Below are 288,358 nucleotides of genomic sequence, written 5' to 3' on the forward strand. Positions count from 1 at the left end.
AGGCGCCTAGGTCATGATAGGAGCGCTCCACGGCTATTTCTAGTGCGCGTGATAGGATTAGGGATTGCGGTCAGCAGAGGTTCCATTTCCCAGAGCTTGTCCTGTGTTAATGTACTGTCAGGTCTTTCCTGGTGCTCTAACTACCAGGTCCACTATTTGTCCTAACCACCAGATCATAACAGTGTTATAGGCAATGGCATGGGAAACATTTCACAGGTAGAGAAAAGAAAGGATTCAATGAAATTTCAACAAACTCTTGATGCAAACAAAACACCATCTGTAAAAAAGCTGAAGATGAATAGAGGATATGTCAAAATCCACAATAGACTACCTCAAAAGGCGCAAGTTGAAGGTTTTACAATGGCCCACACAGTCCCCTGATATGAGCATCATTGAAAATCTGTGGTTAGACCTCAAAATAGTAGTGCATGTGAGACGACCCAGGAATCTCACAGAACTGAAAGAATTTTCCAAGGAAGAATGTATGAAAATCCCTCAAACGAGCACTGAAAAACTCTTGGCTGGCTACAAAAGGCGTTTACATGCTGTGATATTTCCAAAAGGGAGTGTTACTAGATACTAACCATGTGGGGTACCCAAACTTTTGCATTGGCCCATTTTACTTTTTCACATTTTAAAAATGTAAAATATGAATATACAGTATATATATATATATATATATATATATATATATATATATATATATATAGTTTACAAAGTTTACATACGCCATGTAAAGAGGCTAATATGCATGTTATTCTCAATATTTTACATGAAATCAGAATAAACCTCTCCCACTTTAGGTCAATTAAGATTGCCATAATTATTAATTTTTGCCAAATGCTAGAATAATGAGAGATAGAATGCTTTAAGGCTATTTTTTTACTTACTGCAAGGTCAAAAGTTTACACTAAGATTACTATGCCTTTAAACAATTTTGGACTGCCCATATGATGATGTCATGTATTTGGAAGCTTCTGATGGCAACATCTGAGTTAATTAGAGACACACCTGTGGATGTATTTTAATACACACCTGAAACACACTGCTTCTTTGTGTAGCATCATAAGAACATCTCAAAGAAATCAGCCAAGATATCAGGAAGCGAATTGTGGACTTGCACAAGTTCAAGATACCTGAAGGTTCCTCATTCATCTGTACAAACAATTATACGCTAGTACATACAAGATGGGAAAGTCTAGCCATCATACCGCTCAGGAAGGAGACGGGTTCTGTGTCCCAGAGATGAGCGTGCTTTAGTCCGACATGTGCATATCAATGTAAGGACAAACGCAAAAGACCTTGTGAAGATGATGGCGGAAGCTGGTAAGATTGTGCATCCACTATGAAACGAGTCCTATATCAACATAGGCTAAAATGCCACTCTGGCAGGAAGAAGCCACTACTGTATGGTTTGATTTCAATGTCTGTGCAGATTGGAGGAGTTGTTACTGACTTTTGGTGACGTGTTTAATACTTATTTCTCCCAATATAGAGCCAGTTATATTTTTCTATGCAAATTGTAAATGATGATGAATTATACATTCTATTGTATGTAAATTTTATCTCCTTGTAGTTAGTAGCTAAAGGAATTTCAGGACACATCTCTAGCATTTGTCTGTGACTAGAAGTCTTGGTTCATCTCAACCTATAGATCCGACTTTTGAAAAGCTTTACTGGTGAAATGATTCAAGAAGAGCTGCATAGCATAGCAGGCGTAAAGTCATTCCATACACTGTAAATCTGGCATCATTTACATCTTCAGTCTTAACTTCAGTCCGGGTGCTGCTTTATAATGAAACGATCCTTTCCATTGCAGCCCATTGGCATCCACATATTCACCTTCTCCGATCATCCTGTGAAGGTACAAGAGTCTGGGTGAGGCTTGATTCTCTCTGACACGTACTTCATGCATGAAATGCTCTAATTTACTGCCCTAGATGTCTAGTTCTACTAAAGATGATTGTTCTCTGAAACAGGATTACATGTGACAGACACTGCATACTCACATTGTTTTTGAAAATCTAATTTAATTAGGTAGATAATTAAGTTTTATTTTAAAATTCTCTATTTTAACACTACACTTCTCAATATTGAAATTGTAACACCAAGAAGGAAAAGTCATGGAATTATGGAAATCATAGAATGGATAGAAATGTTAATGATATGCACATAACGAACAATGGAAACACAATTTTCAAAACATCTCGATTTGTTCAGTATTGATTATTGAACCCCTTGCAAAGAAATATACAAGTGGTCAAAATTGTTGGTGCCCCCTCGTTTAATAACAGAAAAACCCACAATGGTCACAGAAATAACTTGAATCTGACAAAAGTTATAATAAATAAAAGATCTATGAAAATGAACAAATGAAAGTCAGACATTGCTTTCAACCATGCTTCCACAGAATTAAAAAAAAAATAAAACTCATGAAATAGGCCTGGACAGAAATGATGGTACCCTTAATGTTTTGTTGCACAACCTTTTGAGGCAGTCAATCGATTCCTGTAACTGTCAATGAGACTTCTGCACCTCTCGCCAGGTATTTTAGCCGACTCCTCAAGAGCGAACTGCTCCAGTTGTCTCGTGTTTGAAGGTTGCCTTTTTCCAGACGGCATGTTTCAGCTCTTTGTAAAGATGCTCAATAGGATTTAGGTCAGGGCTCATAGAAGGCTACTTCAGAATAGTTCAATGTTTTCCTCTTAGCCATTCTTGCGTGTTTTTAGCTGTGTTTATCCTGTTGTAAGACCCATGACCTGCGACTGAGACCAAGCTTTCTGACACTGGGCAGCACATTTCTCTCTAGAATCCCTTGATCGTCGTGAGATTCCATTGTACCCAGCACAGATTCTAGACACCTTGTGCCAGATGAAGCAAAGCAGCACCAGAACATAACAAACCCTCCTCCATGTTTTACAGTAGGGGCAGTGTTCTTTTCTTGATATGCTTCATTTTTCCGTCTGTGAACATAGAGCTGATGTGCCATGCCAAAAAGTTCCATTTTTGTCTCATCTGTCCATAGGACATTCTCCCAGAAGCTTTGTGGCTTGTCAACATGTAGTTTGGCAAATTCCAGTCGGGTTTTTTATGATTTTTTATTCAACAATGGTGTCTTCCTTAGTCGTCTCCCATGAAGTCCACTTTGGCTCATACAAGGACAGATGGTGCGATCTGACACTGATGTTCCTTGAGCCTGAATTTCACCTTTAATCCGTTTAGAAGTTTTTGTGGTCTCTTTTGTTACCATTTGTATTATCCATCTCTTTGATTTGTCATCAATTTTGCTCCTGCGGCCACATCCAGGAAGGTTGGCTACAGTCCCATGGATCTTAAATTTCTAAATAATATGTGCAACTGTAGTCACAGGAACATTAAGCTGCTTGGAGATGGTCTTATAACTTTTACCTTTAACATTTTTATCTATAATTTTCTTTCTAATCACCTGATACAACTCTTTCCTTTGCTTCCTCTGGTCCATGTTGAATGTGATACACACCATGTCACCAAACAGCACAGTGAGTATCTGCAGCCCTATATACAGGTCCACTCACTGATTCCAAGATTGTAGACACCTGTGATGCTAGTTAGTGGACACACCTTGATTTAACATGTCACATTATTTTCAGGGGTACCATCATTTCTGTCCAGGCCTATTTCATGAGTTTTATTTATTTATTTTTAATTCTGTGGAAGCATGGTTGAAAAGTAATGTCAGACTTTCATTTGTTCATTTTCATAGATCTTTTATTTATTATTACTTTTATCAGATTCAAGTTTTTTCTGTGACCATTGTGGGTTTTTCTGTCATTAAACGAGGGGTACCAACAATTTTGACCACGTGTGTAAATGCACTTACAGTGGCATGTAAAAGTTTGGACACCCCTGGTCAAAATTACTGTTATGGTGAACAGTTGAGCAAGTTGAAGATCAAATGATCTATAAATCTTATCTATAAAAGCCAACCCTTGATCCAACTGCTATGTCCAGCTATCGTCCAATATCGCTGCTCCCATTCGCTTCCAAACTCCTGGAGCAGCACGTCCACGCTGAACTTTCCCCCCACCTCTCATCTAACTTGCTATTTGACAATCTACAATCTGGCTTCCGCCCCATCACTCAATCACTGAGACAGCCCTGACCAAAATTACTAACAACCTACTGTACTTACAGCCAAAGCTAACAGACAATACTCTGTACTCCTCCTTCTATGCCTGTCCTCTGCTTTCGACACAGTTGATCACTGCCGAATATTACAGATCCTCTCCTCCTTTGGCATCAAAGACCTCACCCTATCCTGGATCTCCTCATACCTTTCCAACCACACATTCAGCGTCTCCCACTCCCACACAACCTCCTCATCGCACCCTCTCTCTGTTAGAGTCCCCCAAAGCTCTGTTCTAGGACCCCTACTCTTCTCAATCTATACACTTGGCCTGGGGCAACTCAAAGTCCCATGGATTCCAGTACCACCTTTATGCTAATGACACTCCGATCTACCTTTCTGGCCCAAACGTCACCTCTCTGCTGTCTAGAATCCTGAAGTGTCTATAAGCCATATCCTCCTTCTCCTCTCGTTTCCTCAAACTCAATGTGGACAAATATGAAATCATCATCTTTCCTCCATCTCATAGATCTTCCTTACCTGACCTATCTATCGCAATTAACGACATCACACTTTCCCCCGTACCGGAAGTCTGCTGCCTCGGAGTAACCCTTGACTCTGCCCTGTCCTTCAAACCTCACATCCAAGCTCTTCCCACCTCCTGTCACCTCCAACTCAAAAATATCTCCAGAATCCGTCCTTTCCTCAACCGTCAATCTACTAAAATGCTTGTGCATGCTCTCATCATTTCCCGCCTTGACTACTGCAACATTCTTTTCTGTGGCCCCCCTGCTAACACCCTTGCACCTTTCCAGTGCATCCTTAACGCTGCTGCCCGACTAATTAATCTCTCTCCTTGCTACTCCTCCGCTTCCCCTCTCTAAATCACTTCACTGGCTCCCATTCCCTCAGCGTATCCAGTTCAAATTACTAATACTAACCTACAAAGCCATCCATAACCTGTCTCCTCCATATATCTCTTAACTAATCTCCCAATATCTTCTCTCACGTAATCTCCGGTCCTCCCAAGACCTCCTTCTCTCCTCCATACTTTTTCGCTCCTCACCCAACTGCCTTCAAGACTTCTCCCGAATATCCCCCATCCTCTGGAATTCTTTGCCCCAAACATGTCCGACTATAAACCGCATTCGGATCCTTCAGAAGGAACCTGAAAACCCACCTCTTCAGGAAAGCCTACAGCCTGCACTGACCCCGCTGCCTCCTCACCACTACCGAAGCTACCGCCTCACCAACACCGGAGCTCCTGCAACCCTCAACCTATTGTCTCCTTCCCCACCATCCTGTAGAATGTAAGCCCGCAAGGGCAGGGTCCTCGCCCCTCTGTATCAGTCTGTAACTGTTAGTTTGCTTACTGTAAGTGATATCTGTAATTTGTATATAACCCCTTCTCATGTACAGCACCATGGAATCAATGGTGCTATATAAATAAATAATAATAATAATAAATGGTCTAAAGTTAAAGGTGACACATTTCCTTTTTTTCATGTTCACTGTTCTTGTTTAGTCCCTTTAGAGGACTTGAACCAGTGATTGTCTGATTGCTTGTGATAAATCGAGCCATACCACAGTACTGTTGCATATAGCAAAAATCACAGTCTCCTAAGAACTTCAGCCAGAAGATGAAGCTCATAGGATTACCATTATGACAAGCAAGGGGGTCTTCAGCAGAACCTCGTCTGTCATCACCACATGACCAGGGTGCCAATGAGCACTTGGAATGCGGCATGCTGTAAATGCCGCTGATAGAAACTGACAGCGGCATTTAACAGGTTAACAGTTGCAAATGGAGCGGAGCTGCATCCACGGCTGTTAGAGACAAATGATGACTGAATATCCCAGCCATCATCTGCCTGTAAATAAGCAGGCTCAATTTTTGAGTCCACATTAAAGGCAAGAAGCTGGCATATTACGTAACTGTATTTCAAAAGATGATAAAGGGTTAAAGAATGAGGACCTAACGAGCAGACTCAAGGCCAATAAAAATGTAACAGCCCTTTTTACTATGCTAATAGGCATGTTTCTGAACTATAGGTCTTAAAAACCCATTTAAAAGCATACCTGTAATTGAAGATTAATGTTTCAGTATCTCTTGTGTGCATAGAAGAGGAGTAACTATTTCTGGTCATAACATGACTTTAATCCCGCATTTTTCACTAGATTTCCCATCTGAGCACTCTTTTAATTTTTCATTTGTCTCTGAGCTGGTGGGTGGAGACTAGCTGCTATGATGATTTGTAGGCAGAGAAATGAGGAATTCTTGTTGTCCTGTGCCTGACACACATATTCAAAAACAGCTTATACTGAGCAATGTAATCAAATACAGGGTGAGAAACATTTACTAGAAATCAACAGTATGGGTCTGTTTGTTTGTTCCTCTCTCTGTTTCAAGCTCGCTGTTCCTCCCTTCTTTCCCCTCTCCATAGACTTCAACAGTCATTGGTAAACTGATACCCAAGAAACACTATTTAAACCACATGGTCAAATAGGGATTTAGCCCCTATAACAATCATACCTTTAGTGTTAAATTTGTTTCCTTTGATGTGCATAAATAGCAGTTTGACCAATATTGAAATAAGGATGTTTGGTGCACTCTTGGCCAAGCGCTCTATGAACCACTTCACTCACCAAACTGACACAGCAGTCAATGTAGTGAGCGGCTGCAACAGTGCACCAAGAGCTGCGCTCACTCCTACAGTAACACAGTGTGCTTGCATGCTGGAGATTTCATATCAGACAGTGGTGGCGCTGACCAGGTGACTGCTATCAATGAACATATAGGCAGTGGTCGTGCTGACTAGGCGACTGCTATCAATGAACATACAGGCAGTGGTCGTGCTGACTAGGCGACTGCTATCAATCAACATACAGGCAGTGGTCGTGCTGACTAGGCGACTGCTATCAATCAACATACAGGCAGTGGCCATGCTGATCAGGCAACTGCTACCAATTAACATACAGGCAGTGGTCGTGCTGACTAGGCGACTGCTATCAATCAACATACAGGCAGTGGTCGTGCTGACTAGGCAACTGCTATCAATCAACATATAGGCAGTAGTCGCACTGACCAGGCGACTGCTATCAATCAACATACCCTGATGTTGCTTAATAACTGAACAGCAGAACAGAGAACTAAGTGCTTGGCCACCTCAAGCGTTGCCTTAGCACCCTCATATTGGACAAAGTGCGCTTTAGGCTACTTTCACACATCAGGTTTTTTAATTCCGGCTGATTACGGTTCTTTTGTGAAAAACCGGATCCGGCGAAAATAAAAAACGTTTTTTCCCCATTGACTTGTATTAGCGCTGGATTGCGCCGCATGGCCCAGCGTTCCGTTTTTTTCCGGATCCAGCGAAAATTTTGATTCCGGCGTCTATAAAAAAAATTTGCTGTAACATTTTTTGTCTGCGGCGAAAAGCCGGAAGAGCCGGATCATTTCACTACAATGCATGTCTATGGACGCCGGAATGCACCGGATCAGGAAAAAATCCGTTTTTTTTAATCTGAGCATGCTCAGAACCTATAGGCCTGCCCCCAGGACACATATATAAAACAATGCCATTGAGGCCCTCACTCATTTCCAGCCATACTGCAAGAGAGCCAACACCCTGCCACACCCTGCCTTCCAGCAAGAGCCTGCCTTTCAGCAAGAGCCTGCCTGCCAGCTAGAGCCTGCCTGCCAGCTAGAGCCTAGCCTGCCTTCCAGCAAGAGCCTGCCTGACAGCAAGAGCCTGCCTTCCTTCCAGCAAGAGCCCAGCCTGCCTTCCAGCAAGAGCCTGCCTGCCAGCAGAACTTAGCCTGCCTTCCAGCAAGAGCCTGCCTTCCAGCAAGAGCCTGCCTGCCAGCAAGAGCCTAGCCTGCCTTCCAGCAAGAACCTAGCCTGCCTTCCAGCAAGAACCTGCCTGCCTTCCAGCAAGAGCCCAGCCTGCCTTCCAGCAAGAGCCCAGCCTGCCTTTCAGCAAGAGCCTGCCTGCCAGTTAGAGCCTGCCTGCCAGCTAGAGCCTAGCCTGCCTTCCAGAAAGAGCCTGCCTTCCAGCAAGAGCCTGCCTGCCAGCAAGAGCCTGCCTGCCAGCAAGACCCTGCCTTCCAGCAAGAGCCTGCCTGCCAGCAAGAGCCTGCCTACCTGCCAGCAAGAGCCTAGCCTGCCTTCCAGCAAGAGCCTGCCTTCCAGCAAGAGCCTGCCTTCCAGCAAGAGCCTAGCCTGCCTTCCAGCAAGAGCCTAGCCTGCCTGCCAGCTAGAGCCTGCCTGCCAGCTAGAGCCTGCCTGTCAGCAAGAGCCTGCCTGCCAGCAAGAGCCTGCTCACCTGCCAGCAAGAGCCTAGCCTGCTTTCCAGCAATAGCCTGCCTTCCAGCAAGAGCCTAGCCTGTCTTCAAGCAAGAGCCTGCCTGCCTGCCAGCAAGAGCATGCCAGCAAGAACCTAGCCTGCCTTCCAGCAAGAGCCTAGCCTGCCTTCCAGCAAGAGCCTGCCTGCCAGCTAGAGCCTGCCTGCCAGCAAGAGCCTGCCTGCCTTCCAGCAAGAGCCTGCCTGCCATCAACCATGTCTTCTTCTGGGAGCCCTCCCTCTCGTCGGCAGCACACCGAGGTAAACATATGTTTTTATATCATTTTTTGCTCACTCTCTCGCGCCCTCTAGCTCTGTCTAGCTCTCTCTCTCTCTGTATATATATATATATATATATATATATATATATTATATTATATATATATATATATATATATATATATATTAATGTATTTCACCATCTTTCATTTTTGTAGGAAGCTGCTGCTGCAGCAGAAGAGGTGCTTCCGGAAGAAGATCGAAGGGGTGGAGAAAGACCTGGAGCGGGATCACAATTGGTATGTTTCTTTCATGCATCACAGAACCACAAACCACACACTACACCCAACACATAAAAACAAAAGATCCTTACAGAAAGAACAATGCACACAACAAATATAAACAGATCATTGAACACATCACACAACATAAACAGAATGATCATTATAGATATCAAAATGTACACAACACATAAAAAGGCTAACTACATACAAGCACATCATTTTTATGTTATTTTTCTTTTAGAGTTTGGATTCTGGTGCTCGATCCAGAGGTCCTCCGAGTGGCTCCCAGGGTCGTCGGCATGAGAGTCGTGGCGGCCGTCATCATGTAAGCAGCAATTCTTTTTTTTTTGGTTTTTGGAATTTTCTTTATGTTGTTTTGAATCTAATTTTATTTATTTTTTGTCCTTTTTATAACAGGCTTCACAGCGTGCTCCTGATTCGGATGGTGAGAAGGTCGGCCTCAATCCTGTAGAATGTAAGCCCGCAAGGGCAGGGTCCTCGCCCCTCTGTATCAGTCCGTCATTGTTAGTTTGTTTACTGTATGTGATATTTGTAACTTGTATGTAACCCCTTCTCATGTACAGCACCATGGAATCAATGGTGCTATATAAATAAATAATAATAATAATAATATTTACCTCCTCATCGATCTGATCCGAGACAGGGAGCCGCTGTGGAACATGGGTGACCGCCGCCATGCTGATGTCATAGTGATCCGTCGACAAGTATGCCAACAGCTAGTAGAGAACTGGGAGGACCTCGATGTTCAGGCCCAGAATTAAGAACGTAGGTATACACAGTTAAGTTATGCTGATGCATTCTAAGTAATGTATCTTAACCAATTTGTGTTTCTCCATTTTTTACAGGTGAGAGGATTGTGAAGCGGTGGCGGTCTATCAGGGATCGCTTTAAGAAGGAGTTCAACAAAGAGATGTGGGCCCAGAGTGGTTCTGGAGGACGCAGGAGCAGATACAAATATGCCCAAGCCCTGTTGTTCCTCAGGTCAACGATGGTGACCAGAAGATAAATATAACCCACCACATGTAATAACCAATGTTTTACATGTCTAACCCTCTTTTCCTGTTTTAGCAAGGGCCATGCAATATCAGTATATTAACCCCTTCATGACCTTGGGATTTTTCGTTTTTTTTTTTTTTTTTTTTTTTTCTGTCAATTTGGCCATGTGATGGCTTATTTTTTGCGGGACGAGTTGTACTTTTGAACGACATCATTGGTTTTAGCATGTCGTGTACTAGAAAACGGGAAAAAAATTCCAAGTGCGGTGAAATTGCAAAAAAGTGCAATCCCACACTTGTTTTTTGTTTGGCTTTTTTGCTAGGTTCACTAAATGCTAAAACTGACCTGCCATTATGATTCTCCAGGTCAGTACGAGTTCATAGACACCTAACATGACTAGGTTATTTTTTATCTAAGTGGTGAAAAAAAATTCCAAACTTTGCTAAAAAAAAAAAAATAAATAAAAAAAAATTGCGCCATTTTCCGATACTCGTAGCATCTCCATTTTTCGTGTTCTGGGGTTGGATTGAGGGCTTACTTTTTGCATGCCGAGATGACGTTTTTAATGATAGCATTTTGGTGCAGATACGTTCTTTTGATCACCCGTTATTGCATTTTAATGCAATGTCGAGGCGACCTAAAAAACGTAATTCTGGCGTTTCAAATTTTTTTCTCGCTACGCCATTTAGCGATCAGGTTAATGCTTTTTTTTAATTGATAGAACGGGCGATTCTGAGCGCGGCGATACCAAATATGTGTAGATTTAATTTTTTTTTTATTGATTTATTTTGATTGGGGCGAAAGGGGGGTGATTTAAACTTTTATATTTTTTTTATTTTTTTCACATTTTTTAACTTTTTTTTTTTTACTTTTGCCATGCTTCAATAGCCTCCATGGGAGGCTAGAAGCTGGCACAACTCGATCGCCTCTGCTACATAGCAGCAATCTGCTGATCGCTGCTATGTAGCAGAAATGGAGGTGTGCTGTGAGCGCCGACCACAGGGGGGCGCTCACAGCCACCGGTGATCAGTAACCATAGAGGTCTTTAGGACCTCTATGGTTACCATCCTGACGCATCGCCGACCCCCGATCATGTGACGGGGGTCGGCGATGACGTAATTTCCGGCCGCCCGGCCGGAAGCGGTAGTTAAATGCCGCTGTCTGCGTTTGACAGCGGCATTTAACTAGTTAATAGGTGCGGGCAGATCGCGATTCTGCCCGCGCCTATTACGGGCACATGTCAGCTGTTCAAAACAGCTGACATGTCCCGGCTTTGATGCGGGCTCACCGCGGAGCCCTGGATCAAAGCAGGGGATCTGACCTCGGACGTACTATCCCGTCCGAGGTCAGAAAGGGGTTAATTATATATTTTTTCTCTTTGTTCCACAGCACTGTCGGGAGCATTGGGGAGCCTGCAGCTGAGTTGAACCCTTCTCCAGAACAATTGCTTTCAAGCGATTCGCCTCCACAATGAAATCCACGTTGTTCTGCAGAATCTTCGCAATAACGATATCCATCTTTCTCTCCAAACACTTGCTCCTCTCCAACCTGTGACTGATGGGCTGTAGGAAGACTGTATCTATAGTTTTGAGGGGGCCAATCACATTTTGGAGCCTCCCAGGGGCGTTCTTAAAAACCGGATCCGTCAAAAACCGGATGGAAAAACGGACGAAACCGGTCCCATCCGGTTTTCACAAATTACACCGGATCCGGCACTGCGGCGCGACGCCGGATTTGGCATGGCGCGAAAAAACTGATGTGTGAAACTAGCCTTATGCACTTAATGCTTTTTTATGCAAAATCTTACAAAAGCCAACATGAAAATTTTCTCACCGAAAAAAAAACCATTTGTCATATATGCATAGAAGAAAAATGTCTCTATGGAATATCTCACACACTGAAAATTGTACACACAGAAAAATGCCCACATAAGCTGGTAGTGCAGTGTTATTGTGCATGTACCGTGCTGTATGTACAAATGGTTGTGTTATCTGATAACTGAGCAGTCAGATCCTACACACAGACTGATGTAATATCTGACTGTGCGCCACCACAATGCCAGATAATGCCCCACAACAAAGCCACAGAGTCCAGCATTATAATGCTAGTCAATGGCAGACAGTACACCACAACAATACTGGTCACCGTGCCCCATCATACACTCCCATAAGCTTTCTAGACAACAGAGGTACGGGGTGAGGGACAGGACTTTATAGGATTGTTTTACTCTGTTTAGTAGACAGAGACATGGCTACAAAGTGCTGGCAGCTCAGTACAGACAAGGGCTCAATCACACGTCTGTTTTTCATGTACGAAAGCTATTCATTATTGTTTCACAGAGAGCACTCATACATATATATGAGTCTATGGGGCTATTCACATGTAAGATTTTTCCTCAGACTGAGTGGTCTGTGTAAAATAGTGGAGACATGTTTGATATTGATCCGAGTGTCGTCACCACTTCTGTATTTATCACCCACCTCTGGTTTTGGCTTACAAATACTGAGGTAAAATACTGAAAGTGTGAACATGGCCTCATTGTGCTCCAAGTATATATAAATCCCTGTGTTATCTGCACACTGACAGGCAGATAGCACACTCATCTGTATGGAGGCTCTGACTTTCCAGTTATCAGGGATTACACACACAGAGCTCACGTAAGCGTTTTCAGTATTTAAATAATTTTACATGAGGGCATTTTTTGGTGCCGGCAATGTTCCAAGCTGGCATTTTTCTTAGGCTACTTTCACACATCAGGTTTTTTGCATCAGGCACAATCCGGCAAATGTTGGAAAAACCAGATCTGGTGCAGATTGTGAAAAACTGATGCGATGGATAAGTTTTTTCGACGGATCCGGCTAGCATATCTAGATTATTGGATAAAAAAAAAATTTGGAGCATGCTCAGTTAAAAAAAACGGAATCCGGCGCCAGAATCCGTCATTTTCCGGATCAGGCACCTTCCAGCTCCCATAGGCTTCCATTCTAGCAAACAGCCGGAAGCGCCGGATCCGGCGCTTCCAGCTTTTTCACCGGAGACAAAAAACGTTGCTATGGACGTTTTTTCCAGAAACCGGAAACGGCAGATTTGCCGGATCTGGCGAAAACCGGACGAAAAGCAATGTCATCCGGCGCAATTCGGCACTAATGCAAGTCTATGGGAAAATAACTGGATCCGGCGGCAACATTTGCTGGATCCGTTTTTTTGAAATTTAGCCGGATTTAGCCTGACAGCGAAAACCTGATGCGTGAAAGTAGTCTTATGCATCTGACAGTGGATTTTTGTCCACAATTTTCAAGGACATTTTTCCCTAGAACTTTTTTTTTCATAGAATAATCTTCTGAACATCACCGCAACATTTATTATACTAAAGGTATAATTTTTATAGTGGCTAAGTCCCCTATTAGGCCATGATGGGGAAGAAAAAGTGGCTTGTAAGTGGAGAAAGAAGCATATTTCTCTGATAAGACATATGAGAAAATTTCTAATATCCAACTGCAGTATTGATTTATGCAGTTTGTTGAAATGACGGTGACTATAAAGATACCTTCACACTGAACAACATTACAACGATAACGATAGCGATCCGTGACGTTACAGCGTCCTGGATAGCGATCTCGTTGTGTTTGACACGCAGCAGCGATCTGGATCCTGCTGTGACATCGCTGGTCGGAGCTAGAAGGCCAGAACTTTATTTCGTCGCTGGATCACCCCCTGACATCGCTGGATCGCCGTGTGTGACGCCAATCCAGCGATGTGTTCACTGGTAACCAGGGTAAACAGGGCCGAACTTAGTAACCCGATGTTTACCCTGGTTACCATTGTAAATGTCTGTGTCTGTCACGTCCCTCGCCGTCAGCTTCCCGCACTGACTGTGAGCGCCAGCCAGCCATAAAGCAGAGCACAGCGGTGACGTCACCGCTCTGCTTTACGGCCGGCGCTCACAGTCAGTGCGGGAAGCTGACGGCGAGGGACGTGACAGACACCGGAATGTAAGTATGTAGTGTTTTTTTTTTTTTACATTTCCAATGGTAACCAGGGTAAACATCGGGTTACTAAGCGCGGCCCTGCGCTTAGTAACCCAATGTTTACCCTGGTTACCCGGGGACTTCGGCATCGTTGGTCGCTGGAGAGCTGTCTGTGTGACAGCTCTCCAGCGACCACACAAGGACTTTCCAACGATCACTGCCAGGTCATATCGCTGGTCGTGATCGTTGGAAAGTTGCTGAGTATGACGGTACCTTTAGACTTAAATCAACTACTAAAGTTTCTGCTTGATACGTTTTCACACTGGAATAATCAGTTATTAGGCATATTTTATTCCCCAATCCCCACAGATTTAAGCGTACCCTAAAAACTCATTTGTTCAGACTGGCCTACCGCCTCAATGCATTAACCTAACGATCCCTGTGTGGCCTATTTATAAAAAAAAAAAAAAAAGGTTCCTCGCATCATGTTCTCATACACTTTATGCAGTATTAGCCCTCTGTGTCTGTACTGCTACATACTTAGGCAGATAACTGGTTCATGCAGCTTTACATGAACACCTGAGCCTTACACTATGGCTGGTCCGAATAACTAAAGCAATTGTTATCATCCACCTCTCGTGTCTCCCCTTTTCCTCATAGTTTGTAAGCTTGCGAGCAGGGCCCTCACTCCTCCTGGTATCTGTATTGAACTATATTTCTGTTATGCTGTAATGTCTATTGTCTGTACAAGTCCCCTCTATAATTTGTAAAGCGCTGCGGAATATGTTGGCGCTATATAAATAAAAATTATATTATATTATTATATTTTCGACAAAAGTAAATTGACCAAATCTGACTTGTATATGCTGTGTACAGCATGTTGTCTGCAGTTTGTGATGACAGGTCCATTTTCATTGTGATATACTAATGCAAACTTCTTACAAACAAAAATATAAATGCAGAGATGTAGTCAACTACTTACTTATTCTCTGTAAAATTTCCAGTATAGTGTGCTCCATTGGGAAACGTGTAAGCACCTCTCCCGTGAAACTGGTTGTCAATGAATTCTCCTTCATACATCGCTCCTGAAGGATGCTTGAGCTTTCCATGGCCATACATCTGTGTGAAACACAAGAGATACAAGACATTTATATAATATTTTGTATAATATTTAAGACATAGAAGTCTAACTCATTTATAGTTCTCAGCACGGTCTCAGACTACTGCTTCCCCATTATGGCCACTGGAAGGCGTTCATCATCTTGACTACAGCCAGGATTTAGGGTACCGTCACACTATATGATTTACCTACGATCACGACCAGCGATATGACCTGGCCGTGATCGTAGGTAAATCGTAGTGTGGTCGCTGGGGAGCTGTCACACAGACAGCTCTCCAGCGACCAACGATGCCGAGGTACCCGGGTAACCAGGGTAAACATCGGGTTACTAAGCGCAGGACCACGCTTAGTAACCCGATGTTTACCCTGGTTACCAGCGTAAAAAAAAACAAACAGCACATACTTACATTCCGGTGTCCGTCAGGTCCCTTGCCGTCTGCTTCCCGCACTCACTGACTGCCGGCCGTAAAGTGAAAGTGAAAGCACAGCACAGCGGTGACGTCACCGCTGTGCTCTGCTTTCACTTTACGGCCGGCAGTCACTGAGTGCGGGAAGCAGACGGCAAGGGACCTGACGGACACCAGAATGTAAGTATGTACTGTTTGTTTTTTTGTAGTTTTACGCTTGTAACCAGGGTAAACATCGGGTTACTAAGCGCGGCCCTGCGCTTAGTATCCCGATGTTTACCCTGGTTACAAGCGAACGCATCGCTAGATCGCATTGCTAGATCGGTGTCACACACACCGATCTAGCGATGCCAGCGGGAGATCCAGCGACGAAAGAAAGTTCTAAACGATCTGCTACGACGTACGATTCTCAGCAGGATCCCTGATCGCTGCTGCGTGTCAGACACAGCGATATCGTAACGATATCGCTGGAACGTCACGAATCGTACCGTCGTAGCGATCGAAATGGCAGTGTGTGACGGTACCCTAAGGGTACCGTCACACAGTGGCATTTTGATCGCTACGACGGCACGATTTGTGACGTTCCAGCGATATATCCGTGACGTTCCAGCGATCTCGCTGTGTCTGACACGCTCCTGCGATCAGGGACCCCGCTGAGAATCGTACGTCGTAGCAGATCGTTTGAAACTTTCTTTCGTCGTCTAGTGTCCCGCTGTGGCGGCATGATCGCATCGTGTAACAAAGGTGTGCACGATATTGAATACGATGTGCGCATAGTAACCAACGGCTTCTACATCGCACATACGTCATGAAATTATCGCTCCAGCGTCATACATTGCAAAGTGTGACAGCAGTCTACGACGCTGGAGCGATATTGTTACGATGCTGGAGCGTCACGGATCGTGCCGTCGTAGCGATCAAAATGCCGCTGTGTGACGGTACCCTTAGTCATTTAGCTGCCAGTGTTGTGCTATAGAAGGAATGCTGGCTATTCTGTTATCATAACTAGATTCGGGGCCCCTTACTGTCTCCCTACTGCCACCACAATTTCAACAGTGTCTACATCGCTGGAGATATCATTGAACAGAATGGTGCACACTACAGCCTGAGTGTCCCAGTCTGAGGGTATGTGCACACGTCAGGATTTCTTGCAGAAATTTCCTGAAGAAAAACGGAAATTTTCTGCAAGAAATCCGCATTTTTTTTTTTGCGTTTTTTCCTGGTTTTCTTAGCATTTTGCAAGCGTAATTAGCTTGCAGAATGCTAAAGTTTTCCAAGCGATCTGTAGCATCGCTTGGAAAACTGACTGACAGGTTGGTCACACTTGTCAAACATAGTGTTTGACAAGTGTGACCAACTTTTTACTATAGATGCTGCCTATGCAGCATCAATAGTAAAGGATAGAATGTTTAAAAATAATAAAATAAAATAAAAAAAATGGTTATACTCACCCGCAGACAGCCGATCTCCTCAGCGGCGTCCGTTCCTATAGATGGTGTGTGTGTGCAGGACCTTCCATGACGTCGCGGTCACGTGAGCGGTCGCGCGACCAATCACAAGACCGCGACGTCATCGCAGGTCCTTCACACAGAGCATCTATAGGAACGGAAGCGGCAGCGTGCACCAATGAGAGGTGGGAAGACTCCGGGGCCATCAGAGGGTGAGTATATCACTATTTTTTATTTTAATTCTTTTTTTTTTACCAATTATATGGTGCCCAGTCCATGTAGGAGAGTCTCCTCTCCTCTACCCTGGGTACCAACCGCACATGATCTGCTTACTTCCCGCATGGTGGGCATAGCCCCATGCGGAAAGTAAGCAGATCAATGCATTCCTAGGTGTGCGGAGTCACCGCAATTCCGCAAATTTAATGAACATGTTGCTTTTTTTTTCCGCGATGCGATTTTTTCGCAGAAAAAAAGGCAACATTTGCACAAGAAATGCGGAATACATTGTAAATAATAGGAGGCATATGTAAGCCTTTTTTTCGCGTTTTTATAGCGAAAAAAAACGCGAAAAATACTGTACGTGTGCACATGGCCGTAGCAGTAGATGTAATGAGGACACTGGATTGTGCCTACTAAGCCTCAGTCCACAGACTGCACCACCATCAGGAGAACAGAACTAGGTGAGTATTTTATTTAATTTACTCACTTATATAGCGCCATTAGTTCCACAGCGCTTTCCAGATATTATCATCACTGTACCCACCTGGGCTCACAATCTAGATTCCTTATCTGTATGTCTTTTTAGTGAGGGAAAAAACTGCAGAACCCAGTGGAAATCCAGGCAAACACAGGGAGAACATTAAAGCTCCTTGCAGATGTTGTCCTTGGTCGTATTTGAACCCAGGACACCAGCACTGCAAGGCAATAGTGTTAACCAGTTTTATGTTTTAATATCAATACTTATTGGAGCTGTGGTGTCCCTGATACTGTGTGTGGGGGAACATGATACTACATGGGTGGGTCATCATACTGTATGGGAGCCATCAAGCTGAGTGAGAGCCATGATACTGATTGTATGGGCAACAATACTGTGTGCGGGGGCCATGATGCTGTGTGAAGGTATCATACTGAGTGGGTTCATGATACTGTGCGTGGGGGGCTGTAGGGACAATTATTGTGTGTGTAGGGGGACATAGGGAGCATCATATTGTGTATGGGAGAACTATGGAGATATCATACTGTGTGTGGGGCACTTTAGGGGCATCATGCTCTGTACTATACTGTGTTGAGGGCCTGTGCGAAGCATTATACTGTGTTTAGAGTCTCTGTGGCGGCATTACAATGTGTGTGGGCATATTGTGCAGGGACAATTGATTGCGGGTATATTATACTATCTGTGGGGTATTATTGGAGGCATCATACTCTATCACAGCCATGATAGAGGTATTGCAGTGGGTGGGAACACTATGGGCCGGCTGTAGGGGCTTAATTACTGTGTACATGCTGCAATGCATGCCCCTCTCCCTGTTTTAAAAGTTGGAAGGTTTGAGCCTCCTCACTGCACTAAAAAAAATTTTTCTAGTGTGTGGGAATAGGATGGGGGGAGGGGGCATTAAGTCTTTTGCTATGGGGCCCCGTGATGTCTAGGTACGCCCCTGCTTGAAAAGTACTTGTTCACTTTGTAGAGATCCAGCTGTGTAGTGTGTGAGTGCCCAACAGGGACTGTTCAGATTAAATTACCCTGTCATTTTTCCATGAACCAGTATAAGTCACACCATTTGGACTCCTGTTTACTCCTATTCCACTCCTCTCCAGTGCTCCTGCTTCTGATTTTCTGCATTCACCTTCTGAAATAAAAATAATATGAGCTTAAGGGAGTCTATCATCCCACACTAACATTATAAACTAAACACATAGCAATTTAAGTGATGTATCCCCTATAAAAATTGCATCTTTGGTGTTCGAATCACTGGCTCCGTTCTACAGAAACTAAAGCTCCATCAAATCTAATTAGGGAGCTTGGGGCAGTTTTGGTGTATACAAAAGGCTCAGTGCACCGTTAACACCTTCACCACCAAGCCAATTCTTATAAGTATAACTTTATGATTTAGTGACTCTGGAACGCTTCATCTGGCCGCGGCGGGTTTGACGCTGCATAAATATGCAGAGCCAAACCCACAGCAATTATTTATCGTGGCCACAAACACTAAAATAGATAGTTAATACCACACAAAATACTTAATAAATAACATTTACCACATGTCTACCTTACATCAGTATTATCTTTGAAACACAATTTTTGTTGTTAGGAAGTTAGAAGGGTTAAAAGTTTATCAGCAATGTCTCATTTTCCCAGCAAAATAAAAAAAAAAAAAAACTTATTTAGGGACCAAATCACATTTGAAGTGACTTTGGGGGCCAATGTGACAGAAAATATCCAAAACTGACACCCTTTTAAAAATTGCAGCCCACAAAGTGCTCAAAACAACATTCAAGAAGTTTATTAACCCTTTAGGTGCTTCAGGAATTTAAGTAAGGGTACCGTCACACTATACCATTTCGATCGCTATGACGGTACGATTCGTGACGTTCCAGCGATATCGTTACGATATCGCTGTGTCTGACACGCAGCAGCGATCAGGGATCCTGCTGAGAATCGTACGTCGTAGCAGATCGTTTGGAACTTTGTTTCATCGCTGGATCTCCCGCTGTCATCGCTAGATCGGTGTGTGTGACACCGATCTAGCGATGCGATCCAGCGATGCGTTCGCTTGTAACCAGGGTAAACATCGGGTTACTAAGCGCAGGGCCGCGCTTATTAACCCGATGTTTACCCTGGTTACAAGCGTAAAACTAAAAAAAAACAAACAGCACATACTTACATTCTGGTGTCCGTCAGGTCCCTTGCCGTCTGCTTCCTGCACTGTGACTGCCGGCCGTAAAGTGAAAGCAGAGCACAGCGGCTGTGCTTTCACTTTCACTTTACGGCCGGCAGTCAGTGAGTGCGGGAAGCAGACGGCAAGGGACCTGACGGACACCAGAATGTAAGTATGTGCTGTTTTTTTTTTTTAGTTTTACGCTTGTAACCAGGGTAAACATCGGGTTACTAAGCGCGGCCCTGCGCTTAGTTACCCGATGTTTACCTTGGTTACCCTGGTACCTCGGCGTCGTTGGTCGCTGGAGAGCTGTCTGTGTGACAGCTCCCCAGCGACCACACTACGATTTTCCTACGATCACGGCCAGGTCATATCGCTGGTCGTGATCGTAGGTAAATCGTATAGTGTGACGGTTCCCTTAGGTGTAAGGAAAAAAAATGAAAATTTTAATCTTCCCCCAAAAATATTGTCTTAGCCCCAAATTTTTCAGTCACATAATGATAACAGTAGAAAATGGACAGTATAATATGTTGTGCAATTTGTAGTGAGTACACCATGTGATTGGATCAGAAGGGAAGAACCATTTGACTTTTGGAACACAATATTGGCTAGAATAGATGGCGGACGCCATGTTGCATTTGCAGAGCCCCTCATGGCCTAAACAAAGGAAACCCTCCCACAAGTGATCCCCATTTAGAAACTACACCCCTCAAGAAATGTTTCTACAGGTGTGATAAGCACCTTGAACCCACAGGTGCTTCACAGAATTTTATTAAGATGAGCCATGAAAATAATTTAAAAAATAAAATAAAAAAAATAATTGCATTTTTCACACAAAAATGTTATTTAGGTCAAAATGTTTCATTTTCACAAGTGTAACAGGAGAAATGGATAGTAGAATTTGTTAAATTGCTGTATTATTTCTCCTGAGTATGCCGATACCCCATACAGTCATGGTCAAAAGTATTGACACCCCTGCAATTCTGTCAGATAATACTCAGTTTCTTCCTGAAAATGATTGCAATCACAAATTCTTTGTTATTATTATCTTCATTTAATTTGTCTTAAATGAAAAAACACAAAAGAGAATGAAGCAAAAAGCAAAACATTGATCATTTCACACACAACTCCAAAACTGGGCCAGACAAAAGTATTCGCACCCTCAGCCTAATACTTGGTTGCACAACCTTTAGCCAAAATAACTGCGACCAACCGCTTCCGGTAACCATCAATGAGTTTCTTACAATGCTCTGCTGGAATATTAGACCATTCTTCTTTGGCAAACTGCTCCAGGTCCCTGATATTTGAAGGGTGCCTTCTCCAAACTGCCATTTTTAGATCTCTCCACAGGTGTTCTATGGGATTCAGGTCTGAACTCATTGCTGGCCACCTTAGAAGTGTCCAGTGCTTTCTCTCAAACCATTTACTAGTGCTTTTTGAAGTGTGTTTTGGGTCATTGTCCTGCTGGAAGACCCATGACCTCTGAGGGAGACCCAGCTTTCTCACACTGGGTCCTACATTCTTTCTGTCCAGCTTGCTATTTGGATTGTTGTCTTGCTTGCTGGAAGCTCTGGGACGCAGAGGGAGCGCCTCCACACCGTGAGTCGGTGCGGAGGGTCTTTTTGCGCCCTCTGCGTGGTCTTTTTGTAGGTTTTTGTGCTGACCGCAAAGCTACCTTTCCTATCCTCAGTCTGTTCAGTAAGTCGGGCCTCACTTTGCTTAATCTATTTCATCTCTGTGTTTGTATTTTCATCTTTACTCACAGTCATTATATGTGGGGGGCTGCCTTTTCCTTTGGGGAATTTCTCTGAGGCAAGGTAGGCTTTATTTTTCTATCTTTAGGGCTAGCTAGTTCCTTAGGCTGTGCCGAGTTGCATAGGGAGCGTTAGGAGCAATCCACGGCTATTTCTAGTGTGGTTGATAGGATTAGGGATTGCGGTCAGCAGAGTTCCCACGTCCCAGAGCTCGTCCTATATTATCAGTAACTATCAGGTCATTCCGTGTGCTCTTAACCTCCAGGTCCATTATTGTCCTGACCACCAGGTCATAACAGTACAGGTGGCCCAAAGTACTAATGCATCTCAATAGAGGGATAAGAGAAGTTCTGAGACCATTTTTTTTTCTTTGCAGTGTGTTTTGTCTATCTTTTCCCCTTTACATTTGGGTGGTTCAGAACACAGGTGTAGACATGGACATTCAAGGTCTGTCCTCTTTGATGGATAATCTCACTATAAGTGTACAAAACATTCAAGATTTTGTGGTTCAGAATCCGATGTCAGAGCCTAGGATTCCAATTCCTGATTTGTTTTTTGGTGATAGATCTAAGTTCTTGAATTTCAAAAATAATTGTAAATTGTTTCTTGCCTTGAAACCTCGCTCCTCAGGTGACCCTGTTCAACAAGTAAAGTTCATTATTTCTTTGTTACGTGGTGACCCTCAAGACTGGGCATTTTCCCTTGCGCCAGGAGATCCGGCATTGCGTGATGTTGATGCATTTTTCCTGGCGCTTGGATTGCTTTATGACGAACCTAATTCAGTGGATCAGGCAGAGAAAATCTTGCTGGCTCTGTGTCAGGGTCAGGATGAAGCGGAGATATATTGTCAGAAGTTTAGAAAGTGGTCTGTGCTCACTCAGTGGAATGAATGTGCCCTGGCAGCAATCTTCAGAAAGGGTCTCTCTGAAGCCCTTAAGGATGTCATGGTGGGATTTCCCATGCCTGCTGGTCTGAATTAGTCTATGTCTTTGGCCATTCAGATCGATCGACGCTTGAGTGAGCGTAAAGCTGTGCACCATTTGGCGGTACTATCTGAGCATGGGCCTGAGCCTATGCAATGTGATAGGACTTTGACCAGAGCTGAACGGCAAGAACACAGACGTCGGAATGGGCTATGTTTTTACTGTGGTGATTCCACTCATGCTATCTCCGATTGTCCTAAGCGCACTAAGCGGTTCGCTAGATCTGACACCATTGGTACGGTACAGTCTAAATTTCTGTTGTCCGTTACTCTGATTTGTTCTTTGTCATCCTATTCTGTTATAGCATTTGTGGATTCAGGCGCTGCCCTGAATTTGATGGACTTGGAGTATGCTAGGCGCTGTGGTTTTTTCTTGGAGCCCTTGCAGTATCCTATTCCATTGAGAGGAATTGATGCTACGCCTTTGGCCAAGAATAAGATAAGCCTCAGTACTGGACCCAATTGACCATGTGCATGGCTCCTGCACATCAGGAGGATATCCGCTTTCTGGTGTTGCATAATCTGCATGATGTGGTCGTTTTGGGGTTGCCATGGCTACAGGTTCATAATCCAGTATTGGACTGGAAATCTATGTCTGTGTCCAGCTGGGGTTGCCAGGGGGTACATGGTGATGTTCCATTTTTGTCTATTTCGTCTTCCACTCCTTCTGAAGTTCCAGAGTTTTTGTCGGATTATCGGGATGTATTTGATGAGCCCAAAGCCAGTGCCCTACCTCCTCATAGGGATTGCGATTGTGCAATTAATTTGATTCCTGGTAGTAAGTTTCCTAAGGGCCGATTGTTCAATTTATCTGTGCCAGAACACGCCGCTATGCGGAGTTATATAAAGGAATCCTTGGAGAAAGGCCATATTCGCCCGTCGTCATCACCGTTAGGAGCAGGGTTCTTTTTTGTGGCCAAGAAGGATGGTTCTTTGAGACCTTGTATTGATTACCGCCTTGTCAATAAAATTACAGTCAAATTTCAGTATCCTTTGCCGTTGCTGTCTGATTTGTTTGCTCGCATTAAAGGGGCTAGTTGGTTCACCAAGATAGATCTTCGAGGGGCGTATAATCTTGTGCATATTAAACAAGGCGATGAATGGAAAACAGCATTTAATACGCCCGAGAGCCATTTTGAGTACCTGGTTATGCCATTCGGGCTTTCCAATGCTTCATCAGTATTTCAGTCCTTTATGCATGACATCTTCCGAGAGTACCTGGATAAATTCCTGATTGTGTATTTGGATGATATTTTGGTCTTTTCGGATGATTGGGAGTCTCATGTGAAGCAGGTCAGAATGGTGTTCCAGGTCCTTCGTGCGAATTCCTTGTTTGTGAAGGGGTCAAAGTGTCTCTTTGGAGTTCAGAAGGTTTCATTTTTGGGGTTCATTTTTTCCCCTTCTACTATCGAGATGGACCCTGTTAAAGTCCAAGCCATTTACGATTGGACTCAGCCGACATCTGTGAAGAGCCTGCAAAAGTTCCTGGGCTTTGCTAATTTTTATCGGCGCTTCATCGCTAATTTTTCTAGTGTTGCTAAACCGTTGACTGATTTGACCCAGAAGGGTGCTGATGTGGTCAATTGGTCTTCTGCAGCTGTAGAGGTGTTGTGAATTCTGTGGTCAAGCTCCCTCCTGTGGTCATGAGTGGTACTTCAGCTGGTTCTGTCTATGAGCTTCCTCTGGTGGATGTGAGTGGGGCTGCGGCTTCTGAGTTTCCTTCCTCAGGTGACGAGGTTAAGTCGTTAGGTGCTGCTATATTTAACTCCACCTAGTTCTTTGTTCCTGGCCTCCAGTCAATGTTCCAGTATTGGTCTTGCTTTCTCCTGGATCGTTCTTGTGGCCTGTCTGCCCTGCATAAGCTAAGTTTTGCTTGTGTTACTTTTGTTTGCTATATTTTCTGTCCAGCTTGCTATATTGGTTTTTCTTGCTTGCTGGAAGCTCTGAGACGCAGAGGGAGCAGCTCCGTACCGTTAGTCGGTGCGGAGGGTCTTTTTGCCCCTCTGCGTGGTTGTTTGTAGGTTTTTGTGTTGACCGCAAAGCTATCTTTCCTATCCTCGGTCTATTCAGTAAGTCGGGCCTCACTTTGCTAAAATCTATTTCATCTCTGTGTTTGTATTTTCATCTTTACTCACAGTCATTATATATGGGGGGCTGCCTTTTCCTTTGGGGAATTTCTCTGAGGCAAGGTAGGCTTATTTTTCTATCTTCAGGGCTAGCTAGTTTCTCAGGCTGTGCCAAGTTGCATAGGGAGCGTTAGGCGCAATCCACGGCTACCTCTAGTGTGGTATGATAGGATTAGGGATTGCGGTCAGCAGAGTTCCCACGTCTCAGAGCTCGTCCTATGTTAGTAACTATCAGGTCACTTTGTGTGCTCTTAACCACTAGGTCCATTGTGGTTCTGAATCACCTGTTCATAACATAGAGGCTTTTCAGGAGTTGAAGCGTCGTTTTTCTTCTGCCCCTGTGTTGTGCCAGCCAGATGTTTCGCTCCTGTTTCAGGTTGAGGTTGATGCTTCTGAGATTGGAGCAGGGGTTGTTTTGTCGCAAAGAAGTTCTGATGGCTCGGTGATGAAGCCATGTGCTTTCTTTTCTAGAAAGTTTTCGCCTGCTGAGCGCAATTATGATGTTGGTAATCGAGAGTTGTTGGCCATGAAGTGGGCATTCGAGGAGTGGCGTCATTGGCTTGAAGGAGCCAAGCATCGCGTGGTGGTCTTGACAGATCACAAGAATTTGACTTATCTTGAGTCTGCCAAACGGTTGAATCCGAGACAGGCTCGATGGTCGTTATTTTTCTCCCGTTTTGATTTTGTGGTTTCGTACCTTCTGGGCTCTAGGAATGTGAAGGCTGATGCCCTGTCAAGGAGTTTTGTGCCTGACTCTCCGGGTGTTCCTGAGCCGGCGGGTATTCTCAAAGAGGGGGTAATTTTGTCTACCATCTTCCCTGATTTGCGGCGGGTGCTGCAAAAATTTCAGGCTGATAGACCTGACCGTTGCCCAGCAGAGAAACTGTTTGTCCCTGATAGATGGACTAGTAGAGTTATCTCTGAGATTCATTGTTCAGTGTTGGCTGGGCATCCTGGAATCTTTGGTACCAGAGATTTGGTGGCTAGATCCTTTTGGTGGCCGTCTTTGTCACGGGATGTGTGTTCTTTTGTGCAGTCCTGTGGGACTTGTGCTCGGGCTAAGCCCTGCTGTTCTCGTGCCAGTGGGTTGCTTTTGCCCTTGCCGGTCCCGAAGAGGCCCTGGACGCATATTTCTATGGATTTTATTTCGGATCTCCCCGTCTCTCAAAAAATGTCGGTCATTTGGGTGGTTTGTGATCGCTTTTCTAAGATGGTCCATTTGGTACCTTTGTCTAAATTGCCTTCCTCCTCTGATTTGGTGCCATTATTTTTCCAGCATGTGGTTCGTTTACATGGTATCCCAGAGAACATCGTTTCTGACAGAGGTTCCCAGTTTGTTTCGAGGTTTTGGCGATCTTTTTGTGCTAGGATGGGCATTGATTTGTCTTTTTCCTCGGCTTTCCATCCTCAGACAAATGGCCAAACCGAACGAACTAATCAGACTTTGGAAACATATCTGAGATGCTTTGCTTCCTGCTGATCAGGATGATTGGGTGTCCTTTTTGCCATTGGCTGAGTTCGCCCTTAATAATCGGGCCAGCTCGGCTACTTTGGTTTCGCCGTTTTTCTGCAATTCTGGTTTCCATCCGCGTTTCTCTTCAGGGCAGGTTGAGTCTTCGGACTGTCCTGGTTTAGATACTGTGGTGGATAGGTTGCAGCAGATTTGGACTCATGTGGTGGACAATTTGACATTGTCCCAGGAGAAGGCTCAACGTTTCACTAACTGCCGGCGTTGTGTGGGTCCCCGACTTCGTGTTGGGGATTTGGTTTGGTTGTCGTCTCGTTATGTTCCTATGAAGGTTTCCTCTCCTAAGTTTAAGCCTCGTTTCATTGGTCCGTATAAGATTTCTGTGGTTATCAATCCTGTGTCGTTTCGTTTGGCCCTTCCTGCTTCTTTTGCCATCCATAATGTGTTCCATAGGTCGTTGTTGCGGAGATACGTGGTGCCTGTGGTTCCATCCGTTGATCCTCCTGCCCACGGTGTTGGTTGAGGGGGAGTTGGAGTATATAGTGGAGAAGATTTTGGATTCTCGTATTTCGAGACGGAAACTCCAGTACCTGGTCAAGTGGAAGGGTTATGGTCAGGAAGATAATTCCTGGGTTTTTGCCTCTGATGTTCATGCTGCCGATCTGGTTCGTGCCTTTCATTTGGCTCGTCCTGGTCGGCCTGGGGGCTCTGGTGAGGGTTCGGTGACCCCTCCTCAAGGGGGGGGGGGGTACTGTTGTGAATTCTGTTGTCGGGCTCCCTCCTGTGGTCATGAATGGTACTTCGGCTGGTTCTGTCCATGGACTTCATCTGGTGGCTGTGGGTGTTTCTGAGTCTCCTTCCACAGGTGACGAGGTTAATTCGTTAGCTGGCTACTCTATTTAACTCCACTTAGATCTTTGCTCCATGCCACCTGTCAATGTTCCAGTATTGGTCTAGTTCACTCCTGGATCGTTCTTGTGACCTGTCTTCCCAGCAGAAGCTAAGTGACTGCTTGTTTTTCTCTGGTTTGCTATTTTTCTGTCCAGCTTGCTATGTGGATTGTTGTCTTGCTTGCTGGAAGCTCTGGGACGCAGAGGTAGCGCCTCCGCACCGTGAGTCGGTGCGGAGGGTCTTTTTGCGCCCTCTGCGTGGTCTTTTTGTAGGTTTTTGTGCTGACCGCAAAGCTACCTTTCCTATCCTCAGTCTGTTCAGTAAGTCGGGCCTCACTTTGCTTAATCTATTTCATCTCTGTGTTTGTATTTTCATCTTTACTCACAGTCATTATATGTGGGGGGCTGCCTTTTCCTTTGGGGAATTTCTCTGAGGCAAGGTAGGCTTTATTTTTCTATCTTTAGGGCTAGCTAGTTCCTTAGGCTGTGCCGAGTTGCATAGGGAGCGTTAGGAGCAATCCACGGCTATTTCTAGTGTGGTTGATAGGATTAGGGATTGCGGTCAGCAGAGTTCCCACGTCCCAGAGCTCGTCCTATATTATCAGTAACTATCAGGTCATTCCGTGTGCTCTTAACCTCCAGGTCCATTATTGTCCTGACCACCAGGTCATAACAGTCATTGTACTATATGGAGCTCTATGTGGGGCCATTGTACTGTATGGAGGACTACGTGGGCTCTATTATAATGTGTTGAGGGTTGTATGGGGATTACAGTTGGGGAATCATACTGTGATGGGTTCACCATATTTTTCATGGAGGGTTGGGGGGAGGTGGATACAGTAGGTTTGTCGTACTGTGGAGGGTAGTGTGGAGAAATTCACTGTGGGGTATCATACTGTGTTTGTGGGGCACTTTTGTAGGCATTAAACTTTATTATCTGTATTATTCAAGATTTATTATCCTTTGATATTACATATTTAAACTAGTCCATTGGGTGACATTTTTACTGCTCTTACATAGCATATTCCAACATTTTATTCTAAGATCTATTAATTAAAAAGTACTTTGCTCGTTGGACAACCCCTTTAAGTTTGTTTCCATATGAAAAAAATGAATCGTTATATTTGTTAAGGAAAAACTTCCTCAATTGTAGACATTTTTTTTTTATAAATATCAAGGCTGACCCATGACTGTGCCCAAGCTAACAGATGAAAACAGATGAAAATATACAATTGAGATAGGAAGATTTACATTTTTCATTTAGCTGCATAATAATTCAGCAAACTAATAGTCGCCCAATAGTTAACCTCACTTTTACTTTCTTAAATATTCAGGTTTCAGGTTTATTAACCCCTTCACGACCTTGGGGTATTCCGTTTTTGCGTTTCCATTTTTTGCACCCCTTCTTCCCAGAGCCATAACTTTTATATTTTTTGGTCAAACTGGCCATGTGAGGGCTTGACTTTTGAAGGACGAGCTGTGTTTTTGAACAACATTATTGGTTTTACCATATCGTGTACTGGAAAACAAGAAGAAAAAAAAATCAAAGTGCAGTGAAATTGCATAAAAAGTGCAATTCCAATTATGCAGTTATGATTTTCCAGGTCATTTTCAGTTCACAAACACCAAACATGTATAGGTTCTTTTTTAAGTGGGGAAAAAAATCTAAAATTTGCAAACAACTAAAAAAAATGGCGCCTTTTTCCGAAACCCATGGTGTCTCCATTTTTCAAGATCTGGGGCTGGGTGAGGGCTTCCCTGTGCCCTGTGCAGGCGTGTACTATGGAGGACAGAGAATGAACTTCAATCCAATATTGCAGCCAGCATGCAGCCAGCAGGTAAGGAAAGGGTGAATCAAACACCCGAAAACTCCGCCCATATGACCCAAAACCAGTCCCGCAAAATTCAGGTGACAGGTTCCCTTTAACTCCTATACAAGGATCAGGACTTTCACAGAGGTCCCTAAGGCCAGTTCACAGTGGATCCTGGCCAGTGGACATGGCTGGCAGAGGATGATCAGGAACAGGATTTTAAGCAGCAGAGTAGACAAAACATGCGCTTAAGCCAGCATCTATCTGGGCGATGGCAGAGAAACAGAACCAGAGTAAGAAAATTTATAACTGGCAACTAATGGTTGGAAGCCAGGGGTCTAAATAGTGTGAGACCACCTAAAGGTACCGTCACACTAGACGATATCGCTAGCGATCCGTGACGTTGCAGTGTCCTCGCTAGCGATATCGTCCAGTGTGACAGGCAGCAGCGATCAGGCCCCTGCTGTGCTGTCGCTGGTCGGGGAAGAAAGTCCAGAACTTTATTTGGTCGCTGGACTCCCCGCAGACATCGCTGAATCGGCGTGTGTGACACCGATTCAGCGATGTCTTCACTGGTAACCAGGGTAAACATCGGGTAACTAAGCGCAGGGCCGCGCTTAGTAACCCGATGTTTACCCTGGTTACCATCCTAAAAGTAAAAAAAAAAAAAAAAAACACTACATACTTACCTACCGCTGTCTGTCCTCGGCGCTGTGCTTCTCTGCTCTGGCTGTGAGCGTCGGTCAGCCGGAAAGCAGAGCGGTGACGTCACCGCTCTGCTTTCCGGCCGCTGTGCTCACAGCCAGAGCAGGAGGAGTGCAGAGCACAGCGCTGGAGAACAGACGGCTGTAGGTAAGTATGTAGTGTTTGTTTTTTTTTACTTTTAGGATGGTAACCAGGGTAAACATCGGGTTACTAAGCGCGGCCCTGCACTTAGTTACCCGATGTTTACCCTGGTTACCGGCATCGTTGGTTGCTGGAGAGCGGTCTGTGTGACAGCTCTCCAGCGACCAAACAGCGACGCTGCAGCGATCCGGATCGTTGTCGGTATCGCTGCAGCGTCGCTAAGTGTGACGGTACCTTAAGGCACAAAAAAGGGAGTAAATTAGATGATAAGGTTCAGGAGTTACCCCCCAAGCTCCCTGCCAGGACAGCACCACCAGTCCCAGAATATCAACCCAAACTGCTAAATTGTGCCTGTAATGATGACGCGGCCCCACCTGGCGACAGAAGCACATAAAGTTTGCACACACATGGATGAAACTGGATGCTAAATACAACCCTTTAATTGGAATTAGAAATTATGAAAGGGAAATTGCACACAACATACCATGGCAGCCAAGAACAGCTTTCTGTTGCATCAATCACTGCTGAAAATAAAAGGTTACTGTTATGTTGGCCTGGCCACCTGGACATAAGCTCATCATGCTTTAGGGAGTTGTGATGGGAGAACCCATTCATTAAATAAGTGCAGCTATATGAAGCAAATAAGAAGAAGTTGCTAAAATATGTTTCTGCAAGTCTCAGACAAGATATTGTACCTGAAATGTCCTTTTCATGATATTGGCAAAAACACAGACTCTAGGGCCAGTCCTGCTCCGATTTATTGATATATTGCTCTATGCACAGACCTTGTATGTCTAGTTTGTACAAGGAAAACCGTTTGTACCTGATCTTCACTATTTATAGGACGGAAAAATGGAAGGTTCAATAAATCAAAAGTAAAGTGGAATAAAAGAACAGCCACCTCCGACCCTGTCTTCTATCTTAAAGTGTTCATGCACATTAGATTACAGTGAATTGTACCTGCCAATCATTTAATGTGTGTGATAGTTTCCGAGTCTACCTTATAACAGATGTTGACCTGCTGCATTTCAACATACCCAATCCTTTGTTTTACTGGCACTGCAAAACGAGTCTGGTAGTGTTTTGTTTCCCTATTCAGAACACATACAATGGCAGCAGTGTGCCTGTGTACTGTGTGCGGGAAGAGGAGCAGCTGCTGGCTAACAGCTATCAAAAGTGAATGGTCAGCATTAGGCCCAGTGATGAGATGTATGTCCTCCAACCTGTTCAGCAGACAAATGTAAAGCAAAGATTATGACAAAGCAGTAATTAAAACACAATTTCATACTGTGGTTTCTAATGTTGAAAGAAGAACACGTCCAATAAGTTCAGCCTTTCTTAGATCAATTACCGTATTTTTCAGACTGTAACACACTTTTTTCCCAAACTTTTTTGGGGAAAATGGGGGTACGTCTTAAAGTCCGAATATACTTATCAGGAGTGTGGCGGCAGAAGGAGTCAGGCATTTCTGCCGGCCTTGGGATGGGAAGAAGGGGTGTTCGGTGGTCCAACGCTCCATGGCGATGATCTGACTCCCATCTCAGACTGGTGCGGCAGGTTCAGTGGTGCTTGTCCGACAACATTTTGTGAAAGCCCGTTGCCCCCCGCACTTCCATTGCTGCAATGTGGTGGCTTCCGGGAAAATGGCCGCTGGAGATGGTGCATGTGCAGATTGAATCTTGGCAATTGAGGCCACCACATTGCAGAAATGGATGTGCGGGGGCTCTGAGTTTTCACAAAATGTTGGCAGAGCCCCCGCAGCGCCGAACCATCTGCACCAGCCTGGGATAGGAGTCAGATCATCGCCACTTCACCAGTGCTGCTGATTCTCCCCCTTGGTAAGCTGAATGTAGTACACTATAAAACAACGTATACACCTAAGAGCATACAGGTACGCGCTGGGTGATAGCAGTAGAAAACGTAATTAGGTGACCTATGTAACACACTGAGCTGGTACAACAAAGATAATATGCTGGAAGGATAAAACAAATAAATAACGCTGTGACTTTAAAGGGAACCTGTCACCTGAATTTGGCGGGACTGGTTTTGGGTCATATGGGCGGAGTTTTCGGGTGTTTGACTCACCCTTTCCTTACCCGCTGGCTGCATGCTGGCTGCAATATTGGATTGAAGTTCATTCTCTGTCCTCCATAGTACATGCCTGCACAAGGCAAGATTGCTTTGCGCAGGCGTGTACTATGGAGGACAGAGAATGAACTTCAATCCAATATTGCAGCCAGCATGCAGCCAGCGGGTAAGGAAAGGGTGAATCAAACACCCGAAAACTCCGCCCATATGACCCAAAATCAGTCCCGCCAAATTCAGGTGACAGAGTCCCTTTAATAACAGTCCACTGGAAAGATAAAATGAAAAAATGTAATGTGCGTCTTCCTACCTCCAATGATAGGTCCTTGATGCACAGCAAAGCTGAAGTATTGCCGAAGTGGCTCCAGAAGGTCTCCCAATGTCCTCCCGAACGGCAGGGAAAGAGTCCAGGACAACTGGCTGCTCCAGCCGGTAGCAGCCACCTAAAGCAGATCTCCGGGTGGGAGCGTAGTCTAGTGAAGCCGAACGCCGCCGCATGTAGTGAAAGCGGTGCGCAGGACATTCGTGACGTAACCAGTCACGTGACCGCTTCCCTGAACCCGAGAGTGAAAAAAAAGTACGGAGTGCAGAGAGATCAATCTTACCGACGCGTTTCAGAGACGACTGTCTCCTTCTTCAGGGATGATCTCAGCTCCGTAGTCTACGTCCTTATATAGTATATCTCTCATATTGCAAATTGCTCATTGGAAGCCAAAAAGTTCCGTGCCATTGTTCAAACCTCTTGGCACAATCGTATCCAAAATGAAGATCCATTCAGTTTCCGTTCTAGACATAGCTTTGATGTAATCACCGCCCCTCCAGTGGCGGTGTACCTTGGCTATGCCCGAGACTTTCATCATATGCGTTAGTCCTTTATGATATTCTATGAAATCCTGGGAAAGAGGGTGTCCCAGAAATTGGTTCTTAATGTTCCTCACATGTTCAATAATCCTAATTTTTAAAGGACGTTTGGTCCTACCCACAATCTTGCCTTGCGCAGGCGTGTACTACGGAGGACATAGAATGAACTTCAATCCAATATTGCGGCCAGCATGCAGCCAGCGGGTAAGGAAAGGGTGAATCAAATACCCGATAACCCCGCCCATATGACCGAAAACCGGTCCCGCCAAATTCAGGTGACAGGTTCTCTTTAAACGCTGCGGGTTGGACTCTGGGTACTGGTGCAGCGTCCAACCCGCAGCATCCAGATGTTACAACATAGTGGATGGGATTTCAAGAAATCCCATGTCCGCTATGCGTCCAGAGATGCCCGCGACTCACCTGCGGAGATTGACATGCAGCGCATATCTCCAGACCGCAGCATATCTATTTATCTCATGAGCCGCAGAGATTGACATGCAGCGCATATCTCCAAACCACTGCATATCTATTTATCTCATGAGCCGCGGAGATTGACATGCAGCACATATCTCCAAACCACAGCATATATATTTATCTCATGAGCCGTGGAGATAGACATGCAGCACATATCTCCAGACCGCAGCATATCTATTTATCTCATGAGCCGCAGAGATGGACATGCAGCGCATATCTCCAAACTACAGCATATCTATTTATCTCGCGGAGACATGCGCTGTGTCCAAAATGCTGCCAATTCCTGATCGCTTGCCCATACTCTCAAAAGACAATTAATACCTCAATGTTCAATCTTTTGAGCATTTTTTAGGATGCTTTTTCAGGTGGGTTTCAGAACGGACCAGCCTGGAACAGTCATTGTGGACAAATACCCTAAGGGTAAGATTACATTGGGATCACAGGTATTAACCCCTTAGTGACAGAGCCAATTTGGTACTTTATGACCGAGCCAATTTTTACAATTCTGACCACTCTCACTTTATGAGGGTATAACTCTGGAACGCTTCAACGGATCCCGCTGATTCTGAGACTGTTTTTTCGTGACATATTGTACATCATGTTAGTGGTAACATTTCTTCGATATTACTTACGATTATTTATGAAAAAAACAGAAATATGGCGAAAAATTTTAAAATTTTGCAATTTTCAAACTTTGTATTTTTATGCCCTTAAATCAGAGAGATATGTCACAAAAAATAGTTAATTAATAACATTTCCCACATGTCTACTTAACATCAGCACAATTTTGGAAACAACATTTTTTTTTATTAGGGAGTTATAAGGGTTAAAAGTTGACCAGCAATTTCTCATTTTTACAACACCATTTTCTTTAGGGACCACATCACATTTGAAGTCATTTTGAGGGGTCTATATGATAGAAAATAACGAAGTGTGACACCATTCTAAAAACTGCACCCCTCAAGGTGCTCAAAACCACATTCAAGACGTTTATTAACCCTTTACGTGCTTCACAGGAACTGAAACAATGTGGAAGGAAAAAATGAACATTTAACTTTTTTTGTAAACATTTTAATTCAGAACCACTTTTTTTTTATTTTCACATGTGTAAAAACAGAAATATAACCATAAATTTTGTTATGCAATTTCTCCTGAACACGCCAATACCCCATATGTGGGGGTAAACCACTTTTTGGGCGCACAGCAGAACTTGGAAGTGAAGGAGCGCCGTTTGACTTTTTCAATGCAGAATTGGCTGGAATTGAGATCGGACCCCATGTCACGTTTAGAGAGCCCCTGATGTGCCTAAACAGTGGAAACTCCCCACAAGTGACCCCATTTTGGAAACTAGACCCCTTAAGGAACTTATTTAGATGTGTATGGTGAGCACTTTAAACCCCCAGGTGCATCACAGAAGTTTATAACGTAGAGCCGTGAAAATAAAAAAAATCGCATTTTTTCTACAAAAATGATATTTTTGCCCCCAAATTTTTATTTTCACAAGGGTAACAGTAGAAATTAGACAACAAAAGTTGTTGTGCAATTTCTCCTGAGTACGTCAATACCCCATATGTGGGGGTAAACCACTGTTTGGGCGCACGGCAGAGCTCAGAAGGAAGGAGCGCCGTTTTGGAATGCAGACTTTGATAGAATGGTCTGTGGGCGTTATGTTGCGTTTACAGAGCCCCTGATGTACCTAAACAGTAGTAACCCCCACAAGTGACCTCATTTTGGAAACTAGACCCCCCAAGGAACTTTTCTAGATTTGTGGTGAGAACTTTAAATGCCCAACTGCTTCACAGAAGTTTATAATGCAGAGTCATGAAAATAAAAAATATTTTTTTTTCCACAAAAAAGATTTTGTAGCCCCCAAGTTTTTATTTTCACAAGGGTAACAGGAGAAATTGGACCCCAAAAGTTGTTGTCCAATTTATCCCGAGTACGCTGATGCACCATATGTGGGGGTAACCCACTGTTTGGGCGCACAGCAGAACTCAGAAGGGAGGGAGCACCATTTGACTTTTTGAGCGCAAAATTGGCTGTCATGTTTGGAGACCCCCTGATGTACCTAAACAGTGGAAACCCCCCCAATTCTAGCTCCAACCCTAACCCCAACACACCCCTAACCCTAATCACGATCCGATCCATAATCCTAATCACAACCCTAATGATAATCACAACCCTTACCCCAAAACAACCCTAATGTCAACCCTAACCATAACCCTAATAAAAACCCTAAATCCAACACACCCCTAATCCTAATCTCAACCCTAACCTCAAACCTAACCCTAATCCCAATACACCCCTAATCCCAACCCTAACCTTAACCCTAATCCCAAACCTAACCCTAATCCCAAGCGTAACCCTAATGCCAACCCTAACCCTAATACCAACCCTAATCCAAACCCTAACCCTAATCCCAACTCTAACCTTAACTTTAGCCGCAACCCTAGCCCTAACTTTAGCCCCAACCCTAAATTTAGCCCCAACCCTAGCCCTAACTTTAGCTCCATCCCTAATCCTAGCTCTAACTTTAGCCCCAAGCCTAACCCTAAGGCTACTTTCACACTTGCGTCGTTTGGCATCCGTCGCAATCCGTCGTTTTGGACAAAAACCGGATCCTGCAAATGTGACTGCAAGATGCGTTTTTTGCCCATAGACTTGTTTTGCCGATGGATCGCGACGGATGGCCACACGTTGCGTCCGTCGTGCACTGGATCAGTTGTGTTTTGGCGGACCGTCGGCACAAAAAAACGTTCAATGTAACGTTTTTTTGTACGTCGCGTCCGCCATTTCCGACCGCGCATGCGTGGCTGTAACTCCGCCCTCTCCTCCCCAGGACATAGATTGGGCAGCGGATGCATTGAAAAACTACATCCGCTGCCCACGTTGTGCACAATTTTCACAACGTGCGTCGGTATGTCGGGCCGACGCATTGCGACGGCCCCGTACCGACGTAAGTGTGAAAGAAGCCTAACCCTAAATTTAGCCCCAACCCTAACCCTATATTTAGCCCCAACCCTATATTTAGCCCAAACCATAACCCTTAATTTAGCCCCAACCCTAACCCTAAATTTAGCCCCAACCCTAACCCTAAATTTAGCCCCAACTCTAACCCTAAGTTTAGCCCCAACCCTAACCCTAAATTTAGCCCCAACCCTAAATTTAGCCCCAACCCTAACCCTAAATTTAGCCCCCACCCTAACCCTTAATTTAGCCCCAACCCTAACCCTAAATTTAGCCCCAACCCTAACCCTTAATTTAGCCCCAACCCTAACCCTAAATTTAGCCCCAACCCTAACCCTAAATTTAGCCCCAACCCTAACCCTAAATTTAGCCCCAACCCTAACCCTAATTTTAGCCCCAACTGCTTTCTCCTGCCGGCCGGCAGATGGCGACAGATGGCGGGTGCACTGCGCATGCGCCCGCCATTTTGTTTCCCAAAGAAGACGCCGGCGGCCAGGAGAAGCAGGAGAACCCAGGGACACCGGTAGGTATAATAGGGTCCCCGAATCCCCCTATTTCTCTGTCCTCTGATGTGCGATCACATCAGAGGACAGAGAATTACACATCGCTTCTTTTTTTTTTTGCGGTCGCCGGTAAACAGTTAATTACCGGCGATCGCAAAACAGGGGAGGGTAAAACTAACCCTGATCATGTTCTTTGGGGTCTCGGCTACCCCCGTCAGCCGAGACCCCAAAGATCCTCCCGGTGCCGGCCGGCGGGCGCACTGTGCATGCTCCCGTCATTTTTTTGCCGGAAAAAGATGGTGGCGCCCATCGGGAGCCACGAGGAGCAGCCGGGGAGACAGGTGAGTATCGGGGGGCTATCTGGGACCCCTTTTCTCTGTCCTCAGATGTGCAATCACATCGGAGGACAGAGAAATTAAAAGGGAAATCGCATTTTTTTTTTTGCGATCGCCGGTAAACGGTTAATTACCAGCGATCTCAAAAGCGGAGTCGGTAAAAACCGACCCGAATCATGTTCTCTGGGGTCTCGGCTACCCCCGGCAGCTGAGACCCTGGAGAAAATCGGACTCTGGGGGGCGCTATTTACTTTTTCCACAGCGCCGTTAATTAACGGCGCTGTGGTTTAAGTACCCTTAACTGCCGCCGTTAAAAGGCGTATCGGCGGTCGTTAAGGGGTTAAATTCCATAAAGTCTCATTTGTTTTTGTAGCTGGTCATAAACTGAAGTATCCTGGAGCTATGGCTTTAGTATTGCCAACATAATTTCTAGTATATGTATATATATAAATATCTTACCATAAGTGTCTCCATTTGGAAAAACAAAGTAAATTTGGAAAACTTCAGAAGTTCCTAGAAAAACACAAAACTTTAAATTATTTTAGATAAACTATACAAGAGTCACACAGTGCCCCTCTCCTCCTGGGCAACAGACATAGATATCCATCATAGAAATTATTCTCTCACCACAGTAATTTCACATACAGTGGGTACGGAAAGTATTCAGACCCCTTTAATTTTTTCACTCTTTGTTTCATTGCAGCCATTTGGTAAATTCAAAAAAGTTAATTTTTTCTCATTAATGTACACTCTGCATCCCATCTTGACTGAAAAAAAATGGAAAAATTTTTGCAAATTTATTAAAAAATAAAAACTGAAATATCACAGGATTACAAGTATTCAGACCCTTTGCTCAGTATTGAGTAAAAGCATCCCTTTTGAGCTAATAAAGCTAATAAAGTCTTCCTGGAAATGATGCAACAAGTTTTTCACACCTGTATTTGGAGATCCTCTGCCATCCCTCCTTGCAGATCCTCTCCAGTTCCGTCAGGTTGGATGGTAAACGTTGGTGGACAGACAGTTTCTGGTCTCTCCAGAGATGTTCAATTGGGTTTAGGTCAGGGCTCTGGCTGGGCCAGTCAAGAATGGTCACACAGATTTGTTCTGAAGCCACTCCTTTGTTATTTTAGCTGTGTGCTTAGGGTCATTGTCTTATTAGAAGGTGAACATTCAGCCAAGTCTGAGGTCCAGATCACTCTGGAAGAGGTTTTCATCCAGGATTATCTCTGTACTTGGCCGCATTCATGTTTCCTTCAATGGCAACCAGTCATCCTCTCCCTGCAGCTGGAAAACACCCCATAGCATGATGTTGCCACCATGTTAAACTGTTGGGATTGTATTGGGAAAGTGATGAGCAGTGTCTGGTTTTCTCCACACCAAAAAAGTCTATTTTCGTCTCATCAGACCAGAGAATCTTATTTCTCATAGTCTGGGAGTCCTTCCTGTGTTTTTTAGTAAACGCTATGCAGGCTTTCATATGTCTTGCACTGAGGAGAGGCTTCCGTCGGGCCACTCTGCCATAAAGGCCTGACTGGTGGACAGCTGCAGTGGTAGTTGACTTTGTGGAACTTTCTCCCATCTCCCTACTACATCTCTGGAGCTCAGCCACAGTGATCTTGAGGTTCTTCTTTACCTCTCTCACCAAGGCTCTTCTCCCCCAGTTTGGCTGGACGGTCTAGGAAGACTTCTGGTGGTCGCAAACTTCGTCAATTTAAGGATTATGGAGGCCACTGTGCTCTTAGGAACCTTGAGTACTGTAGAAATTCGTTGTAACCTTGGCCAGATCTGTGCCTTGCCACAATTCTGTCTCTGAGGTCCTTGGCGAGTTCCTTTGACCTCATGATTCTCATTTGGTCTGACATGCACTGTGAGCTGTGAAGTCTTATATAGACAGGTGTATGCCTTTCCAAATCAAGTCCTATCAGTTTAATTAAACACAGCTGGACTCCAATGAAGGAGTAGAATCATCTCATGGAGGATCACAAGGAAATGGACAGCATGTGACTTAAACATGAGTGTCTGAGCAAAGGGTCTGAATACTTATGACCATGTGATATTTCAGTTTTTCTTTTTTATAAATTTGCAAAAATTTCTACATTTCTTGTTTTTTCCGGTCAAGATGGGGTGCAGAGTGTACATTAATGAGAAAAAAATGAACTTTTTTGAATTTACCAAATGGCTGCAATGAAACAAAGAGTGAAAAATTTAAAGGGGTCTGAACACTTTCTGTACCAACTTCTGATTGGAGAAGATGCACCCACCATGATTACCCCCTATTGTTACAAACAATAATGTATGAGCCTTTTTTTCTGAAAGTGCAGCACTGACAAACTAAGGGCTATGTCAAAATTCTAGCACAGTCCCATTTGTAGCCGCTAAGGGCTTGTGCAGACGACTGTATTATGGGTCTGAGTGCGATTCGATATTTTGCATTTTTTACAAAAGAACGAGGGATTCACTTTGAATGCAATAAAGATGTTAAACCTGTGGGTTTAATTATTTCTTTAAAAGACTTTATTCTTAATGTGTGTGTGTATTTTTAACCTTTTCATACTATTGGATTAATAATGGAGAGGTGTCTTATTGACACCTCTCCATTATAAACCAGGCTTAATGTCACCTTACAGTAGCATGGTGACATTAACCCCTTATTACCCCATATCCAACTGCCACAGGGCAATGGGAAGACAGTGGCCGAGTGCCAAAATAGGTGCATCTTCCAGATGTGCCTTTTCTGGGGTGGCTGGGGGCAGATGTTTTTAACCGGGGAGGAAGGGGGGGGGGGGGGCAATAACCATGGACCCTCTCCAGGATATTAATATCTGCCCTCAGTCACTGGCTTTCCCTCTCTGGCGGGGGAGCCCACATGAGTTTTTTCTGTGAATTAATCCTTTAATTTACCACCTACAGCTCCAAATTTTTACACACACACACACACACACTACTAACATTATTAGTGAGGGACATACATAAATCTAACTGCTCCGCAATGGTTTACTGTATGTAAACCATGTCTCATATCCCGTTGGGTTCTAGAATGATTTTACAGAACCCGACAATTGAATTATCGGCTATTCTGCTACCTAACTCTCTATGAAATATAAAGATATATACGTGTGTCAATGACATATATACAGGTGAGTGCTGCATCTTTTTCTGCTTTTACATTTTTATTGTATTTATTGAATTTTTTCAGGAATTGTAAAAAAAAAAAACCTGTAAGAAACTCAGCTGTGTCTTAAAATGCAGAATCAAAGCTTGTCTGTGCTAAAAAAAAATGCATTATAAATTGCTGCTTCAAATCTGCATCAAAAATGCATCAAATACAGCAGTAAAGTGATCAAGATAAAGCAGCAAAAACCCAATATCCTGGGAAACATGCAGATAAAAAGCAGCTATGCTAGGTGTGAACACGGCCTTACGCCGGCGCCCAGATACTGCAGGATTGGTGGGGATGGCTTCTTCTGGACACCATGTTCCTCTCGTTAGAAGCTGCCACCGTGGCCCCCAGGGGCCCTGATATTGACCCTTCAGCTGTATGTGCTGTATACATCAGGGGTGTCAAACTGCATTCCTCGAGGGCTGCAAACAGGTCATGTTTTCAGGATTTCCTTGTACTGCACAGGTGATAATTTAATCACCAACTCATTATGTGTGTAGGTGATTAAATTATCACCTGTGCAGTACAAGGAAATCCTGAAAACATGACCTGTTTGCAGCCCTCGAGGAATGCAGTTTGACACCCCTGGTATACATAGTGAACGCGGGCAGGAGGTGCACCCCTATCTCTGCTCTATGTTCATTCAAGTCAGAAAAACACCCAGTGATTAAGTTTACAAAGAGTTAATAACTTCACAGCTGAGAAGGCAAAATACAATATAGTGGTGACGTCACAATCGCTGCTTTATACAGAGATTACTTCTCCAATAGCTGACGGTGCCGTGCGGAGCCGCCGCGCATTTAGCGCATCCTTACCGCAAGCCTGCGCTGCCTCTTTTTCCATCTTTACCTCCCAGTAGCTACTGTGTTACCATGGTAACGTACGTAAAGCGCACTCACAGATGAGGCGGGGACAACTTGTGACGTAGACTATAACTGGCCAATGGAAAACCGGGGGGCGGGTCTGGGGTTGCTGGCTACGTATACGTCACGTGACCCGACCGGAAGTTCCCTTAATCCCAATGCTCCCGGCTGGGCAGTGCTGGAGGTGGGTGCTTGTGTCTGTCTTCTGTGTGTTCTTCGGGAACGTAAACAAAACTTTATTACCCGTGACAAGTTGTAACAAGGACAAAAGCAGGTCCGAAGCCTGTAGTCCCCTGGAGCTGGGTGTTGTTGTCCCCCAGACTCCTCTCTTCCATACGTTGCCCTGTGGTTTGTAGTAGCTGCATGGTCCATGTCACATAGGGTTCTATATCGTCTTACCCTCCAGATTTCCAAAATGAAAAGTTAGCCACTAGGTGAGCAGGGAGCTCGCTGTCAGACACAGCCAGACTCCCCATAGAAAAGGCAGAGCTGGTTTATTACTGTCACTGCCTTCCTGATGTCTGTGTACACGGTGCTGAACAAGTGCCATGTATATAGAGGAGGATCACAGCGGGCATGCCATACCTGGGTGTAGGGGGGAACGGGCGGCTGAGTCCCACTAGATCCACTCAGCTCTGCTACCATGCATCTTAGGATAGGTCATCAATATCTGATCAGTGGGGATGCAACACCCACAATCCCTGACAATTAGCTGTTTCCAGTGCCAGCTGCAGCCGGATGTGCTCAGTTGCAGAGCTGCCCCCAGCTGTATAGAGGCGGCAGCAGGGTACTGCACATCCTCCCTTTATTAATGGGAAACTGTCACCTGAATTTGGCGGGACCAGTTTTCGGTCATATGGGCAGGTTTTCTGGGTGTTTGATTCACCCTTTCCTTACCCGCTGGCTGCATGCTGGCCGCAATATTGGATTGAAGTTCATTCTCTGTCCTCCGTAGTACGTGCCTGCACAAGGCAATGCATGCAGCCAGCGGGTAAGGAAAGGGTGAATCAAACACCACTCACGAGCAGGGTCGTCTTATTTTGTCTTATTTTGCTTTATTACTGTATTGTTAACATTGTTACCTATGACTGTTGTGTTTGAAACTGTTAAACTGTAAAGCGCTGCGGAATATGTTGGCGCTATATAAATAAAGATTATTATTATTAACACCCGAAAACTCCGCCCATATGGCCGAAAACCGGTCCCGCCAAATTCAGGTGACAGGTTCCCTTTAATGCAAGTTCTGGAATGACCCAGACTTGAAAATGTGTGGGTTGACCTGAAGAGGGCGCTGTACGTGAAATGCCCTCGTAATCTGACAAATTTGGAGCACTAGTGAGATGAAGAATGCGCAAAGGTTCCCAATTCTAGCTGTGCCATGCTCATAGACTGTTAACTAGAGACTGAATCCTGTCCTAAATTCAGAGGCCATTTTAGCAAAGTATTAGTTATTGAATTGTACTGGTTATGGGTGACCTTAAAGATGGAAACCGTTCTGAAATTATTCTTTTTGCTATAATTTTTTTTTACAAGTCGACAACCTGACATTTTATAGTGCCTGCCTGTGTATAACTTTATACACACATCCCATATGAGGTCTCCTATGTGGCGTATTCATCAGTCTGTGTATCCTGTATGATCTATGCGACACCATATAGTAAGAAACAAGCGCAGAAATCAGACTACTGTTATGCAGTTGCACAAAATATTTGGCTTTAACTTTCCCTTGTTTATGTCGGCAACATGTTCAGAGATACGTGATTTTAACTTTCTAATGGTGCATCCAACATAAATTGCATTGCATGTCATTTATTTTTGGTGTTGCAGTTCATGAAAGAGTTACCGTAATAGGACCGCAGTGACCATCAGATGATTTCTCTTTTTGTTTCTTTGGACTTGAAAGTGTTAATAGGCCAAGGCAAGGTGGAAACTGGAGAAAGTTGTAACATTAGGAAGCTCTTTGGATCCTAAAAGTGAGTACAGGACAACCATTAGGTATGAATTACCGCAGTGACCTCATCTACTTTTATTAATCTTGTTGTTGTTTTTTTCTTTTGTATTAATTATTCCTATATTTGATGTCATCAATTGGGCTGTGTTATATTGTTCGAAATAGAAGTGGTCCCTCTGATATAGACATGTTACGATTAAGACGTCAGCAGAATTACGGCTACTCTGTTTTGCATTTAAATTGACTAATAAAATATGGTTTTGTTTTTTATTCATCTCCAATTTGCCACTTTTGTCTCTTAATATTTGCACTATTTTTGCTGAACATATAGATGAGACTGTCACATTCCATCAAGACTCCTAAATCCCTTATGTTTATAATTAACCCTCCGTCACATACAATATTCGGACTAACGAGTTCACATACAATGTGCCTGTCAGGCGCCTGCTGGAAAAATACCTATAATATCTAATGTTTGCAATTTCAGTGCTCTAAAAGTGATCAGTGACCTTCATAGGGATGTAATAAAAGAGACTACACATAATCAGTTGCAAAAAAAACCATTTACTTAACATAAAACTAATAACTATGAAATACAAACTTTTCAAAACTCCCGCCAAATAGTCCCCAGTTCGACTCTCTCAAAAAAATGTACAAAGAAAATTTTTGAACACAAACTTAATTTTAAGGTACCTTAAGTACTATTAAAAACATATTCAATCAGAAGTAGATGCTGAGGTTTCCCCAGAACAGTCACACTTGCAGAGCAAATAGCAAGAATTACACACCATTTTTGCATGTGTCAGGCAAATTGCTTTATGACATTTGAGACATTCATAATTTGAAAGCCTTCTGGTTCCGCTTTCCGTTTGGCAGGTGGTGCATCTCCTTCTTTTGTGAGGTGGTGCAGATGGTGACTTTTCACCATCATCTTCTGGGCGGAACCTTTTGAGCTGAACTTGAAGGCGAGAGGGGATACCGATTGTTTTCACGCTTCTCCTGCTTAGCTCTCCAAGTACTAGTTCATGGGCCAATTTTTTCAGATACAATCGTCTACGGAGTGGTTCAAGCTTGTTTTCAAGATAAATTACTTGTGAATTTATACCACCCAAATTCAACATCGCAAAAAATATGACCATTGGCCAGCGTTTGATGTTTCTGCTGACGTTGAAAGTGGAGCACATCTGATCTGCTGTATCCACACCCCCTTTGGTGGCATTGTAAAATGTAATTATCTCCGTTTTTTTTTCTGCCCCAGTCCCAGGATCGATGGCAGCATCATCATGAAGTGTTGATAGAAGAAGTACGATTTTTTTGGCATGTGGTACATAGGAAACTAAAGCCTTTCCATTATGGAATGCAAACATACTGCTGTACTGTTGTCTCTCTTTCACACTTACAAACTGTGGCGGCAATTCCCTTTTGTTTTTTCTTACAGTTCCCACATATGACAGCTTCTGAATTTTCAGATAATCAATGAGATCACAACTTGTAAACCAATTGTCAGCTGTAATATTGCGACCCGATCCAAATAAGGGTTCAGCCAGTCTTTTTACAACATCAATGGGTTTGTTGCTCACACAGTAAGGACCTTCTGGTTGTTTTCCTGCATAAACTTCCAGGTTGTAAGTGTAGGTCTTACTGGCATCAACAAGGGCATACATTTTTATTCCATATTTGTTTGGCTTTGATGGAATATATTGACGAAAGGCACATCTACCACGAAAACCAGGGAGCATTTCGTCAATAGTGAGATTCTCTCCAGGGTAATAACTTTGTTTACAGTTTACAACAAATCTTTGAAATATATCACGAATTGGAGCAAGTCGGTCATGTGTTTTGCGTTCGGTTCGGGTAGTTCTGTCGTCAAACCGAAGGCAACGAATTAGAATCTTGAATCTGTTTATGGACATAACAAGGCTAAATTTTTCAACTCCATCCCCATCTTTACCCCAAAGTTCCTCCAAACTTTGTCTATTTGCCCTATAAGCTCCTGCAAGGTACAGTAATCCAAAAAAAGCACGCAGTTCTATTTCATCTGTGGGCTTGATGGTTCTGTTGCAGATGTACTTGTCCTTTATAATGTCTATATATTGGTTGGTATATGTGACAATAGAGTCCAGAATGTCATCTGTAAATATACTGTTCCAGCATTCAACTGCAGTTTTTGCATTACGTGCAGTTCCTATTACTGCAGGAAGGTGAGTAATAATGTTTAAAGGTTCCCTACATTTTTTCTGGAATGGCTTCTTGTTCCATTTAGTATTTTTATCTTTTCCAATATAATATGATCCAACTTCTTCATCCTCACCACTGTCACCATCTTGCTCTGTTTCAGAATCCAGGACACATTCTTCCACCTCATCATGAGAATCAATCTCACTTTCCTCTCCTAAATCCTCATTCAGTGTGAGGTCTCTATCATCTAACAGCATGTTTGTTACTTCCTCAACATCAAGTTGTTTGGATAAATTGTACATTTTCCTCTCCATTTCAGCAGATAATCTGAAGCAAGAGAAGGAATATGTTAGGGAACTACTGTATATGCCTGAGCAGCACACTTTCTTTTATAAAATCTCCCTTATTTCTATGAAATATCCTCACATTTTGTGCTATACATTCATAAAACAAGCTAAATAAACTATTGTGATGAATAAAAACATAAAATACCAACCTTACTGAATGTGACGTATTCACATACAATGAGCCTGAGAGATCTGTGCAGCTATATCCTCTCCCCTGAAGCTCTGAAATCCAACTGTGATATCAGGTTTCACAGACCTTCAAGAGACAGGAGACTACCTGGAGGGAGGGGGTTTCCACACAATCTGGTGAGGAAGGAGAAATGAAAGTAAAAGAGAAGCGCCTGTCAGATCAGTTGTATGTGACGGAGGGTTAAGAAAAGAGAGCATTAGGGCTTTTTTGCCATGCAGATTTGTGCAATACCGGAATTAATCCTAATTCCAGCAAAGTGAATGAGAATCCCGAAGTTTCATGTACTTGTTACTTATTTTTGACTTAAAGGGAATCTGTCACCCCATTTTAGGCCTATAAGCTGTGGCCACCGCCATCAGGGGCTTATCTAGAGCATTCCGTAATGCTGTAGATAAGCCCCCGATGTAATTTGAAAGATAAGAAAAACAAGTTAGATTATACTCACCCAGGGGCAGTCCCGCTGTGGTCCGGTTCGATGGGCTTCACGGTCCAGTCCGGCGCCTCCCATCTTCGTACGATGACGTCCTCTTCCTTCTGTTGCGGTTCCTGCGCAGGCGTAATTCTCTGCCCTGTTGAGGGCAGAGCAAAGTACTGCAGTGCGCAGGGAAAGGTCAGAGAGGCCCGGCGCCTGCGCACTGCAGTACATTACGCTGCCCTCAACAGGGCAGAGAATTACGCCTGCGCAGGAACCGCAACAGAAGGAAGAGGACGTCCTTGTGAGAAGATGGGAGGCCCCGGACTGCGACGCCCATCGAACCAGACCGCAGCGGGACCGCCCCTGGGTGAGTATAATCTAACTTGTTTTACTTATCTTTCAGGATACATCGGGGGCTTTATCTACAGCATTACGGAATGCTGTGGATAAGCCCCTGATGGCGGTGGCCTTAGCTTTTAGGCATCAAATGGGGTGACAGATTCCCTTTAATAATCAATTCTCTGTGTGGTTTTGACAGTGTTTTTCACCATTAACTTCACTCAATAGGGGAAAAACGCCCATTTTTGCAGATGCGTTTTTACTGCAAAGAGATGCAGAAATGGTGCAGAATTTTCTTCATCCATTTACTCAACTAGTGCACATAGCCTTAAAATCTCACTCGCCTTTTGCAAATGAGTTGGGAAGTATCTGCTGGATGTTAATCTATCAGTGAAGGGTCCTGGCTTTGCCCTCTGCAATTGATTGACATTGCTTTCATTCCTCAGCATCAAGACATCTCCATCTACTGCTCCTAGCACCTGCTCAGTACCTTTTCTTGCTGTAGGCTTCCATGACCTCACCGAAATGTTCCCGTCTCCAGTTCTGCATCTGATGCCAAGTCTGTGTTCACAATTTGTAGAATTCCTACAGAATTCAACGTGTATTTTTCTGAGAAATCTGAATGTATTCTTCCTTGCGTTGCCTTCAGTCAATATTAGTAGTTTGTACTGTGGATTTAGATTATTGATACGGTTTCTGCTCAGTCTGCGACATGCAGATTGTCCCCATTAAATGGGGTTAAGTGAAGTGCCCATCCATAGCACATAAAAATGCAGCACTAAATGTGCTAGTCTGAGATTTCTGCCATGGATTCACTTGCATTGGACTCGGTTTACAAAATCGGTCATGTGAACTTACCCTAAAATCACTCAAACTTTATTATGCAAGGAAAACTACTGGATGGGCTCAAGTTCCCCAAAATGGTCATGCATGTATAAAAAAAAATGGTTTTAGGAAGAATGAAAATATATCCATCTATAATATGATTTTTTTTTAACCTCTTTTGTTTATTCCACCATGAATAATCTTTCTTTATTACAGAAATATAAACTTCCCAAAGTCCATTTTTGTAATTATAAAGGTAATGGAGTGAACATGAAGCACAGAGGGTGGCAGGGAAACCTCACTCCGTGCTACTATACAAATGTCAGCAGAATGCAGACTCCATTTACAGCAGCCTATTCTCTGTTTATGAAGTGGCAGATGAAGAATGTTATTACATGGCTATAGGTAGCACGGGAATTCAGATATGATATGATGTGTGGGATTATTATGTGCTATGATATTGTGTCTCTACAGATGGATTTTCCGATCAGGAGAAAAGGCAAACCAAACAAAGGAGGTGGCAAAGGACGTGGGTCTGGCAGAGGGGGCAAAAGAGGAAGTGGTAGTGGGCGAGGAGGAAATAGAGGAGGAAGATGTAGAGCTGAACCTGGAGGAGGCGGCGGAGGAGGAGGAAAGAAAAGCTCTACTAAAGCATGGGATGATGGAGATGAGATCTGCTTCTCCAGAAAACCAGAGAGGGCAACAAAGTAAGAGGTTTCTCTGACACTACCTTTCCATAAAGGACATCTATCAGTAGGATCAACGCTCCTTACCTGTCTATACGGGCATGTAGCTCATCTGGCACAGAGACCTTTAAGCTTATTTGCATATAAGAAAAATTTGGATTCATCGGATTGCCGATATGTATGAAGTTATCATATGATTCAGCTGTCTTTGACCTGCATGCCCATATAGATGGCTTAGGAGGGCTGATTCTAGTACTAAAAGGTGCCCTTTAAATCAATCTTATGACCTTTGATCTTTCTTTACCGTACCGTTTTTAAAGGGTTGTCTGGTCAAAAGGTGTTCAATATCTGAAAAGTTAGATTTTCTAAAAGTAATGATATAAATCATGATTGCCTGCTGTCAATCTCCTAGATCCTGCACAGTCCACTCCATGTTCTGCACTTGAGTCCCAGCGTTAAGACTAGAGATGAGCGAATTTGATCGCGTCTCTGCTTATTTGGCAAGGTGTAGTTTTTACTAAATAAGCTGCAGAGGGAACCCGGATACCTGGAGCACGCCGGCTGATCAGCTCTTTGGCTCTGCAGCTGCATGTGTCACGTCTGTGTGGCAGTCATAACACATGCATGGAGAGCCCAACACACAGGCTCTCCATACACAGCCGCGACAAATGTAGCTGCGGAGCCGAACAGCTGATCAGCCGGCGTGCTCCAGGTATCCGGGTTCCCTCTGCAGCTTATTCGGTAAGCGCTGTAGCTTGCCGAATAAGTAGGGACGCGATCAAATTCGCTCTTCCCTAGTTAAGACCCCCACCAATCAGCCTTCATAGGGAAATTCAATCAATATGTAAAATATCTGTTGAGAAATCTTTTTTCTGCTTTTATTTAACTTTTGAAAGGTGCAAAATTTGAAAATTCCAGTTTGAGCTTTGATGTGCTGAGTGGTTTCCAGAATAGCTCCTTTCCTTGATAATTTGAGGGCTTACCGAGATCCATAATTTTAGCCCAAAGTTAAATATTGCACTTCTTGTGCACAGATTTCCTACCCCATCTTATATGTTTAGTTACAGACCTGGGCCGCGTGTCCGTGGGGGCAGCACGCACAGCACTCCTCTTCAGACTTTGCACATGACCTCTGAGAACCAAGAACGGTTGAAAGCTCTTTTGCGCGATCTTCAGGAGCCAGATCTAGACCCTGTTGCTGAGTAAGTAGATATCGCAGTAAAGTGTATTTTATTTTACAGTTTAGATTTCTTTGAAGAGTATTATGTAGATGCTAGCTGACATTCTATAGTGCAAACATGATGATAACAGTGGAAATTTACTGTCATACACAGTAATGTGGGCTCAGACTTGGAGGAAGACAGTGAATACAGCAGCTCTCAAGATGATGAAGATGAGGATGGCAATGGTGAAAATTGTGAAGCAGTTTTAGAATTTGATCTCTGGTCCTCCCCAAAAGAAGCACTGGATGTGGCTGGGAGGCTTTCTCCAGAAGTTCGTGCCCAGATGTTACATGAAGCAGTCATATCACCTTTTGCTATTGGGAAGCTGTCTCGGTAGGTCTGTTGGTCTGCTATACTACCTTCCTTTAGCAATGAATTTGTAAGCAGCCTTGGTTGGTTAAATGAGTTACCTAGGACGTGCATGCTGATCACCTATTCTTAGGATAGTTCATCAGTGTCAGATTAGAGTGAGTCCGACAACCGGCGCCCCCACTGATCAGCTGTTTGCAGCTCTCGTTGCAGCTGGATGGACATATTGTATGGGAATAGAAGAGCACAGGAAGTACACTGTGTTGTGGCCGTAACCATCTGTTACAGCACAGCTCCTATTTAAAGGGGTTGTCCTAGAAGTAGTAACTTGTTGATCAGCGTGGGTCTAATCACTGCAACCCACAATGATTGACATACTGGGGAACTTTAATCACTGTTAGGGCTCATGTATACAGCCATTTAAATTAAGCGAGTGCTCTCTGTGGTTTTGAAGGATAGCACTCATCCATGTTATTCTGTTGGGCTATGTACAGGTCCAAGGGAAGAATCTGATGGCACTAGCTTATTCATGTCTATGGGGTCGTGAAATAAATTGGACAGCACCTGGATGACATCCAAGTGTAGTCTGAACTTCTTGGACTGATATAATAGAGAATGTGGAGAAACTTTTTTTTTTTTTTCTGCACCTCTGAGAAATTTGGATCCCACACTTATCACACACTCAATCGGATCATTTTTCTTAGAGGGAAAGAAAACCGGCTATTTGCACCGACCCTTAGAATAAACCTGCAGTGCGCATGGCTGAGCCTTGCTCCATTTTATTCCCTCTGGAGCTTCTGAGTACTGCACACTTTCAGCAGTAGGAGCAGCAGTTGGGAGCCCATCTTTCTTTTCCATCTTCTAAAGGAGGATGAAAGTTCCCGAGTCTGCTGATTTAGTGCAGCTTCCAGTGGTGGGACAACCACCAGTTAGCAAGTTATCGCCTATCCCTGTGATGGGTAATAACTTTGTGTTAACCAGACAATCGGTATAAGTGAATGGGAGCTGAACTGCAGTATCCAAGAATAGCTTCTAAATAGTGTACGGAGCCATGCTTGCATTCGGCTGTAGCAGGATAGCTGATCAATGTGTGTCTTGCATAACAACTTGGTAATACTATGCAAGTATGAAAAATTCTAAATGTACTTGTACCAGTCACTAGCCTATCATTCTTGTTCTTTTAATAATAATAATCGCCAAAAATTGTGAATTTATTTTTGTTTAATGTCTTATAGTTATGGTTTTGACCGAGAAAGATGTATGACTGCCTTGAGGACCCATGAAGGAGATGTTGGCTCATCCCTTGAATATTTGTTGCTGCAGTGTTTTTCAGAAGCTTTTGGCATCCAGACGAAAACCCCACGGACTGCTGATGACATTAGCATGGAAGACATCTTGGCCTTGCGTCAGGAAGAGACTTTTGTCCTCCGCTCCATATGTGGGGAGAAGTTTATTGAAAGGATCCCAAATAGAGTATGGACTGTGGGACTTGAACTGGGTTATCTAACAGACAGGCTTCAGAAACCCCGAAATAAGGACCGTGCAAAAGAATTTGTGAATCCAACACCTAATAATATCTGCAGGTTTTTCTTGAAAGGAGAAAATTGCCGGTTTGGATCAAAATGTAGATTTAGACATGACTCTCCAAAGCAAAATGTAAAGGATGAATCTCACCTAAGTGCTAATGACAGTAGTTACCTGTATGAACTTGAAATTCGTTTCCCAAAGGATAACAAGTATCCTTATCAAGCGCCACTGATAGCGTTTCATTCACTTAATGAGAACTTGCCAATGGGTTGCCGCTTGCACATGGCAGAGTACCTGTATGAGAAAGCACTGACCATTGCCGAAACTGGGGAACCAGTTGTCTACTCCCTTGTCAGCTGCTTGGAGGATGAAGAAGATATTCTACAATTACTCGCCAATACACATCATCGATATAGTATCCCACCACCTATCATACGGCCAACATCTGAAACCAAGAAACCCCCAATAATTGTTAATAAGCCTGTTAACTCTGACAGATCAACTCGTGCTCCAGAAGGTATGGGAATGCTAATAGCCTTTAAGTGGCCATGTGCCCTTAAACTGATTGCCTTCTAAGATGTCAGATGTTTAGGTAATCCGTTAGGGTGTGAAATCCTCCTAACAGTTTATATGCCCATGTAGCTCTTTCAAAAGCTAATCCAGCAATATCTTTACATGTCCAGTCCACTCCTCCATTACTGAGAAATCAGAGTTTGAATTGATATGCAAATGAGTCTAAAGGGCTTCAGAAGATCTGAAACTTCTGTCACTCCAGCTCTATTCCACATCCAGTGCCATCTCCTCCTCCTTAACTGAACATTTCTCCAGTCACCTTCCACGACAGTCACCTTGGAGGATGTCTCCCCGCCCTAATGGGGGATCGGAAACACAAAGAGGTTAATTAACCCTTCCTGCTGTCTCCAGTGTTTTTTTCCTGTCCCCCAGTGGGGCATGAAGAGGTCCGTCCAGATGCTGCCGCGGCCGACGAGCGGAGTCCTGATGAAGCGTTACCGTATGGCGGGCGGTTTGAGGTCGGAGGTTTCCCCTCTCCTCCTCCAGATGACTGCTCCCGTCTCCAGCCTGCTGTGACTCGTGACCCCTTTTCCCGCCCCTCTCGTGCCTCTTCGGGAGGTAAAGCGGGGCGGTGATGTGCGGCCGGGGTCCTCTCCGAGCAGCCGTGCACACCGGAAGTGACGCGGCGTGCACCGGAAGTGGGGCCGGCGTTCACTTCCAGGTTCACTTTTCGGCTCTATGCTGTTCGCGCGCGCAGTTTGCGGCCAGGGCCCGGCACCTCCAGCCTCTGGGTCGTTCCTTGGATCCTCCCTAGGGACCATGGAAGGAGGAGCACACAAACGACGCTGGACCTCGATCCCTATATCTTGGTCATGAGCCTTTAGGTAAGACGTAGAGTCTCTGTCTGGTGTGACTGGTGACACGTCTGACCATGGATGGCGACAAACCTATTGCTGCATCTGCAGATCCCAGCGTTCACCCTCCTACCGTGAGTAGCTGGGCTGGTCCCTTTCTATCCGGGCTACACTTATGGGTCACTTAGTATACCTTCTCTCTCTTTTAGGGGGAAAAGGTCTCTGCCCCAAAGAGTAAACCCTGCCAAAAGTGTGGTGTTTGTGGTTCCAGGCTCCCTTCAGGCTATAAGAAGACCTTATGCCAACCCTGCACGGATGATATTCTACGTGCCGAGCATCCCTCTCTCCTGGATAGTATAAAAACTCTCATCAAGCAGGAGGTGCAAACCTCCATGGCAGCCCTTTCCCAGCCTCCAGTGCCCCATCCCCCTCCCCCTAAAAAGAGGAAATTGACAGCGGCTGAATCTCACTCCGACTCAGGCGAGATTCATACGTCAGGGGTCAGATGACATTTGGGAAAATGAGGGCTCCACATCCACCCTTATGCCTGACAATAAAAAAATACTATTTTTCTTCCGAGGATATGGAAGAACTGGTTTCCATAGTGAGGAATACCATGGGGGTGGAGGAAGTCGAGGTTAAAACATTCTATTCAGGATGAGATGTTTGGGGGGCTTAAACCCAAGGGTAAAAAGGTTCCCGGTTCACGAGAATGTCCAGAACCTTATATTTCAGGAATGGTCTTCCCCAGAAAAGGGACTTGGCATACCCTCAGAGTTGAAAAATCTCTTTCCCCTTGAAGGTGATAGCTCTATTTGGGAAATACCTAGGGTAGACATCCAGGTTTCTAAAATAACCAAGAAGACGTCCCTCCCCTTTGAGGATTCGTCCCAATTAAAAGGTCCAATGGATCGAAAAATTGAGTCACCTGAAAAAAAACCTGGGAAGCCTCTACTAACCTGATTTAAGCTAATATAGCTTCTACTTGTGTCGCCAGATCCCTCTTTCTTTGGCTCCATAAATTAGAGGAACCTCCCCCAGGGGACCTCTTGAGAGGAGATCCATCACTCCCTTCCCCTCCTCCAAAAAGCTACGGGCTTCTTAGCCGATGCCTCAGGAGAGTCAGTTCGGGTTGCAGCAAAATCCTTAGTCCTATCTAATTCTGCTAGAAGGTCCCTTTGGTTAAAGTCGTGGGGGGGGGGTGGAACATTACCTCTAAGACTAAACTCTGTGACATCTCCTTCCAGGGACACCACGTATTTGGTCCAGTCTTGGATGACATCCTTGAGAACGCTTCTGATAATAAGTCGCTTCCTGAGCAGAAATTTACTAGGAAGCGTTTTTTTCATCCCCCTCGTGAACAGCCCCAGAAGGAATTCAGGGGAAAGGGTAAAACTGGACGGTGGAGCTACCCGAAAGGAGATAAAGGCAGGAACATCCTTGTCCCTCAACAACAACAGACCCGGACAAACAGTGACTCTCCAGTGGGGGGGCCGACTCTCAGACTTCCTTGCCCAATGGCAGTCCATATCCACAAACCAGTGGATTCTTCACACCATACAGTTCGGGCTAAAGTTGGAATTCGAGAGTCTTCCCCCCCCCCCCAGTGTCTGAGGATTACGCAGTCACAGCCTCCAGACGTCCAAAACGCCTTCCTCCTACAGTTACAAGACCTCTTGCGAGAAAAAGTAATTTCTCGAGTACCCCATCAGGAGATAGGCGGAGTCCATTACTCTCACCTCTTCCTCATAAAAAAACCCTCTGGGAAATGCAGGGTCATCATAAACTTAAAACCCCTAAATCAGTTCATCAGATACCGGAGGTTCAAGATGGAGTCGATCAAGACGGCAATCCCTCTGATTGAAAGGAACTGGGTGATGGCTACAATAGACCTGAGGGATGCTTACTACCACGTTCCAATCCATCCGGATCACAGGAAGTTCCTCAGGTTCGCAGTCGCCCACAACCAAGAGATCACCCATTTCCAATTCAACACGCTGCCATTCGGTGTGTCCTCAGCACCAAGAGTGTTTTCAAAAATCATGAGGGAAGCGGTCATATTCATACGGCTCCAGGGAATATGTCTTGTTCCTTATTTGGACGACTTCCTCGTAGTCGCCCCATCGACATCACGGTTTAACCAGGATGTATCGAAAACCCTGGATATCCTCGAATCTCTAGGCTGGATCCCTAACCTTCTAAAATCAGACCTCCACCCTTCCCCAAGGAAGAAATTTCTGGGGATCCTCCTAGACTCAGAAAAAAGAACATCCTTCCTTCCCGAGGATAGTCAACACTACCTTCTCTGGAGGATATCAAAATTCAAACAGTTGAGATCACCAACATTGAAGGAATCTATGTCCATTCTAGGGTCGCTGACCTCATGTATCCAGGCAGTATCCTGGGCTCAGGCGCACTCCCGAACTCTCCAAACCCACGTCCTTCTATACTCTCGAAGGTACAACCACGTACTGTCCAGAAGTATTCCGCTTCCCGGACATGTGAAATCGGCTCTATCCTGGTGGCAAAATTGCAAAAACCTGCGGAGGGGGGTGAGCTGGGACCAGCTCCCCCTAAAGATTATTTGTACAGACGCCAGCCGAAGGGGTTGGGGAGCGGTGGTGGAGGAAACATATTTTCAGTGGATATGGCCCCTGAACATAAGATCCAGATTTTCGAACCTGAGGGAGCTAAAGGCAGTGGAGGTAGCACTGATAGCTGCCTCACCTCTAATTCAAAATCATCATGTTCGGATCTACCCCGACAACGTAACGACAGTAGCCTACCTTCGACATCAAGGGGGCACGAGGTATGCCAGCCTAAAACTAGTCGCGAAAAGAATATTTTTCTGGGCGGAAAAACACCTGTTGTCTATCTCGGCAACACATCTCAGAGGCTCAGACAATACCCAGGCGCACTTCCTAAGCAGGAAGGATGTCCATCCGGGAGAATGGTGCCTGAACCAAGCGGTCTTCCTATACCTGACTGCGAGATGGGGGAGCCCGGACGTAGATTTGTCTGCAAATGCCCAGAATACAAAAACTTTTTTTTCTCTGTCAGGCCTGTAGGGCTCGGGGAGTAAATGCTTTCGCCCATCCGTGGAACTTCAACCTGGCCTATGCCTTTCCGCCTATCCCTATGTTGGCAAAAACTCTACAGAAGATTCGATTGAACCAGGTCACAACGATCCTAATTGCTCCAATGTGGGCAGGGCGGAGCTGGTACAGCGCACTGATATACATGGCATTAGAGGGTCCCTTCTACCCCACACCTCCGACCTCCTTCACCAGGGTCCCCTACGTTACTCAGACTTAAACAGACTGAAACTAGCGGCTTGGTTACTGAAGCCAGCTTCCTAAAAGCCAGAGGTCTCTCGGACAGGGTAATCCAAATGCTCCAAAAGAGCAGGAAACCTGTGACGAATGCCATCTATGGCAAAGTATGGAAAAAGTTTTCTTCCTGGTGCCTTCCCAATGTCCCTGATCCCTTCCACCCTAACATTGCTCAGATCCTGCCATCCTGGACTTCCTCCAGAAAGGGTTGGAGCTAGGTCTTTCCCCGAGCACTCTGAAAGTCCAGATTTCTGCTCTTAGTTCCTTTTTTGACCAAGACCTGGCAAGCCACCGTTGGATTAAACGATTTATACCCTCTGCGATACGTCCTAGGTTCCCTAACCGGGTCCCGCCCTGGGACTTAAACTTAGTACTCAACAGTCTAACCCAGACTCCCTTTGAGCCCTTGTCCTCATTATCCTTCAAAACCCTGACTCTTAAAACGTTTTTTTCTGGTGGCAATTACCACGGCTAGATGCATAGGGGAATTGCAGGCCATGTCAATTCAGGAACCCTACCTAACTATAAACTCTGATGGTATAGTTCTGCGTTTATTCCCAAAGTTGCCTCAGACTTACATAGGGGTCAAGATATTGTGCTGCCCTCATTTTGCCCAAATCCTTCTAATGCGAAGGAAGAAAATTTCCACACTCTGAATGTCCGTAGAGTAGTACTCCCATTACCTGGAACAATCCAGGAATTGGAGGGTCGACCAGAATCTCTTTATTCAATTTGCAGGCCAAAATAAAGGTAAAAAGGCATCTAAAGGCACGATCGTAAACTGGATCAAACAAGCAATTTCCCTAGCGTACTCGATAAAAGATCTTCCTCCTGCTTCACTAAAGGCTCACTCCACCCGGTCGGTCTCTATATCCTGGGCAGCGAGAGGGAACGCTTCATCTGAACAGATATGCAGAACGGCTACATGGTCTTCTGTACATACCTTCACCAGACATTATAGACTGAGCTTTAACAGGGATCTAATATTCGGCAGACGTGTTCTGCAAGATGTGATCTCTCCCTAAAGAAATCAGTGTTGGTATTACTCCAAGGTGACTGTCGTGGAAGGTGACTGGAGAAAATAGAACTAGTCTTAAGGTACCGTCACACTAGACGATATCGCTAGCGATCCGTGACGTTGCAGCGTCCTGGCTAGCGATATCGTCCAGTGTGACAGGCAGCAGCGATCAGGCCCCTGCTGTGCTGTCGCTGGTCGGGGAAGATAGTCCAGAACTTTATTTGGTCGCTGGACTCCCCGCAGACATCGCTGAATCGGCGTGTGTGACACCGATTCAGCGATGTCTTCACTGGTAACCAGGGTAAACATCGGGTAACTAAGCGCAGGGCCGCGCTTAGTAACCCAATGTTTACCCTGGTTACCATCCTAAAAGTAAAAAAAACAAACACTACATACTTACCTACCGCTGTCTGTCCCCGGCGCTGTGCTCTGCACTCCTCCTGTACTGGCTGTGAGCGTCGGTCAGCCGGAAAGCAGAGCGGTGACGTCACCGCTCTGCTTTCCGGCCGCTGTGCTCACAGCCAGTACAGGAGAAGTGCAGAGCACAGCGCTGGAGGACAGACAGCGGTAGGTAAGTATGAAGTGTTTTTTTTTTTTTTTTTACTTTTAGGATGGTAACCAGGGTAAACATCGGGTTACTAAGCGCAGCCCTGCGCTTAGTTACCCGATGTTTACCCTGGTTACCGGCATCGTTGGTCGCTGGAGAGCTGTCTGTGTGACAGCTCTCCAGCGACCAAACAGCGACGCTGCAGCGATCCGAATCGTTGTCGGTATCGCTGCAGCGTCGCTAAGTGTGACGGTACCTTTACCGGTAATTTGGTTTCTAGGAACCTTCCACGACAGCACTAATTTCCCTCCCTATCTGATATTCCTATTGGATGATTCCTGCTTTTTGCGGTAACTATACCAGCAGAAAAAAACACAGGAGACAGCAGGAAGGGGAGGGTTATTTAACCTCTGTGTTTCCTGTCCCCCATTAGGGCAGGGAGACATCCTCCAAGGTGACTGTAGTCGAAGGTTCCTAGAAACCGAATTACCGGTAAGACTAATTCTATTTTCTTATTTGTGTGACCTTAGTCAAAGGAGCAGTCAGTCAAGTAAGAGGAGGCGGTGCTGGGCTGGAAATAGACCTGGAATGACAAAGGCTTCAGATCTACAATCACTATTTACCCTTATTTGCACTGGCCATGTAAAGGTATTGCCGGACTTATCTTTGAATTGCCTGCAAAAGCAAATATAAAAAGTTTGGGATGGGGAATTAAATCCTGTTGACAGATTCCCTTTTAGAAGGAGAGATGGCCGATACCAAAGAGTGCATATAAGGCTATGGTCACAATATCCGTGTATGGTCAGTATTTTACATCAGTATTTGTAAGTCAAAACCAGTAGAGGCACAATCGGAGGAAAAGTGTAATATAAACACGTCACCGCTTCTGGTTTTGGCTTACACATACTGAGTTAAAATACTGACCATATACTGAACGTGTGACCGTAGCCTATATGAGATCATGTTTGTTTTTGCTTTTCTCCTCCTCTTCTAAGAGCAAATGTGTTTAATTTCCATTTATATAGACATATTAGAGCTTGTTTTTTGCAGGAAGAGTCGTAGTTTTGAATTACTTAATTCATTTTTCCATATAATGTACTAAACAATGGAGGGGATTCCAAATGCAGTGGGGAAAAGAAGCAATTTTGCCATATGTTTTTGGCTTGTTTTTACCCCATTCAGGGTAAAGTAAAAATGACCTGACATGATCAGCTCAGGGTAATTACGGTGATACCAGATTTGCATTTTTTTTTTTTTTTTTTATATTGGAGAGGCAAAATAAAATAGGAGGTTTTCTCCTTCGCCTCATTGGGGGACACAGACCGTGGGTGTATGCTGCTGCCACTAAGAGGCTGACACTAAGTGATACAAAGAAAGTTCGCTCCTCCCCTGCAGTATACACCCTCCTGCTGTCTCTCAGAGAACCAGTTCTTGCTTAGTGTCTGTAGGAGGCACACGGATGGGTCTGCTATTCAGACCCAAAATTTTCATATTTTATTTTTACCTTTTACATTTTTAATTTTATTTTTTCCACGGACGAATGGGGCGACGAATCCTTTCAAGGTTCCGATCTCCCCGAACCATCAACAGGCGAGCACGGAGAGTGTCGCCTCTCCTGCGATGTGCCACGCCTGAGCTGATTCTTAGGGGCGATGGGTCCCTTCAAGGGCACCGATCTCCCCGCACCATCAACAGACGAGCACATGGAGTGTCGCCTCCACGTACCATCTTCTGCAGCCAGACCTAATGCCGGACAACTGGCCCTGTCCACCCGGGGGCTTGAACTCCTTGGATGTACAGAGGCCCCTCTCTTTGGCGTCTGAGCAGCCCCCACTGTCCCACCTCTGTTAAAGCGGATGGCACAAGGAGACGGACGGTTCCTCTCCACCTCCCTAACAAAGGGATGATGGATTGAGGTTTATCCCTCTATCACTGCACCGTCCACGCTGCAATACCTGACCTGCAGTTATCCGTGGTGGCTCCATCCCGGGACGCCGGCATGGTGAGTGGATCCAGTCAGCGGTGGGCCTCTGCAGCGGGATATTCACATGCTCACAGGCAGTATCAGGCGTCCCTGTGGCCCACCTCCCTTAGGTAACGCTGCGGCCGGCTGCAAAAATTTAGCCCCTGGCTTCGGCCGATGTGTATGCCACACCCCGGAAGCGCACTATGGCGCCCTAAGGCGGCTCTGCCCGCTTTTCTGGCGCTTCTTGCCTGGCACGGAAGCGCTCAGTTTTCTCGGCCACTACAACGCCTCTCACTTTTACCGCTGGTATCACTCCCGCCGGCTGCAGAAATTTAGGCCTCGGCTTGGGCCTATTCATGGAAGTCTCAAGGCTCCGCCCACATCGTGCCTGTGGCTCTGCCCCCCGATTTGGCGCTTCTCACTCTCTGTGAGATTTTATCACCTTTGCAACTCCCGTTGGCCATCTAGGTCCACCCGGCCGGCTCACACAGGGGCGACGACTTTGCATTAAAGGGGCACAACGACTCTGCAACATGACATGACCACCCTGGTCTTAAAGGCACATGACCAGTATTACCTGGTCTTAAAGGCACACGACCAGTATTCGCTGGTCTTAAAGGCACACCACCAGTATTCCTTGGTCTTAAAGGCACATGACCAATCCGAAGCCGGTCACCCTAAATGAGCTCAGGAGCCCTCTGCCGCTGATCCCAGTTTATCCCAGAGTACCAAGTTCCCTCAGTGGACTTCGTCACTCACCGCAATCATGGTCTCTCTGACCAAGAGATTGATTCCCTCCGTGATCCCTCTGTGGCTCGGAGTGCTCACAGGACCGATATACATGGTCCCTCTCCTACATGGGAGCCGTCGGCTAGCAGGGGCCGTGAGTATTCTAGAAACGTACAGGCGTCTAGAAACGTACAGGCATCTAGAAAATGGAAGTTTTTATTTCATGATCTCTCCCCAATGATTTGCTGAGAACGAGACTCTGAATATGAATCGGATATTGCCTTGGACCTGGACTTGCCAGATCTTCAGTAAAGGATGGACCCGCCTATTTATATCATCAACCAATCTCTGTACATTGACGAGTGCTCCGGATCTGCTCTAGACTACGCAGTGTTCCTCATAAGGAGACAAAACTCCCTCGTAGAGCATTTGCCATTCAGTCCAAATAAGCGATTCACTGGACAGAAGCCTCTACGTGGGATGCCATGCCTGGTCTGATTTTTAAGGGTGACGGGTCCTTTAACCCCTTTCTGCCATTGGACCTACTATTCCGTCCATGTGGGGTGGGCCTTAGTTCCCAAGGATGGAATAGTACGTCCAGCGTGATCAGCCGCGCTCACGGGGAGAGCGCGGCCGGGTGTCAGCTGACTATCGCAGCTGACATCCGGCACTATGTGCCAGGAGCGGTCACGGACCGCCCCCGGCACAATAACCCCCTGCACACTTTGATCAAACATGATCACAGTGTTCCGGCGGTATAGGGAAGCATCGCGCAGGGAGGGAGCTCCCTGCGGGCTTCCCTAAGACCCTCGGAGCAACACGATGTGATTGCATTGCTCCGAGGGTCTCCTAACTTCCTCCCTGCAGCAGGTCCGGATCCAAAATGGCTGCATGGCTGCATCCAGGTCCTGCAGGGAGGTGGCCTACAAGCGCCTGCTCAGAGCAGGCACCTGTAAGCCTGAGGCTGTGCACGTCAGATCGCTGATCTGACACAGTGCACAGCAAAGTGTCAGATCAGCGATCTGTCACTTTATTGTGATGTGCCCCCCTGGGGCAAAGTAAAAAGAAAAAAAAATAATCCTAAATAATTAAAAAATATATATACCGTATATTGTTCCAATAAATACATTCTTTTCATTCCTTTATCTAAATAAAAAAACAAACAAACAATAAAAGTACACATTTAGTATCGCCGCGTCCGTAACGACCCGACCTATAAAACTGTCCCACTAGTTAACCCCTTCAGTGAACACCGTAAAAAAAAAAAAGAGGCAAGAAACTACGCTTTATTATCATACCGCCGAACAAAAAGTGGAATAACACGCGATCAAAAAGACTGATATAAATAACCATGGTACCGCTGAAAACGTCATCTTGTCCCGCAAAAAACGAGCTGCCATACAGCATCATCAGTGAAAAAATAAAAAAAGTTAGTCCTCAGAATAAAGCGATGCAATAATAATTATTTTTCCTATAAAATAGTTTTTATCGTATAAAAGCGCCAAAACATAAAAAAAATTATATAAATGAGGTATCGCTGTAATCGTACTGACCCGAAGAATAAAACTGCTTTATCCATTTTACCATACGCGGTACGGTATAAACGCCCCCCCAAAAGAAATTCATGAATAGCTGGTTTTTGGTCATTCTGCCTCACAAAAATCGGAATAAAAAGCGATCAAAAAATGTCACGTGCCCGAAAATGTTACCAATAAAAACGTCAACTCGTCCCGCAAAAACCAAGACCTCACATGACTCTGTGGACCAAAATATGGAAAAATTACAGCTCTCAAAATGTGGTAACGCTAAAAATATTTTTTTGCAATAAAAAGCGTCTTGTAGTGTGTGACGGCTGCCAATCATAAAAATCCGCTAGAAAACCCGCTATAAATAGTAAATCAAACCCCCTTCACCACCCCCTTAGTTAGGGAAAGATTAAAAAATGTAAAAAAATGTATTTATTTCCATTTTCCCGTTAGGGTTAGGGCTAGGGTTAGGATTGAGGCTAGGGTTAGGGCTACAGTTAGGGTTGGGGCTAAAGTTAGGGTTGGGGCTAAAGTTAGGGTTAGGGTTTGGATTACATTTACGGTTGGGATGTAGGGTTAGGGGTGTGGTTAGGGTTACCGTTGAGATTAGGGTTAGGGGTGTGTTTTGGATTAGGGTTTCAGTTATAATTGGGGGGTTTCCACTGTTTAGGCACATCAGGGGCTCTCCAAACGCGACATGGCGTCCGATCTTAATTCCAGCCAATTCTGCGTTGAAAAAGTAAAACAGTGCTCCTTCCCTTCCGAGCACTCCCGTGCGCCCAAACAGGGGTTTACCCCAACATATGGGGTATCAGCTTACTCAGGACACATTGGACAACAGCTTTTGGGGTCCAATTTCTTCTGTTACCCTTGGGAAAATACTAAACTGGGGGCTAAAAAATAATTTTTGTGGAAAAAAGATTTTTCATTTTCACGGCTCTGCGTTATAAACTGTAGTGAAACACTTAGGGGTTCAAAGTTCTCACAACATATCTAGATAAGTTCCTTGGGGGGGTCTAGTTTCCAATATGGGGTCATTTGTGGGGGGTTTCTACTGTTTAGGTACATTAGAGGTTCTGCAAACGCAATGTGACGCCTGCAGACCATTCCATCTAAGTCTGCATTCCAAATGGCGCTCCTTCCCTTCCGAGCTCTCCCATGCACCCAAATGGTGGTTCCCCCCCACATATGGGGTGTCAGCGTACTCTGGACAAATTGGACAACAACTTTTGGGGTCCAATTTCTCCTGTTACCCTTAGGAAAATACAAAACTGGGGGATAAAAAATAATTTTTGTGGGAATAAAAAAGAATTTTTATTTTCACGGCTCTGCGTTATAAACTGTAGTGAAACACTTGGGGGTTCAAAGCTCACAACACATCTAGATGAGTTCCTTAGGGGGTCTACTTTCCAAAATGGTGTCACTTGTGGGGGGTTTCAATGTTTAGGCACATCAGTGGCTCTCCAAACGCAACATGGCGTCCCATCTCAATTTCAGTCAATTTTGCATTGAAAAGTCAAATGGTGCACCTTCCCTTCCGAGCTCTGCCAAGCACCCAAACAGTGGTTTACCCCCACATACGGGGTATCAGCCTACTCAGGACAAATTGTACAACAACTTTTGGGCTCCATTTTCTCCTGTTACCCTTGGTAAAATAAAACAAATTGGAGCTGAAGTAAATTTTTTGTGAAAAAAAGTTAAATGTTAATTTTTATTTAAACATTCCAAAAATTCCTGTGAAGCACCAGAAGGGTTAATAAACTTCTTGAAAGTGGTTTTGGGCACCTTGAGGGGTGCAGTTTTTAGAATGGTGTCACACTTGGTTATTTTCTGTCATATAGACCCCTCAAAATGACTTCAAATGAGATGTGGTCCCTAGAAAAAAAATGGGGTTGTGAAAATGAGAAATTGCTGGTCAACTTTTAATCCTTATAACTCCCTAACAAAAAAAAAATTTTGTTCCAAAATTGTGCTTATGTAAAGTAGACATGTGGGAAATGTTACTTATTAAGTATTTAGTGTGACATATCTCTGTGATTTAATTGCATAAGAATTCAAAGTTGGAAAATTGTGAAATTTTCAAAATTTTCGACAAATTTCCATTTTTTTTTCACAAATAAACGCAGGTAATATGAAAGAAATTTTACCACTATCATGAAATACAATATGTCACAAGAAAACATTGTCAGAATCACCGGGATCTGTTGAAGCATTCCAGAGTTATAACCTCATAAGGGGACAGTGGTCAGAATTGTAAAAATTGGCCCAGCCATTAACGTGCAAACCACCCTTGGGGTTAAAGGGCACCGATCTCTCCACACCATTAACAGACGAGCACACAGAGTGTCGCATCCATGTATCCTCTTCTGCATCCAGGTCTAACGCCAGACAACCTGTCCTGTCCACCCGGAGACCTGAACTCTGTGGATGTACAGAGGCACCCTTTTTGGCATCCGAGCACCCCCCTCTGCATCACCACTATTTAGCAGATGATGCAAGAAGGCGGACGATCCCGCTCCACTTCCCTGTTAAGAGGATGGTGGATCGAGGGTTCCTAATTTTTAACTCTGCACCGTCAAAAGGGAGCGGCGATGGCAAGTGACTATGACCTGCTGGATGCAGCCGCGCATTCTGCCACTTGGCAGATTAACCGGGTATCTCCTGTGGTATACCTACCAGTATCCCTGCCCGATGTATCATCAATTAAAAATACCTCAGACTGTCAGATAGCAAATCTGGTTCGTTCCGTCTTGCGGCTTCGGGTTCAGCGCTCTACCCTCCCTAGCCGCCGCATGGATTGCTAGAGCAATGGTCTTCTGGCTGAAGACCTTAACTACTTTGATTCACACCAGTAACCTTTTCCCGAAGACAGTACAACTGGCCAATCAAATCTTTTGACCGGGAGACTAACAAAGGATCGTATTTTTCCTACAGACCCAACCAGCAGAGGAAGGGTTGTCCAGGACGGTCTAGATCTAAGGGATCTTGTTTCCAAAAAGGGGAACGAAAAGTAAGACCGATCCTGGACCTCAAACTTCTAACAACCTTTCACTAGGTGCTCCTTCTTTGGATGGAGTTCCTCCGCTCAGCCATTACTTCAACAGAAAAAGGTGGAGTTTCTGGCATCCATCGACATTCGGGATACTTACCCTCACATTCCTATTTTTCCCCTCTTTAACCCCTTCACGACATGCGCCGTACTAGTACGGCGCATGTCTTTTTTTTTTTCCCCTTTGATGTGGGCTCACATCAAAGTCGCGACATGTCAGCATGACAACTTGTCCCGCAAAAAATAAGCCCTTACATGACCATATTGACGGAAAAATAAAAAAGTTATGGCTCTGGGAAGGAGGGGAGCGAAAAGCAAAAACGAAAAAGGGCCGTGGCGTGAAGGGGTTAAAAAATTCCTTCGCTTTTCCATTTGTGAACAGCATTTTCAAGTCACGACCTTGTCCTTCGGCCTTGCTACCGCACCCAGAGTGTTCGCAAGGGTCATGGTGGCTGTCATGTTCCTCTTGCACCCTAGAGGCGTGGTCGTCCTGCCCTGTTTGGTCGACTGTCTAGCCGCTCTTCCAGGACTACGCTGAGTCGTCTATATCACTTGCGATACACTCTCACCTGGGCTGGCAGCTAAACTTAGACAAGTTCTCCTCCTTTCGAGCCCAGCAGATATCCTTTTTGAGGATGATCCTGCACACTTCCAGAAGGATGGTAATTCTCCCTCGAGACAAGGTCATGACCCTTCAACAGGGAGCTTGTGCACTTGATCACTCATCCCCTCATTTCATTCGATTTGCTAGGAGGGTTCTGAGGATAAATGGTGACAACAATGGAAGCAGTTTCCTTCGCTCCGCTCGGTTTCAGCAAGTCAAACAGACTTTCAGACGGTAGTCTCTGAACTCCTTCTTCATCCAGGGCCTTTCTCCCGGTTCAATGGTTATTAGTAATTACCAATGCCAGTCTTTTTCTCCCGATCATTGCTCTGGAGATCCGAACGGTAGTTCTACAGCAGGTCCACTGCCTTCTGGCAGGTCACCCCATCCAAATTCAACTGGATAATGCCACGGCTGTGCCATACGTCAATCATCTAGCAGGTACCCACGGTCAGGCGCCATGGCCGAGGTACCTCACATTCTCTGGGCGGCAAACATATTCAGCTGTGAGGGTTCCTCCTCAAGTGAGTGGGAACTTCACCCGGAAGTCTTCCATCAGATCTGCCTTCACTGGAGCTCTCCAGTTGTAGATAGGATGGCATCCAGACTGAACTCCAATGTACTCGAATTCGTGGTTCGGCCTCGAGATCCAAGAGCCATCTGCATGCTCTGGTTCTTCCGTGGTACCAGTTTCCATAACTCCCCTTCCACTACTTCCGAAAGCCTTTCGGAAGCAGAAAGGGCCCCAGTGATCCTTGGAAATCCGCACTGAGCACGTCAGTTTTTTGTTTGCAAAGCTAGTATCTTTCCGCTTTATTGCAACAAAACTGCAAGTAGGGACTTTCTCGCAGGGAGTTTTCACGCATAGTTCTTCCCTATCGCAGACAGGTAGATCATTGGGACCTTAATGGTCCTGGGAGTCTTACAGTAGACTCCTTTTGATCCGGACAGACTTTACTATTAGGGAAGGTCGACCTTTTTTTCTCTGCAATATCCTCATCCTGACGAGTCTTCGGAGCTAGCTGCTCTGTTCTTTCAGACTTTTTTTTCCTTATTACCTTTAAGGCAAGGTTGTCCTCAGGCCATCCCTGTCCCTTGTTGCCAAGGTGGTATTGTATTACCACTGTTATGAGGGCATCGTTCTTCTCTCATCTCTTTCGGCACCAGTCCACAAAATGGAATGAATTCCCCATATTCTGGACGAAGTGAGTGCTCTGAGTAGGTACGTCTCGAGGGCTGCTTCCTTCTGAAGGTTGGACGCTTTATTTGGGCTTCCTGATGGTAAGAGGAAGGCTTCCTGATGGTAAGAGGAAGGTTTTAGCCGTTTCATCGGCCATGCTAGCCTGGTGGATTCGTTTCACTATCCAGGAGTCCTTCCGTGATAGATGTCAGCCTATCTCCATGTCTACCGAGGGTTCTAGGCACCAGGCGTCGGCAAAGCACATCTGCAAGTTTGCGGATTCGTCCAGTCCGCATGCATTCTTGACTCTGCAGGCTGCGGTGGCGCACTTGTAATTAGCGGTTACACAGGGCCTGATCTGTTGTTGTTGTCCCCACCCAGGGACTTCTTTGGGACGTCCCACGATCTGTGTCCCCCAATGAGGCGAAGGAGAAATAGGGATTTTTGTGTACTCACCGTAAAATCCTTTTCTCCGAGCCATTCATTGGGGGACACCGCTCCCACCCTATTATTAGCTTGTGCTTGTTTTATAATTTGACATGCTATACTCTCATATATATGTGACATGCTATGTGCTCATATATTGTTATTGATCTCCTACTGTTTTTGCACTGTACTGGTTAACTGAGAGCCAGCAGGAGGGTGTATACTGCAGTGGAGGAGCTAACTTTTTTTTATCACTAAGTGTCAGCCTCCTAGTGGCAGCAGCATACACCCACAGTCTGTGTCCCCCAATGAATGGCTCGGAGAAAAGGATTTTTCGGTGAGTACACAAAAATCCCTTTTTTTTTTTCCATTGGTTTCACATGACGTGTGATGTTTTGAATTCTAGTTATTACATTTTTGTGGTTAGATGTGTTGACAAAAAATATGCATTTCTGCATTTATTTATTTTTGTTTTAAGGTGTTTACAATACAGGTTAAATATGGATATGTGGATATAGCGATACCACATGTGTAATGTGTTATTCTTAGTGTCTCTATTTGTGTACTCTGAAGTTTAGTTTTGTATTGTGTGCTAAAGATTATGGCAAAAGGTTACCTACTGTAAGTCACTGGCTGTCATCATTGCAAGCAATTTTAGCTGCTGTTAGAGGCAGATGCCGGCTGTATAATGCAGTTGGTATCTGCTGCATATAATACGGGCTCAGCTTCAGCACCTGCCCCATACATGCACATGCAACAACCAGAGGGAAAACAGCTTGTCGAACGACCACATTTTTTTATCGCCAATCTATAGTATAAGACTTGTATTAATTATTGATGAGGATCCGACTACTATGACCCTCATCAATTCTGACAAAGGCATCTTGTGTAAATGGTTTGTAGTGTGAACGTGTGACCTCAGATCCATTCATTATCTGGGTGCAATCCTGGCACATGCACACTACCTCCCCAATATACCCATAGAAATAAATATTTGTGGTCACACTATCTTTCCTTTCACGTGGGACACAGAGCCCCAGTTCTCATGCGGACCCCCTTCAATCATATTTTTATCATCTATTCTGTGGATTGGTAATAAATGCTAGTCATAGGACAAGTCCGTCACCGAAATGTCATATGCTAATGAAATGTGTATTTATTGATTTAGATGATCACAAAACCTGACGGGAAGCAGAGTAAAATGAAAATAAGCGTGTAGTAAAAAGTTACAGAACTTTTTCAACATTATTTAAAGAACAGCACTTGTGACATTAAAGTCACATCCAGAAAAAAAGAATTACTGAAATCCATAATTTTGTTTTTCATGATAAAAGCCTTGCAATTTCTTCATGCCACATGATTTTCTTACCAGATCCCAGTATGTCTCGTTTTCTTTTCTAGCAAAAAGAGAGTTGAATATCGTGAGGGAAGAGCTTAGTAAACTTACCCAGACCGAAGATGATGAACTGGATGACTTGGAATCGGAGACGGTGGTGGTAGAAAATGAAAGTTATGTCAATCTCAAGAAAAAACAGGACAAAAAATACTGCAACCCCAAAGCTTTACTTACAGAAAATGCCAAGATCTGTAAACACTTCAAGACGAAGCGGGTAAATAGCCCATATTTCACTGAACACTCACTGGAGAAATTGTGAATGGCCATATGTGTAATTTACAGAAAAAATGTATAGACAAATGACTGGCTCTGTAATGTATACACTAGTGATGAGCGAACATGCCCGGATAAAGTGTTTTGCTCGTGTGCTGACCAAGTGACTTCAACGTGCTAGAAAAATATTTTCGAGTCCCCACGGCTGCATGTCTCGTGGCTGTTCGACAACCTTATCACATGCAGGGACTACCTAACAAACAGGCACTCTATGATGCCCCCGGCCCATACACCTACAATATTGTTACAATGTGGAAGAGTATGCCCTGATATATTCTTAAAATGTATGAATTTGTAAAGAAAAAGCACTATGTAGCTTCTTACAAAATCCAAGCTTCTCGGGTGCTCAGTATGGGCCCATAGCAAGCGACAAGTGCTGTATTTATACTGAAAAGGGAAAAATCTATAGCCCTCACTTTTAGTGTATTTGTATTTCTAATTAAGAAATGTCACTAACTTGAATTATGTTACCAGGCTACTAAAAGTTACCAATCTATGCTGCAAGAAAGGATGAAGCTGCCAGCATGGGAGCAACAAGATGCCATACTGAAAAGCCTGGCAAAGCACCAGGTTCTGGTTGTATGTGGGATGACTGGGTAAGCCATGCATCCTAAAGAAGCCGCCGTGTCTTTTAGTCCAAAGTTCAATGCTTATTTTTACTATTATTATTATTTCTTTCTAGATGCGGTAAGACCACTCAGATTCCACAGTTTATACTAGATGCTTCGTTGCAAGGATCTGCCAACCTGGTTTCCAACATCGTGTGTACACAGCCGCGGAGGATATCTGCCATTTCTGTAGCTGAACGTGTTGCTCAAGAGAGAGCGGAGAGAGTTGGCCTCTCTGTAGGCTATCAGATTAGGCTGGAGAGTGTTAAGGTCAGCGCTATGCCAGGTTTCTAGGTTATGCTATTTGCACACTGCATTTTTGGCTTCTGATAAACACGCATGCCATATTTAATAGAAGCCTGTTACTGGAAGTGTTTGTGAATCATAGGACTCAATTTAAAACTACAAAAAAAATAGGTGTAATTGTTCCATGTAGTAAAGCGATAGAAACCTTAAACACCACACCAAAATGGTGGTCAAATTGATCTTCATTGGTTGAACGACGGTCTGTGGATGCAGCTTTCTTGGCACATACAGTAAACATATACGGTACTTGCCACAGTGCAAATCTAGATTGCCAAAAGTGCCAGTGATTGTGTAAAGTTGCTCACAAGTTTAGGTAAATGTCATACTTAATTTCAATCATTTCTACATGTGTTTTGGTTTTTTTTTTGTTTTTTTAATCCATGGGAATTTTTTCACTGACGAGGGGCTGTACCCCGAAACACATTGTCTGCAAATTGAGATTCTGGTTTGGCTATTATCCTAAGTCATGTCACAAGTCTCATTAAAGGGTCGACAATTGACTGTTAGGATTGCTACTTCCAATAGGTGGCACTAGAGTTCTAGTCCTCTTCCTCTCTGAAGAGACAATTTGTATATCTTAAATATGCGTTTCTAGTGGCTCATATACACAATTTGCATCCATCCTTCCATAGTACTTTGAAAAACACTGGAGAGTGTAGGTGGAAGGGGCCTTTTAACTTCTCTGTGATCCTGACCAGTCATAGGGCAAGGAAGGACTATCTCCTCGTGTGCTGTCCTGAGGGACGTCTCGAATCCAAATGATCTGTAGGTCTAATTCCCTTTTTCCTTCTGTTTGCAGTCTTCTGCCACCAGACTTCTGTATTGCACAGCTGGTGTCCTGTTGAGGCGGCTTGAAGGTGACATTGCTTTGCATGGTGTCACTCACGTAATTGTGGATGAAGTCCATGAGAGGACAGAAGAAAGGTAGGGTTACAGACTACTCACTGCACCAGGTATAACCAATCTGTTTCCCGGTCATTATAAAAGCGAACCTCTCATCAGTTTTGTGACATAACAGCTAAAATTATCGCCTTATTCAGCTTCTGCGCTGCATTCCATAAATCCTTATATAACCCTCTGACTCTCCCTGTATAACCCCGAAAAACCCTTTTAATTTTTCCCACGCTGTATGGTAATCTTTTTGGTCCAATCCAATGGGTGTTGCTTCGGACCTCTCCATCCCTCCCCCCGGCTGCTGTTCGTCGTCCTTGACATGGATGACACTTCCTCCGTTATCCCATATCGCCGTGAAACATCGCGCCTGCGCAGTATACTTACCCAACTGTAGGCGAAGTCAAAAAGCAGAAATGCGCATACGTCAGCAAACGTATTTTCGGTACATGGAAGTAATTCCGATAAATGAGCCGGAAATACGTGTGCGGCGCATGTGCACTTCTGTTTTTCGGCTTTACCTACAGTTGGGCAATATTGCGCTAAAAGCAGTATTTCTCTATCGCCTCATTGGGGGACACAGGAACCATGGGTGTATGCTGCTGCCACTAGGAGGCTGACACTATGGAAATAAAAAGTTAGCTCCGCCTCTGCATATACACCCTACCGACAGGAAGTAGAATATTCAGTTTAGCTTAGTGTCAGTAGGAGGTGGACACAGGTCTTTCATTAGACCCTTATCTACCTCAATGTGCGTTTCTTCTCAGGTTTCTGGAGGGATACAGGGTGAACGGTCACTCCTGTACTTCCACAAAGAGACTGAGTACAGCGTGTGCTGCCACCCTGTGTCCTCATACGTCTAGTCGGCAGGACCCCAGCCCCTAACACAGAAGCGTGTTGAGGTGATTCGGACCCAGGCCTGCCTCCGTCTCCCACCCACTCGCCCACCAGAGCCTGTCTGTTCGAGGAGATGCGGACATCCCACTATGCTGGATTATTGGATGTCCGATCTTGGATGGGGAGGTACTCTCTCTCTCTCTCCCCCCCCCCAGGTACAGAGTGAAAGACAAGATGAACACTGAAGAAAGAAGATCAGGAAAACATTTCCTTTATTGTAATAGTGGGCCCCTTAATTCAGGTTACCTTTGCAGCAGTTTTAGGGCTCTCTTCGCCGCTTCCCCCGTGCTCCGGTGGTCATCTGATGTAATCTAGGTCCCGGCTTCTTCCGGGCCTAGCTGCAGAGTGGGGCATCAGGGGTCTTTTCCCCTTTAATTTTAGGGGTATTGGGGGCTGCAGGCGTTGTTTTGCAGCGTTTTTCACTCCTCCGCGTTGCTCCCCCATCCTCCGGCGGTCACCACCTCTAATTTAGGTCCCGACTTCACTTGGGCCTAGCTGCAGGGCTGGCTCCGTCCCTCTTCTTCCTGCTTTTCGGGTGGGCTTTTCTCCCGCCTATCTTAGTCAGCTCCTTCCTGCCGGGACTTAGCTCCGTCCGGCGCTTGGCTCTGCCCCCTGGTCCCGCGGCTTAGCTCCGCCCCCTTTTCCTGTCTCAGATCAGGCTTTTCAGCATGTGTCCCTGCACTGTGCGCTTTTTCACTCCTGGACCTGGGCACCCTCTTGTGACTGCCATTTTTTCCTCTTGGTGGATCCAGATTGTACCTTTTCTCTATCGCCTTTCATTGGGGGACACAGAAACCATGGGTGTATGCTGCTGCCACTAGGAGGCTGACACTATGCAAATAAAAAAGTTAGCTCCTCCTCTGCAGTGTACACCCTACCGACAGGAAGTAGGATATTCAGTTTAGCTTAGTGTCAGTAGGAGGTGGACACGGGTCTTTCATTAGACCCTTATCTACCTCAATGTGCGTCGTTTCTTTTCAGATTTTTCCAGAGGGATACAGGGTGAACAGTCACACCTGTAGTCCCACTATGCGGACTATGAGTACGGCGTGTACTGCCACCCCGTATCCTCATAGATCCCTCTCCAGGACCAAGATCCTAGCACACCAGCGTGCTCAGAAGTCCGGTCCTGGCTCCGTCCCCCACCCACTCGCCCACCAGAGCCTGTCGGTTGGAGGAGACGAGGACGTCCATCACAGCTCCGTGGACGTCTGATACCTTCAGGTTAGTAACTGCGTGGGATGTTTAGGTGAGTATTTCCCCTAAATTTCCAGATCTTCCCCTTACTCTCTCACGGTGTGGGGGAGTAGTTGGCCCTAAATACGCTGCACTATCTTCTATGGCGGCGCTGATTTTATTTTAAAAGGGATCCTAGGGGCACCAAGACGAGCAGTGGCTCTGCACTACGGGCTATCCCCTTCATCGGGGCCGCAGTGCCCTCCCTGCGGCCACACTGCGCAGCGGCCGCAATGTCACTTTTCTGGCGACGCCGGCACCGCTCCCCCCTGCGGCCGCCCTGCGGGCTTCGGCGCCGCGATCCCCTTTCCGGCGGCGCCGGCCTCTAATTTAGGTCCCAGCTTCTGCCGGGGCCTACTTCGGCGCCGCGTCCCGTCCTCCCTGCGGCTCTGGCAGGCTGCCGCGCTGCTCTGCGGTGCACTGTTCCGGGGCCGCGGTTTCTTTTCCAGCGGCGCCGGCCTCTCCTTTAGGTCCCGGCTTCAGCTGGGGCCTACTTCGGCGCCACGTCCCGTCCCTGCGGTCCTGGCAGGCTGCCGCGCTGCTCTGCGGTGCACTGTTCCGGGGCCGCGGTCTCTTTTCCAGCGGCACCGGCCTCTAATTTAGGTCCCAGCTCCCGCCGGGGCCTACTTCCGGTACCGCGCTCCTTCACTTCCGCTTTCTTCGGGCGGGCTTTCTCCCGCCCGACAAACTGTGCCCTGCAATCTCCGCCTACCGGCGCCATGTGGGCTGTCTCCGCCCCTTCCCCCACGTCGCTGCTGAGCCAGGGCAGGAGATTCCAACGTGCTCGCATTTTCTCCTGGGGGCACAGCACATCATCTGCGCGGATCACACCAGAGGCTGCAGGGCAGCAGCTCCATCTTTCTGTTCCACTGCTGTTCTTCAGGCCTGCAGTAAGTTCCGGACAAGAGTGCCCCAGATGTGTCTACCTGCTCTCCTAGGGGCTATTGTTCCTGAGGAGCATCTTCCAAGCCGTGCAGCCTTCCATCTGGACACCGCAGCGCCTGCCGTGAGTACCTCTGCACCGCAGTTTGACTCAAACCCCTAATCTTCTGACATTTCCCTTATGGGCCCGTTCGGTCTAATTTTAAGGGAGGTCGCTCCCGGCCTCCTACCTTTTCCTGTGTCTTAGTGAAACACTTTCAGGGTTCGCCTTGTAAGCAACCCACATTTTGTTCCCGCTGCTCCGCCTCAGAGCGAAGTCCCCACCCCAGGTTGGGCCTCCCCTCTGTCTCTATCAGTAGCGGATCTCACACGGGTGTCCCAGACCCTTGTGTCCGTGCTCGATCGGTTGCCCCTGCAGCCTTCCGTAGTAGCCAGCGGGTCGCAGGAAGCTCTGTCCGAGTTTTCCAATACAGGCCGCGAAAGATTCAGTCGGGAACGCCAGTCTGAGTTATCTTCTCGGTCCATCTCGCCCCACGGTCTTTCTCTGCGGTCGAGTTTCCCCTTATCCCCCCCCCCCCCCCCGGAGTCAGGCGAGGCTTTCTCTGATGTGCCTTCGGAGGATAATTTGGGGCCGGAGTCGAACCATATCTTATCATGAGGGATATGGTTCAAAGCCTCATTGGAGCGTCCAATCTGACTTGTGGCTACAAAGATTCCTCTACGAAACCTGCAGATCAGGCGGTTTCGTTTAGACGGTCTAAACTACCTCCCAAGGGATTCGCTCCTCATCCTGAATCGAGGAGCTTCTGGCCAGAGAAAGAGCGAATTCGACCAGACGTTCTCAAAGAGGAAAGCGTCTTGGAGTCTCATATCTCTTTCCTCCGGATCTCATCGCCAACTGGAATGAGAGGTGATGGAGAACGACCTCTCCCCCTGTGGATCCGCCGGCCGCTAGACTTGCCACCAACACAGTCCTCACGCTGTCCGGTGGGGCGACTCTGACAGGTTCCATCGATAGGATCATGGAATCCTTTGTGAATTCGGCTCTCGAACCTGCCGCATCATCCCTATGCCCGCTTGCACTTGGGTTTCGAAGTCGGTATCCGAAGGGGCTAAAACAACTCCATTGGGGCATTCTAGCCGGAGCTCCACCAGACTGGCTGGCGGAAGTTACCACCCAGATTACTCATGCCGGGGAATAATGTGTTCTCTGGACGTCGCGTCTTCTGCCGCTCAGACACCCGGTAATGTTGTTGCCAGCCGTCGTTCTGTTTGGCTCAAGAGTCATCAAAGAAGTCCCTTACGAGCCTGGCTTTTTCAAGGATCACGTCTTTTCGGTTCCAAGCTGGACCAAGTTATTAAGGACGCCACTGGCGGCACCAGTTCTCTTAGGCGGCAACTTCGGTCCTTTTCGGCCTTTTTTGCGTCGTTTCGCGGCATCAGATTCCTTTTCGCAACAGAGGCCACAGGCACGTTAAGAAAATAAGGTATTCTTCGACTCACTCCTTCCTGGCGTCCCCGCTACTCCTAAGGTGGATTCTCCAGGTCCAGGACTGGAAGTTCCACCTAGGCATGACCCACGACTAGACTCTAGCCCGTTTCTCCTGTTCCTCAGGGACGTCTGGGTCTCCTCAGTAGAGGACGCATGGGCCAGGGCACTTGTATCCTCTAGATACAAAATCTTCATTTCACGGCCCTGGGATCGTTTTCTTCGAATCCCAACCTCCAGGAGACCCCGCTCTAGTCCCGGGTTTCTTTACAGCCATTGTTTCCCTCCTTAGATCCGGGGTAATCGTTCCCGTCCCAGAACAGGAACGGTTCAACGGTTCACAGGCTTCTCTTCGAATCAGAGGACGACAAGGTTCGTCCCAGTCCGGATCTCAATTTGCTGAACAGGAGGTTTCGTCGGAGACACTTCAGGATGATATTCCCTCGTTCAGTAATCGCTTCCATGGAGGCTCAGGAATTTCGGTTTCAGGCTCCCGAAAGTCTATCCATCTTCCCGACACTCTAGCCGTTGCGGGTGGCTCGTCAACAGGAAGAAGTTCCATCTTGTTCAGCGCCTCGTATCTCCGGGCATGTTCTTCGACACTTGTCGGACCAGAGTCTTCCTTCCCGAACACAGGATATCCCTCCTTTGTCAGGAAGTTTGCTTGCTCCAGGGTTTTCGGCTCCCCTCCTTTCCGATGGGCCTTAAAGGTCCTAAGGAGGTTGGTTGCAACATCGGGAGCAATTTTCCCTTCGCCCGTTTCATTCAAGACTTCTTCAGCAGGCTATTCTATCACAGGGGGACAGGTATGTCTTCTCCCTGCATCGTCCGATCCGGCTTTCCCCCCGGGTCAAACGGTTCCTCGACTGGTGGCCGAGGTCACTTCTCTTATCCCAGAGTAGATCCTTCACAGCATATCTTTCCTTTCAGTTCCCTGGCAGGTGGTGACGACGGACGTCAGCCCGCTCGGTGGAGGCGCGGGGCTTTGTCACCTGTTCTTTTCAGGGTTGTTGGTCGGTGCAGGAGTCCTCCTTGCCGATCAATGTCCTCGAGTTCCGGATCATCTTTCTGTCTTTCCTTCACTGGGTAAGGATTCTCAGCAGCCTAGACAGACAATGACACAGCAGTGGCATATATCTACCACCAGGGGTGGACTCGGCGGTCTCTGGCCTCGGCCGAGTTTCCAGGATCCTCCTTTGGATAAAGGTAACGGTCCTGGTGAGCTCCGCAGTGCATGTCCCCAGCGTGGACATTTAGGCCGCCGACTTCCTCGGCCGCGAGGGCCTTGTGGCAGGGGACTGGTACTTCAGGAGGTTTCCTATCGGATTGCTCTTCGATTGGGGGACTCCAGATGTGCACCTCATGGCGTCCCGATTGAATAGGAAGGTCCCTTGGGTCGGTCCAAGGTCCCGCGATCCTCTCACAGTGGTGTTAACACTCTGGCCATTCCTTGGTTGCAGTTCGCGCTCCCCTATCGGTTCCCACCCCTTTCCCTTGCTTTCCAAGCTGTCGAAAAGATCAAGGCGGGATGGGTGTCGGTCATTCTGATCGTCCCGGATTGGCCCAGGAGGTCTTGGTTTGCGGACATCATCAATCTTCTCCCGGTCACCCCTGGTGCCTTCCAAACAGACCCGATCTGCTGTCTCAGGGTCCGATCTGCCACCCGAATTATCGGTCGCTTAGTTTAACGGCGTGGCTGTGGACTCCACAGTTCTAAGAGCGTCCGGTCTTTCGGCCCGGATGGGTCACGCTATAATCCAGGCTAGGAAGCCTTCGTCTTCTTTCAGGATCTACTATCGTACCTGAAAGGCTTACTTTCGTTGATGCGAGTCCAACCGCTTTTCACCTATGTCCTTTCCCTGCCTTCCATTTGGTTTTCCTTCAGGCAGGACTGGATTTGGGCTTCGCTCTCAGTTCCATAAAGGGCCAGGTTCCTGCGCTCTTCTTCCCTTTAAGAAGACGTTATCTTCTCAGCCACAGGTTAAGACCTTCCTTCAAGGAGTAGCCCACTCTGTCCCTCTGTACAGGGCCTCTGTGGATTCATGGGATTTAAAGGTTGTGCTGGTTATTCTCAGGGGTTCCCCCCTTTTGAGCCTCTCGGGGAGTTTTCCCTGTCAGTTCTATCTCGGAAGGTGGCTTTTCTCAAGTCCATCTCTTCGATCCGCCGCGTGTTTGAGTTGGCGGCCATTTCTTGCCGACCTCCTTTATGGTTTTTCCATTTGGTTTTCCTTTATGGTTTTTCCACCAGGACAAGGTGGTCCCAGGCCTCCGCCTTCCTTCTTTTCACGAGGTGGTTTTCATCTTTCCACCTCAGCGAGGACATCGTTTTGCCTTCCTTTTGTCCAGCTCCGACTCATCCTCTGGAGCGATCGTTGTACAGGCTGGACCCCGTCAGGGCAGTGAGGATCTCCCTGGCTAGCACGGCCGCTTTCCGAAAGATGGATTCTCTTTTCGTCATCCTTGATGGCGTGCGTAGAGACCTGCTGGCTTCCAAGGCGACTATTGTTCGCTCGATCAGAACGGCAATTTTGGAAGCTTACCGGGTCAAGAACAGAGTGCCCCTCCTGAGATAAAGGCTCACTCTACCCGGGCAGTCGGCGCTTCCAGTGTGGTACGTCACAGGGGCTTTCGCCGACGGCTTTGCAAAGCGGCAACCTGGTCTTCCATCCACACGTTTCGCCGGACTACGGCGGACTCCAGCCTGGGCAGAAGGATCCTGCAGGCGGCAGTGGTGAGTCCTCGTACTTGATGGAAGTCTGTTTTTCCCACCCCAGGGACTGCTTTGGGACGTCCCATGGTTTCTGTGTCCCCCAATGAAAGGCGATAGAGAAAACAGGATTTTTGGTTGCTTGCCGTAAAATCTGTTTCTCGGAGCCTTCATTGGGGGACACAGCTCCCTCCCAAGTTGAACAGCTCTGTTTACTGTATACGTTTGAGTTCTTTGAATACTCTTTGAGTGCTTGAAACTGTTAATCTATGGAGCGCCGTGGAATTTGTTGGCACTATGTGGATAAAGTTTATTATGTTATTATTATTCTTTCTCTTTTACACGTTGCTTCTCCTACTGCTTTCTCACTAACTGAATATCCTACTTCCTGTCGGTAGGGTGTACACTGCAGAGGAGGAGCTAACTTTTTTATTTGCATAGTGTCAGCCTCCTAGTGGCAGCAGCATACACCCATGGTTTCTGTGTCCCCCAATGAAGGCTCCGAGAAACAGATTTTACGGTAAGCAACCAAAAATCCTGTTTTTCCCGTGGAGCCTCCTCTTCTTGGCACAGCAGCCCTACAGTCTGGAGCTGAATACAGGATGACTGCATGTACTGAGAGTAGCTGCTTGGCAGCCCGACACTCTCCTCGGCTCTCCTGCCCCCTAACCTTCTGCCATCCGTTAATGGGTCTGCTCATCATGCCTAATTCTAAGGGAGAGCGCTCTCGTCCTCCCACCTCCTTTTCTTCTTCTTCTGCTCTCATGAAACACTTTGTGTGCTCTTCGTGCAAATGCAGGCTCCCTTCAGGTCAGTCCTCTCCCCACTGTCAGGACTGCATCAGCCCCCCTGTGCCCACTGTCTAGGAGTGCCCTTCTGTCCCAGGTGGAGTGAGGCCCCTATTCTAGGGTGGGCTTCCTCTCTCATAGTTCGTAGTGGATCTCACCAAGGTGTCCCAGACCCTGGTGTCCATACTTGATAGGTTGCCCCTCCCGACTTCCGTAGTTGCTAGTGGGTCACAGGAATCTCTGTCTGGGCCTTCCAACGCAGGACACAAGGGATCCAGGCAGGAGCACCGTTTTAGGTCCTCTTCCCGCTCCATCTCGCCCCCAGTCATTCCCGGCGGTCTGCCTCTTCCCGGTCCTCCTCTCCTGAGCCAGGCGAGGCGTTTTCGGATGCACGATCAGAGGATGATTCAGACCTTGTTTCGAAACAAACCTCCAACATGAGGGATATGGTCCAGAGCCTCATTGTTGCGGTCAACCACACCTTTAGCATCAAGGACACCTCTATGGAACTCGCAGATCAGGTGGTTTCGTTTAGACGGTCTAAACCACCTTCCAAGGTCTTTGCTCCTCATATAAAGAATTTGAGGAGGTACTTGCCAGGGAAAGAGAACACCTGACCAGGCGCTTTAAAAGAGGGAAGCGCCTCTGTGTCCTGTATCCCTTTTCTCCCGAGCTCACTGCCAACTGGACAGCTTCTCCGGGGGTGGACCCGCCAGTTTCCAGAGTGTCCACCAACACGGTCCTCCCGCTTACTAATGGAGCATCCCTCAAGGATGCCAATGACAGAATTAAGCATGCTCCAAGCATAAACTGGACCAACGAAAGAGTGACAGGGAATAATTAAAAAAATCAATTTTATTTGGTAGCCATAGAGAAAAACCATTAAAATGTAAAATATAAAATCATGTGTGTGTGTGTATGTATATATGTATATGTGTATATATATATATATATATATATATATATATATATATATATATATATATATATATATATATATATATATATATATATATATATATATATATATATATATATATATATATATACACACACACACAAATCAAGATACATATCATGCAATATCTATAAGGCAGGTCTGATTCCTGTTATGTACTATATACCCCAAAACAGGCTAAAAATATATAAAAGTGAGAAGGACAATATATTGCATATGCTATACAGGAATTAAAGCAATAAAATGTGTGTATAGAATATCATAAAATATAATAATATCCCAAAAATTCATAGTGAAGTAAAGGGTGCAGAAAAGTGCTATGTGCAATGTTCTCAGATGTCACTTGCCTCTAAAGATGCATGTAGTGCAAAAAATGTGCATAAGGAAAAAAGTGCTGTATGCAGATGCAATCAATATGCCACTTATAAAGAATGGGGGGAATGTTCCAAAAACTTGATAATGTGCACCCCGGGATGGTCCCTGCATCAGGAGGTCTTCCATCAGATTTGCCTTCGATGGGGAACCCCGGATGTGTGCTTCATGGCGTCCCGACTGATCATGAAGGTTCCACGGATCTTCTCCAGGTCCCGTGATCCTCTCGCTGTGGGCGCCGATGCCTTGGCCATTTCTTGGTTGCAGTTCGTGCTTCCCTTTCTGTTTTCCTCCCCTTCTTCCCAGGCTGTTGAAGATGATCAAGGCGAATGGGGTGCCGGTCATTCTGATCTCAGCGGATTGGCCCAGAAGATCTTGGTTCGCAGAGTTAGTCAGTCTTCTCGCGGACGCCCCTGGAGACTCCCAGAAAGGCCTGATCTTCTGTCCCAAAGACCGATCTGCCACCAGAATTCTCAGTCGCTCAATTTAACGCCATGGCTGTTGAAACCGCAGTTCTGAGAGCGTCAGGATTTTCTGATCGGGTGATTCACACCATGATCCAGGCTAGGAAGCAGTCATCTTCCTGGGTCTATTTTCGGACCTAGAAAGCCTTTTTCTGCTGGTGTGAGTCTAATGACATTCCGCCGATGTCACTTTCTCTCCCTTCCATTCTGGCATTTCTCCAGGCAGGACGCTAGCCTTGCCCTTAGTTCACTAAAGGGTCAGGTATCAGCCCTTTCCATTCTTTTCCAGAAGACCTTAGCTTCCCGCTCTCAGGTCAGAACCTTTCTTCAAGGAGTTGCATATGCGGCTCCTCCGTTCCGGACTCATTTGGACCCCTGGAACCTCAATCTTGTTCTGGAGGCCCTGAGGGGTTCTTCCTTTGAACCTCTCCGGGAGGTTTCCCTGTCCGTTCTGTCCTGGAAGGTGGTGTTTCTTGAGGCCATGACCTCCATTAGGCGCGTCTCGGAGATGGCGACACTTTCCTGTTGCCCCCCTTTCTTGGTTCTTCACCAGGATAAGGTGATTTTGCGACCTCCGCCTACCTTCCTTCCCAAGGTGGTGTCCACCTTTCACCTGAATGAGGGTATTGTCCTCACTTCCTTTTGTCCTGCTCCGACTCATTCTCTGGAGCGTTCACTGAACAGGTTAGTCCTGGTCAGGGTGGTGAGGACCTATCTGGCTAGGACCGCCCCGTTTAGGAAGACGGACTCTATTCGTCATTCCAGATGGTGCGCGAAGAGGCCCTCCGGCCTCCAAGGCTACGATTGCTCGCTGGATCAGAACTGCAATTTCGGAGGCTTACCGGGTCAAGAACAGAGTGCCTCCCCCTGGGATTGAGGCTCACTACCCGGCAGTAGGCGCCTCCTGGGCAGTACACCATGGGGCATCTGCCCTACAATTTTGCAAAGCGGCAACCTGGTCTTCCATTCACACGTTTGCCAAATTTTATAAGGTCCATACCTACGCTTCGGAAGACGCCAGCCTAGGCAGAAAGATCTCGCGTACGGCAGTGGCGAGTTCTCTGACCTGAATGGAGTTTTCTGCTGTTCCCTCCCCAGGGACTGCTTTGGGACGTCCCATGGTTCCTGTGTCCCCCAATGAGGCGATAGCGAAAACAGGATTTTTGGTTGCTTACCGTAAAATCTGTTTCTCGGAGCCTTCATGCCTTCATTGGGGGACACAGCACCCCTCCCAAGTTGAACAGCTCTGTTTTATTGTGTTATATTGTTAGTTTTAGTTTTCTATATTTTACATGTTGCTTCTCCTACTGCTTTCTCACTAACTGAATATCCTACTTCCTGTCGGTGGGGTGTACACTGCAGAGGAGGAGCTAACTTTTTTATTTGCATAGTGTCAGCCTTCTAGTGGCAGCAGCATACACCCCATGGTTCCCGTGTCCCCCAATGAAGGCTCCGAGAAACAGATTTTACGGTAAGCAACCAAAAATCCTGTTTTCTGCACAGGCACGAAATGTCGCACGGCGATGTGGATGATGCAGGAAGCGTCATCCACATAAATTAATGGAACAGCAGCTGGGGGAAAGGGTAGTGTGCTCATCGGGCCGGACCATTAAGGTTACCATACAGCACGGGAGAAATTAAAAAGGTTTTTTCGGGGTTATACAGGGGGAGTCAGGAGGGTTATATATGGATTTAGGGAATGCATAGCAGACACTGAACAAGGTGATGTTTTTAGCTGCTATGTCACAAAACTGGTGACAGGTTCCCTTTTTAAGGAGCTTTGCATCTTTTTTTTTCTCATTACGAAGCAGTGACCTTATCTATCTTTTCATTTTCTTTAATCCAGTGACTTTCTGCTTTTGGTTTTGAAAGATGTCATGATCAAGAGACCAGACCTAAAAGTTTTGCTCATGAGCGCCACAGTGAATGCAGAGCTCTTTTCACAGTACTTCTCTGGATGCCCAGTAATTCATATACCTGGTAAGGTAAAAAGTCATTCTAATGCCAGTCTAGTCCTAATTTACCAGGATAAACTAGCCATAGTGCACATGATCATAAAAATAATAGAACAAATCTTTATTGGGTACTAGTAGAATCATCTGGCTCAGTACGGGTCTGTTTTTGTTTAAGTGTTGTAAAAAAAAAAACCAAACCTTAATTCGCTACTGATATGAAGTCATCATGTCCAAGTAATACGCAGAAATTTTAAGCCTCTGTAGTGGTATTCCAAAGAGATTTCAGTTAAGTTGCTTTTCAGAGCTTTTTTTGTGCAAAAATGTAGAGTATGGTAGGTTCTGTAGGTCTTAGAGATCTCCACCCGGTGTAAGATATTACAGTGCATCTGATTTACCTATTTGCAATATTTAGTGCAGATTGGTCCAGTCAAATAGACTTCAAATTAACATGTTTTCTTATTGAAAATAGATTTGGGTCGAAAAAGCATAAACTGTCGGATTTAATGGGTTCCCACATTTCCAGCACTATTCTTCTTGATTTCCAGCGTTGACCCAGCTTCTGCCATATTTATCCTGATTATCGGACCTGCTGTGTGACACAGTAACAATAATCCTTAGTGCCCTGCATAATAAAAATGCCCATCACTGTGGCCTTTACATAGTAAAACACCCCCTTAGTACCCGAGTCTAGATGGTGAAATTGCCCCCTAGAAAATATGAATGCCCCTGTGAGTGCTCTAACAAGTAATTCACAGGTTTTTTCCCCTCCAGAAATCAGTAATGTTCCTGCGTGCCCCTTCCAGTTACGATACCCTGAGTGTCCCTATAATGTAATAATGCCTCGTAAGCGCTTATGGATTATTGCTTCTAAAAAGTAATAATGTTCTGAGTTTCCCCTTAGCAATTAATAATGCCCCGAGTGCCTCAACAAAAGTAATAATGATTTGAGTTCCCCAAATGTAGTTATAATCTCTTCTGAGCCTCCCCCTATTTATAGTAATGCCCCCTCATTCCCCCACACACAATTATACTGGCCCTGATTCCCTTTAATGTCCCTCGCGTCCTCCACACAAATACTACTGTGAGGATGTAACAAATTAATGTCTCCCAGAGTCCCCTCCCCACAAGAACATATACTAATAAAGCTTATGGGGTTCTCCCACAAAAAGTTGAATTGTGCCCACCTGCCCCACCCCCCAAAATAAACACATGTGGAATCATATACTTAATTTCAGTTGTTTCACACTTTTTTGTTATGTCTTATATTCTAGGTTCTTCAAAGTAGCCACCTTTTGCTTTGATGACTGCTTTGCACACTCTTGGTATTCTCTTGATGAGCTTCAAGAGGTAGTCACTGGGAATGGTCTTCCAACAATCTTGAAGGAGTTCCCAGAGATGCTTAGCGCTTGTTGGCTCTTTTGCCTTCACTCTGCGGTCCAGCTCACCCCAAACCATCTCGATTGGGTTCAGGTCTGGTGACTGTGGAGGCCAGGTCATCTGGCGTAACACCCCATCACTCTCCTTCTTGGACAAATAGCCCTTACACAGCCTGGAGGTGTGTTTGGGGTATTGTCCTGTTGAAAAAAAATGATGGTCCAACTAAACGCATATCGGATGGAATAGCATTCCGCTGCAGGATGCTGTGGTAGCCATGCTGGTTCATTTATGCTTTCAATCTAATATATAAAGCTGAATGTGTGTGTGCATGTATTGCATATCCAAGCCCTTTCCACTTCCTGCCGACTGCAACTCAAAAATATTTCACGAATCCGTTCATTCCTCAACCATGAATCTGCAAAAACCCTAGTCCATGCCCTCATCATCTCTCGCCTTGACTACTGCAACCTCCTGCTCTGTGGCCTCCCCGCTAACACTCTCGCACCCCTCCAATCTATTCTAAACTCTGCTGCCCGACTAATCCACCTGTCCCCCCGCTATTCCCCGGTCTCTCCCCTCTGTCAATCCCTTCACTGGCTCCCCATTGCCCAGAGACTCCACTACAAAACCCTAACCATGACGTACAAAGCCATCCACAACCTGTCTCCTCCATACATCTGTGACCTCGTCTCCCGGTACTTACCTACCCGCAACCTCCGATCCTCACAAGATCTCCTACTCTACTCCCCTCTTATCTCCTCTTCCCACAATCGTATACAAGATTTCTCTCGCGTATCACCCCTACTTTGGAACCCTCTACCACAACACATCAGACTCTCGCCTACCATCGAAACCTTCAAAAAGAACCTGAAGACCCACCTCTTCAGACAAGCCTACAACCTGCAGCTACCACCGATCGACCAAACCGTTGCATGACCATCTCTACCCTCACCTACTGTATTCTCACCCATCCCTTGTAGATTGTGAGCCCTCGCGGGCAGGGTCCTCATTCCTCCTGTACCAGTTATGACTTGTATTGTTTAAAATTATTGTACTTGTTTTCATTATGTATACCCCTCCTCACATGTAAAGCGCCATGGAATAAATGGCGCTATAACAATAAATAATAATAATAATGTCCGGGATTGGCATCTGCACCGTCGCAGCTACAGCCACAAAATTTTGCACAGTCACACATCTGGACCCCGAGAGCGTCATAGGCTATGTTGTGAGGCGAAATGTTAACCCCGTGCGTTCCAATTCACCAAACAATTTTGCCCCTATCTACATAATGGAGAAAAAGTGAAAGGAAAAGTGTTGGAGGCAAATTGACAGCTGCCAGATGTGAACAAGGGGGACTTAAAGAATGAGAGTGATGGCGCCAAAGAGTATATACCGTACAGTTGCTAAGGTGGGGCCCCGACATGGGATACTCACTACACAAGGGGATATGAACACACACACAAAATGCGCCACACACTACCACGTGCTTGAACACATATACCACCCTCAGCACACATTTCACCACACATACACCAACCTCGCCACATAAAAGTCGAAACACAAAAGTTGCCACTCAAAACTCGCCACGTGCAAAACTCACCTCATGGAAAACTCGCCACACGTAAAACTTGCACACGCGGAAAAATTGCCACATGCACAAAAGTTGCAACACATGCAAAAGTTGCCTCCCACAAAACTTGCACCTACTCAAAACGCACCACCCATAAAACTCGCCACGCGCAAAACTTGCTGCAAAGAACTTGCTACACTAACCTGTCACATGCAACTCGACACACAAAAAGTTGCTACACGCATGTCGCCACACAAAACTCATCTCACAAAAGTCGCTACATGCATGTCGCCACACGCAACTCAACACACACAACTTGACACATGAAACTCGCCCTAAAACACACACAAGTCTGGTATTATCCTTCAAAAATTAAAAATCTGATTAATAAGCAGACAAACTACGGCAGCTGTCAGTCACATGACCTGTCTATTATGTGTATGTGTGAGCTAATATATACTGCCAGGGAGGAGGGCTTCCTGTTGGCTGGGGATTTATCAGGCTGCCAATTTAGCTTACAAATACTGAGGTAAAAATACTGACCAAATAACGTGTGAACAAGGTCTAATACAGGAGGAGATGACACACACATTAATACTATATACAGGAGGAGATGACATACAGGTACATACTATATACAGGGGAGATGACACACAGGTATATACTATATACAGGAGGAGATGACATACAGGTACATACTATATACAGGGGAGATGACACACAGGTATATACTATATACAGGAGGAGATGACATACAGGTACATACTATATACAGGAGAGATGACCTACAGGTACATACTATATACAGGGGAGATGACATACAGGTATATACTATATACAGGAGGAGATGACATACAGGTACATACTATATACAGGAGGAGATGACATACAGGTATATACTATATACAGGAGGAGATGGCCTACAGGTATATACTATATACAGGAGGAGATGACATACAGGTATATACTATATACAGGAGGAGATGGCCTACAGGTATATACTATATACAGGAGGAGATGACACATGGGTATATACAATATACAGGAGGAGATGACATACAGGTATATACTATATACAGGAAATGACATACAGGTGTATACTATATATAAGGGAGGCGACAAACATGTATATACTGAGGGGAAAATGAGAGGTGTGAGGTGAAAATGAAAAGGTGTGAGTGCAAAATGAGAGGATTGAGGGAAAATAGTGGAGTGATCAGAAAATGACAGATGTGAGGTCGAAATGACAAGTGTTAGGGGGGAATGAGAGGAGTGAGGGAGAAAATGAGAGAAGTGAGGTGCTAAATGAGAGGGGTGATGGGAAAATAAGAGAAGTGAGGTGCTATAACTAACCACAGATATTTACTATGCCCAGGCAACGCCGGGCTCTTCACCTAGTTTTGAATAAATCCCCAACAGTGTCACCAGCAAAGCACCCCCACACCATCACACCTCCTCCTCCATGCTTCACGGTGGGAACCAGGCATGTAGAGTCCATCCGTTCACCTTTTCTGCGTCGCACAAAGACACTGTGGTTGGAACCAGAACTCTCAAATTTGGACTCATCAGACCAAAGCACAGATTTCCACTGGTCTAATGTCCATTCCTTGTGTTCTTTAGCCCAAACAAGTCTCTTCTGCTTGTTGCCTGTCCTTAGCAGTGGTTTACTAGCAGCTATTTTACCATGAAGGCCTGCTGCACAAAGTCTCCTCTTAACAGTTGTTGTAGAGATTTGTCTGCTGCTAGAACTCTGTGTGGCATTGACCTGGTCTCTAATCTGAGCTGCTGTTAACCTGCGATTTCTGAGGCTGGTGACTCGGATAAACTTATCCTCAGAAGCACAGGTGACTCTTGGTCTTCCTTTCCTGGGGCGGTCCTCATGTGAGCCAGTTTCTTTGTAGCGCTTGATGGTTTTTGCCACTGCACTTGGGAACACTTTCAAAGTTTTCCCAATTTTTCAGACTGACTGACCTTCATTTCTTAAAGTAATGATGGCCACTCGTTTTTCTTTGCTTAGCTGCTTTTTTTTCTTGCCATAATACAAATTCTAACAGTGTATTCAGTAGGACTATCAGCTGTGTATCCACCAGACTTCTGCGCAACACAACTGATGGTCCCAACCCCATTTATAAGGCAAGAAATCCCACTTATTAAACCTGACAGGACACACCTGTGAAGTGAAAACCATTTCCGGTGACTACCTCTTGAAGCTCATCAAGAGAATGCGAAGAATGTGCAAAGCAGTCATCAAAGCAAAAGGTGGCTACTTTGAAGAACCTAGAATATAAGACATATTTTCAGTTGTTTCACACTTTAAGTATATAATTCCACATGTGTTAATTCGTGGTTTTGATGCACGTCCAAAAGAAGGTGCACAGTGTGTGTAATAGGGTTATGAAGGGGGAAATTTATCAAACGTGGTGTAAAGTGAAACTGACTTAGTTGCTCTTAGCAACCAATCAGATTCCTCTTTTCATTCTTCAGACTCTTTGGAAAGTGAAAGGTGCAAATTGTCTCTTCAGAGAGGAAGAGGACTAGAACTCTAGTGCCACCTATTGGAAGTAGCAATCCTAACAGTCAATGTCGACTCTTTAACGAGCCTTGTCACATGACTTAGGATAATAACCAAACCGGAATCTCAATTTGCAGACACTGTGTTTCGGGGTTCATGTGACAAGGCTTGTTAAAGATTCGACATTGACTGTTAGGATTGCTACTTCCAATAGGTGGCACTAGAGTTCTAGTCCTCTTCCTCTCTGAAGAGACAATTTGCATATTTCCCAGAGGAGCATTGCGGCTTTAAGTCTCCTCACCTCGACATGCTTATCATGTCACTCTCCGCAAGGAGAAGCGATACTTCTTGGATCCCGATGAAAGTGAAAGGTAGAATCTGACTGGTTAATAAGAGCAACTGAGTCAGTTTCACAGATCATAATGGCAAATAATTTAAATACAGATCAAAGAAAATGGATTTTAAGAATATTGGAAATCTCAAAATGCTGAAACAGTTAGAGCAAATTGGGTTGAAACATTTGGTAATCATGCCCCAAAGAGACCAACCATTTACCGCATTCGTGACAAATTCGATGCTACTGGCTCAATCCTTAATGCTCCAAAAACTGGTCGACCCAAAACAGCCTGTACAGAAAATAATAAACAACGTGTTGCTGAAACATTTGTTCAGAGTTCAAAAAAGTTCACCAGAAGAGTCTCTTTAGAATTGGGAATTTCAGGAGCTTCCATCATGCGAATCCTGAAATCTATTGGGTGGTAAGCTTATCGTCCACGTCTAATTCATGGTTTATTGGAGGATGATCCAGACAGGCGGCTGCAATTTAGTGAGATTATGCTTAACGAAATTGAAGAAAATTCAATAATTTGTAATGACCTTATGTGGAGTGATGAAGCTTTTTTCAAATTATCTGGCCATATTAACAGACATAATTGTATTTACTGTGAGACCTTAGCTCCCTGCTTTAGCACAGACTTTAGCTGTACTTCCACACTATACCCACTGAAACACAGAACTGAAAGTGGGTTCAGGACCACTGACCCCTCTGCTCCCCTCTTTAGTTACCCTAGTTGCTTTGAAGCATAAGAGACTTAGGACCACCACTATCTAACCAGGAAAAAATTATGCACAATGCGATCAATAATAATGAAATATGCAGAAAAACAACCTTTAAAATAATAAACATTTTTATCACAACTGCACCCACTGGAAAAAAAAGTGAAGTTTCTATTGTCTCATGGGAAAAAGATACTGGTTAATGATCATGTGAAGGTGGTATTGTATGTTTTACATACTGTTTCAGTACCCGTGTATCACTCCACTGGTCTCCATCGGGTTTGGTATTTATTTATTTATTTGGTACAGTTGAAATCAAATTACCGTATGTATAAATTTGCTAAACTGAGTGTATGAACTATATGTAAAGTGACTGAAACTTTTATATTCCAGGTCGTACTTTCCCGGTGGACCAATATTTCCTGGAAGATGCCATTGCCAAAGCAAGGTGAATTATGAAGTTTAAAGGGATATTCTGGGTACAAGAAATGATCACCAATCCACCGGAGAGGTGACCACATCTTGAATGAAGGGGGTCCAACAACTAAGACCCTTAGCAGTCAAAATGCAGCATCTGAATGGAGGAGCAGTGTATGTAGTGCCTGTGCGCAGTGTATGTAGTGCCTGTGCGCAGTGTATGTAGTGTCTGTGCGCAGTGTATGTAGTGCCTGTGCGCAGTGTATGTAGTGCCTGTGCGCAGTGTATGTAGTGCCTGTGCGCAGTGTATGTAGTGCCTGTGCGCAGTGTATGTAGTGCCTGTGCGCAGTGTATGTAGTGCCTGTGCGCAGTGTATGTAGTGCCTGTGCGCAGTGTATGTAGTGTCTGTGCGCAGTGTATGTAGTGTCTGTGCGCAGTGTATGTAGTGTCTGTGCGCAGTGTATGTAGTGTCTGTGCGCAGTGTATGTAGTGTCTGTGCGCAGTGTATGTAGTGTCTGTGCGCAGTGTATGTAGTGTCTGTGCGCAGTGTATGTAGTGTCTGTGCGCAGTGTATGTAGTGTCTGTGCGCAGTGTATGTAGTGCCTGTGCGCAGTGTATGTAGTGCCTGTGCGCAATGTAGTGCCTGTGCGCAGTGTATGTAGTGTCTGTGCGCAGTGTATGTAGTGCCTGTGCGCAATGTAGTGCCTGTGCGCAGTGTATATAGTGTCTGTGCGCAGTGTATGTAGTGCCTGTGCGCAGTGTATGTAGTGTCTGTGCGCAGTGTATGTAGTGTCTGTGCGCAGTGTATGTAGTGCCTGTGCGCAGTGTATGTAGTGCCTGTGCGCAGTGTATGTAGTGCCTGTGCGCAGTGTATGTAGTGCCTGTGCGCAGTGTATGTAGTGCCTGTGCGCAGTGTATGTAGTGCCTGTGCGCAGTGTATGTAGTGCCTGTGCGCAGTGTATGTAGTGCCTGTGCGCAGTGTATGTAGTGCCTGTGCGCAGTGTATGGAGCAGCTGGATTGCCGCTGTATTAGTTCTCTATGGTACTGCCGAAGATGGTCAAATACATCGCTCAGCTCTCTAACAGTCCCATAGAGAATGAGTATTCGACACGATTACAGCTACACCTGGTAAGGTGCTTCCTTATTAGACTGGGCATTGGACCACAAGATTGCATCCTATTACATCGTTCCTAGACTTCGCAGAAGGGAATGGGAAACCATGTTGCAGCCTTCAAGAAACGAAAATTTAATTTCTTTTTATAACCTTCCTGCCTTTTTGTACTTTGCTACTCACACCAAATATGCCACCTAGCACAAAAAGAGGACTTGGAAATCCTCCAAAAATTCAAAAATAGCAAAAAGGCAGAGATGCTTACCTGCCCAGGCCTCCAAACAAATGCACTATCAGGATGCAGTGGACCCATGTATTTAAGATGGCGGCAACACAGGTGCAAAAATACAGATGAGCCAACCACTCACAGCCTACCAATCCTATGGAGGGGGTGGTTGCTTGGCATGTTAATGCACAATGAAGACTTGTATGTGGCGCTGTTCACATTATGGTAATGCACAGCATCCAGGTTAACTGCCTAGTAGTGACACCCTTCTATTAGATCAGGCAGGCTGCCCAGCGCTATCCAAATGCATCCCATGGGAACAGACACCACAGTTTACAAGACAGAATGGGCCCAACTGCACCCCGAAAAATAAACTGCAAAAACACATATAAAAATGTGAGGTATTCGTTAATATTTTGGCCAAAATACGCAACCTTGCAACCCGCGCCAAGGGTCCCCACACTTGCGAGTCCAAACACTAAACCACATAGCACAAAAAGAGGACTTCGAAATCCTCAAAAAATTCAGGCGGGCTGCCCAGTGCTATCCAAATGCATCCCATGTGAACAGACACCACATTTGTCACCTGTGTTGCTGCCATTTTACCTACACACCAAATATGCCTAATAAACCTACACGAGAAGGACCACATACAATATTGTTCAAGTACAAAAATATAGTTTTATTAATCACAAACTTATTAAATGGTATTAAAAAGCCTCATATACATGCCTAGAAAGAGGAGGTGGTGTCTTTATTACCACATAAGAATCAAATGTGTGGTATATACCAAATATATGAAACTATAAAATAAATTGTGTATCAATAAGTAACAAAGGAGGGGCAGATGATCAAAATATAATAATATACTGCTTTGGCTGTGTTATATACTGCGTGGGCTGTGCTATATATTATGTGGGCTGTGTTATATACTACGTGGCTGTGTTGTATACTACGTGGCTCCTATATACTACGTGGCTGTGCTATATACTACGTTGCTGTCTGTGTTACGTGGGCTGTGCTATATACTATGTGGAGGATACATACATACATACATACATACATACATACTTATTCTAGAATACTCGATGCGTTAGAATCGGGCCACCATCTAGTAAATACATATAATGCCCCAATAAAAGTGTCAAGCCTAAAATGTCACATGTACAATAAAGTAAAAGTGCTAAATGGTAGAAGAAAAAGTGCCTAGTGCATGAATGGCTAATCAAACATTTTATGAAGTCCCGATTCAAAGTGTAAGGTTAGGAGAGTAAGAAGAGTATATGTAAATACTAGTAGTTATACATAACAGGAATTTTGGTTGCTTACCGTAAAATGTTTCTCGGAGCCTCTATTGGGGGACACAGGAACCATTGGGGCACAGGAACCATGGGTGTATGCTGCTGCCACTACAAGGCTGACACTATGCACAAAAAAAGTTAGCTCCCCCTCTGCAGTGTACACCCCACCGACTGGCATTATGCACTTCAGTTAGTGAGAAAGCAGTAGGAGAAAAACAACAAGGTTGAAACAACCACAAACATGAGAACTGTAAACGTGAGAACAGTCAAAGAACATAGAACAACAGAAACTAAAAAACGTTGGGAGGGTGAGGTGTCTCCCAATGGAGGCTCCGAGAAACAGATTTTACAGTAAGCAACCAAAAATCCTGATTTCTTTATCGCCTCTCATTGGGGGACACAGGAACCATGGGACGTCCCAAAGCAGTCCCTGGGGCGGGTAAAACAGACTTCCATCAGGTCAGATTACTCACCACTGCCGCCTGCAAGATCCTTCTGCCTAGGCTGGTGTCCGCCGAAGCGTCCGACTCAGAACGTCCAGCACAAGATTTAAATCCCATGAATCCACAAGGGCTCTGTACGGAGGAACAGCATGGGCTACAACTTGAAGGAAGGTCTTAACCTGTGGCCGAGAAGATAACGTCTTCTGAAAAAGGATTGAGAGCGCAGAAACCTGGCCCTTTAGGGAACGAAGAGCAAGGCCCGAATCCAGTCCTGCCTGAAGGAAGGCCAAAATGGAAGGCAGGGAAAAGGACATAGGTGAAACGCGGTTGGACTCGCACCAATGGAAGTAAGCCTTCCAGGTACGATAGTAGATCCTGGAAGATGAAGACTTCCGAGCCTGGATCATGGTGTGAATCACCCGGTCCGAAAGGCCGGACGCTCTTAGAACTGCGGTCTCAACAACCACACCGTTAAACTGAGCAACCGAGAATTCGGGTGGCAGATCGGACCCTGAGACAGCAGATCAGGCCTGTCTGGAAGGTGCCAGGGGGCGTCCGCGAGAAGATTGAAGATCTCCACAAACCAAGCTCTCCTGGGCCAATCCGGGGCGATCAGAATGATCGGCACCCCTTCTGCTTTGATCTTTTTCAACAGCTTGGAAAGCAAGGGAAGGGATGGGAACAGATAGGGCAGTACGAACTGTGACCAAAGAATGGCCAGAGCGTCGACGCCCACTGCAAGAGGGTCGCGAGACCTAGAGACGAACTGAGGAACCTTCCTGTTAATTCGGGACGCCGTCAGGTCCACGTCCGGAGTCCCCCATCGAAGACAAATCTGATGGAAGACCTTCTGATGCAAGGACCATTCCCCTGCCGCGAGACCCTTGCGGCTGAGGAAGTTGGCGGCCCAAATGTCCACGCCGGGGATATGCACCGCGGATATCACCGGAACCGTTGCCTCTGCCCAGAGGAGGCTCTTGGATACCTCGGCCAAGGCCAAGGAGCTCCGAGTCCCACCTGATGACATATGCCACCGCCGTGGCGTTGTCCGTCTGGATTTGGATAGGTAGACCCCTGAGAATCCTTTCCCAGTGACGAAGGGAGAGAAAGATGGCCCGAATCTCGAGGACGTTGACCGACCAACGACCCTGAACAGTCAGGTGGCGAAACACCGCACCCCAGCCGAGCTGGCTGGCGTCCGTTGTCACCATCTGCCAGTGAAGTTGAAGGAAGGACCTGCCCTGGGAGATGAGGTGACGTCAGCCACCAGTTGAGAGACCGTTTCACCCAGGGAGAGAGTCGGATCGGACGATCCAGGGAGAAGACAGACCTGACCCACTGAGACAGGATGGCCTGCTGAAGAGGTCACAAGTGAAATTGGGCGAAGGGAATTGCTTCCAATGTTGCAACCATCCTCCCCAGAACCTTCATGGCCGATCGGAAGGAGGGAAGCCAAGGACCCTGGAGCAAGCGTATGTCCCGACGAAGGATGGATCTCTTGTCTTCGGGAAGGAAGACTTTGATCTGACGAGTGTCGAAGAGCACGCCCAGAATAATGATGCGCTGAGAAGGAATAAGGCAGGACTTCTTCCGGTTGACCAGCCACCCGAAGCGGGCTAGGGTGTCGAGGACGATGGACAGACTTTCGTGAGCCTGAGAAAAAGACGGAGCCTTGATGAGGATGTCGTCGAGGAACGGAAACAGAACCAAGCCTCTGACCCTCAAGATGGCCATCAGCGCCGCCATGATCTTCATGAAAACCCTGGGAGCGGTTGCAAGACCGAACGGCAGGGCGACGAACTGAAAATGGTCCTGGAGCACCGCAAAGCGCAGGAATCGGTGATGTCCCAGGAATATTGGGACATGGAGGTAGGCGTCCTGAATATCTATGAAACACAGATATTCCTGAGTCTCATGGAAGCAATTACTGAATGAAGGGATTCCATCCTGAAGTGACTCAGACAAACTCTCTTGTTCAGCAATTTGAGATCCAGAATGGGACGAACCTTGCATTCTTATTTTCGGTACCACAAAAAGATTTGAATTGAAACCTGTGAATCGTTCTTTTTCTGGGACGGGAACGATTACCCCGGCTTTGAGGAGAGAAGCGATGGCTGCGAAGAAGCCCAGAACTACAGCGGGGTCTCTTGGACGTCGGGATTCGAAGAAACGATCCCGGGGTCGTGAAACGAACTCTATTTTGTAACCCAAGGATACAACTTCCCTGACCCATGCGTCCTCTACTGAGGAGATCCAGACGTCCCTGAAGAAGAGGAGGTGGCTGCCCAGCCTGGGAAATGGGCTGGGGTCTTGCCGAGAGTCATGCCAAGGTGGATCTTTCAGTCCTGGACCTGGAGGATTTACCCTGGGAGTAGTGAGAACGCCAGGAAGGAGTGGGTCTAAAGCAGGGGTGTCAAACTGCATTCCTCGAGGGCCTCAAACCATGCGTGTTTTCAAGATTTCCTAGCATTGCACAAGGTGCTGGAATCATTCTCTGCAGGTGATTAAATTATCACCTATGCAATGCAAGGAAATCCTGAAAACATGACCTGTTTGCAGCCCTCGAGGAATGCAGTTTGACACCCCTGGTCTAAAAGATACTGTCTTCTCTTGACGTGCCTGTGGCATCTGTTGCTGCTGGGAAAAGGAGTTTGACGCCGCAAAGCGACGAAAAGGCCGAAAGGACCTAAATTGCCATCTAGGAGGAGGGTGACGAGGTTTAGCCTGGGTAAGAAGAGAACTTGTGCCCCCGGTGGCGTCCTTAATGATTTGGTCCAGCTTAGAACCAAAGAGACGTGAACCTTTGAAAAGGCAGGCTGGTAAGGGACTTTTTGGAAGACCAATCCGCCTGCCAGGCCTTGAGCCAAACGGTCCGGCGGACGGCAACAGTATTGCTGGACGCCTGTGCCGCACAAGACGCGGCATCCAGAGAAGCGGAGACCAGGTATTCACCCGCATGAGAGATCTGGTTGGCAAGCTCCGCCAGCTGTCCGGGTGGAGCCCCGTCCAGGATGCCTCGACGGAGTTGTTTGGCCCATTTGGATATGGATTTTGAAACGCAAGTGGAAGCAAAAGCCGGGCATAGAGTTGCTGCAGCCGCTTCAAAGGCTGACTTAGCAAAGGATTCTATGGCTCTATCGTTCGAATCCTTCAGAGATGCTCCGCCGGACAGTGGAAGCACAGTGTTGGTGGACAGCCTGGAAACAGGGGGATCCACCGAGGGAGAAACAGTCCAATTGGCGGTAAGTTCTGGAGAAAAAGGACATAAAACGCCAAGGCGTTTTCCCCTCTGAAAACGTCTGGTCGGATTCTCTCTTTCTCGGTTCATGATCTCCTTGAATTCAGGGTAAGGAGCGAAAAACTTGGAAGGTGGTTTAGCCCGTCTAAACGAAACAGCCTGATTTGCGGGTTCCGTAGAGGTATCCCTGATGCTACAGGTCTGATTTATCGCTCCAATGAGATTCTGAACCATATCCCTCATGGTATCAATTTGGTTAGAATCCAGTTCCAAAATATCTGCCGAGGGTGCATCAGAGAATGCCTCGCCTGACTCGGGAATAGGTCCGGGAGGAAGCCGACCGCAGAGAAGGACCGTGTGGCGAGATGGAGCGAGAAGAGGACTCAGACCGGCGTTCCTGTATGGACCTTTTGCGGCTTATAATGGAGGGCTCCGACGGAGGCTCCTGCGACCCGCTGGCAACTATGGGAGCCTGCAGAGGAAATCGATCCGGCACGGACACCAGAGTTTGAGACACCCGAGTTAGATCCGCTACCGATTGTGACAGAGAGGAGGCCCAGCTAGGGGTGGGAGTATCACTCTCAAGCGGGGCAGTCGGGGGATCCTGGGCGGTGCAAATAATTGGGTTGCTGCAGGTCTGACAGAGTGGAGAGGACTGACCTGAGGGAAGTTTGCAGTTACAAGACGAACATGCAACGTATTTGACTAAGGCAGACGAAGAAGAGGAAGAAGTAGGAGGACGAGAGCGGCCTCCCTTAGAGGAAGACCTATTGAAGGGTCCCTGAAGAAAATGCCAGAGGGTTAGGGGACAGGGGGGCAGAGGGGAGTGTCACTCTGCAGTGCAGAGCTACTCACAGCAGAAGAAAACGGATTCCAGGTGGAGGAAGCTGTCCGGCTTGCGGGATGGACATCCGGTGAGAAGTAGCCCCTTAGGCAGGAAGGCGATACGAGCTCCTGCCGCAATCCGAGAAGTGGGAACCGCAGATGATGACCGCTGAGAAGGACGGCAGAATGTATGCTCTGGGAGGGACGGAGCGGCGATGTGTGGCGCCAAACGGCGGTTGTGGAGTTGGACGTGCGCTCAGGAGTCCCAAGATGGTGCCGGTGGGCGGAGAAAGGGAGAGAGATTGTCGGGCGGGAGAAAAGCCCGCCCGATGCAAGACGGAAGTGGGCGGAGTCACGGCACCCGAAGTCGAAGTAAATTAGAGGCCGGCGACCGCCAGTGAAAACCCGCGGCGCCGGAGCAGTGCGCTGCAGGTAGGAAGTGGCGCGCCAGTCTGCCAAGGCCGCCGCGCTGGAACAAATGACATCGCAGCCGCTGAGAGCGGCCGGAACAGTGCAGCCACAGGGGCAAGAAACGGCGCGGCAGCCTGCAAAGGCCGCCGCGCCGGAACAGGAGGCAGAGCGGCCACAGCAACGGAAGCGGCGCGGCAGACAGAAAGAAGCGCGGCTGCTGTGCGACAAAGCGATCCCAGCCCGTGCGGCTGAAAAAGGCCCCTACATCTGCGTGCGTCTCCGCAACCGACAGGCTCTGGTGGGCGAGTGGGTGGGGGACTTTGCTAGGACCGGACTTCTGAGCACGCTTGTGTGCTAGGATCATGGTCCTGCAGAGGGATCTATGAGGATTCGGGGTGGCAGTACACTCCGTACTCATAGTCCGCATTGTGGGATTGCAGGTGTGAATGTTCACCCTGTATCCCTCCGGAAACCTGTAAAAAAACGACGCACATTGAGGTAGATAAGGGTCTATTGAAAGACCCATGTCCACCTACTACTGACACTAAAGGTACTGTCACACTAGACGATATCGCTAGCGATCCGTGACGTTGCAGCGTCCTCGCTAGCGATATCGTCCAGTGTGACAGGCAGCAGCGATCAGGCCCCTGCTGGGAGATCGCTGGTCGGGGAAGAAAGTCCAGAACTTTATTTCGTCGCTGGACTCCCCGTAGACATCGCTGAATCGGCGTGTGTGACACCGATTCAGCGATGTCTTCACTGGTAACCAGGGTAAACATCGGGTAACTAAGCGCAGGGCCGCGCTTAATAACCCGATGTTTACCCTGGTTACCAGCGTAAAAAAACAAACAGTACATACTTACATTCAGCTGTCTGTCCCTTGCCGTCTGGTTCCTGCACTGACTGCTGGCCGTAAAGTGAAAGCAGAGCACAGCCACAGCGGTGAGTCACCGCTGTGTGACTCACCGCTGTGCTGTGCTTTCACTTTCACTTTACGGCCAGCAGTCAGTGCAGGAACCAGACGGCAAGGGACAGACAGCTGAATGTAAGTATGTACTGTTTGTTTTTTTACGCTGGTAACCAGGGTAAACATCGGGTTACTAAGCGCGGCCCTGCGCTTAGTTACCCGATGTTTACCCTGGTTACCGGGGACCTCGGGATCGTTGGTCGCTGGAGAGGTGTCTGTGTGACAGCTCTCCAGCGACCAAACAGCGACGCTGCAGCGAACCGGATCGTTGTCGGTATCGCTGCAGCGTCGCTAAGTGTGACGGTACCTTAAGCTAAACTGAAGTGCATAATGTCAGTCGGTGGGGTGTACACTGCAGAGGAGGAGCTAACTTTTTTTGTGCATAGTGTCAGCTTCCTAGTGGCAGCAGCATACACCCATGGTTCCTGTGTCCCCCAATGAGAGGCGATAGAGAAAAATCAGTACCACTGGATACACCATACTTCCTCATCTATTTATGACGGTAACTCGTTTTGCCGTCGCTTCATCCAGAGGTGGATAGCTATACATGGTAAGGTGCTTCCTGGGTGACAAGATTACATCTTACCTAGGCTTGCAAAACTATGTTTCAGTCTTTGAGAAATTAGAAAATACACACTTTACCTTTTGTGTTTTTTCTAATCGCACCAAATCTGCATATGGATAATTATGGTGTAATGGGAAAGTGTAGCTTTTTCTGTGTAAATTGAGCCTCCGTAATATTATTCAGCACTGTAACTAAGACACTGGTATTATTGATGATCTCATGCACCCAATATATTCCTTTTTTGTCCTCCTGACAGGTATGTGCTGGAAGAGGGCAGCCCCTATCATCGATCTTCTAAGCACTCCTACTCACAGGATTCTTCTAAAGGAAAGAAGGGGAAGGGTTATGGAGAAGTCCTTGAAGAACTGGAGCAAGAGATTAACTCAAGCCTGAGGTTACAGGACAGCAGGACCGTGAAGGACAGCATGTCAGATCAGCAGCTGAGCTTCAAGGAGCTGTCGGACCGTTACAGGGGTAATATACTTTAGTACAAGAACATCTCTAGGGCAGTGTAGGTTACAAATGGGCAACATTTTTTTTGTAACCACCTTTATAAACTCCATTAGTATTATCTCACACATATCTGTATGTCTGGAGTGTGATCTTTTATGGGGAGGAACTCATCTCTACAGTGCTCCACTCGGCAGAGAAGATGGAAGACCTCTCCTATGTTTAGAGGTTAGAAAAGTTGGGCTTTCTTAGCTATGGAAAAAGACTTCTCAAAAATGATCTTGTTTATTTGATTATATAGAAGTGTGGTCAATACAAAGGAATTCTCCCAAGAATTTTACAAAGGACCAAGGGACGTTCATTACATGTGGAGGAAAGATGACTTTGGCTTCTAAACAGGAAAGGGTTCTTTACAGTTAGAGCAGTCAGACTGTGGAATGCCGACCACAAGAGCTAGTAATGGCAGACACTATATCCTCATATAAAAAAAATGTCCAGATGCTTTTTCACAACAATTGACATTGTGGGTTATAAATAATGTAGTGATCGAGAAGGTATAACTCATCAATAAAGATTTAAAGGGACTCTGTCACCTGAATTTGGCGGGACTGGTTTTGGGTCATATGGGCGGAGTTTTCGGGTGTTTGATTCACCCTTTCCTTACCCGCTGGCTGCATGCTGGCTGCAATATTGGATTGAAGTTCATTCTCTGTCCTCCATAGTACACGCCTGCGCAAAGCAATCTTGCCTTGTGCAGGCGTGTACTATGGAGGACAGAGAATGAACTTCAATCCAATATTACAGCCAGCATGCAGCCAGCGGGTAAGGAAAGGGTGAATCAAACACCCGAAAACTCCGCCCATATGACCCAAAACCAGTCCCGCCAAATTCAGGTGACAGGTTCCCTTTAACTTGATGGATTTGTCTTTTATTTTCAACTTTTGTAACTAAAGTGCATTTCTCCTACGCCTCTCACTGTACAAAATGTCTGATTTTCTTTTCTTTTTCTAATCATCACAGATGTTAGTAAATCTGTTATTAAAACCCTGTCTGCCATGGACTTGGATAAAATTAACTTGGATTTGATAGAAGCTCTGTTGGAATGGATAGTTGGTGGCGACCACTCTTATCCACCAGGTTAGTGAGCTGGCAAAATTTAAAAAAAAAAGTCAATTATATTTAGTTTTGTTCCTTCTCTAAAATTTATTTTGTTTTTTAATATTATTCAGTTTTAAAACTCCATTAATTTTAGGATGCCGAACACGAAGTACAAAAGTATTATTTGTTAATGTAAATGTTACAGAAATCATATCGGCAGCCTGTAAAACAAATCTGTTGGGAATGTGTCAGAGTATTGCGCTTACAACCCCTGAAAGTACACTGCAAGGGAAGGAGGTTAGAAAAAGTAGTTGAGCATTTATAGTTTTGATGTGATGTTGATGTAAATATATTCTAATCTCATCTTCCTGGAGTATCCCTTTAAGGGTAAATTGGAGGTGACATGAGTGTTGGATGAGAGGCCTCAAAAAAGGATTTTGCAAGGTGTTTAGACTAGTAATTGGGAGATGAGATGATGACATGCAGTAGCATTATTTCTGTTTTTTTTGTTTTACTTTTTACAATAAGCTTAGTAAAATCAACTTACCGTGTATAAGCCGACCCGAGTTTAAGCCGAGTCACCTAATTTTGCCTCAAACTCGGAAAACCCTATTATCTTGAGTATAACCCGGGTATGGATTCTGCCCTAATCCCTATTCTGGTATGGATGGCTCCTTATCCCATCCTTGTCTGCATGGCTCCTTATCCCATCCTTGTCTGCATGGCTCCTTATCCCATCCTTGTCTGCATGGCTCCTTATCCCCATCCTTGTCTGCAGGGCCGGACTGGCAATTCTGGCAAATGCCAGAAGCAGGGTGGATTTGCTTTAAATCTAACTGATTTAAATCACGATTTAAATCACGATTTAGATCACTAGTCAGTAAGGCTTGATTTAAATCAGTGATTTAAATCAAAGTTTCTACCTAACTGAATTTGACTCCGCAGAGGTCCCAGCCTCTTCTTCACGGCAAAAATGTTACAACATGAACAGAGTTGAGAAAAAGACCTTAATCCTATTGTTCTACAAACCTATGAATACAGAATCAACCCCTTCAGTGCCAAGTCCAAGAAGTTAGACAATATGTTTCTGATTGTTTGGAGTGCAATAGATCTGCACAGCACAAGAAGAATGTGAATCTAAGGCTACGTTCACACTAGCGTTATGCTAGTGTGCGTCGGGTTAGCGTCGGGCGACGCAGCGGCCACGCACGCGTCATGCGCCCCTATATTTAACATGGGGGACGCATGCGTTTTTGTTTGTTGCGTTGTGCGACGCATGCGTCTTTTTTGCCGCAAGCGTCGGACCAAGAAAACGCAACAAGTTGCATTTTTTCTTGCGTCCGATTTTCGGCAAAAAACGACGCATGCGTCGCAAAACGCAGCGTTTTTGCGTGCGTTTTGCAGCGTTTTTGCGTGCATTGTGCGTTGCGTCGCCGACGCAGCGGCGCACAACGCTAGTGTGAACGTAGCCTAAGTGTGAGGAGGAGGAAGGGCAAGCAGACAAGAAAATGAAAGTAAAACTTTGAGCACAATACTGCAGCATAGCCACAGACAGACAAGTCTGGATCTGTTTGTGTGTACGATCTGAGGTTTATTACATTCTTTCCTTATAATGGCAGCAGGCCGTAAAAGAGACCCAGTTTGGGAATATTTTAATGAAGCTCCTTCGCCTATCGGTAAGGCAGGCATGCGTGCAAAATGCAAACGATGAGTCATCTTCATCACCGCATTTCTCATGATGTTGCCTCATTCGCGCCACCAGGCCTTGCATCTCTTTGTTGCATCGTTTGCATTTTGCACGCATGCCTGCCTTACCGATAGGCGAAGGAGCTTCATTAAAATATTCCCAAACTGGGTCTCTTTTACGGCCTGCTGCCATTATACGGAAAGAATGTAATGAACCTCAGATCGTACACACAAACAGATCCAGACTTGTCTGTCTATGGCTATGCTGCAGTATTGTGCTCAAAGTTTCACTTTCATTTTCTTGTCTGCTTGCCCTTCCTCCTCCTCACACTTAGATTCACATTATTCTTGTGTTGTGCAGATCTATTCCACTCCAAACAATCAGAAACATATTGTCTAACTTCTTGGACTTGGCACTGAAGGGGTTGATTCCGTATTCATAGGTTTGTAGAACAATAGGATTAAGGTCTTTTTCTCAACTCTGTTCATGTTGTAACATTTTTGCCGTGAAGAAGAGGCTGGGACCTCTGCGGAGTCAAATTCAGTTTTGAGAACTGCGTAAGTAAAGCGAGCGTCTGTGATAATATAGGAGAGAAACTGCCCACTAATCCTACAGAAACCTCTGGAAGAGCATGGCATTGTGAATGTTACACATATACAGCCTTTATTCTACGGAGTTAAACAACTCCGCTTTATCTCATGATGGAAGAACCTTTGGATGGTAAAATATTTTCCTCAAAAAGCAGTTTATTGAAAAAAATCTGATTTAAATAAAAAAAATACGATTTAAATTAAAAAAATACGATTTTTTTGATTTTTTTAAAAAAAAACATTGATTTTTATCCACCCTGGCCAGAAGGGCCTGTCTGGTTGTGGGCTGCCTTGTCTGCTTCATTGTAAACAGAATCAGTGTTCTCAAGACCCACACCGTTAAAAGTTGTGACGGAACACAAAGTCGCTGACTCCGTCACTTACCCCAGCAGGCCACAGGTATCATAGAAATATTGGTCTGGTAGTAAATTTTGCTTTCTTCCACCCAGGGTAATATTGGTAGTAATCTATCCCATCTGGTCCTTGGGGACGGTGACGGCCTGGGCCTGTGTGTTTTCAAATGCCAGGGCTGAATATCACTCCCAGTCCGTACCTGCTTGTCTGCATGGTTCCTCATCCCCATCCTTGTATGTATGGGCCCCATGAGAAAAGCATAAAAAAAACATCCTACTTACCTTCCTTGCGTGCCCTTGCAGCATCTTGTTCCGGTGCCAGCAGTTCCTGCGGCCGAGCGATCACATGTCCCCGCTCATTAAGGTAATTAATATTCACCTCTCTCCACGCCAATAAGAGTGGAGAGAGGTGAATATTAATTACCTTAATAAGCGGACACCCATGATAGCCCGTCATCCGCTGGAAGCCGGCGACTGCTGCTGACACTGTGCTCGCGTTATAAGGCCGGCATCACACTTAGCGTAGGGAAATATGGTCCGTTTTTTGCAGGCGTAATACACAGAAAAGTTCCTGAACAGTGGTTCGTATTCAATGTGAGGATGCGATTTTTTTTTTTTTTTTTTTTTCCTTCTCTAAAAATTATCCGTGTGTCATCCGTATGGTGAGAATCTCGCCAGCTTGCAAAATGAACATTGAATGGATCCATGGGCTCAAATGTTCATGAAAACATATATACATAATATATAATGTATGTATATATATATTCTAAAAGCTCTAGATGGCTTAAAAGCCGGTAATTCAATTGCCGGCTTTTGCTATCTCCTTCACAAACCCGACAGGATATGAGACATGGTTTACATACAGTAAACCATTTCATATACCTTATTTTTTTACATATTACTCACTACTAATGATGTTTTTAGCCAGGGGGGCCAATAACCATGGTTCCTCTCTAGGATATTAATATCTGCCCTCAGTCACTGGCTTTCCCACTCTGGCGGAGAAAATTGCGTGGGAGCCCATGCCAGTTTTTTCCGTGATTTAACCCTTTATTTTAACACCTAGCGACAGCAAATTTTGCACACAGACACTTCTAACATTAGTGGTGAGGAATATGTAAAAGTATAAGGGATATGAAATGGTTTACTGTATGTAAACCAGGTCTCATATCCTGTCGGGTTTGATAAGGAGTTTCATTGGTGGATTTTTTGCGCAATACGGTGACAAACGCAGCGTGCTGAAATTTTCTCAGCCCATAAAATACGGCTGCGAAATATACGGCAGATAGGCGCTGCCCCATAGAGAATCATTGGTCCGTGTGCAATGCGTAGTTTTTGTGCCTCTCATACGTTTGTAAAACTCTCTAATGTGACGTCGGCCAAAGAGACATGAATGTTCAGTGAATATTCCTTTCTTCTTAGCAGCAGGCACAGTTGCAGCCGCCGGCTTCTGCCTCTTGTCCCCTGCTGCTCCGCCGCTCCCCATCACGCCCCCTCCCCCCTCACTGGCTTTCTGGGACATTGACTCCTGTATAAACCGAGGGGGCATTTTCGGTGCAAAAAAGTGCTGAAAAACTCTGCTTGTACACAAGTATATACGGTTCTCCATCAGTACAGAACCATCATGACCCCCGTACACTCACATATTATCCTTGCCATCCACTTCTGAAGTATTCGTGCATAGCAAAAGAAACCATGAGGGATATTCACGAAGTATACCATTCCAGAGTACATCAATTGTAGCACTTCTCATCCCCTATTTAAAGTTCATCGTGGAAAATTTGCTGTGGTTTACTGAATGCTAGAAATGTGTCAAACTTTCATAAATCGGCCTTACTATATTAGTGGATCCTAATTACTTACAGAAAGTAATTTGTTTTTTTTTGTGTTGGTGTGGAGGTTGGTTAGCTATAATAAAGCATATTCAGTTATGATAAGTTCTGCACCTTTTTAATACACTTTGTTTAATTTAGAGACAGAACGTGTATAATTGGTAGGGAGGTTGAACTTAATGGACCCGGGTCTATTTTCCACCTATGTAACTACGTTTGTATAAAGGGTGTTGACGCTCCATTCTATCCATTCTTGTTTTCGGTATTACGCCTACACTCTTCACTCAGTGCCGTAGGCCGTCCTGCTATATATTCCTTGAAGAATTCCAATTGTGCAGACTTATGTAAAAAGATCCTGTGGTTTCAACTGGGTCTTGTAGTTCCACGCAGCAACTATTCAATTACACACTCCTTTGATTCTGTGGCTGAGACCTTGGGTGGTCATCATAGGATGGTCCCAATCCCATGTCTTGCATTTTTAGGCTTCCATCGCTAATAGTGATCAAATTGCTGCATTAGTGGAAATAAATTTAAAGTTATGGGTCTATGGGTATGCAGCATCAATAGTAAAAAGATCTGTTACAAATAATAATAAAAAAGGTTATTCTCGCCCTCCGACGTGGCGTGGTGTCCTCGGCAGTGCAAGCGGCAGGTTCCGGTGCCAAGGATGCTATGCGAGAAGGACCGTCCATGATGTCACGGTCATGTGACCGCGACATCATCACAGGTCCTGCGCTCATACTAACCCTGGGACCGGAAGCTGCCGCGTGCACCGTACACAGGCGCCAGGACTTTAATTGGCCTTCGAAAGGTGAGTATATGTTTATTTTAAGTCTTTTGTAACCACGCACATAGTGCCCACATTGCTATATACTACGTGGGCTGTCTTACTACTACATGGCTGCTATGTACTATGTGGGCAATGTTATATACTGCGTGGGCTGCGTTATATACTACATGGCTGCTATATACTGTGTGGGCAGTGTTATATACTGTGTGGGCAGTGTTATATACTGTGTGGGCTGTGTTATATACTGTGTGGGCTGTGTTATATACTGTGTGGGCTGCGTTATATACTGTTTGGTCTGTTATATACTGCGTGGCCACTGTTATATACTGCGTGGCCTGTATTAACGCATCGGGTATTCAAGAATATGTCGTGGCCTGTGCTATATACTATGTGGCTGCTATATACATACATATTCTAGAATACCCGATGCGTTAGAATCGGGCCACCATCTAGTCATTTAAGATCAGCCTGAAGGGCACACATACTTGGGTTACATAAATGCATAACTTCAGCCTCAGATTTGGGAAGCCACCTGAAATTTCCAGAACCATTTCTGCCCCAGTTTAATTTGCTTTTTAGAGCATCCTCACTTCTCTCCCTTTCTACACTTGTGTATCCGTGCCCAACTGTCTATTTTATTTTTTCATTAGGAGCGGTTTTAGTATTTCTTCCCGGTCTTGCAGAAATCAAGATGCTGTATGAACAGTTGCAATCAAACGCCTTGTTTAGTAATAGACGTAATAAGAGGTACATTTCTCATTTCTTTGAGATCTATATTCCTAAGAACACCTTGGAATAACATGGTGATGAATGATCGTCTGATCTCTCTGGCAGGTGTGTCATTTACCCCCTACACTCGTCCTTATCCAGCGAGGAGCAGCAGGCGGTCTTCATTAAACCGCCCCAAGGAGTTACAAAGATAATAATCTCCACCAACATTGCTGAAACGTCGATCACCATTGATGATGTTGTCTACGTTATAGACTCGGGCAAGATGAGAGAGAAAAGGTATTGCAAGAGATAATGAGAAATAACACTGCCGTAGAGTGGTGATGTCCTGGGTCAAGCGTCCACCAGTGTCAGATCTGATGATCCTTACTAACAGAAATTATATCTATCAATGAGGCCATATTGCCAGCAGAGTGGCTGCTATACTTGTGCTTTCATTAGTCAGCTTTGATGACACGACCGCTGAAGGCCGCGGACATTACTGTAATAGAAGGCCTACAGATGGCTAGAGAGTGATGTTCTCCTTCTACAAACTCTGATTATACACTGGTTCTTACAGATTACTTGAGAGAAAAAAGTTGCCTCGATTGAGGATCACGACTAACGTAAAGATGTTCAAATTACTGCTTTTTAGGTATGATCCTGGTAAGAGCATGGAGAGTCTGGAAGACACTTGGGTGTCTCGAGCCAACGCTATACAAAGGAAAGGCAGAGCTGGTCGCGTGGCCTCTGGGATCTGCTTTCACCTCTTCACCAGCCACCACTATGAGCACCAGCTTTTAGAGCAGCAGCCACCAGAGATCCATCGAATCCCACTCGAACAGCTCTGTTTGAGGTATTGTTAATGGCCTCTGTGTCTAATCTGTCATTTATTTATTTTTTTCTTTCATTTACTGTATTTTTCGGACTAAAGATTAACCCCATGGTTTGATAGTAAAAACATATATCCTACTAAAAAGTATTGTATGAAAAATGTATAGCGGTGGAGCGGTCAATATAACAAATTTTAATGCACTAGGATACAATAGGGAGGTAATAGATCTTACTTATATAGCTTCTCTGCATTGTATACATATAGCTTAAGGGTACTTTCACACTAGCGTTTTTTCAATACGTCGCAATGCGTTGTTTATGGGAAAAAACGCATCCTGCAAAGTAGTCTGCAGGATGCGTTTTTGCCCCATAGACTATCAATAGCGACGCATTGACACACGTCGCAACCGTCGTGCGACGGTTGCGCCGTGTTGTGGCGGACCGCCGGGAGCAAAAAACGTTACATGTAACGGTTTTTGCTGCCGACGGACCGCCATTTCCGACCGCGCATGCGCGGCTGGAACTCCGCCCCCACCTCCCCACACCTCACAATGGGGCAGCGGATGCGCTGGAAAAATGCATGCGCAGCCCCCGTTGTGCGGCGCATTCACTGCTAGCGTCGGTACGTCAGCCCGACGCTCTGCGACGGGCCGAGTCCGACGCTAGTGTGAAAGTAGCCTTAGATCACACATAGTACGTGCACACTCTGCACATGTATGCCCCAATCTGCTGCAGCCTCCGTATACGCATACTCCCCACTGCTGTGTATATACACCGCTCTGCTGTACTAACATACTCAGCAGAATTGGAATAGGGTTAGTTCTGCGCTGCCGCTATTTAAAGAAGGAAAAGAAGGGCTGTATTTAGGATTGCGGTTAATTAGTCAACACGTATCGAAGTTCCAAACTTCATCAAGACAAACCACACTGTGGTATATTACTTTGGCAATCCGTTGTACTGATAAAGATGAGATGTGACCGAAATGTTTACTTTCATTGTGGATTGCTACACAAACAAAACGCATATCACATGATCTCTTGAGTGCCAATTTTCGCTTTCTATATTTAATATAGGGACCGAGACCCAGATTCCAGAGATGTATTACTTACTGGGCTGCTTGCTTTAGTTTTTATAAAATCACTGTTTTATCTGCTGCAGATCTAGCAGTTCTCTGAATGCTGAGCCCTGTATAACCCCGCCCACACCACTGATTGGCAACTTTCTGTGTAGACTGTGCATAGGCAGGAAGCTGCGAATCAGTGGTGGGGGCGGGATTATACAGAGCTCATGAATATGGAGGACCACATGGCAGCAGGTTTACTAGTCTTCTAGAGATAATGTACTGCTGATAAAACAGAGATGTTTTGTTAAATAAAGTTCTCAAGAAGCCCAATAAGTGACACATTGCTGGAATCGGGATTTTTGCCTTAATAGCATGATGGTATTATGATAAATTATACAATGCAATTTAGTTTTTTTCAGTTTATTTAAACTGACCCAAAAATGTTGCTCACTCTCCCATTGGGCGTTTTTACTTTGCTTGGCCGCAGTTTTTGAAAATCTTTGTTGTTTAAGCCATAAAACTGTCTGTATCTTTGTGGTTCCCCTGAGCCAGAGGTCCATTGAATCAAGAAACTCATCAGAAATAAACTACAGTCTTAATTTTATTCATTGATCCTGTGAATCCGTTACCAGCAGCACAGCACACCTACAATTCTTCCTTTTCATTGCTTTTATCCTGATACTCTCAGATGAGATAACGAAAACCTGTTGACTGTCTTTTTTTAAAACCTATTAGCCGTACATTCCTTTTATCAATGATGAATATGTTGGCACAATTTGCGTCATTAATTCAGTGGTCCCATTTTTATTTTACTATGTATTTTTTTTCACACGTAAGGCTGTGTGACGTTGCATTTTTTTTTCGCCTTTTTTTCGCGTTTGTTCGCTATAAAAACACGATAAAAATGCATAAAAAATGGATACATATGCATTCTATCATTTAGAATGCATTCCGCAATTTTTGTGCACATGATGCATTTTTTTCCGCGAAAAAAAACACACTTTTTCTCTATCGCCTTTCATTGGGGGACACAGGAACCATGGGTGTATGCTGCTGCCACTAGGAGGCTGACACTATGCAAATAAAAAGTTAGCTCCTCCTCTGCAGTGTACACCCCACCGACAGGAAGTAGGATCTTCAGTTTAGCTTAGTGTCAGTAGGAGGTGGACACAGGTCTTTCATTAGACCCTTATCTACCTCAATGTGCGTCGTTTCCTTTCAGGTTTTTCCGGAGGGATACAGGGTGAACAGTCACACCTGTAGTCCCACTATGCGGACTATGAGTACGGCGTGTACTGCCACCCCGTATCCTCATAGATCCCTCTCCAGGACCAAGATCCTAGCACACAAGCGTGCTCAGAAGTCCGGTCCTGGCCCCGTCCCCCACCCACTCGCCCACCAGAGCCTGTCGGTCGGAGGAGACGAGGACGTCCATCAGCTCCGTGGACGTCTCATTCCTTCCAGGTTAGTACCGGCGGGGGATGTTTAGGTGAGTATTTTCCCGCCCACCCTGTGGCCTCCCTGGATCCCAGAAACAAAAAAAAAAAATAAAAAATCCGATTTAGGGGGTTTTCTGATGCGAATCGCATCTCTTTTCAGCCGCGCCACTTCCGTGGAGGCGGCCTCCCTGTCCCGGCGCGGCTGCCTTTACGGACCACCGCGCCGCTTCTTGTCCAGGCACGCTATGTGCGTGGCCTTGCTCAGGGGGGGGGGGGACATTTCCGCCTCGGGTCCTGCAGGCTTCCTAGCCCCAGCTTCAGCGCGGTGGCTTCGGCCCTCAGTGGCTCCCCTGCTCCGGCCGCTGTTTGCGGGCGTTCATTTCTTTTCTGCGTGGTAGCTTTGCGTCGCATCGCTCTGGCCGCTGTATGCGGCCGTTCTTTTCAGCGCGGCGGCTTCCCAGCCGCCACATCGCTTCGGCCCTCTCTGGCTTCCCTGCTCCGGCCGCTGTATGCGGCCGTTCATTTCTTTTCAGCGCGGCGGCTTTGCCGGCCGCCGCATCGCTTCGGGCCCCCTGCAGCTGCGTCCCTCTGGCCGCTTACAGTGCCGCTCATCCTCATCCTCCCTCAGCGCGGCGGCTTGTCAGACTGCCACACCGCTTGGGACCTGCGGCTGCGCTACTCCCGCCGCTGTAGGCGGCCGCTCACCATCGCCTTCTGCGGCGCACTGTTCTCCGCTGCGGCCCTTCCATGCCGGTCACCGATCGCTAATTTAGGCCCCGGCTTCTGCCTGGGCCTATTTCCGGTTCCGGACTCCGCCCCCTTTCCTTGTTTCGTCGGGCGGGCTTTTCTCCCGCCCGACAATTTCACTGAGAACCGCCTTTTCTCCTCCCACCGGCGCCATCTTGGGACTCCTAAACCACGAGTCCCCTCCTCCGGAACAAGAGAGTGATATAGTAAGGTGTGCAGGCTTGCAAACAGAGAGCTGTGAGTTCGAACCCCAGCAATGAAAGTTAATTTTAAGCAACGCAGATCGATCAAGATTACGGCAGCAGGCCTTACCACCCTCCTGCCTAAGGGTCTATTTCTCGCCGGAGGTCCATACCATCTAGCCGGACAGCTTCCTCCGGATTTCGTCTGCCGTAAGTAGCTCTGCACCGCAGACTGACACTCCGCTATGTCTGTCCTGCAGCAACCCGATTGTTCCCACCGCCCAGGATCCCCCAGCCGATCCGCCCCAGAGTGATACCCATCCCAGGCTGGGCCTCCTCTCTGTCTCAATCGGTGGCCAATTTAACAGGGGTGTCTCAAACCCTGGTTTCCGTGCTGGATCGGTTACCCCTGCAGACCCCGCAGTAGCCACCGGGTCGCAGGAAGCTCCGTCCAAGCCTTCCAAGGCTAGCTGCAAAAGGTCCAGACAGGAACGCCGGTCTGAGTCCTCTTCTCGCTCCATCTCGCCACTCGTCCTCCTCTGCGGTCGGCGTCCTCCCGATCCTCCTCCGCTGAGTCAGGCGAGGCTTCTCTGATGCGCCTTCGGAGGATAATTTGGGGCCGGATTCGAACCAAATCGCTAACATGAGGGATATGGTTCAAAGCCTCATTGGAGCGACCAATCAGACCTGTGGCATCGAAGATTCCTCTACGAAACCCGCAGATCAGGCGGTTTCGTTTAGACGGTCTAAACTACCTCCCAAGGTATTTGCTCCTCATCCTGAATTCGAGGAGCTTCTGGCCAGAGAGAGCGAATTCGACCAGACGTTCTCAAAGAGACAATCGTCTTGGAGTCTCATATCTCTTTCCTCCGAATCTCATTGCCAACCGGAATGAGAGGCGTTAGAGAACGACCTCTCCCCCTGTGGATCCGTCGGCTGCTAGACTTGCCGCCAACACAGTCCTTACGCTGTCCGGTGGGCAGCTCTGAAAGATTCCATCGATTGGATCATGGAATCCTTCGTGAAGTCGGCTTTCGAAACTGCCGCATCATCCCAATGCCCGGCTTTGGCTTCCTCATGGGTTTCGAAGTCTGTATTTGAGGGGCTAAACAACTCCGGAGCTCCGTCAGGCCGGCTGGCGGAACTTGCCACCCAGATCACTCATGCCGGGGAATAATTTGTTCCCGGGACGTCGCGTCTTCTGCCGCACGGGCGCCCAGTAATGTCGTTGCCAGCTGTCGCACTGTTTGACTCAAGAGTCATTGAAGAAGTCCCTCACGAGCCTGCCTTTTCAAGGTTCACGTCCTTTCGGTTCCAAGCTGGACCAAATTATTAAGGACGCCACTGGTGGCACCAGTCTTCTTCTCCAGACCTCACCTACTTCCCCTTAGGCGGCTACTTTGGTCTTTTCGACCTTTCTCGTAGTTTTGCGGCATCAGATTCTTCTTCGCAACTGCAGAGGCCACAGGCATGTTAAGAGAAGAAGGTATTCTTCGGCTCACTCTTTCCTGGCGTGCCTGCTACTCCTAAGGTGGATTCTCCAGGTCCAGGACTGGAAGTTCCACCTAGGCATGACCCACAGCTAGACCCCAGCCCGTTTCTCAGACTGGGCAACCGTCTCCTGTTCCTCAGGGACGTCTGGGTCTCCTCAGCAGAGGTCGCATGGGCCAGGGCACCTGTTCCCTCTAGACACAAAATCTTCATTTCACGGTCCTGGGATCGTTTTCTTCAAATCCCAACCTACGAGAGACCCCGCTCTAGTCCCGGGTTTTCTTTACTGCCATTGTTTCCCTCCTTAAATCCGGAGTAATCGTTCCCGTCCCAGAACAGGAACGGTTCACAGGCTTCTCTTCGAATCTTTTTCTACTGACAGAGAACGACAAGGTTCGTCCCAGTCCGGATCTCAATTTGCTGAACAAGAAGTTTCGTCGGAGACACTTCAGGACGATATCCCCTCGTTCAGTAATCGCTTCCATGGAGGCTCAGGAATTTCGGTTTCAGGCTCCCGAAAGTCTATCCATCTTTCCCGACATTCTAACTGTTGCGGGTGGCTCGTCAACAGGAAGAAGTTCCGTCTTGTTCAGCGCCTCGTATCTCCGGGCATGTTCTTCGACACTTGTCGGACCAGAGTCTTCCTTCCCGAAGACAAGATATCCCTCCGTTGTCGGGAAGTTCGCTTGCTCCAGGGTTCTCGGCTCCCCTCCTTTCCGATGGGCCTTAAAGGCCCTAAGGAGGTTGGTTGCAACATCGGAAGCAATTTTCCCTTCGCCCGTTTCATTCAAGACTTCTTCAGCAGGCTATTCTATCACAGGGGACAGGTCTGTCTTCTCCCTGCATCGTCCGATCCGGTTTTCTCCCGGGTCAAATGGTTCCTTGACTGGTGGCCGAGGTCACTTCTCTTATCCCAGAGTAGATCCTTCTCAGCATATCCTTCCTTCCAGTTCCCTGGCAGGTGGTGACGACGGGCGCCAGCCCCCTCGGCGGAGGCGCGGGGCTTTGTCTCCTGTTCTTTCAGGGTTGTTGGTCGGCGCAGGAGTCCTCTTTGCCGATCAATGTTCTCGAGTTCCGGATCATCTTTCCGTCTTGCCTTCACTGGGTAAGGATTCTCAGCAGCCTGCCAATTCGAACCCAGACAGACAATGACACAGCAGTGGCATACGTCTACCACCAGGGGTGGACTCGGCGTTCTCTGGCCTCGGCCGAGATTCCAGGATCCTCCTTTGGACAGAGGCAACGGTCCTGGTGAGCTCCGCAGTGCATGTCCCCGGCGTGGACATTTAGGCCGCCGACTTCCTCGGCTTCGAGGGCCTCGCGGCAGGGGAATGGTACTTCAGGAGGTTTCCCGTCGGATTGCTCTTCGATGGGGGACTCCAGAGGTGGACCTTATGGCGTCCCGATTGAACAGGAGGTCCCTCGGGTCGGCCCAGGGTCCCGTGATCCTCTCACAGTGGTGTTGACATTTTGGTCATTCCTTGGTCGCAGTTCCTGCTCCCCTATCGGTTCCCACCCCTTCCCTTGCTTTCCAAGCTGTCGAAAAAGATCAAGGCGGGATGGGTGCCGGTCATTCTGATCGTCCCGGATTGACCCTGGAGGTCTTGGTTTGCAGACATCGTCAATCTTCTCGCGGACACCCCTGGTGCCTTCCAAACAGACCCGATCTGCTGTCTCAGCGCGTGGCTGTGGACTCCACTGTTTTAAGAGTGTCCGGCCTTTCGGCCCGGATGAGTCACACTATAATCCAGGCTAGGAAGCCTTTGTCTTCTTCCAGGATCTACTATTGTACCTGGAAGGCTTACTTTCGCTGATGCGAGTCCAACCGCTTTTCACCTATGTCCTTTTTCCCTGCCTTCCATTTGGTTTTCCTTCAGGCAGGACTGGATTCGGGCTTCGCTCTCAGTTCCCAAAAGGGCCAGGTTCCTGCGCTCTTCTTCCCTTTAAGAAGACTTTATCTCCTCAGCCACAGGTTAAGACCCTCCTTCAAGGAGTAGTCCATGCTGTCCCTCCGTTCAGGGCCTCTGTGGATTCATGGGATTTAAAGGTTGTGTTGGTTGTTCTTAGGGGTTCCCCCCTTTGAGCCTCTCAGGGAGTTTTCCCTGTCAGTTCTTTCTCAGAAGGTGGCTTTTCTCAGGTCCATCTCTTCGATCCGCCGCGTTTTTGAGTTGACGGCCATTTCCTGCTACCTCCTTTCTTGATTTTTCCACCAGGATAAGGTGGTCCCAGGCCTCCGCCTTCCTTCCTTTCTCAAGGTGGTTTTCATCTTTCCACCTCAACGAGGACTTCGTTCTACCTTCCTTTTGTCCAGCTCCGACTCATCCTCTGGAGCGATCGTTGAACAGGCTGGACCTCGTCAGGGCAGTGAAGATCTCCCTGGCTAGCACGGCCGCTTTCCGACAGATGGATTATCTTTTCGCCATCCCTGATGGCGTGCGTAGAGGCCTGCCGGCTTCCAAGGCAACGATTGCTCGCTCGATCAGAATGGCAATTTTGGAAGCTTACCGGGTCAAGCACAGAGGGCCCCCTCCTGAGATGAAGGCTCACTCTACCCGGGCAGTCGGCGCTTCCAGTGCGGTACGTCACAGGGCTTTCGCCGACGGCTTTGCAAAGCGGTAACCTGGTCTTCCATCCACACGTTTCGCCGAACTACGGCGGATTCCAGCCTGGGCAGAAGGATCCTGCAGGCGGCAGTGGTGAGTCCTCTGACCTGATGGAAGTCTGTTTTTTCCCACCCCAGGGACTGCTTTGGGACGTCCCATGGTTCCTGTGTCCCCCAATGAAAGGCGATAGAGAAAACAGGATTTTTGGTTGCTTACCGTAAAATCTGTTTCTCGGAGCCTTCATTGGGGGACACAGCACCCTCCCAAGTTGAACAGCTCTGTTTACTGTCTACGTTTGAGTTCTTTGAACACTCTGAGTGTTTGAAGCTGTTAATCTGTGAAGCGCCATGGATTTTGTTGGCGCTATATAAAGTTTATTATTATATTATTCTTTCTCTTTTACACGTTGCTTCTCCTACTGCTTTCTCACTAACTGAAGATCCTACTTCCTGTCGGTGGGGTGTACACTGCAGAGGAGGAGCTAACTTTTTATTTGCATAGTGTCAGCCTCCTAGTGGCAGCAGCATACACCCATGGTTCCTGTGTCCCCCAATGAAGGCTCCGAGAAACAGATTTTACGGTAAGCAACCAAAAATCCTGTTTTCCCCGCTATTTAATGCATTGGGAAAGCTCTGGAAAAAAAACGCGAAAAAAACGCATGTGGATTTCTGGCAGAAATGTCCGTTTTTTTGTCAGCAAATTTCTGCAAGAAATCCTGAACGTGTGCACATACCCTAAGCGTTTCCTTTAGGAAAGATTGTTTGACTTGTGACACCTCATGTTTAATTCATTGTTATCCTTGCTGTTCTTTTTCTACCAGTTATTTAAAAACCCACGCAATATAACTCCTTTGGTTCATAAATTAATTCTTTGTTCCCCCTTTTTTTTTTTCTTTGACAGGATAAAAATTTTAGAGATGTTTTCAGAGTTTCGTCTGGAAACAGTCTTGTCCAGATTAATTGAACCGCCCAGAGTGGAATCTCTGCAGACCTCCAAGTTACGTCTTCAAGATCTCGGTGCACTTACCCAGCAAGAAAAGCTGACGCCACTTGGGTACCACCTGGCCTCTTTGCCAGTAGATGTGAGGATTGGTAAACTCATGCTCTTTGGTGCCATCTTTCGCTGTCTGGACCCTGTTCTCACTATTGCTGCTAGCCTGGCTTCTAAGTCTCCATTTGTGAGTATTATAGTGTTTAATCTAAACTTCTTTTTAGCTACAATAAGAGCTTGGTGAGATGAAATTGTTTTAGAAATCTGATGTGTGCTCACTAAAGGTCTGCTTCCAGCATCCATTAGGACAGGGGTGGGGAACCTCAGGCCCCAGGGCCATTTACGGCCCTCGATAACCTTTTATCAGGCTCTCGGGCAGATTTTCAGGGACCGCATTCTTGTGCAGAGAGCTGTATTTTGATCACAACCAGCTCATTCATTTCTTCTTGCTCTGTTAGCGCACACACGCAGTGTCCACTACTGAACACTGAAGGGCATGCAATGAAAGATTACGTCCTAAAACCAGTGCCACAGTCAGGATGTACTTTGTGGGCGAAATTTGTACGCCCCCCGAAGGATGGTATAAATATCCAAATGGCCCTTTGCAGAAAAAAAGATTCCCCACCCTTGCATTAGGATAACGGATTACTGACATATGGTATGATTGTGAATCCAGCCTGTCATTAAAGGGGTTTTCTGCTCACAAAAAGTTGCTGTCCCTGTAGGGAGTCTCCAAAGCCTCTTTTTAATTTTTATCTCCCCTTTTAACCTCCTGCAGCCAGTTTTATGGTTTTTAAGCGTTTATATTTTAAACTCTTCACCTGTGCCTCTAGATAATATCATTCTCCAGGAGGCAGTGTCTCCTGGCTTCTCTGACAGTGCTTTATCTGACTCTGAGCTCCCTCACTCCTATCCTCGGGACACGCCGTCTTTACCTAAAAAGCACCATTCTGAGACTACTATACAGTCTCAAGATGGATAAATCTCTGTCCACAGTATTTCCGCCCTAACGTTCTTTTTACTACACCTACAATCAGTTTACTGTAGGGGAACAATGAGTCATAAAACGTAGTCCTTTGTTGAAGTGTAAACTAGCATCAGCACTATCCCCTCTGGCCAGAGTCACTAGATGATAGATAATGCAGGTTCCACAAACAACTATACTAGTTCTCTGTGGCTTCTGTTCTGTCTATCTCCCTAAACAACCCCCCAGTCCCTAATAATTAGCCAGGACTCGCATTCAATGTTTCCACATAACATCAATATTCCGTGCACACTGCTCTGACAGCTGCTGGCTGAGCTCTGCCTCCTGCATTCAGGGCTGTGCTGTCTGACAGGCTTTGATCTTCTGGAAGCACAGACCGGAAATCTCAATTCTGTGCTTTGAATGGACTGTAACTGGAAGTAAGGAACTGACAGTCACATGACCACGTCTCTGAAACAGAGCAGAATTTTAACTGCAAATAAATTATGAAGTTTCTTCATTTCACGTAAGCTTTACAATGTTCTAATTTGTGTTCGTAAAGCCCCTTTAAGTTCATGCAATTCTTACTAAGGTCAGTATAAGTTAAAGGGGTTAACCAAGACTATCTAATTTTATATTTTTTTACTACGAGCCTAAGAACTAACAGGCAGATACTTGCGAACTACCTGCCTGTTGTGCCCAGTGCCGATCTCAGAGCAGTCACAGACCTGCTCCTGCCGGCGATTCAGCAGCTTCCGCTGTTGTCATCTTGACCTAGCAGCGGCTTCTCTTTCACTATGCTCTGTTGACATTATGCTGATTGACCGCAAACTCCCCACTGCCTAACTGCAGGGAGCCGGCTTTAAATCAGCATGACCTTTGCAATAACACCCAGTCAACAGAGCAGCTCAGAAGAGGAACAGCTGCTCTGTTGATGTGGAGCAGCTGTATCGCTGGCAGGAGCGATCAGTGACTTCTCTGAGCCGGCGCTGATTAGAACAGGCAGGTCTTTTGCTCCGTTAGCAACTACCTGAGTGTTAGTTTTTAGGTAGGCCAATAGTTAAAATAAATAAATAATCCTCAATAACCCTTTTTAGTGATGGGTCTACGCAGCATATATACTTAGGTTTTGGAAAAATTATACCTGTCCTTGTTATGAGTGATGGATACAGGTGCTTCTCACAAAATTACTATATAGAGTCATTACAAACAGAGTGATCTATTTCAAGTGTTTATTTCTGTTAATGTTGATGATTATGGCTTACAGCCAATGAAAACCCAAATGTCATTATGTGAGTAAATTAGAATACTTTATAACACCAGCTTGAAAAATGATTTTAAAATCCGAAATGCTGGAAGTGTGAAAAGCACCTGTAAATCCCTACACAGATAAGGAAAGACCTGTCAACCCTATGGAGCCAAAGAAGGGCAGAGGGAAGCCCCCAACGTGACACGTCTCCTACAGCCCAGCATGTTACACTGGCTGCAACCCTGTGAATACATTAAGATTAGTTTTAATACTTTCAGAAAAGGCAGTTTGTACTTGGTGACTGGTTCCTTAAAACTCCTACCAGCGTTAACCAAGGAAAACAAGTTTTATCATCCTCTCATTAAAAAAGTGTCCAGGAGGAGTAATGCCGCCATGTGAAGTGTCCAATGAATTGTACCAGCACTCATGCATTTCATACATCTAATACATATATATATTTTTTTTAAAGGTGTGTCCTTGGGATAAAAAGGAAGACGCAAACAAGAAGAAGCAAGAATTTGCAGTAGGCAACAGTGACCACTTGGCTCTTCTCCAGGCTTATAAGGTAGAGGCAGCAGATGTTCCTTATTGTACCTGTCTACAAATTATGATATATGGGTCACTGTCCAGTACTAACATCAGCATCACTGTCATTCTTGTTGTCTTATGTGGTAAACGAATCCACGTAAATTTAAGCTGATTAAAGGGGAATCTGTCAGCAGGTTTTTTTTCTACCTAATCTGAGAGCCTCATAATGTAGGGACAGAGCCCCTGATTCCAGCAATGTGTCACTTACTGCACTTCTTGCTATAGTTTTTATAAATTCACTGTTCTATCAGTAGGGGATTATCAGCAGAGGACTACTTGGCCTTCTGCCAGGTAGCCCAACCCCGTCATCTCCACTGATTGGCAGCTTTTTGCTTATGAACACTGCCAAAACGGTGATAGAAGCCGCCAGTATCTTTTTATAGATGGAGTGGAAAAAAAGAAAGCAGCGGAAAAATTATGGAAAATTTCAGGAAAAAAATCACCAGCATTCTGCGTCAAACTATGTGGATAACACCAGCTGCTGTGTTCAGACTCATATATGCTATTGTCAGTAATGGCCGCATCACAGAGGGAGAGCGATATGACAACTGGAGGCCTGATAATGCTTTTAAGTGGGGAAAAAAGCCACAAAATCAGTTTCCCAATAGTGTTTTTTTGTTTAAAGAAAAAAAAGAACAACATAATTGGTATCTCTGCAACAGCCCATGCTATAAAATTATCACATTGTTTATGCAGGAAGGTGAATTTTTAGCAATTTTTGTTGAAAAAGTAGCAAAACTGCAGAAATTTGGTGGTGTTTTAATTGTATCTAGGAACGCTGTGTGCCTCTTTTTATTTTTCTCCCCGTTTTGCCTCCCAAAGAATGGAAAGAAAGAGTGAAAAAGAAATCTCTTGTATCCCAAAATGGTACCAAATAAAGAGTGCAGCTTGTCACGCAGAAAAAAAAGAGCGCCCTCGCACAGCTTCATCAATGGAACATTTTTTTAAATGTTGTAACTCTCATGCTCAAAAACAATTTAATGGTTTTTTTTTTTTGTTTTAAGAATGTAGTCAGCATTTTTTAGTTTAATTTTTAAAGCTTTATTTTTTTTTTTTTATCCATACTTTGGATGAGTATTATGGCAATGAAAACTCTTCTTTTCTCCATGTAGGCTTGGCGTACAGTCATTAGAGAGAACTCACGGGCTGGGTACCAATATTGCCGAGAGAACTTCTTGTCTTCTAGAGTGCTCCAGGTAATGAGATGTCTCTTATTTTTGTATAGTTTCTTACTGAATGGTTTCTGAGATTAGGCAATAAATGAAGGAAAGCCATAGCTGCCCCTTCACCATAAGGCTTTGTTCACATGTTGCATTTTTGCTGGTTTTTATGCAAATTAAAAGCTGCTTTTTACGTGTTGCTGATGTCTCTCTCACCTGGTGGTCAGGGGTTCAGTTGTACTCACCAGCACCTTCTCTGAGCTGGCTGTCAGCTGACTCTCAGCCCGGGCGGCGGCAAAATGCAGCTACCGGGAAGACTCCTTGGCCAATGGTCCACCCCTGCCGGCTGCGCCTGGGGCATATGCCCCGCCTGCCCCTCTTCCCCTAGATACGCCTCTGATCTTTAATTTGATCATGTCTTTTATGTTTCACACAAACACAATAATCTTTGAAGAATCCAATTTAATTTAGGGGCTCGGCATATGCTAATTAGGCAGGACTAGTCCAGTAAGTAGTCTCTTCCACTTGGGCTAGCCCTGGCTTTGTGTCACTGTGTTTCATTTGACAGTCAGCATACATCCCCAGTTATGAAAGAACTAGATGGTGGCCTGATTCTAACGCATCGGGTATTCTAGAATATGTATGTAGTTTATTTATGAAGTTTTCAGAATAATGCAATTTATACACAGGATTTGGCCGACCGGGCGCGACTGTCGCTGATTGGTCACGCCCGGCCGCGAACAATCAGTGAAGCCAGGGCCTTCTCCAGGTTTTTGAGGGCCCTGGGCGATAGTCTGTGGGTCCCCCTCTTTAACACATACCACGATTCATGATGCACAGATACAGAAGAGAAATATAGCACAGCCAAGTAGCATACAGCCCACGTAGCATATAACACAGCCCACGTAGTATATAACACAGCCCACATAGTATATTGCACAGCCACGTAATATATTGCACAGCCACGTAGTATATAGCACAGACATGTAGTATATAGCACAGAGATATAGTATATAACACAGCCCACGTAGTGTATTGCCCAGCCACGTAGTGTATTGCCCAGCCACATAGTATATAGCACAGGCCATGTAGTATAGAGCACAGCGATGTAGTATATTGCCCAGCCACGTAATATATACAACACCCCCGTAGTATATAGCACAGAGACGTAGTATATAACACAGCCCACGTAGTATATAGCAATGTGGGCACCATATCCCTGTTTAAAAAAAAAAAAAAAAAAAGAATGAAAATAAAAAATAGTTATATACTCGCCTTCCGTCGGCCCCCGGATCCAGCCCAGGCATTTACCGATGCTCCGGTCCCAAGAATGCATTGCGATCTCACGAGACCGCTACGTCTTCATCTCGCGAGACCACAATGCATGGACCGGAGCGTCGCGAGGAGCAGCGGGAAAGGCGACGTAAGGTGAGTATATAATGATTTTTTATTTTGTTTATTATTTTTAACATTAGATCTTTTTACTATTGATGCTGCATAGGCAGCATCAATAGTAAAAAGTTGGTCACACAGGGTTAATAGCAGTGACAACGGACTGCGTTACACCACGGCATAATGCAGTGTAACGCAGCCATTAACCCTGTGTGAGCGCTGACTGGAGGGGGCACTGACAGAGAGTAGGCAGGGGCGAATTCACGGCCGGGCTGTGCGACGTGGAATTTCCGTGACAGACACAGACAGACGGAAGTGCCCCTTAGACGATTATATATATAGATGGTAAGGCAGCATTCACACTTGCGGAGTTGTTTTTTTTTTTTTTTATGCAACTGTAAAATTGGGACAATTTTGTAGTGATTGCTAAAAATCACAGCAAAGCTGGGTTTTTGCCTTGGTTGCTGATAAAACCACACTCTGGCTGTGACAAGTGATTGCATCATTATACAGATTGTCAATCATGCCCAGGGAGGTAAAAGTACATTGGCAAAAGACTGCAGTGCTGTTGTACAACGTGCACCAATCCACATGCATACTGCTATAATAGCAGTCGGGGACCTGACATGTGCCTTTATTTTATACATAAAGGGACCTTCTTTCTGTTGAAATTCTTTTTTTTTCTATGTAAGCTCTGCCACTCTCTAAAGCAATCGTACATTACAGTAACCTTTTATTTTGCAGGAAATAGCGAGTCTGAAACGACAATTTACAGAACTTTTGTCTGACATTGGCTTTGTGAAAGAAGGGCTTAGGGCTAGAGATATTGAAAAAAGATGGGGTCAGAAGGGAGATGGAGTGGTGGAATCTACAGGCGAGGAGGTAAGTGCCTCCCTTACATAGTAATAAACTACAAAGTACCCCGGACTGCTGACAGTGTTAGGATAGTAATATCTTTCGAAAGAGCCTCCACTCTGAAATGGGCCTTACAGCATAAAGGAAAAATGTACCCCTCTAAAGTAGCACACACTACCTGTAAAGGGGACAAGGGGCACACATGACGCCTCATATGCTGGATGCTGCTAAAACTGCACTACTCTCTGCGCAATCGGTGTGCTATATAACACTATGGCAGCAGTTTATAGATTGTATAGTTGATTTTCTGTAAAGATAACGTGTCACCAGAATATTAGATAAAGGGAATCTGTCATTAAAGTCAACCCTTCTAAGACGTCTATATAGGCATGTAGGTCATAGGAGGCTGAATAACCGGATACCTTGAGATCTGCGATCCGATGTCTTATTCTGGAGAAAGCCAAGTTTATCTTCATATGTAAATGAGCTGTTAAGATCTATGGGCCGGACGTAGATCTACATGAGAATCTGCCTCCAGAGATTATGATAAGTAAAAGGCGAATTTACCAGTGTGAGACATGTAATGACTGACCTGTAAAGTAAGCTGCGGAGACACCATCACGTGTTTCTCAACGCAAGCAATGAATAGCCAGGCCTTTCCCTGGGAAGGAACAACCACGGGAAGGGCAGCATCCAATAAAGGAAAACATCCAATAAAGGAAAACCACCTATGCCAAGCATGGTATCCATCCACAGACAGCTGTTTCGGGGTTTTTGCCCCTCATCAGTGTGGAGTAGGAAACTGGCTATTAGGAGCAGTGCCTAGTAAAAGGCTGTGAAGGTACAGATGAATGACCTCGGGGAGACCAAAACATCCAACACCGCGGAGACACCATCACGTGTTTCTCAACGCAGTGATCCAGAACACTGCCCCCATCCCTTATGGGAAATATGCAAATGCATGTAAAGTAAGCTGCGGAGACACCATCACGTGTTTCTCAACGCAAGCAATGAATAGCCAGGCCTTTACCCGGGAAGGAACAACCACATCCAATAAAGGAAAATCACCTATGCCAAGCATGGTATCCATCCACAGACAGCTGTTTCGGGGTTTTTGCCCCTCATCAGCTGTCTGTGGATGGATACCATGCTTGGCATAGGTGGTTTTCCTTTATTGGATGTTTTCCTTTATTGGATGCTGCCCTTCCCGTGGTTGTTCCTTCCCGGTGAAAGGCCTGGCTATTCATTGCTTGCGTTGAGAAACACGTGATGGTGTCTCCGCAGCTTACTTTACATGCATTTGCATATTTCCCATAAGGCATGGGGGCAGTGTTCTGGATCACTGCGTTGAGAAACACGTGATGGTGTCTCCGCGGTGTTGGATGTTTTGGTCTCCCCGAGGTCATTCATCTGTACCTTCACATGTAATGACTGACAGTCTGCTCTCCTGATCTACTGTACTGTATTAGTTATAACACCTGCGCAGCTATCTTCTTAGAGTTATAATGAGACACAGCTCTGCAGCAGAGCGACAGCACTAACCCTTCTTCAGCTTCCATGTAAAAGGCAGCCAGTGTGAGGGGACGACGTGTTTGCTGAGATTCATAGGAAACCGTGATTTTTTTACTATACACAGCAGTAAAGCGATTGAATGATGAAAGGTTCAAGCCCCTTAATGGACTAAAAAACACGAAAATGTAATTAACCCTACCCCTTCATTTTATGTATATGGTAACATCACTTCCATAAAAGTCCACTTTATGAAGCCATAAAATTATTTGACCTACACTGTGAATATCAAACCGGGGGAAAAAATTTAAACCGCCAAAATTACTATAGAAGTTTTTTTTTTTTCTTTACACATCCCCTCTGACCAAAAAATGTTCCTCAGAAATAATACGTACACCATATTGGCAACAATAAAACCATCACCTTGCCACACAAAAAAATAAAAAATCTTCACAATGAGTTTTGTGGCTCTGAAAATAGTAGCACAATTTAAAAAAAAAAAAAAAATGTTTAAACAAAGTTCAGAATTTTTAAGCCATTAAAATATCGCTTTAATCGTACTGACCTGAAGAATCATGTTGTTTGGTTATTTTTACTGCTGTATTTAATGCTGCATATTAAACCCAAAAATCAATGGCAAGATTGTAGGTGGTAGTTTGTTTTTTTGGTTTTGTTTTTCACTGCACTTAGAATTGTTTTTTTATTTTCCCATAAACTGTAAGGTAAAATGAATGGTGTCTGTCAAATCTACATTTTTTTCCCACAAAAAAAACAACCCCTCACGTGTCTATCTGCACGGAAAACTAAAAATGTTATCGCAAAGTTGGGTTGTCCTCAAGGGGTCAGGTATACAGACCTAGGCAATAGTTGACGACCTGTTTAATTTGTAATCTAATAAGCTATAAAGAAAAAATGTATATACAGTATAATATTTAATTTTAGTTTTTCCCTATACTTTCAAATTGAAAGACCGTGTGATACTGTAGTATATTCTAAAAATCACTATTTTTTTTTTTCTTTTTTTGTTTGCAATCAACTTTTGTTTTTTTCCCTACAGGCTAATACGAATGCAGAGAATATTAAATTAATGTCAGCCATGCTGTGTGCAGCTTTATATCCCAATGTTGTCCAAGTAAGTTCATATCTATTTTTTTTTTTTTAATCGGTTCTTACGAATCACAGCGGATCCAATGGTTAGACATCAAGAAGTAACTATTTTACTAAATGAAGAGCAAATCCGTCACTATTGCTTTCAACAACTGTTCTAAAATATTAGGGTTTTAATGATTTTTTTTTTTTTTCACATAATCTTCTCTAAAACAAAGTTTAATGATTGTTTTGTCAGCCAGACCAGACGCTGTAGGTACCACACACGTCAAATTTATGGGCGACCTTCTGGTCCACAGTGGTAGCAAATTCATCATTTACATGGGTAGATATATTTACCAAGCTGTCGGAAAGTAGTTCACGCAGATCCCTGTACATGACCGGCGTAGTAACAAAGCAGACTAAGTGGATGAGACTGTGCCATTTGCAGCAAGCGCTAGTTATAGTATAAAGCCAACTGCACCTGGAATCAGAAACCATGCATACATCAGATCATTACCTGCATTACAAACACTAATGGTGCAATTAAAAATGTAACTCATCCTCTAAAAAAAGCCAAAACAATCCCATCACACACTGACGAATCGTGCGCAATGTGCACACTGCCACGATTCCCTTGTATTCCTTGTGCAAGTGAGCAGTTTGATGCCCAAACTTTTACAATGCCACTGTATGTGCAGTTACGTGACCGCTCACTTGCACGAGGGATACAGGGGAACCGTGCACTGTCACGATTCATCAGTGTGAGGTCAATGGGCTTTATACTATAACTAGCTCTTGCCGCAAATAGCACAATCTCGTCCTCTTGGTCTGCTCTATTACTACACTGGTCACGTATTAGGCTGGCTTACATACAGCGTTTTTTTTTTAACATTTTCGCGTGAGGATTTTTTTTTTTTTTGTTTCACTTTTTTTTTTTTTTTTTGTGGAGATAAACACTGCAGCCGATTGTCAGTGCAAAGTCACAAGGGAAATCTGAACTACACTACAAACTATTTCCAGGCCATTTTTTTTTTATTTGTTGAATTTGTCTATTCTTCATAACACCGCATGCTGTACTTGTGATATTTTTTTTCAGCCCTTTTTTTTTTTTGCAGACTTCTTTATAGAGCAAGTAAAACCTGAAAAAGAACTAAAAACCCTATGTGAAGCCTTATTCTGCAGTTTTCATATAGGGGTGCACAACCTTTTTTTTTTTTATCCTGAGGGCTGTAAGTTCATGCTGAACCACTTCAAAGGGCCTCGGTAAAACTCTTAAGGGGGACTTCTGTTTAAAACACTTATGGTATCCCAAAAGCGCAAGTTCTACTTTCAGTACGTTCACCTTTTGGGAGAATTGAGACCTTATGCCCCAGGAAGAATTTTAAAGCTGCTAGCTTTGGCTTCTACCGCTAAGCCATTTTCACACATCCATGTTTCACCAGCTGAATACGGACTGCAGTGGGCAGACGGGCTGAGGGTCTCCCGACCCGAACTAAGCAGCTTTTGAGGCTATGAGGCTCTTAAGTTCAAGTCAGCGGCTGGTCCGTACATCACAATTTATTCCGGGGCTGGTTTCACACATCTGTGCTTCATTCCATCTTGTATGCTCCTTTCTGAAGTGTTTTGCAGGGAATCATTTTCTAATATATGGGGACTCAGAGATGAGAACGCAGTACAGTAATTGTACTCTCCCACCCATGTGCTGTGTGCACCTCGTCTCCTTGATGTGAAAACTACACAGGCAAGCATTTCTTTGTCCATATGTAACTGTAGGTTGTGGCCCCCTGATCTAGGCGAATGTAAAACAACCCTCCTGAGATAGAAGTCAAATTTTCTTAAGTGGAAAACTAGAATAAACCCATGAATCACTGACCCACTACAATTACATTGTAACATCAGAGTAAAGAAACATCACAGTACACAGCCACAGTCAGGGAGCCGATATGTGGCCCTTCATTATCTGCTCTGCTAAAAATGAGGAAAAGTGTCCACCAAACCAGATCACTCCCTTAACATCTGACTGGAGTCTCTTAAGCTGGAGTCACACATAACGATATCGTTAACGATATCGTAGCGACGTCACGCTTTTGGTGACGTAGCAACGATCCCGCTAACGATCTCGTTATGTGTGACAGCGACCAACGATCAGGCCCCTGCTGGGAGATCGTTGGTCGCTGGGGAATGATCAGGACCATTTTTTGGTCGCTGATCACCCGCTGTCATCGCTGGATCAGCGATGTGTTCACTTGTAACCAGGGTAAATATCGGGTTACTAAGCGCAGGGCCGCGCTTAGTAACCCAATATTTACCCTGGTTACCATTGTAAAAGTTTAAAAAAAAAAAAAAAAACAGTACATACTCACATTCTGATGTCTGTCACGTCCCCCGGCGTCCACAGGGTTAAAACTGCATTCGGCAGGAGCGCTGCTAATGCACGCGCTACGGCCAAGAGCTTCCCTGCACTGACTGTCAGTGCCGGCCGTAAAGCAGAGCACAGCAGTGACGTCACCACTCTTACGGCCGGCGCTGACACAGTCAGTGCAGGGAAGCTCTCGGCAGCAGCGCGTGCATTAGCAGCGCTCTTGCCGAATGCCGTTTTAACCCTGTGGACGCTGGCGGGGGACGTGACAGACATCAGAATGTGAGTATGTAGTGTTGTTTTTTTTTTTTTTACTTTTACAATGGTAACCAGGGTAAATATCGGGTTACTAAGCGCGGCCCTGCACTTAGTAACCCGATGTTTACCCTGGTTACCCGGGGACTTCGGCATTGTTGAAGACAGTTTCAACGATGCCGAAGTCGTTCCCCTGATCGTTGGTCGCTGGAGAGAGCTGTCTGTGTGACAGCTCCCCAGCGACCACACAACAACTTACCAACGATCACGGCCAGGTCGTATCGCTGGTCGTGATCGTTGGTAAGTCGTTTAGTGTGACTAAAGGCCCCTTCACATTTAGCGACGCTGCAGCGATACCGACAACGATCCGAATCGCTGCAGCGTCGCTGTTTGGTCGCTGGAGAGCTGTCACACAGACCGCTCTCCAGCGACCAACGATGCCGGTAACCAGGGTAAACATCGGGTAACTAAGCGCAGGGCCGCGCTTAGTAACCCGATGTTTACCCTGGTTACCATGCTAAAAGTAAAAAAAAACAAACACTAGATACTTACCTACAGCCGTCTGTCCTCCAGCGCTGCGCTCTGCTTCTCTGCACTCCTCCTGTACTGTCTGGGAGCCGGAAAGCAGAGCGGTGACGTCACCGCTCTGCTTTCCGGCTCACAGCCAGTACAGGAGGAGTGCAGAGCGCAGCGCTGGAGGACAGACAGCGGTAGGTAAGTATCTAGTGTTTGTTTTTTTTTACTTTTAGCATGGTAACCAGGGTAAACATCGGGTTACTAAGCGCGGCCCTGCGCTTAGTTACCCGATGTTTACCCTGGTTACCAGTGAAGACATCGCTGGATCGGTGTCACACACGCCGATCCAGCGATGTCAGCAGGGAGTCCAGCGACGAAATAAAGTTCTGGACTTTATTCAGCGACCAACGATCTCCCAGCAGGGGCCTGATCGTTGGTCGCTGTCACACATAACGATTTCATTAACGATATCGTTGCTACGTCACAAAATGCAACGATATCGTTAACAATATCGTTATGTGTGAAGGTACCTTAAAGCTTTAATCCTTACAAAGTTAATCTGATTATCTGAAAACCAATATAAATTGTCTGTGTATTCAGGTGAAATCTCCAGAAGGCAAGTATCAAGTGACAAGAGCAGGAGCTGTAAAAATGCAACCAAAAGCTGAGGAGCTGAAGTTTGTCACCAAGAATGATGGTTACATTCACATCCATCCCTCCTCCATTAATTTCCAGGTTAGACACTGACCCCGTGGTTCCTTGTGTCAGCCCTCTTTACGAATCCATGTTATGCAATCTTTTTATTGGGTGTGTGTTTTAGGTGCGGCATTTTGACAGCCCTTACCTGGTCTATCATGAAAAGATTAAGACAAGCCGTGTTTTTGTGCGAGACTGCAGCATGGTGTCTGTATACCCTCTGGTGTTGTTCGGTGGTGGACAAGTTAATGTCGAACTTCGCAAAGGAGAATTTGTTGTCTCGTTGGATGACGGGTGGATCCGTTTTGCAGCTGCCTCACATCAGGTAAAACCATCAGGACCACTGAACGTACATATTGAGAAACTTCACTCTAGGCATACACATTAGCTATGTCTGCCGAGCCCTCCTTGCATAGGAATGCTGGGCTCAGCTGATCATTTCTGTGTTGTCTATGAGAGGCTCCCTATCCACCTTAAATGAGGGGGCTTACATCTTCGTCGAGCAAGACAAGCAGCCATTGAAACTCAACAACCCATATCCTTCTCTCCGCCTACATAATCTGTTGGGGAGAGTCAGGAGACCCCAACCCCTCCCTTCATTCACAATACGGTGGTCAACCAATATTGACTGGTTCTGCTGACTTTTATCTGATCTGTACATGGACCTTACCATCTAACAAAAGTTACCATTTGCTAACTGGTGAAATGAAGATTGAGCAGGTCGTAACTGGTGATGAACGAGTGTACTAGTTGCTCGGGTGTTCTCCGAGTATTTGTTAGTGCTCGGAGATTTAGTTTTCTTCGCTGCAGCTGCATGATTTGCGACTGCTAGGCAGACTGAACACGTGCGAATTCCCTAACAAACGGGCAATCCCCACATGTATTCAGGCTGTCTAGCAGTCGCAAATCATACAGCTACGGCTGAAGAAAACTAAATCTCCAAGCACTAACAAATACTCGGAGACCACCCAAGCGTGCTCGGGGAAACCCGTGTAACGAGTATGCTCGCTCATCACTAGTTGGAACGCAAAATACTCTATTGTCACTGAGGAAATCGGAATGGGTTGGGGCATGGTTTCCCAAATCCCAGTCCTCACGGCCCCCAACAGATGTCAGGAGTTTCTTAATATTGCTCAGGTGATGGAAATATTATTAAGGCATTAGAAATTGTCCCAGGTTTTCTCACCTGTGCAATACTAAGGAAATCCTGAAAACATGATGTGTTGGACTATGAGGACTGGAGTTTGGGATACACCATGTTAGTTTTCATGATGTACATCTGGCATAAAAAGTGGATGCCATACATCATGCTGCCAAACCATGACCACATTACCACATAACTAAAGAACAAATCCTAGTATTCAGAAGCCAATTACCATCAACACTCTATGCATGGGACAAATAATGCTGCCATGAAATGACCACTTATTAAAGTGAAGAAAATACTGCACTAAATCCAATAATACACCCACACAGTGACCATAGAGTGGTGACTAGCAGATCTTCTTCAGATTGTGTAGGTGACTACCGTACAGGTAAGTCCAGTGGCTCACATGATATCTCCTATCGTTGGATTGTCATTTTCCTTCCTCCATCTGTCCCAGATAACTCACACATCTCATCTCGCAGAACTTCACACACAGACCTCTTGTCTTACTTCACTTACCGCACCATGCCACCACAAAATAAAATGCCTCCATATAGTAATTGTCCCCCGATGTGTTGATTTGCCATTTTTCCTCCATGTATTAATGCCCCTTTGTTATACCTTGTAATATCGATACCCCCTTAGCCATCATGTATTGTTAATACCCATTTGTGCCTCCATGTGTTAATACTGCACCAATTGTGCCCCCTTGTCATTTTACTTGCAATAAAAATAAACACCTTGACCCCGCTCCCACAATGAGCGACGTGGCTCTCCTCACCTTCGGAGCACTCGGCCGGGCGCAGGCAGTGCTCCCTGTCTGTGCTTCCTGCACCTGGCAAGCCGCAGGCTAGAAGTGTGCTGCTTGCCAGAGTAAGTGGTAGCACAGAGAACCGATGGCGCTCTGCTTTGCCACAGTTCTCAACTGTATCTGTGTCATAATGACCCTAAAAGCGCTGAAGCCCCGTCTGTCTGGGGATCCAGGCGGGATCCTCTCTAGTCATCATTGTTATGCCGCTGGACATATGGGGAAAAAATGTGACTACTGCTGCACAACTGGTCTCTGTAAGTTATGTGGATATATTATGAAGTTGTGTATAGCTCCACCTAGTGGTGGCTATAAGCAGACAGAAATTTGAGTTTTAAAGGGGCTGTCTATAACTGAATAACCCCACTTAATTGCTTAAGAAAACACATTCTTGCCTCTTGGACCACCGTTGCTCCTGTGATGCCTGGCGACACGTGACCTAACAGTCAGAGAATGCGGATTGTCTGCAGCGTTCACTGACCGAAGTATGAAGGGTGCAACTGATCAGCTCCCTCTAATTGGCTGCAGTGGTCACGTAACCCTGCTATGCTGGGAATCGCAGCACCTGTCTGTTTTTTTTTGTGTGTTGCGTGAGGCACTTTAATGTGTATTCACTTCAAGTCATTTACATTGAATACACACATTGAATGATTTCTCTACTTAATCTGTATTTTAACAAATGTGCTGGAGGACTTGTAAGTTCAGCCTTCTTCAGACGGTACAGCTCTCCTGTTCTGAAAATGCTTCCTGATGGAAGTACCAGATCTGTCCATCAGCATCTTCAAATTGAGAAACTGCTTTCCTTTGTGCCTTGGAGACGGTTTTCTTTTTCTATTTATACTTGTATACTGATAAGGCAGATTCAGAAGATGGCATTCTGCATCCTGCAGCCACCACTCAATATTGGCCAGTAAGCTTCTCAGCTCCCTCTAGTGGTGGCTGCAGGCAGTCAACAGAGTTCCTTTAACTCCCTAAAGGGGTTGTCCACTAATTTTAAACGTTGATCTTAATGGATCCAGGGTGGTTTAAGAAATAGAAAAAAGTCACTATACTCTACTACCAGGCTTGTGCTGCTCCTCTGTACTCGGTAATGTGTTCTCCACCTCCCAAATGGAAGGGGTATGAAGCGACTGCTGCAACAGATCAGCAGCCACTGATCGGCTGCTGACTTCTCATTCCATCTAAACAGGAAGAAATCTCTCGTTTCTTGTTCTAATTAAATAAGGAGCCTGTAGTCAATCGCCAGACACTGCAACAATTGACACCCACCCCGTCCGGATGTACCTGTACCAAGGAGCAATGCTAGTCCAGAAGGCAGATGTCGGCTTTTTACTTTCATTTCTTATTCTACCCTTTAACCTTACAGATGAGGATAAGGGCACAGATTGTCAGAGCCACTGCTTCCGTAGTGTTGTAGGTCGCCAATGTAAGAAACACATTAACTATCCGTCATCCGTGTAATCGTGTCTTTGTAGGTGGCGGAGCTGGTGAAGGAGCTGCGCAGTGAACTTGATCAGTTGCTGCAGGATAAAATTAAGAATCCAACAATGGACCTCTGCACCTGCCCCCGAGGATCCCGGATCATTGCCATGATTGTAAAACTGGTCTCCACACAGTAACGCCGGCCTACAGAATGACCATTCCTGATTTCTGTCCCATGATTCTAGGAGAGTGTTTGCAAGTTCTCATTTCACCATATTCCTTTCACACACGCAGGATTGTATGTGAACCACTAGGGCGGCATTAGCTACTTAATCATGTAATAAAGTGTAACTTTGTAACATAAGCCTGTAATTGTCTCCATGAGATCCCCACTGGGAAAACGCCAAAAGATGGCAAACAAGTGCTATCAAATCCATTCATTTGGTGGGCAAACCTGCAAAAAAAAACTGTAAAATAACACTGTGGCACGCTTAATACTGGGATAATTGGGGGTCCCAAAGGTCAGCTCCCCACCTGTCAGTGATTATCACTTAAAGGTAATACCCCTTGGGGCACCTTCAGAGGTCTGTAGGGATCAGAGCACAATACACAGGCTGGCTGCGGGTCCGGACACATTTATGCGGGAGCTTGAATGCGCCTTGTCACACATCTGAATGTAATATGGCTATACATCGCATATACCCGCTTGGGTGTCAGCAGTGAGCCGCACTCCATAGACTTCCATGGGTTGGTATTACGGCACGTGTGAATGAGCCCAAAGGGAGGAACTAGTACTTATATTTTTTGTGTCTGGCCAATGACAGCATTCTGTATCTGAGTCACAAGCTTTTCCAGTACATATGCCGAACATATTCACACAGCTTGACATGAATGCAGCATAAAATGCCTGCAGTTTTTCACTTTTTTGATATTGAGATTAAAATAGTGGGTTTATCCTGCTGGGGAGGAGCCAACTTTTTTACTTTTAAATATAGGAAAGATATATATATCTTGGTACTGTGTTAGCCAGTGGATAGAAAAATATTTAGAACTAGATGGTGGCCCGATTCTAACGCATGGGGTATTCTAGAATATGTATGTAGTTTTATTTATGAAGTTTTCAGAATAATGCAATTTATACACAGGATTTGGCCGGCCGGGCGCGACCAATTAGCGAAGCGTGGTTCAAATTCAGCGCCAATTCGCGGCCGGACTGCGCATGTCGCTGATTGGTCACGCCCGGCAGCGAAAAATCAGTGAAGCCAGGGCCTGCTCCAGGTTTTTGAGGGCCCCGGGCGAAAGAGTCTCAGTGGGCCCCCTTCTTTAACACATACCACGATTCATGATGCACAGATACAGAAGAGAAATATAGCACAGCCAAGTAGCATACAGCCCATGTAGTATACAACACACCCACGTAGTATACTGCACAGCCCCTGTAGTATATAGCACAGACACATAGTATACTGCCCAGCCATGTAATATATTGCACAGCCACGTAGTATATAGCACAGCCCATGCAGTATATAACACAGGCCATGTAGTATAGAGCACAGCGATGTAGTATATTGCCCAGAGACGTAGTATATAACACAGCCTACGTAGTATATAGCAATGTGGGCACCATATGCCTGTTAAAAAAAAATAAAAAATTAAAATAAAAAATAGTTATATACTCACCTTCCGTCGGCCCCCGGATCCAGCCCAGGCGTTTACTGATGCTCCTCGCGACGCTCCGGTCCCAAGAATGCATTGCGGTCTCACGAGATGATGATGTAGCAGTCTCGCGAGACAGCTACGTCATCATCTCGCGAGACCGCAATGCATTCTTGGGACCGGAGCGTCGCGAGGAGCGGGAAAGGCAATGGAAGGTGAGAATATAATGATTTTTTATTTTGTTTAATATTTTTAACATTAGATCTTTTTACTATTGATGCTGCATAGGCAGCATCAATAGTAAAAAGTTGGTCACACAGGGTTAATAGCAGCGTTAACGGACAGCGATGTGGGATTTCCGTGACAGACAGAAGTGCCCCTTAGACGATTATATATATATATACTAGATGGTTGCCCGATTCTAACGCATCGGGTATTCTAGAATATGCATGTCCACGTAGTATATTGCCCAGCCACATAGTATATTGCCCAGCCACGTAGTATATTGCCCAGCCACGTAGTATACTGCACAGCAACGTAGTGTAGAGCACAGACACGTCATATAGTGCCCAGTCACGTAATATATTGCCCAGCTACGTAGTATATTGCCCAGCCAGGTAAGTAACAGGTTAAAAAATAAAAAAGAAACACATACTCACCCTCCGAGGGTCCCTTGTAGTCCTACCGCCTGTGTGCGGTGCACACGGCAGCTTCCGGTCCCAGGGTTGGTATGAGCACAGGACCTGTGATGACGTCGCGGTCACATGACCGTGACGTCATGACAGGTCCTTCTCGCATAGCATCCTTAGCACCGGAACCTACTGCTTGCACTGCCGAGGACAGGATGCACGTCAGAGGGTGAGAATAACCTTTTTTTATATTATTAACATTAGATCGTTTTACTATTGATGCTGCATATGCAGCATCAATAGTAAAAAGTTGGTCACACAGGGTTAATAGCTGCGTAACCGGAGTTCGTTACACCGCGCTCCGGTAACGCTGGCATTAACCCTGTGTGAGGGCTGACTGGATGACTGGAGGGGAGTATGGAGCGGGCACTGACTGCGGGGAGGAAAGAGCGGCCATATTGCCGCCGGACTGTGGCCGTCGCTGATTGATCGTGGCAAAACGCCCACGAGCAATCAGCGACTTGGATTCCATGACAGGCCCCGACCAATGAATATCCGTGACAGAAGGACTGACAGACCGACAGAAAGACGTAAGTGACCCTTAGACAATTATATATATATATATATATTTATTTATTGAGAGTCCTCGGTGGTTGATACCTTTTAATGGCTAACTGAAAAGATGGTAACAAATTGCAAGCTTTCGAGACTACTCAGGTCTCTATATCTGGCATAAACTAATAGAAATTCTGAAGAATCGCATATTTATGCGCAAGCCAGGTTGAGTACATGTGGGGATGGCCTAGTTGTTAGGGAATCCCCACATGTAATCAAGCTGTCTAATAGCCGCAAATCATGCAGCTGCGGCAAGGAAAACGAAATCTCCGAGCAGTCACAAATACTCGAAGATCACCCGAGCGTGCTCAGGAAAAACCAAGCAACGAGTATACTCGCTCATCACTAATGAACATCTTGGTTGCCTCAGAAAGACCTTTTGGAATCAGGGCTACCATCCAAGAACAATTCAAAACCAAATTACAAGAGCAATATCAAGGAATCACCTGCTACATTACAAAGCTAAAGAAGAAAATAACCGGGTACCTCTAGTAGTCACCTACAATCCAAATCTGGAGCTGCTAAGGGGAGCTGCATGGAAATTACAACCTTTACTACAAAAAGATGCCCGCTTACAATCCATTTTTCCAGACCCCCCACTACTGTGTTTTAGGCAGCCCCCAAATCTAAGAAGCCTCATTGTCAAAAGCTCCCTGTGCTCTATCAAACAGCTGCAGGAACCTTTCCTTGCAACCAAAAAAAATGTAAAACCTGTCCATTTATAATGACCACGGACAAGAATAAGATCCCCAATTCACATCAAGACTGCAAGATCCCAGGTACTTTCAGCTGCCTCACATCTAACGTGGTGTACCTAATTATTTGTACTTAATGTCCTACTGGGGGGTCTGTATATAGGGGAGACGGGGCAAAAACTGAGAACAAGGATGAACTCTCATCGCCATACAATAAGAAAAAAGAATGGATCTACCTGTGGCCAAACATTTGTCTCCCTGATCACCGCATTATGGACATGAGATTACTTGTATTAAAGGTAACTTCAAACCTCAGAGAGACAGAAGAGTTTGGGAATATAAACTGATGACGACCTTTGACACACTCAGTGCAGGAATGAATGTGTCGAATGGATTTGTGTCTTTGTACATCAATTAAGGAATTTGCTCCTCAGATCGTGTGGGGGCATCATGACACAACCAGACCCATTCAGAGGACCATAAAACATTTAGACTTCCTTATCAATAAACTGTTCCAATATTTATGAACGTAACTGTTTATCACTCACAAAATGGTAGTTCTGCTTCACGTCACCTGTCTTATCTATGGCATTATTTCTGGGCTGTATTGTGCATAAATGTGATTCTTCAGAATGTCTATTGATGAAGAGGCATCCCGAATTTAAGGAAATCGTTGAATCTCATAGGATCCGTCCAGATAAACTCTTCACCGGGCAAAAGCCCATGGAGTCAAAATATCCCTTTGCTCCTGATCTAAGAAAAGATTGGACACAGTCTCCTCCGGTAGATCCTCCAGTAACGCGCCTAGCTACTAAATCTATTTTATCCTCCTCAGACCAATCTACTGCTTTGTTACCGAACTGGTTCACATGGAGCCAGCAGGAGGGTGTATACTGCAGGGGAGGAGCTATTCTTTCTGTATTACTTAGTGTCCTCCTAGTGGCAGCATAACACCCATGGTCCTGTGTCCCCCAATGATTGGCTCGGAGAAAAGGATTTTACGTTGAGTACACAAAAATCCTTGTTTCTTCAACTTCCACCAAAGATTTTCAATTGGATTGAGATCCAGACTATTTGCAGGCCTGGACATTGACCTTATGTTTCTTTTTTCAAGGAATGTTTTCACAGTTTTTGCTCTATGGCAGGATGCATTATCATCTTGAAAAATGATTTCATCATCCCCAAACATCCTTTCAATTGATGGGATAAGAAAAGTGTCCAAAATATCAACATAAACTTGTGCATTTATTGAAGATGTAATGACAGCCATCTCCCCAGTGCCTTTACCTGACATGCAGCCCCATATCATCAATGACTGTGGAAATTTGCATGTTCTCTTCAGGCAGGCAGTCATCTTTATAAATCTCATTGGAACGGCACCAAACAAAAGTTCCAGCATCATCACCTTGCCCAATGCAGATTTGCGATTCATCACGGATTATGACTTTCATCCACAGTCCATGATTGATTTTCCTTAGCCCATTGTAACCTTGTTTTTTTTCTGTTTAGGTGTTAATGATGGCATTCGTTTAGCTTTTCTGTATGTAAATCCCATTTCCTTTAAGCGGTTTCTTAGTTTGGTCAGACGCTGACTCCAGTTTCCACCCATTCGTTCCTCATTTGTCTTGTTGTGCATTTCCTGTTTTGGAGACATATTGCTTTAAGTTTCCAGTCTTGACGCTTTGATGTCTTCCTTGGTCTACCAGTATGTTTGCCTTTAACAACCTTCCCATGTTGTTTGTATTTGGTCCAGATTTTAGACACAACTGACTGTGAACAACATATTTGCAACATCTTTGCGTGATGATTTACCCTCTTTAAAGAGTTTGATAATCCTCTCCTTTGTTTCAGTTGACATCTCTCCTGTTGGAGCCATGATTCATGTCAGTCCACTTGGTGCAACAGCTCTCCAAGGTGTGATCACTCCTTTTTAGATACAGACTAAGGAGCAGATCTAATTTGATGCATTTGTTTTAGTTTTGGGAATTAAAATTTACAGAATGATTTCATAATTTTTCCCTCAGAATTGAGTGACTTCATAATTTGTCCCCTATGCTTGGTTAGAAAAAGTAACCATTACTGACTACCATATTTTTGGTTCTTGATTTCTTTTAGTGTTTCTTAAAGCCAGAAACTTGCCATTTAAAATGACTTTAGTTTTGTGCCATGTCTGTGATCTGCTTTTTTTCTACAAAATTAACTGAATGAACATCCTCCAAGGCCGGGGATTACATAATTTTTTGCCAGGGGTTGTAGAAGATTGCAGAACATATGGGCAGGCGGCCATAGGAGGCGCCATACTTGATGTGTCTGGAGACCTGGAGCTTCATCACTTCAGTCTGTGAGGGCGGAAGGGGACATCTGTCTAGCCAGCCAGATCAGCCATACCGCCTAGCCAGCCAGATCAGCCAATCCCTAAGACTCAATGCCGTGACTGATGTTGCAGCCAGACCTCCCTCACGTTCGGTACTCGCTGCCTTCACCTGTGTAAAGCCTGGAGAGGTGGCATTAGGATTCTCTATATGGTGCTCGCACAAGGTACCGGGGCTTTGACCTTCTCCATTACTGTCTGTTTTCTGCTGATGTAATGTTTAACCTGTGTGACTAAGTGATGTCACTACTCTCATATCTATAGTGGATGCATATGTCTCACTGTGAATATGATATAATGTACAAATTCTGGTAGTTTTCGTGTTGGCATTAATCTTATAAGCCCAAGAGAAGGGCCTTCCTCCAGCCATGGTTCCCTAGAGGTTTCCTCCACAGGGGGTTTTCCTCTCCTGAGTGCTGAAGGAGTTGGAGGTTTCCTATTTGCAGTGTCTTTTCCATAGTAATTGGCTAATTCTAAATTTGACACTGAATGAAATGTGATTTGGAATAAAATTCGGTGTAACATCCAATGAAAGTATTTTGTGCGTTTCTTTAACAATCTTGGGGCATTGGGATTTTCTTGGAAATCAGGATCCAACATTTAAGACCTAGCTATGAAGCCAGATATGGAGTTGAGTAAGGTGGCAGAACTATACTATATTTCTAATGGGAGGTATTTGCTAATATTATTACCATTACACCTACATCAGCATTGGACTGGAGTACTTTGGCTCTGGCAGAGAAAAATCATTCTCAGGGCCCACCATGCAGTTATGTAAAAATACCACACAGGAGAGCTGACATCCTCTATCTACTACACCACACAGTAGAGCTGACAGATCCTCTATATATTGCACCACACATACCCCAGCAGAATATTTGCTTTCTTGGCCTTTTTTCAGAGATCTTATCTGTCAAGATCTCCATCTGCACATGCGCCTCCCCCGGCAGCCATTTTCCCCAGAGTCCACCGCATCGGAAACCATGCAAGTGCGGGGGCTCTGGGCTTTCACGAAATGCCAGCAGAGCCCCCGCAGCACCAAACACGAGCAGCGGCGTGCCGCCCATCCGAATACCCCCTCATCCCAGCAATTCTACACTCTTGCATCCTCCATCAGCGGCCTTGGGACCCTGCTTTACTGCAGCCACCACCCCCCGGTAAGCAAAAAGACATGTGGATTCTAAGAAGCACCACCATTTTATTGAAAGTTTTTTTTTTTTATATTTTTCTCATAATTTCTGGTGCATCTTATAATCCACAAAATACTGTAACACTGTCTGAGGCCATTTTTCTAATTTTTTATTCCAACCCTTACTGGAGTGAGTTTGCAACTTATTAAAAAGTCATAAATACGGCTTAAAGCCTGTTTGCATAGCAAACCATGCCCAGATTACATTCATCCGAGTGGCACAAAGTAGCAAATTGCACATTTTGGGGTAAGAATGGCATGCTGCATCATTTTCAACAAAACACTTGAGAACATCCTTTGATAAAATTCCCCCCAAAATGAGTATAAATGTTTAATTTTAGATACATCAGAAAAAACACTTGTGAAAATGGCAGAACCCTTTTATGGGATGTCCTACATTTCACAGGTATTCTTGCCACATGCTACACATGACAAGAAAAATACATGGGAGAGAATGTGGCGGAGATGGTTTTAATTTATTGGTTTGTCATATAACCCTGTAAGAGTCCTTGTATGCGAGACAATATGATTTCATTAGTGCTGCTGCAGTTTTCTGGGCCATACGGAGGGTCAATGGTTAATACACCCGCTACACACAATGTCCTGGTAGACTGCCCCTGTTCGGTGACGGGAATGTTGTTCTGCTGCAGCCAGCCTTTCAGATTGAGCTTTTTGGTCTCCAGATCCTCCTTCTTGTAGGCGCTGCTGCTTTCCTGAAGGTTGAAGATATTTTGAAGTTTCTGTTTGGTGACTTCATCAGAGTCTTTCCGTATTTCCACCTTTTGCACCGCGTGCCCCATCACCATGCGGACGACTATCTTCTGATCGTCTTCAAAGTTAACCAGAACAACACTAAAAGAGATATGCCATGAATTAGTGCTGAAGGGAGCATTCACACAAATAGTATGGGGGTGTTTTGTTTTGTTTTTACATCCCATTTAATTGTATTTTTTTTTGAGAAAACATGATCATGTTCTATGCCTCAATTGCACTGTCCATGCTTGAGACAAAAGTCTGCAGTTACTCCATGTGGCTGCAGACTACCAAATTGTGGTGTGCACACTTGTCTAGATACGTTGATATTCCCGCTGCGAGTGGGTGGTCGTGTAATTTGCCCCCTTAATGCATTTGGCTTTTCTCAATAGGAGCTAATTGAGAAAAGATAAGGAGTCTAGTCTGCAGGTTTCCGCAGCTGGAGGAGTCAGAGAGAGACAAACTCTTATTCCAAGCTTGGACAACCCTATTAAGGAGCCATGAAGATCATAATTGGTATGGTATAGTCTCTAACTGGGTTGCTGTGACCAGTGGGGTACCGCAGGGGTCGGTATTGGGACCTGTTCTCTTCAACATATTCATTAATGATCTGGTAGAAGGTTTACACAGTAAAATATCGATATTTGCAGATGATACAAAACTATGTAAAGCAGTTAATACAAGAGAAGATAGTATTCTGCTACAGATGGATCTGGATAAGTTGGAAACTTGGGCTGAAAGGTGGCAGATGAGGTTTAACAATGATAAATATAAGGTTATACACATGGGAAGAAGGAATCAATATCACCATTACACACTGAACGGGAAACCACTGGGTAAATCTGACAGGGAGAAGGACTTGGGGATCCTAGTTAATGATAAACTTACCTGGAGCAGCCAGTGCCAGGCAGCAGCTGCCAAGGCAAACAGGATCATGGGGTGCATTAAAAGAGGTCTGGATACACATGATGAGAGCATTATACTGCCTCTGTACAAATCCCTAGTTAGACCGCACATGGAGTACTGTGTCCAGTTTTGGGCACCGGTGCTCAGGAAGGATATAATGGAACTAGAGAGAGTACAAAGGAGGGCAACAAAATTAATAAAGGGGATGGGAGAACTACAATACCCAGATAGATTAGCGAAATTAGGATTATTTAGTCTAGAAAAAAGACGACTGAGGGGCGATCTAATAACCATGTATAAGTATATAAGGGGACAATACAAATATCTCGCTGAGGATCTGTTTATACCAAGGAAGGTGACGGGCACAAGGGGGCATTCTTTGCGTCTGGAGGAGAGAAGGTTTTTCCACCAACATAGAAGAGGATTCTTTACTGTTAGGGCAGTGAGAATCTGGAATTGCTTGCCTGAGGAGGTGGTGATGGCGAACTCAGTCGAGGGGTTCAAGAGAGGCCTGGATGTCTTCCTGGAGCAGAACAATATTGTATCACTAGATGGCAGCCCGATTCTAAAGAATCGGGAGTCTAGAATCCATATATACTTTATTTATTCAAATGTAAAAATAATACAATTAATAAATAATAGTAAGAAAGAACAAAAAATGGCTGCACTCACCAGCTCTTGACAATTCTTGTTATTTAAGGTACAGTTACACAGGATCCATGAACATGCTTATGAGGGGAGGGATGAAAGACATCAGACGACAACTTTGCGTGTTGTGGCAAATGCCACAACAACGGTTCTTTGCTTAAGAACAATGTCAGGTAGTAGGAAAATACCCAGTTAATAATAGGCAATAGTTCTTTGCAGGAATGCAGATATTAATAAATAGGCAGTTTATATTGCAGAGAAATTGCTGGGCAATAATGGACAATGTCCTTATGTGGCAAATAATAGAGCAATATACCCAATGTGGCAAAGAAGAGGTTAATAAACGGCAGTCTCTCAGTATAACAGTCAGTGAATAATAGGCAGTATATGGAGAAAACACCAAACAAAAGTTCAAAATTGGTGTGAAAATGTCACTGAACCACTTCACAACTAAATATATATAGTTTTGGTAAATGGTATTATCATTTTTTTGACGAAATTCGGCAGGAGCTTGAAGAGCAACGTCACTGGGCCCGCCTCCACGCAGTAGAAACTTGCTGTGAGGTAAAAATTCAACAATCACACCAAAATGGCGGGCGGAGTGTGTCACAGTACGGCACGTTTCTGATTGGTCGCTCGCAGCAGGCGGCAACCAATCAGACACTGGACACTGTTGACGCCACTTATCTCCGGACATTAGCTCCGGACAGGAAGTTGGCACAAATTGCAGGAAGTAGTATTCTAGGCAATTATATATTAGATACAATTATTAGGTTCTGTAGAAGGACGTAGATCTGGGGATTTATTATGATGGAATATAGGCTGAACTGGATGGACAAATGTCTTTTTTCGGCCTTACTAACTATGTTACTATCTAATATATAATTGCCTAGAATACTACTTCCTGCAATTTGTGCCAACTTCCGTGCCATTGTCCGGAGCTAATGTCCGGAGCTAATGTCCGGAGCTAAGTGACGTCAACAGTGTCCAGTGTCTGATTGGTTGCCGCCTGCTGCGAGCGACCAATCAGAAACGTGCCGTACTGTGACACACTCCGCCCGCCATTTTGGTGTGATTTTTGAATTTTTACCTCACAGCAAGTTTCTACTGCGTGGAGGCGGGCCCAGTGACGTTGCTCTTCAAGCTCCTGCCGAATTTCGTCAAAAAAATGATAATACCATTTACCAAAACTATATATATTTAGTTGTGAAGTGGTTCAGTGACATTTTCACACCAATTTTGAACTTTTGTTTGGTGTTTTCTCCATATACTGCCTATTATTTTTGTTCTTTCTTACTATTATTTATTAATTGTATTATTCTTACATTTGAATAAATAAAGTATATATGGATTCTAGACTCCCGATTCTTTAGAATCGGGCTGCCATCTAGTGTTACTATAATTGATCTGAAACGCGTTGCATACCTACACGGTGTTTGTTCATATTTTTGAATCATTATTCAATAAAGCCATCCATTATTTTATTTGGATCATGGGAGCTGAATGTTTTTTTTTGTTTTCCAACCCTACTAAGGAGGACCCTTTTTCAAAGATGCAGTTTTAGAACCCATAAACTAGGAGGCGATAGGTATATGGGTCTACAAACTACAACAAAAGCTTTTTTGCAAACAGAAATGGTTGAGCTATGCTGAAACTCAACATGCCCCACCCTGCTTTCTAAGGGCCTGAGGTCATAAAGCTAGTTCTGCAGAATTGGTAATGTGACCTTTCTGTACAAAAGAACAGGAAATCTACATAATAAAACCTCACAATCACTGCAGTGCAGGTCCATAGGTAGAAGAAGAGAAAAGGAAAAGGTGTTTTAGAATGAGTATCCATGCCTTTATGGCACCTGGGGGCCCATGAACCCACCTAAACCTTTAGCTCCTCTAGAATACATGCTGTGTGTCTGAAGCCAATAAGTCCATTACCAGCTATGCCCTTGTTTATCCTCCGCCAATGTAATGATCTTTACCTTGCAGACACTGGATCAATGGTGACAGCCCAACCCTGGTATTCATTCTTCTCATCAGCGAAAACCGTGACCTCTTTATTCACATATTCTTGCCATTCCAGTGGGGTTTTCTCCGTCCAACTGGTTACAATAGTCTGTTCCTCTATTAATAAAAATAAGTAAACAATATACTAACAATAAAAAGAAAAGACTATAGTGCCAAACCTGGATGTCCATCAAGGCAAAGATTGACCCCAGTGATCACAAGTGCAGAATCAGCAAGGACTGAATAAGGGAGTAATGTTTAATTTTGTTGTATTCTCTTAGAGGTATAGGCAGCATTTGTCTGTTTTCAATGGAATAATAAATATGCATCAAAAATGCTACCGCCAATCCCTCTCGAAGCTGCGCAGATACAGTTGGAGATGGCAGTCCTTGATTACATTTAGTTTCAAACAAGCTAATCTGAATAAGTTTGTAACCAAGATCATCATCTGTTAGAAAAATCTGAAACCGTTCTGTAATGTGAGCATCTGTATTATAGATTCAACGCCTCCGACGCAGATTTGATAGAAAGAATACCACAGCATGACCTATAATTCTTTATTTTAAAATCTCAAGATGTTTTTCCATGTCCTCGACGGTGCTTTACTCACCCAACTCGGGTCCAGCGCTGAGCCAATCAGTGAGCTCAACAGATCTTACAGTCAACTGAGACCGAGTTCACAAATTGGCTGCAGCGCTGTCGGAACAGCAGAAAATAAACACTGAGAGAAGCGGCGGAAACTCACTACTGGACCTGGAGAGGGTGGGAAAAAAAGCAAACTTTCTTTTTATTTTTTAAACAACTGCAGCCAGGGGAACTTTTCTGATACGAGAAAACGATACGGATATTATAAAAACGATTGAAAGATCAATGGTTGAAGGGGTTTCTAGCTTTGCATATGAAAACTTCAATTTTCTATGAACTAAGATATTTTCTACACTGCTCAAAAAAATAAAGGGAACACTAAAATCCCACATCCTAGATATCACTGAATGAAATATTCCAATTGTAAATCTTTATTCATTACATAGTGGAATGTGTTGAGAACAATAAAACCTAAAAATGATTAACATAAATCACAACTAATATCCCACGGAGGTCTGGAGTTGGAATGATGCTCAAAATTTCAGTGGAAATCCCTCAAGACAAGGAAATGATGCTCAGTAGTGTGTGTGGCCTCCACGTGCCTGTATGATCTCCCTACAATGCCTGGGCATGCTCCTCATGAGGTGGCGGGTGGTCTGCGGTGCAATGTGAAATTGGTGGATGGTACGAGACATGATGTCCCAGATGTGTTCAATCGGATTCAGTTCTGGGGAATGGGCGGACCAGCCCATAGATTCAATGCCTTCATCTTGCAGGAACTGCTGACACACTCCAGCTACATGAGGTCTGGCATTGTCCTGCATTAGGAGGAACCCAGGGCCAACTGCACCAGCATATGGTCTCACAAGGGGTCTGAGGATCTCATCTCGGTACCTACTGGCAGTCAGGCTACCTCTGGCGAGCACATGGAGGGCTGTGCGACCCTTCAAAGAAATGCCACCCCACACCATTACTGACCCACTGCGAAACCAGTCATGCTGAAAGATGTTGCAGGCAGCAGATCGCTCTCCACGTCGTCTCCAGACTCTGTCACGTCTGTCACATGTGCTCAGTGTGAACCTGCTTTCATCTGTGAAAAGCACAGGGCGCCAGTTGCGAATTTGCCAATCCTGGTGGTCAGTGGCAAATACCAAGCGTCCTACATTGTGTTGGGCTGTGAGCACAACCCCCATCTGTGGACATCAGGCCCTCAGACCATCCTCATGGAGTCGGTTTCTAACCGTTTGTGCAGACACATGCACATTTGTGGCCTGCTGGTGGTCATTTTGCAGGGCTCTGGCAGTGCTCCTCCTGTTCCTCCTTGCACAAAGGCTAAGGTTTGGGTCCTGCTGCTGGGTTGTTGCCCTCCTACGGCCCCCTCCATGTCTCCTGGTGTACTGGCATATCTCCTGGTAGTGCCTCAAGCCTCTGGACACTACGCTGACAGACACAGCAAACCTTCTTGCCACAGCTCGCATTGATGTGCCATCCTGGATGAGCTGCACTATCTGAGCAACTTGTGTGGGTTGTAGAGTCCGTCTCATGCTACCACGAGTGTGAAAGCACAACCAACATTCAAAAGTGACCAAAACATCAGCCAGAAAGCATTGGCACTGAGATGTGGTCTGTGGGCCCCACCTGCAGAACCACTCCGTTATTGAGTGTGTCTTGAAAATTGCCAATAATTTCCATCTGTTGTCTATTCCATTTACACAACAGAATGTGAAATTGATTGTCAATCAGTGTTGCTTCCTAAGCGGACAGTGTGATTTACTTGGAGTTATATTCTGTTAAGTGTTTTCTTTATTTATTTGAGCAGTGTATAATATTTGATACCAAGTCACTATAAATAAACGTAAAACACACATACCAGATATAAAAATAGAGTCCAAGATATCCCAGCCTAGTCAGACACATTGGGCCTGAATCATGAAGAATGTTCCTTTGTACGGCAATCTTAGGCCGGGTGCATATGATCCGGAAGTAGCAGCGCATATCCGCTGTGTCCAAAGTGCTGAAATCCCATCCACTATGGTGTAACATCTTGCCGCTGCGGGTTTGACGCTTCATAAGTACACAGTGTCAAACCCGCGGCAACTCCGGATCATGGGCACATACCCTCAATGCAGGCACTGCAGGAGCATGATGTACCGAATTCATTAAAAGGTGCAAACAAATTAATAAGCTGCGCTCATCTGACAGCTGCCGAATGCCTCCATCACAACGCGGACATTTCTGGCATAATTTACACCACTGTATTGTAAATTTTGATAACCTGATGGGCAAACATTGCCAATCACCATCCCGCTTCTGCACACTATGGTGAAGCTGGCCAGGACTGGCATAAACAACTTGATGAATTGGGTCCATTGTGTTATTAAAGATATTTTCACCCTCTTGAGCCACACGTTTTTCCTTCATAAAGTAAAGCAGAATATTCCATGTGCCTCCATGTAAAAGGGAATATAACACTAGAAGTCTTATTTCTAGGCCAGACTGTGTTCCCGGTTTTACATTACCTTATATATTTCACCAATCTGAGGACCCCGAGAGGCCTCCACACATTTTATTTTTGTAAGTGATAGCTGTCTTTTTTTTTATATATATTTCTTAGCGATAGAGCGTGAAACTGTTGAAGGTAGCTTGGAGAGAACACTGACCCCCTATTACTGGTTACAGCGCTGTCCATTTTGGAGAGGTGCTTCCTGGTATTACAGCTCAGATTGCCTTGAATCAGGCGCATAAACTACAAAATTAAAAGAAATTGTACCCATTAAAGGGAACCTGTCACCCCGTTTTTTCAGTAGGAGATAAAAATACCGTTAAATAGGGCCTGAGCTGTGCTTTACAATAGGGTATTTTTTGTCCCGATTCCCTACCTATGCTGCCGAAATACCTTACAAAAGTGGCCTTTTTCGCCTGTCAATCAGGCTGGTCAGGTCGGATGGGCGTGGTCACAGCGCTGTTTCTCCCCCACATCTTGCTTATGTTCCCGTTGGTGGCGTAGTGCTTCTCGCATGCGCAAGTGCCGAATGCACTGCGCAGCTGTAGAAAAAGAGTGCGCTCGCCGCTATTCAGCGGTTTCTCGGTGGGCGCGGCCATCTTCCTGAGGCCGCGCATGCGCAGATGGAGTCTCCTGCTTCCCAGGGCTTCAGGAAAATGGCCGCGGGATGCCGTGCATACGCAGATGGACATCGCGGCGGCCATTTTCCTGAAGCCGAGATTCGGCACTTGCGCATGCGAGAAGCACTACACCACCAACGGGAACATAAGCAAGAGGTGGGGGAGAAACAGCGCTGTGACCACGCCCATCCGACCTGACCAGCCTGATTGACAGGTGAAAAAGGCCACTTTTGTAAGGTATTTCGGCAGGATAGGTAGGGAATCATTGGACAAAAAAATACCCTATTGTAAAGCACAGCTCAGGCCCTATTTAACGGTATTTTTATCTCCTACTGAAAAAACGGGGTGACAGGTTCCCTTTAAGAAAAGATGAGGGGGACTTGGTGCCCCAGGACCTTCAATCTGCTCATTTGTTGGGAAGTCCACAGTGAGAACTCCAATGCTGTGATGCCGACGGCCTACCCTAAGTATAGATCATCAAAAGCTTGGAAAGCCCCTTTAATTATAGTATGTTACAATATATTGCATTTTACCTTCAGGAGCTAAATCTGTATCCATTGCACTGTACAACAACTGGCTGATATCTGAAAGAGAAAACATCAATAAAGATTACATAGGTGGACACAACATAAAAACACAACACCCCAATCAAAAAAGATCATCTTCAGCACGAACCATAGAAAGCGTCTTTGCTGCCATTACTAAACTGGGTGACGGATGGAGCAGTGATCTGAACATCAACAAAAACTCTTATAGACTAATGGAAACAATCTGTGGGAGCATTCATTATTCTGGGCTTTATATCTGCAATGTGAGCACATAATGCGGCCACGTTCCAGCCATCTTTTCGTATAACTGTGTTGTGTTTATATGTAGGAACCAAGTATTCAGCACCAATACTCTGCTGCCAATGCAATGCTTTGGAGAAGCCAATCCAAACCTGGCCATTAGAAATGATCAGAAAGAGTGGCAGGCCCCTCGTCCAGCAGCAATGTCAGGAGTCCATGGCCACCAGATGGGAACTCCGCAAACCTCCTCCTTCCTAACAGCATCCTCAGCGCTTATTAGTACCCTCCATTTTCGTTTATTAGTAGGCATGATGCGGCACCATGCATCACACCGCAATAATGATGCCGAGCCAGGCCTACAAATCCAGAGGCGCAGGGGATGTCAGCAGGAAGGAGGTTCTCAGAGCTCCCATCTATCTGCCACGGACTACTAACATGGCCACTAGTGATGAGCAAATGAGCAGATAAGGTGATATCTCAGCATGCTCTTGTGCTAACCAAGCGACTTCAGCGTTTTGATCTTGAAAAAATATGTTTCAGTCTCCACAGCTGCATGTCTTTCGGCTGTTTGACAGCCACAATACATGCAGGGATTGCCTGCCTGTTAGACCCAAACATTATTCGAGCATGCCGAAGACACTGTTAGCACCTGAGAATGGATAACACCTTATCCGAGCTCGCTCATCACTAGTGGCCACTGGATTTAGGACCTTTGATTCTTTTTGATCACCTCTACATAATAGAGGTGAAGAATAGCTCCCAATGACTCTCGGCGGATTTGGGACATTGAATTCTGGTTCCGATCTGCTGTGGACAGAGCCTCATCCTGATTGAACATGTTAAAAGTATTGTCCACCTTTACTGAGGATTTTTTTTTTTATTTAATGCACATGATTGTATCTCAAAACATTTCTTCCAACTGGGTTTCATTAAAAACTGCAATATTTGGTGGTTATGGCTCAGCGCTTAGAAATCAGCTAAGAGGCAGATAAAAGATGATCTGGAAATCGTACGCTTGGAGAATGAGCTCACTGGCAGATCTTCAGTTGGCTCATTCTGCAGCCAGCAATAGACATCACAACAAACCGGCTATAGAAGGTAAATAGTGAAATATTGTAAATAAAACTCAAATGCAAAAAAATTTTATGTAAAAAAATGATCATCCATAAAGGTGGGCGATCTGTGTACCCTCAGCCTTCTGATATTTCCATCCACTAGCGAGAAAACCCATGACATAAAGAGCATGGTGCTCGCAATACTGGAGATATCAGATCACCACAAACAGCTGACACTAGCGTGTACCAGCTCGGGAAGATGGGCTACATGTGGAGAACAGAGGAGCCCATGTACAGGCAGCACACGGGTACCAGTAACCTGTGCTCCCCCCGCAGCCTGCCGCCACCATCGTGTGCTACTCACAGCGTCCATACACAGCATCCTGTCCTGCGCAGTGAGGCGGCAGCCGGCCACAGCCACACACCCCGGGCACATCACGTGTCCCCGCACACCTGGAGCTCGCCAGGGGTGACGTCACTTCCGCCTCGCTCACCCAGAATGCTCAGCGCGGCAGTTCCTCAGTAATGGCGGGAAATTGGGAACAGACGGCGGGAAACACGCACAGACAGGGACTAAAGCTGCGCCTCGTGTGTGCAGTTCGTCCTAACACTGTCATGTGTGACCAGGCGGCTCCGTACGGTGGAGAAGAGCGCGTTATCTGCGAGTACGAGCCACTACGGACCCGCTCTGTATATGGCTGTACACTAGACCAGGGGTCCCCAACATGTCATGTTTTCAGGATTTCCTTAGTCTTGCCCAGGTAATAATTGCATCACCTGTGCAATGCAAAGGAAATCCTGAAAACATGACCTGTTGGTGGGCCTTGAGGACTGGAGTTGGGGACCCCTGCACTAGACCATCAACATTACATTAAAGGGAACCTGTCACCCCCAAAATCGATGGTGAGGTAAGCCCACGGCATCAGGAGCTTATCTACAGCATTCTGTAATGCTGTAGATAAGCCCCCCGATGTATCCTGAAAGACGAGAAAAAGGTTAGATTATACTCACCCAGGGCGGTCCGGTCCGATGGGCGTTGCGGTTCGGAGCCTCCCATCTTCTTACGATGTCCTCTTGTCTTCACGCTGCGGCTCCAGCACAGGCGTACTTTGTCTGACCTGTTGAGGGCAGAGCAAAGTACTGCAGTGCGCCGGGCCTCTCTGACCTTTCCCTGCGCACTGCAGTACTTTACTGTGCTGTAAACAGGGCAGACAGTACACCTGCACAGGAGCCACAGCGTGAAGACAAGAAGAGGACGTCATCGTAAGAAGATGGGAGGCTCCGAACCGCAACGCCCCTGGGTGAGTATAATCTAACCTCTTTTTTTCATGTTTCAGGATACATCGGGGGCTTATCTACAGCATTACAGAATGCTGTAGATAAGCCCCTGATGCCGGTGGGCTTAACTCATCCTTGATTTTGGGGGTGACAGGTTCCCAGCTTCCATGACACATTGGAGCCCCACAGTTACTGATGGGGCAGGGGGGCCAAGCAGCTGCCTGAGCCATTACAACCACTGAAGGTGGCAACCCGGGCTGTCAGCGGTGCTAGAGGTGGACGCTGGCTGTATAACACATCCTGCACAGTATGGTGGAGGCACAGCGCCTGACCACACTACAGCACCGTCATATTTATGGAAACACGTAGCTATTCAGATCACTGACAGGGTTGTCCACGTTTGGAGAAAGTTTTTTTTTTTTTTTCATCTTAGGCTTCTTTCACACTAGTGTCGGGCTCGGCCCGTCGCAGTGCATCGGGCCGAGGTTACCGACGCTAGCGTTGTAAGCGCCGTACAACGGGTGCAGCGGATGCAGACTTTCATCGCATCCGCTGCCCCATGGAGAGGTGGAGGAGTTCCGGCCGCGCATGCGCGGTCGGAAAAAGCGGTCCGTCGGCAGCAAAAAACGTTACATGTAGCTTTTTTTGTGCCGACGGTCCGCCAAAGCACGACGCATCCGTCGCACGACGGATGCGATGTGTGGCAATGCGTCGTCAATACAAGTCTATGGGGAAAAAACGCATCCTGCAAGCACTTTTGCAGGATGCGTTTTTTCTGCAAAACGACGCATTGTGACGGATTGCAGTTAACGCCAGTGTGAAAGTAGCCTTAAATGCATGAAATTGGGGCTAAAGAAAGTTTTTACACATGAGTTGCGTTAACATTGTTGCACTATTCGTCTATAGTTGCTGTATTAGGCTATGTTCACATTAGCATTTGAATCAGCTGCGTGGTGTTGCGGACTTCTTTCCTTAGCTCTGCCTACTTCCGTATGCGTCCTGCGTATCTATAACAACGCATGTCCCTTCGTACCCACTGTTAAAGATAGGTACGCAGGACACATGTGGAAGTAGGCGGAGCTTAAGGAAAGAAGTCCGCAGCACCACGCTGCGGACTCAAATGCTAATGTGAACCCGGCCTTACTCTGTCTATTGCTGGCTGCTGAGTGAGTTATCTTTATTTTCACAGATGTGTTGGGGACATGATTTTGTGGCACTATTATACAGGTATGACAGCTTCTTCTGCTCTTAGGGTACCGTCACACTATACGATTTACCTACGATCACGACCAGCGATATGACCTGGCCGTGATCGTAGGTAAATCGTAGTGTGGTCGCTGGGGAGCTGTCACACAGACAGCTCTCCAGCGACCAACGATGCCGAGGTCCCTGGGTAACCAGGGTAAACATCGGGTAACTAAGCGCAGGACCGCGCTTAGTTACCCGATGTTTACCCTGGTTACAAGCGTTAAACTAAAAAAAAACAAACAGCACATACTTACATTCTGGTGTCCGTCAGGTCCCTTGCAGTCTCTGCTTCCCGCACTGTGACTGCCGGCCGTAAAGTGAAAGTGAAAGCACAGTCGCTGTGCTCTGCTTTCACTTTACGGCCGGCAGTCACAGTGCGGGAAGCAGACTGCAAGGGACCTGAGGGACACCAGAATGTAAGTATGTGCTGTTTGTTTTTTTTTAGTTTAACGCTTGTAACCAGGGTAAACATCGGGTAACTACGCGCGGTCCTGCGCTTAGTTACCCGATGTTTACCCTGGTTACAAGCGAACGCATCGCTGGATCGCATCGCTAGATCGGTGTCACACACACCGATCTAGCGATGACAGCGGGAGATCCAGCGATGAAAGAAAGTTCTAAACGATCTGCTACGACGTACGATTCTCAGCAGGATCCCTGATCGCTGCTGCGTGTCAGACACAGCGATATCGTAACGATATCGCTGGAACGTCACGAATCGTACCGTCGTAGCGATCGAAATGTTATAGTGTGACGGTACCCTTACTGCAGTTTTCCTCACAGACTGCACAGCTCTCCAGGCCTCACAATGGCTGCTAGTGGAGGAACATGTGACTAGACCTGTCTTTTCATAGAAAAGCAGTTTTGCCCTGTAAAGTATTTTACAATTGGAGGAGACTGATGGACAGGTCTGGTCACATGTTCCTCCACCAGCAGCCATTGTTTGGACTGGAGAGCTGTGCAGTCAGTGAGGAAAGCAAAACTTTAAAGTACAGGAGAAGAACCTGTCATACTATAATAAGTACCACAAAATCATGTTCCCAAAAAAAGGTAATGTGGCAGACAGTGATAACTCATTCTGCAATCAGCAGTTGACAGTAATACAGCGGCTATAGAACAGTGCAAAATCGTTTATTGAACCAAGTCGCAAAAATTATTTCTGTAGCCCCAATTCCATACGTTTAAGAGAGGAAAAAATTGTCCCTAAAGGTGGGCAACTCCTTTAAGGTTTTAGCTAGTGTTGAGCGAGTGTGCTCATTACTCCAGTTTCTCCGAGTGTGCTCGGGTGGTCTCTGAGTATTTCAGCGTGTTCGGAGATTTGGTTTGTCAGTGCAGCTGCATGATTTGCGGCTGCTAGACAGCTTGAATACATGTGCGGATTCCATCACAAACGGGCAACCCCCACATGTATTCAAGCTGTCTAGCAGCCGCAATGCATGCAGCTGCGGCAGAATAAAGTTAAATCTCCGAGCATGCCGAAATACTCAGAAACGTGCACACTCGCTCATCCCTAGTGTTAACCACTTCACAACATATGTAACTTGACATATGTCGTGCCCCTACCTTTTGTGGGCACACATGCTGAGCCTGAATCTTTCCTCACGTGACGACTGATTTATTTAGCCTTCGGCCATGTTCACACAGTGCGTTTTTTACCGCGGAACCGCGGCGGTTTTGCCGCTGCGGTTCCGCAGCTGTTTTCCATGCAGGGTACAGTACACTGTACCCTATGGAAAACAGGACACACTGTGCACATGGTCCGGAAATTGTAAAAAAAAAGCCGCGCTGAATAGCTCCCGGAAAAAAGAAGGAGCATGTCAATTCTTCTTCCTGAACCGCAGCGGTTCTGCACCCATAGACCTCCATTGTGAGGTCAAAATCGCAGTAAAACCCGCAGATCAAAAATATATCTGCGGGTTTTACTGCGATTTGATGTGCAGAACCGCTGCAGCAGGAAGTGCGGGGGAGCGGGCGGAAGTGCGTGGGCGGAGTGTGGCTGCCCCCCCGTGCTCCGATCCCGCCCCACCGTGCTCCGATGCCCCCCCCCCCCCCGTGCTCCGATGCCCCCCCCCAGTGCTCCGATGCCCCCCCCGTGCCCTAATCTCCCCCCCTTATACTTACCCGGCGTCCCGGTGTCCGTCCGGCCGTCTTCTCCCTGGGCGCCGCCATCTTGCAAAATGGCGGGCGCATGCGCAGTGCGCCCGCCGAATCTGCCGGCAGGCAGATTCGCTCCAAAGTGCATTTTGATCACTGAGATATAACCTATCTCAGTGATCAAAATAAAAAAATAGTAAATGACACCCCCCCACTTTGTCACCCCCATTGGTAGGGACAATAAAAAAAATTAAGAATTTTTTTTTTTTTTTTTCACTAGGGTTAGGGGTAGGGGTAGGGTTAGGGGTAGGGTTAGGGGTAGGGTTAGGGGTAGGGTTAGGGGTAGGGTTAGGGGTAGGGTTAGGGTATTTTCAGCCATTTTAGCCCTAAAAAGCTTCCTAGGAAACACACAGTAAAAAAAGGATAAAAAAACGCATCAAAAAACGCATCAAAAACGCATCAAAAAAGGACAAAAAAAGGACCTGCGTTTTCTGCCAAGAGCTGCAGTTTTTTAAAAAAACTGTCCTGAAAAAAAAAGGATGGAAATCCTGAACGTGTGAACATACCCTTCATGTGGTTTTAACAGCCAGGGGTAGAGTAATGCTATTTAACATGCACTAGTGGGCGCGCGCCACTTCACAGTCTCATTGATGTGCCCATGATGTTAATGCAAGGTGCTGATGGGTGGTCAGGACAAAATGGGGGTAGGGTGATGACTCCGTGCCTGTGATTACGATCCATTGCTGAAGGCTGGTGTTCATAGCAGAACATGATTTCTGCTATATAAGGCAGTGCTGAAGCCTCACTATGTATAGCACAAGCAATTGGACAGTCGCAGCTTCAAGTCCCCTAAGGGGACTATTACAGTAAAGCTTAAAAAAAAAGTTAAAATCACCCCCTCTTTAGCTATACACATATTTGGTATCTGCATCGAGAAATGGCTGATTTATCAAAATATAACATAAATTTGATCGGTAGACAGCGTAACAAGAAAAAAATTTAAATGCCAGAATTACTTTTTTTGGCTGCTGCAACATTGCAATAACAGGCTATCAAAACATCATATCTACCCCCAATAAAAAATAAAATAATTGTGAAATTGCACAATTTTTGCAATTTTACCTAACTTGGAATTTTTTGCCATTCAAAAGTATATTTCATCCCATAAAAAAGTTATGGTTCTAGGAAGAAGGGTAAACCTCTGACTCCTCAATTTCCCAGACTTTGACTCCACAGCACTGGTCACTACTGAGCATGTACATAAAGTGCAGCACAGATTCATCTCAACTACAAGCCGAGATCCTGAGATTAGGAAGCGAACAGACAATTCATAACTTCCTAACCTCTGTACCTCCCGTCTCCAAGACTTCTTCCGAGTTGCGCCAATACTCTGGAATGCTCTACCCCAAGAAATTAGGACTAACCACAACTTCTATAGTTTCCCTAAAAACACATCTGTTTAGAGCAGCCTATCACATTCCCTAATCGAAGTCCATAAATAAATATATATATATATATATAGCGCATTCAATATCTGAAAATAACACTCCATTCCAGCGCACCCAAAAGCACCACAAATATTGGCTGGTAGCCAGCTCGTGCAGCCTTTATCTCCCATTCTCTCAAGATGGCCGGACCACCACTATAAATAAGCCCCTGTACTTTGTGTCTCCTCCACCTCATTTTATACTGTAAGCTCTTACGAGCAGGGTCGTCATTATTTTGCTTTAATTGTATTATCTTTAATTTCTTACCTATGACTGTTGTATATGAACTGTTGAATTGTAAAGTGCAATGGAATATGTTCGCGCTATATAAATAAAGATTATATCATTAACTTTCCCAAATTCTTATGGAAACATTTAGGGTATGTGCACACGTCCGGATTTTTAGCGTTTTTTTTTTGCGGAATTTCGCTATAAAAACGCTATAATTCCGCATCAAAAACGCTAAAAATATGCATCCAATCATTTAGAATGCATTCCGGATTTTTTGTTCAGATGGATGCGTTTTTTACCACAAAAAAAACGCATTCCGCAAAAAAAATGGACATGCTCATTCTTTTTGCGGATTTTTTGCGGATTTCTAAGCCAAAATGACTTTCAGGAAAAAAAAAAAAAAAACTCAAAAATTCCACAAAAAATCCGCGCAAAAACCGCGAAAATCCGCGCGGAAAAAAACGCGATTTTCTGCCAGAATTCTCCGGATTTTGTCAGGAAAAAAACCTGACGTGTGCACATACCCTTACAGCATATACTGCATTGTACTACTGTACTCAATGTATTATATATTCTAGAAGTTGGTCTATGTTGCAGACTCCACAGCCCAGGAATTTCAGTGCCTGACCCTCTTGTTTGCAGAGTGATCGGGTGGCTGCAGCTTTCTCATGAATGTCTGGCCCAGTGGAGCACCTGTTGTACGACTGGCTTCAAGATGGGTCAGTATGAGATCAGTGGGGTACAGAACAAGGGCGGAGCTGCAGTCCTGCGACCACTGACTTGTGGGGTATCTGACCCTAGTGATTCGTACCCTGTCCTGTACACTATTCTGGATGGGGGCCCTGAATGATGTGGGGGGATAAGGCTCTGGCTGCGGCTCTCAGAGTACACATGGGCAGCAGGGCCGCAGCTCCTGTGTATGGGGGAGTTGGTGACAGTGAGGACCCGTCATCATTGTTCACACTTCCTTTAAAATAAAATGTGCCATCAATCCGCTCAGTTTTCATTGACTAGATGCCTTAGGCTATGTGACCACGTTGCGGGTTCGTGTGCGGATTTTTCTGCACCGTTTTTCAAAAATCTGCAGGTAAAACGCACTGACGTCACCGCAGGTCCTGCTCGCATAGCAACCTGAGAAGTGACATGCTGCAGTTGTAAACCGCTGCATTCCCGCGCGGTTTTTCCCGCATGTGCACAGTGGTTTGCGGTTTCCCATTGGTTTACATGTTACTGTAAACGCTATGGAAACTGCTGCGGACCTGCAGCATCAAAATCGCTGCGGTTTTGCGGTAAAAACCGCAACGTGTGCACATAGCCTAAACCTGATGGAAAACTGCTGCAGAGCCACAGGCAAATCTGCAATGTGTGCACATAGCCTTATAAGAAGCGTGTGACTGGCTGCAGGTTGTAATAGCCAGCGTTTTTTTCCCGTTGCGGCCAGTTACTTTGTACCTCACCAGTTTCCTAGGGGCAGTCAGACAGGACTGAGGAGAACATGGCAGTGGCCGCCATTACACGCTATGGGCACAACAAAGGCGCCGCACGCCACGCCCCCTCCCTAGTTGCCAGGTAACTGCAGGAAAGCGCGTTCTCCCCGAAAGGAGGAGGAGCTGCACGTGACGTAATCGCCCACTAGCCAATAGCTGGCTTCAACGACCGTTGGTGGCTGATAAAGAGCGGGGAGACGCGCTGCAGCGCTCTAGAGACGACGGCGGCGGTGTGTTAGCCTGCATTGTGCGGACATGTCGCGGTACGGCCGGTACAGTGGCGGTAAGTCTGTACGGGGTACTCGGGGAGGTTTCCGAGGCGGGCGGGTTTCCTTTCTTCCTGCCTCTGGTAGCGGGGTAGGCCCGCAGTCGCCATTTTGCAGTGTGCGCGGTCACGTGTTTGGCGCTTTGTGCAGCGCTGCTCGGTAATGGCGGATCGCGGTGTGGGCTCCTCGTGTTGCATTACATGCGCTCCTTATTTCGGTGTGCCGACCAGCCAGGCCTAGTGGGCGGCAGAAACCACCACACCTGCTACGTCCCGCGCACTGCCGGCGGGAGCGGCGGAGGACACGTGCAGCCTGTGTGCGGAACTCCGCTCCCGGCTCCGTTTATGGTGCAGGGCGACGGTGTAACACCGCGGCAGCCGGAGAGTGAGCGCAGGAGGTGAGGCGGCACCTCACTGTACCCGCGGTCAGTCCTGCGCTGCTCCACCGGTCTGCGGCCTCCCTCCTGGCCTGTAGTTCCCCGCCCACCCCTCATACCATGCTCCCCCGGTCTGCGGCCTCCCTCCTGGCCTGTAGTTCCCCGCCTGCTGCCCCTCATACCATGCTCCCCCGGTCTGCGGCCTCCCTCCTGGCCTGTAGTTCCCCGCCTGCTGCTCCTCATACCATGCTCCCCCGGTCTGCGGCCTCCCTCCTGGCCTGTAGTTCCCCGCCTGCTGCTCCTCATACCATGCTCCCCCGGTCTGCGGCCTCCCTCCTGGCCTGTAGTTCCCCGCCTGCTGCTCCTCATACCATGCTCCCCCGGTCTGCGGCCTCCCTCCTGGCCTGTAGTTCCCCCGCCTGCTGCTCCTCATACCATGCTCCCCCGGTCTGCGACCTCCCTTCTGGCCTGTAGTTCCCCGCCTGCTGCCCCTCATACCATGCTCCCCCGGTCTGCGGCCTCCCTCCTGGCCTGTAGTTCCCCGCCCACCCCTCATACCATGCTCCCCCGGTCTGCGACCTCCCTTCTGGCCTGTAGTTCCCCTCCCACCCCTCATACCATGCTCCCCCGGTCTGCGGCCTCCCTCCTGGCCTGTAGTTCCCCGCCTGCTGTCCCTCATACCATGCTCCCCCGGTCTGCGACCTCCCTTCTGGCCTGTAGTTCCCCGCCTGCTGCCCCTCATACCATGCTCCCCCGGTCTGCGGCCTCCCTCCTGGCCTGTAGTTCCCCGCCCACCCCTCATACCATGCTCCCCTGGTCTGCGACCTCCCTTCTGGCCTGTAGTTCCCCGCCTGCTGCCCCTCATACCATGCTCCCCCGGTCTGCAGCCTCCCTCCTTGCCCGTAGTTCCCCCGCCTGCTGCTCCTCATACCATGCTCCCCCGGTCTGCGGCCTCCCTCCTGGCCTGTAGTTCCCCGCCTGCTGCTCCTCATACCATGCTCCCCTGGTCTGCGGCCTCCCTCCTGGCCTGTAGTTCCCCGCCTGCTGCCCCTCATACCATGCTCCCCCGGTCTGCGGCCTCCCTCCTGGCCTGTAGTTCCCCGCCTGCTGCCCCTCATACCATGCTCCCCCGGTCTGCGGCCTCCCTCCTGGCCTGTAGTTCCCCGCCTGCTGCTCCTCATACCATGCTCCCCCGGTCTGCGGCCTCCCTCCTGGCCTGTAGTTCCCCCGCCTGCTGCTCCTCATACCATGCTCCCCCGGTCTGCGGCCTCCCTCCTGGCCTGTAGTTCCCCGCCTGCTGCTCCTCATACCATGCTCCCCCGGTCTGCGGCCTCCCTCCTGGCCTGTAGTTCCCCCGCCTGCTGCTCCTCATACCATGCTCCCCCGGTCTGCGGCCTCCCTCCTGGCCTGTAGTTCCCCGCCTGCTGCCCCTCATACCATGCTCCCCCGGTCTGCGACCTCCCTTCTGGCCTGTAGTTCCCCGCCTGCTGCCCCTCATACCATGCTCCCCTGGTCTGCGGCCTCCCTCCTGGCCTGTAGTTCCCCGCCTGCTGCTCCTCATACCATGCTCCCCCGGTCTGCGGCCTCCCTCCTGGCCTGTAGTTCCCCGCCTGCTGCTCCTCATACCATGCTCCCCCGGTCTGCGGCCTCCCTCCTGGCCTGTAGTTCCCCGCCTGCTGCCCCTCATACCATGCTCCCCCGGTCTGCGGCCTCCCTCCTGGCCTGTAGTTCCCCGCCTGCTGCCCCTCATACCATGCTCCCCCGGTCTGCGGCCTCCCTCCTGGCCTGTAGTTCCCCGCCTGCTGCCCCTCATACCATGCTCCCCCGGTCTGCGACCTCCCTTCTGGCCTGTAGTTCCCCGCCTGCTGCCCCTCATACCATGCTCCCCTGGTCTGCGGCCTCCCTCCTGGCCTGTAGTTCCCCGCCTGCTGCTCCTCATACCATGCTCCCTCGGTCTGCGGCCTCCCTCCTGGCCTGTAGTTCCCCGCCTGCTGCTCCTCATACCATGCTCCCCCGGTCTGCGGCCTCCCTCCTGGCCTGTAGTTCCCCGCCTGCTGCCCCTCATACCATGCTCCCCCGGTCTGCGGCCTCCCTCCTGGCCTGTAGTTCCCCCGCCTGCTGCCCCTCATACCATGCTCCCCCGGTCTGCGGCCTCCCTCCTGGCCTGTAGTTCCCCGCCTGCTGCCCCTCATACCATGCTCCCCCGGTCTGCGACCTCCCTTCTGGCCTGTAGTTCCCCGCCTGCTGCCCCTCATACCATGCTCCCCCGGTCTGCGGCCTCCCTCCTGGCCTGTAGTTCCCCGCCTGCTGCTCCTCATACCATGCTCCCCCGGTCTGCGGCCTCCCTCCTGGCCTGTAGTTCCCCGCCTGCTGCTCCTCATACCATGCTCCCCCGGTCTGCGGCCTCCCTCCTGGCCTGTAGTTCCCCGCCCACCCCTCATACCATGCTCCCCCGGTCTGCGGCCTCCCTCCTGGCCTGTAGTTCCCCCGCCTGCTGCTCCTCATACCATGCTCCCCCGGTCTGCGGCCTCCCTCCTGGCCTGTAGTTCCCCGCCTGCTGCTCCTCATACCATGCTCCCCCGGTCTGCGGCCTCCCTCCTGGCCTGTAGTTCCCCCGCCTGCTGCTCCTCATACCATGCTCCCCCGGTCTGCGGCCTCCCTCCTGGCCTGTAGTTCCCCGCCCACCCCTCATACCATGCTCCCCCGGTCTGCGACCTCCCTTCTGGCCTGTAGTTCCCCTCCCACCCCTCATACCATGCTCCCCCGGTCTGCGGCCTCCCTCCTGGCCTGTAGTTCCCCGCCTGCTGTCCCTCATACCATGCTCCCCCGGTCTGCGACCTCCCTTCTGGCCTGTAGTTCCCCGCCTGCTGCCCCTCATACCATGCTCCCCCGGTCTGCGGCCTCCCTCCTGGCCTGTAGTTCCCCGCCCACCCCTCATACCATGCTCCCCTGGTCTGCGACCTCCCTTCTGGCCTGTAGTTCCCCGCCTGCTGCCCCTCATACCATGCTCCCCCGGTCTGCAGCCTCCCTCCTTGCCCGTAGTTCCCCCGCCTGCTGCTCCTCATACCATGCTCCCCCGGTCTGCGACCTCCCTTCTGGCCTGTAGTTCCCCGCCTGCTGCCCCTCATACCATGCTCCCCCGGTCTGCGACCTCCCTTCTGGCCTGTAGTTCCCCTCCTGCTGCTCCTCATACCATGCTCCCCTGGTCTGCGACCTCCCTTCTGGCCTGTAGTTCCCCGCCTGCTGCTCCTCATACCATGCTCCCCCTGTCTGCGACCTCCCTTCTGGCCTGTAGTTCCCCGCCCACCCCTCATACCATGCTCCCCTGGTCTGCGACCTCCCTTCTGGCCTGTAGTTCCCCGCCTGCTGCCCCTCATACCATGCTCCCCCGGTCTGCGACCTCCCTTCTGGCCTGTAGTTCCCCTCCTGCTGCCCCTCATACCATGCTCCCCCGGTCTGCGACCTCCCTTCTGGCCTGTAGTTCCCCTCCTGCTGCTCCTCATACCATGCTCCCCTGGTCTGCGACCTCCCTTCTGGCCTGTAGTTCCCCGCCTGCTGCTCCTCATACCATGCTCCCCTGGTCTGCGACCTCCCTTCTGGCCTGTAGTTCCCCGCCTGCTGCTCCTCATACCATGCTCCCCCGGTCTGCGACCTCCCTTCTGGCCTGTAGTTCCCCGCCTGCTGCCCCTCATACCATGCTCCCCCGGTCTGCGGCCTCCCTCCTGGCCTGTAGTTCCCCTCTTGTTCCTCATATCTGGTCTAGACTGGTTTGCCGCATCTGAATTGAATCCTGCCCCTGTTGTAGCCTCCATGTTTGGTCATCACCTCCTACGCAGTGTGTCCCTGGGAAGGCGGCATTCACACGTCCCTGGGAAGTATCTATGTGGATATTAATGGCTGTGTGAATGCCGTCTAGTGTATTGAGAGCAGATTGCTAGAAATAACGAGGCCTGAAAATTTCCAGGTCAGAAGTGGACATATTTATCAATTTATAATTTTTTATTTCATGTTAACGGTGTTGCCCACTATTAGGACAACTCCTTAAACTAAGTATTCGCCCCAGATAAAATAAATCCAGACTCGCCCCTGTGCCCTCGCCACTCCCGATGTGTCTGCACTCCTCCCAAGGCTGTGGTGTTGTGACCTTGGCACCAATCAGCCCTGGCTTGGTGTCACTGTCTCCAAACTGAACATCAGGCTGCAGCTGATCCCGGGCTTCCTCTTCGTGTTCAGTCTGTCTGAAGGCAGAGACGGTGACGCCAGCGCTGATTGGGTGCCGATGTCATTCCACCGCATCACATCCCCGACATTGCAAGTTCCCGCACAGGAGGGGAGTATAGAATTTATTATTTTATCGGGGCAAAACATTTAGTTTAAGAAGGAGTTGTCCTAGTAGTGAACAACCCCTTTAATTTCTTACCAGGGTACCGTTGCTCCCATATGTGGTGGGTTTTTTAGGCTCTCTAAAGCAGTTCTGAATGGTGCGAAGGTTGAGTATCTGCACCCAGCTCCAGAGGCATTGTCTATAGAACTGCCAGAGATGTATGGTGTAGTACTCTCACCCAGTCATATAGAGCTTGAATGGAGGTGCACACGTCTGTCCTTTGCCGCATTAAGCTGTGTTATTCAGAGCCCCATCCTCGGGATTTCTGGGATAGCTTATTATCTTGGTCTAAACTCTGGATACAGACGTGACTTTATACCTTGGTTTGGGTCTGAGACTAGCAACTTCTGTAGAAATATAGCCTACGGCGTCCAAATCAGATAATGAGAAGTCAAGACCTCCTTTATCTTGCCATGTATAGGATATAACGTTTCATCCTATAGAAGGTATTTTTTGTTTTGATATTGCAACTTTGTCTTGTCAATGCGCCTGAACGGTATTGATTTGTTGCATTGGTCACGACCACTATTGGAAGTACGTCCCACCGCCTGGTAACAATGAAGGAGGCTGCTTGTTGTGGCTTTCACGAGTGGGGTTCAATTCTGGTTCAGCTCCTTCCCCCACAAATCTAATATTGATAGACAATTCATTGTAAGCAACACTACAGCCCCCTAGAACACAGCATAGATCATTAGTCCCATCATGGCTTACATCTAAATGCCACCACAAAACTGTCTTTGGGTCTATGCATTGATGGGACCATAGACTGTAATTGTGCCGCCAGAGTGAATGTATTCTGCCATGCATCATTTTGGTTGGTATGTATCTTCTGGAGGCGGACACCCAGATGTAGTAGACTGCATACGGCTGTCCGTCCCAAGTAGGCGTATACGCTCGAAAATGATGCGGACACTGTCACCACCATTGTATTCTATGGCTCTGTTGGCTTATATGCCTAAATCCCATTTTAGGGGTGGAAGGAGTCAACAAACTTGTGCCAAAGCGCAGTATGAAAGCGCCCTAGCCAAGACCAGGAGAATGCAGAGGTGCTGCACATGTTTATTACAATTTTCTTCTGATTGTTCCACTCCTGGTTTTGGCTTACAAATATGGAGTTAAAATACTGAACATGGCCTTACATTCACACTGATTTCTTACATTGGTTTTCTTTTTTCAGAAGCAAAAGTGTATGTCGGTAATCTAGGAACTGGAGCTGGCAAAGGAGAGTTGGAACGTGCATTCAGTTACTACGGCCCCCTGCGTACAGTCTGGATTGCCCGCAACCCTCCTGGGTTTGCTTTTGTAGAGTTCGAAGACACACGGGACGCTGAAGACGCTGTGCGCGGATTAGACGGAAAGTACGTCCTTCACTTTTTCTTTTTTTTTTTATTTCACCCCCCCTTCTGTCTTGATAGGCCATGAACCACTGAAATCCTGAGTTTACTGGCCTTGTTCATGGTCAGGACATTACACTCAACTAAAACGAATGGGAGTTGTAGAAATTGGAAATGTGCAATTCTTGTAATTTCTCTTTCAATGGGAAACATGTCTGATTGAATCTTAGCCATCGTTGCAACCTGTGGGAGATGTTTAAAGGGGTTGTTCAGGTTTTGGATGAAAGTACACGAGACTTCTAAGTCCTCACACCATGGATACCTCATGCTGTCAGGTTTCACCGGTGCTGCCAGTGAGTGGACAGTCATGTGTCTGAAGAATGTTACTTGCTTACTTTTGACCACGTGCCAAGTGGACGTGCGCAAGCTCACTCCGTACAAGTGAATTAAATGAGGCTGCACACGTCTAGTCACTGCATATAAGCAAATCGCATACCTGCAGTCACTGGAGAGTCCTGACAGTGTGCTCACTGAGGATTCTGAAGTCTGCAGGCACAGCTTGGCTGCTGACTTTCATTCCAAGCCTGGACAACCCCTCTAAGTTTAGAAGGCCACAAGCCATGCTATAAAACATCTGTACACTGCCCTTACTTTATGGGGACACTTGCATTTGGTATCACTTACTCGTTGTGCTAAGCTGGGGGGGAGGGGTAGAAAATATCATGTATATCGTTGTCCTGTTTCTAACAATACAGTAATTGTGAGTTATTGGTTTTATCTTTACAGAGTGATTTGTGGCTCAAGAGTTCGAGTAGAGCTGTCCACAGGCATGCCGCGGCGATCTCGCTACGACAGACCCCCAGCACGTCGTCCTTTTGACCCAAGTGATAGATGTTATGAGTGTGGTGAAAAGGGTCACTATGCTTATGACTGCCCAAGGTACAGCCGACATAGAAGAAGCAGATACACTAGGTTTTTGATGAGTAGCTAGATGTTCAGGGATAGTGCTAAAGCAGCAGCTGCTTTTGATGGGTAGAATGAAGAATATGGGACCTAGTGCAATGTTAGGCCAGAAGAAGGTGGTTAGCAGGTTCACACTAATAGTGAACACAGAATAGTTCTTGGCATGCGCAAATGTCATCAAGTCTGTGGGCAGTCATAGCAACAGACCACCCTGTACTGTTTAATATGCAGAAAAGATGGTTATCTTCAGCTCAGTACTGATACATAAGATTTCTATTGCTCAGCAAAGTTCTAAATGCAAAATTAAATTTCTCACCTAGGCAAAATATGTGATGGTACTTTTTTTTAATTTTTTGCCCAAAGGCCAAATGTTTGACATGTTTTGGATTAAATATTAATAGGACCTCGAGTAGCTTTGTATGCATGTGCTTGCAGCCTACAGGAAACTTGGTGTGATAGTTGGGTGTGGGGAGGAAATGAGCATTTGTTAGTAATGGGCTGTTGTAGCTGTTAATAGTTTTCATTGTGAACTGCTGCTTTTTTATGCATTATGGCTTATGTTATGACTTTGCACTGTTCAAATATATTAATAATCAACCTGGTCAAAACCTTACAGGTTTCTTCGTTTGAGTCAATCGACTTGATTCAGAATGTCACGAGCCTTAAGATTTCATGCTGAGGCGCCTTGCAAATCCGACCTTATGATTCTGCTAGACCTTGAGGTGATCAGCATAAGAGGCCAGATCCCCTCAAGCCTTCTACAACTAGATCATCCATTAAGATTCTGTAGAGGCCTTGAAATCTACGATCTACTGTGATCGCCGTATCAGAGTAATATTGGCATACAATTGGGGCTCCCCTCCGCATTAGAAAAGAACTACAGATTGACCACATTCCCAACTAGAAAAAACGTCAATCAAGCCTCACCTGGCTCATATGGCTGTCAGTATGATCGTCGTTAGATTGAAGACCTACAGTAGATGAAGTGATCGGCTGGTAGATCCTTCTAGACCGTCTAGATCTTCTAGACCTTGAGGCCAAAGAGGGTCGACCTGCAGACTTGCAAGGTTTATTTACTACAAATTCTAGTCTTGTTTTTTATTTTATTTTTTTATTTATTTTTTTTGTTTTTATTATCTATTTTGTTTTTCTTTTCTATTTATTTATTTTAATTTTATTGTAAAGTGAAACTCCTTTTATTTAACCAGTTTCTCCTAGGTAGATCTATTCAAGGCAAATAGGTTTCCTGATATCAGACGCTCAATGCTGTCTGACTGTAGTCTACCAAATTGACTATTTCTAAATAGAATTTAACTTTACTTTTAAATATTCAGATCCAGGTCACGGTCTCACTCAAGATCCCGGGGAAGGCGATACACTCGTTCTAGAAGCAGAAGCCGAGGAAGGAGGTGAGTTGCTCATCGTGGTCCTATAACTGTAGAAAATTTAATTAGTACTAGTACATGAGCCAGCACTACAGGATTACGTTGAATCCATGTCCACAGCAAGGTGCAGAGCCTTGCTCTCTATGTACTGAAGCCAGTTCATGCCTGGTTTAGCTCAAATACTAGCTAACGAAAGTATTATTCAAAACTTAAAAAAAAGTACTTTCCCATAACTTTCTGCATCTAATGTTGGTCTTGTCATTTGTTTGGGGTGTTTGTTTTTTTTCAAATTGCTTTTTTCTGCTTTGAACCCCAATGGGCCAACAAGGGTAGCACTTCCCTGGTTTTCTATAGAACCTGTTCTAGGGGTATTTTGTAGATAGGCTGCTGTCAAGCACACTGTGTAAAACTACTTGTATTTGCTTTTCTTTGGTGGTTACCTTCCTTATGGAGCACAAATTGAGCAGGGTAAATGCTTTGCTTTCTTTCCGAAACTGTGTAAAGCTTGTCTTGTGTAATCTGTTTTGTAGGTCTAGGTCCGGATCTCCCCGTAGGTCTAGGTCTGGCTCACCTCGTAGGTCAAGATCTGGTACTCCACGCAGAACACGATCTCCATCAGTTAAAAGGTCCCGGTAAGTGTAAATTATAAAACTTTACTGGGTTGTGTGTAGTGTTGGATTTGTATTACTTGGCAGTACATCTAAAATATTTGCTTTTTTTTTTTTTCTCAGATCTAGGTCTCGCTCCAGATCCAGGTCACGCCCTAGAAGCAGGTAAGAATGCATTTCTCTTCTCTAATTCATTTAGATGTGCTGATATGAGCCTAAAATGTTATGTCACTTGCCTCATGTGCAGGCCATTGCAGTAGCTTAGTTACTTTGTGGTCGTAACCATGGATACCCAAACTACTGCAATGACCTTCACATGAAGTTGTCAACATGAGTAATCTGAAGAACTGTTACATTTCTCATTGAGATTTGCTTTTATTACACCTACTACATATTGGGCTAGGACAGGGGTTCTCAAACTCTTTAAACAGGGGGCCAGTTTGCGGTCCTTCAGACTATGAACAAATTTCTATGCACACTGCACATGTCTTATTTTGAAGTAAAGGAACATAACTGGAACAAATACAATATTTAAAATGAAGAACAAGTAAAGTTAAATCAACAAATTTATTGGTATTTCAATGGGAACTATGGAACAGCCTTTGGCTAATGAGATGGTCAATGTCCGGTTCCATATTTGTCACTTCTGGGCGTAATGAGTGAAGCAATTGTTTTCTATCTTGATGATATGGGTTCCTAGGGATTCCAAATTGCTATTAGTAAAATATATAACTAATTTTTTTTTTCCTGCAAAGACAATATACCAGCAATAAAATTGCCCACACAGGCTGCACTGCCCATCAATGCAGCCTTGCCAGTCCATATCCTTTCAGCCTCACCAGTGCCCATACTGGTGGAACTATGCTTTTACCTCGGGCTCAGTCTGGTGTAGTGCAAGAGTTCCCAATAGGCAGGTAAATGTCCCCAATAGGCAGCACAGTCCAGACCTGACGTAAAAAAAAAAAGTACCCTGCTGCTCTGAAGAGGCGCCCACTCGACTCCGTCTTATTCTGGCACAGGTGGCATGACGTCATCAGGCTTCGCAGGCGGCATGCTGACAATCACGTGGTCTGTGCTGCATTCGGAGGGCCGCGCATCACTTTACCTCGTCGTTCTGCCTGCAATTACAGGGCCTGCTGGCATTGAACTGTAGTGAAGTTCAGTGTTTGCAGGGGCTGGATAAATGTCCTCGGCAGGCTGCATGTGGCCTGCGGGCCATAGTTTGAGGACCCCTGGGCTAGGATGTTGGAGATGGGAGTACCCCTTTAACTATTGTCACAACAGGACTGACTTTTTTCTACTGACTAGTGTAGGTGGTAGCCAATCATAGGTCACATGAGATTATCAAAATACCAGTGAGTATACAGAGATGCTATCTGAAGAACATGAGTTACATTATTATGGCACCGTAGGATACAGCAACTAAAAATGGGCTAGAAGTGTTAAAGCCCTTTTTAAAAATGGGGCAGTGGGCAGGAAATTCTTTTGGTTTGATGTTGTAGCACAACCTTTTCTAGATGTTATGTGAACTTTTAGAACAATGCTCCTAAGTACAGTTATGTCTCCTTCCATAAATGGTGACATGTTAAAGGGAATCACAGCTGTGCACTGATAGATGCACTGCTGCATAGGCTGTCCGTCAGTCTGAGCCCTAGTTACAGCTGCCGCTCACTATGTACTGGGCAGTGATTGAAGCCAGATGCTTCTGGGAGGTATAATGTTCACTTCCTCCCAGTTGCCAGACTCCGTGCAGTAGATGCACAGCTTCAGAATGCTATTAACCCCGTATCTGCATGTCAAGTGTGGTGGGTTATTTTTCACATGACAGGCATGCACTTATTTAATAGCATTAAAGGGAACCTATGTAATGTAAACGTGATTTGCTAAAACTTTTGGTTATTTGCTAAAAAATAATCCTTAAAGTTGCTAATTGTAGGATTTTTACTCTATAAAATATATACTGTGGACAGGGATCACACTACATAAGTCAGAGATGTGGCTCCCACCTCTGGGGCCTGCACCTAATTACAAGAAAAGATCATTCCACACTGGAGCTACCATAAATGTTCATAGATGGTCATAACCTTATGAAATCTGTTGGTCTACTGTTTTTTTTTTTTGTTTTGTTTTGTTTTTTTTACATGTTATCAGTTAAAGGGGTTGTCCACTTCTCGGACAACCACTACTCAATTGCTATACTCCCTCGTATAAAATAAATACAACCTGTACTCTCCTCTGGTGCAGTTTCAGCAATGGGCTTTTCCAGGGCTCGTGTGATGTGACCCCGGCAGCCACTTCACTCTTTCGTGGGACATAATTGACATTTTGGAGGAAGTCAGAGGGCAGCAACAGCTCACTTCCTCCATGTATCAGAGGGCAGCACGGTGGCGCAGTGGTTAGCACAGCTGCCTTGCAGCGCTGGGGTCCTGGGTTCTAATCCCACCCAGGACAACATCTGCAAAGAGTTTGTATGTTCTCTCCGTGTTTGCGTGGGTTTCCTCCGGGCACTCCGGTTTCCTCCCACATTCCAAAGACATACTGATAGGGTTTCTAGATTGTGAGCCCCATCGGGGACAGCGATGATAATGTGTGCAAACTGTAAAGCGCTGCGGAATATGTTAGCGCTATATAAAAATAAAGATTATTATTATTATGTATCCATTTTGTCCAAAGAAAGTGAAGCTCCTGCTGACTGTATTCACATGGCATAACATCACATGAGACTTGTATCTTTTTCTGGGACAATGCTGGCACTGGAGATAAATGTAGGCTTTTTTTTTTTTTTTTTTTACACAAGAGAATATGGTTATTCAGAAAAGGTTATCTGAATAGTGGATAACCCCTTTAACATGAGGGTAAGGGGATTTGCGCTAATAACAATTTGGGGTGCACCTTTTTGTAGCAGCAGCTATTTCTAGTGAAATGTGAACCAATTTATTGTCCAGATGCTGCTACATGAACAGAAAAGCTTACCTGAGTCTTACAGCTGTAAAATGAATGTATTGGCAAAATAGTGACTTTAAGGACTGCTTAGTGATGGTTCTTGAAGACATTTCTAATGTTTTTAATTTCTTAACTCCTAGATCAAAGTCAAGATCTGTTTCTCCCAAAAGGAGGTTTGTCTCACTTTCTATTCCTCAACACATGGTTATAGTTAATGTTCTTTGATAAAAATATTAATTGATTTCTCTTATTTGCAGCCGCTCACCATCCCGGAGCCCACGAAGGAGCATAAGCCCAGAGAGGAATGGCTAGACTCTTTACACTTTTTTTTTTTTTTTTTTCTCTTTACAGACTTGCTATGGCATTTACTTGCTAGACATTTTTTTTCACCTTTGAATTGTTTTTAAGTCACTTTGGTAGGCTAGCGTACAATGTATGTTATATCCTGTCATCTGAAAGTGAAACTTTTGTACCTTTAAATTAAAAGTACTTGTTCAATGAATGTGACCTGTCATGACTAGAATTTCCTATCCAGAAAGTGCAGGGATATTTGTGGGTGCATGAGGGAAAAGACCCATTTTAAAACGGGTGTATAAAAAAAAATAAAATAAAATACTTGCCTGATCCATATGGCTACTTGCGCTCTTGAGTAAATACATAATTTGGATGTGATGTTCTTGACAGACTGGTGGCTCTCCTGACATGTGCTATATCTGATCAATTGCAGTATGGTTTCTGGGTCCTTTGTGGTTATGCCCTAACATGATTCTGCATTTCTATGTTGTGCTGTTAAATGATTTGTTCTGTGGTCTGTTCCTACCTGAGCAGTTTGTATAAAGGAAAGCACTTTTCAATCTGACTGTAGAGCTTTAAAACTGCAGATTTTGGAACTTCAGCATACGAGATGTTCTAAATAAAGTTTTCTTTTTTCAAATATCCTTGTTTGCTGTTCTCTTCCATGCAGTGTTTGAGTTGCTTGTTCTGGTTTTGAAGCCAGTTTAAAGACCTATTTTGTGGGACCATGAGAAACTTTAAACAATGGTTTCCCAAGTTTTGCAAAATCTGAGAAGCATGATGTAAAGACAGAGACCCTTATTACTGATGTCACTTAATGGGCTTCTTAGTGTAGTTTTCATAAAATCACTAGCTTTATTAGCAATTATCACTAGAGGACTAGTAAATCTGTTGCCGGGTAAGTCCAACCTCTCACCAGTTGCTGTCTGCGTATGCACAGTGCACACAAAGCTGCCAATCACTGCTGTTTATGTGGGACTATACAGAGCTCAGCATTCAGAAAACTGTTAGAACTGCAGGAGAAAACACTTTAAAGGGAACCTGTCACCCCTAAAATCGAAGATGCATTAGACCTACTGGTAATTGTTTCCAGGAGTCCATCCTGACAACACCCTGGAGGATGTCCTCCTCCTTGCCGGGACAGAAAACTCACGAGAGTTTAAAGGTCCTCAGTGTTGTAACAGGAACTATCTCATGGAATAATGCAAATAACATTAATGAAAGAATCACATTACATTGTAATATATGACAAGACTGGGGGGAATTACCAGTGCTGTCAGGATGGACTCCTGGAAACCTAATTACCAGTAGGTCTAATGCATATTTACCAGGACGTCCCTCCTGACAGCACCCTGGAGAGTACCAAAGCACCTCCTTAGGGTGGGGTTACTGCTTGGAGGACCTTCCTCCCAAAAGCAGTCTGCAATGTTTACAGAAGGTATCAGCACTGGCCCATGTCGCGGCCCTACAGATCTGTTCTAATGATGCTCCTGCCTGCTCGGCCCAGGAAGCAGAAACACCACGTGTAGAGTGGGCACGTAGACCTACTGGAGGGGAAATCCCCCTCAGACTGGTAAGCATATGAATTAGTCGTGATCCAACGTGCAATTGAGGCCTTATTACCCCTATTTCCCCCAAAAAGAATAGAGGTATTTCTCTAGTCGCCTTCCACGATAGCCACTTCGGAGGTTGTCTTCCCCGCCCTAATAGGGGACAGGAACACAAAGAGGTTAAATACCCCTCCCTGCACCGCCAGTGTTTTCCTGTCCCCTATGGGGCATGAGGAGATTCTGAAGGGGCTGCCGTGGCCGGCGACCGGAGCTCCACTTACCAAAGCCGGGCAGCATGGAGGTCGGGCGTACCCTCCTCAAGAACGCTGCTCCCGTCTCCGGAGGGACTCGGGAGCTTTCCGGCGCTCCCTTTGTGGAGTAAAGCAGAGCGGTGACGTGCGTACCGGGGGCCTCCTGCAGTTCCTCGGTTCCCTCCTCCCTGGCTGCAGCGCTGGAGGTGGCGCGTGTCCTGGAGTCTGTGGCCAGCCGATGGCCTGGTCACTTCCAGGTTAACGCGCGTCACTTCCGGTTCACTAAGGTGCGTTCCAGGATGGAGCGCTCGCCGGCCGGCAATGGCGTCCGAGCAGCAGGCACGCCATAGAGCAGTGTTTTTGGGGGCATTCCAGGACCCTACCACAATCGGGCAACACGGGGGGGAGGAGCACTGACGCTGGGCCACCGATCCTTCATAAAGAGATCCGGGTAGCAAGGTAAGCTGACTGTTACACTACGTGACAGACCCCCTTGCTCTGCAGATGCCAGTGTTCCCCCTCCTAGCAAAGTAAGTAGCAGGTGTCGGGCCCAGCTATCCCGTATATACATGCATGTGTATATATAGCTATATACCCCCAAGTGGCTTGGCAAACCCTTTCTCTCATAGGGAGAAAAGGTTTCTGATCCTAAAAAGTCAAGCTGCAAATGTAAAGTGTGTACGGCCAAACTCCCATCAACATACGGAAAAAAGCTCTGCCAGTCCTGTACGGATGAGGTCCTACGCGCTGAACAACCCTCGCTGCTGGATAGCAACAGATCCCTCATTAAAGATGAGGTCAATTCTTCTATGGCCACCTTCTCACAAATGTCAGTGCCTCAGCCACCCCCTCCAAAAAGGAGGCAAAAAGCCCCGGTAGAATCCGACCCAGACTCAGGAGAGATCCAGTCCTCTGGTTCGGAGGATAACTGGGAAAATGAAGGCTCCACTTCTACCCTCACCTGTAAACGAGAAAAATATTTTAATTCTGAGGACATGGGTGACCTAATCAGTTTAGTAAGAGGCACCATGGGGGTAGAGGATGAAGTTACACTCACAGTACAGGATGAGATGTTTGAGGGTCTGAAACCCAAAGATCAAAAAGGGTTTCCAGTACATAAGAATTTACGAGATCTAATTCTGTATGAATGGGACCTCCCTGAAAAAGGTCTGACTGTGCCATCAGAGCTTAAAAAAAAAAAAAACAAAACCCGAAAGTGGATGCACAGGTGTCCAGGGTAACGAAGAAAACAGCCATTCCCTTTGAGGACTCTTCTCAACTCAAGGATCCAATGGATCGTAAAATAGTTTATTAAAGTCCTGGGACGCCTCCACTTGCGTGGCCAGATCTCTATTTATCTGGTTACGCAAACTTGAGGATCACTTGACACAGGGCACCCCAAGAGAGGAGAATTTAGACTCCCTACCCTTGCTACAGAAAGAAACTGGGTTCCTAGCTGATGCTTCTGCTGAATCGGTCCGAGTAGCTGCGAAAGCTGCCGTCCTCTCTAACTCATCCAGGAGAGCACTCGGAGACAAAATCGCCTCCCCAGGATTTTATCCAAAGTCCAAATTATGTAGCATACCCTTTCAGGGTCATAATGTATTTGGACCCATTCTGGATGATATTTTGGATAATGCGGCAGATAAAAAGAAATCTCTCCCCAAGCAGAAGATGCCCAAAAAACGCTTTTTTCTCTAGTCACCTTCCACGACGGCATATGGAGGTTGTCTCTTTGCCCTAATGGGGAACAGGAAACACAAGAGCGGTTAAAAGCACCTCCCACTCGCCAGTGTCCTTCCTGTTCCCCATGGGACAGGGAGAGGTTCCTATATGCTGTAGTGGCCGGTGACTACAGTCATTCTTGCAGGTCTTACCTGCTTTTCAGCCGGGCAGCTGGGGTCACCTCGTGCCTCTCCGTGGGCTGCTCCCGTCGTCCTGCTTGGCAGGTACCTCAGGACCCTTCCCGGCCTTCCTGCGCCCCCACGAGGGTAAAGCAGGCCGGGATCCCCAGCCGGGATCCTCTCTGAAGCTTCCCGGCTTCCTCCCTCCATGCTGCTCGGTTCGGCGTTCCGGAAGTGATGTCAGCGGTCGCGCGCGCGTCACTTCCGGTTTTCGTATCACCCTGAAGCCGGCACTTCCGGGTTTCGCCGGCGGCGGTGTCGGTGCGATGGCGTCCCACACGTGGATCCTGGAGATGGGGAAATCCTATCGCTGGAGGCAGGTGCTAGGAGAGCTACTCCATAAAAGCCTGCTGAATCACCACTGAAGGTAAGACTATAATCTCTTCAGTATGGATAATTCTTTGTGCCCTGCGTCTGCAGAGCCCAGCGCTGCCCCTGCTACTGTGAGTATGCAGGGTCTGGATCCAGGAGGTAGTTTTCTTAGGGGTAGCTCCTCATTCTTCTCTCCCTCTCTGTTTCAGGGAGAAAAGTCTGCCCCTAGAGCTACTATTAGGAAGAAGTGTCCGGTCTGTTCTGCAAAGCTCCCTCCTACCTGGGATAAAAAACTCTGCCAGCCATGCACTGACAGGATAGTTAAAGCCGAGCAACCATCCCTTCTAGAGGAGATACGCTCTCTTGTTAAACAGGAGGTACAATCTTCCTTAGCAGCTTTTACACCTCCACCCCCGCCTCCGCCACCACATTCCCCAGCTAAGAAGAGGAAGATTCAGGTCGTAGAATCTGATTCGGATTCAGACCACTCGTTTTCTTCATCTGCTGGCTGGGAAGATCCAGCATCCCCTAAGGCTGAGGTCAGGAAATACCTCTTCTCCTCGGATTATATTGAGGACCTGGTGTCTGCTGTTCGTAACACTATGGGGCTTGAAGAGGAACCTGTACCACAGTCCATACAGGATCATATGTTTGGTGGGCTCAGATCGGAGAAAAAGGCAGGATTCCCTGTTCCTGCTAATGTTGTTAATATGATTGAGCAAGAATGGGAACTCCCTGAAAAGCGCCTTAATATGTCTTCTGAGATGAAACATAGATTTCCTCTAGAAGGTGACCTTGTCAAACTTGACATTCCCAAGGTGGATGTGCAGGTGGCCAGAGTCGCCAAAAGAACTGCACTCCCCTTTGAGGATGCGTCGCAGTTAAAAGACCCTATGGACAGGAAGATTGAGAGTCTCCTGAAGAAGTCCTGGGAGTCTTCTTCTGTCCTCAAGGCTAATATCGCCTCTACTTGTGTAGCGAGGACCCTTTCCTGCTGGCTGGAGAAATTAGAATCGCACATTTCTCAGGGTACCTCTAGAAGTGAGATGTTGGATTCTGTCCGTATCTTACATAAGGCTTCTGGGTTTCTGGCGGATGCCTCTCTGGAGTCCGTTAGAATTGCCGCCAGATCTTTAGTGCTCTCTAACTCTGCCAGAAGAGCTCTCTGGCTTAAACTATGGAGTGGTGACATCACGTCTAAGGCCAAGTTATGTGCCATCCCCTTTGAGGGAGACTATGTGTTTGGTCCAGCTTTAGACTACATTTTGGATAAGGCGACTGACAAGAAAAAGGCGCTCCCGGAGCAAAAACAACCGAGGAAACGGTTTTTTCGTGCCCCACTGTCTCAGCCGAGGGGTAAAGGCAAGACCGGCAGGTGGAGCTATGCTAAAGGCAGAGGGAAAAATATCTTCGTCCCTCAACAACAACAGCAGCAGTCATTCCAGCAAGATAAACAATGACTCCAACCCTGTGGGGGGGAAGACTCTCAAAATATGTGGATCAGTGGGAAAACATCACCAGCTCCCACTGGGTCCTCAATGTTATCAAGGAGGGCCTATTGATCGAGTTAACTTCTCCCCCCCTCAGGGTCTAAAAATTACCACCCCCTCAATGAGGGATCACAAATTGTTAACATTGGGTCTCAGAGACCTTTTAAGATCAAATGTGATCTCCCCAGTTCCACAATCAGAATGGGGTCAGGGACATTATTCCCGTTTATTCCTGGTACCCAAACCATCGGGGGAAGTACGTATAATCATAAATCTAAAAGGTCTGAATCAATATGTAAAATATCGAAGATTCAAGATGGAGTCTGTAAAATCAGCCATTCCTTTAATAGATCAGCACGCCTTTATGGCGACAATCGACCTGAAGGATGCGTATTTTCATATCCCTATTCACCCGAGACACAAAAAATATCTCAGGTTTGCGATTCAGGGGAATCATCAGGTGGAGCACTATCAGTTTGGAGTCCTTCCCTTCGGCATCTCATCAGCTCCGAGAGTATTCTCTAAAATAATGGCGGAAGCAGTGTCATTCATTCGGACACAAGGGGTTTGTATAGTGCCCTATCTGGACGATCTGCTGATAGTGGCTCCCACCAAAATGACCCTGGTATCTCATGTGTCAACCACATTAGAGATATAGAAGTCTCTGGGCTGGATACCGAACATAAAGAAATCCCAGCTTCAACCCTCAAAAACCAGAAAGTTTTGGGGAGTAATTCTGGAAACGGAAAAACAGATGTCCTTCCTTCCAGAAGATCACAGACTACCATTAGTAGTAAAGATCAAGAAATACAAAGAGATGAGATCTCCCACACTCCGGGAAGGAATGTCGCTATTAGGCTCCATGACAGCCTGCATTCAGTCGGTGGCTTGGGCTCAAGCCCACTCAAGAATTCTCCAGACCCATGTGCTAGACAATTGGGATGGTTGTCCTGGCTCTTTAAACAAAAGGATTCACACTCCAGGTTGAGTGAAAGCAGCCTTAACATGGTGGATGAAATCCGAAAACCTTTGCAGGGGTGTGAGTTGGATTCAATTCCCGTTAACCACGATCAAATCAGATGCCAGCAAGAGGGGCTGGGGAGCCATGATAAATCATGTTCCCTATCAGGGTCTTTGGGACCCGTCAATCAGAGAGAGATCGTCAAACTTCCGAGAACTCAAAGCTGTGGAAGAAGCTCTCCTAGCAGCAAATCGTCAGCTCTCTGGACAACATGTCCAGATATACTCGGACAACATGACCACGGTGGCTCATATCAGACATCAGGGCAGTACAAAATTCACCAGTCTAAAAAAGATCTCTGCCCAAATTTTTGCCTGGGCCGAGAAACACTTACTGTCCCTGACGGCAACTCACCTAAAGGGTACTGCCAATTTTCAGGCAGATTATCTGAGCCGACAGGATATTCACCCAGGCGAATGTAGTCTGGATCGGCAAACATTCAACTTACTGGTAAACAGATGGGGTCTCCCGGAGGTCGACCTCTTTGCTTCTCACCAAAATGCGAAAGTAGAAACATTTTTTTTCCCTGGATCCAAGAGGAAATCCCAGAGCAGTAGACGCCTTAGTTCAAGATTGGCACTTTAATCTGGCGTATGCATTTCCGCCCATCCCGATTCTTGCAAAGGTGCTACGGAAAATTCGGATAGAAAAGACTCCAACTATTTTGGTTGCTCCATTTTGGCCCAAGAGAAGTTGGTTCAACCTGATTATCCAACTACAGGTGGACGGACCGGTAATGTTACCGATAAAGGTTAATCTCCTTTCTCAGGGCCCAGTTCTTCACTCAGACCCTCAGAAATGGAATTTAGCGGCGTGATTTCTGAAGCCAATGTGCTGAGAGCGAAAGGGTTATCAAACCCTGTTATAGCTACTCTACAAAAATCCAGAAAACCGGTAACAAATGCTATTTATAATAAAATTTGGAAAAAATTTTCATCTTTTTGTCTGCCTAACCCTCCAGACCCTCTCAGGCCAGATATACCTAAGATACTAGACTTTTTACAAAGAGGCCTAGAAATTGGTCTGAAACCCAGTACTCTGAAGGTCCAGGTCTCTGCGCTCAGTTCCATCTTTGATCAAGATCTAGCAGGACATCGCTGGATTAAAAGGTTCATGACCTCAGCAAATAGAATAAACCCTAGGAAGCAAGTAATAGTTCCTCCATGGGATCTCAATATTGTGCTTCAAGGCCTTACAGGTCCACCATTTGAACCTTTGTCTACCTGTTCCCCACAAAATCTCGCCTACAAAACGGTTTTCTTGGTAGCTATTACTTCAGCTAGAAGAGTGGGTGAATTACAGGCCTTGTCTATTAGAGAACCTTATCTACTGGTTAGAGAAGACTCAATAATACTCCGTCTTGATCCCTCTTTCCTCCCAAAAGTGGTCTCTGAATTCCATCGTTCTCAAGAAATAGTGCTACCAATCTTTTGCAATAATCCTGCAAACTCTGAGGAAAGAAGATTTAATACTCTCGATGTCAGGCGTATCCTGCTACATTACTTGGATCAAACCCGTGTCTTTAGAGTTGATCACAACCTTTTTGTCCACTCCTCAGGTCAAAATAAGGGGAAGAAGGTAGCCAAGAGTACCATTGCTACATGGATTAAAAAAAGCCATAACAGAAGCTTACCTTGCTCAAAATAAACTACCTCCGGTAGGAATCAAGGCCCATTCAACTAGATCTACGTCGGTCTCCTGGGCAGAGAGAGCAGGTGCATCTCCAGAGCAGATCTGCAGGGCAGCTACGTGGTCGTCACTCCATATCTTCTCCAAACATTATAGGTTGGATGTATTATCCAATAGAGATTTAGTCTTCGGCCGCAAAGTTCTTCAGGCCGTTGTCCCTCCCTAGTGCCAATTAGTTGGTATTCCTCCATATGCCGTCGTGGAAGGTGACTAGAGAAAATTCCTCCCGTGACCAATCTTCACAGAGAGGAAAAGGCAAAATGGGAAGGTGGAGCTATCCCAAGGGAGGCAGGGGCAAAAATATCCTGGCCCCTCAGGCCCAGCAAACCCCCAGATAAGCAATGACTGCTCCGGTCGGGGGTCGACTCGCGTTTTTTCACCAAGTGGCAGAGCATCTCCACAAATCAGTGGGTCCTTCGTACCGTTCAAGAGGGACTAAAAATAGAATTCGTGAGACTACCCCCACAATGCTTAAGGATAACCTCCCTTCAAAACCCAGATCTCCAAAACTCCTTGTTACAAGATCTACAAAAACTAATGCAATCAAATGTGATCTCGCGGGTACCGAAATTGGAGGAAGGACGTGGTCATTCACGCCTTTTTCTGATAACCAAGCCGTCAGGGAAGAACAGAATTATCAATTTGAAACCCTTAAACGAATCAGTCCGATACAGGAGATTCAAAATGGAGACAGTCAAATCAGTAATCCCCCTCATCGGTCAAAATTGGATGATGGCGACTGTGGATCTGAGGGATGCGTATTACCATGTGCCAATCCACCCAGAGCACAGGAAATTCCTCAGATTCGCAGTCTCCAAGGGTCATCAGATCAAACATTTCCAGTTCAATGTTCTCCCCTTCGGCATCTCATAGGCCCCACGGGTTTTCACGAAAATTATGGCGGAAGAGATAATCTTCATCCGTCAACAAGGAATATGCATCGTCCTGTATTTAGACAACTTCCTTATTATGGCTCCATCTGCCCCCCATCTGGAAACAGACATATCAAAGACCCTAGAGATATTACAAACCCTGGGTTGGATCCCAAATCTGGAAAAATCAGAGATCCATCCCTCCACAAGAAGGAAATTTCTGAGGGTGCTACTGGACTCGGAAGTAAAAACATCGTTTCTGCCCAAAGATCATCAAATCAACCTTGTCCGCAAGGTAGCCAAGTTCAGAGGCCAGCGTGCACTGACCCTCAGAGAATCGATGTCTGTACCAGGGTCCCTGACCGCATGTATACAATCGGTTTCCTGGGCCCAGGCTCACATACGAGCTCTACAGACGTATGTGCTCCTACATTCCAGGAGACGACAGACTCCATTGAGTCAAAAGATTCTTCTCCCTGGCCATGTGAAATCAGCTCTAAAATGGTGGCTAGATTACCAAAATCTCCAGAGAGGGGTCAGCTGGGATCACCTTCCCCTAAAAACACTCCGCTCAGATGCCAGCAAAAGAGGCTGGGGTGCGGTGGTAGTGGATTTCCACTTTCAGGGACAATGGGCATCGAATATCAGCAGCAGCTCCTCAAATTTTAAGAGAACTGAAAGCTGTGGAGGAAGCCCTAAAGGCATCATCTGTACTGATCAAAAATCATCACGTTCATATTTACTCGGACAATATGACCACGGTAGCCTATCTACGACACCAGACATGATGTTCCATCAAAAAATGCATATATATAAAAATTACATAAGAAAAACATATTATATATTGTCACGGATCGCTGCTCCGTGGTGTCACGTATTCGTCACGTGCCTGCTCTCACACGTGACTTTGGGTTGTGCCTGCAAGGGTTAATCTATCTCCCCACTCTCCGTCCAGCATTCAACCTCTGTCCTATGCTGTAATGGGAGCATAAATCACACACCGACCCAGGCCACACACCCGCTCATACACGCTGCCACCACTCATCGAATACACGGGCGATGAGTCCCAGAAATAACTAATTAAAATATGTTTATCACTCATAAGGCTCACACACCTCTAGGCTATGGATTCTTTAGAACATTCAAGGTTCAACTTATTAAAGGTTTATACTTTAATAGAAAAAGGTTCAGTGCTTACAAGAAAAAGGTATAAAAATATGATAACAAAAAGACATACAACTTATGCAAAACAGTATAAAATAAAGAGGAGGAAACTTACAGAAATCATCTAACTTGTAGTCTGCTTTCTGCTCCCTGAGGGGGGGCGAATGTAGTTGTGGAACACATCAGCTTTTCAGGCTGCCCTCATCATGTGAACACCATTCTCTGTCTGCAGCCTAAATTTATAACTTTGGTCTGAGGTCAGGTTTCTAGACCGGCCCCTCAGGCCAATATCATAACTGCTGCCTGTTTGATTGGGCCACAGCCGCACTACTAATGAATATATATTATTTTCCTCTGGAGACGTGTGAAATGGTTCCCTCAAGCAGCATTTAGCATCTCCCCTCCAAGACCTCAGAGGTGTCAAGTGTTCCTTTGTTCTTGGCTCTAGCTAGACCCCCTGGTGAGATATGGAGACAGAATTCCTACTCTTCCCAAGGAAGTACATATTAACACCTAGGTGCCACTGGCCTTCAGGACAGATGCTACATTATCACTAGACATGTCAGAGGTCACTACACACATATAGATATATATAATATATATACACATATTCCACTATATATATAGAGAGAGAGAGAGAGAGAAAAATGTGCACGTATCCGGACTTCATATGGCAGGTCACTCTATCATAGTACTAAATAGTAAATAAATGATTAATTAATGCCCCCAAGGACTCAATGCTTATTATAGAGCCATATTGCACGTAAAAAAGTGTTCCAAAAAAATCATAGAAATTAATAAAGTGTACGGACAATGTGTCACTTAATCAATAGAAGATAATCCGGATCTCTAAAGATCATAAAAAGTGCAAAGTGTGCATAGAATAAAGTGCTATATCTAAGGTGCACGCTATCACGAGTCACTTACTTATAGAGATGGGGGAGTTGTATAAGCATTAATTAATCATTTATTTACTATTTAGCACTATGATAGAGTGACCTGCCATATGAAGTCCTGATACGTGCACATTTTTCTATATATGTTTTTCTTATGTAATTTTTATATATGCATTTTTTGATGGAACATAATGTCTGTATATTTTAAAGGTCTTTTATTTTATCACTAAATAAACATATACATTTTAATATTTCCTGCTGTGTCGGTGCTGGTTCTGATTCCTGTTGGAGTGGGATCCTATTAGGGCGGGGAAGGTTCCTAGAAACAGAATTACCGGTAAGAACTAATTCTATTCTCTAGTCACCATCCACGACAGCCTGTCTGACATCCAGCGAGTGGAGGGCTTTCTCCTTCGTGTTAAAAAGAGGGAAGCACTATCTCCTGATTTCCATTTTTAGCAGAGCCTACCTTTGGAATAAATACCGGGTCTAGTTTCAGAATTAAAACGATCATCCCTGATCTGGAGATACGGGTCTCTGGTACATAGGGCTTGGATTTCTCCCACCCTCTTGGCCGTGGTGATTGCCACTAAAAAAAGGAGCTTAGTGCTGAAACCTGTACTTTTAATGTGCTGGGTCTAAGACCCTTGTTGAACCCTTTTTGTAGGAAGTTTAAGATACCAGGCACGTCCGGAGAGCCAGTCACAACGTCGGACCTGCCACCTTCTATACAAAATAGTTTCCAAATTTTCAGGTAAATAGCTGATGTTACAGGTTTTCTACTAGCCTGGATAGTGGCTATGACATGATCTGATAAGCCTTTAGCCTTCAAGATGTCCCTTTTAGGATCTAAGCTGAAAGATGGAGTTTGCCTGGGTTCGGATGGTAAACTGGTGAATGACATCCCCCCGCAGAGGCAATTCGATTGGGTTGTCGATCGCTAAGGTCCCTAGAAGAGTGAACCAGCTTCTTCTTGGCCAGTATGGAACGATCAGAATGACCTTTGCTCGGTCCTCCTTGATTTTCCATAGAACAGCTATGCATATGAGAGAAGTTCCACCCACCTTTGACTCAAGGCATCTACCCCGTCTGGAAGATCCAAGGGGTTCAGAGAGAAGAATTTTGAGACCTTCGAGTTTCTTCTGTTTGCAAATAAGTCTATATTGGGGGTTCCCGACTGATGACATAACTTCAGGAAGATATTCTGGTTCAGTTCCCACTCTGTTGGACACACTCGCCGTCTGCTCAGGTAATCTGCTATCACGTTCTGAGAACCTTCCAGGTGGATTGCCATTATGGATAGGACTGTATCTTCTGCCGAGCTGAAAATTGTTTCCGCTAGATCCTGCAGTGGTTGATATCTCGGGCCTCCTTGATGTTTCAAGAACGAGACCGTTGTCACGTTGGAAAATATTCTGACATGACGATTTGAAAGCGTGAGCCGATTTAGTCTTAAGGCCTCCCATACGGCATATAGTTCTTTGAAGTTGGAGGATCTGTCTCTGATGTTTGCTGGCCACTTGCACTGGAAGATTCTGCCTTGTAGATGAGCTCCCCAGCCCCATGCGCTGGCGTCCGTGGTGATCACTACGTAGGGGGAGGTGGACCATAATACGCCCACCTTTAGGTTCTCTGTCTGTGTCCACCAGGGGAGAGATCTCCGTACTGGTCCTGATAGCTTCAAGGGAGCATCTAGAGAAGTTTGACGGCGATCCCAAATTGCCAGAATCTGTCTCTGCAGGGGTCTTGAGTGTGACTGTGCCCATCTGACACATGGTATGCAGGCTGTCATTAGGCCAAGTACTTTCATCACGATCCTTATGGAAATTCGATGTTCCAGTAAGTACCGGACTCGAGCTTGAATTGTCTCCTGCTTGACCTCCAGTAAGAGGGAGATTCTCCATCTGGAGTCTAGACACACCCCCAGGAGGATCTTCCTGTGTTCTGGTAGCAGGTCGGACTTCTGCCAGTTTATAACCCAGCCTAGATGTTCCATTACTGAAATCGCTCGAGTCCTGTGATCCGTCAAGATTTCTACCGATCTTGCCACGAGAAGAAAGTCGTGCAGGTATGGAATTATTATGATGCCCTGGCTTCTCAAGAAGAACACCAGCTTTGTGAATATACAGTGTGCAGAAGCCAGTCCGAAGGGAAGGCCCTGAAACTGGTAGTGGCAGGTCCGGGTTGGCAGCGCTACCGCAAACCTTAGCAGATTCTGTGATGAAGGATGCACCGGGACCTGATAGTAGGCACTCTTTAGGTCGAGAGTGCACATTACAGCATCCTCATCTATAAGGCTACTTTCACACTTGCGTTGTGTGACGTACGTTGCAATGCGTCGTTTTGGGGAAAAAAACGCATCCTGCAAAGTTGCCCACAGGATGCGTTTTTACTCCATTAGCGACGCATTGTGACATATGGCCACACGTCGCATCCGTCGTGCGACGGATGTGTCGTGTTTTGGTGGACCGTCTGCTCCAAAAAACGTTACATGTAACTTTTTTTGTGCATCGCGTCTGCCATTTTCGACCGCACATGCGCAGCCGAAACTCCACCCCTTCCTCCCCAGACATTACAATGGGGCAGCGGAGGCGTTGAAAAACTGCATCCGCTGCACCCGTTGTTCATTTATTTCACAACATGCGTCGGTACGTCGGCCCGACTCATAGCGACGGGCCCCTACCGACGCAAGTGTGAAAGTACCCTAAGATGAACTGCTGACCGGATAGATTCCATTCAGAACCTTTTGTATCTCACCCAGGCATTTAAAGGCTTTAGGCTATGTGAACACGTTGCGGATTAGGCTTAGGAATTTCTGGTGCGGATTCTGCCTCTCCAGGCAGAAAACGCACCTGCGGTTCTACGGTTTTCTTGCGGATTTGCTGCGGTTTTTACCCCTGCGGTTTTCTATAATGGAATGGGTACAAAAACGCTGCAGATTAACAAAAAAAGAAGTGACATGCTACTTCTTTTAAACCGCAGCGGATTTTCCGCAAAGTGTGCACAACATTTTTGTTTTCTCATTGATTTACATTGTACTGTAAATCAATTGCGGATCTGCAGCGTTTCTGCACCTCAAAAAACGCTGCGGATCCGCAGAGAATCTGCAATGTGTGCACATAGCCTTAGATTTATTATATTGCAAGTCTCGCCCGATGGTTTTGTGATGGCAAATAGGGATGAATACTGCCCCCTTCCTATCTCATACGGAGGAACCGGGATTATTACTGCCGCTCTGAGCATGTCCTGTAAATTATTAGTATGGCAGAGTCTGCTGTAACTATGGTAGGAGTGATGTACCTTTCTGGAGGAGGGGAGTAAAGCTCTATGCTGTATCCCTCTGACGCGGTTCTGTGAACCCACCGACTTCGAGTGATCTGGGCCCAATTTTTTGCAAAGTGACTTAGCCTTCCCCCCAATGCAGGTGGCGTAATTGTGACTTAGTTCTGGAGGTTGGACTAAAGAAGAAACCTCTGCTCTTATTACCCTGTCCATGGGAGCCCCTGTAGGACCCTCTGCTGGACCTACTCTGTCCTCTGAAATCCTACTGCTTTCTGGAGAAGAATCCTCTCTGAAAGGGCTGGGACCGCTTAGGTTTGTCCTCAGGGAACCCCTTTTTATCAGAGGCTGACTCAAGGATAGTGTCTAACGCTGGTCCAAATACCCTCTGCCCTGAAAAAGGAATGGAGCAGAGCTTGGTCTTAGAGGCATTATCGCCTGACCAGGACCTCAACCATACAGCCCTCCTAGCAGCATTAGATAGGGAACTGTTTCTGGCTGGAAATCTAACCGATTCCGCCGTCATCAGATAAAAATGCCATGGCTGACTTCATTAATAGGAAGGGAACTCGGAATATCTGATCTAGGGGTCTTATTGGATAAATGTTCTTCCAACTGACCCATACATAAGTACATAGATCTGGCCACCGAAGTGGCTGCTATGTTTGTCCTAATTAGGGCTGCAGAAGCTTCCCAGGCCCTCTTTAGGAGAATGTCAGCTTTTCTGTCCATAGGGTCACGCAAGTTAGAAGAGTCCTCAAAAGGTATGGGCGTCTTTATGTTGACCTTTGCTACAGGAATGTCAATTTTAGGGACCTCCTCCCATAACTTGACTTCCCCAGGGTCAAATGGTAATCGACCTTTAAAGTCACGAGATAGCACTAGCCGGCGCTCAACATCCTTCCACTCTTCTAGAACCATGGCCTTAATATGTTCACTTATAGGGAAAACAGTCTGGTTTCGTGACACAAGTCCCCCGAACATCAAGTCCTGTCTGGACTGTGGCTTAGAGGTCTCCTCAATCTGCATGGTACTCCTCACTGCCTGGACAAGCTTGTCTGTCTCTTCTGACTGAAAAAGGTACTTTCTGGCTCGATCCTGGTTTTCTGCTGGAAGCTCTCCCTCTTCTTCTGACAGAGAATCCCTTAAATCAGAACCTTCATTAGAAGAATACTCCAGCTCCCCATGTTCTCTCCCCCCGTCTGGCCCGCTTCCGGTCTGAGATGGAACTAGCTGGGTGTGGATGTGAAAGGCTGGACATAGAGGCCTGAACCTCCTCCCGGATTAAGGATCTCATCTCTGAAAGCAGCGATGACTGCTCGTCTTTCATGACCCTAGAAGTACAGGGTCCACAGAGAGTCCTGCCATGGGAGTCTGGGAGTTTTACATGGCATACAGGACATCTGCTGGACTTCACTGAGACCTTGCCAGGTTTCTTAGCTGTGGCTGGGGGAGCAGCGGGGTTTCCCTTATCCTAAACGACATAAGATAGGGAGTAATAGGCTAGATGGCGTGCTGGGGGTTTATCTGAGGTGAGGGTGGACTGCACAAGGTGGACTTACCCCTCCATCCTCGATCATGTCTCCTTTCATAGAGCTTGACTGAAGCTGGAGCAAAAAAAAAACAAAACACTGCTGCATGATGCTGGACGCTATTGCAAGTAGCGACCGCGCTGCTGTGCGTTCCACCGATGGAGAGCTTGCTTTTCCCACTTTCAGTACACCACCGGAAGTGACATTTACCGGCACTAATGATACCGTAAGTGATGCGGCTCCACCTGGTTTCCGGAAGCCGCACGCTGGATGTAGCACCGCCGGGACAGCGCGTCTACTGTCTGGAAGAATCGCCACGCCAGGATCCCTGCCGCGTCCTGAGCCGAGAGCCTGCCACCGGGAAGAATGGCTGTATCCCGGAGCCTCGTCCTGCTACAGGCCTCTGGGGTAGAAGGACTCCCCCATGGGAAGTTTCGACCCTGAGCCTCTTGCCAGGGGGAAGGATATTGGAGGACCGCACGATCCCCGAGCTCGGTAAGCTTGCGCAGCTCTTCTCGTGTGTCCCTCCATGCAGGGACAGGAAAAACACTGAGGAATTGTGGGTGGGACCGGACCTTTAAACTCTCGTGTGTTTCCTGTCCCGGCAAGGAGGAGGATGTCCTCCAGGGTGCTGTCAGGAAGGACGTCCTGGAAAAAGAGGTTAGATTATACTCACCTGGAGGTGGCGGTCCGGTCTGATGGGCGTCCCACTCCGGAGCCTCCCATCTTCTTATGATGACATCCTCTTCTTGTATTCACGCTCCGGCGTACTTTGTCTGCCCTGTTGAGGGCAGAGCAAAGTACTGCAGTGCGCAGGCGCAGGGCCTCTCTGACCTTTCCCCGGTGCCTGCGCACTGCAGTACTTTGCTCTGCCCTCAACAGGACAGATAAGTACGCCTGCACAGGAGCCGCGACAGGAAGCAAAGAGGATGTCATCGTATAAAGATGGGAGGCGCTGGACCCGGAACACGACGCCCATCGGACCGGGACCGCCCCTGAGTGAGTATAATCTAACTTGTTTTTCTTATCTTTCAGGTTACATGGGGGGGGGGGGGGCGCTTATCTACAGCATTACAGAATGCTGTAGATATTTCCCTGATGGTGGTGGCTGCAGCTTATAGGCCAAAAATGAGGTGACAGATTCCCTTTTAATACATAAATGAACCGATAAGTTCTATTGGGCAGACACTGATCTCCATGAGAATCTGCCTCCTGAGAATATTGTAAATGAAAGGAGGTGATACCAGTGTGAGACATGTAGATTAGGAGAGAAGACTGTCAGTCATTACAGTACATGTCTCACACTGGTAACCAGCTCCTGTCCTGAAACTAAGCTCTCTAGGCGGATTCTCATGCAAATCTTACCAATAACAAGATTTTGCTGACATTGGTAGCCTGAAATAACCGGGAATTAAAATAAACAGTTCTCAATCAGACTTTGAGCACAAGGCTTGGCACCAAGCTTTTCAAGTAAGGTTATGTGCATTCTCGCCATAAAAATGTAGAAACGTACAATATTGTGGGCAACACTTTTCTTAATTCGTGGCTGTATTATACACTCCTATACAGCGCTGCGAGGATTCCCTGGTGTCAGTGCCAGGAACGATGGTCAAGCAATGCAATATGCTGTGAGCTGGGAGGATTCACAGGTCTGCAGTCACAGTCATTCTACATCGGACGACCACTTTAAGTTATTTAAAAAAAAAAAAAGTTGTAACTTGTTGGGAGATTTTACTGTGGGGTATGACGCAAGACATCTATGTACACACCTGGCATAAGTTCGTCAGGTGAGATCAATAGAGATCTTGTTAGTCCTGCTACCCTCAGACACAAGGGGAATATATAAATGAAAAAAACTCCCATCAAGAGTATGTGACTATCTAAGGCTACTTTCACACTTGAGTTTTTTTGAATCCGTCGCAATCTGTCGTTTTGGGCAAAAAACAGATCCTGCAAATGTGCCCGCGGACTTGTATTAGCGATGGATCGTGACAGATGGCCACACGTCGCGTCCGTCGTGCAATGGATCCGTCGTGTTTTGGCGGACCGTCGGCACAAAAAAACGTTCAAGTGAACGTTTTTTGTCCGCGTTCGCCATTTTCTACCGCGGCCGAAACTCCACCCCCTCCTCGGACTTCAGAATGCGCAGCGGATGCGTTGAAAATCTGCATCCGCCGCCCACGTCGTGCACAAATTTCACAACGTGAGTCGGTACGACGCATAGCGACGGACCCGTACCGACGCAAGTGTGAAAGTAGCCTAAGTCAAGTAATTCCATATCTATCCACCACCTCCTGTTGACCTTTTATCTCCTTTGTATACATGTGCAGATGCCAGGGAGTAGTGGGCACACCCGCACTGAAGAATCGACCTCTGTAAATCTGGTCATGCTATATGTATTGTTTTACACAGGGAATGGTGAAGGATTTTCTGGCCTAAATATTATGTCATTAAAATGTACCGTAGTATACAAAAAGAGAAGGACACATATAAATATTACAATTTATTGTCTATCAGTAGTGCAAAGAAAAATATACTAGTATAGGATACTTCATCATTATGTTAATGCACCACTCCCCAGGCTGTCAAGAAAAGCAAAGTCCAGGGAGAGGAATAAAATAAACCAATCAGCATTAGTTCACATGAGCGGCTATGAGGCTGTAAGTTTGGGTTGGGACACCAGCCGTCACTCCTGGGATTGTGGCCCGAATACGGCCCGTGAAATTCTCTCATGTGAACCTGGTCTTGGATATAGTCATTTTTTGGAATAATTTCAGTATTGAGATGTTAGTTTGTGGTTATATGGCGTAAGACTCGGGAGGACAGGTCTCCAAAATTACCCAGAGAGCAAGTAGATTAGGATGGATTGGTTACCTCTGCTGTAGGGTAACGGGCATCTAACTGTACAGAGAAACAGTACCAAGTGGTCTGGTCATACTCCTCTCCTGGATGTAGAAGAGCGTTTGGGAATTGCACCTGTGAATCAAAACGCAAAAAGCATTCAGGGTGTGCCATATGTGAGAGATAGCAACACTTACATTGTACATCATCAAACCACTCAATAGCTCAACTAATAGATGGTTGCATAAAGGTTACAGAGGGAAGGCGGCCCACCCTTATCCCTACTATTCGTATCTCAGAGTGCAAAACTGAGTTGGAAGACCATCTCTTTATGGTGGCAAGCAGCAAACTGCATGGGTCTGTGGCCTGCAAGATGTCTAAAGTGCAAGGAGCACATCAGGCGGCTCAATGATAACACTTGATTGTGCCACCGGAGCAAGAAGGGCATTATTAATATATGTGGTGCGTCAGAATTGGGGATATGTGCACACATTTAGTATCTGCAGCAGAAAAATCTGCTGTAAATACCGATGTTTGGCAGGAAAAAATATTGCTTTCTCCTATGCCTCATTGGGGGACACAGACCATGGGTGCATGCTGCTGCCACTAGGAGGACACTAAGTTGAAACAAAGTTAGCTCCTCCCCTGCAGTATACACCCTCCTGCTGGCTCCCAGAGAACCAGTTCTTGCTTAGTGTCTGTAGGAGGCACTTGGGTCTGGTTCAGACCCCAACGTTTATTTTTACTTTTCTGTACATTTTTTATTTTTTAAATTACGGAGTGAAGGGGGCGACGGATCCTTTCAAGGCACCGATCTCCCCCAAATCATAAACAGGCGAGAACGCGGAGAGTTCCTCTCCTGCGACGTGGGTTGCCATGCCTTAGCTCACTTCAGGGGCGACTATTCCTTCACGGTCCTGATCTCCCCACATCAGCAACAGGCGACCACATAGTGTCGCCTCTATGCATCCTTTCCTGGAGCCAGGCCTACAGCCGGACATTCTGCCCTGGTCCACAACAGAGGGCCCACTATGGCGTCCGTGCAGCCCCCACTGCATCACCACAGATTGAAAGCGGATGATGGAAGGAGGCAGAAAGTCCCCTCCAACCCCCTGACTATGGGGATGGTGGATTGAGGGGGGAGTCCCACGACCAGCCACACTGCAAAAGGTCTGCACCAGCTCTGCTACATCGCCTCAAAATGCTAGTATGACTGCGGCTGGCACTATCTGGTCGCAGAGACGGGGTCCTGGTCCCTGGGGAAGCGATGTCACGGCGTCCAGCGGTGTTTTGCATCGCTTTATTCGTCTATCTGTTTGTGCCACCGCCGGAACTCATTTCCGGCATGCTTCACAAATTTAGTCCCCGACTTCTAGGCCGTGTTTTTCATGGCTCCATCCACCGCAGCCGGCGCCACCCATACTTCTGGTGCTTTTCGTCCTAAACGAGAGGCGCCCCTCCAGCTCTAGGCGGCCATCTTTCTACACCTCAGGAACAGAGCCAGCTTCCTGACAGCGGTGACAGTAACAGCAGTGCTAACAGAAGCGAGGCGTGAGGACACCTTCCCTGGGGACACAAGAGCAGGACATGGGTAAGCTGAATCCTCAGGAACTAACAGCTTAAGGCTAAGTGCACACGTTGCAGAATTGATGCGGAAATTTCCACGGCAATTCTGCAACTCCTGCCGCGGGTATATCGCATGCGGAATTGGCATGCATATTCCCGCAGAAAACTAGCGTTTTACAAGCATAATTAGCTTGCAGAATGCTAGCGTTTTCCAAGGGATCTGCAGCATTGCTTGGAAAACTGATTGACAGGTTGGTCACACTTGTCAAACATAGTGTTTGACAAGTGTGACCAACTTTTTACTATTGATGCAGCCTATGCCGCATCAATAATAAAAGATAGAATGTTAAAAATAATTTTAAAAAAATGGTTACACTCACCTTCTGACGTCCCGATCTCCTCAGCGGCTTCCGTTCCTATAGATGGTGTGTGTGCAGGACCTGCGATGACGTCGCGGTCAAGTGACCGCGACGTCATCGCAGGTCCTTCACACACACCATCTATAGGAACGGAAGCGGCCGCGTGCACCGCTGAGAGGCGGGAGGACTCCGGGGCCATCAGAAGGTGAGTATATCACGATTTTTTATTTTAATTCTTTTTTTTTTTTTTTTACCAATTACGGTATATGGTGCCCAGTCCGTGGAGGAAAGTCTCCTCTCCTCCACCCTGGGTACCAACCGCACATGATCTGCTTACTTCCCGCATGGTGGGCATAGCCCCATGCGGGAAGTAAGCAGATCAATGCATTCCTAGGTGTGCGGAATCCCCGTGATTCCGCAAATTTAATGAACATGCTGCGTTTTTTTCTGGAATGCGATTCCGCTCAGGAAAAAAATGCAGCATGTGCACAAAAAATGCGGATTGCATTCTATTAAATAGGATGCTTAATGTGAGCATTTTTTTCGCGGTTTTGTAGCGTTTTTATAGCGAAAAACCGCGAAAAATCTGCTACGTGTGCACACAGCCTAACACCTGAGGTAACTCACCTGTCGCAAAAATTTTGGCTGAGGTGTAAGTCCCTCTCCACCCCCCTATAAAAAGGGATGGCGGATTGAAGGTGATCCCTTTCTCCCTGTACCATGGTCCTAGACCAGCAGCGGCACTGGACAGGCGGTCTGCGGCGACGCTGGAAGGGGGGCTTACTCTGGCAGCGAGGGCGTATTTCTGGGGGCGACAGTCTGGCATTTACAACGATTGCATGCAGTTTCCCTAAAGGCACCATGACATCGTCACGGTCCAAGCTCCCAAAGGGTCCAATAAGACGTTTTATCTAACTTGCAAAACCTGCGCCCTCAAATGCGTTCAGGAGCCCTCCATCGCCCCAATCCCAGTGTACCTAGTTCCCCTGAGGGGCTTCGTCAATGAAGCAATCCGTGGCTTATCTGGCCAAAAGAGATTGAATTCCTCTGTGGATTTGAGTGTTTAGCAGGTCTGATATAAATGGATCCTCTCCTACACTGGAGTCATCGGCTAGCAGTGGCCGCACGTATTCTAGAACCGTACAGGTGTCTAGAAATTGGATCCGTGGTACGACTACCTGAGCAATCTTGGGCCTTGGCATCCGTGAGCTCTGTTTCTCGCTCTCCCTCACCAGTGATTTGCAGAAAGAGACTGAGTTTGAATTGGATGTTTCCCGGATCTGCACTCACCAGAGTTACAGAAAATGGATGACTCGCTTATTGAGCCCGTCAATCAGACTCTAAGGCTATGTTCACACATAGCGTCCTGTCCCTGCGGGTTCTCCCGCAGCGGATTTGATAAATCTGCAGGGCAAAACAACTGCGGTTCTCCCTGCAGATTTATCGCGGTTTGTTCCGCGGTTTCCGCTGCGGGTTTCCGCCTATACTATTGATGCTGCATATGCAGCAATATGCAGCATCATTAGTAATGTTAAAAATAATAAAAATTGTCCGGATCTCCTCGGCGCTGCACCCCGCGGTCCGGTTCCAAAGATGCTGTGCGAGAAGGACCCTTTGTGACGTCACGGTCATGTGACCGCGACGTCACCGAAGGTCCTGGTCGCACAGCAACTCTGACCGGACGGCCGCGTGCAGCGCTGAGACTTCAGAGGGTGAGTATAACATGATTTTTTATTTTTATTCTTTTTTTAACCCCAAATATGGTTCCCAGGGCCTGGAGGAGAGTCTCCTCTCCTCCACCACGGGTAGGAACCGCACATTAGCCGCTTACTTCCCGCAACATGGGCACAGCCCCATGCGGGAAGTAAGCGGTTCAATGTATTCCTATGGGTGCAGAATTGCAGCGATTCTGCACAATGAAGTGACATGCTGCGGGTTTTAAACCGCTGCGTTCCCGGGCGGTTTTTCCCGCAGCATGAGCACAGCGGTTTGCGGTTTCCATAGGGTTTACATGTAAATGGAAACGCTATAGAAACTGCTGCGGACCCGCAGCATCAGAATCGCGGCGGTTCCGCGGTAAAAACCGCAAAGTGTGAACCCAGCCTAAAGGTTGACGAGGATTGCGGTTCTGTCCCAGAACACACAGTGCCCTTCAAGAGGAATAATCAATCTCATATAGCATTTATCATTCCCCCGGAGGTCCGGGTTATACTTAACCAGCGCTGAGAGCAACCTGTTAAACGTCTCAAGGGTCAGCACCCTCTTGAGGCGTGGTACCCCCCTGTTTTTGATCTGTGGAAAGATTGAGCTGAATCTCCTGCGGTGAACCCGCCAGTATTCGTTTCGGTATTCAAAATCCTTCTATCCTGGCCGGATGGATCATCACCCACAGACTGTCAGAGACTCTGACTTGCTCCGTCTTTGAGACCTCGGGTTCAGCATTATCCATCATATGCGATGGCAGGGGTATCTAAAGCCATGGTCTCCTGGTCACCTTTTTGGAGGCGGCCACATTCAGAAGGTTTCTCCATCGTCTCATTGGGGGACACAGGACTGTGGGTGTATGCTACTGCCGCCATGAGGCTGACACTAAGTAGAGACAAAAAAAGTTAGCTCCTCCTCCATAGTATACACCTTGACACTGGCCCTGACAGCTCCAGTTTATGCTTAGTGTCCGTAGGAGGCACATCTCTGGATTTTCCCAGATACATTTTCTCTGAGGATAAGACAGGGGCGACGGATCCTTTTGAAGGGGTCCGATCTCCCCAAACCAACAACGGGCGAGCACGTGGAGGGTCGCCTCCACGTATCCTCTCCCGCAACGTGAGACCTCGTTTGCCGGACTAAAACCTGACCACCCTGAGGTAACGGAACCCTAGGTTGTACAGGCATACATACTTTGTCCGTGCAGCCTCCACTTCATCACCGATGCACTGTCTGCAGTGTTTAAAGGAGGCAGACGGTCCCTCTCCTCACCTTCTGAAGGGTGTAAGGAGGGTGCCTGCACCGTCTTTCCATATATATATATATATATATATATATATAGATATTATATATCTATATATATATATATATATATATATATATATATATATTTGCATATGTATACATATGTGCGTTTCTCTGACCTCATGCTCTGTCAAGAGGCTGCGGGGGTCTTCTGCTTCGTCGCGCGTTCTGTTGGTGCAAAGCGCCATACTGCACCCGGCGCGGTGCTGGTTTCCGGATTATTCCCTATAGCAAGGACACGGGCGGAAGTCTCGCCCCTATCGGCTACTTCCGGTTTTGGACCTTCGGCCTGTTGCATCATGGATCCTGTAGTTTCCAGCAAGGACATGGGCGGAAGTTCCGCCCCCATCGCCTGCGTTTACTTCCGGCCGCGCGCACCCAGCCTTCCTGGGAGAGTTCAGGGAAAGAAAAATCAAGCCCCCTGCTTCGGCCTAATCCCGGGCCGTGCGCCAGTAACTCCTCCCCCTTTTTTTCTTGGGCACATCCGCCCTGTAATCTGGAACATAAGGGAGGTTTTGCACAGAAGCATGGTTCAGTGTCGGGTCAAGACATACGGGGACACAGGACTGGGGTAAGTGCTACTTCCCTCAGCCTGACAGCGGCATTGTTTTAGACCCAGTAGCTCATGAAGGGTACGGATCATAGCAGCAGCAGCAGCAGCAATAGAGTCATCATGTCTAGAAAGACTAAGACTCATATAGTCCTATATACCTCATGTAAAAACAAACACTACATACTTACATTCCGGTGTCTGTCCCCCGGCGCTGTGCTTCTCTGCACTGACTGTGAGCGCCAGCCGGAAAGCAGAGTGGTGACGTCACCGCTGTGCTCTGCTTTCCGGCCGGCACTTACACAGTGCAGAGAAGCACAGCGCCGGGGGACAGACACCGGAATGTAAGTATGTAGTGTTTGGGTTTTTTTACGTTTACGCTGGTAACCAGGGTAAACATCGGGTTACTAAGCGTGGCCCTGCGCTTAGTAACCCGATGTTTACCCTGGTTACCAGTGAAGACATCGCTGAATCGGCGTCACACACGCCGATTCAGCGATGTCTGTGGGAGTCCAGCGACGAAATAAAGTTCTGGACTTTCTGCTCCAACCAACGATGGCACAGCAGGATCCTGATCGCTGCTGCCTGTCAAACTCAACGATATCGCTAGCCAGGACGCTGCAACGTCACGGATCGCTAGCGATATCATTCAGTGTGACGGTACCTTTAGAGGTGCACGCAGGTGGGCGTGTATGCAAGCATCCCAGAAGCAAAGCATACCGAAAATAAGCATCGAGATAAAGCAGTTATTCCATGGTAGTTAGTCAGGGCAGGTAACCCACACTCTGCTCTCCCTTCTATCCATGTGCTTTATTCCTATCCTCCTGTGTTCCCTTGCTATCCACATTCACCGCACCATCCCCCCTCCATCACGACTCATATACATCAGCTCCTCTCTCCTTCCCTCTCCCATGTACAGCTCCCATGCACTTCTCACCTTCCTGAAAACCTCAGCCCATCTTGCCCAAACACACTGCACAAAAAAACTTCGTACAATTCCAAAAAATACTTGCTCTTTATCCTCCTACTCCTTCTGATCTCGAGGGATATCTCCCCCAACCCTGGTCCACCATTCCCCAACCTCAACTCCTATCCTACCTCGTATCAAAACCACACTAATCTTATTAATATTACTTGCACTCCTTCATATCCTTCTTTTAATTGTGCCCTTTGTGTTACGGAACTGCAACATAGAACTAGGATAGAAGGGGGAAAACTGACCCTGCACTGATACTAGGCTCATACCCTATGATGGAGTGGGCGACCCATTCCTTGCGAATAGACCCACCGACGATCCTAGGTTAATCTCAGCGAAGACCTATAGATAGGGGGAAGGAGGCCCCTGAAAGATCTAAGGACTGGGTATAAAAACAGGTTACCTCCTAATAGAAAACACAGACGGTTGCAGAAACCAACTGAAAACAGAAACTAAAGATAGCAGAACCAGAGATCCCAGAGCTGCACAATATCAAACACAGAAAGCTATCAAAGCACCTAGTCAGAACTCTAGCGGATTAACACTGTTGTCCAGCAAGGAATGGGAGGCAGGTGCTGGGTAATAAAGCGTGATACAATCACCTGACCTAAGACAGCCCAGCACCAGGGGAAAAAGACCAGCAACCAGAAAACCACAAGATGGCAGATGGTCAAAAAAACAAAACAGAATCTAACACTTTGGAATCCACGGTCTGTATGTAACAATCTTCCTTTTCTGCACAATTACTTTCTGAACAACTCTCTGAATCTGTTGGCCCTCACTGAAAATTGGATACAGGATTCTGACACAGTCTCACCTGCTGCCATTTCCCATGGTGGCCTACAATTCTCCCATTCCCCCGAGACCCACAAACAGACATGGTGGTGGAGTCGGCATACTCTTGTCCCCACAATGCACCTTCCAGGTCATCCCCCCAGTTCCATCACTTTCATTCCCTTTTAAGAGGTCCACACCATCAGGCTCTTTTGTCCCCTCTACCTCTGAGTAGCGGTCATATACCGGCCCCCAGGCTCTTCCACCCACTTCCTGGACCATTTCTCTGCCTGGCTGACGCACGTCATGTCCTCAGAACTCCCAACCCTTATCCTGGGAGACTTCAACATCCCCATAAACAGCCCCACTTCCACATCTGCATCTCAGCTTCTATCACTAACCACTTCTCTCGGCCTCTCTCAGCTCTCAACCTCTGAAACACACAATGACAGTAACACCCTTGACCTGGTCTTCGTCCGGCTCTGCTCAATCTCCTACCTAGATAACTCACGGCTTCCCCTCTCTGACCACAACATTCTCTCCTTCACACTCACAATTCCTCGCCCACCCCAGCACACTCCTACCTACCACACATTCAGAAATCTACACGCCATTAACTCATACACTTTCAGGCTCCTTACACTCATCACTGTCCCCAATCTCCTCTTTTTCCTGTCCTGATCTGGCTGTACATCACTACAATGACACTCTTAGAAACACCCTTGACCAAGTAGCGCCCCTCACCCTCAGAACTTCCAAACACAGAGTAAAACAGCCCTGGCTCACATCGCAAACTCGGATTCTCCAGCGATGCTCTAGAAGTGCTGAACGCTTATGGAGGAAAACTCGCACACCAGAAAACTTCATCCACTTCAAATTTATGTTAAGAACCTATAATTCTGCCCCTCACCTCGCCAAATAGACTTACTTCACAACCCTGATCTCCTCACTATCCAGCAACCCCAAGAAACTTTTTGGCACCTTTCACTCCCTCCTCAGGCCAAAAGCACAAGCCCCTATCACAGACATTTGTGCCGATGACCTGGCCTCCCACTTTAAAGAGAAAATAGATAATATCCGTCAAGAAATTCGCTCCCAGTCACCAAGTGCAGTGACTCCCATCCCTCCCTGCATTTCGCCTGGATCACTCTCCACATTTGATCCCATCACAGAAGAAGCAGCCTCCAGGCTCCTCTCTTCTTCTCATCCGTCTACATGCACTACTGACCCCTTTCCCTCACACCTCCTCCAGTCACCACAACTCACCTGACTACAATCTTTAATCTCTCCCTCTCCTCTGGCATTTCCCCTCCTCCTTCAAACACTATCATTAATCCATTACTAAAGACTCTCTCTCTCTCATCCATCCTGCACAGATAACTACAGACCAGTCTCCAATCTCCCCTTCATCTCTAAACTCTTGGAGCTCCTGGTCTACTCCCGCCTTACCAGTTACCTCTCCACTCATTCCCTCTAGACCCTTCACAGCCTGAATTCCACCCCCTACAGTTGACAGAAACTGCACTCATCAAAGTGACCAATGACCTTCTGACAGCAAAGTGTAACGGTGACCACTCTTTGCTCATTCTTCTCGACTTTTCTGCAGCTTTCAACACTGCTGACTAGGCTTGAGCGAAACGGATCGGACAAATTCAAAAGTCGCCGAGGAGAGAGAGAGATTGATTTCCCATTGACTTTGCATTGGGTTTCGTGTTTCGGTCGATCCCCGACTTCGCGATAATCGGCCGATTTCACTCGACTCGACTTTTGAGATAGTTGGGTTTCGCGAAACCCGACTCGACCCTAAAAAAGTAAAAGTCGCTCAACCCTACTGTTGACCACCATCTCCTACTGTCTAGGCTCCAGTCACTAGGCATTAAGGGCATTGCTCTCTCCTGGTTCTCTTCCTATGTTTCTGACCGCTCCTTCAGTGTATCATTCATTGGCTACACTTCCTCTCACTGTCGGGGTACCTCAGGGCTCAGTCCTTGGCCCACTTCACTTCTCACTCTACACAGCCCCAATTGGACAGACCATCAGCAGATTTGGCTTTCAGTACCAATTTTATGCCGATGACACAGAACTATATATGTCATCCCCTGACCTTACTCCCGCTGTACTACAGAACGCCAGTGACTGTCTATCCGCAGTCTCCGACATCATGTCCGCTCTCTATCTGAAGCTCAACCTTTCCAAAACTGAACAACTTCTGCTCTCACCTTCTACTAACCTCCCTAAACCTGACATTTCCCTCTCTGTGGGTGGCATCATAATAACACCCCGGCAGCAGGCGTGCTGTCTCGGTGTTATGTTTATACTCCGATCTCTCCTTCACATCCCATATACAATCTCTTGCCTGCTTTTGCCGCTTACACCTAAAGAACATCTCTAGAATCCACCTTTTTCTCACCATGGAAACAACAAAAACCCTCACGGTCGCCTTGATCCACTCCCGCCTGGATTATTGTAACGCTCTATTAATTGGCCTCCCCCTCACTCGCCTTTCCCCTCTCCAGTCTATCCTTAATGCAGCAGCCAGGGTCATCTACCTGGCTAATCGGAATTCAGACGTGTCCGCTCTTCGCCAGTCGTTACACTGGCTGCCCATTCATTATAGGATCCAATTCAAAGTACTTGTTCTCACCCACAAAGCTCTTCACAGTGCAACACCCCCTTACATCTCCTCCTTTATTTCTGTCTATCAGCCTAGCCAACCACTGCGCTCTGCAAAAGACTTTCAACTAACCTCTACACTAATCCGTACATTCCACTCCCATCTCCAAGACTTCCCCCGCACTGCGCCAATCCTCTGGAATGCTCTACCCCAAGAAATTAGGACCATTCACAATTTGCATAGTTTTAGGCGCACCCTCAAAACATATTTGTTCAGAGCGGCCTATCACGTTCCCGAATAAAAGTCATTTTATGTGTAAGGGCGCGTGTGTATCCCAATTCACTATCTCCATCTATCCCCCACCCCCTGAAGATTGTAAATACATAATTGTAAATAAGCTCCTGTACTTTGTATCTCCCCCACCTCATTGTAGATTGTAAGGTCTCACGAGCAGGGTCATCTTATTGTGCTTTAATTATTGTATCGTTAACGTTGTTACTGATGACTTGTGTTTGAAACGGTTAAACTGTAAGGCGCTGCGGAATATGTTGGCGCTATATAAAGATTATTATTCTTATTATTATATGTGAAAAATGTTTATGGTGAGAAAACCCCTTTCTTGAAGAGAATGTTGCATTTCTATTTTCTTGTGCTTACTAACCTGGTTTACTGCATCTGGCCATGCTTGAGTCTCAAGACAAAATGCAGAATGTTTCGGATAGACGGCACCACCTTTTCCCTTAAGAGATCCATCCAAGAAATTAGCAGTGTAGAACTGGACTCCAGGTTGTGTTGTTCGGACAGTGAGCACTCTACCACTTGGCTCGTGATATACTCTGTGATAGATATGGTATGAATAAACAAAAAATGTAATGCAGAGTGCGGTTAGACATGACTTTAATTAAATCTTGCTAAAAAAAAAAGTATCAACCTGGATACTTGAAGTGTTATTACTAATTATTCCATTTCCAAATAGATCATCTCGTACGCTCTTGCTTTTTGATACAAAAAAATAAATTATTGAATGAGCAGAGATTATTTCTAGATACACAAAGGAAAGTCTCCAAACTATTCAAGTGCATGTAGCAAAATAGAAAAACTGCCATATAAATTAGTACACCCAATGTTGCATGATGGCGTAAGGGGCATCTAATCTTTTATAATATTAAGTGCAGCGCTGTAAAAGACTTTTCTCTTTCATTCTTCACTAGTGATGAGTAGAGATGGATGAACCCGAACAGTAAAGTTCAGCATCCATACCAAACACCTACTGTTCGGGCACAGACACCCCGAACACAGACTTCATGAGGAAGTCCTTGCTACTGGTCGGGTTCAGCCCCAGGAACACCAGGTGTTTGACAGCGTGGCAAACACCGATTCTGATCGGCTGTAAAAATCATTACCGCTGGTCAGACAGCCGCGGTTCCTACGCTGTCAAATGAGCCCGAAGCAGTTATTGGAGGTTTACCTCCGGTCACTGGCTTCAGCTGATGAGACTACTGCTCCCATCAGTTCACGCCTGCTGCTGCTAATAACAGCAAGAAAAGGCTGCGGCTGATGGGAGTATTCATCAGCCGGTGACCACACTATAAATAAATTAATTAAAAAAACAACATGGGTTCCCCTATATTTTTGAAAACCAGCCAGACAAAACTGACAGCTGGGAGTTGTTGTTTTTTTGTGACAGGTTCCTCCTTAACATGGTTTTCCATTTTCAGGAAACCTCTGTCCCTAGGTGCTATTTGTTTTAAAAACCAAGCTACACTTTTTTAGCCTCCTCAGGGCAAGCACTTATATTCCACAGCTGCTGCTAGTGTCTTTTATTGTATGCAGCACTGACATCACACCAACAGCAGTGATGTAGTCAGTCATCTGAGATCACTGATTGGCTGCAGCGCTTTCAACGTGAAAGCAACAGCAAAAACTCAGAGCTGGACTTGAAGTGGGTGAGTAAAGTTTAAATTAAGAAAAAGAAGATTAAACTAGCAGTATGGGATATTACAAATTATAACCATGATATAAGGTACATATAAAGAGAATCTGTACGCTGATAAAACAAGGGTTTAACTACAGTACTTACATTGTGTTTAAGAACATATGTGCACAAAACTTTAGTGGCACGAGTAATCTACCATGTGTATTCTTCACTTTCTTTATTTTCCCTTCATGTGAGAAAATGTGTAAATCCTTTAATGTCAGATTCCACTCTTTAAAGGGAATCTGACAGTCGAATCAGCTCTCCTACGCCATCTATATTAGCATATAGGTCATAGGAACCATAACTTCCAAGCAGCATGCTCGCTGTCTTGGGGTGATGTTTGACACAGACGTTTCCTTTATTCCTTAGAACCAATCACTCGCTCATGTTACCTACATTTTAATTTTTTTTTCCAGTTTTTTAGAATCTGAGCTTTTCCCACCTTTGAAACGTCAAAAACTCTTAAGGTACCTTCACACATAACGATTTCGTTAACGATATCGTTGCAACTTCACGCTTTTTGTGACGTAGCAACGATACCGCTAACGATCTCGTTATGTGTGACAGCGACCAACGATCAGGCCCCTGCTGGGAGATCGTTGGTCGTTGGAGAATGATCAGGACCTTTTTTTGGTCGCTGATCACCCGCTGTCATCGCTGGATCGGCGTGTGTGACGCCGATCCAGAGATGTGTTAACTTGTAACCAGGGTAAATATCGGGTTACTAAGCGCAGGGCCGCGCTTAATAACCCGATATTTAGCCTGGTTACCATTGTAAAAGTTAAAAAAAAAAACACTACATACTCACATTCCGATGTCGGTCACGTCCCCCACCGTCAGCTTCCCTGCACTGACTGTCAGCGCCGGCCGTAAAGCAGAGCACAGCGGTGACGTCACCGCTGTGCTCTGATTTACGGCCGGCGCTGACACAGTCAGTGCAGGAAGCTGACGGCGTGGGACGTGACAGACATCGGAATGTGAGTATGTAGTGTTTGGGTTTTTTTTAACTTTTACAATGGTAAACGGTAAATATCGGGTTACTAAGCGCGGCCCTGCACTTAGTAACCCGATGTTTACCCTGGTTACCCGGGGACTTCGGCATCGTTGAAGACAGTTTCAACGATGCCGAAGTCGTTCCCCTGATCGTTGGTCGCTGGAGAGAGCTGTCTCTGTGACAGCTCCCCAGCGACCACACAACTACTTACCAACGATCACGGCCAGGTCGTATCGCTGGTCGTGATCGTTGGTAAGTCGTTTAGTGTAACGGTACCTTTACTGTTGCTCTTACTCATTCCCTTCTGGAATGATGCAATTCTCTAATGATTTGGCTCCCTCTATCCAAACTTTCTCCTATCCAATACATCCTGAATGCATCAGCCAGTGTCATATTTCTGTCCAGCTGTTACACCGATGCCTCCACCTTGTGTCAGTCACTGCACTGGTTGCCTATCTGCTACCGAGTACAATATAATCTTCTCCATCTCTCACCCACAAAGCTCTCCACAGTTCTGCACCACCCTCCCTCATCTCTGTCCATCAGCCTACCATTGCTTTCCATTCTGCAAGTGATTTAAGACTAACATCCTCCATAATCATAACCTTGCACGTCTGTTTTCAAGACTTCCGAACAGTCATAAGTTGCGGTCACAAGATGGCGCAGATGGACTGGAGCGGTGCCGATAAAAGGTGAAGTCCGCGACTGGTAAGTACAAGACTACAGTCAGGGACCATAGATGAGAAAGACCACTCCAGCATTGAAAAAAAAAAAACCGAGGCAGTCGTGCTTTAAAAAACATTTATTGAAATTGAAAAGTTAAAAAAACAGGGACAGGACTGAATTGATAATAAAAAATCCTTACTTACCTTGCACAATAGTGTTGCCTGCCAGTCTTACTCAAGCAAAAGTTGTGATCAAAACCATTCACTGTCAGTTTGGCTATCTGACTCCCAAGGTCAACAGACTTCCGTAGGTCAAAGCAGGTTCCTTCAACAGGCACCAGCTCACCTGTAGAAAACATTGAACAAGAAAACGTAAGGATAAGTTTCTCATGGTGAGTTTTTGGTGCATTTTTAACTGTATTTTTGCTGTTCAGAAAACGGAGTCTTACAGTTCCAGCAAAGAGGATGGGATTTCTAGAAATCTCATGCCCATTGTAATTTTTTTACGATGCGTAAACTGACCTGCGGTGCAGTCTCTAAATCTGCAACATGTCAATTTCTCTTGCAGGTACGCTGAGTTTTATGTAGTGACTTTCCCTCATAGAATTGCACTAGATGCAGAAAATACGCAGATAAAACCATGTCCATTTATAACTATTAATAAAGTTTTGCCACAGCCAAATATCGGAAAACTTAAAAAACAAAGCAGCTTTATTTAAAACATGACATCCAAAAAGAGGCAAAAAGTGCATTCTCAAAAAAAAACAATAAAAACTCATGTAACCTAATTTACCTAATAGGTGCAGAAATGGGGCAGAAAATCTGTGACATCAAATAATCACCAAATTCTCATACTGAGAGCACAGCCTAACCCAAAAGAGCATAGTATGCCATAAAACAAATTTAATATAAAGGGACGTATAAAGAAATTATTGGGCCCAAGAGCAGCAGTTCTAATTTAGACCCCTCCCCAACAAAAATTAATATTCTGTAGGGTCACAGAAGAGCATATCTCAAAACTTTGCAGCCTTTACAAAATAATTTCCTCCTATTGAAGTCCTAGATCCCCCTGCCATTGCGCTCAAAGTATGATGTCATAAGTGCCCCACAAACACAGTATGATACACCCACAGTGAACTCCAACAAACGCACACTATGATGACCCTACTCTACCCAACCTCCACTCCCTGGGCAAAGTATAGTCATCCGAACACAGTATGATCCCTCTACTGTGACCCCCACACAGCCATCCATGCAATATAATGAGCTTACATACAGTATGACAGCCCCACAACTCACCACACTATATAATGGCCCCCACACAGTCCTCCCCACAGTATGATGGACCCCACACAAACATTCACACCATATAATTGCTTGCATATTGTATAATGGCCCCACATAGCCCTCCACAAACTATAAAGGTTCCCACATGCACTCCCCATAGTCTTCAATATAGTATAATACCCTGCTAATAGTCATCCATACAGTATAATGCACCCATAGTCTTATAATACAGTATAATTCTCACCCCATAGTCCTCCATATAGTATAATGTACTCCCCATAGTCCTCGATATAGTATAATGCACTCCCCGTAGTTCTCCATATAGTATAATGCACTCCCCATAGTCCCCATATAGTATAATGCACTCCCCATAGTCCTCAATATAGTATAACTAGATTGTGGCCCGATTCTAACGCATCGGGTATTCTAGAATATGCATGTCCCCGTAGTATATGGACAATGATGATTCCAGAATTCGCGGCAGACTGTGCCCGTCGCTGATTGGTCGAGGCAACCTTTATGACATCATCGTCGCCATGGCAACCATTATGACATCTACGTCGATACTGTGCCCGTTGCTGATTGGTCGAGGCGAATTCGCGGCAGACTGTGCCCGTCGCTGATTGGTCGAGGCAACCTTTATGACATCATCGTCGCCATGCTGTGCCCGTCGCTGATTGGGCGAGGCCTGGCGGCCTCGACCAATCAGAGACGCGGGATTTCCAGGACAGACAGACAGAAAAACCCTTAGACAATTATATATATAGATGCACACAATAGTCCTTTAATACCCCATAATTCACCACTCATAGTTATCCATATAGTACAATGCACTTCCCATAGTCCTTCTATGACAGTCACTGGCAGGGTGGTAGAGGGGCGATATGTGTCACTACACTTATCGGCGTCAGTGATATGAAACCAGAGCATTTTTCTCCACCAAACTACGTGTTATGAGGGTTTTTTGCACGCTTTTCCATGCATTTTTTCCTGCGTTTGCGTTTTTGGTGTGCATGGTGACAAATTTTACAGGAGAAATATCTAGATAACCAGACATCGCCAATGTGACTACAGAGGGCGTGTATTATGGGATCTCTATGTATAGACCCTAGGACTACTGAAATCTTAACAGTGTGCTACTCTATACTGTGTCATGATGGATCTTCGCATGGAGAGCTTTTATTTTAATCTGGATTTAAGCATCAAGCTGTTTCTTGCCTGTGCGTTTGCTTGGGAGCAAGACAGACATCGCGAAAGATGGAGGAGACGGTGTAGGCGTTTTTGGAGACACCCCATTATTGAACTTCGTGAGAGACGTGGAGCCTATCACACGCTGTATGGCAAGCTTAATGCCAACCTGGACAAATTCCCGGAATATACAAGGATGTCGCAAGACTCGTTCCGGGATTTGCTTGCTCGTGTCCAAGGAGCCATACGGAGACAGGACACCCAGCTCCGTAGAGCGATTCCACCAGAGGAACGTCTGCTGGTTACATTAAGGTACGTAACAAATGTAAACCAATGGCAGTGCTAATTTTGGGTGTTCTAACATGTATTTTTTTGGCATTTACCTTTATGTCTTTAGCATAACAACACCATAAATAGAATCGATTGTAATTGTTTTTTTTCTTTATTTTCTTCCAGATTTCTGGCAACCGGAGAGAGCTTATCATCCTTCCACCTCCAATACCGGCTTGGAATATCCACCCTGTCCGGAATAGTTGCAGACACCTGCCGGGCTTTGTGGAATGTACTCCGGGATGAGTTTATACCCCTACCCACCTTGGACATGTGGATTGGAATTGCGGAAAAATTCTGGAGTGTGTGTGATTTCCCCAACTGTTTGGGAGCGGTGGATGGAAAGCACATCCGCATTATCAAACCAGCCAGAACAGGATCGGAGTACTTCAATTATAAAAAAATATTTTTTTGTTGTGCTCATGGCAATAGCCGATGCGTACTGTCGCTTCATCGCTGTGGACATTGGAGCTTTTGGCCGTTGCAACGATTCCCAGACTTTTAAGAACTCTGATATGGGCTGCCGTGTGTATGGCAAAAATTTTAATTTTCCACGGCCACGACCTCTCCCCAACACTCAAGGTCCACCAATGCCATTTGTTATGGTTGGGGATGAGGCCTTTCAGATGTGTGAAAACCTACTGAAGCCATATTCCAGTCGGGACTTGAACCAGACTAAAAGGATCTTTAACTACAGACTGACCAGGGCCCGAAGAACAGTAGAGTGTACCTTTCGGATGCTAGTCTCCAAATGGCGCATTCTTGCAACAACCATTAATCTAAAAATGGAAACTGTCGACGAGGTGGTCAAAGCCTGTGTGGTTCTGCACAATTACATAATGGCTAAGGAGCGACCCAACATTGAACTGGATGAAACAGTTGCAAACCCATTGCCCGATTACCAGCATCACCCGCTGCGGTCAACTGCTGAAGTTGGCCACATGAGGGACCAATTTGCTGCCTTTTTTTAATCAGATATTGGACGTGTATCGTGGCAGGACAATGTTGTGTAAATGTCCTGTTGGGATTTTGTCTGAACCAGTTATTTTCTTACATGTTACGAATATTTTGAGTAAAAATACCCAGAAGAACAATCAAATACGCACTGTCACAACCAGGTGCGCGACATACTCCGACAAGAATGTAGACAAGAGAGAAACAGGAGTACCAAACCACCAAAAAATATAAAATCAATTGTTTATTAAATGTAAAATATACAATACAATATAATAAAAATTATATATCAAAGGACAGACAAGTTAAAATATGTGAAGGACACAGACAGAAACAACCAAGTTTACATAGTGTAAAAAAGGACCATGGGTGTATAGTATGATATACATATCTCCATTTAACACTGGCTATACGGAGAGATCCAAGGAAAAGAAACGCATAGATCACCACAAGTGTGGCCCAAGGTTCAATATCCGTAGCCCAGTGTGATGTGAGTCAGAATAGCTAAATTTGTATCTTACCCAACAAGGTCCGTTTACAAGGTTGAACGCAGCCCCAACGCACGTTTCGCGAAACGTGCGTTGGGGCTGCGTTCAACCTTGTAAACGGACCTTGTTGGGTAAGATACAAATTTAGCTATTCTGACTCACATCACACTGGGCTACGGATATTGAACCTTGGGCCACACTTGTGGTGATCTATGCGTTTCTTTTCCTTGGATCTCTCCGTATAGCCGGTGTTAAATGGAGATATGTATATCATACTATACACCCATGGTCCTTTTTTACACTATGTAAACTTGGTTGTTTCTGTCTGTGTCCTTCACATATTTTAACTTGTCTGTCCTTTGATATATAATTTTATTATATTGTATTGTATATTTTACATTTAATAAACAATTGATTTTATATTTTTTGGTGGTTTGGTACTCCTGTTTCTCTCTTGTCTACATGTTACGAATATTTGTTGTTAATAAACTTTTGGTATCTTGACCATGTCTCCTATGTATTTCCTCTACAAACCAAGGCTGCCCTCACAGTAGCAGTATTTGGTCAGTATTTTATATCAGTATTTGTAGGCCCAAACCAGGAGTGGGTGATAAATGTAGAAGTGCTAAATATGTTAATATTATATTTTTCCTCTAATTGTTCCACTCCTGCTTTTGGCTTACAAATACTGATGTGAAATACTGACCACATACTGCTAGTGTGACGGCAGCCATGTTGTTAGTGGCAAGGTTGTTGACGTCATTGCGTCCTGATTCTGTTCTGCAGTATCCATTGGACGCAGACTGAAGAGACAATGGCTGTTTGTAATACAAAACAGATCTATACTCATCAAGTCAGGTGTCAGAAAAAATGCATTCATGATGCACATATAACAGCCTCATGAATTCACTATTTCTGACATGTCCAGGTGAGCATAGATATGCCTTGTATGACCACCATCGTCCCTTCACTTTGTGTCAAATAGATTGCGTACACAGAAGAGAAAAAGAAGGTTATACAATGCACTTCTCTACTCACCAGGTCAGGTGTCCTAACTAATGAGTTTTTGGACACCTGACCTGTTGAGTATAGTTCTGCATTGTATTGCCACCATTTTCTCTTCAGTCTGCAACACTAGTCACAGACTAAGCAGAAGGAAGAGATTATGGAGAAAATATAAGTATACATTTTTTGGTCCACCTCATATCTCTAGACTAAAGACACAGAAAGTGTTGTACTAGCTAACTACTAGAGCTATGATGTGGCCAAAAAAAGAAGTTTGCGGTGCAGTGTTTTATTTGGCGCACGGTGTGCGTTGCTGGCAGCGACATACAAAATTGGGGGCAAAAAACAATTGTATTTATTTTCTTAAAAACAACATTTTTATTCAACTGCGCCTGCTTGGGGTAGAGTGATGGAAATGGGGGGTGTTAAGCTGAGAGGACTGGCTAAGTGTGGACGACGCAGGGATGGCAGGAGAAGGGGCAACTAAACTAGTGGGGTCTGGTAGCTCGGGGATGGGGCTTGACACATGAGAGGCCTGAGACGCACTGGAAGGGTGAGACAAACCTGACATTACAGACACACTGGGAGGTGAGGGGGAGGAATACTGATAGTACGCAGTTTTTTATTTTTTTTCCCTTTCTGGGAGCGACGTGTTCTGGGAAGCCTTGGTGGGTTCGTATGTCGTGGCGTGGTCGTAGTGGGTGACCTGTCAGGGTCCGGCTGCACTGTGGTCGTAGAGCGTGCAGCCATGCCAGAGTCCATAGTGCTCGTAGAGCGTGCAGCCATGCCAGAGTCCATAGTGCTCGTAGAGCGTGCAGCCATGCTAGAGTCCATAGTGCTCGTAGAGCGGAAGGCCTGCCAGGGTCCATATTGCTCATAGAGCGGAAGGCCATGCCTGGGTCCTGCTGCATCGTGGTGGTGGTGGAGCGGAAGGCCATGCCTGGGTCCTGCTGCTGCATCATGGTGTCAGTGGAGGAGGTCCAAGCAGGAGCAGTGGTTGTCATGGTGGTGGCAGTGGGTTGTCCTACAGCACTCAGCATGGTGGTGGTGCTGTAGTGGTGTCCGGCAGTGCTAGGAATAGAAGTGGCCATGCAGTGGTATGCAGCAGAGGTCGGCATTGAGGTCAATCATGACAGTGTTGGCACAGGTGGATATGCCGCCACTCTCTGCTGTAAATACCGACTCTGCTGCATAGCCTGCACGTAAGCAGCATTGCAGGCCTGCATGACACAAAGCTGGAGATCAGGAGTAAGGTGTTCCGACATGCCCTTTTCAATTTGGTTAAAAAAATGATGTGCTGGCCTCTGGAGGTCGGCTTTTACTTGGTCAAGGCTTTTGGTGACCTTCTGGATACGTGTATTCATGTGGCTAATGGCAATATCCATTCGGTCACCCAAAGCCTTGAGTCCATCGTGAAAAACCGAGCTCAAGTGCAAAAACTCAGGCATGAGGGACCTGTCCGATGCCCTCTGCCGCTGCCGGAAGGAGCCCCAAAAAAAAGGGGCAGAGGACTGGGAAAGGGGAACACCTGATAGACCAGCTTCCAGGTCTCCAGGTAGTGTGGCAGGCCCACTTGCTGCAGCGCTGCAGAATGGCTGGGACGGGTCCGTGGCTGTCTGATGAAGGACCGCTTCAGAACCTGGGTCAACAGTGCTGCTCCATGTGCTGTGAACAAAGGAAAAAAATGAATACCAAAAACTGAATAAATGCCAACTCCTGTTGAATAAAAACATACAGATTATGGCAATACCACACAACCTAATGCACAGGAGAAATACTTACGTTCTCTGGGCAAGGACCGGTCTTAAAAATGCCAGAATGCGGTGGTATTTATATTTTCGGATCCTTGCTCCAGAACCACTGGGAACACAGCTCTCTTGATGCAGGTCCATGTTGAAGCGGTCCTTCATCGAACGCCAACGTGTTTTGACTTTGATCACTGTTGAAAAAACAAAAAATAATGGTTAGACAATGGACTTTTGGCCGTGCTCATACAACTGTGTGTGATGAGAGAAACTCCTGAGAGTTTCTGTCATCACACACAGTTGTAGTGAGCACGGCCGAGGTTTCTGCCGCTTCACACTGCATTGCAATACTTACAAAATGCAGTTCGGACACGAATCGGGGCGTTGTCCCAGCCATCCCACATCGCTTTGGCCACCTCATTCCATAGGCGCCGGATCGTCACGTTGTCCGAGTGCCGTGGAACCCGAATGTCCCACAACGGGACTCGCTCATGGACCAGGGAGATGAGGAGGTCATTTTCTATGAGGTCTTCATCCCGTTCTGGAACCTAAAAAGTAAAGAAAGACATTAATGTTGGATACATTAACATAAGGATAAGAAAGAAAACAGAGGCAGAGAAATGGCATGAATAATGAAAGTAAAGATTAAAAAAAAAAAAAAGAGTCCAGAAGAAAAGTGTAAAGAGAGAGTAAAGTCTAGAAAGGAAGAATCAAGAATACTAAAGTGAGGATATAGTAAAGCGTCAGCCAGATATACTTACACGCTGCCGCCATGACACCCGATCGTGACCCCGCTGCTCCTGCTCACCCTCTGCCGCAGTGGAAGAAGTGCTCTAAAAAAAGGAAAAAAATTTGTCATATGTGTAGATGTGACAGTGAATACTTATCAATCTGAGGAGGTGAGTACTCACTTCACTGGCATGTTCGGCTTGAGAAGGCCCACGATGTTGCTTCTCATCAGAAGAAGACATTCTGATGCATGCAGAGAGAAAGAAATGGCAGAAATTAGGACATGTAGAAACAGAAAATAGAAAATAAAGGCATTGGCTAGGATATACTCACATTGTTCAGAGGCTTGTTTCCTCCAAGGTGCTTTGGTCTGTCTGCTCTGCTTCTCTGTCTGCTGCGTAGTCACCTGCAACTGTCTACTCCCTCCCTTTATCACCTTGTATGTGGGGGGGGGTGGCTTATCAGTGTCTAGACATGTTTTTCTTTGGTGCAACGCATGCGTTCACGAACGCAAGCAAACGCATGTACTTGTGGCAGCATGCGTTCACATAGACAGCTATGCGTTTTTTTGCCACATTTCTGCCGCTAACAACCGCATACGTTTCTAGGCGTCAAATTGAAGCCTCTAAAATTACTACATGTAGCGTTTGATGCGCCAAACCGCAGACGACGAAACGACGCATGCGTCGTCAAACGCGGCAAAACGCAATCAAACGCAGACACATGCGTCCCTAATGTTAAATATAGGAATACACAACGCATGTGGATTATTACGGAAGAAACGCTGCGGACACAACCGCAAATGTGAAACCGGCCTGACTGTTTTAGCCAGAAAGGCTGAGTTTTGTTCCTATGAGTTGGGTTATGCTGCTTGACAATAAATCAACAAGAATTTAAACAGACAGTGTTCTCATTTTTCCTGCCTCTCTGTGCCGCCATGTGAGTGAACTACCACACTCCATAGTCCTCCATACAGTATAATGCATCCTCCATACAGTGAAATACACCCTCCATATAGTATAATGCATACTTAATAGTGCTCTATATAGTATAATGCAGTCTCCATAGTCCTCCATGCAGTATAATGAACCCCATTGGTCCTATAATACAGTATAATTCACCCCTTATAGTTCTACATATAGTATAATGCACTCCCCACAATCCTACATACAATATAATTCACTTCCCATGGTCTTCCATATAGTATAATGCATCCCATAGTCCTATAATACAGTAAATTCACCCCTATTGTTCTCCATATACTTTAATGAACTCCCCATTGTCCTCCATATGGTATAATACACTCCCCATAGTCCTCAATATAGTATAATGCACCCTCAATATAGTATAATGCATTCTCCATTGTCCTCCATATAGTATAATGCACTTCCCATAGTCCTGCATATCGTATAATGCACCCTCCATAGTCTTGCATATAGTATAATGCACCCTCCATAGTCCTGCTTATAGTATAATGCACCCTCCATAGTCCTCCATACAGTATAATGCACCCTCCATATAGTATAATGCACTCTCAATAGTGCTCTATATAGTATAATGCATTCTCCATAGTCCTCCATACAGTATAATGCACCCCATGGTCCTATAATACAGTATAATTCACCCCTAATAGTTCTACATATAGTATAATGCACTCCCCATAGTCCTCTATATAGTATTATTCACTTCTCATGGTCCTCCATATAGTATAATGCACTCTCCATGGTATACACCATGTTCCAAATTATTATGCAAATTACATTTTTCTCGGATTTTCCTAAATGGTCAGTGCAAATGACAGTCAGTCTAATAAAATTCATCACCCATTAGAGTATACATCAAATTTTATTGAAGAAACCTCCCAATGATAACAATATAATCTCCAAAATGAATAAAACCTCAACATGCACTGTTCCAAATGATTAAGCTCAGTAGAATTTCTAAACATTTGATATGTTTTAAAGAACTGAAAATGCTCATTTGTGGAATATGCAGCATTAGGAGGTCACATTCACTGAACAAAAGCTATTTAACTCCAAAACATCCCAGCAGGCCAAGTTACATGTTAATATAGGAACTCTTCTTTGAAATCACCTTCACAATTCTTGCATCAATTGAACTTGTGTGTTTTTGGAGTTTCTGCTTGTATTTCTTTGCATGAAGTCAGAATAGCCTCCCAGAGCTGCTGTTTTGATGTGAACTGCCTCCCACCCTCATAGATCTTTTGCTTGATGATACTCCTAAGGTTCTCTATAGGGTTAAGGTCAGGGGAAGGTTGTGGTCACACCATGAGTTTATCTCCTTTATGCCCATAGCAGCCAATGACTCAGAGGTATTATTTGCAGCATGAGATGGTGCATTGTCATGCATGAAGATGATTTTGCTCCTTAAGGCACGTTTCTGCTTTTTATACCATGGAAGAAAGTTGTCAGTTAGAAACTCTATATACTTTGCAGAGGTCATTTTCACACCTTCAGAAACCTTAAAAGGGCCCTACCAGCTGTTTCCCCATGATTCCGGCCCAAAACATGACTCTTCCACCTCCTTGCTGACGTCGCAGCCTTGTTGGGACATGGTGACCATCCACCAACCATCCACTACTCCATCCATCTGGACCATCCAGGGTTGCTCGACACTCATCAGTAAACAAGACTGTTTGAAAATTAGTCTTCATGTGTGTATGGGCCCACTGCAACTGTTTCTGCTTGTGAACACTGTTTAGGGGTGGCCGAATAGTAGGTTTATACACCACAGCAAGCCTTTGAAGGATCCTACAACTTGAGGTTCGAGGGACTCCAGAGGCACCAGCAGCTTCAAATAACTGTTTGCTGCTTTGTAATGGTATTTTGGCAGCTGCTCTGCCAATGAATTTGTCTGGCAGAAACCTTCCTCATTATGCCTTTATCTGCATGAACTCTGTCTGTGCTCTGTTTCAGACACAAATCTCTTCACAGTATGATGATCACTCTTAAGTTTTCGTGAAATATGTAATGTTTTCATACCTTGTCCAAGGCACTGGACTATTTAACACTTTTCAGCAGCAGAGAGATTCTTTTTATTTCCCATATTGCTTGAAACCTGTGGCCTGCTTAGTAATGTGGAACATCATTTTTAAGTAGTTTTCCTTTAAGTAGAATCACCTGGAAAACTAATTATCACATGTGTTTAAGATTGATTTCAGTGGTACATTGAGCCCTGAGATACAATACCATCCACGAGTTAATTTGAAAAACAAAACAATTCAATCTTTGACACTTAAAACCAATTTGCATAATAATTTGAAACACTGTGTAATGCACTCCTCATTGTCCTCCATAATACAGTAAATTGACCCCATAGGTCTCCATATAGTATAATACACTCCCCACAGACCTCCATATAGTATAATGCACCCCATAGTCCTATAATACAGTAAATTCACCCCAATAGTTCTCCATATAGCATAATGCACTCCCCATAGTGTTCTATACGGTATAATGCACACCATAGTCCTATAATGCACCCTCAATATAGTATAACGCAGTCCCCATAGTCCTCCATAAAATATAATGCACCCCATAGTCCTATAATACAGTAAATTCACCCCTGTTCTCCATATAGTATAATGCACTCCACATAGTTTTATATATATAGTATAATGCACTCCCCATAGTTCTCCATATAGTATAATGCACCCTCCATAGTCCTCCATACAGTGTAATGTACTGTACATAGTCCTCCATACAGTATAATTCACCCTCCATAGTCCTCCATACAGTGTAATGCACCATATATAGTAATCCATACAGTATAATGCACCCTCCATAGTCCTCCACACAGTATAATGCACCCTCCATAGTCCTCCATGTTGGGTTGGGGTTAGGGGGGTTGAGGAGGGGTGAATCCCTCTGAAGCTGGCCTGGTGTCATGTTACCACAGTAATTCCATGCCCAATAGTATACAGATAATTGACATAGAATTAGGTCTCCAATATTCTTCACAGATACTGTACAAGTCTTAGCAATCCTTGAAGACGTACTCCCAGCAGAACTACTGTAGTACAGACCAGTTATCTTCACTATCCCAAATCACACCATCATTTAGTGTTAACAGGCCATACTAAATTCTCGTTAGGCAGAGGTAGGGCAGTCAGGCAGACTAGTGCGGTCATTCATTAAATATCACTTTAGGGCATATGTTTACTTGTCCAAGGGTCAAAAATTTGGTTGGGTCGTTTCTCTAACTCTGTAGTTGCCGTTTTATGTTAGTCATCAGGCAGCGGTCTACAACCACTCACTGTATTTAGGGCCACTTGTTTCTTAAGACACTTTCTCCACAAGGCCCAGATGAGTGGTCTTTTCAGAGCAGGTTTTCAGGCCATTACTGTGGGTCGAAACCACTCCAGAGGATCTCAGATACTCTACTTATCTACCAGGCTTTAAGAGCTTTCAATGCCATCACGGTCTCCAAATGCCGCACAATATTGCTAAGTAACACACTGTCAAATGCAGTCCTGACTACCCCTTACTGGCCATCTGTGGCCACTACCACTATCATCCTGTTCACGACACATCCCTTTTACTAATTAAGGAGATTACAGTAGAGGAAAACCATACTACATATTTATATTGGTGATTGTTCATGAACATGTTGGACTTATTACATTTGTAAAAAATTAAAAAGCTATGATCACAAAAATGGACAACAGTAGAGCATTTGGCCGCTAATAGCACATTCTCTTACCAACGACAAACTTTAATAAAACAATTAAAATTTGATGTGCTTTTTTTTTCTGTTTTTATTAATATTTTAAACAATGTATGAGTGAGTTATAATAAAGATTGCAGAGAACCTGTCACCAGGTAAAAAGTGGGCAGTTATTATGCTTATTTTATTCTCACTGCTCTCTTTAGTATTCTAGGAGGAAGTTTATTCAACAGGCTCCTGCCCAGATGACATGTCCACTTCAAAATGATAAAAAGGATAAAGTGTCACAATCTACTTAAAGGGGTTGTGCGGCCTTAGGCTACAAGTCTGTAGTCACTATGTGACTGCAGACATGTGAATCCTCACAGCATGCACATTGTGCTCTGTAAGGATATTCCAATACCGTCACAAGGAGTATTGAGCGTGTGACTGCAAGCATGTGATTTTGCATGTGCCAACTAGATGGGCGCCGCCTTGCTTAATGCAAATTTATTGGTAGAGAGGCCCAACACAGTCTAGTAAGAGTGGCCCACTCGGACTGGCCCACTGGAAAGCAGGAGAATCCTCAGGTGGGCCCCTGTGCAGGAATGGGCCACCACCCACTAATATGAGTAGTACTTGGCACATCACACTCACATTCACTATGTACAGAGAAAAGCTGCATCTTATTTAACAATCAACCTAGTTTATTGACATGGAATTTTGTGAATGATGATAAAGTAATATTTGCATATAGCTGAAAAGTGGGGCCCAGGAGTTGATAATGGTGGGCCCTTGGCAATTCAGTCCAACTCGGACTGCTTGTGATCACATGACTGCCCAGCGCTGGCATCAGAAAACCCCAACAGTGTACAGTGTGAAGAATTCACAAGTATGCAGTCACACAGAATGGGACTAAGGCTAGACAATCCCTTTAATGAAATATAGCAGATTGCTGGGTTCAATTCTGGTCTGTAACACAGGAAGTAACCCTAGAACAGTACAAGTTAAAAATAATAAGAATGATAAATACAGAGGTACTTCACTTTTTATGAACCTATGAAAAATGTTGCTCAGCCTTTAACACTTTGTCCGAAGTCTTACCTGTTGGTATCATGGTGTCATCTACAGGGAGGTAATGGTCAGCATTAATTGAAATTTCATGGCTGTATATGTTTTCCGAACCCTAAAAAAAAAAAAAAGACTGTTACTCAATACAGAGGAAACCAAATAAGTGCAAATGTAACAGTACTAGCTGAGAGCAGTACAAAAAGAACATTTTTATAAACAAAAATTCTCACGGTGATCTGCTGTGAACTCACTGAGATGAGCTGTGGTGACCTCATCACTGACTTTTTCCCATGGTGCTGAGGTCACTGCAGTTCAGCCCGGCTGGGAACACAGCCTCACTGACCAGCGATAACTTTGATGAAGTTGGTCACTGATGCAGCTCATTTACCAGTGGTTCTCAGCCTGGATGGTTGCATCATGGCACCGTCCAGGTTGAAAACTATTTATCCCCCAGACATGGATTACGGTGTGGGACAGAACAGAATTTATTTTTTTTCACAGGAGATGAGGGATTGAGTGGAATTAAGCGTTATACTAACCTAACTGTGTTTGTTATTTTTTAAATAAAAATGGAAAAAAGTGTGATGTTTTATTTCAAGTAAATGACTTTATATTTGTGGTGTCTTTATTTACCATATAACTGTAGGATCAGTAATGGAGAGGTGTCTTATGGACACCTCTCCATTACTAAGCCGTGGGCTTGATGTCACCGGACAATACAAAAGGTGACATCAACCCTTCAAATATGAATCACACTTGCCACCGCTACAGGGCAAGTGGGAAGAGCCAGGCAAAGTGCCAGAATTGGTGCATCCAATAGATGTGCATTTTCTGGGCGGCTGTGGGCTGCTATTTTTAGGCTGAGAGGGGCCTATATCAATGACCTCTTACCAGCCTGAGAATACCAGCCCCCAGCTATCTGCTTTAGAAAGGCTGGTTGTCAAAAATGGGGGGAAACCCACATCGTTTTTTTTAATTATTTAAATAATTTTAAAAAAAAAGCGTGGGGACCCCTCTATTTTTAATTACCAGCCTTGCTGAAGCAGACAGCTGAGGGTTGCAGCCCCCAGCTGGCAGTTTTTGCCTGGCTGGTTATCATAAATACAGGGGAACCCACATCGTTGGTATTTATTTATTCACAGCGCAGGCGATAGGTGATGAATACTCCCTACTCCCAACAGCCGCCGCCTGTTGTCACTGTTATGTAAGGATTCCGGACTTCCCTTGTTCCAGTTCGTCCTGATCCAAGATGGAGTCTTGGATCTCACCCTGTCATGGAACTTCCTCTCTGTCCTGATTATTTAAGTCCGAGTCATGTGGTGTTCTGTGCCTGAGTATTTTGTGCTGCTGGCTCCTGAGCTTCTGCCTGTGTTCTGGTGAACTCCCTGGTTCAGCTGCTCACTACTCTGTGATCTGCCTCGCCCCTTTCAGCTGCATCTCACCTCTGGAACTGCTGTGACGGGCAGCACACCTGTGGAAGCATTTCCCTAGTTTGCTAAACTTTTCCCAGTGTTGTGCCTCTTTGCACAACCACACCAGGTGAGCAAGATTCAAGTGTTGCTTTTCTGACCAAGAGAGTTTTTACTCATCTACTACGCTTAGATAGCGCTCTCCCTCTTTTTCCCTTCATCCTCTTTCTCAGGACTTCATGCTCAACCCACCACCTGGATATTTTGAACTTTCACAAAGAAGTGCTGTCTGCACATAAGATCAAGTTTTGCTGGACTTCCTCGTTTAAGTACAGTGTGCATTTCTACTACACTTCTGCTGGATTCCCAAGTTTAAGTACTGTGTGCATTTTCACTGATAACTTACTGGACTGCCTTGTCAAGTGTCTTGTTTGCTCCCTTGTCATATCCTTGCTGGCCTGGTTAATATTAGCGGTCGCTTCCCGCTATTCACTGTGCTGTGATTTACCATATTGTGCTGAGCACCTCGTTACAATTGCAGGAATTTCTGTGTTAGTTCTGTTTGCATTTCTGTTTTGTTAAAATACATCATTTACAACAGCTTTGCTCTCAGACTGGTTTTATCCCACGCTATCAGATTCCTTAGTACCTATATATTGTTACAGGTTATTAGCGGCAGCAGGCGTAGGCTGATGGGAGCAATACTCCCATCAGCCGCCGCCTGTTGTCATTGTTATCACTTGAATACAACGCTCATCATTATCCCCTCCTCGCGCTGATCGTCGGCAGAGCGGGAAAGAATGATGATAGCTGTCTTCAGCACCTGGCGCTGGGCAACAGGGCTAACTGTATCAGTGCTTCCCTGGCACCGGTGCGTGTGATACTGATGCGGCACGCGGTTGCCACACGTGCCACAAGGATTACGCACACAGACACATTGACATGGATATCTCTGGTACCGTTTTTTCCAGGACCGGAAATATCAGGACGTGTGATACCGGCCTAAGGCAGTTTTTGTTTTTTTCCTGTAGTGGAGCTACATTTTCTATGCAGGTATATTCTGCTGCATACAGCTGTGGTTGTGAAAGCCCCATTCAAATTCATGCATAGGAAGTGGACTGTAGATGGGTTTGACACAGATTCCATATTAGCATTTTGATTACACTGTATTAAAGGGTGTTTTTTTTTGTGGGACATGTTTAATTATGGGGGTAGATATATTTGGAAAGGGTAGCAATCCGTTTTTCTTGCCTGAAAATAAAAAACTCCAAGTGAAAAAAGGATATTCTCTGCTTTTTTCCCCACAGCCCTATTTACTTCAATAGATGACTTTTCACTTTTGAATATATAACAAATTTCAGACTATAATCTGTCCTTGTACAAGCTGTTAAAAAATGTACATGAAAAATAAAAGTGTAAATGGGGCATTAAACTAACAGGTGATGCATCATAGTGACTGATGATTACACAGTTCCTGCCACATGCTTATAATGAAGAAGATGATAGACTAAGTACATACAAATAATTAACTATTAGTTTATTTAGGAGGACATAAAGATGAGATACACAACCTTCTAAGCTCCAAGAGCCAAGTTTCGTAACTGTATCACTCCCAAGGGCAACAAAATTTAAAGGGGTATTCTGATACAAGGTACAGAATATATTGATAGTACTATATGAGCCATAATCTATTACGTTTGGGATCCATATCTGGAATTGCCACTACTGTTGACTAAGAGGTTCATCCGCTCCCCTTTTTAGAAGTAAGTGCCACTATCCCCACAGTTTGAGAGTTACTGATCACACATTTAATGGATGCGCCATTTCTTGGGCAGATGAGTGCTGATGTTCTTAGTCTTGGAGGAGGCCAACATCCATGGCCCCTTCCTAGGCTATTAATATCAGTCCGCAGCTGTCTGTTTAGGCTTTGATAGTTACTAAATATAAGGAGTTTTAATAAAAGTCTTTTTTTTTTTTTTTTTTTTTGGGGGGGGGTCTCTTTATAACCAGTAAAGGCTAAGCAAACAGCTTTGAACTAATATTAACAGCCTGGGAACCTTTATGGCTATTAGCCCCTTCCCATAATATTAACATCAGCCCCCAGCTGTCTGCTTTAACTCAGCTGGTAAGGAAAATCAAGGGGGACCCCAAGCTGTGCTTTTTATTTACGTAATACACGTTACACAGCGGTTGCTGACTACAAGTCTCATCAGCGTTGCCTGGTCTCGCTGATCGCAGGGAGAACAGTAAACAATGAAGAGTTTAATAAATATAATTTAAAAAAATAGCATTTCTCAGCATAGACTAATGATATTAATTATATGCTCTATTTTCTGCTGTTACCTGTCCTGCCAAATTGAAGTAAGAGTGGTTGGTTAGATTGATAGGTGTGGTTTTACTGGTCCCAGCCTTATAGTTTATAATAAGCTCAGTGCCAAGAAGCATGTATGTCACCCACACTTGTAATTCACCAGGGTATCCTTCTTCTCCATCAGCGCTTGTATAAGAGAATTCAACACCATTTTCAATCTCCTTAGGTTTCCAGAGCACCTGTAACAAAGCATTCACAAAATCTCTATGTCACTTCAACCTTGTGTTGATTTGAAGGCAATGTAAGCTTTACCCAGCAAAATTTTAATATATCAAAATCTGCATGAAAGTAGTGGTTTGTAAGCCAGATCTAAGAGAACATTATTCAACAATCTGAATGTTTGGCATACCAGCAAACTCTACGTCATAAAATACTGTATGTAAGAACAACTGATACTATGCGAAGTGATGGGTCTGACGTGTTGGTGCTAAGGAAGTACACACCACAAAAGCAGGCCAGGTGACTACTGTGTGACCTGTGCCAGGATGGTCTCACCACCATTTCAATGTGTGTAAAAAATCTGCATAAGGATGTGGTTTTCAGAGGTGTTTCAATAATACCAGACAAGGAAATGGTGTGATGGCACCTAAAAGGGGTCTGATTTTTTTCATTTTTGCTGTGTATGTCACACTGGATGACACATTGACGCAAGATTTTGGAGTTCAAAAAACACCACAGAAAGTCCTACTTTAGGCCCCTTTTGCCCTGCACTAGCGGGAAAGGCTTTGTGATACAAGAATTATATTGCAATCTGCCCTGTATCACATTTATGTTTTAGACACTTTACCACTTCATCGCTTTACTCACCATCTTGTTGTCATCATCACCAAGGACCATTGTAGACTGGGGAAGGCCTTGAGAAATATTTCTCTTCCGGGGAATAGCCTTCTTCTGATATTCCTTCCCTCATACATGTTCATTTTCTTCACCACACAAATATAATTTTGACATATACATACTACATCCAAGAACATAAACATCACATCCCGTTCAATGGCAGCTATACCCCACCAGGTGTCATCATACACGCACATCAGCGTATACATTTCACCTTTAAGCATTCATAGGTCAACTCTAGGTGTGAGCAAATAGCAGAGACTCTGGGATTGACGGAAGGTAGGAGAAGATTTGCAGGACCATCTTTAGCCCGTGGCAGCTGGACTTAAGCCCTTTGAGCCTCTTCTGCACCTCGCCTGGTGGGACATTGCACACTCACGATGGTGCATTGGGACTACTAATAAGAAGAGGTGCTGGGCATGCTGGCAGGTAGGAAGAAGTTTGAATGCTCTAATGTCCATGTACTACCAATGTGGCCACTGATCCAGGGACCTGCGAGTCTTGTTGCTCAACTATTTTCACTTCCAGGCATGTCAATTCTTTCAAATTTTGCAGTGCTTTTTTACCCATTGAAAGTGCAAAAACGCAGCATAACATTTGTGATGTGGGTTTTGAGCATTTTTACTATATTCATTTGTCCCACGGACAAATTATTATTATTATTATTATTATTATTATTATAGCGCCATTTATTCCATGGCGCTTTACATGTGAGGAGGGGTATACATAATAAACAAGTACAATAATCTAGAACAATACAAGTCACAACTGGTACAGGAGGAGAGGACCCTGCCCGCGAGGGCTCACAATCTACAAGGGATGGGTGAGGATACAGTAGGTAGGGTAGAGCTGGCCATGCAGCGGTTTGGTCGATCGGTGGTTACTGCAGGTTGTAGGCTTGTCGGAAGAGGTGGGTCTTCAGGTTCTTTTTGAAGGTTTCGATGGTAGGCGAGAGTCTGATATGTTGTGGTAGAGAATTCCAGAGTAGGGGGGATGCACGAGAGAAATCTTGTATGCGATTGTGGGAAGAGGAGATAATTAGGGGAGTAGAGAAGGAGATCTTGTGAGGATCGGAGGTTGCGTGCAGGAGAGTACCGGGAGACGAGGTCGCAGATGTATGGAGTAGACAGGTTGTGGATGGCTTTGTATGTCATGGTTAGGCTTTTGTACTGGAGTCTCTGGTTGATGGGGAGCCAGTGCAGGGATTGACAGAGGGGAGAGGCCAGGGAATAGCGGGGGGACAGGTGGATTAGTCGGGCAGCAGAGTTTAGAATAGATTGGAGGGGTGCAAGAGTGTTAGAGGGGAGGCCACAGAGCAGGAGGTTACAGTAGTCAAGGCGGGAGATGATGAGGGCATGGACTAGGGTCTTTGCGGATTCTTGGTTTAGGAATGTGCGGATCCGTGAAATATTTTTGAGTTGGAGGCGACAGGAAGTGGAAAGGGTTTGGATATGTGGTTTAAAAGAGAGATCAGTGTCAAGGATTACCCCAAGACAGCGGGCTTGTGGGAGAGAGGGCAGCCGTTTACTGTAATGGATAGGTTCGTTGGGGAGGTCGTGTGAGATGGGGGAAAGATGATGAATTCTGTTTTGTCCATGTTAAGTTTTAGAAATCTAGTGGAGAAGAAGGATGAAATAGCAGACAGACATTGAGGGATTCTGGTTAGTAGGGTGGTAATATCTGGTCCGCAGATGTAGATCTGTGTGTCGTCAGCATAGAGATGATACTAAAAGCCGTGAGATTCTATGAGCTGTCCCAGGCCAAAGGTGTAAATGGAGAAGAGCAAGGGTCCTAGTACTGAACCTTGCGGGACTCCGACAGATAGGGGGCGAGGTGAGGAGGTGGTGTGTGAGTGGGAGACGCTGAATGTACGGTCAGTTAGGTATGACGCGATCCAGGATAGGGCCAAGTCTGTGATTCCAAGGGATGAGAGGGTCTGCAGCAGCATGACAAATGACATTTAATCTGCCTGAAAGATGCAGCAAAATACTCAGAATAAAATGACGCAAATAGCTGCATTTTATATGTTGGGCTTTTACTGTCAAGAGTTCTGGATCCAGAAAAAAATGCTGCAAAAATGTCATATGTGAACATACCCTTAATATATGTTCTGTTACCTCTGTCCAGGTCCTTATACAATTTGGAGCCTCTGCTCAGCAGTCCTTCGCCCAGCATTGCACTTTATACAAAAGTTGAAAGCAATGATGGAGGAAGGAGTGCCAGCTGACGCTCCTTATCCTATCATTCCTCTTCTGCTACTGATGCCTGAGCACAGCAGGCACAATGTCATCATTACAACTCACCCGCTATACCAAGGTGTGCAGAGGATCTCAAGACACCATGAAGAGATTGGAACAGCGAGGGAACAGGCAGGGGTGACGTTTTTTTTTAATATAATGTGGGGCCTACTATGCTGTATGGAGCACTATGTGGAGCCATTATACTGTATGGAGCACTATATGGGGCCATTATACTGTAGGGGGCACTATGTGGGGCCATTATACTGTATGGAGCACTATGTGGGGTCATTATACTGTATGGAGCACTATGTGGGGCCATTATACTGTATGGGGCACTATGTGAGGCCATTATACTGTATGGAGCACTATGTGGGGTCATTATACTGTATGGAAAGCAATGAATGGCCCTATTATATTGCACAGAGGACTATGTGAGACCATACTACATGGTATGGAACACTGTGTGACCATTATACTGCATGGAGGACTATGTGAGGCCAAATATACTGTATGGAGCAGTGTTTGTGATCATTATGCTGTATGGAGGGCTGTGTGGGGATTATAGTTGGCCAATCAATGTTATGTGGTCACGACTCTTTGTTGGGGTAGATTGAGAGGGGGGGTATAGTAGGGTCATCATACTGTGCGCGTGGAGGGCACTGTGGAAAAATTCACTGTGGGGGTATCTGTAACGGGGTCTACCAATCTGGGATACCTCTTCCAGTACCACCCCGTGTTTTCGGAGGTCCACTCTGCTTTGGCTGGAGTCTGAATGAAGGACGCTGGATGGAATTCCTGCATTACATGGGTGCATATAAAAGATCACTGCTTCTCCACGTATTTCCAGTCTGAAAACTTTACTCACAGGACACAGAATATATAACACAAAAACAGAGGGCAGGCCAATAGCCGCAGGTGGCCGGAGCCTGCCGATATTTACTGTGGGAATTACAAAGGTGGGGGGGTGGACAAAAGGGGAATATTGTGTCCCCTCTGCCCAGGGGTGCAGCTTGTGGGCTGATGCATTAGGGACATGCTTCTCACATGCAACCGATTATACATATAACTGCACAACATATTCTGGGTGCTGAGTGGTTCCGTAACACAGCACCCCTTTTCAGCGACGCAATCGGCATATACAGTCTGATCCTTAACGGATCGGTTTGGGGATGACCGAAGTTTATGAGGTTGGCACAAGTTCCGTTTGTCGACTTAGTCCATCGGTGTTACAGTTTTGTTTGCTGGGTCTGTAGTGGATGGTGAAGTCCAGAGGTTGTAGGGCTAAACTCCACCGCAGCATTGGCGTTGTCTCCGGAGACCCAATTAAGCCAGACTAGGGGATTATGGTCCGTTAGGAGGGAAAACTGTCGTCCATACAAATATGGTTGCAAATTTTTGAGTGCCCATACTACCGCCAAGCACTCCTTCTCGAAGGCCGCATAGCTTACTTCACTGGGCAGTAGTTTCCCACTCAGGTAAGCTACCGGGTGTTCTTGGCCGTCCGGCCCGACTTGGCTCAGTACTGCCCCCAATCCAAACATAGAAGCGTCTGTGTGAACCAGGAAACGTTTAGTTGGATCGGGTGCGGCCAATACAGGGGTATTGGTGAGGGCGTCCTTTAGTTGGCAGAAGGCTTCCTCACACTCTGGGCTCCAGGCTACCTGGCGGGGTTGGTTCTTAAGGGTCAGATCAGTGAGGGGCTTGGCTACGCTGCTGTAATTGGGAACGAATTTCCTGTAATACCCCGCTGTCCCTAGAAATGCCATGACCTGGGCTTTAGTGCGTGGGGTGGGCCATTTGGCTATGGCCTTAATCTTGGCTGGTTCTGGTCTCTGTTTCCCACTTCCCACCCAATGCTCTAAATACTGAACCTCTGCTTTGTCCACATGACACTTGTTTGGGTTCAGGGTGATTCCGGCCTGGTGGATCCTTTCCAATACTGTCTCTAGGTGATTTAGATGCTCTTCCCATGTCGCACTGTAGATGGCGATGTCGTCCAGGTAGGCACAAGCATAGTCCTGGAGAGACCATCCAGAAGCCGGTCAGCCAGCCTCTGGAAGGTCACCAGGGCATTCTTCATCCCGAATGGCATAACTCGAAACTGGAATAAGCCGAACGGGGTGACAAATGCCGACTTGGGAATAGCTTCAGGACTAAGGGGAATGTGCCAGTAGCCTTTGCATAGATCGATGGTTGTCAAATACTTTGCCCCCGCCAGCCGGTCTAACAACTCATCCACACGCGGCATGGGATATGCATCCGTCACTGTTTTCTCATTGAGCTTACGATAGTCTACACAAAACCATGTAGTCTCATCCTTCTTGGGCACTAACACTATGGGGGATGCCCAGGGACTATCTGACTCTTCAATGACCCCTAAACGCAACATCTCTTGTATCTCTTGTCGCATCCCCTCTCGTACAGACTCAGGGACGTGGAAGGGGTTTTGTCACAGGGGGGTCTGATCCTGGGTCTCAACCTTGTGTTGTGCCAGGCGAGTGTACCCTGGTCTCCCCGAAAACATTCTCTGTCGCTGCCTCAACAACTCCTCCGCCTGCTGTCTCTCCCGGGGGCCTAGGTCTTCACCCAAGTGTACCTGGTCCCATGTTTTAGACTGAGTCCTTTCCCCTAAGACATTCGGCAAGGGAAGTCCGGCTAAATCCTCTGCTTCAGGTGCACAGATGGCCACTACCTCTTCAGGGCGCTCCAAGGAAGGACTTCAGCATATTCATGTGGAACATGCAGATAACCCCGGGGTCGTCACAATCGGCGACATTATAGGTTGTGTCGGCTATTTTCCCAACTACCTGGTAGGGCCCCTGCCATGCAGCTTGGAGCTTGTTCTGCTTAGTGGGCTCTAACACCAGGACCTTCTGTCCTATTTCCAAGGTGCGCTCTCTGGCCCTCCGATCGTACCATACGCGCTGGCGCTGCTGGGTCACCTGCATGTTCTCACATACAGCCTGGGTCAGCTCCTGTAGGCGGTCCCGGAATTCCAGCACATAGGGTACAATAGGTATCCCTTTTATGAGGCCCTCCCCGTCCCAGTGTTCTAGCACTAAGTCAAGGGGTCCCCTTACCCGTCTCCCGTATACCAGCTCAAATGGGGAGAACCCCGTGGATTCTTGGGGCACCTCCCGATAGGCAAACATGAGGTGTGGCAAGAATTTTTCCCAGTCCCTGTAGGTCCTGGTAAAAGTCCCAATGAGCTGTTTTAATGTCCCGTTAAAGCGTTCACCAACGGTGGTATGGGGCGCTTCTAATGGACTTTACGCCGCACAGCTTCCACAGTTGGTTGGTCACCTCTGCTGTGAACTGGGTACCCTGGTCCGAGATAATCTCCAACCCGTGAGAAAACCTGGAGCAGGGCGGCCGCCACCGTCTCTGCCAGTATGTTAGGTTACGCAACCGCCTCTGGATACCGTGTGGCATAATCTATCACTGTCAATATATACCTTTTCCTTGATGGACTGGGTTTGGCTAACGGCCCTATCAGATCGACCGCTACTCGGCTAAATGGTTCCTCCACAATGGGGAGGAGGCGTAATTTGGCCTTGCATCGATCCCTTTTACCAATGCGCTGGCAACTGTCACAGGTCTGGCACTACTGACGAACATCATAGGTTACCCCCGGCCAAAAGAAGTTTTGTGTCAGACGATGCCTGGTGCGACTGACGCCGAAGTGCCCGGCCAAGGGTATGTCATGAGAGATTCGCAGTAACTCCTGCCTATACTTCTTGGGAACTACCAGCTGTCGTTTTATAGTGGGGCTCATCCCTGTGTGGTGCTGCTCTGTGATCCGGTAGAGGAGTCCCTGCTTCCATACAAACTGTTCCCCTTCCAGTACCCCTCTCCCCTCCTGTGCCTTCCCACGATATCCCTCCAGTGAAGGATCCTCAAATAACTCCCTCTTAAATTCATCTGGGGTGGCCCAAAAAATGTGTCTGGCTATGGGAATACGTGTAGGGCTGGGATGCCTTACCTGGGCCTCCTCTGAGTGTGATTCCGCCTCCGCAGCTCTTGCTTTTCTCCGGGTGGTCACAGGATATGTCTCAGCCAGATGGGCAACCGAGAATGCAGACAACATGAGCCCCAAGTCATTTCCTAGCAAGACGTCTGCAGGTAAATCCTCCATCTCTTCCATCTCTTGGTTAGTTGTAGCCCCCAATACCGGGTCAGCTTCGCCTTGGTAGCAGTGTACAGCAGCCCGGCTGAAGGTAGCTGTTCCCGCCTTTGGCCACTGGCTATGCTGAGTCTGGTTGGGACATTGTCTTTGCAGGTGGCCCAGCTGACGGCAGGTGTGGCATCGCTCCCCAGGGAGACTGTGGTAGGCCGGATTTCTAGCTGGTCCCCCTACAATCTTCGGTGGTTTGGGGCCCTCCAGGTCCATGGGCGGGCCCCTAGTGACCATCTTTGATCCGGACAACTGCGTCCTCCTGGCATCATGATGTTCATCGGCCAGACGAGCGGCTTCCTCAAGAGTCGTTGGCCGCCTGTCCCGAAGCCATTCCTGTGTCTTGGGGATTAGTCCATTAAAGAATCGTTCTAACAAGAAGAGCTGGAGGACGTCCTCCTTAGTGGTTGCTTGGCTCCCTTGTACCCACTGTAGCAGTGACTGCCGTAATTTACAGGCCCATTCAGCGTGGGTATCGGTTACGCATTTTATAAGTCTGCGGAACTTTTGGCGGTATACCTCTGGTGTCAGCACATACCGGGCCAAGATCACTTCTTTGATCCGCTCATAGTCCATACAGTCCTCATCAGGTACCGTGCGATAGGCGTCCGCTGCCCGGCCTGTCAGCTTGCTGGCCAGAATCTGAACCCGTTCCTCCGGCTTCACTTGATGAAGGGCACACTGCCGCTCAAAGTCCTGCAGAAAGCCATCAATGTCTTCCTCTGCCTCCCCCAACTGTCGGAAGGCATTATACTGGATATTTTTGTGGCTTACTGTTGAAGGTACCTGGTCGAAGGCCAAAGCTCCCCCTGCTCGCTGACCCTCCTCTCTTCGCTCTGCCATCTCCATCTTGGCTAGCTCTATCCTCGTCCGCTCGGCCATCTTTTCCTTCAGATTAGTACGCATATCAGCCATCACCTCTCGTATGATCTCTACTGCAGGGTTTTGGGCCTTAGAACGCCAGTCTGCTCTTTACCTCCCTCTGGAATTCAGTCTCCTTCACGTTCACATTGGGGGGCGCTGCACTGTCGTGTTCCATGATGGCTGCTATCAAATCCGCTTTTGTTTTGTTGCTGGCGATCAACCCTCGGGCTTCCACCAGATCTTTTAATGTTGTCCTCTTTAACTTCTGGTAGTTGTTTTCCATTCATTCCTTTCCTCCTGTAGGCGTATCATATCCCGCTGTCTGCCACCAGTGTAACGGGGTCTACCAATCTTGGGTACCTCTTTCAGTACCACCCTGTGTTTTCGGAGGTCCACTCTGCTTTGGCTGGAGTCTGAATGAAGGACGCTGGCTTGAATTCCTTGATTACATGGGCGCATATAAAAGATCACGGCTTCTCCACGTATTTCCAGTCTGACAAAACTTTACTCACAGGACACAGAATATATGACACAGATACAGAGGGCAGGCCAATAGAAAAGCGGCAGGCCAGACATACATTACAATAGCCGCAGGTGGCCGGAGCCTGCCGATATTTACTGTGGGAATTACAAAGGTGGGGTGGGGGAGGGCGGACAAAAGGGGAATATCGTGTCCCCTCTGCCCAGGGGCACAGCCTGTGGGCTGATGCATTAGGGACATGCGTCTCACATCGACCCTATTATACATACATATAACTGCACAACATATTCTGGGTGCTGAATGGTTCCGTAACACGTAACAGTATCATACTGTGTTTAGGGTAACTTTTGTTTACATCATACTTTATTATCAGTATTATTCAACTTTTTTGCCCTTTTGTTGTTACATATTTAAATTAAGCCATTGGGCCACATGCTTTTTACTGCTCTTACATAAAATATTATTCCAATATTTTATTATAAGATCTATTAATATTAATTAAAATGTACTTTGTTCATGGGACAACCTCTTTTTTGTTCCCATATGAAAAAGTTAATTGTTTTATTTGATAAGGAAAAACTACTTCAGTTGTAGATTTTTTTTAAATAAATATCAAGGTTGGCCCGTGAATTTGTCCAGCAATTTCTAGCCAGAAAGAAAGCAGACACTCGATCAATTCTTAAGGTACCGTCACACTCAGCGACGCTGCAGCGATATAGACAACGATCCAACCTAAACTAGATCGCTGGAGCGTCGCTGTTTAGGTCGCTGTAGAGACGTCAAACACAGCAACTCCAGAACGATGCAGGAGTGATCCAGTGATGTAACGGCGACTCACTTATCGTTCTCGCTCCATGTAAAACGTTGCTGGCGTTGTTGCTTTTGATGTCAAACATGACGATACACGCCGATCTAGCGACCAAATAAAGTTCTGGACTTCTAGCTCCGTCCAGCAATATAACAGCGGGATCCAGATCACTGCTGCGTGTCAAACACAACGAGATCGCTATCCAGGACGCTGCAACGTCATAGATTGTTGTCGTTCTCGTTGCAAAGTTGCCGAGTGTGACGGTACCTTAAGTCTAATGTCCCTTCTGATGAAAACAATACTTCACATACTGAAACTTCTGGGGATCTATTTGGATCCAAGTCATCTACTAAAAAGATTATTACACGACAGACTTCTAAGGCTAAGGGTACCGTCACATTAAGCGACGCTGCAGCAATATAGACAACGCTGCAGCGTCGCTGTTTAGTCGTTGTGTGGTCGCTGGAGAGCTGTCACACAGACAGCTCTCAAGCGACCAGCGATGCCGAAGTCCCCGGGTAACCAGGGTAAACATCAGGTTACTAAGCGCAGGGCCGCGCTTAGTAACCCGATGTTTACCCTGGTTACCATTGTAAGTGTAAAAAAAAAAAACCACTACATACTTACATTCCGGTGTCTGTCGCGTCCCCCGGCGTCAGCTTCCCTGCACTGTGTAAGCGCCGGCCGTAAAGCAGAGCGGTGACGTCACCACTGTGCTCTGCTTTATGGCCGGCCGGCGCTGACACAGTGCAGGGAATCTGATGCCGGGGGACGTGACAGACACCGGAATGTAAATGTAAGTATGTAGTGTTTTTTTTTTTTTACATTTACAATGGTAACCAGGGTAAATATCGGGTTACTAAGCGCAGCCCTGCGCTTAGTAACCTGATGTTTACCCTGGTTACAAGTGAAGACATCGCTGGATCGGCGTCATACACGCCGATTCAGCGATGTCAGCGGGTGATCCAGCGACGAAATAAAGTTCTGGCCTTCTAGCTCCGACCAGCGATGTCACAGCAGGATCCTGATCGCTGCTGCGTGTCAAACACAACGATATCGCTATCCAGGATGCTGCAACATCACGGATCGCTATCGTTATCGTTCTAAAGTTGCTCAGTGTGACGGTACCTTAAAGGCATGGCAGGAAGACAGCAGGGTGCAGGCAGTCATAGTGGACTACAGGTATTGAATTTATCAACACGGTCATTTACAGACGCTCAGATTGGTGTTCTGGGTAGGGGATTGACCTTCTCTCCAATTAACCCCTTTGACTATTTTCTAGCTTTGAACGATCTCCTCTTGTTCTCTCGAAAATTAATTTTGAAAAAAATACAATACAAGAACTATTCTTCCCAGGAGCCTTTGACTGAGATAGAGAGGGAGACTTTGCAGGTCTTGGAAGACCTTTTGGATGAACAAACTGCAACCCCTCAAGGTAGGTTTCCACCCGCTATCATGCCCAGATCTATGAGGTCCCACCCCCCTGTCTCTCTGTCGTGCGATAGACATATTTACGAGGTTGGTAACTGAGGATTTTAAGAAACTCTCCTCGAGGTGCAGGTATGACAACCTTACATATAAGCAAAGACAGAGGCTATTAAGGAGTTGCAAACCTTTAGGGATGTTGTATTTAAACCAGCAGACAAGGGGGGGGGAACATCGTGATCTGGCCATGTGATAAGTACGAAAAAGAGGCATTTCGACAATTGAGGGATGCCACTACATACACTAAATTATTCTACAATCCATTGTCTTCCTTCTCGTCTCAGTTACAGGTGATCCTTATTAGGGCCTTGGAGGAAGAGATCATAGACAAGAAGGTATTGGAGGGATTGACGGTCAGGTTCCCCAGGACACCAACTTTTTATCTTTTGCCAAAAGTCCACAAGGACACTGTCAACCCCCCAGGGCGTCCGATCGTGTCCAGCATTGATGGACTTTGTGACTCTATATGTAAGTTTATTGATTGTTATTTAAAACCTTTAGTGGAAACCCTACCATCTTATGTTAAGGACACGACGGATGTCTTTATCACGGGTTGACGGGGTTCTTGTGGATCCAGGTGTCCTTCTGGTTACCACTGATGTTCAAACACTTTACACATGCATTAATCTTGGGAGCCTCCGACCTGGACGACCCTATGTGAATTAATTCTCGTGCTGCTACCCACAATTTTTTTGTATTCAAGGACATGTACTATTTGTAGAGGCGTGGCACAGCCATGGGCGCGGCTTGTGCGCCCTTGTACTCTAATCTCTTCCTGGGATCATGGGAGAGATTAATTTTTGGCGACGGGGACGACCGGGCCGTGGACCATGTGCTGTGCTGGATGAGATACATAGATGATTTTCTGTTTTTGTGGGGAGGGACAGCGCGGCAGCTTGATGACTTTATGAGTCAGCTTAATGAGAATCCTTTTAACATTAAGTTAACATGCCAATCGGATTCCAAAGATATTGACTTTCTGGACATCAAGCTGGAGATTGATGACACTCGTCATATCCAGACTAATGTTTTCAAAAAGTCATTCGCAGTTAATGCCTTACTTCATGCTGACTCGGCACATAATCCAACCACCATTAGGGCCGTCCCGGTCGGACAGTTCCTAAGGATGCAGTAAAGTAAATATTCAGCACAGCCCGGGCTGGAGGTGCATAAAAGTAGGTGCCCAGACCTTTAAACGTGATATAGAATATACTCAGCAGACTCCAGGGAGTGTGATGCAAAAAGTGAGTTTAATAAATACAGTATTCACATGTGAATATAAATACTGTATGTATTAAACACCCTTTTTGCATCAGACTCCCTGGAGTGTGCTGAGTATATTCTAGTTCCTAAGGGTGAGGCAGATCTGTTCTACAGCCAAAAAAATTCTTTGCAGAGTCTGCCAATCTTGGAGCACGTTTTGAGGCTCGCGGCTATAGCCGCAGGAGCATCAGGCGGGGTTTTGACAGAGCGAGAAGGACACCCCGAAGGGATCTTATATACAACTGAAAGCAAGAGAAAAGTGAGGACAGAGGGGGATAGAGTGAGATTTATCACTACATACATTCATGAATGGTCTAAAATCCGAGATATTCTAGCAAGACATTTGCTGGTTTTAATTACCGAGCCCTCTCTGGCCCCTGCTCTGGGTGATTTCCCATCGATCACGGCTAGAAGATGCCCAAATTTGGGTAATCTCTTTGTCCGCAGCCACTATGTTCCACCAATAACGAATCCATTTGGTACTAGAGGTCCAGTTTTGGGATCCTTCCAATATGGCCACTGCTTGGCTTGTGCTAATATCATGCGAGTTTCAACTTTTAAGTCATCCGATGGGTCCAAAGAATTTGATATCAGGCAGCATATCACATGTGGCACTTCAAATGTCATATTATGCCACGTGTTGATGCTCCCTGATATATATAGGACTGACATCCCAGGAGCTTCGGGTACGTGTTCGTGAACACGTTAGGGACATTCGTGCTGCAAAGGCGGTTATCGATGCCTCTGACCTGAAGACTATACCCCACCACTTTAAACAATATCATGATTGTGATGTGGGGACTTTCCGGGTCAAGGGCATCAAAAGCATACATCTGGGAGTGAGGGGTGGCAATTATAAAAAAAATCTTGGCGCAACGTGAGGCGGGTTGAATCGTGCACCTCGATACGATGACACCTAAGGGACTAAATGAGTCCCTAAGTTTCTCATTCCTATGAGGTTCTCCCACTTTATATAGGTTCCTGATTATTAGGGTATGATCCTTTTCCCCTATTTTGGGGTATTATTGATACATGAGTTCTCTAGTATGTCCCTGCCCTTTTTGTCTCATCCAAATATTACCCCCTAGTTTGGATATTCCATTTGGGTCTTTTATTGTGTTTTATTTTTGTTTCTTACTCTTACTTTTTTCCTATATATTATTTTAGTTTCATCACATCTTCTTTCAAGTCGCCTTGATCTGTTATACGTCATACCACCTGGGAGTGGAATGGACTATACAATATATCCGGCTGAAGGCTTTACACCTATTTAATTGATACATGATCTACAAGCATGTGATATGTATTTTGTACCTTGTATTTTTAATGTAACCGTGTATTTGTAGTCTGCTATATCATGTTATTTATTCTTAAGTCATGGTTAGATATACTCATCATTTGGTGGGAGGTCCCTTTTGTGGCGTCACTATGATTACATTGGCTGCAATAGTGCGCATGCGGGGTATGCGCTCCCCTCCGGAGCGGCGTCTATGTTGCCTCCCATGTGCGTTCGGGGTTTCACTTCCCCGGGTGCCTGTGGTGATGCATGACGCCTTCTCTGACGTGGAGCCTGGTGTCCGACACGCGCATGCGCCACTAGTACCGCCGCTATTGGCCGAGCTGTAGCATGTGAGGTGTCACATGCACGGCAGCCAATCCTATTTGAAGGTCCTTGCAACGATGATTATCACTTCCCCTTGAGAACGCAACAACACTGGAAGAAGCGAAACGCGCGTCGGGGGTTTTGGCTATTGGATCCTACCCGATGCTCACTGCCCCACATTGGTAAGCGCTGCTCTTTACAATTTTTGATTTTGTGCTGTGGGATACTTTTACCCATGTGCCAACACACAATTTGATCTTTGGCGGTCCTTTATCTTGCAATTATGCATGTTGGTCACTTGGGCAGCTCACACTGGGGGATATCTGCTCTTACTATCCTTATGCATCTTATTGTATATTTATTTTTGTATACTGTAGGCACTTTATATGTCTTTTGTAACGATTAATAAAATATTACGAATTTTTAAAAAACCTATATGCTCCTTTTGTACTCCTTTTCTAATATAAAACACCCATTTGCTGTGAAATACATGTGTGATTTGTCAACAATACATGTTTAATAAAGTTAATTTTACACACCAAAAATGCAGCAAAAAATGGTCGAAAACCCGTTTGCTGCATTTTCACACACTCTCCTTGCTTTTTATGGGTGAAAAAAAATCTGCAAAAACACAGAGAATTGACATACTACAGATCTAAAAAATGCTTCAATTCTCACATTCAGCCAGGAAATTAAAAAAACAAGCGGGCGTATGAGATTTCTGAAATCTCATAGCTTTTGCTGGTACTTTAAAGAACATCTTTTCTGCAGACAAAAATGCAGCAATAAACGCTGTGTGTGAACACAGCCTTAATGTATGTGCATATGTTGAGTATTTGGTGAGTGTTTTATGCTGCGGATTTTCTGCACCCATTAGGTAAATTAGGTTACTTGCATTATTTTTTTATTGCATATTTGTTAACATTTTCATTGCATTTTTTACCTGTAGATTTTCACAATCTATGGTCATTAAATAAAATTGGCACATAAAACTCAGCGTACCCGCAAGAAAAATTGACACGTTGCGGATTTGAAACACACATCACAGATCAATTTACACTGCATAAAATAAAAAGCACACTGGGCATGATCTTTCTATAAATCCCATTCACTTTGCTGAAACTGTAAGACATTGGGGTTTTTTGCACGGCAAAAATACACAGCATCAAAAACTCATACTGTGAACTTAACCTTACAGAAACATAGCTGTTTACATCTGGCTCTGTTTTGGCATATTTTTGGCCTTCGCACATTATAAATAAGGGAATAGTGAGCACTTAGGTGCACTCATTCAGTCCTAGTTTATTACAAATTTGTAACAATTTGCTTTCTGTGTCTAATCTTACTAAGATCCTGTAACTTCATGAGAGAGGTATACACTGAACCTAGACAGTCTGTAGATGCATCAAATTTATCAAACAGCGTAAAGCACTCTCGTAAATTTGGTGCTTTCCAATAATGCCTTGTACTGTATAAAATTAAAAAGTTTTAGAACATCTTCCCCAATATCTCAATTTTGCCACAAGCACACCTTTAAATAAAGAATCACAATTAAAATGTCCTACCATCACAATATTTGTCATGGTTTTATTCATGGACTGCAGCATTTGACTATTCTAAGGCTACTTTCACACATCAGGTTTTTTCATTCCGGTGCATTATGGCTATTTTTAGAAAAAAACGGAACCGGCAAAATTAAAAACCGGAGCTGGTTTTTCCCCATTGACTTGTATTATTATTATTATTATTATTATTAATTGTTTTAGCGCCATTTATTCCATGGCGCTTTACATGTGAGGAGGGGTATACATAATAAAAACAAGTACAATAATCTTAAACAATACAAGTCATAACTGGCACAGGAGCAGTGAGGACCCTGCCCGCGAAGGCTCACAATCTACAAGGGATGGGTGAGGATACAGTAGACGAGGATAGAGCTGGTCATGCAGCGGTTTGGTCGATCGGTGGTTACTGCAGGTTGTAGGCTTGTCGGAAGAGGTGGGTCTTCAGGTTCTTTGTGAAGGTTTCGAGAGTCTGATGTGTTGTGGTCATAGAGGTCATTGGTGACTTTAGTTAGGGCAGTTTCAGTGGAATGGTGTGACCAGAAGCCAGATTGTAGGCGGTCAAAGAGGGAGAAAGAAGAGAGATGGGAGGACAGTTCAAGGTAAACGTGTTGTTCCAGTAGTTTGGAGGCATAGGGGAGAAGTGATATAGGGTGATAGCTAGATACAGAGGATGGGTCAAGAGAAGGCTTTTTGAGGATAGGTGTGATGGAGGCATGTTTAAAGCTTGAGGGGAAAACACCAGTTGTTAGTGAAAGGTTGAAGAGATGGGTTAGGGTTGGGATGAAGACTGTGGTGAGGTTTGGGATGAGGTGGGATTGGAGCGGGTCAAGTGCACAGGTGGTGAGATGCGATCTTGAGAGTAGAGTGGAGAGTTGATCTTCTGTAATGGTGGAGAAGTTGGTTTTGGAGGTGGAGGGCTGGGAAATCGGGAGGAAGGGCTCTGGGGGTTGTTGACCAAAACTGTCTCTGATGCTATCAATCTTCTGCTTGAAAAATGAGGCAAAGTCTTCAGCTGAGATAAGTGGGGAGGGAGGAGGTGCTGGGGGACGGAGGAGAGAATTGAAGGTGTTAAATAACTGTTTAGGGTTGTGAGACAGAGAGGATATGAGAGATGAGAAGTAGGTTTGTTTAGCTGTGGCGATTGTGGTCTTGAAAATAGTGAGGGACTGTTTGAATGCGATGAAGTGCTCGTTAGAGTGGGATCTTTTCCATCTGCGCTCAGCAGACCTGAAAGCTCGCCTCAGTTCTTTGGTCAGGCTGGTGTGCCAGGGCTGTCTGTTGATTTTGCGAGCTTTGGTATGTGTAAGTGGGGCAGCAGATTCCAAAGCTACAGCTATTGTGGTGTTATATAGAGCGGCAGCGTCATCCGCATTGTGTATGGAACTTATGTCTGTGAGAGGGAGGAGGGATTCAGAGAATGAATGTAGGTCAAGATGTTTAAGATTTCTGTGTGAAAGTTTGTGGGGTGGGGATTGTAGACATGGAGTGGAGAGAGATGAGAATGTGAGAAGGTTGTGGTCAGAGAGTGGAAGAGGTGAGTTAGAGAGGTTAGATAGAGAGCAGAGGCGGGTGAAGATGAGGTCCAGTGTGTGACCGTCTTTGTGAGTGGCTGCAGAAGACCATTGAGTGAGGCCGAAGGAGGAAGTGAGAGTTAGAAGTTTTGTGGCAGCTGAGAGGGAAGTGTCAATGGGTATGTTGAAGTCGCCCATGATGATAGTGGGGATGTCCGCAGAAAGGAAATGAAGTAGCCAGGTGGTGAAGTGGTCAAAGAAGGTGGTGGCTGGCCCTGGGGGGCGGTAAATGACAGCCAGTTGGAGGTTGGTGGGGGAGTAGATGCGCACAGAGTGCACCTCAAAGGAAGGGAGGGTAACAGAGGGTGGCAGTGGGATTGGGGTGAAGGAGCAGTTATCTGACAGGAGAAAGCCAACTCCTCCGCCATGTTTGCTGCTGGGGTGGGGTGTGTGGGAAAGGTGGAAGCCACCGTAAGAGTGCAGCAGGGGAGGCTGTGTCAGAAGGGGTGAGCCAGGTTTCGGTGATGGCGAGGAAGGAAAGTTTGGTAGTAACAAAAAGATCATGGATGTAGGAAAGCTTGGAAAGTTTGGTAGTAACAAAAAGATCATGGATGTAGGAAAGCTTGGAAAGTTTGGTAGTAACAAAAAGATCATGGATGAAGGAAAGCTGGATTGCGTTGCATGGCCCACCGTTCCTTCCGTTTTTTCCGGATCCGGCGAAAATTTTGATTCCGGCATCTGGGAAAACCGTCTACAGTAACGTTTTTTTTGTCTGCAGTGAAAAAGCCGGAAAGGCCAGATCCAGCGCTTCCAGCTTTTTGCTACAGTGCATGTCTATGGACGCCGGAATGCGCCAGATCCGGAAAAAGCGGGATCCGGCGACCTGATCCTGCTTTTTAATCTGAGCATGCTCAGAATCTATTGGCCTGCCCCCAGGACACATATAAACAATGCCAGTGAGGCCCTCACTCGTTTCCAGCCATAGAGAGCCTGCCACCCAGATAGCCAAGAGCCTGCCAGCAGAGAGCCTAGCCTGCCAGCCAGAGAGCCAAGAGCCTAGCCTGCCACCAGAGAGCCTAGCCTGCCAGCCAGAGAGCCTAGCCTGCCAGCCAGAGAGCCAAGAGCCTGCCAGCCAGAGAGCCAACAGCCTGCCAGCCAGAGAGCCAACAGCCTGCCAGCAGAGAGCCTAGCCTGCCAGCCAGAGAGCATCTCAGCCATCAGCCATGTCTTCTTCTGGGAGCCCTCCCCAACGTCGGCAGTGTAAATAAATAAATAAAAGTTCTGTTTTTAGTGAATATTTTTTTGCTCTATCTATATATTTTATTAATTAATGTATTTATCAATTTCTCATTTTTGTAGGAAGATGCAGCAGAAGAGGTGCTTCCAGAAGAAGACCGAAGGGGTGGAGAGAGACCTGAAGTGGGATCGTAATTGGTAAGTTTCTTGCATGCATTGCGGAACCACAACCTCACACTACACCCAACACATAAAAACAAAAGATCCTTACAGAAAGAACACTGCTCACAACACATACAAACTGATCATTATAGACATCACACTGCACACAACACATAAAAAAGCAACATACAAGAACATTATTTTTTTTTTCCATAGTCTTCTGATTCTGGTGCTCGATCCAGAGGTCCTCACAACTCCCAGGGTCGTCAGCGTGAGATTCAGGGCGGTCGACTTCGTGTAAGCACTTTTTTTTTTTATATTATTTTAAACTTTATGTTGTTGTGAATCTAATTTATTTATTTTCCTTTTTAACAGGCCAACACAGCATGCTCCTGAGTTGGACAGTGAGGAGGTCAGGCTAAATATTGACCTCCTCATCGATCTGATCCGAGAGAAGGATCCGCTGTGGAACATGGCTGACCACAGCCACGCTAATGTCACTGTGACCCGTCGGCTCTGGCAGCAAGTCTGCGAACAGCTGGTAGACAACTGGGAGGACCTCGATGTTCGGGCCCAGAATCAAGCACGTAAGTAGTTGGAGCGCCCACACGTCAGGGAAGGGCAATGGGGTACTCGGTACGGGGTCCTTCAGTTCCCTCTGCTGGGATGTCACGGTGGCCCGACCCGGACCGTGGCCCTTCGAGGGGCGCCCAATTAAAAGGTGATATAACAGTTTGTAGATAATGGTAGTGTTCGTGACTGTCCTGCCGGTCTCTGAAGTAAAGTGTAGAGTCTATTACTCCCCCAGTGTTCCGGCCACCGGCACTGCGCTCAGTGGGAGGCAGCCTGCTTCTAGCTGGTCTCCCACTGGTGTTATACTCCTGTTGCTACGATTTCGGTGCTCACTCACTACGACACACTTCCTTTCTTGTCCTTTCCTTGGAAGCTGACGCAATCAGGTGCAGGCGCAGCTCCGTGTCCTTCTTTCCTTCCTGGGCCGAGCCCAGTCTGCTTCTCTGACTGACTATCTCCTTCTCCCTCCAGTCAGAACTGCCTCCGTCTCCAACTGCCTAACTTCCTAACCAAGCCCCCAGTTTTACCCAAGTGTGAGGAGTGGCCTAATAGATAGAACCCTTAGCTCCCCCTGGTGGCCGGCGTGTGAAGTGTATGTGTGACTGTGACTGTGACACCTGGCAGGGTGAACTCCTTTAGTGCCATCAGACGTAACATCGCTCCCCCCGGTGGAAGAACGACATTACTGCAACGACCAGGACTCTGGGGCGCTGCATATACACAGTTCAGTTATGTTGATGGATTTAAAGTGTTGTATCCTAACCAATTTGTGTTTTCCCTTTTTTTTTTTTTCCAGGTGAGAGGCTTGTCAAGCAGTGGCAGTCGATCAGGGATCTCTTCAAGAAGGAGTTCAACAAAGAGATGCGGGCGGCCCCGAGTGGATCTGGAAGACACAGGAGCAGATATAAATATGCCCAAGCCCTGTCGTTCCTCAGGTCAACGATGGTGAGCGAAAGGTAAATATTACCCACCACATTTAATAACCAATGTTTTACATGTCTAACCCTCTTTTGCTGTTTCAGCCAGGGCCATGCAATATCAGTATATATATATTTTTTTCCTCTTTATTCCACAGCACCGTCGGCAGCACTCGGGAGCCTGAAGCAGAGTTGAACCCTTCTACGGTGATCCCTCAGGAGTCCGCCACCGCGGGACACTTCGACAGTCCCGACCCCTCTGCACCTTCCCAGCCTTCTCTCGCATCTGATCCCTCGGTCCCATGCACCAGCGCTGGAGCATCCTGGCTGCCTACATTGCATGAATCTGCTGGTGAGGATATAGCTTTTCCTGTACCCCACCCCTCTGATGCTGCCACCTCTACTACACATGTGGCTTCGGGGCGGCAGTGGCAGAGGGGTCAGGTACAGACCTATGCGCCCGAGTTCTTGCACCTGAATGCATCCTTCCAGAACTGTGTTAAAGTTTTGTCCGAGCAAATGGCTTCCGGTTTCAATTTGTTAAATAAAAGCATTCTCGAGTTGCATACACTTCTGCTACGGATGCATTCAGATGCAAGTCAGTCACCGAACCACACTTTTTTCCAGTCGGTACTCGACTAAAAATTCTTTTAGTTTGCGTTAATCCACGGGTGGAGTAATTTCAGCAGGTGTTCCGATAGTTGAACGCTTCATCCCCAACACAAACAAAAGGCATTGGTGGCCCAGAGGTTTGAGGCAGTGGTCTTGGGGGGGGGGGGGGGGGATTGGAAGGTGTTTCCATACAGATGACTCCCCATTGCAGACAGTTTGAAAACTTGGGAATCATTGGAGCGGCCATACGCCCCAATATCCACCACTATAAATTTGTACTCTGCATCAGCGATGGCCATCAGCACAATGGAGAAGTATTTTTTATAGCTGAAATATTCCGAGGCTGAACCAGCCGGTTTCACGATGCGGATATGTTCCCGTGCACTGCGCCCACGCAATTGGGAAACTGACACACTTGCTGGAATTTCTCGGCTACTTCCAACCAACTCACCATTGTGGGATGTGGTATAAATTTACCGTGCAAAGAGCCCCACAGTGCAAGGCAGGTGAGCTTGACAATTCCGGAGATGGTGGAAATCCCAAGTCTGAACTGGAAATGTGGTGACGAAAGGGATTCTCCAGTTGCAAGGAATCTGTAAATAAAAGCAAGGCAAACATTATTACAAAATACCAGCAATAACATTATAGTTATAAGGCAGCATTAAACAGTAGGAGATACGATAAAAAATATCACTAAAAACTATTCTAAAAAAAAAATACCCGCAACAACATTAAAGTGTGCTTTACAGAATGAGATACAATAAAAATGGCTTACCGAAGAGTGACCATCAGACGCTCCGCCGGTAAAATGGAGAATCGGCAATACATGTCGCTCCTTCGGATGAGATGTCCAATTCAGTCCACCAATAGATCGAAGTTCTCCACTTTCATTTGCATAGATGAGAAAAATTTCTCTGGGTCTCCTCGTAGCTCCATGTACAGTGTAGAAAACACCCCACGTGTCATTCTCTGTGCAGTGATGGGGTGGATCCACAAACGTCGTCGGCGCAAACGCATGATGTATGGTCTCTCTCGCTCCTTCTCCAGAACAATTGTTTTCAAGCGATTCGCCTCCACAGTGAAATCCACGTTGATCTTCAGAATATTCGCATTAACGACATCCATCTTGCTCTCAACACACTTGCTCCTCTACAACCTGTCACAGATGGGCTGTAGGAAGACTGTATATATAGTTTTCAGGGGGCCAATCACATTTTGGAGCCTCCCAGGGGCGTTTTTAAAAATCGGATCCGTCCAAAACCGGATGAAAAAAATGGAAGAAATGGATGCCAACCGTATGGAACGGATCCGGTTTACCATCGGTTCCGGCGAAAAAAACAGATCCGTTCCATATGGTTTTCAGAAATGATGCCAGATACGGCTCTGCGGCGCGACGCCGGAATCCGCAAGGCGCCAAAAACCTGATGTGTGAAAGTAGCCTTAGTGCCACAGTTTTCTTCGTTGAGGTCATATTCGGTTTTCTTAAAGGGAATCGGTCACCAGGTTTTTGCCACCTAATCTGAAAATAGCATAATGTAGATACAGAGACCCTTACTGGGCTGCTTAGTATAGTTTTGACAAAATCAAAGTTTTATTAGCAGGAGATTATCATGAGGGGACTAGTAAACCTGCTGCCAGGTAGTCAAGCATATTCATGAGTTCTGTATAGCCACACCCCCAGCTTTGTTTGTACACTGTACATGGGTAGAAAGCAGCCAATCAGTGGTGTGGGCTGGGCTATACAGAGCTCAGCAGTCAGATAACTGGTAGATCCACAGTAGATAAAACAGTGATTTTATCAAAATCACAACAAGCAGCCCAGTAAGTGACATATTACTAGAATCGGGATCTCTGCCCCTACTTTATGCTGCTCTCAGATGACGTAGCAAAACCTGGTGACATTCACTTTAAATTCCATGTAGTACACATCTGTGCCAAAATGTGCCAGTTTGAACAGAATTCCGGTAATGTTTATCCAACTGAGTGTAGTATTTGGAGTGTGGCGCATCCCAGCTGTAGTGCTGAAAGCCGTTATCTCCTCTAATGTGATCTGCTACGTTTATAAATGTCATTCCCTAGGGGACACAGATGTTTCCAACGTGCCTCTACGCCCTGAACATTTCATGGTTCTTTTCTTATTTAGGTCACCTTCATTTTATTGTCAAAAAAACCCAATGAAGGCAATTGGCAGCTGAGCTCAACCATCCCATTCCTCATGTATGCATCTTAATTCAAATCAGCTTAAGGCTGCATTCACACATCCATGTGGAGTGTCATTTTTTTTAATGGAGTGCACACAAACCCACTGATTATATCCTATTCTGATTTTCAAAATTGGATCCCAACAGAACCTACCCACAGTGTCACGGATCTCATTCTTGGATACATCGGCCACAATAGATTCATTTAATTCAATGGGCCATAAAATATGTCCTCCGATTGTGCCACTGCGCAGTCCCCTTAACTAGCCAGAACAGTTGTCAACCACCTGACAAAGCGCACTGCCACCATCCAGAATCTCTTGGGGTGACTAGCAGAGAAGAATGACGCTGGATCACGGCAAAGTATTCACATTCAAACCTTTGTCCAGCATTTAAAGCGCTTCTTTGAATTTTTTTGAAAGGTTTGTTGAAATATTAATTGATCAAGAGAACTCCTGATGATATGCGGGTGCTGTGCTAGGACAAGGTTGTAGAAGTTTTCTCTTCTTGGTGATAGATCCAGTTTGCATTCATTGCACTTTACATACCCAGAGAAAAGTCATCTCAGATTGATCAGTAATGCTGCAGCAATAAGATCTTTAACCCCTCTGTGACCTTAGACGTACTATCCCGTCGAGGTGCCCTGGGCTTATCTGACCCTGGACGGGATAGTACGTCATAGCCGATCGGCCGCGCTCACGGGGGGAGCGCGGCCGATCGCGGCCGGGTGTCAGCTGCTTATCGCAGCTGACATCCGGCACTATGTGCCAGGAGCGGTCACGGACCGCCCCCGGCACATTAACCCCTGGCACACCGCGATCAAAGATGATCGCGATGTGCCGGCGGTGCAGGGAAGCACCGCGCAGGGAGGGGGCTCCCTGCGGGCTTCCCTGAGCCCCCCGCAGCAACGCGATGTGATCGCGTTGCTGCGAGGGTCTCCTCACCTCCCTCCCTGCTCGAGCCCCGGATCCAAGATGGCCGCGGATCCGGGTCCTGCAGGGAGGGAGGTGGCTTCACAGAGCCTGCTCAGAGCAGGCACTGTGAAGCAGCCTGCACTCCTATCAGATCAGTGATCTGACAGAGTGCTGTGCAAACTGTCAGATCACTGATCTGTGATGTCCCCCCCTGGGACAAAGTAAAAAAAAAAATTTTCCAAATGTGTAAAAAAAATAAAAAAAAATATTCCAAAATAATGAAAAAAAAAAATAAAATATTATTCCCATAAATACATTTCTTCATCTAAATAAAAAAAAAAAAACAATAAAAGTACACATATTTAGTATCGCCGCGTCCGTAACGGCCCGACCTATAAAACTGGCCCACTAGTTAACCCCTTCAGTAAACACCGTAAGAAAAAAAAAAAAAAAACGAGGCAAAAAACAACGCTTTATTATCATACCGCCGAACAAAAAGTGGAATAACACGCGATCAAAAGGACAGATATAAATAACCATGGTACCGCTGAAAGCGTCATATTGTCCCGCAAAAAAAGAGCCGCCATACAGCATCATCAGCAAAAAAATAAAAAAGTTATAGTCCTGAGAATAAAGCGATGCAAAAATAATTATTTTTTCTGTAAAATAGTTTTTATCGTATAAAAGCACCAAACCATAAAAAAATGATATAAATGAGGTATCGCTGTAATCGTACTGACCCGAAGAATAAAACTGATTTATCAATTCTACCAAACGCGGAACGGTATAAACGCCTCCCCCAATAGAAATTCATGAATAGCTGGCTTTTGGTCATTCTTCCTCACAAAAATCGGAATAAAAAGCGATAAAAAAATGTCACGTGCCCAAAAATGTTTTCAATAAAAACGTCAACTCGTCCCGCAAAAAACAAGACCTCACATGACTCTGTGGACCAAAATATGGAAAAATTATAGCTCTCAAAATGTGGTATTGCAAAAAATATTTTTTGCAATAAAAAGGGTCTTTCAGTGTGTGACGGCTGCCAATCATAAAAATCCGCTAAAAAACTCGCTATAAAAGTAAATCAAACCCCCCTTCATCACCCCCTTAGTTAGGGAAAAATAAAAAAAAAATGTATTTATTTCCATTTTCCCATTAGGGCTAGGGTTAGGGCTAGGGTTAGGGCTAGGGTTAGGGCTAGGGTTAGGGTTAGGGTTAGGGCTAGGGCTAGGGTTAGGGCTAGGGTTAGGGTTAGGGCTAGGGCTAGGGTTAGGGCTAGGGTTAGGGCTAGGGTTAGGGCTAGGGTTAGGGCTAGGGTTAGGGTTAGGGCTAGGGTTGGGGCTACAGTTAGGGTTGGGGCTAAAGTTAGGGTTAGGGTTTAGATTACATTTACAGTTGGGAATAGGGTTGGGATTAGGGTTAGGGGTGTGTCAGGGTTAGAGGTGTGGTTAGGGTTACCGTTGGAATTAGGGTTAGGGGTGTGTTTAGATTAGGGTTTCAGTTATAATTGGGGGGTTTCCACTGTTTCGGCACATCAGGGGCTCTCCAAACACGACATGGCGTCCGATCTCAATTCCAGCCAATTCTGCGTTGAAAAAGTAAAACAGTGCTCCTTCCCTTCCGAGCTCTCCTGTGTGCCCAAACAGGGGTTTACCCCAACATATGGGGTATCAGCGTACTCAGGACAAATTGGACAACAACTTTTGTGGACCAATTTCTCCTGTTACCCTTGGGAAAATACAAAACTGGGGGCTAAAAAATAATTTTTGTGGGAAAACAAAAAGATTTTTTATTTTCACGGCTCTGCGTTATAAACTGTAGTGAAACACTTGGGGGTTCAAAGTTCTCACAACACATCTAGATAAGTTCATTGAGGGGTCTAGTTTCCAATATGGGGTCACTTGTGGGGGGTTTCTACTGTTTAGGTACATTAGGGGCTCTGCAAACGCAATGTGACGCCTGCAGACCAATCCATCTAAGTCTGCATTCCAAATGATGCTCCTTCCCTTCCGAGCCCTCCCATGCGCCCAAACGGTGGTTCCCCCCCACATATCGGGTATCAGCGTACTCAGGACAAATTGGACAACAACATTTAGGGTCCAATTTCTCCTGCTAACCTTGGAAAAATACAAAACTGGGGGCTAAAATATAATTTTTGTGGAAAAAAAAATATTTTTTATTTGCATGGCTCTGCGTTATAAACTGTAGTGAAATACTTGGGGGTTCAAAGCTCTCACAACACATCAAGATGAGTTCCTTAGGGGGTCTACTTTCCAAAATGGTGTCACTTGTGGGGGGTTTCTACTGTTTAGGTACATTAGGGGCTCTGCAAACGCAATGTGACGCCTGCAGACCATTCCATCTAAGTCTGCATTCCAAATGGCGCTCCTTCCCTTCCGAACCCTCCCATGCGCCCAAACGGTGGTTCCCCCCCACATATGGGGTATCAGCGTACTCAGGACAAATTGGACAACAACTTTTGAGGTCCAATTTCTTCTCTTACCCTTGGAAAAATAAAAAATTGGGGGCAAAAATATAATTTTTGTGAAAAAATATGATTTTTTATTTTTACGGTTCTGCATTATAAACTTCTGTGAAGCACTTGGTGGGTCAAAGTGCTCACCACACATCCAGATAAGTTCCTTAGGGGGTCTACTTTCCAAAATGGTGTCACTTGTGGGGGGTTTCAATGTTTAGGCACATCAGTGGCTCTCCAAACGCAACATGGCGTCCCATCTCAATTCCTGTCAATTTTGCATTGAAAAGTCAAATAGCGCTCCTTCCCTTCCGAGCTCTCCCATGCGCCCAAACAGTGGTTTACTGCCACATATGGGGTATCAGCGTACTCAGGACAAATTGGACAACAACTTTTTGGGTCCAATTTCTCCTGTTACCCTTGGTAAAATAAAACAAATTGGAGCTGAAGTAAATTTTTTGTGTAAAAAAGTTAAATGTTCATTTTTATTTAAACATTCCAAAAATTCCTATTAAACACCTGAAGGGTTAATAAACTTCTTGAATGTGGTTTTGAGCACCTTGAGGGGTGCAGTTTTTAGAATGGTGTCACACTTGGGCATTTTCTATCATATAGACCCCTCAAAATGACTTCAAATGAGACGTGGTCCCTAAAAAAAAATGGTGTTGTAAAAATGAGAAATTGCTGGTCAACTTTTAACCCTTATAACTCCCTAACAAAAAAAAAAATTGGTTCCAAAATTATGCTGATGTAAAGGAGACATGTGGGAAATGTTACTTATTAAGTATTTTGTGTGACATATCTCTGTGATTTAATTGCATAAAAATTCAAAGTTTGAAAATTGCGAAATTTTCAAAATTTTCGCCAAATTTCCGTTTTTTTCACAAATAAACGCAGGTACTATCAAAGAAATTTTACCACTATCATGAAGTACAATATGTCACGAGAAAACAATGTCAGAATCAGTGGAATCCGTTGAAGCGTTTCGGAGTTATAACCTCATAAAGGGACAGTGGTCAGAATTGTAAAAATTGGCCTGGTCATTAACGTGCAAACCACCCTTGGGGGTAAAGGGGTTAATGTACAAGTCAGAAGATGGCATCAGAGGGAGGCTGTTATTGCGGACTGCAGGTGATTTACCTCTTTATCTAACCAATGATCTGAATATAATAACACATAATTGTCATACGATGGTCATCCTATCATAATTTAATGGTAATCTGTCAGTAGGATCATCCCTCCTAAACCGTCTATATGGGCATACAGTAATAGGAAGCTGAATAAAATGATACCATGATCCCAAGTCATATTCCAGAGTTATCCATGCTTTTCTTTTATGTAAATTAGCAGTTCAGGACTGAGGGTCTATAAACCCTAACTAAACTTATTTTTAGGGTCTGTGAACATCTTTCACATAAAAATATATAGGTTATGATGAAGGCATATGCTTCTTTATGGACCAGAAAAATTTGAAATATATAAGAAATATTAGGGGAGTTATACATGTATTTGGGCTGACACTATGCAGAAGTATCTCGACCTCATGCACCATAAAGCTGGTAGAAGCTTTGAACAACAGGAAGAAAGAAAACGCTAAAGACTAGGCACAATTCTAACCAACGTGCAGGTTCCAAACACAGGAAAGGCATCATGAGTACTCTATAAGTCATTGTTCATCCTAAAGATTCAAGTGTGACAGTTACATGAATGGTAAAGCAAAAAATACACATGATGCCATTCACTGAGATGACAATATTTCAATAGCCTCCTTTTTGCATACACTAATGCATATTAACAGAATGCAAATGCGAAACAAATTCCTTACCTTATCAAAGCCCTTGAGTCCTCCATGGATGCTATTAGGCCCATTGTTAATAGGTAGCTGGTAATCCTGTCCATCAAGACTAAATTTACCATTGGCAATCCTATTTGCAACTCGCCCAACGACTGCGCCAAAGTAGGGGTGCTTGTTTAGGTAACCTGAAAATAACATCGTATGTTAAACTGATCGATAACTGGTCTCTGACGTGATACAGGCATTAATCAGTTAATGAATTACCCCCTGAAACCAAAATATATGTCTCATCTACATCCACCATTTCAGTTATTGAGTAAACATGTCAATGTGTTTATATATGTTTGTTCTGAAGAAGGAGTCGGAGTGATTCTGACAATAAACCTACATTTTATCCTACCATTGGATTGTCACGATTACAGAGAGCGCAGATTAGGCCGGGGTCACACTTGCATGTGCAATGCTAGAAACTCGCACGAGTCTCTCGCATCAATACCCGGCAATGCCGGTTGCATGTATTTCTATGCAGCTGAACGCTCCAGTCCTGAGTGCCGGGTATTGAGGCGAGTTTCTCGCATTGCACTCGCAAGTGTGACCCCGGCCTTAAGCAAATTCACACCTAAGGCCGGGATCACACATGCGAGAAACACGTCCGTGTCTCGCATGTGAAATCCAAGCTCTGGCGCCGGCACTTGGGAGCGGAGCGTGCGGCTCCATGTGTTGCTATGCGGCCGCACGCTCCGCTCCACAGTGCCGGCGCCAGAGCTTGGATTTCACATGCGAGACACGGACGTGTTTCTCGCATGTGTGATCCCGGCCTAAATCATTGGATTGGACCACCGGCTGGTTTCAATCACAAATGAATTATGTCGATAGTAATGTGGGTAGCTCAGAGTTTTCCAGCTCCTGAAGAGTAAACGCTACTGAATCTGGAGGGTCCAACTGCTAAAGATCATTGCTTTTTTCTGCTTTATTGATGTCATAGTTACTTACTGATAACGGTATTTCTCAGACCCCATGACAGCACCACGGAGAGAGGGGATCCACCCTTCAGGGAAAGAAAGACTATCCGAAGCCCTGAATTGATCAGGTTTAATATCCAGGGGCTGGTTGAGATTTTTTCCCAGGCCGGAATGAAATGAGATAGTCTTCCCCCCCCCACCCTGGGGGAACTGTCACTTAGAGGTCTTTTTATCTCGGGAGGAATTTCTTCTCTTTCCCTCGTCCCATCTGTTTTGCTCCCTTGGGGGTTTCTGTGAAAAAAAAAAAATTCTATTCCGAAAGGACCATTTCAGTGATGATGGGGCCAAATTAGGGAACTCTTTTTTCTTATCTCCCGCTGTTTGCAGGATATCATCCAGGGCCTCCCCAAACAAAAGTTGACCTTCACATGGGATTGAGCAGAGTGTAAGTTTTGTTTCTAAGTCACCAGGAGAAACATTTGAGGCATAGCGCCCTACGGGCTGCATTTCAAAGGGCTGCGGATTTAGATAAGCTTAACTGAACTGGCCAATGAATCCGCTAAAAAAGCCGCTGCGCCCCTTATCATAGGGATGGATTCCAGCACCTTATTCCTAGGTACTCCTTCCCACAGCTGCTTTTCCAACTTATCCACACATGTCACCCAAACATTATATTCTGGACTGTCTTGACAAGACGAGAGTCCAGCACCCCCCATAGTAGATCTTACTGCTTTCACAAATGCTTCTACCTCATCTAGGGGAAAACTGTGACGGCCCCCCCTTTCGTCATCCGAGGTAGAGGGAGATAAGTCTGGTATCTCTGAGTCACTACCCCCAGAGCTAGAGGAATCGGACTGGGAATATACTACAGTTTCCTTCCTCTTGACCTTATCCCCTTCTCCGAGGGACTAAACGCACTCTCGACCTCCGACTTGATTGCGGATCTCAGCTCAGAGGCGAAGTCTGAGGTTTCCTCACAGAGAACCTGTCCTATACAGGAGTCGCAAAGTTTCTTATTTGCAAACTCGGCTTTGGGAAAATGGCCGCCGCGATCTCTAATGCGCACGCGCGGCATCCCGCGGCCATTTTCCTGAAGCCCCGTGCAGCAGAGCACTCGATCTGCGCACGCGCGGCCCCAGGAAGATGGCCGCCCCCACCGACGAAAGGGATGACAGCGCAGATCGCGCGCTGCTTGTTCACCACTACGCCACTACGCCACCAACGTAAAGCTGAGGAAGAACCAGCGATGTCACCACGCCCTCCCGACCTGACCAGCCTGATTGACAGGCGAAAACGGCGACTTTGGTAAGTTATTTCTCAGCATAGGTGGGGAATCGAGGTACACTACATACACTATAGGAACACACAGCGCAGGCCCTATTTAACAGTATTTATAGCTCAATCTCAAAAAACGGGGTGACAGGTTCCCTTTAACGAGCCTTGTCACATGACTTAGGATAATAGCCAAACCAGAGTCTCAATTTGCAGACACTGTGTTTCGGGGTACTGCCCCTCGTCAGTGCAAAGTGGAGATCTGGTCTGGCTGATTGAGAGGCTATTATCCTAAGTCATGTGACAAGGCTCGTTAAAGGGTTGACTGACTGTTAGGATTGCTACTTCCAATAGGTGGCACTAGAGTTCTAGTCCTCTTCCTCTCTGAAGAGACAATTTGCATATTTCCCAGAGGAGCATTGAGGCTTTAAGTCTCCTCACCTCGACATGCTTATCATGTCACTCTCCGCAAGGAGAAACGATACTTCTTGGATCCCGGTCAGACGCCTCTCAATCAGCCAAACCAGATCTCCACTTTGCACTGACGAGGGGCAGTACCCCGAAACACAGTGTCTGCAAATTGAGATTCTGGTTTGGCTATTATCCCAAGTCATGTGACAAGGCTCGTTAAAGGGTCGACTGACTGTTAGGATTGCTACTTCCAATAGGTGGCACTAGAGTTCTAGTCCTCTTCCTCTCTGAAGAGACAATTTGCATTACTTTATATGAAAAGTCCATGTCACTACAGGACTAGTTGTCTCGTGCCTCCTACTCAATGCTCTGTGTAATCCCATACCCATGACTTATTAGCAGCTGTCAGGGTACACAGAAAGCTGCCCAGCAGTGGTGAGGGCGGGGTTACACACAGCTCAGCATTCTGAGCACTGCTCGATCTACAGCAGAGCAAACAGGGATTGTGTCAATATGACACCAGGCAGACCAGCAAGTGACACATCGCTGGAATCAGCATCTAAGCCCCTACATCATGCTGCTCTCAGATTACATAAAAATCTGATGACAGATTTCTTTTTAACCGGAACATAATTTAGTAAAAATAAAACTCACCTTCCAAGTTATCAAACCCAAGAACAATATCTGTGAAATTTCCATGTTTATCTTTTGTTTCTAAACGAGTTATGATGCAGCCATAGGTTATAATCTCTACTTTGACGAAGTGGGACTCAAGAAGAAAACTCTCCACCGTCTTGTCATCTGGCAGCTTTCCGAACACATCACGCTTCACTGATGTCATTGCTCTGGTAAATTGTGAATGGAAATGTCACCATAGAGTAGATACCAATGATACCCGTGTGACTACCTAGGTACCAAGGACTTATATAATGAAGATTTATCATATGGTATGGTATATGGTTTTGTTATGAGTCTGTATAAGGCCTTTATGTGAGAGGAGGTAGTTAACCCCTTCCCGACCTGCCCCGTACTAGTACGGCGCATGTCGGGTCCCCTGCTTTGATGTGGGCTCCGGCGGTGAGCCCACATCAAAGTCGCGAAATGTCAGCTGTTTTATACATTCACCCGCCGCTATTAACCTGCTAAATGCCGCTGTCAAACGCTGACAGCAGCATTTAACCGGCGCTTCCGGCCGCGCGGCTGGGAATGAGCACATCGCCGACCCCATCACATGATCGGGGGTCGGCGATGCATCAGGATGGTAACCATAGAGGTCCTTGAGACGTCTATGGTTACTGATGCCGGCCTGCTGTGAGCGCCCCCTGTGGTCGGCGCTCATAGCAAGCCTGCATTTCAGCTACATAGCAGCGATCTGATGATCGCTGCTATGTAGCAGCGCCGATCAGGCTGTGCCAGCTTCTAACCTCCCATGGAGGCTATTGAAGCATAGCAAAAGTTTTAAAAAAATAAAAAATAAAAAAAAGTTTAAATCACCCCCCTTTCGCCCCATCCAAAACAATAAAAAAATCAAACCAACACATATTTGGTATCGCCGCATTCAGAATCGCCCAATCCATCAATAAAAGAAAAGCATTAACCTGATCGCTAAACGGTGTAGCGAGAACAAAATTTGAAACGCCAGAATTACGTTTTTTTGGTCGCCGCAACATTGTATTAAAATGCAATAACGTGCGATCAAAAGAACGTATCTGCACAAACGTGGTATCATTAAAAACGTCATCTCAGCACGCAGAAAATAAGCCCTCACCCGACCCCAGATCACGAAAAACAGAGACGCTACAGGTATCGGAAAATAGTGTGGGGGGAGGGGGGTTAAAGCAAAGTTTTGAATTTTTTTTACCACTTAGATAAAAAATAACCTAGACATGTTAGGTGTCTATGAACTCGTAATGACCTGGAGAATCATAGTGGCAGGTCAGTTTTAGCATTTAGTAAAGCTAGCAAAAAAGCCAGTCAAAAAACAAGTGTGGGATTGCACTTTTTTTACAATTTCCCCACACTTGGAATTTTTTTCCCGTTTTCTAGTACAAGACATGGTAAAACCAATGATGTCGTTCAAAAGTACAACTCGTCCCGCAAAAAATAAGCCCTCACATGAACATATTGACGGAAAAATAAAAAAAAGTTATGGCTCTGGGAAGGAGGGGAGCGAAAAACGAAAACGCAAAAACGAAAAAGGGCCGCGGCGGGAAGGGGTTAAAGATTTTCTTAATTTCCTTCCTAATATGACCACTCTGTGAATAGACCAAATTGGTGTCAGTCTCGTCGCCCTTTCTTTCTGAGCCCTTGAAGATTGATTATATCTAAAGATGAGCAAAAAAATGCCACATGATTCTGGCTCGGCGCTAGCGTTCATAGTCCGTGTCTGCTAGTCCAGAGCTGACACCTCCTAATACCTGCGATCAGGGCCGCCATCAGGGCATTACAGCCGTGACTGGCGTAAGGGGCCCGGTGAGCAGAGGGGGCCCGCATCGGGCCCCCTCTTACCTGCTCACCGGGCCCCTACCGGCAGCCGCAGGCTGAACCGGGCCCTTAGCGGCGGCCGGCGCTGCAGCTGTACGCTATTGACATGCGGGCCCGCGCCCGCACGTCAATAGTTAACAGCCGCCAGCCGCAGCGTGCAGGTCGCCGGCGTCTGACGTCATTGTCAGTCGCCGGCGAGTGCACAGTGCAGCTGCGTGGAGAGAGGAGCGCGGCAGGTAAGTAGAACTTTTTTTTTTTTCTATTAAGAGCGGAGAGCGGAGAGCGGCGATCGGGGGGGGGGGGGGGGGGTTTGGGCAGAAGGCTGGACACAGGGGGGCAGAAGGCAGCTGGACACAGAGGGGGCAGAAGGCAGCTGGACACAGGGGGGCAGAAGGCAGCTGGACACAGAGGGGGCAGAAGGCAGCTGGACACAGAGGGGGCAGAAGGCAGCTGGACACAGGGGGGCAGAAGGCAGCTGGACACAGAGGGGGCAGAAGGCAGCTGGACACAGAGGGGGCAGAAGGCAGCTGGACACGGGGGCAGTAAAGCTGGACACAGGGGGCAGAAGGCAGCTGGACACAGAGGGGGCAGAAGGCAGCTGAACACAGAGGGGGCAGAAGGCAGCTGGACAGAGGGGGGCAGTAAAGCTGGACACAGGGGGCAGAAGGCAGCTGGACACAGAGGGGGCAGAAGGCAGCTGGACACAGAGGGGGCAGAAGGCAGCTGGACACAGGGGGGCAGTAAAGCTGGACACAGAGGGGGCAGAAGGCAGCTGGACACAGGGGGGCAGAAGGCAGCTGGACACAGAGGGGGCAGAAGGCAGCTGGACATAGGGGGGCAGAAGGCAGCTGGACACAGAGGGGGCAGAAGGCAGCTGGACACAGAGGGGGCAGAAGGCAGCTGGACACAGGGGGGCAGAAGGCAGCTGGACACAGAGGGGGCAGAAGGCAGCTGGACACAGGGGGGCAGAAGGCAGCTGGACACAGAGGGGGCAGAAGGCAGCTGGACACAGAGGGGGCAGAAGGCAGCTGGACACAGAGGGGGCAGAAGGCAGCTGGACACAGAGGGGGCAGAAGGCAGCTGGACACAGAGGGGGCAGAAGGCAGCTGGACACAGAGGGGGCAGAAGGCAGCTGGACACAGAGGGGGCAGAAGGCAGCTGGACACAGGGGGGCAGAAGGCAGCTGGACACAGAGGGGGCAGAAGGCAGCTGGACACAGAGGGGGCAGAAGGCAGCTGGACACGGGGGCAGAAGGCAGCTGGACACAGAGGGGGCAGAAGGCAGCTGGACACAGGGGGGCAGAAGGCAGCTGGACACAGAGGGGGCAGAAGGCAGCTGGACACAGAGGGGGCAGAAGGCAGCTGGACACAGAGGGGGCAGAAGGCAGCTGGACACAGAGGGGGCAGAAGGCAGCTGGACACAGAGGGGGCAGAAGGCAGCTGGACACAGGGGGGCAGAAGGCAGCTGGACACAGGGGGGCAGAAGGCAGCTGGACACAGGGGGGCAGAAGGCAGCTGGACACAGGGGGGCAGAAGGCAGCTGGACACAGGGGGGCAGAAGGCAGCTGGACACAGGGGGGCAGAAGGCAGCTGGACACAGAGGGGGCAGAAGGCAGCTGGACACAGAGGGGCAGTAAAGCTGGACACAGGGGGGCAGAAGGCAGCTGGACACAGAGGGGGCAGAAGGCAGCTGGACACAGAGGGGGCAGAAGGCAGCTGGACACGGGGGCAGAAGGCAGCTGGACACAGAGGGGGCAGAAGGCAGCTGGACACAGGGGGGCAGAAGGCAGCTGGACACAGATGGGGCAGAAGGCAGCTGGACACAGGGGGGCAGAAGGCAGCTGGACACAGGGGGGCAGAAGGCAGCTGGACACAGGGGGGCAGAAGGCAGCTGGACACAGGGGGGCAGAAGGCAGCTGGACACAGAGGGGGCAGAAGGCAGCTGGACACAGAGGGGCAGTAAAGCTGGACACGGGGGCAGAAGGCAGCTGGACACAGAGGGGGCAGAAGGCAGCTGGACACAGGGGGGCAGAAGGCAGCTGGACACAGGGGGGCAGAAGGCAGCTGGACACAGAGGGGGCAGAAGGCAGCTGGACACAGGGGGGCAGAAGGCAGCTGGACACAGAGGGGGCAGAAGGCAGCTGGACACAGAGGGGGCAGAAGGCAGCTGGACACAGGGGGGCAGAAGGCAGCTGGACACAGGGGGGCAGAAGGCAGCTGGACACAGAGGGGGCAGAAGGCAGCTGGACACAGGGGGGCAGTAAAGCTGGACACAGGGGGGCAGAAGGCAGCTGGACACAGAGGGGGCAGAAGGCAGCTGGACACAGAGGGGGCAGAAGGCCGCTGGACACAGGGGGGCAGTAAAGCTGGACACGGGGGGGGGGGGGGGGCAGAAGGCCGCTGGACACAGAAGGGCAGTAAAGCTGGACACGGGGGGCAGAAGGCTGGACACAGGGGGGCAGTAAAGCTGGACACAGGGGGGGCAGAAGGCTGGACACGGAGGGGGCAGTAAATCTGGACACAGGGGGCAGTAAATCTGGACACAGAGGGGGCAGTAAATCTGGACACAGAGGGGGCAGTAAATCTGGACACAGAGGGGGCAGTAAATCTGGACACAGAGGGGGCAGTAAATCTGGACACAGAGGGGGCAGTAAATCTGGACACAGAGGGGGCAGTAAATCTGGACACAGAGGGGGCAGTAAATCTGGACACAGAGGGGGCAGTAAATCTGGACACAGAGGGGGCAGTAAAGCTGGACACAGAGGGGGCAGTAAAGCTGGACACGGGGGGGGCAGAAAGCTGGACACGGGGGGGGCAGAGAGCTGGACACGGGGGGGGGGCAGAAAGCTGGACAGGGGGGGGCGGGGCAGAAAGCTGGACACGGGGGGGGGCAGAAAGCTGGACACATGGGGGGCAGAAAGCTGGACACATGGGGGGCAGAAAGCTGGACACATGGGGGGCAGAGTGCTGGACAGAGATGGGGCAGAGTGCTGGACAGAGATGGGGCAGAGTGCTGGACAGAGATGGGGCAGAGTGCTGGACAGAGATGGGGCAGAGTGCTGGACAGAGATGGGGCAGAGTGCTGGACAGAGATGGGGCAGAGTGCTGGACAGAGATGGGGCAGAGTGCTGGACAGAGATGGGGCAGAGTGCTGGACAGAGATGGGGCAGAGTGCTGGACAGAGATGGGGCAGAGTGCTGGACAGAGATGGGGCAGAGTGCTGGGCAGAGTGCTGGACAGAGATGGGGCAGAGTGCTGGACAGAGATGGGGCAGAGTGCTGGACAGAGATGGGGCAGAGTGCTGGACAGAGATGGGGCAGAGTGCTGGGCAGAGTGCTGGACAGAGATGGGGCAGAGTGCTGGACAGAGATGGGGCAGAGTGCTGGACAGAGATGGGGCAGAGTGCTGGACAGAGATGGGGCAGAGTGCTGGACAGAGATGGGGCAGAGTGCTGGACAGAGATGGGGCAGAGTGCTGGACAGAGATGGTGCAGGATTGGAAACAGATGGGGCAGGATGGATACGATGGAGACAGATGGGGCAGGATGGGGAGATCATATGGGGTAGAATGGATACTCATGAGGGCAGGATGAGAGAACATATGGCTGGAGCCTGAAATGAGACACGGTGGCCAGGATGGCGAATATTACCATAGGGGCTAATTAAGGGATATTATTATTGCAGTGATGTATTTATTTTATTTTTTGAGTATACTGTTTTAAATGGGGGGCGGTCCTGTTACTGTGTAGAGTGATACTATGTTGCCTTCTTCATGTGGTGTAATGTAGAAGTTGGGAAAATTAAGTAATGTGTTCTACAAGCGGAACTCGAGAACTGTTTTATTTCCTGCAGAGACGAGTCCTGGCTGGATAAAGTGATGGCGGTCTGTGCTGGATGAAAGATGAAGGACTTCACCTAGAGACGTCACTGGTGAGTCAGTGTTACCTATACACTTACACTATACACTGTATACTATATACAGAGGTCCTGTGTACAATGTCACCAGTGATCACTGTATTATCTATACATTATATACAGAGCTCCTGTGTGTAATGTCACCAGTGATCACTGTATTACCTGTACACAGACACTGCTTACTAATTACAGATCTCCTGTGCATAATGGCACTGATGGTGATAGTATTGTGGGGTTTTTTTGTATTACTGATCAGTATTGTAGTATTCAGTCATTGTTGGTAATATGTGGTCTGGTCATGATGTGGAGGTAATATGTGGTCTGGTCATGGTGTAGCGGTATTTGTTCCTTGTATTTTATATTATTCGATCACTGTGGTGGTAATATGTCATCTGGTCATAGTGTTGTGGTATTTGTTCCTTGTATGTAGTATTATAGGTCATTTTAAAAATTGAAAAATAAATAAAAATATACCTAAATTGTATTGCATATTTTAACAAATATTTAGTAGGTTACAGTAGAGTAGGGCCCGGCCAAAAGTGTCTACCTTGTTGTGGTGGCGGCTTAAAAAATCTTTTGGCCAAAACAAAAGCTGCCGGCTATATGTGTGATCTGGTGATGGGAACTGTCAATGTGTGATAGGTGAGAAGTGGAGATTTTCCAAGAGAGAGTGGTGGGACTGTGGACAGTTCGTGGGGTGGAGCCTGGAGGCGGGGCTGGGGTGGAGCCTGGGCGGAGTTTCAAGGGGGCCCCGAAAATTTTGCCAGTATGGGGCCCCGAAATTTCTAGTGGCAGCCCTGCCTGCGATACCTCCAACACATCATCTGATTAGTAGGCTGCGAGGTAAGTAATGATGTTGTGGCAATTTACTAATCAGAAAAGGTGCCAGGGATGTTGCAGGTACGTGGAGGTTCGCAGGGCTCTCATCGGGGGCCACGGACTACTTATATGGCTGCTAGACCAGGGTCCCCCAAATCTGTTTGCTCAACACTAGTTATTCCCATCTCAGACTTTCATGGCTACAACCAGGATAGATATATATCTTGGTACCGTGTTAGCCAGTGGATAGAAAAATATTTAGGATTGAGAGTGCTCAGTGGTTGATACCTTTAACCCCTTTACCCCCAAGGGTGGTTTGCACGTTAATGACCGGGCCAATTTTTACAATTCTGACCACTGTCCCTTTATGAGGTTATAACTCTGGAACGCTTCAATGGATCCTGGTGATTCTGACATTGTTTTCTCGTGACATATTGTACTTCATGACAATGGTAAAAATTATTTGATAGTACCTGCGTTTATTTGTGAAAAAAACGGAAATTTGGCGAAAATTATGAAAATTTCGCAATTTTCCAACTTTGAATTTTTATGCAATTAAATCACAGAGATATGTCACACAAAATACTTAATAAGTAACATTTCCCACATATCTACTTTACATCAGCACAATTTTGGAACCAAAATTTTTTTTTGTTAGGGAGTTATAAGGGTTAAAAGTTGACCAGCAATTTCTCATTTCTACAACACCATTTTATTTTAGGGACCACATCTCATTTGAAGTGATTTTGAGGGGTCTATATGATAGAAAATACCCAAGTGTGACACCATTCTAAAAACTACTCCCCTCAAGGTGCTCAAAACCATATTCAAGAAGTTTATTAACCCTTCTGGTGCTTCACAGGAATTTTTTGAATGTTTAAATAAAAATGAACATTTAACTTTTTTTCACAAAAAATTTAATTCAGCTCCAATTTGTTTTATTTTACCAAGGGTAACAGGAGAAAATGGACCCCAAACATTGTTGTACAATTTGTCCTGAGTATGCCAATACCCAACATGTGGGGGTAAACCACTGTTTGGGCGCATGGCAGAGCTCGGAAGCGAAGGAGTGCCATTTGACTTTTCAATGCAAAATTGACTGGAATTGAGATGGGATGCCATGTTTCGTTTGGAGAGCCCCTGATGTGGCTAAACATTGAAACCCCCCACAAGTGACACCATTTTGGAAAGTAGACCCCCTAAGGAACTTATCTAGAGGTGTGGTGAGCACTTTGACCCACCAAGTGCTTCACAGAAGTTTATAATGTAGAACCGTAAAAATAAAAAATCATATTTTTTCACAAAAATTATCTTTTTGCCCCCAATTTTTTATTTTCCCAAGGGTAAGAGAAGAAATTGGACCCCAAAAGTTGTTGTACAATTTGTCCTGAGTACGCTGATACCCCATATGTGGGCGTAAACCACTGTTTGGGTGGATGGGAGAGCTCGGAAGGGAAGGAGTGCCATTTGACTTTTCAAAGCAAAATTGACAGGAATTGAGATGGGACGCCATGTTTCGTTTGGAGAGCCCCTGATGTGGCTAAACATTGAAACCCCCCACAAGTGACACCATTTTGGAAAGTAGACCCCCTAAGGAACTTATCTAGAGGTGTGGTGAGCACTTTGACCCACCAAGTGCTTCACAGAAGTTTATAATGCAGAGCCGTAAAAATAAAACAAAATTTTTTTCCCACAAAAATTATTTTTTTAGCCCCCAGTTTTGTATTTTCCTGAGGGTAACAGGAGAAATTGGACCCCAAAATTTGTTGCCCAATTTGTCCTGAGTGCGATGATACACCATATGTGGGGGGAACCACTGTTTGGGCACATGGGAGGGCTCAGAAGGGAAGGAGTGCCATTTGAATGCAGACTTAGATGGAATGGTCTGCAGGTGTCACATTGCGTTTGCAGAGCCCCTAATGTACCTAAACAGTAGAAACCCCCCACAAGTGACACCATTTTGGAAACTAGACCCCCTAAGGAACTCATCTAGATGTGTTGTGATAGCTTTGAACCCCCAAGTGTTTCACTACAGTTTGTAACGCAGAGCCGTGAAAATTAAAAAAAAAAATCTTTCCCCCCAAAATTATTTTTTAGCCCCCAGTTTTGTATTTTCCCGAGGGTAAGAGGAGAAATTCGACCCCAAAAGTTGTTGTCCAATTTGTCCTGAGTACGCTGATACCCCGTATGTTGGGGGAAACCAACGTTTGAGCGCATGGCAGAGCTCGGAAGGGAAGGAGCGCCATTTGGAATGCAGACTTAGATGGAATGGTCTGCAGACGTCACATTGCGTTTGCAGAACCCCTAATGTACCTAAACAGTAGAAACCCCCCACAAGTGACCCCATATTGGAAACTAGACCCCCCAGGGAACTAATCTAGATGTGTTGTGAGAACTTTGAACCCCCAAGTGTTTCACTACAGTTTATAACGCAGAGCCGTGAAAATAAAAAAATCTTTTTTTTTCCCACAAAAAATATGTTTTAGCCCTGAGTTTTGTATTTTCCAAAGGGTAGCAGGAGAAATTGGACCCTAAAAGTTGTTGTCCTATTTGTCCTGAGTACGCTGATACCCCATATGTTGGGGTAAACCCCTGTTTGGGCACACAGGAGAGCTCGGAAGGGAAGGAGCACTGTTTTACTTTTTCAACGCAGAATTGGCTGGAATTGAGATCGGACGCCATGTCGCGTTTGGAGAGCCCCTGATGTGCCTAAACAGTGGAAACCCCCCAATTATAACTGAAACCCTAATCCAAACACATCCCTAACCCTAATCCCAACAGTAACCCTAACCACACCTCTAACCCTGACACACCCCTAACCCTAATCCCAACCCTATTCCCAACCGTAAATGTAATCTAAACCCTAACTGTAACTTTAGCCCCAACCCAAACTGTAGCCCTAGCCCTAACCCTAGCCCTAACCCTAATCCTAACCCTAACCCTAACCCTAACCCTAGCCCTAGCCCTAACCCTAGCCCTAACCCTAGCCCTAACCCTAACCCTAGCCCTAACCCTAACCCTAACCCTAGCCCTAACCCTAGCCCTAACCCTAGCCCTAACCCTAGCCCTAACCCTAGCCCTAACTCTAACGCTAGCCCTAATGGGAAAATGGAAATAAATACATTTTTTTAATTTTTCCCTAACTAAGGGGGTGATGAAGGGGGGTTTGATTTACTTTTATAGCGGGTTTTTTAGCGGATTTTTATGATTGGCAGCCGTCACACACTGAAAGACGCTTTTTATTGCAAAAAATATTTTTTGCGTTACCACATTTTGAGAGCTATAATTTTTCTATATTTTGGTCCACAGAGTCATGTGAGGTCTTGTTTTTTGCGGGACGAGTTAACGTTTTTATTGGTAACATTTTCGGGCACGTGACATTTTTTGATCGCTTTTTATTCCGATTTTTGCGAGGCAGAATGACCAAAAACCAGCTATTCATGAATTTCTTTTGGGGGAGGCGTTTATACCGTTCCGCGTTTGGTAAAATTGATAAAGCAGTTTTATTCTTCGGGTCAGTACGATTACAGCGACACCTCATTTATATCATTTTTTTATGTTTTGGCGCTTTTATACGATAAAAACTATTTTATAGAAAAAATAATTATTTTTGCATCGCTTTATTCTCAGGACTATAACTTTTTTATTTTTTTGCTGATGATGCTGTATGGCGGCTCGTTTTTTGCGGGACAAGATGACGTTTTCAGCGGTACCATGGTTAGTTATATCTGTCTTTTTGATCGCGTGTTATTCCACTTTTTGTTCGGCGGTATGATAATAAAGCGTTGTTTTTTGCCTCGTTTTTGTTTTTTTTTTCTTACGGTGTTTACTGAAGGGGTTAACTAGTGGGCCAGTTTTATAGGTCGGGCCGTTTCGGACGCGGCGATACTAAATATGTGTACTTTTATTGTTTTTTTTTTTTTATTTAGATAAAGAAATGTATTTATGGGAATAATATTTTTATTTTTTTTTTCATTATTTTGGAATATTTTTTTTTATTTTTTTTTACACATTTGAAATTTTTTTTTTTTACTTTTTTACTTTGTCCCAGGGGGGGACATCACAGATCAGTGATCTGACAGTTTGCACAGCACTCTGTCAGATCACTGATCTGACATGCAGCGCTGCAGCCTTCACAGTGCCTGCTCTGAGCAGGGTCTGTGAAGCCACCTCCCTCCCTGCAGGACCCGGATCCGCGGCCATCTTGGATCCGGGGCTCGAGCAGGCAGGGAGGGAGGTAAGACCCTCGCAGCAACGCGATCACATCGCGTTGCTGCGGGGGGCTCAGGGAAGCCCGCAGGGAGCCCCCTCCCTGCGCGGTGCTTCCCTGCACCGCCGGCACATCGCGATCATCTTTGATCGCGGTGTGCCGGGGGTTAATGTGCCGGGGGCGGTCCGTGACCGCTCCTGGCACATAGTGCCGGATGTCAGCTGCGATAAACAGCTGACACCCGGCCGCGATCGGCGGCGCTCCCCCCGTGAGCGCTGCCGATCGCATATGACGTACTATTGCGTCCTTGGGAAGTAAAGCCCACCCCACATGGACGCAATAGTACGTCTAATGGCAGAAAGGGGTTAAGGGTATGTGTCCACGTTCAGGAAACGCTGCGTGTTTGACGCTGCGTAGAGCCGCAGTGTCCGGATGTTACAGCATAGTGGAGGGGATTTCATGAAATCCCGTCTCCACTATGCGGTAAAACATGCAGGCGGCAGACCCGCATAAACGGACATGTGGCGTCTTTTCAGAACGCAGCATGTCTGTTTACAGTGTGGCGACGCTCCGTCGCCATGCCATAAATTTCCCATAGATAATCATTAGATGCGGTAAAACCGCATCTAATGATTAGTGAAATGCGTAGTATCTGCGTTAATGCAGCTTACTACGCATGTCACATGCCGGCTTACCTGTCCCGCCGCCGGAAGCTCCGCGTCCACTGCAGTTCTCGCGGTAAGATAAGTTCTCATGATAACTCAGCTTACCGCGAGAACTGCCGTGCACGTGACCGGGGGTTATCTCCGGTCACACTAGGCTGGTTCTCATGATCAGATGACCGTGAGTGCTAGAATGTAGGTGATAGCTGGAGAGTTATCTCCAGCGATCATCTACAAGCTCTTTGTCTGGATGTCAGGCATCCAGATGTAGCAGAGCTGGACTCAGTCGTGGGACACTCGTTATGGGATATCTGCGGACAGGGAGTATGAATTTGTTTTTTTTGCTTTTTTGCAGGACGAGGGTCTTCAAGAGGATTGAGCATACAATAAAGATATGGTCAAAAAGTGTGTGTAATCATTTCGTTAAAATACTTTTTTCTAGTGTCTGTGTTTTATTTACACTTTACTAGGATTAATAATGGATGGGCGTCTTATTGACGCCTCGCCATTATTAACTGGGCTTAATGTGACCTAAGGTGTCATTAACCCCTTATTACCCCATATCCCACAGCCACTCGGGAGTAGAAAGAGAGGCTAAGCGCCGGAATTGTCGTATCTAACAGATGCGCCATTTCTGGGGTGGCTGGTATTTGTAGCCGGGGGAGGGGGGCAATTTCCATGGTCCCTCTCTAGGCTATGAATATCAGCCCACAGCTGTCTGCGTAGCCGTTCTGGCTATAAGTTATAGGGGGTCCCCACATCATTTTTTTTTTTTTTGGGGGGGGGGGGCCCCATTTTTATAGCCAGTAAAGGCTACGCAGACAGCTCCGGGCTGATATTCATAGTCTGGGAAGCTCCATGGGTACTCGTTCCCAGGCTACAAATATCAGTCCCCCAGTCGCTGGCTTTCCCTCTCTGGCGTAGAAAATTGCGTGGGAGCCCACACCATTTTTTATTTTTTTTTAAATTAAACATATTGTATTTAAGGCCGGGGGAAATACCCGACACTGCAACGGGCACTCAGGACCGGAGCGTTCAGCTGCATAGAAATACATGCATCCACACACTCTGGTCCGAGTGCCCGTGGCAGTGCCAGGTATTGAAGCGAGAGACTTGTGTGAGTTTCTTGCGAGTGTGACCCTGGCCTAACGCAGATTTCAAGGGTGTATGTGTCTTTATTTAAGGCCGAGATCACACATGCGAGAAACTCGGACGAGTCTCACATCTTAATACCCGGCACTGCCGCCGGCACTCAGGAGCGGAGCATGCGGCTGCATAGAAATACATGCAACAGCACGCTCCGCTCCCGAGTGCCGGCAGCAGTGCCAGGTATTAAGATGCGAGACTCGTCCGAGTTTCTCGCATGTGTGATCCATCTATCGTATCCATCTATCTATCATATCCATCTATCTATCGTATCCATCTATCGTATCTATTAATCTATTATGTATTTATCTATTATCTATCCATCAATATATCTATATATAGATAGATATATTTCTAGATAGATATATCAGTAGATAATAGATAGTTATTGTTACAGAACCCCCAGCACCAAGAATATGTTATGCAGTATATATTATGTATAATAGGTTCCATGTGAAATGCATCAGTCCACAGGCTGCGCCCCTGGGCAGAGGGGACACGATATTCCCCTTTTGTCCTCCCCCACCTTTGTAATTCCCACAGTAAATATCAGCAGGCTCCGGCCCCCTACGGCTATTGCAATGTATATCTGGCCTGCTTTTTCTATTGGCCTGCCCTGTGTATCTGTGTTATATATTCTGTGTGCTGTAAATAAAGTGTGTTCTTTTAGACTGGAAATACGTGGAGTAGCAGTCAGCTTTTATATGCTCTCACGTAATCAAGGAATTCCAGCCAGCGTCCTTCATTCAGAATCCAGCAAAAGCAGAGTGGACCTCCTGAAACACGGGGTGGTACTGAAAGAGGTACCCCAGCTTGGTAGACCCCGTTACAGTTATATCGATAGATAGATACCATAGATAAATACGATAGATAGATAGATAGATACGATAGATGAATATGATAGATAGATACGATAGATATCTATCGTACCTATCTATCGATCTAGCTGTGTGTGTAAACATTATTCTTCAATTGAGTATGTAAATGAAGAGGTTGGACAAGAAATTATATCACATTTCTTTTTTTTGTATATATTTAGCTTACAAAAACACACACAAATCCGCATGAAACAAACGCATGTTAAAACGCATCAAAAACGCAGGTGACCTGCCAGTTACTTCGGGTACAGATTTGGTGAGCAAATCCTGATGCAATCCTGAACGTGGACACATACCCTTAATGGCTTATTGAAAAGATGGTAACAAATTGCAAACTTATGAGACTACTCAGGTCTCTTCATCAGGCACAAACTAAGGCCGGGATCACACATACGCGTGATACGGCCGAGTCTCGCAGGTGAAATCCCTCCTCTGGCGCCGGCACTTGGGAGCGGAGCGTGCAGCTCCATGTGTTGCTGTGCGGCTGCACGCTCCGCTCCGGAGTGCCGGCAGTCCCACACGTCCAGATAATTCCGGTACCGGAAAAATCGGTACCGGAATTATCCATGTCCGTGTGCCCGTGCGTTTCTGTGGCACATCAGTGCGGCACACGTGTGCCCACTGGGTACCACACGCACCGTGCAGGAGACAGCGCTAAACTTTAGCGCTGTCCCCTGCATCTGGTGCTGAAGCTGCCATTCATATCTTCTTTGCAGCAGTGTTTGCTGTAGAAAATATATGAATACTCCTTTTTTTTTTGTTTCTCGTGTTTAAAATAAAGATCCATGTGAACCCCCTGTGCGCCCGCCCGCTGTTCTTAAAATACTCACCCGGCTCCCTCGCTGGCTGGCGCTGCTTCCTGTCCTGGCCGCACCTTCTACTGTATGAGCGGTCACGTGGGGCCGCTCATTTACAGTAATGAATATGCGGCTCCACCCCTATGGGAGGTGGAGCCGCATATTCATGACTGTAATCGGAGGGCCCCACGTGACCGCTCATACAGTAGAAGGTGCGGCCAGGACAGGAAGCAGCGCCAGCCAGCGAGGGAGCCAGGTGAGTATTTTAAGAACAGCGGGCGGGCGCACAGGGGGTGGGAGGGGGATGGTTACATGGATCTTTATTTTAAACACGAGAAACAAAAAAAAAGGAATATTCATATCTTCTCTACAGCAAACGCTGCTGCAAAGAAGATATGAATGGCGGCTTCAGCACCAGTGGGGGGGACAGCACTTACTGTAGCGCTGTCTCCTGCACGTCACACGGACTGCACACGGACAACGTCCGTGTGCGGTACGTGTTTTACACGGACCCATTGACTTTAATGGGTCCGTGTAATCCGTGCACTCCCACGAACACTGACATGTCTCCGTGTTTGGCACACGGAGACACGGTCCGCAAAAAATCAATGACATCTGCACAGATGCATTGATTTCAATGTGTCTACGTGTGTCAGTGGCTCCGGTACGTGAGGAAACTGTCACCTCACGTACCGGAGCCACTGACGTGTGAAACCGGCCTAATACAAATTCTGAAGAATCACATATTTATACACAATACAGAAAAATGCCATAGATAAGACAGGTAACGTGAAGCAGAATTACCTTTATGTGAGTGATAAACAGTTATGTCCATAAATATTGGATAAATATTGGAACAGTTCATAGATAAGGAGTGTGAATGTTTTATTGTCCTCTGAATGGGTCTGGCTCTATGTTATGGTGACCCCACATGGTCTGAGAAGCAAATTCCTTAGTAAATGTAAAAAGACATAAAACCACGCGAAACATTCATTCCTGTATGTATATCTATGCAGCCAAACGCTACAGTCCCGAGTGCCGGCGGCAGTGCCAGGTATTGAGGCGCAAATTTCTAGCATTGCACTCGCAAGCGTGACACCGGCCTTAAAATAAATTGATGCAATCACTGATAAGCTGAGCTTATCAGGGCAGACACTGCGTCAGTGCTCATTCACATTGCAGGCAGGTAGTGGAGCTGTCTGCCATTATATATATTATTCTCATCTGTAAATGGACAGAATTAGTACTTTCCACATAGACCTATTACTTATGTACCAACACATAGGCTGTAGTCCTTCGCACCCACAGATGGTACACGGACTAAAACCATAGTTGTGCATCACTGCTTATCAAGTCCAAATTTTTTTTGTGCTTGTATTTGTATGTGGCATTTAGTGGTTCAACCTTTATAATGAACATATGGGAAATTACAAGCATTTTGGGTCAAAAATTATTATTGCATTAGGGTTTCAATAAAAGTGTTGATTTTTGTTGTTTCTATGTAGCAAAGTATGTATCAGACTGAAAATGAGGTAACAGTCAAATATATCTGTATATACTGGGGAACAATATACAGTATACAAATGTGCAGGGTTTTTTCAGCTGTAGCGCATTTTTTTTCACATACAGAATGTAAATTATTTCACCATTTCGGCACATTATTTTACCCATTCAAATTAGTTTTAAAAAAAGTGTATAATGTACATAGGGTTTTTCTTGCCAACACCCCCCACAGTTTTGTAGATTCTCAGTAAGGCTGTTCACACTAGGCTGTTTTTCGTCCCTTTTTTTCTGCAGCCTAACCAGGAAAGAAGCTTCAGAAAAAGAACAGGATTTGCCTGTTTTTTTTTCTTGCATTTTTGCTGCCTTTTTGTCATTCTACATTTGTCTCTTGTGCATGCAGAACACGTTTAGTGCAAAAGAAATAAAAATCTGATTCTACTTCATCAAGTTTGGGCATAAAAACATGCAAAACCTGATACCTGCACTTGGTTTTTTTTCAGTGCTTTTTTCACCACGCATTACTTTCAATGGATGAAAAATGCTGAAACAAGTGTAATGCTTTCTTGTGCAAAAAAAAAAAAGCAAAGCACAAAATACTGAGGACAAAAAAAAAACAAGCTGTGTGCATGAGACTTCTGAAATCTCATAGTCTTTTCTTACATAATGCAGCCGTTGTGCATACCACTGTCCAAACATCGCTTTACTCTATGAACACTCTAAGAGAATCCTTAGAAACTGGAGAAATCCGAATATACAGCACCTGAATCCCAGTGACTGCAGCAGACTCATATGACTTGTGTTCCAGGATGTCAATGCTTCCTGTGCAGCTGGAGGAGGAGACACACAGCTGCTGCTACTACTGAAGGGAAAACTTTATTCAGCAGGAACAGAGGAGCAAAGTGCTATGTGCATGGGTGGCAGCATTAAGCTCGTGGTCATCGCCTGCTCTCTGCAGGTTCATCTCACTCATGACAAATTCACACGTCTGTGTCTCTGGTACGTGTGGTGACAGTTTTCACTGACACACGTAGACACTTACACATGTAGATACATTAACCCCTTTACCCCCAAGGGTGGTTTGCACGTTAATGACCAGGCCAATTTTTACAATTCTGACCACTGTCCCTTTATGAGGTTATAACTCCGAAACGCTTCAACGGATCCTGGTGATTCTGACATTGTTTTCTCGTGACATATTGTACTTCATGATAGTGGTAAAATTTCTTTGATAGTACCTGCGTTTATTTGTGAAAAAAACGGAAATTTGGCGAAAATTTTGAAAATTTCGCAATTTTCAAACTTTGAATTTTTATGCAATTAAATCACAGAGATATGTCACACAAAATACTTAATAAGTAACATTTCCAACATGTCTCCTTTACATCAGCATAATTTTGGAACCAATTTTTTTTTTTGTTAGGGAGTTATAAGGGTTAAAAGTTGACCAGCAATTTCTCATTTTTACAACACCATTTTTTTTTAGGGACCACGTCTCATTTGAAGTCATTTTGAGGGGTCTATATGATAGAAAATGCCCAAGTGTGACACCATTCTAAAAACTGCACCCCTCAAGGTGCTCAAAACCACATTCAAGAAGTTTATTAACCCTTCAGGTGTTTAATAGGAATTTTTGGAATGTTTAAATAAAAATGAACATTTAACTTTTTTACACAAAAAATTTACTTCAGCTCCAATTTGTTTTATTTTACCAAGGGTAACAGGAGAAATTGGACCCAAAAAGTTGTTGTCCAATTTGTCCTGAGTACGCTGATACCCCATATGTGGCAGTAAACCACTGTTTGGGCGCATGGGAGAGCTCGGAAGGGAAGGAGCGCTATTTGACTTTTCAATGCAAAATTGACAGGAATTGAGATGGGACGCCATGTTGCGTTTGGAGAGCCACTGATGTGCCTAAACATTGAAACCCCCCACAAGTGACACCATTTTGGAAAGTAGACCCCCTAAGGAACTTATCTGGATGTGTGGTGAGCACTTTGACCCACCAAGTGCTTCACAGAAGTTTATAATGCAGAACCGTAAAAATAAAAAATCATATTTTTTCACAAAAATTATATTTTTGCCCCCAATTTTTTATTTTTCCAAGGGTAAGAGAAGAAATTGGACCTCAAAAGTTGTTGTCCAATTTGTCCTGAGTACGCTGATACCCCATATGTGGCAGTAAACCACTGTTTGGGCGCATGGGAGAGCTCGGAAGGGAAGGAGCGCCGTTTGACTTTTCAATGCAAAATTGACAGAAATTGAGATGGGACGCCATGTTGCGTTTGGAGAGCCACTGATGTGCCTAAACATTGAAACCCCCCACAAGTGACACCATTTTGGAAAGTAGACCCCCTAAGGAACTTATCTAGAGGTGTGGTGAGCACTTTGACCCACCAAGTGCTTCACAGAAGTTTATAATGCAGAACCGTAAAAATAAAAAATCATATTTTTTCACAAAAATTATATTTTTGCCCCCAATTTTTTATTTTTCCAAGGGTAAGAAAAGAAATTGGACCTCAAAAGTTGTTGTCCAATTTGTCCCGAGTACGCTGATACCCCATATGTGGCAGTAAACCACTGTTTGGGCGCATGGGAGAGCTCGGAAGGGAAGGAGCGCCGTTTGACTTTTCAATGCAAAATTGACAGGAATTGAGATGGGACGCCATGTTGCGTTTGGAGAGCCACTGATGTGCCTAAACATTGAAACCCCCCACAAGTGACACCATTTTGGAAAGTAGACCCCCTAAGGAACTTATCTGGATGTGTGGTGAGCACTTTGACCCACCAAGGGCTTCACAGAAGTTTATAATGCAGAGCCATAAAAATAAAACAAAATTTTTTTCCCACAAAAATTATTTTTTAGCCCCCAGTTTTGTATTTTCCCTAGGGTAACAGGAGAAATTGGACCCCAAAAGTTGTTGTCCAATTTGTCCTGAGTACGCTGATACCCCATATGTGGGGGGGAACCACCGTTTGGGCGCATGGGAGGGTTCGGAAGGGAAGGAGCGCCATTTGGAATGCAGACTTAGATGGAATGGTCTGCAGGCGTCACATTGCGTTTGCAGAGCCCCTAATGTACCTAAACAGTAGAAACCCCCCACAAGTGACACCATTTTGGAAAGTAGACCCCCTAAGGAACTCATCTTGATGTGTTGTGAGAGCTTTGAACCCCCAAGTATTTCACTACAGTTTATAACGCAGACCCATGCAAATAAAAAATATTTTTTTTCCACAAAAATTATATTTTAGCCCCCAGTTTTGTATTTTTCCAAGGTTAGCAGGAGAAATTGGACCCTAAATGTTGTTGTCCAATTTGTCCTGAGTACGCTGATACCCGATATGTGGGGGGGAACCACCGTTTGGGCGCATGGGAGGGCTCGGAAGGGAAGGAGCATCATTTGGAATGCAGACTTAGATGGATTGGTCTGCAGGCGTCACATTGCGTTTGCAGAGCCCCTAATGTACCTAAACAGTAGAAACCCCCCACAAGTGACCCCATATTGGAAACTAGACCCCTCAATGAACTTATCTAGATGTGTTGTGAGAACTTTGAACCCCCAAGTGTTTCACTACAGTTTATAACGCAGAGCCGTGAAAATAAAAAATCTTTTTGTTTTCCCACAAAAATTATTTTTTAGCCCCCAGTTTTGTATTTTCCCAAGGGTAACAGGAGAAATTGGTCCACAAAAGTTGTTGTCCAATTTGTCCTGAGTACGCTGATACCCCATATGTTGGGGTAAACCCCTGTTTGGGCACACAGGAGAGCTCGGAAGGGAAGGAGCACTGTTTTACTTTTTCAACGCAGAATTGCCTGGAATTGAGATCGGACGCCATGTCGTGTTTGGAGAGACCTGATGTGCCGAAACAGTGGAAACCCCCCAATTATAACTGAAACCCTAATCTAAACACACCCCTAACCCTAATTCCAACGGTAACCCTAACCACACCTCTAACCTTGACACACCCCTAACCCTAATCCCAACCCTATTCCCAACTGTAAATGTAATCTAAACCCTAACCCTAACTTTAGCCCCAACCCTAACTGTAGCCCCAACCCTAACCCTAGCCCTAACCCTAGCCCTAACCCTAGCCCTAACCCTAACCCTAGCCCTAACCCTAGCCCTAACCCTAGCCCTAACCCTAACCCTAGCCCTAGCCCTAACCCTAGCCCTAACCCTAGCCCTAACCCTAGCCCTAACCCTAGCCCTAGCCCTAACCCTAGCCCTAACCCTAGCCCTAACCCTAACCCTAGCACTAACCCTAGCCCTAGCCCTAACCCTAGCCCTAACCCTAGCCCTAATGGGAAAATGGAAATAAATACATTTTTTTTTATTTTTCCCTAACTAAGGGGGTGATGAAGGGGGGTTTGATTTACTTTTATAGCGAGTTTTTTAGCGGATTTTTATGATTGGCAGCCGTCACACACTGAAAGACCCTTTTTATTGCAAAAAATATTTTTTGCAATACCACATTTTGAGAGCTATAATTTTTCCATATTTTGGTCCACAGAGTCATGTGAGGTCTTGTTTTTTGCGGGACGAGTTGACGTTTTTATTGAAAACATTTTTGGGCACGTGACATTTTTTTATCGCTTTTTATTCCGATTTTTGTGAGGAAGAATGACCAAAAGCCAGCTATTCATGAATTTCTATTGGGGGAGGCGTTTATACCGTTCCGCGTTTGGTAAAATTGATAAATCAGTTTTATTCTTCGGGTCAGTACGATTACAGCGATACCTCATTTATATCATTTTTTTATGGTTTGGTGCTTTTATACGATAAAAACTATTTTACAGAAAAAATAATTATTTTTGCATCGCTTTATTCTCAGGACTATAACTTTTTTATTTTTTTGCTGATGATGCTGTATGGCAGCTCTTTTTTTGCGGGACAATATGACGCTTTCAGCGGTACCATGGTTATTTATATCTGTCCTTTTGATCGCGTGTTATTCCACTTTTTGTTCGGCGGTATGATAATAAAGCGTTTTTTGCCTCGTTTTTTTTTTTTTTTTCTTACGGTGTTTACTGAAGGGGTTAACTAGTGGGACAGTTTTATAGGTCGGGTCGTTACGGACGCGGCGATACTAAATATGTGTACTTTTATTGGTTTTTTTTTTTTATTTAGATGAAGAAATGTATTTATGGGAATAATATTTTTTTTTTTTTTTCATTATTTTGGAATATTTTTTTTTATTTTTTTTACACATTTGGAAATTTTTTTTTTTACTTTTTTACTTTGTCCCAGGGGGGGACATCACAGATCAGTGATCTGACAGTTTGCACAGCACTCTGTCAGATCACTGATCTGATAGGAGTGCAGGCTGCTTCACAGTGCCTGCTCTGAGCAGGCTCTGTGAAGCCACCTCCCTCCCTGCAGGACCCGGATCCGCGGCCATCTTGGATCCGGGGCTCGAGCAGGGAGGGAGGTGAGGAGACCCTCGCAGCAACGCGATCACATCGCGTTGCTGCGGGGGGCTCAGGGAAGCCCGCAGGGAGCCCCCTCCCTGCGCGGTGCTTCCCTGCACCGCCGGCACATCGCGATCATCTTTGATCGCGGTGTGCCAGGGGTTAATGTGCCGGGGGCGGTCTGTGACCGCTCCTGGCACATAGTGCCGGATGTCAGCTGCGATAAGCAGCTGACACCCGGCCGCGATCGGCCGCGCTCCCCCCGTGAGCGCGGCCGATCGGCTATGACGTACTATCCCGTCCAGGGTCAGATAAGCCCAGGGCACCTCGACGGGATAGTACGTCTAAGGTCACAGAGGGGTTAAAATTTACGTTGCTGTGCACATGTCAATGTTTCCACAGATTGTGTGTCCTTGTGACCCACACGTAGACACAGTAGCATAGTTACGGGGGGGGGGCAGAGCGGGCCATCGATCTGGGCCCTGCGTTCTAAAGGGGCCCACCCGGAGCTATGCTATGTAACTGTATCAGGGAGCATATCGTGCCGATAGTTACATTCTGCGGCAGAGCAAGGAGAATCGATCTCCCTGCACTGCCGCTTGGTCGCTATGGGGTCCCTGAGGAGGCAGTGGGGGGCCCTGTTCCAGCAGTGGGCCCCCCGCTCGTCATCGCAGGGTCAGCTGACCGCATTGATAAGAGAAGGAACGTTACGCACCCTCTCCCATCATCCTCCTGTCAGCATCTGACGTCACCGACACTGACAGTGAGTGCGATGACGTCAGTACTTGGCTCCTGCAGTCGGAGATGAGCGGGAGCAGGGAGCAGCGCAAGAGGAAGAAAGGTAAGTATTTAGTTTATGGGGCTACATTACACTGCAGAGGGTGGCTATGGGGGTACATTATACTACAAAGGGTGGCTATGGGGCTGCATTATACTACAGAGGGTGGCTATGCGGGTGGATTACACTACAAAGGATGCCTATGGGGCTGCATTACACTACAGAGGCTGCCTATGTGGCTGCATTACACTACAAAGGATGCCTATGGGGCTGCGTTACACTACAAAGGATGCCTATGAGGCTGCGTTACACTACAAAGGATGCCTATGGGGCTGCATTACACTACAAAAGATGCCTTTGGGGCTGCATTACACTATAAAGGATGCCTATGGGGCTGCATTACACAACAAAGGATGCCTATGGGGGTGCATTACATTACAGAGTCTGCCTATGGGGAGTACATTACACTATAGAGGCTGCCTATGGGGGTGCATTAAGTTATAGAGGCTGCCTATGGGACTGCATTACATTGTACAAGATGCCTATGGGGGCGCAATTACACTACAAAGGATGCCTATGGGGTGCATTACACAACAAAGGATGCCTATGGGGGTGCATTACATTACAGAGTCTGCCTATGGGGAGTACATTACACTATAGAGGCTGCCTATGGCGGTGCATTGTTATAGAGGCTGCCTATGGGACTGCATTACATTGTAGAGGATGCCTATGGGGGTGCATTATCCTATAGAGGCTGCATATGGGGGTGTATTATGCTATAGAGGCTGCCTATAGGGGTGCATTATGCCATTGAGGCTGCCTATGAGGGAGCATTATGCCATAGAGGCTGCCTATGGGGGTGCATTATACTATAGAGGCTGCCTATGGGGAGTGCAGTATACTATATGGAGACCTGTGGGTAGTGCATTATACTATATGGAGGCCTATGGGGAGTGCATTATACTATATGGAGGCCAATGGGATTGCATTATACTATATTGAGGACTATCTGGTGTATTATGCTAAATAGAGGCTTTCTAGGGGGCCATCATACAGTGTGGAGATTAAACTGACTGGGCCATCATACAGTGTTGAAGCCATTAAACAGTTTGGGAGGATATAGAGGGGTCAGTATATATACAGTGAGGGGGCATTGTACTGTGTGTAAGAGAGCATCAGACTGTGTATAGGGGAGCTGTACAGGGGGAGACTCAGGACATTATTAAATTTAAAGTGGGCTCTTATTGTTATAGGGGAATTCAGGTTACTGTGACTGTCAAAGAAGCATACACAAGACAATATTACTTTTTAGGGGACAAAATGTGGGCACTGTTTTCTAGGGCACTTGCACCCGGCATTACTATATTCCAGAGGGTTGCTTTAGAATTTAGAGGGCACATAGTGCCACACAATAGGTGAAGTAATAGGGACAAATGCGGCAGCAGCAGCTCAGCATTGGGGTATCAGCAGGATGAGGAGTTTGTGCAGGTTGGGAATAGTCCCATTGGGGACAGTGCTGAAAATGTGTGATGTGAAATGTCTTTGTTGTATTCTCTGTAGCCGAGTCCTGGCTGGAAGAAGTTGTCATGTCGGTCTGGGCTAGATGGAAAAGACGGGAATAGTAAAGGATTCCATCAGAAAGATCGTCAGCTGTTAAGTCATTATCTGTAACTTTGCTGTAGTCTTATATGTTCTGTAGGACTGATATTTACCACTGACCATATGGCGGTAATATCAATATCGGTCTTTATATAGAGATTATTTTCAGCAACATCACGGTCATCTGCTGAGGTTCTCCTCCACTGTTAGGGTGCGTCACCCAGTTATAATCAATGTTACCAGGTTAGGGGCCCACTCAGAAGTTTGGCCCCCCTGAACCAAAACCCTAGTTACTCCTCTGCGTAGACATGTCCGTTTTTTTACTGGCAGCATGGGCCACAAAACATCACGCACACGTGAACTTGGATGACACACTGGGATGTCATCCATGTGACACATTCTGGTGCCTGAGAAGCAGCGCTTCAGTAAGCGCTGTTCTCCGGCGCCAAGTTCTGAAGACGCTCTCATCATTCTCCACTGCTCGATCGGCGTGAGCACTGGAGAATGATGAGAGTTATATTCAAGTGAGAACAATGACAGCAGGTGGCAGCTGATGGGACTATTCCATCAGCCTACACCTGCTGCCGCTATTAACAGTGAGGGCAAGAGAGGCTGATGGCAGTATTCATCAGCCGGCTCCTGCACTGTAAATAATGAAAAAAAAAAACGGCATGGGTTCCCCTCTATTTTCTATAACCAGCTAGGCAAAACTCACAGTTGGAGGCTGCAACCCTCAACTGTCAGCTTCAGCAAGGCTGGTTATCAAAAAATAAAGGGTCTCCACGATGGTTTTTAATTATTTAAATACATTTAAAAAAAATGGTGTGGGGTCCCCCCCATTTTTTACAACCAGTCTTGCTAAAGCTGACAGCTGGTGGCTGGTATTCTCAGGCTGATAAGGGGCCATGGATATAGGCTCCCTCCCAGCCTAAAAATAGCAGCCCACAGCTGCCCAGAAAAGACACATCTATTAGATGCGCCAATTCTGGCACTTTGCCCGGCTTTTCTCACTTGCCCTGTAGTGGTGGCACGTGGGGTTCATATTTGTTGGGTTGATGTCACCTTTGTATTGTCAGGTGACATCAAGCCCACGGCTTAGTAATGGTGAAGCGTCTATAAGACACCTATCCATTACTAATCCTATAGTTGTATTGCAAATAAAGACACAGCCAGAATAAAGTCCTTTATTAGAAATAAAACAAAACACAGTTTCCATTTTTATTTAAAAATAACAAACACAGTTATACTCACCTAACTCCTATTTCCACTGAATCACTCGTGTCCTGTAATAAACCAAAAATAAAAAACAACAATATCCCTCACCTGTCCATCGTCTGTCCCACGTCATCAGGGTCGGACTGGCCCACTGGAGAACCGGAGAATTCTCGGGTGGGCCCAGGCACTGGCACCTGCTGGCATACTGGCCAGCAGCTGCCCCCACTGCTCCAGGGACCCCCAGCCAGTGGTGTGTTGCTAATAGCGGCACATCCAGCAGCTATGGGGCCCCTGAGTCAGGGGGGCGCGCCCCGTGTCAGCTGAGCAGCAGCTGGAAACAGGAGCCTGTCCCCGCTGCTAAAGATAAATTAATATTTACGCTTCCCCATGCCCCCATGGGTGTGGAGAGGAGTGAGTATTCATTTCACATAGCAGGCAGGGTTAGCCGCTGGCAGAGGCTAACACTGCCCGCGTGTAAATCCGGAGCTGCTGCATTGAGGCCCCGAAGGTGGGCCCCTGCAGGGCATTTAATCCCTACAGCTTGGCAGTGAAGTGGAGCTGCAGGGATCCCATGCCGTCCTGCTTCCTGTCTGCTGCTCAGCGCTTCCTGTCTGACACACCGAGGCTGGATGACATCATCATTCAGCATGGCTGTTTCAGAGAGAAAGCTGCCGGTGCCAAAAATGCTGCTTCCTGGATGTGCTGCGGCTGTGGGGAACGTGCGGATAGGTGAGTGTTGCTGCGTCTGTCTGCCTGCATGAGTTCGTGTGTTTGTGTGGTGCTGTGTGTTTTGGAGATGTGTGTATTGGAGATAGGCAATGATGTCGGTGATGAAGAAAGTAGTAATGGGAATGGTGGGCAAGAAGGCAATGTTGGTGGTGGTGGAAAGGATGATGGGGTGGTGGGGGAGGAGGCAAAAATGGAGGTGGTGGAATGGGCAATGATGGGGTGGTGGGGGAGAAGGCAATGATGGAGGTGTTGGAATGGGCAATGATGGGGGTGGTGGGGGAGAAAGCAATGATGGGGTGGTGGAACGGACAATGATGGTAGTGGTGGAAAGGACCATGGTGGTTGTGGGGGAGGAGGCAGTGATGGAGGTGGTGGAATGGGCAATGATGGGGTGATGGGGAAGAAAGCAATGATGAAGGTGGTGGAAAGGAAAATGATGGTAGTGGTCAAAATGAAAGTGATGGTGAGGGAGGAGGCAATAATGGAGGTGGTGGAATGGTCAATGATAGGGGTTGTGGGTGAGAAGGCAATGATGGAGGTGGTGATGAGGACAATGATGGAGGTGGAGGGGGGCTGCATTATACTTTTGAGGGGGCTTCAGTATATTCTGTGGGGGGGCTGCAATATATTTTGTGTGGGGACTGCATTATTCTCTCAGGGGACTACATCATACTATATGAGGGGGCTGCATTATGCCCTATGAGGGGACTACAGTATATTCTATGGGGGCTGCATTATACCTTATGAGGGGTTGCATTATACGCTGATGGGGCTACGTTATAGTCTGTGTGGAGGGGCTGTATTATACTGTATGAATGGGGCTGCATTATATTCTATGGGGGGCTGTATTATACCTTATGAGGGGATTGCATTATATTTTGTGGGGTGCTGCATTATACCCTATGAGAGGGGGCTGCACTATATTCTATGAGGGGCTGCATTATATTCTGTGAGGGGGGCTACATTATATTCCGAGAGGGAGGCTGCATTATATTCCATGAGGGGGACCTGCATTATATTCCATGAGGGGGGGTTGCATTATATTCCATGAGGGGGGCTGCATTATATTCTATGAGGGTGCTACATTATATTCTATGAGGGGGTTACCCCAACCCCTGCTACATAATTAAGACATGTACTACCTTATATTATACCCTGATATTAGTGTGTTTTACCACACAGTTGGTGGTCTTGTACTTATTTCTATGTAGCTACATAGTGGGCCCCAAGAATGACTTTCTCTAGGTGCTTCAGTCCAACGCTGCATGTTGTAATCCATGTCTGGGTGATAGTTGTCAACCTAGACAGTGCCAAGATATGACCGTCTAGGCTGAGAACCACAGCATACAGCTGAAAATTATGCACGACAGAGAGCACATTCACTCTGTCGGCACCATTATAGACTATGGGCCCGTCAGCGCGTACGTCTGAATCCCAATTCGCTGGGTGGATGGAAGCAAGCCCTGACGGGACCCACGAACGAGCAGATGTGAAAGCACACTTAGTAAACAACAACACATTTTGACAAGTGACACATCCCTTAATTCTATGTTTAAGCCTGTATCTCCTGCTGTCTTCAGATTATATAGCAAAAATCTGCTGACAGATTCCCTTTAAAGACTGCACCAGTACAGCAGTTAAAGGGAATCTAAACTATTAATATGGAAATAAAGGTTATAGCATTCTGAAAACAGTCCTCCATCTATGTCTCATATCAGCTGTGCTGTTGTTGATAAATCATATTTCATATTTTATGAACAATATTGTATCATACAATTATTAGGTTCTGTAGAAGGACGTAGATCTGGGGATTTATTATGATGGAATATAGGCTGAACTGGATGGACAAATGTCTTTTTTCGGCCTTACTAACTATGTTACTATGTTACTATATTTTATCACTTTATATTAATGACCTCTTCCAGACTATGGGGAGGACTCTAAAGAAAAAAACATGGAGATAAAGAGGGCCCAGATTAGGAATATACTGGTAGAAATCAAAAAACCATAAAATATAACTTTTAATTGTAAACATAAAAGCAACATCCAATAGCTAGTGAGGTAGTCCAGGTCAGATATTCAAAAAATTATACTATCGTATTATTTCAATATTCAGAAAATTTGTCTAAGGGAGACAGGACCTTTGCCTCATTGTCTCTTCCTACCAGCGGATGTTGGCACGGTAGGGGATTCGCTATGGCGCCCCCGCTACACATACAGTAGGCTATCCCAACCTGACCCTAAAAGGGCTTCCCTCACCAAAAAGCCAACACCATCACCCAAATAAAGTGCTTATGTGCGTTACAATTCCACATCTGGAGAGGCCACTATGGGTATTTAATGAGGATAATATGGCTGTCTATTTGTGGGTGTGAAGGTAAAATATGAAGAGAGAAAATAGGTGCTCATTACTTATAATAATGAAAGTCCTATCAAGGAGATGTAAGTGGATCGCCCCCACGTAAGGGCAATGGGGTACTCGGTACCGGGTCCTTCAGTTCCCTCAGCGAGGATGTCACGGTGGCCCGACACGGACCATGGCCCTATGAGGGGCGCCCAATAAAAGGCAGATGTAACAACTCTGCTGGCATCACAGCATGGCCTCACATCTCTCACACAATCTTACCCACTGCTCCAGGCCATGATGTGGTTTCTGTTTCATGCCAGCTCCATTTTCTGTGTCTCTGCTCTGTGCATGCTTCATGGCTATGTGTATAGGGGGCCGGCGCCTGAACTCTCTGGTTCTTATAGGAATCAGGTGCATCTGTCTAATCAGTTCCTGACCAATTATCAAGAGGCCTCCTGTATATAGTGCAGCTCCACCCTGTGGTCTGGGCCTGTGCAATGTGTTAGCTCAGTTAGTGTTTAGCTGCTGAGTTTGCCTGGCCTTGCTCTGAGTTACTCCCTCTCTGGAGGCTTTTCTCTGTGCTATTGCCTTGATCTTGTAGTCCGCCCTCCAGGAGGCAGAATATCCTGGTCCCTGTGTCTTGTTCCATTGCCTTGTCTGTACTTTGTCTTTTCTCGGTCTCCTTGTCTGTGGCTTCCTTCCCTGCTTTGTCTTTCCTTGTGTTCTCAGTCTGCTTACACTCCGCACTCTTGCGGCTCTGCACTCAGTCCTTGCTTCGCACTCTCTGGCTTTGCTCTGTGGCTCCGCTCTTTGCGGTTCTATCTGGCTCCGCTCTTTGCGGTTCTATCTGGCTCCGCCTCCTGTGTTTCTGCACTTGGCTCCATCTCTGCTCTTGGCTCCGCCTCCAGCATCTCCGCTCTTGGCGTTACCTCCAGCGTCTCCGCTTTTGGTTCCGCCTCCAGCGTCTCCGCTCTTGGCTCCGCCTCCAGCATCTCCGCTCTTGGCTCCACCTCCAGCGTCTCCGCTCTTGGCTCCGCCTCCAGCATCTCTGCTCTTGGCTCCGCCTCCAGCATCTCTGCTCTTGGCTCCGCCTCCAGCGTCTCCACTCTTGGCTCCGCCTCCAGCGTCTCCGCTCTTGGCTCCGCCTCCAGCGTCTCCGCTCTTGGCTCCACCTCCAGCGTCTCTGCTCTTGGCTCCGCCTCCAGCGTCTCCGCTCTTGGCTCCGCCTCTTGCGTCTCTGCCCTTGGCTCTGCCTTCTCTTCTCTTAGTTCCACCTTCTACTCGTACTCAGCCTCCTGCGTTTCTGTTCTTGGTTCTAGCTCTTGTGCTTTCGCTCTGCATCCGCTCTTGCGGTCTTTCTCTACTTGTTACTTAGTCCTCCTGTCTGAACAGGTTCCAACCTGTTTCACATACCTGCCTGCAGACCGGTCCCTACCGGTTCTTCCTATGTTCCAGCCGTACCCGCCTGCCTACCAGAGAGCCAGCCGTGTCCGCCTGCCCACCAGTGTCTCTGTTGTACCCGTCTGCCTGCCTGTGTCCCAGCCGTGCCCGCCTGTCAGCCAGAGTGCCAGCCGTGCCCGCTCCGTTCCTTAGTGGGATCAGCAGCCACAGCCAGACATCTCCCTGGAGTGGCACCTGGTAGCTTCCTATTGCACAAGTCTGACCTCACCATCAGAGGCTCCAGCGAACACCTAGGAAGCTACTTAGCTACGCCCCTTCCAGGGAAGTTTGGTCTGTGGTCCAGTGGGGCCACACCCCCGTATGCCCGCGCCAACCAGTCTGGGCGTGTGCGTGACAGCAGAGTTCATAGATAACGGTAGTGTTCGTGACGCTACCTGTGGTATTCGGTCAGAGTGACCGACGCTGCTCAGGGGTCTGCTGGGGTGGTGTTATCGCAGCTAGATGGTGTACCTTCCCACAGGTGAAGTATTTCCCCAGGGCTTCCCAGAAGTGTAGATGGTGATGGTGGATGATGTAAGGCACGGCGAATAACGAGGACACAATGGGTGCAGTCTCTTTACCTTTACTGAAGGCTTCAGCATCCACAGTCCAGGGTGCCGGGTGACAGGGTAGGCAGGGTCCAGCCGGTCTGATGGCATTTCCAGAGTCCCCTTATCCAGGTAGAAATCAGTAGCCTTCCCCTTGCGCACAGTAACGTAGTAGGTCCCTACTTGCATAAGCTACCATAAGGTCCTCACTGTTGTTACTTCTCTCTCTCTGTCCCCCAGATGGATAGGACAAACCTGTATGACGGTGATGGCCTGAGGCTATTTTATAGGGACCCTAGAGACGCCCCTCCTCCACAATTGCCACCGTGTCTGCTTAGGTGTTTAGGTTGGACAGCCAACTTGGAATTGACTGCCCTACCGGTCTCTGAAGTAAAGCATAGAGTCTATTACTCCCTCGGTGTTCCGGCCACCGGATTTGCGCTTCAGATGGAGGCAGCCTGCTTCTAGCTGGTTTCCCACTGATGTTTCACTCCTGTTGCTATGACTTCTTTTCTCACTCACTACAGCACAATTCCTTTCTTGTCCTTTCTTAGGATGCTGCCTGTTGTGAATTCTGTGGTCAAGCTCCCTCCTGTGGTCATGAGTGGTACTTCGGCTGGTTCTGTCTATGAGCTTCCTCTGGTGGATGTGAGTGGGGCTGCGGCTTCTGAGTTTCCTTCCTCAGGTGACGAGGTTAAGTCGTTAGGTGCTGCTCTATTTAACTCCACCTAGTTCTTTGTTCCTGGCCTCCAGTCAATGTTCCAGTATTGGTCTTGCTTTCTCCTGGATCGTTCTTGTGGCCTGTCTGCCCTGCATAAGCTAAGTTTTGTTTGTGTTACTTTTGTTTGCTATATTTTCTGTCCAGCTTGCTATATTGGTTTTTCTTGCTTGCTGGAAGCTCAGAGACGCAGAGGGAGCACCTCCGTACCGTTAGTCGGTGCGGAGGGTCTTTTTGCCCCCTCTGCGTGGTTGTTTGTAGGTTTTTGTGCTGACCACAAAGCTATCTTTCCTATCCTCGGTCTATTCAGTAAGTCGGGCCTCACTTTGCTAAAATCTATTTCATCTCTGTGTTTGTATTTTCATCTTAACTCACAGTCATTATATGTGGGGGGCTGCCTTTTCCTTTGGGGAATTTCTCTGAGGCAAGGTAGGCTTATTTTTCTATCTTCAGGGCTAGCTAGTTTCTCAGGCTGTGCAGAGTTGCATAGGGAGCGTTAGGAGCAATCCATGGCTACCTCTAGTGTGGTATGATAGGATTAGGGATTGCGGTCAGCAGAGTTCCCACATCTCAGAGCTCGTCCTATGTTAGTAACTATCAGGTCTCTTTGTGTGCTCTTAACCACTAGGTCCATTGTGGTTCTGAATCACCTGTTCATAACAGTACTGGAGGCCCAAAGTACTAATGCTTCTCAATAGAGGGAAAAGAGAAGTTCTGAGACCATTTTTTTTTCTCTGTACTGTGTTTTGTCTTTTTTTTTCCCCTAGACATTTGGGTGGTTCAGGACACAGGTGTAGTGATGGACATTAAAGGTCTGTCTTCTTGTGTGGATCATCTCTCTGCAAGAGTACAAAATATTCAAGACTTTGTGGTTCAGAATTCTATGTTGGAGCCAAGAATTCCTATTCCTGATTTGTTTTCTGGAGATAGAGCTAAGTTTCTGAGCTTTAAGAATAATTGTAAACTGTTTCTGGCTTTGAAACCCCGCTCCTCTGGTGACCCAGTTCAACAAGTTAAGATCATTATTTCTTTATTACGTGGCGACCCTCAAGACTGGGCATTTTCCCTTGCGCCAGGAGATCCTGCATTATGTAATATTGATGCGTTTTTTCTGGCGCTCGGATTGCTGTATGATGAACCTAATTCAGTGGATCAGGCAGAGAAAAATTTGCTGGCTCTGTGTCAGGGTCAGGATGAGGTAGAGTCTGCAAAAGTTCCTGGGCTTTGCTAATTTTTATCGTCGCTTCATCAATAATCTTTCTAGTGTTGCTAAACCGTTGACTGATTTAACCAAGAAGGGTGCTGATGTGGTCAATTGGTCTTCTGCTGCTGTGGAAGCTTTTCAAGAGTTGAAGCGTCGTTTTTCTTCTGACCCTGTGTTGTGCCAACCAGATGTTTCGCTCCCGTTCCAGGTCGAGGTTGATGCTTCTGAGATTGGAGCAGGGGCTGTTTTGTCGCAAAGAAGTTCTGATGGCTCGGTGATGAAACCATGCGCCTTCTTTTCCAGGAAGTTTTCGCCTGCTGAGCGTAATTATGATGTTGGCAATCGAGAGTTGCTGGCCATGAAGTGGGCATTCGAGGAGTGGTGTCATTGGCTTGAAGGAGCTAAGCATCGCGTGGTGGTCTTGACTGATCACAAGAACTTGACTTATCTCGAGTCTGCCAAATGGTTGAATCCTAGACAGGCTCGTTGGTCGCTGTTTTTCTCCCGTTTTGACTGTGTGGTTTCGTACCTTCCGGGCTCTAAAAATGTGAAGGCGGATGCCCTGTCTAGGAGTTTTGTGCCCGACTCTCCGGGTTTGTCTGAGCCGGCGGGTATTCTCAAAGAGGGGGTAATTTTGTCTGCCATCTCCCCTGATTTGCGGCGGGTGCTGCAAAAATTTCAGGCTGATAGACCTGACCGTTGCCCAGCGGAGAAACTGTTTGTCCCTGATAAATGGACGAGTAGAGTTATCTCTGAGGTTCATTGTTCGGTGTTGGCTGGTCATCCTGGAATCTTTGGTACCAGAGATTTGGTGGCTAGATCCTTTTGGTGGCCGTCTCTGTCGCGGGATGTGCGTTCGTTTGTGCAGTCCTGTGGGATTTGTGCTCGGGCTAAGCCCTGCTGTTCTCGTGCCAGTGGGTTGCTTTTGCCCTTGCCAGTCCCGAAGAGGCCCTGGACACATATCTCTATGGATTTTATTTCGGATCTCCCCGTCTCTCAAAAAATGTCGGTCATTTGGGTTGTTTGTGATCGCTTCTCTAAGATGGTCCATTTGGTACCCTTGTCTAAATTGCCTTCCTCCTCTAATTTGTGTTGTGAATTCTGTGGCAGAGCTCCCTCCTGTGGTCACAAGTGGTACTTCGGCTGATTCTCTCTGGGAGCTTCCGTTTGTGGAGGAAACTGGTACTGCTGCTTCTGAGTTTCCTCCCTCAGGTGATCTGGTGAGGTCGTTAGGTGCTTCTCTACTTAACCCCACCTAATGCTTTGATTCATGCTTCCTGTCAATGTTCCAGTGTTGGACTTGTGTTTCTCTGGATCATTCCTGTGGCCTGCTGCTCTGCATAGCTAAGTGCTTCTTTGCTATTTGTTGCTATTTTTTCTGTCCAGCTTGTCTATTTGTCTTGCTGGAAGCTCTGGGACGCAAAGGGTGCCCCTTTGCGTGGTTTTCTTTAGGGTTTTGTGTAGACCGCAAAGTTGTCTTTCCTATCCTCGTTCTGTCTAGAATATCGGGCCTCACTTTGCTGAATCTATTTAATCCCTACGTTTGTCTTTTCATCTTACTCACAGTCATTATGTGTGGGGGGCTGCCTTTTCCTTTGGGGTATTTCTCTGAGGCAAGGTAGGCTTATTTTTTCTATCTTCGGGCTAGTTGGTTTCTCAGGCTGTGCCGAGTTGCATAGGTAGCGTTGGGCGCAATCCACGGCTGCCTCTAGTTGTGTTTGGAGAGGATTAGGGATTGCGGTCTGCAGAGTTCCCACGTCTCAGAGCTCGTTCTATTATTTTGGGTTATTGTCAGATCACTGTATGTGCTCTGACCTTCATGTCCATTGTGATACTGAATTGCCTTTCATAACAGTACAGGAAGCCAAAAGTACTAATGATCCTCAATAGAGGGAAAAAATAAGTTCTGAGACCATTTTTTTTTCTTGGCTTTGTGTTTTGTCTTTTTTTTCCCCTAGACATTTGGGTGGTTCAGTACACAGGTGTAGCGATGGACATTAGAAGTCTGTCTTCATTTGTGGATCAGCTCTCGGCAAGAGTACAAAAGATTCAAGACACTATTGATCAGAAATCTATGTTAGAACCAAGAATTCCTATTCCTGATTTTTTTTTTGGAGATAGAACTAAGTTTCTGAGTTTCAAAAATAATTGTAAGTTATTTCTGGCCTTGAAACCTCGTTCCTCTGGTGATCCAGTTCAACAGGTTTTGATTATTATTTATTTTTTGCGCGGCGACCCTCAGGACTGGGCATTTTCTCTTGCGCCAGGAGATCCTGCATTGAGTAGTATCAATGCGTTTTTCCTGGCACTCGGATTGCTGTACGATGAGCCTAATTCAGTGGATCAGGCAGAAAAGAATTTGCTGGCTCTTTGTCAGGGTCAGGATGAGATAGAGGTATATTGCCAGAAATTTAGAAAATGGTCAGTGCTCACTCAATGGAATGAATCTGCGCTGGCAGCTATGTTCAGAAAGGGTCTCTCTGAAGCCCTTAAGGATGTCATGGTGGGATTTCCTATGCCTGCTGGTTTGAATGAGTCTATGTCTTTGGCTATTCAGATCGGTCGACGCTTGCGTGAGCGTAAATCTGTGCACCATTTGGCGGTATTACCTGAGCTTAAACCTGAGCCTAGGCAGTGCGATAGCACTTTGACCAGAGTTGAACGGCAAGAACACAGACGTTTGAAGGGGCTGTGTTTCTACTGTGGTGATTCCACTCATGCCATCTCTGATTGTCCTAAGCGCACTAAGCGGTTCGCTAGGTCTGCCACCATTGGTACGGTACAGTCAAAATTTCTTCTGTCCGTTACCTTGATCTGCTCTTTGTCATCATATTCTGTCATGGCGTTTGTGGATTCAGGCGCTGCTCTGAATTTGATGGACTTGGAATATGCTAAGCGTTGTGGGTTTTTCTTGGAGCCCTTGCAGTGTCCTATTCCATTGAGAGGTATTGATGCTACGCCTTTGGCCAAGAATAAGCCTCAATACTGGACCCAGCTGACCATGTGCATGGCTTCTGCACATCAGGAGGATATTCGCTTTCTGGTGTTGCATAATCTGCATGATGTGGTCGTGTTGGGGTTGCCATGGCTACAAGCCCATAATCCAGTATTGGATTGGAAATCCATGTCGGTGTCCAGCTGGGGTTGTCAGGGGGTACATGGTGATGTTCCATTTTTGTCAATTTCGTCATCCACCCCTTCTGAGGTTCCAGAGTTCTTGTCTGATTACCGGGATGTATTTGATGAGCCCAAGTCCGATGCCCTACCTCCGCATAGGGATTGTGATTGTGCTATCAATTTGATTCCTGGTGGTAAATTCCCAAAAGGTCGACTGTTTAATTTATCCGTGCCTGAGCACACCGCTATGCGCAGTTATGTGAAGGAATCCCTGGAGAAGGGGCATATTCGCCCGTCATCGTCGCCATTAGGAGCAGGGTTCTTTTTTGTAGCCAAAAAGGATGGTTCGCTGAGACCTTCTATAGATTATCGCCTTCTTAATAAGATCACTGTTAAATTTCAGTACCCCTTGCCTTTGTTATCTGATTTGTTTGCTCGGATTAAGGGGGCTACTTGGTTCACCAAGATTGATCTTCGTGGTGCGTATAATCTGGTGCGAATCAGGCGAGGCGATGAATGGAAAACTGCATTTAATACGCCCGAGGGTCATTTTGAGTATCTAGTGATGCCATTCGGACTTGCCAATGCTCCATCAGTGTTTCAGTCCTTTATGCATGACATCTTCCGAGAGTACCTGGATAAATTCCTGATTGTGTACTTGGATGACATTTTGATCTTCTCGGATGATTGGGAGTCTCATGTGAAACAGGTCAGAGCGGTTTTTCAGGTCCTGCGTGCTAACTCTTTGTTTGTGAAGGGATCAAAGTGTCTCTTTGGTGTGCAGAAGGTTTCATTTTTGGGGTTCATCTTTTCCCCTTCTACTATCGAGATGGATCCTGTTAAGGTCCAAGCCATCCATGATTGGACTCAGCCGACATCTCTGAAAAGTCTGCAAAAGTTCCTGGGCTTTGCTAATTTTTATCGTCGCTTCATCTGCAATTTTTCTAGTATTGCCAAACCATTGACCGATTTGACCAAGAAGGGTGCTGATTTGGTCAATTGGTCTTCTGCTGCTGTGGAAGCTTTTCAAGAGTTGAAGCGTCGTTTTTCTTCTGCCCCTGTGTTGTGTCAACCTGATGTTTCTCTTCCGTTCCAGGTCGAGGTTGATGCTTCTGAGATTGGAGCAGGGGCTGTTTTGTCGCAGAGAGGTTCTGATTGTTCAGTGATGAAACCATGCGCTTTTTTTTCCAGGAAGTTTTCGCCTGCTGAGCGGAATTATGATGTGGGCAACCGAGAGTTGCTGGCCATGAAGTGGGCATTCGAGGAGTGGCGTCATTGGCTTGAAGGAGCTAAGCATCGCGTGGTGGTATTGACTGATCATAAGAACCTGACTTATCTCGAGTCTGCTAAGCGTTTGAATCCTAGACAGGCTCGTTGGTCGCTGTTTTTCGCCCGTTTTGACTTTGTGATTTCGTACCTTCCGGGCTCTAAAAATGTGAAGGCGGATGCTCTGTCTAGGAGTTTTGTGCCCGACTCTCCGGGTTTATCTGAGCCGGCGGGTATCCTCAAGGAAGGAGTCATTGTGTCTGCCATCTCCCCTGATTTGCGGCAGGTGCTGCAAAAATTTCAGGCTAATAAACCTGATTGTTGTCCAGCGGAGAAACTGTTTGTCCCGGATAGGTGGACAAATAAAGTGATCTCTGAGGTTCATTGTTCGGTGTTGGCTGGTCATCCTGGAATCTTTGGTACCAGAGAGTTAGTGGCTAGATCCTTTTGGTGGCCGTCTCTGTCGCGGGATGTGCGTTCTTTTGTGCAGTCCTGTGGGATTTGTGCTCGGGCTAAGCCCTGCTGTTCTCGTGCCAGTGGGTTGCTTTTGCCCTTGCCGGTCCCGAAGAGACCTTGGACACATATCTCTATGGATTTTATTTCAGATCTTCCCGTCTCTCAAAAGATGTCAGTCATTTGGGTGGTCTGTGATCGCTTTTCTAAGATGGTCCATCTGGTACCCTTGTCCAAGTTGCCTTCCTCCTCTGATTTGGTGCCATTGTTCTTCCAGCATGTGGTTCGTTTGCATGGCATTCCAGAGAATATCGTTTCTGACAGAGGTTCCCAGTTTGTTTCGAGGTTTTGGCGAGCCTTTTGTGCTAGGATGGGCATTGATTTGTCTTTTTCCTCGGCTTTCCATCCTCAGACAAATGGCCAGACTGAACGAACCAATCAGACCTTGGAAACATATCTGAGATGTTTTGTTTCTGCCGATCAGGATGATTGGGTGTCCTTTTTGCCTTTGGCTGAGTTCGCCCTTAATAATCGGGCCAGCTCGGCTACTTTGGTTTCGCCGTTTTTCTGCAATTCTGGTTTCCATCCTCGTTTCTCTTCAGGGCAGGTTGAGTCTTTTGACTGTCCTGGTGTGGATACTGTGGTGGATAGGTTGCAGCAGATTTGGACTCATGTGGTGGACAATTTGACATTGTCTCAGGAGAAGGCTCAACGTTTCACTAACCGCAGGCGCTGTGTGGGTCCCCGACTTCGTGTTGGGGATTTGGTTTGGTTGTCATCTCGTTATATTCCTATGAAAGTTTCCTCTCCTAAGTTTAAGCCTCGTTTAATTGGTCCGTATAGGATTTCTGAGGTTCTTAATCCTGTGTCTTTTCGTTTGACCCTTCCAGCTTCTTTTTCCATCCATAACGTATTCCATAGGTCATTGTTGCGGAGATACGTGGCACCTGTGGTTCCATCCGTTGATCCTCCTGCCCCGGTTTTGGTTGAGGGGGAGTTGGAGTATATAGTGGAGAAGATTTTGGATTCTCGTATTTCGAGACGGAAACTCCAGTACCTGGTTATGTGGAAGGGTTATGGTCAGGAAGATAATTCCTGGGTCTTTCCCTCTGATGTTCATGCTGCCGATCTGGTTCGTGCCTTTTATTTGGCTCATCCTGGTCGGCCTGGGGGCTCTGGTGAGGGTTCGGTGACCCCTCCTCAAGGGGGAAGTACTGTTGTGAATTCTGTGGTCAAGCTCCCTCCTGTGGTCATGAGTGGTACTTCGGCTGGTTCTGTCTATGAGCTTCCTCTGGTGGATGTGAGTGGGGCTGCGGCTTCTGAGTTTCCTTCCTCAGGTGACGAGGTTAAGTCGTTAGGTGCTGCTCTATTTAACTCCACCTAGTTCTTTGTTCCTGGCCTCCAGTCAATGTTCCAGTATTGGTCTTGCTTTCTCCTGGATCATTCTTGTGGCCTGTCTGCCCTGCATAAGCTAAGTTTTGCTTGTGTTACTTTTGTTTGCTATATTTTCTGTCCAGCTTGCTATATTGGTTTTTCTTGCTTGCTGGAAGCTCTGAGACGCAGAGGGAGCACCTCCGTACCGTTAGTCGGTGCGGAGGGTCTTTTTGCCCCCTCTGCGTGGTTGTTTGTAGGTTTTTGTGCTGACCGCAAAGCTATCTTTCCTATCCTCGGTCTATTCAGTAAGTCGGGCCTCACTTTGCTAAAATCTATTTCATCTCTGTGTTTGTATTTTCATCTTAACTCACAGTCATTATATGTGGGGGGCTGCCTTTTCCTTTGGGGAATTTCTCTGAGGCAAGGTAGGCTTATTTTTCTATCTTCAGGGCTAGCTAGTCTCTCAGGCTATGCCGAGTTGCATAGGGAGCGTTAGGAGCAATCCACGGCTACCTCTAGTGTGGTATGATAGGATTAGGGATTGCGGTCAGCAGAGTTCCCACGTCTCAGAGCTCGTCCTATGTTAGTAACTATCAGGTCTCTTTGTGTGCTCTTAACCACTAGGTCCATTGTGGTTCTGAATCACCTGTTCATAACAGCTGCCGCATGGGTTGCAGGTGCAGCTCCGTGTCCTTCTTTTCTTCCTCCTCAGACTTCAGTCTGGATCTGTCCAGGGATGACCCCAGCCAGCTCAACCGGGAGACCTTTCCTCGTCGGTCCCCAGCCAGGAACTCCCCTCTCCTCGTTCTGACTTACTTCCTAACCAACCCACCAGTTTTACCCTATGTAAGGAGTGGCCTAATGGATAGAACCCTTAGCTCCCCTTGGTGGACTGGCGTGTGAAGTGTGTGGGGGTGGCTGTGATACCTGGCAAGGTGAACTCCTTTGGTGCCATCAGACGTAACATCACTCCCCCCTGGTGGAAGAACGACATTACTGCAACGACCAGGACTCTGGGGCGCTGCATAAGATATGTAATCAACAAGATAATTTGTATATCCTATATGGAGTTAATAGTCAAATCTATATTATGAGCACTCCAGTAAGCCCACTATTTATAGAATGAGCTACAGTTGAAACTAGAAGTTTGCATACACGATATAAAAAGACACACATCCATGTTTTCCTCAGTATCTGAAATCAGAATAAACCTTTCCCATTTTAGATCTATTACCATAATCTACTATATAAAGCTGAATGTGTGTATGTATGTATGTCCGGGATTGGCATTGCACCGTCGCAGCTACAGCCACAAAATTTTGCACAGTCACACGTCTGGACCCCGAGAGCGTCATAGGCTATGTTGTGAGGCGAAATTTTAACCCCACGCGTTCCAATTCACCAAACAATTTTGCCCCTATCTACATAATGGGGAAAAAGGAAAAGTGTTGGAGGCAAATTGACAGCTGCCAGATGTGAACAAGGGGGACTTAAAGAATGAGAGCGATGGCGCCAAAGAGTATATACCGTACAGTTGCTAAGGTGGGGCCCCGACATGGGATACTCACCACAAACGGGGATATGAACACACACACAAAATGCACCACACACTACCACGTGCTTGAACACATATTACCCTCAGCACACATTTCACCACAAATACACCAACCTCACCACATAAAAGTCGAAACACAAAAATCGCCGCGCAGAACTCGC

At 46.2% G+C, this 288,358-nt stretch overlaps 5 protein-coding genes across 14 annotated transcripts; 2 read left to right on the top strand and 3 right to left on the bottom strand.

The window, feature by feature from the left end:
- Window positions 1-865: 865 nt before the first annotated feature.
- MORN2 (MORN repeat containing 2) lies at window positions 866-40,912 on the bottom strand. The gene is made up of 5 exons (XM_069769060.1): window positions 40,862-40,912; window positions 37,346-37,399; window positions 18,649-18,755; window positions 14,916-15,052; window positions 866-1,856 (listed from the first exon to the last, which is right to left on the bottom strand). Exons 1-5 carry the CDS (start codon window positions 40,887-40,889, stop codon window positions 1,754-1,756), a joined length of 429 nt encoding a protein of 142 aa, XP_069625161.1. The 5' UTR covers window positions 40,890-40,912; the 3' UTR covers window positions 866-1,753.
- A 122-nt stretch (window positions 40,913-41,034) lies between these two features.
- Window positions 41,035-131,118, top strand: DHX57 (DExH-box helicase 57). Of its 4 annotated transcripts, none has more exons than XM_069769063.1 (25): window positions 41,035-41,093; window positions 42,737-42,904; window positions 47,629-47,861; window positions 48,902-49,042; window positions 49,175-49,396; window positions 50,608-51,416; window positions 68,045-68,253; window positions 68,787-68,908; window positions 68,995-69,190; window positions 70,026-70,150; window positions 81,757-81,890; window positions 88,777-88,831; window positions 98,145-98,362; window positions 99,359-99,475; window positions 105,339-105,435; window positions 105,523-105,696; window positions 106,052-106,252; window positions 114,656-114,932; window positions 117,428-117,523; window positions 118,659-118,742; window positions 120,843-120,980; window positions 123,520-123,594; window positions 127,282-127,416; window positions 127,502-127,702; window positions 130,808-131,118. In XM_069769063.1, the coding sequence occupies exons 3-25, from the start codon at window positions 47,629-47,631 to the stop codon at window positions 130,949-130,951; spliced, it is 4,203 nt and encodes a 1,400-aa protein (XP_069625164.1). In that variant the 5' UTR covers window positions 41,035-41,093; window positions 42,737-42,904; the 3' UTR covers window positions 130,952-131,118. The 4 variants fall into 4 exon arrangements, with proteins under 4 accessions (XP_069625164.1, XP_069625162.1, XP_069625163.1 ...); XM_069769061.1 differs by having other exon boundaries at window positions 42,737-42,882; XM_069769062.1 differs by having other exon boundaries at window positions 41,055-41,093; window positions 42,813-42,882.
- A 7,248-nt stretch (window positions 131,119-138,366) lies between these two features.
- Window positions 138,367-155,622, bottom strand: GEMIN6 (gem nuclear organelle associated protein 6). Of its 5 annotated transcripts, none has more exons than XM_069769070.1 (4): window positions 155,558-155,622; window positions 146,458-146,508; window positions 142,192-142,333; window positions 138,367-138,761 (listed from the first exon to the last, which is right to left on the bottom strand). In XM_069769070.1, the coding sequence occupies exons 2-4, from the start codon at window positions 146,480-146,482 to the stop codon at window positions 138,386-138,388; spliced, it is 543 nt and encodes a 180-aa protein (XP_069625171.1). In that variant the 5' UTR covers window positions 146,483-146,508; window positions 155,558-155,622; the 3' UTR covers window positions 138,367-138,385. The 5 variants fall into 5 exon arrangements, with proteins under 5 accessions (XP_069625171.1, XP_069625170.1, XP_069625169.1 ...); XM_069769069.1 differs by lacking the exon at window positions 155,558-155,622 and adding an exon at window positions 148,132-148,229; XM_069769068.1 differs by lacking the exon at window positions 155,558-155,622 and adding an exon at window positions 148,087-148,140.
- A 95-nt stretch (window positions 155,623-155,717) lies between these two features.
- On the top strand, window positions 155,718-168,787 carry SRSF7 (serine and arginine rich splicing factor 7). Of its 2 annotated transcripts, none has more exons than XM_069769066.1 (8): window positions 155,718-155,875; window positions 161,796-161,976; window positions 162,739-162,924; window positions 164,256-164,324; window positions 164,831-164,932; window positions 165,032-165,073; window positions 167,992-168,024; window positions 168,109-168,787. In XM_069769066.1, the coding sequence occupies exons 1-8, from the start codon at window positions 155,848-155,850 to the stop codon at window positions 168,161-168,163; spliced, it is 696 nt and encodes a 231-aa protein (XP_069625167.1). In that variant the 5' UTR covers window positions 155,718-155,847; the 3' UTR covers window positions 168,164-168,787. The 2 variants fall into 2 exon arrangements, with proteins under 2 accessions (XP_069625167.1, XP_069625166.1); XM_069769065.1 differs by having other exon boundaries at window positions 162,739-162,891; window positions 164,250-164,324.
- A 17,808-nt stretch (window positions 168,788-186,595) lies between these two features.
- GALM (galactose mutarotase) lies at window positions 186,596-265,289 on the bottom strand. Of its 2 annotated transcripts, XM_069769074.1 has the most exons (9): window positions 265,208-265,239; window positions 263,749-263,880; window positions 248,690-248,880; window positions 245,421-245,575; window positions 217,646-217,852; window positions 213,927-214,008; window positions 200,636-200,777; window positions 197,456-197,630; window positions 186,596-187,081 (listed from the first exon to the last, which is right to left on the bottom strand). In XM_069769074.1, exons 3-9 carry the CDS (start codon window positions 248,874-248,876, stop codon window positions 186,962-186,964), a joined length of 1,068 nt encoding a protein of 355 aa, XP_069625175.1. In that variant the 5' UTR covers window positions 248,877-248,880; window positions 263,749-263,880; window positions 265,208-265,239; the 3' UTR covers window positions 186,596-186,961. The 2 variants fall into 2 exon arrangements, with proteins under 2 accessions (XP_069625175.1, XP_069625173.1); XM_069769072.1 differs by lacking the exon at window positions 263,749-263,880 and having other exon boundaries at window positions 265,208-265,289.
- Between the last annotated feature and the right edge of the window lie 23,069 nt (window positions 265,290-288,358).

Source organism: Ranitomeya imitator, chromosome 5 (assembly GCF_032444005.1).
Source record: "Ranitomeya imitator isolate aRanImi1 chromosome 5, aRanImi1.pri, whole genome shotgun sequence".
Taxonomy (NCBI): domain Eukaryota; kingdom Metazoa; phylum Chordata; class Amphibia; order Anura; family Dendrobatidae; genus Ranitomeya; species Ranitomeya imitator.

Bases quoted from the DNA above. Each gene is read 5' to 3' on its own strand.
- GEMIN6 (XM_069769067.1), bottom strand. From the start codon at position 147,943: ATGGGTTTTCTCGCTAGTGGATGGAAATATCAGAAGGCTGAGG. The intron at 146,509-147,900 runs GTACACAGATCG...TTTCTCTTTCAG, and splicing joins GAAATATCAGAAGGCTGAGG to ATATCAGCCAGTTGTTGTAC. The intron at 138,762-142,191 runs GTAAAGATCATT...TATCTCTTTTAG, and splicing joins ATTGATCCAGTGTCTGCAAG to TGTTGTTCTGGTTAACTTTG.
- MORN2 (XM_069769060.1), bottom strand. From the start codon at position 40,889: ATGGAAAAAGAGGCAGCGCAGGCTTGCG. The intron at 15,053-18,648 runs GTAATTTAATCT...TGTTTCACACAG, and splicing joins GTTCATGGAAAAATGACAGG to ATGTATGGCCATGGAAAGCT. The intron at 1,857-14,915 runs GTAAGTAGTTGA...GTACCTTCACAG, and splicing joins GGAAATTTTACAGAGAATAA to GATGATCGGAGAAGGTGAAT.
- SRSF7 (XM_069769066.1), top strand. From the start codon at position 155,848: ATGTCGCGGTACGGCCGGTACAGTGGCG. The intron at 164,325-164,830 runs GTGAGTTGCTCA...TCTGTTTTGTAG, and splicing joins AGCAGAAGCCGAGGAAGGAG to GTCTAGGTCCGGATCTCCCC. The intron at 165,074-167,991 runs GTAAGAATGCAT...CTTAACTCCTAG, and splicing joins AGGTCACGCCCTAGAAGCAG to ATCAAAGTCAAGATCTGTTT.
- DHX57 (XM_069769063.1), top strand. From the start codon at position 47,629: ATGGATTTTCCGATCAGGAGAAAAGGCAAACCAAACAAAGGAGGTGGC. The intron at 105,436-105,522 runs GTACATTTCTCA...TCTCTCTGGCAG, and splicing joins AGTAATAGACGTAATAAGAG to GTGTGTCATTTACCCCCTAC. The intron at 127,417-127,501 runs GTTAGACACTGA...TGTGTGTTTTAG, and splicing joins CCTCCTCCATTAATTTCCAG to GTGCGGCATTTTGACAGCCC.
- GALM (XM_069769072.1), bottom strand. From the start codon at position 265,236: ATGAGTCTGCTGCAGTCACTGGGATTCAG. The intron at 214,009-217,645 runs GTAACAGCAGAA...TTTTTTTTTTAG, and splicing joins ACTTCAATTTGGCAGGACAG to GGTTCGGAAAACATATACAG. The intron at 197,631-200,635 runs GTAAGTAAGGAT...TATCTATCACAG, and splicing joins AGGCAACACTATTGTGCAAG to AGTATATCACGAGCCAAGTG.